Source organism: Ascaphus truei, chromosome 5 (assembly GCF_040206685.1).
Source record: "Ascaphus truei isolate aAscTru1 chromosome 5, aAscTru1.hap1, whole genome shotgun sequence".
NCBI classification, from domain to species: domain Eukaryota; kingdom Metazoa; phylum Chordata; class Amphibia; order Anura; family Ascaphidae; genus Ascaphus; species Ascaphus truei.
Window position 1 is genome coordinate 194,055,772 of NC_134487.1, and position 288,358 is coordinate 194,344,129.

Consider the following 288,358-nt stretch of genomic DNA (forward strand, 5'->3'; position numbering starts at 1 on the left):
ATATTAGCACAGTTCATTGTGTGAACTTCACCTCCCTCCCTGAGCTCCCTCCCATAAACTGAAGCACATGGTGTTTGAGCCATTAGTCTTGGCATTAAGGGAATCTCAAATTTTCGTAAAATTGGAGAAAATGAAACTATGAGGTGGGTTAAGCCTATTGACTGCATCATGAATTGTCGGTGAATCCTGACTAAGCCACTTTTTTCACAACGTAAAAAAAGCCAGTTTAATTTGGTTCGTGATTTCATGCAAAAGGTACATCTGTAATAGATTCTACCTATCCAAGAGATGCAGCGTTTATCAATTTTGAAAACTGGAAACATAAGGGGCATTAGTTAAACTGATGTCTAGCTAAGAAAGATATGTTTTCTGCTGAGAAAAGCTAACATTTATAGAGATTAATTTCACTACATCATCACGGAAATTATTGTTGAGGGCTATAGATGTAGAAGACGTGAAGGAATACCATTTTCCCCTTCTGAGACATAATTGGGTAATGTTTCAGTACTTTTTGTTTGTCTTCCACTGGACCAATATAAATACAAATATAAGATGAATATCTCAGTCGACTAAATTTAAGAGGTTGGATTTGATTGATGTGTCTTTTTTCAACTTCATTTTCTATGTTACTATGTAATTGGGAAACTTGAGATAACATTAAAAGTACGGTACGTTAAAGAGATTTGGAAGGTATGTGAGGAATTTTGTGATGGTGAGAAATATATTGACGGTAAATAGTGTCAATTTGTATTCCTGTGAGTTATAACAGATACCTGAGATGTTGGAATTTTTCCTAATATGGGAAGCTAATGGTTCTATCAATAGTGCAAAAAGTAATGGAATTGCTATTTGTTTTTAAACAAATATGTCAATCTCCTGACCCAATTAAACCTATAACTGCCATTAGTTTGCTTTGGTCCTTTAGGATGATAGTAACTGTTTATTTGAATGCTATTTGATTTATATCAGATATAGTAGTTACATTTATTTAAGTACACTTATTAATGCATTAATGCATAAATTTATCCCTGTGTACAAAAAAAATGCAAGTGTGGGAATAACAAGGCAGTATTTCGAATGAAAAGATCAGCAGATTCACCTTGTTTGAGTGGGGTTTTAATTGTCCATGAAGGCTGCATACAAATCTTATTAACCTCTGAACAGTCAGAGGGGCAAGAAACGTGCAATATAATTGACGTAATGTATTTATATAACACTTTTATTGTTTTAGTACTGTACATATAAGTATTCTTAAATTATATTTTCAACTTTTCCATGAACCTCCACGAAATTATGAATCAGCTCAAACACTGCCATCTCATTCTCCATTTCCATGATAATCAAAAGATTTGTAAAACTTAAAATCTTTAATTAATTTTGGGGATAGAACAATTTTAATTCACAAAGTTCCAGGTATATTATTCTTGTTTTGTTTGAAAAGTATTTATGAAGTCATCATAGATAAACAGAAGGAACTGAGGTGTTTTATTTCAGTGTTACCGGAGAAAAGCAAAACATTTTAACATAACTATACTGTAAGTGATACATTTACTTTAAGGAAAAGTTAATTTTGCTAAAAGCAGATTACAATGATGAGTTGTTTAAAACTCAAAATTCACTGATTTTTTTTGTGTGTCTCAATGATTTGGAGTCCATCTCGCTGATTTTTAGCATCAGTGTCTATTAGACTTCAATGGGGTATTATTAATAAAAATCTGTACTTTTTCATTATAATGTCATGTTTTGGCCACAAAAGCCCTCATTCTCACAGATACTTTTGTTGAAGGCTAATATTTGCAATTGTTAATTTGATAAGGGCCTATATTTATAAAGCTAATAACACCTTCAATAATGCTGCAACCTTTATATAGTATGTTAGGGAATGTTTATATTTCTGAGTAATGAAATCCAGTCTTCTTTTGTTTTTCTTTTATGTTTCTTCATTGTTTAAACATCCATTGTTATTCATTGTTAACTTTTGTTGGTCTAATAAAAGGTATCATACTAACTATTTTTTCTTTTCCTTTTTTACATTAGTAAGTTACCAATAAAGCTAAATATCTTTTTTTTTTGTTTGTTTGTTTGTTTCCTGTCTTACCATTTAGGAGTCTTTGACCTAACAATTTCATATGGCCAAAAATATTTTGTGGATTTGGATGTGCCTCAGATTGTACGGTTCGTTATGGTCCTTTTCGCGGATCAGTCTCAAAAAGGGGCAATCCGTCTTTTACAAATTTTATTTTTCTATCAGACGGATTAATAATTCGGCCAGAAACGCAAGTCGGCGATTGTGAGTTATTGTGCCGTAAAAAATCTAAGTGCAGTGCAACCCGTCACTTATTCCTGTTCATTTGTGCACAATACAATATCACACAGATGTACTACTGTATGTGTATTTCATTGTATGTAATAATGAGTAAAAACGTGAACACATCAAAAAGTATTTTTAGTGAATGAAATGTTTTATTTCCACACGTTAATAAAGTAAAAATGAATAATACAAAAATACAAAGTCTCTTCAAAATTTACAATCTTCTTTAATTTTTCTTCCTCGAACTGGCTGTCTGGACATCTTGGCTTGTAAAGAAAGAGACAATATTCAATATTAATAATCGCACATACAGTAGTAGTTGAGCCTGGTTGAAACGCATGTGTGTCATAGCATTTCTGCGCATGTGTGTCACTATGGAACCTGGTTGAAATGCATATGAGTGTCATGGCATGTCTTTGTTTTTTTTTAGGTTGCCCATTAACTGCCAATGTTGTTATCTGTGCCCTCATGGGTGGCATATCTTACCACAGTGACAATCAATGGGTTTATTGCCTACTATGTATTGTAATGTGTAGCAATGTAAATTTTATTTTATCGTGTTTTATATTTTTTCTACACAAATGGGCAAAGGCGCTATTAGCCATATTTGACTACTATTGCTATTGCACATTTGTATGTCTGGTGATGGGGGTAGAAGGGATGGGGGATGGAGGCAGCTGCCCCGAGGAGGCTGGTTAGAACTCTCGGTGGGTAGTGCGGGGGGGGGGGGTCTTAATCTCTTAATTACCATAGCAGTAATAAGGGGTTACTGGCCAGTAGTTCGTTTTTTTTATTAATCTTACTGTTGCTGCCCATGGAAGACGAGGAGGACCAGGAGGACAAAGATCCTGGTAGGAGCAAGTATAACTTTTATTTGCTATGCAGTGGCTGGCTGTTTTATGTACTACTGTAAGTGTATTTAATCGAAATATAAAGAGTAAAAACATGTACACCAAAAAGTATTTTTAAAGAAATAAATGTTTTATTTGCAAACGCTAATAAAGTAAAAATGAATAATGCACAAATACAAAGTCTCTTCACCAAATGTACAATCTTCTTTTATTTTTCTTCTTTTATTTTTCTTCTTCCTACTGGCTTTTTCTTGGATGTCTTGGCCTGTAAAGAAAGAAACAGTATTCAATATTAATAATCACACCTTCAGTAGTAGTGTGCTGAGCATGCGTGTTGCTGTGGAGCCTGGTTGAAACACATATGCGTGTCAGTGCATTTCTATGCATGTGTGTGTGGCGATGGTGGGGTTAATCAAGCCATTAATAAAGGTATTATGCCCGGCTGATTAACCACAACTCGCATTGGGAGGGAAGGAGTTAAAAGTATATGCATTACCCTGATGTATTTGCCCCTGTCCCAGCCTTCTTATCCCCATTGTACAGCCTGTTCCCTGCCTGCAGTAATAGGCTTGCCTACAAACTGTGCTATTAGGTTTTCAGGCACAAGATGGCATTGTGAGCGCTGATTGAAGAAGCGTGGCTTTATATGGGAGGTCTGCTTTGAAGAATAGGTATCCATTTTCAAGCACTCAACCTCGTAACCGCAAGGTCAATTGAATAAGGGCTTTGCGGTTAGCTCTGAAGTGTTTTTTTGACAGAATGTATCCGTTCCTTGTTAGCTCGCGTAACTTGAAAGGGGGAAAGTCTATTGCTGTGGGATGTCAGTCAATTGACATGAGAACTAGGTGAACTTAGAATTCCACAAGAGAGCCTTTCAATTAAGCGGGCTAATGTGAACGGAGACAGCTAGCACTCTAATTTTTGGAGTGCTAGCCCAAGTAAAGAAACCATGCACTCACATATCAATTTTATTACAGTGGCATAAGCAGAACATATTGTTTTAATAAACTGTCATATACTGTGAGTTTTAAATGTAGTCGGAGAAACTTTTTCTGCAAGCCAGGAAAAAATCCTTTAGTATCTTAATATGCTATGGGTGAATGAGCTGAGGGTGTTTTCCTCCCTACACTTCAAAGAGCCCCTGCTAAGTGGGAGCCTCTGGGTCCAGTAAGTGCAGGGTCGAAAAGCCTCTGATTCCAAGTGTGAAAATGGCCGGGAAGTTTCTGAGTGCCAGATCCCGGCATTCAGCATGAGCCATTTTACACCTTGGGACCAAACCCTAGACTAAGAGTCGCCAAGCTGAGGGTGGACTCCTTGTATATTAAACCGAATAGGTGTCATGCTGACACATGCGCTTTACAAACCGGAAAGCTCTTTATGCCTGGTCTGCAAACTTTGGGCAAATTGGGGATTGTGGGTTAAATGTTCCCACAGAGGGGATTGGGCATGCATGTTAGAGATAGGTCTGTGAACCCTATAAACCTGCCCGCCGAGCTATCCCCTTGGTGATTCATGACATATCCAAGCTTTGCACAGGATTCTGTACAGCGGTAGTGGTTCCAGGATGCAAGGGGTTAACAACATCGTAACTAAGGATTTACCCCTACTTCAGGAATTCGTTAGCCCTGGAGACTCCCGAACTAATTCTAACAAACTTTCTTCATTTGGCCAAGTTATTAGGTTGGCAACTTGCGACCTAGCTAAAAGAACTTTAAGCCAGAGACACTATTTCTGCAGCTTTCGTGCAAAAGACAATTTATTTCGTTTTCCATCCCAGTAAGTGTTGTATTAAGTGTATTCTGAGGTTGTCGTGTGTTTGTCTATTAAGAAAATAAATGGCAATTTATTTTGCCCTCCTTGTCGTGTTCAATCGAGAATCCCAAAAATATAAAAATGTTGATAAGTACTGGTCCACCGTGACAGTGTGTCACTGTGGAAACTGGTTGGAAATAAAACTATGATACAATAGTTGATGAATTACAGTACTGTACATTACCTGGCAGTATTTATGGATGGGTTTCCTGCACGTTGGCATCACGTATAATGTATCATAACATTTTCTAATGTTTCATCAGGCAGATCCAAAAGGGTTTTAGTTTTCAGCCATAGAGCACGTTGTGCCATACTGGAGAGGAGGGGACAAAGATAAAGACCTAACCAGATGGGAAAACTTCCGGATCCACGAGCTGAAAACCCCTGTCCCAAATGGACTGAATGTGGACATAGGACTAGGATAGAAACACTCCCAGTTCTATGTCATGCCCAAGTAATATGTGATGGTAGATAGATATCCAACTTTTCTGTTAGATCCCTTCCCTTTAATATATATTAATTGGATAACCAATCTATATAAAATACATGGCCTCAAACAGACCTACAGTATAATTAGGCATGTCAATTTTAGAATAGGAAAGGAGGGTAACTGTAATGGTGAAGGGGTTAACCAGGTTCACTAATAAAAGTTCGGCCCACTTGATTACCCCTGATCCGTGTTTTAAGGTCCTAGAGTGTCCGTTCTTGGACCCAGATGTTCTAAATGCATTACTGTGACTGTGTGCAAATTATGCGACATTAAAGGTTTCTTTGTGTTTTGCCTTTCCTGGGATGCGGGAACCGGGAGATTTCTAGGCTGTAAGTTTCAGGGTGGGTTTGCTGGAGAATGTCTTTACAGAATGTGTCTATGCATCAGGGTTCCAGATTTATGGGATACACCAAGAGTTGGATCTAAAAATCAAGTGAGATTCTCGGATGCAGCCAAGCACATTGCTCCGGGCAAACTCTAACTCTTTTACGACTCTGCCAGGATTCCTTTCTGTTACGACCGCCTTGTCCGGCGGTTTAACTGGCCTGACACGTCTTGAGGCTGGTGGCTCACTGGGACTGTCCTGGTGTGAAAGTCCATTGGCATTTCCATGTTCACTGCCTTTCTTATGCTGAATGTGGCACGGGAGATCAGGCAAATACATCTTTATACTGGGATCTTATAATTGAGCAAAGCCAATAAGTAAGATAAATTGTAATTTATCCATAGAAACAGGCAAACACACATTGAATTACAATAGACAGAAAAGATACACTTTCTGAGGGTCTGGGGTTGACAAACTGACTTTTCTGATTGAAATAAAGGGCTCGATGCAGTAAGCACTGAAAAAGCACTCTCGGCAGGGGTTCAATATTGGCATGATTTTGGCGTGTTGCCCTCGCAGTATTCAGGAAGGGCTGAATCCCTGGCAAATCACTGCGAAAGAAAAACGCCGAGTAGCCGGTGGCGAGACTGCCGATAACCTGGTGATACGCCGTCCCCAACCGAGATCAGCCTGCAGCAGAGAGAGATCTGCCGCTCTCTCTGCGCAAATCTCGGTAAAATAACAAATATTTCAAATCAATTTTTATTCATAGTGTAGATGTGCAGGGGGTCTCCGGAGCTGAACTGCATTGGTTTCAGGTCCGGGGACCCCCTGCTTCCCGAGATTCAGGCCCCTTTCTGAGGTGCCGGTATCCCTCAGCATTTAAATGTCCAAATCACGTGACCACGAACTGTAAATGTCATGATAGAGGGGGTTTGGCCCGGGATTAAAGGGGTTACACCCCATTTGGCCACCCCCTACTCTCACTTGGGAAGCAAGGGGTTAACTGGACTGAGGTCCAGTAATGTGTTTTTTACCTTGCTTCAGTATCCAAATGTTTATTCCCCTGTATAAATGTAATGTCTCATCCTGGTGTTTGCACCCACACATACACTAGGGTTAATGCGGGAGGGAAGGGGTTAATGTTAATTTAGTGATTACAGCCCTTTGTTCCCTTTTCCCGCCTTTTCAGGCTCCATTTTGCAGCCGTCCATAGGTCGCCATTGAGACTCCATGCGTTCTAATGGCAGAAGTAGCGGTTTTGTACCTGTTTTCCAGCGATGACCAGCAGGTGGCGTCCGAGAGGAGGAGCGGCTGTTTCCCGTTGTAAGTCAATGGGCTCATTGACTTCAATGGAGATTCCTCAACGCCGGCCTCGAGGAACAGGTTGGCAGCCATCCAAACTGCAGACCGCAAAAGCGGATACAATGTCTTTGAAAAGAGTTTAATCACTTCGGTCAAGTTCAAAGACAATTGGCGTGGTAATCTTGGGTTCTAGGGCCCCTGGGAATAAAGTTCTTTTTGTCCCTAGCTCCTAGGAACCCCCACACACGATCCACACCGGGTCCAGGAATGAGAGACCCCCGTAAGGGGTCGAGCGGAGAAGGAGGGTCGCGCCATTGACTTCAGTGGCGGAGCGGAGGTCCCAGTGAATCTAATGGCAGCGTGCGCTATGCATTGTCAATGGCAGCACCGCCCATTGATTCCAATGGGGAAAAGCAGCGTGGCGTAAAAACGACTAAGTGTAAAATGATGAAAAATGTAAGTCCATATCTCCGGTTCTGGAATGACCAGGGGAATGGGATTTGGGTGGCATGCAGCCAAGGTTCCGGCTTTAATGCATGACCCTTCCCAGCCCCCTCCGACCAACCAGACGGAGTGTGGGCGAATGTAAAGTTTGTTGGATTTTCCCATAGGCTTCAATGGTGGCGGTTTCTCCATTGAAAGCCTATTGCGGGAAACCCCATTGACGGCAACGGCGGAGCCCGCCATTCAATGCTATGGCAGTGGACCCCGTTGATTTCTATGGGGAATGAGTGAAAAGCAGAGATTCATTTTTAAAGGGACGAATCCTGTATTTTAAAAATGTGTTAAAGTGCATCTCTGTATCTCCGGTTCTGGAGGTCGCAGAGTTGAAATTTGGCCAATATGTAGGGTCACTGTAGGCTTTAACAACTGGCTGATTTCGACCCACTTGACCCACCAGAACGAAACTTATTAATATGTGAAAATATTAAAGTGTATATGGGATTTTGGATCTGCTCTGAAAATGCAGACTCCATCTGCTATGCTAATAGGGCAGGCAGGACATCCTGAAGACTTAGCAAAGCCCGCTGATCAAAAGTGATCAAAAGTTAACTGCCCTGATTGTTTATACTAGGGCCGGAACAAAGGAAGTTGAGTGGTTTGGGAGTGTCATCCTTTACACTTAAAATCTACTTCAAAGAGATTTTTCTTGCCAGCTCGGCGCCTAGGGTTAAGAGTACAGGGTTGAAATGGTATATAAGACAGATTCACCCCTTACTCAATTGTCTTTCGTGTTTTGGTGATTTTTGAAGATTGCTGTATGAACTGCAGTCCAGAATTATGACTATTTCATCATTCCATCTTAAGTATGTGTTATATTTTGTTGTTATTTGTACTATCTTGTTGTGTTCACCTTTTTCAAGGAATAAATTATATTTTATCATATCTAAGCCTCGTTCAGTTCAACCAGGTATATTTTTGGTGTGTATTATTAATAGCCTGTCACAAAGTTACCGTCACAGGCGTTATTAATAAAACTGGTGGCAGTGGCGGGATTGAACTGGACCTGTATTACAGTATACTGCGGGATTCTGTAATATAGTGGGAACTCGAGAGTAATTGCGAGTTCCTGGGACTAAAGATATTGAACACACAGTGTACAACATATATGGCACCTCCTCACTGTTCCCCTACTTGTGAGAAGCATTGCCTCCAGAACCAAAGTGCCGGCCATCCACGTGACTGGAGCCGGGCACCAAAACCGGAGGAGTGCATCAAGTCGGCGCGGGGACCAGCAGCCGGCAAGGTTGAGAGAGAGGCAGCGATCTGTGAGCACGAAACCCAGCAGGCTGAGCAAAGATCCACAGCTGCAGCCGCTGTAACCACCAAACCGCCTGGAGAGCAGGGGATGGACCAGCTCCGGGACGGCAGAGACTTGGGGAGGGAGCGGATGTTCTCGGAGACCACAGAAGTCTTGCACCAGGAGAGGTAAGGCCGTTGCGGCGGCCCATCCATTTTCCCTGAAAGAGCTAGCACTGGTGTGTGCGTTGGGCAACACGTGGTTCCCGGCGAAGTGGACCCAGTTCATGGCATTGGTGTCGCACCGACCCGCTTACCCCCTCCCAGAACCCAGCGCTCGAGCAACTCCGCTCTGGACTCAGCAGCCCCTTGCAGGGGGTGTCCACTGATGGCGGAGAAGCTCCGGCACGAGCCCGGCGCTCAAGCAACTCTGCTCTGGACTCAGCAGCCACTCGCGGGGGGTAGTCCACCGGCGGCGGAGAAGCTCCAGAATGAGCCCGGCGATCGAGCTCCTCTGCTCTGGACTCAGCAGCCCCTTGCGGGGGGTAGTCCACCGGCGGCGGAGAAGCTCCGGCAGGCGTTGCGGCACTGCCAACAAACGGGCCACAATAATACCCGGTGTCCGGACCGTGCACGGTCGGGCAAAGAAGCCCCTCAGGGCCAGCGCTCACAAGCTGCGGAAGAGATAACCCCGTTAGCAGCGGAGAGCGGCGGCTATCCATCAGACCCCGGCGGCGAACCAGCGGCGGCGGAGAAGAAGCCGCCATTCCGTCATCCTGCCGGCAGCAATTTTATTTGGGGGGAGGGTTGGGGTGTGCGGGAGGTGGGTGTTTCACATTGTTTGGCAGAGTCGACGATTCCCAGCGATGACCGGAGCCCCACAATCCACGCCGGCGACCCTGTACCAAAGCCAGGTAACGTTGCGGCAGCGACCCGGGGGTCACCCATGGCGATGATGGCGGCGGAAGAGCCGCGATTCTGGCAAAGTGCCGGAGCCCTTTCTGAGTGGGGGAGGGGCAGGGATTGCGGGAGGGGGTTATTTGACCTGGTTTGGCGGGAGCCGTGTTACTCCACAAAGACCTGGGATCCTTGTCCTGCACCGTTTTACCTGTACCAAGACCGGGCACTGTTGCGGCAGTGGCCCGTTGCTGCCCGGCCCAGATGATGCCGGCGACGGCCACTCCAGTCCCCCTGCAATCGGGACCAACGAAGGCGGCGGTTTCTGCAGGGACCAGCGAGGTAAGCCAAACCAAGTCGCAGACTGACCCTGATTTATTTTTTCCTATGACTGTACCCTGTTGTTTCACTATAGGGGTGACCGGGGGGTGGCAGGAGATAGGGGCACCAGGGGAGGGGAAGGAAGAGCAGCTTGTAGGGCAGCCAGGCTTCCCCATTACCTTGGCGGAGCATCAAGGGGACTCTCAGTTAAGAGACCCCCTGTTGCAGCCTTGCTATGGGCTGGAGGTATCCGGGGCAGTGGCACAGTTAGACCACCCCAGGATCACCTACCAGCCAGGAGCTAAGGTGGGTGCATCTGCACCAGCAACCCTGAACTCATCCCCGGTAATGGGGAGGCAGTGTCAGGGAGATGGCCTCACTCAGGTGTCCCTAGGATCCAGGTTAGGATTAGTTAGGGAGAAGCGGAGTGAGGGAAGGCTGCAGGTAGGTAGCCAGCACCAGGTTTTAGTAGGAGAAGAAGGGCTAGTGGTCGCCGGGGAGGGAAAGCAGCAGGTATGGCAGCTAGAGTTCCCCATTACCCTGGCAGAGCCTCATGGGGTTTCTCAGATCAGCAACCCCCTGTTGCAGCCTGGCTATGGGCTGGGGGTATTATGGGCATTGGCCAGCTTGGGCCACCCCAGGGATACCTGCCAGCAAAGAGCTAAAGCGGTTGCATCTGGAGAGATGTCCCTGAGCTCATCCCTGGTAAGGGGGAGACAAGGTCAGGGAGGTAGGTGCACTCAGGTAGTTCCAGTGTCTGGGGTAGGATTACCCAGGGGGGAGAGGAGTGACGGTGGGCTGCAGGGAGGTAAGCAGCAGGAGTCATCAGCAGGGGCTGAGGTACTGGGCCTAGGGGAGGCTAGGCAGGGAGACACTGTGGAGCAGGGGGAGATAGAAGGTCAGTGGGGTGTCAGGCAGCTGACAGAAACTAGGGATGGGCTAGGTAGGCAGGAGGTCCCTTGTTCTGACTGGTCAGGAGTGACCCCCCTGACAGATTCCCCAGGGTTCCCAGAGGAGGGACTGTGGGTAGATAGGCAACCAGGGAGGAGAGTCAAGGGTATAGCGGAGCAGCTACAGGTGGGCACAGAGCCAGGGCATGTAGGGTCCCTACAGGATAGTGACATAGCTCTTTCCCAGACTTGATTGACAGGAAAGCGACGGTCTGTGCTTGATAGTTGGTCTCTCGCTGGTGCAGAGACATGCCAGTCTCTGGGCAGTATGCAGCCTGGTCTGCAGAGGTGCCCCTTCACCATGGACTTGGTTCACTAGGCACTGGGTGGGGGGGCAGAGGGATGCAAAGGAGAATGCCCGGCGGCCACGGTGGAGCCCTGCTCAGCAGGATCTGGACTTCACTGTCCACTGTGGCCAGGACAATGTACTGGACAATGCCGGAGGACAATTTTGCCAGGCCAATCCCTCAGGACTTATTGAGTGCTTCAAGGATGCCAGTGGTGTCCCAGTGCCAGGGGAGGCAGCTGGGGCACCAGGCACCCATTGAGCAAGGGAGGTGTCATGATAGAGGGGGTTTGGCCCGGGATTAAAGGGGTTACACCCCATTTGGCCACCCCCTACTCTCACTTGGGAAGCAAAGGGTTAACTGGACTGAGGTCCAGTAATGTGTTTTTTACCTTGCTTCAGTATCCAAATGTTTATTCCCCTGTATAAATGTAATGTCTTATCCTGGTGTTTGCACCCACACATACACTAGGGTTGATGCGGGAGGGAAGGGGTTAATGTTAATTTAGTGATTATAGCCCTTTGTTCCCTTTTCCCGCCTTTTCAGGCTCCATTTTGCAGCCTTCCATAAGTCGCCAATGAGACTCCATGCGTTCTAATGGCAGAAGTAGCGTTTTTGGACCTGTTTTACAGCGACGACCAGCAGGTGGTGTCCGAGAGGAGGAGCAGCGGTTTCCCACAGACCGCAAAGGCGGATACAATGTCTTTGAAAAGAGTTTAATCACTTCGGTCACGTTCAAAGACAATTGGCGTGGGAATCTTGGGTTCTAGGGCACCTGGGAATAAAGTTCTTTTTGTCCCTAGCTCATAGGAACCCCTACACACGATCCACACCGGGTCCCGGAATGAGAGACCCCCGTAAGGGGTCGAGCGGAGAAGGAGGGTCACGCCATTGACTTCAGTGGCGGAGCGGAGGTCCCATTGAATCTAATGGCAGCGTGCGCTATGCATTGTCAATGGCGGCGCCGGCCATTGATTCCAATGGGGAAAAGCCGCGTGGCGTAAAAACGACTAAGTGTAAAATGATGAAAAATGTAAGTCCATATCTCCGGTTCTGGAATGACCAGGTGAATGGGATTTGGGTGGCATGTAGCCAAGGTTCCGGCTTTAATGCATGACCCTTCCCAGCCCCCTCGACCAACCAGACGGAGTGTGGGCGAATGTAAAGTTTGTTGGATTTACCCATAGGCTTCAATGGCGGCAGTTTCTCCATTGAAAGCCTTTTGCGGGAAACCCCATTGACGGCAACGGCGGAGCCCGCCATTCAACGCTATGGCGGCGGACCCCATTGATTTCAATGGGGAACGAGTGAAAAGCAGAGATTCATTTTTAAAGGGACGAATCCTGTATTTTAAAAATGTGTTAAAGTGCATTTCTGTATCTCCGGTTCTGGAGGTCGCAGAGAGTTGAAATTTGGCCAATATGTAGGGTCACTGTAGGCTTTAACAACTGTCCGATTTCGACCCACTGGACCCACCAGAACGGAACTTATTAATATGTGAAAATATTAAAGAGTATATGGGATTTTGGATCTGCTCTGAAAATGCAGACTCTATCTGCTATGCTATTAGGGCAGGCAGGACATCCTGAAGACTTAGCATAGCCCGCTGATCAAAAGTTAACTGCCCTGATTGTTTGTACTAGGGCCGGAACAAAGGAAGTTGAGTGGTTTGGGAGTGTCATCCTTTACACTTAAAATCTACTTCAAAGAGATTTTTCTAGCCAGCTCGGCGCCTAGGGTTAAGAGTACAGGGTTGAAATGGTATATAAGACAGATTCACCCCTTACTCAATTGTCTTTCGTGTTTTGGTGATTTTTGAAGATTGCTGTATGAACTGCCAGTCCAGAATAATGACTGTTTCATCATTCCATCTTAAGTAAGTGTTATATTTTGTTGTTATTTGTACTATCTTGTTGTGTTCACCTTTTTCAAGGAATAAATTATATTTTATCATATCTAAGCCTCGTTCAGTTCAACCCAGGTATATTTTTGGTGTGTATTATTAATAGCCTGTCACAAAGTTACCGTCACAGTAAACAAAGCAAAGGGATACCGGCACCCCATAAAGGGGCCTGTATCTCGGGAAGCAGGGGTCCCCGGACCTAAAACCAAAGCGGTTCAGCTCCGGAGACCCTCTGCACATCTACACTATGAGTAAAACACATATAAATAAACAATCATTCCTTACCTTTGCGGCTATCTGCTATGGTAATGAAGCAGCATTAATGTATTTTTAATAATAGTGTATGGGAGAAGGGGGTCCCCTAAGCTGAACCGCATTGATTTGTGGATCAGGGACCCCCTGCTTCCCGAGATACAGGCTCTGGTATGGGTCATCGGGTGCTAGTGTCACCGCCATCTTTATAGCATCCCATACGCGACGTGCTCGCTATAAAGATGGCGTTGACACTGGCACCGTTGCCCCATACCAGGGCCTGTAACTCGGGAAGCAGGGGGTCCCTGAGCCACAAATCAATGCGGTTCAGCTCAGGGCTCACGCACAATAGTATTAAAATACATTAATGCTGCTTCATTACCATAGCGGCTATCCGCTAAGGCAATGAAGAGGTTAAGGCACATGTTTATTAGGGACAATTGCCCCCAATAAACATTGCAATAAACAACAAACACCCCCTGTGCCCCCAACAACCCCTATACCCCCATTAAATATAGAACATTTTTGGGATGCACACCAATGAAACTATAGGCCTGCGGTGGCCCTCGGTGTTCCCCGCAGGCCTGCAGTAACAATTCTGTGCACCCCAAAAAAAATAACAACACATAAATATACCACCCTTAACACATACAATATAGTAATGTGCAAAATTAATATTATCCACATATGGATAATAGTGAATTTGCCCATTTAAAATACATAAAGAACAATAAATAAATTAAGTACATATTGCACTCACCCATGTCCGGCTGCCACAATGAAGGCCATCCTCATCTTCATCACCGTCCATGCCCCCTCCGATGCTGCAAAACATAAACAAGAATAAAAATAGCCAATGTAATGTCCCCTAACCCCTTAACCACCACTTGGGAGGCCTAAATACCCTCCCCCACTACCCCCCCCCCACCCCGTGAGGCATACGGGTGGTCCCCGCCAGGTGCCGTGGTCCACCAGGGTCACCGTGGGCCACAATGGGGTCCCCACGCTGCTGGCCCGATGCTGTCTGGGGGGCTTCTGGTCAGACCCACAGGTGTCTGAGGGGCCTCGGGTGGTTCCCACGGGGGTCTAGGTTCCCTCGGGTGGTCCCTACGGGTCCGCGGTGCCCCCACAGATGTGGGGCCACCGGTTCTTCCCCGCAGGTGTCCCCGTAGATCCGGCAGCCGTTTATCCGTGAGAAGTCCGAGGAGACCTCAGGTGGTCTCCATAGGTCCCCCGCAGACCTGAGGAAACAACCCTGTATGTAAAAAAATTAAATACATCAATACCCCCCCCCACCCCACCCCAGATAGGGATAATAGATTATTTGCCCATTATTAAACACATTAACTAGCATAATAAAATAAATAAAGTTCTACTAACCTTATTAATATGAATCCCCCTCGACAGCAAATTCCGTGTTCTCCGTTGCCAACAAAATACATAGCCAATACATTGCAATTACATTCTGATATCAATTAACCCCTTAATCACCTTATCAGATAATAACCGCAAAGGTAATTTAGGGGTTAAGCCACCCTGGCCCGATACCCACCCTTCACCCATTCATTTGTACAGTGGCTTCATCATCCAACACCTTTGCTGCATTGGGCAGGAACTGCATTAGGCAGTGAGGCATTTAAAGTGAGCTTTTAAGTGATAAATACAGTTAGACTACAGTTAATATACTCACTTTCTTCATGCAATGACCAATAACCTCAGCTGATATGACATGGATCTAATTGCATTCTCTTCACAGGTATGTTCCTGATGCTGTGCAAATCCTGTGTAAAAGCCTGACTGTGGCCTTGTAGAATTGATATAAGTAGGTTCCTGATGCTGTGCAAATCCTGTGTAAAAGCCTGACTGTGGCCTTGTAGAATTGATATAAGTATGTTCCTGATGCTGTGCAAATCCTGTGTAAAAGCCTGACTGTGGCCTTGTAGAATTGATATAAGTATGTTCCTGATGCTGTGCAAATCCTGTGTAAAAGCCTGACTGTGGCCTTGTAGAATTGGTATAAGTATGTTCCTGATGCTGTGCAAATCCTGTGTAAAAGCCTGACTGTGGCCTTGTAGAATTGATATAAGTATGTTCCTGATGCTGTGCAAATCCTGTGTAAAAGCCTGACTGTGGCCTTGTAGAATTGATATAAGTATGTTCCTGATGCTGTGCAAATCCTGTGTAAAAGCCTGACTGTGGCCTTGTAGAATTGATATAAGTATGTTCCTGATGCTGTGCAAATCATGTGTAAAAGCCTGACTGTGGCCTTGTAGAATTGATATAAGTATGTTCCTGATGCTGTGCAAATCCTGTGTAAAAGCCTGACTGTGGCCTTGTAGAATTGATATAAGTTAGTATGTTTGAATGTAAAAAGTTGTTTTTTTCCCTCTTAACTCTGTGCTGTTAATTGACCAAATGGAACAAGCTGACTGATTGGGGAGGGGGAGGGTCATGTGACTGTTTTTTCTGTATAATACCAACACCTTTGCTGCATTGGGCAGGAACTGCATTAGGCAGTGAGGCATTTAAAGTAAGCTTTTAAGTGATAAATACAGTTAGACTACAGTTAATATACTCACTTTCTTCATGCAATGACCAATAACCTCAGCTGATATGACATGGATCTAATTGCATTCTCTTCACAGGTATGTTCCTGATGCTGTGCAAATCCTGTGTAAAAGCCTGACTGTGGCCTTGTAGAATTGATATAAGTATGTTCCTGATGCTGTGCAAATCCTGTGTAAAAGCCTGACTGTGGCCTTGTAGAATTGATATAAGTATGTTCCTGATGCTGTGCAAATCCTGTGTAAAAGCCTGACTGTGGCCTTGTAGAATTGATATAAGTATGTTCCTGATGCTGTGCAAATCCTGTGTAAAAGCCTGACTGTGGCCTTGTAGAATTGATATAAGTATGTTCCTGATCCTGTGCAAATCCTGTGTAAAAGCCTGACTGTGGCTTTGTAGAATTGATATAAGTATGTTCCTGATGCTGTGCAAATCCTGTGTAAAAGCCTGACTGTGGCCTTGTAGAATTGATATAAGTATGTTCCTGATGCTGTGCAAATCCTGTGTAAAAGCCTGACTGTGGCCTTGTAGAATTGATATAAGTATGTTCCTGATGCTGTGCAAATCCTGTGTAAAAGCCTGACTGTGGCCTTGTAGAATTGATATAAGTATGTTCCTGATGCTGTGCAAATCCTGTGTAAAAGCCTGACTGTGGCCTTGTAGAATTGATATAAGTATGTTCCTGATGCTGTGCAAATCCTGTGTAAAAGCCTGACTGTGGCCTTGTAGAATTGATATAAGTATGTTCCTGATGCTGTGCAAATCCTGTGTAAAAGCCTGACTGTGGCCTTGTAGAATTGATATAAGTATGTTCCTGATGCTGTGCAAATCCTGTGTAAAAGCCTGACTGTGGCCTTGTAGAATTGATATAAGTATGTTCCTGATGCTGTGCAAATCCTGTGTAAAAGCCTGACTGTGGCCTTGTAGAATTGATATAAGTATGTTCCTGATGCTGTGCAAATCCTGTGTAAAAGCCTGACTGTGGCCTTGTAGAATTGATATAAGTATGTTCCTGATGCTGTGCAAATCCTGTGTAAAAGCCTGACTGTGGCCTTGTAGAATTGATATAAGTATGTTCCTGATGCTGTGCAAATCCTGTGTAAAAGCCTGACTGTGGCCTTGTAGAATTGATATAAGTATGTTCCTGATGCTGTGCAAATCCTGTGTAAAAGCCTGACTGTGGCCTTGTAGAATTGATATAAGTATGTTCCTGATGCTGTGCAAATCCTGTGAAAAAGCCTGACTGTGGCCTTGTACAATTGATATAAGTATGTTCCTGATGCTGTGCAAATCCTGTGTAAAAGCCTGACTGTGGCCTTGTAGAATTGATATAAGTTAGTATGTTTGAATGTAAAAAGTTTTTTTTTTCCCTCTTAACTCTGTGCTGTTAATTGACCAAATGGAACAAGCTGACTGATTGGGGAGGGGGAGGGTCATGTGACTGTTTTTTCTGTATAATACCAACACCTTTGCTGCATTGGGCAGGAACTGCATTAGGCAGTGAGGCATTTAAAGTGAGCTTTTAAGTGATAAATACAGTTAGACTACAGTTAATATACTCACTTTCTTCATGCAATGACCAATAACCTCAGCTGATATGAGATGGATCTAATTGCATTCTCTTCACAGGTATGTTCCTGATGCTGTGCAAATCCTGTGTAAAAGCCTGACTGTGGCCTTGTAGAATTGATATAAGTATGTTCCTGATGCTGTGCAAATCCTGTGTAAAAGCCTGACTGTGGCCTTGTAGAATTGATATAAGTATGTTCCTGATGCTGTGCAAATCCTGTGTAAAAGCCTGACTGTGGCCTTGTAGAATTGATATAAGTATGTTCCTGATGCTGTGCAAATCCTGTGTAAAAGCCTGACTGTGGCCTTGTAGAATTGATATAAGTATGTTCCTGATGCTGTGCAAATCCTGTGTAAAAGCCTGACTGTGGCCTTGTAGAATTGATATAAGTATGTTCCTGATGCTGTGCAAATCCTGTGTAAAAGCCTGACTGTGGCCTTGTAGAATTGATATAAGTATGTTCCTGATGCTGTGCAAATCCTGTGTAAAAGCCTGACTGTGGCCTTGTAGAATTGATATAAGTATGTTCCTGATGCTGTGCAAATCCTGTGTAAAAGCCTGACTGTGGCCTTGTAGAATTGATATAAGTATGTTCCTGATGCTGTGCAAATCCTGTGTAAAAGCCTGACTGTGGCCTTGTAGAATTGATATAAGTATGTTCCTGATGCTGTGCAAATCCTGTGTAAAAGCCTGACTGTGGCCTTGTAGAATTGATATAAGTATGTTCCTGATGCTGTGCAAATCCTGTGTAAAAGCCTGACTGTGGCCTTGTAGAATTGATATAAGTATGTTCCTGATGCTGTGCAAATCCTGTGTAAAAGCCTGACTGTGGCCTTGTAGAATTGATATAAGTATGTTCCTGATGCTGTGCAAATCCTGTGTAAAAGCCTGACTGTGGCCTTGTAGAATTGATATAAGTATGTTCCTGATGCTGTGCAAATCCTGTGTAAAAGCCTGACTGTGGCCTTGTAGAATTGATATAAGTATGTTCCTGATGCTGTGCAAATCCTGTGTAAAAGCCTGACTGTGGCCTTGTAGAATTGATATAAGTATGTTCCTGATGCTGTGCAAATCCTGTGTAAAAGCCTGACTGTGGCCTTGTAGAATTGATATAAGTATGTTCCTGATGCTGTGCAAATCCTGTGTAAAAGCCTGACTGTGGCCTTGTAGAATTGATATAAGTTAGTATGTTTGAATGTAAAAAGTTTTTTTTCCCCTCTTAACTCTGTGCTGTTAATTGACCAAATGGAACAAGCTGACTGATTGGGGAGGGGGAGGGTCATGTGACTGTTTTTTCTGTATAATACCAACACCTTTGCTGCATTGGGCAGGAACTGCATTAGGCAGTGAGGCATTTAAAGTGAGCTTTTAAGTGATAAATACAGTTAGACTACAGTTAATATACTCACTTTCTTCATGCAATGACCAATAACCTCAGCTGATATGACATGGATCTAATTGCATTATCTTCACAGGTATGTTCCTGATGCTGTGCAAATCCTGTGTAAAAGCCTGACTGTGGCCTTGTAGAATTGATATAAGTATGTTCCTGATGCTGTGCAAATCCTGTGTAAAAGCCTGACTGTGGCCTTGCAGAATTGATATAAGTATGTTCCTGATGCTGTGCAAATCCTGTGTAAAAGCCTGACTGTGGCCTTGTAGAATTGATATAAGTATGTTCCTGATGCTGTGCAAATCCTGTGTAAAAGCCTGACTGTGGCCTTGTAGAATTGATATAAGTATGTTCCTGATGCTGTGCAAATCCTGTGTAAAAGCCTGACTGTGGCCTTGTAGAATTGATATAAGTATGTTCCTGTTGCTGTGCAAATCCTGTGTAAAAGCCTGACTGTGGCCTTGTAGAATTGATATAAGTATGTTCCTGATGCTGTGCAAATCCTGTGAAAAAGCCTGACTGTGGCCTTGTACAATTGATATAAGTATGTTCCTGATGCTGTGCAAATCCTGTGTAAAAGCCTGACTGTGGCCTTGTAGAATTGATATAAGTTAGTATGTTTGAATGTAAAAAGTTTTTTTTTCCCTCTTAACTCTGTGCTGTTAACTGACCAAATGGAACAAGCTGACTGATTGGAGAGGGGGAGGGTCATGTGACTGTTTTTTCTGTATAATACCAACACCTTTGCTGCATTGGGCAGGAACTGCATTAGGCAGTGAGGCATTTAAAGTGAGCTTTTAAGTGATAAATACAGTTAGACTACAGTTAATATACTCACTTTCTTCATGCAATGACCAATAACCTCAGCTGATATGACATGGATCTAATTGCATTCTCTTCACAGGTATGTTCCTGATTCTGTGCAAATCCTGTGTAAAAGCCTGACTGTGGCCTTGTAGAATTGATATAAGTATGTTCCTGATGCTGTGCAAGTCCTGTGTAAAAGCCTGACTGTGGCCTTGTAGAATTGATATAAGTATGTTCCTGATGCTGTGCAAATCCTGTGTAAAAGCCTGACTGTGGCCTTGTAGAATTGATATAAGTATGTTCCTGATGCTGTGCAAATCCTGTGTAAAAGCCTGACTGTGGCCTTGACGAATTGATATAAGTATGTTCCTGATGCTGTGCAAATCCTGTGTAAAAGCCTGACTGTGGCCTTGACGAATTGATATAAGTATGTTCCTGATGCTGTGCAAATCCTGTGTAAAAGCCTGACTGTGGCCTTGTAGAATTGATATAAGTATGTTCCTGATGCTGTGCAAATCCTGTGTAAAAGCCTGACTGTGGCCTTGTAGAATTGATATAAGTATGTTCCTGATGCTGTGCAAATCCTGTGTAAAAGCCTGACTGTGGCCTTGTAGAATTGATATAAGTATGTTCCTGATGCTGTGCAAATCCTGTGTAAAAGCCTGACTGTGGCCTTGTAGAATTGATATAAGTATGTTCCTGATGCTGTGCAAATCCTGTGTAAAAGCCTGACTGTGGCCTTGTAGAATTGATATAAGTATGTTCCTGATGCTGTGCAAATCCTGTGTAAAAGCCTGACTGTGGCCTTGTAGAATTGATATAAGTATGTTCCTGATGCTGTGCAAATCCTGTGTAAAAGCCTGACTGTGGCCTTGTAGAATTGATATAAGTATGTTCCTGATGCTGTGCAAATCCTGTGTAAAAGCCTGACTGTGGCCTTGTAGAATTGATATAAGTATGTTCCTGATGCTGTGCAAATCCTGTGTAAAAGCCTGACTGTGGCCTTGTAGAATTGATATAAGTATGTTCCTGATGCTGTGCAAATCCTGTGTAAAAGCCTGACTGTGGCCTTGTAGAATTGATATAAGTATGTTCCTGATGCTGTGCAAATCCTGTGTAAAAGCCTGACTGTGGCCTTGTAGAATTGATATAAGTATGTTCCTGATGCTGTGCAAATCCTGTGTAAAAGCCTGACTGTGGCCTTGTAGAATTGATATAAGTATGTTCCTGATGCTGTGCAAATCCTGTGTAAAAGCCTGACTGTGGCCTTGTAGAATTGATATAAGTATGTTCCTGATGCTGTGCAAATCCTGTGTAAAAGCCTGACTGTGGCCTTGTAGAATTGATATAAGTATGTTCCTGATCCTGTGCAAATCCTGTGTAAAAGCCTGACTGTGGCCTTGTAGAATTGATATAAGTTAGTATGTTTGAATGTAAAAAGTTTTTTTTTCCCTCTTAACTCTGTGCTGTTAATTGACCAAATGGAACAAGCTGACTGATTGGGGAGGGGGAGGGTCATGTGACTGTTTTTTCTGTATAATACCAACACCTTTGCTGCATTGGGCAGGAACTGCATTAGGCAGTGAGGCATTTAAAGTGAGCTTTTAAGTGATAAATACAGTTAGACTACAGTTAATATACTCACTTTCTTCATGCAATGACCAATAACCTCAGCTGATATGACATGGATCTAATTGCATTATCTTCACAGGTATGTTCCTGATGCTGTGCAAATCCTGTGTAAAAGCCTGACTGTGGCCTTGTAGAATTGATATAAGTATGTTCCTGATGCTGTGCAAATCCTGTGTAAAAGCCTGACTGTGGCCTTGCAGAATTGATATAAGTATGTTCCTGATGCTGTGCAAATCCTGTGTAAAAGCCTGACTGTGGCCTTGTAGAATTGATATAAGTATGTTCCTGATGCTGTGCAAATCCTGTGTAAAAGCCTGACTGTGGCCTTGTAGAATTGATATAAGTATGTTCCTGATGCTGTGCAAATCCTGTGAAAAAGCCTGACTGTGGCCTTGTACAATTGATATAAGTATGTTCCTGATGCTGTGCAAATCCTGTGTAAAAGCCTGACTGTGGCCTTGTAGAATTGATATAAGTTAGTATGTTTGAATGTAAAAAGTTTTTTTTTTCCCTCTTAACTCTGTGCTGTTAACTGACCAAATGGAACAAGCTGACTGATTGGGGAGGGGGAGGGTCATGTGACTGTTTTTTCTGTATAATACCAACACCTTTGCTGCATTGGGCAGGAACTGCATTAGGCAGTGAGGCATTTAAAGTGAGCTTTTAAGTGATAAATACAGTTAGACTACAGTTAATATACTCACTTTCTTCATGCAATGACCAATAACCTCAGCTGATATGACATGGATCTAATTGCATTCTCTTCACAGGTATGTTCCTGATGCTGTGCAAATCCTGTGTAAAAGCCTGACTGTGGCCTTGTAGAATTGATATAAGTATGTTCCTGATGCTGTGCAAGTCCTGTGTAAAAGCCTGACTGTGGCCTTGTAGAATTGATATAAGTATGTTCCTGATGCTGTGCTAATCCTGTGTAAAAGCCTGACTGTGGCCTTGTAGAATTGATATAAGTATGTTCCTGATGCTGTGCAAATCCTGTGTAAAAGCCTGACTGTGGCCTTGTAGAATTGATATAAGTATGTTCCTGATGCTGTGCAAATGCTGTGTAAAAGCCTGACTGTGGCCTTGTAGAATTGATATAAGTATGTTCCTGATGCTGTGCAAATCCTGTGTAAAAGCCTGACTGTGGCCTTGTAGAATTGATATAAGTATGTTCCTGATGCTGTGCAAATCCTGTGTAAAAGCCTGACTGTGGCCTTGTAGAATTGATATAAGTTAGTATGTTTGAATGTAAAAAGTTTTTTTTTTCCCTCTTAACTCTGTGCTGTTAATTGACCAAATGGAACAAGCTGACTGATTGGGGAGGGGGAGGGTCATGTGACTGTTTTTTCTGTATAATACCAACACCTTTGCTGCATTGGGCAGGAACTGCATTAGGCAGTGAGGCATTTAAAGTGAGCTTTTAAGTGATAAATACAGTTAGACTACAGTTAATATACTCACTTTCTTCATGCAATGACCAATAACCTCAGCTGATATGACATGGATCTAATTGCATTCTCTTCACAGGTATGTTCCTGATGCTGTGCAAATCCTGTGTAAAAGCCTGACTGTGGCCTTGTAGAATTGATATAAGTATGTTCCTGATGCTGTGCAAATCCTGTGTAAAAGCCTGACTGTGGCCTTGTAGAATTGATATAAGTATGTTCCTGATGCTGTGCAAATCCTGTGTAAAAGCCTGACTGTGGCCTTGTAGAATTGATATAAGTATGTTCCTGATGCTGTGCAAATCCTGTGTAAAAGCCTGACTGTGGCCTTGTAGAATTGATATAAGTATGTTCCTGATGCTGTGCAAATCCTGTGTAAAAGCCTGACTGTGGCCTTGTAGAATTGATATAAGTATGTTCCTGATGCTGTGCAAATCCTGTGTAAAAGCCTGACTGTGGCCTTGTAGAATTGATATAAGTATGTTCCTGATGCTGTGCAAATCCTGTGTAAAAGCCTGACTGTGGCCTTGTATAATTGATATAAGTATGTTCCTGATGCTGTGCAAATCCTGTGTAAAAGCCTGACTGTGGCCTTGTAGAATTGATATAAGTATGTTCCTGATGCTGTGCAAATCCTGTGTAAAAGCCTGACTGTGGCCTTGTAGAATTGATATAAGTATGTTCCTGATGCTGTGCAAATCCTGTGTAAAAGCCTGACTGTGGCCTTGTAGAATTGATATAAGTTAGTATGTTTGAATGTAAAAAGTTTTTTTTTTCCCTCTTAACTCTGTGCTGTTAATTGACCAAATGGAACAAGCTGACTGATTGGGGAGGGGGAGGGTCATGTGACTGTTTTTTCTGTATAATACCAACACCTTTGCTGCATTGGGCAGGAACTGCATTAGGCAGTGAGGCATTTAAAGTGAGCTTTTAAGTGATAAATACAGTTAGACTACAGTTAATATACTCACTTTCTTCATGCAATGATCAATAACCTCAGCTGATATGACATGGATCTAATTGCATTCTCTTCACAGGTATGTTCCTGATGCTGTGCAAATCCTGTGTAAAAGCCTGACTGTGGCCTTGTAGAATTGATATAAGTATGTTCCTGATGCTGTGCAAATCCTGTGTAAAAGCCTGACTGTGGCCTTGTAGAATTGATATAAGTTAGTATGTTTGAATGTAAAAAGTTTTTTTTTTCCCTCTTAACTCTGTGCTGTTAATTGACCAAATGGAACAAGCTGACTGATTGGGGAGGGGGAGGGTCATGTGACTGTTTTTTCTGTATAATACCAACACCTTTGCTGCATTGGGCAGGAACTGCATTAGGCAGTGAGGCATTTAAAGTGAGCTTTTAAGTGATAAATACAGTTAGACTACAGTTAATATACTCACTTTCTTCATGCAATGACCAATAACCTCAGCTGATATGACATGGATCTAATTGCATTCTCTTCACAGGTATGTTCCTGATGCTGTGCAAATCCTGTGTAAAAGCCTGACTGTGGCCTTGTAGAATTGATATAAGTTAGTATGTTTGAATGTAAAAAGTTTTTTTTTTCCCTCTTAACTCTGTGCTGTTAATTGACCAAATGGAACAAGCTGACTGATTGGGGAGGGGGAGGGTCATGTGACTGTTTTTTCTGTATAATACCAACACCTTTGCTGCATTGGGCAGGAACTGCATTAGGCAGTGAGGCATTTAAAGTGAGCTTTTAAGTGATAAATACAGTTAGACTACAGTTAATATACTCACTTTCTTCATGCAATGACCAATAACCTCAGCTGATATGACATGGATCTAATTGCATTCTCTTCACAGGTATGTTCCTGATGCTGTGCAAATCCTGTGTAAAAGCCTGACTGTGGCCTTGTAGAATTGATATAAGTATGTTCCTGATGCTGTGCAAATCCTGTGTAAAAGCCTGACTGTGGCCTTGTAGAATTGATATAAGTATGTTCCTGATGCTGTGCAAATCCTGTGTAAAAGCCTGACTGTGGCCTTGTAGAATTGATATAAGTATGTTCCTGATGCTGTGCAAATCCTGTGTAAAAGCCTGACTGTGGCCTTGTAGAATTGATATAAGTATGTTCCTGATGCTGTGCAAATCCTGTGTAAAAGCCTGACTGTGGCCTTGTAGAATTGATATAAGTATGTTCCTGATGCTGTGCAAATCCTGTGTAAAAGCCTGACTGTGGCCTTGTAGAATTGATATAAGTATGTTCCTGATGCTGTGCAAATCCTGTGTAAAAGCCTGACTGTGGCCTTGTAGAATTGATATAAGTATGTTCCTGATGCTGTGCAAATCCTGTGTAAAAGCCTGACTGTGGCCTTGTAGAATTGATATAAGTATGTTCCTGATGATGTGCAAATCCTGTGTAAAAGCCTGACTGTGGCCTTGTAGAATTGATATAAGTATGTTCCTGATGCTGTGCAAATCCTGTGTAAAAGCCTGACTGTGGCCTTGTAGAATTGATATAAGTATGTTCCTGATGCTGTGCAAATCCTGTGTAAAAGCCTGACTGTGGCCTTGTAGAATTGATATAAGTATGTTCCTGATGCTGTGCAAATCCTGTGTAAAAGCCTGACTGTGGCCTTGTAGAATTGATATAAGTATGTTCCTGATGCTGTGCAAATCCTGTGTAAAAGCCTGACTGTGGCCTTGTAGAATTGATATAAGTTAGTATGTTTGAATGTAAAAAGTTTTTTTTTTCCCTCTTAACTCTGTGCTGTTAATTGACCAAATGGAACAAGCTGACTGATTGGGGAGGGGGAGGGTCATGTGACTGTTTTTTCTGTATAATACCAACACCTTTGCTGCATTGGGCAGGAACTGCATTAGGCAGTGAGGCATTTAAAGTGAGCTTTTAAGTGATAAATACAGTTAGACTACAGTTAATATACTCACTTTCTTCATGCAATGACCAATAACCTCAGCTGATATGACATGGATCTAATTGCATTCTCTTCACAGGTATGTTCCTGATGCTGTGCAAATCCTGTGTAAAAGCCTGACTGTGGCCTTGTAGAATTGATATAAGTATGTTCCTGATGCTGTGCAAATCCTGTGTAAAAGCCTGACTGTGGCCTTGTAGAATTGATATAAGTATGTTCCTGATGCTGTGCAAATCCTGTGTAAAAGCCTGACTGTGACCTTGTAGAATTGATATAAGTATGTTCCTGATGCTGTGCAAATCCTGTGTAAAAGCCTGACTGTGGCCTTGTAGAATTGATATAAGTATGTTCCTGATGCTGTGCAAATCCTGTGTAAAAGCCTGACTGTGGACTTGTAGAATTGATATAAGTATGTTCCTGATGCTGTGCAAATCCTGTGTAAAAGCCTGACTGTGGCCTTGTAGAATTGATATAAGTATGTTCCTGATGCTGTGCAAATCCTGTGTAAAAGCCTGACTGTGGCCTTGTAGAATTGATATAAGTATGTTCCTGATGCTGTGCAAATCCTGTGTAAAAGCCTGACTGTGGCCTTGTAGAATTGATATAAGTATGTTCCTGATGCTGTGCAAATCCTGTGTAAAAGCCTGACTGTGGCCTTGTAGAATTGATATAAGTATGTTCCTGATGCTGTGCAAATCCTGTGTAAAAGCCTGACTGTGGCCTTGTAGAATTGATATAAGTATGTTCCTGATGCTGTGCAAATCCTGTGTAAAAGCCTGACTGTGGCCTTGTAGAATTGATATAAGTATGTTCCTGATGCTGTGCAAATCCTGTGTAAAAGCCTGACTGTGGCCTTGTAGAATTGATATAAGTATGTTCCTGATGCTGTGCAAATCCTGTGTAAAAGCCTGACTGTGGACTTGTAGAATTGATATAAGTATGTTCCTGATGCTGTGCAAATCCTGTGTAAAAGCCTGACTGTGGCCTTGTAGAATTGATATAAGTATGTTCCTGATGCTGTGCAAATCCTGTGTAAAAGCCTGACTGTGACCTTGTAGAATTGATATAAGTATGTTCCTGATGCTGTGCAAATCCTGTGTAAAAGCCTGACTGTGGCCTTGTAGAATTGATATAAGTATGTTCCTGATGCTGTGCAAATCCTGTGTAAAAGCCTGACTGTGGCCTTGTAGAATTGATATAAGTATGTTCCTGATGCTGTGCAAATCCTGTGTAAAAGCCTGACTGTGGCCTTGTAGAATTGATATAAGTATGTTCCTGATGCTGTGCAAATCCTGTGTAAAAGCCTGACTGTGGCCTTGAAGAATTGATATAAGTATGTTCCTGATGCTGTGCAAATCCTGTGTAAAAGCCTGACTGTGGCCTTGTAGAATTGATATAAGTATGTTCCTGATGCTGTGCAAATCCTGTGTAAAAGCCTGACTGTGGCCTTGTAGAATTGATATAAGTATGTTCCTGATGCTGTGCAAATCCTGTGTAAAAGCCTGACTGTGGCCTTGTAGAATTGATATAAGTATGTTCCTGATGCTGTGCAAATCCTGTGTAAAAGCCTGACTGTGGCCTTGTAGAATTGATATAAGTATGTTCCTGATGCTGTGCAAATCCTGTGTAAAAGCCTGACTGTGGCCTTGTAGAATTGATATAAGTATGTTCCTGATGCTGTGCAAATCCTGTGTAAAAGCCTGACTGTGGCCTTGTAGAATTGATATAAGTATGTTCCTGATGCTGTGCAAATCCTGTGTAAAAGCCTGACTGTGACCTTGTAGAATTGATATAAGTATGTTCCTGATGCTGTGCAAATCCTGTGTAAAAGCCTGACTGTGGCCTTGTAGAATTGATATAAGTATGTTCCTGATGCTGTGCAAATCCTGTGTAAAAGCCTGACTGTGGCCTTGTAGAATTGATATAAGTATGTTCCTGATGCTGTGCAAATCCTGTGTAAAAGCCTGACTGTGGCCTTGTAGAATTGATATAAGTTAGTATGTTTGAATGTAAAAAGTTTTTTTTTTCCCTCTTAACTCTGTGCTGTTAATTGACCAAATGGAACAAGCTGACTGATTGGGGAGGGGGAGGGTCATGTGACTGTTTTTTCTGTATAATACCAACACCTTTGCTGCATTGGGCAGGAACTGCATTAGGCAGTGAGGCATTTAAAGTGAGCTTTTAAGTGATAAATACAGTTAGACTACAGTTAATATACTCACTTTCTTCATGCAATGACCAATAACCTCAGCTGATATGACATGGATCTAATTGCATTCTCTTCACAGGTATGTTCCTGATGCTGTGCAAATCCTGTGTAAAAGCCTGACTGTGGCCTTGTAGAATTGATATAAGTATGTTCCTGATGCTGTGCAAATCCTGTGTAAAAGCCTGACTGTGGCCTTGTAGAATTGATATAAGTATGTTCCTGATGCTGTGCAAATCCTGTGTAAAAGCCTGACTGTGGCCTTGTAGAATTGATATAAGTATGTTCCTGATGCTGTGCAAATCCTGTGTAAAAGCCTGACTGTGGCCTTGTAGAATTGATATAAGTATGTTCCTGATGCTGTGCAAATCCTGTGTAAAAGCCTGACTGTGGCCTTGTAGAATTGATATAAGTATGTTCCTGATGCTGTGCAAATCCTGTGTAAAAGCCTGACTGTGGCCTTGTAGAATTGATATAAGTATGTTCCTGATGCTGTGCAAATCCTGTGTAAAAGCCTGACTGTGGCCTTGTAGAATTGATATAAGTTAATATGTTTGAATGTAAAAAGTTTTTTTTTTCCCTCTTAACTCTGTGCTGTTAATTGACCAAATGGAACAAGCTGACTGATTGGGGAGGGGGAGGGTCATGTGACTGTTTTTTCTGTATAATACCAACACCTTTGCTGCATTGGGCAGGAACTGCATTAGGCAGTGAGGCATTTAAAGTGAGCTTTTAAGTGATAAATACAGTTAGACTACAGTTAATATACTCACTTTCTTCATGCAATGACCAATAACCTCAGCTGATATGACATGGATCTAATTGCATTCTCTTCACAGGTATGTTCCTGATGCTGTGCAAATCCTGTGTAAAAGCCTGACTGTGGCCTTGTAGAATTGATATAAGTATGTTCCTGATGCTGTGCAAATCCTGTGTAAAAGCCTGACTGTGGCCTTGTAGAATTGATATAAGTATGTTCCTGATGCTGTGCAAATCCTGTGTAAAAGCCTGACTGTGGCCTTGTAGAATTGATATAAGTATGTTCCTGATGCTGTGCAAATCCTGTGTAAAAGCCTGACTGTGACCTTGTAGAATTGATATAAGTATGTTCCTGATGCTGTGCAAATCCTGTGTAAAAGCCTGACTGTGGCCTTGTAGAATTGATATAAGTATGTTCCTGATGCTGTGCAAATCCTGTGTAAAAGCCTGACTGTGGCCTTGTAGAATTGATATAAGTATGTTCCTGATGCTGTGCAAATCCTGTGTAAAAGCCTGACTGTGGCCTTGTAGAATTGATATAAGTATGTTCCTGATGCTGTGCAAATCCTGTGTAAAAGCCTGACTGTGGACTTGTAGAATTGATATAAGTATGTTCCTGATGCTGTGCAAATCCTGTGTAAAAGCCTGACTGTGGCCTTGTAGAATTGATATAAGTATGTTCCTGATGCTGTGCAAATCCTGTGTAAAAGCCTGACTGTGGCCTTGTAGAATTGATATAAGTATGTTCCTGATGCTGTGCAAATCCTGTGTAAAAGCCTGACTGTGGCCTTGTAGAATTGATATAAGTATGTTCCTGATGCTGTGCAAATCCTGTGTAAAAGCCTGACTGTGGCCTTGTAGAATTGATATAAGTATGTTCCTGATGCTGTGCAAATCCTGTGTAAAAGCCTGACTGTGGCCTTGTAGAATTGATATAAGTATGTTCCTGATGCTGTGCAAATCCTGTGTAAAAGCCTGACTGTGGCCTTGTAGAATTGATATAAGTTAGTATGTTTGAATGTAAAAAGTTTTTTTTTTCCCTCTTAACTCTGTGCTGTTAATTGACCAAATGGAACAAGCTGACTGATTGGGGAGGGGGAGGGTCATGTGACGGTTTTTTCTGTATAATACCAACACCTTTGCTGCATTGGGCAGGAACTGCATTAGGCAGTGAGGCATTTAAAGTGAGCTTTTAAGTGATAAATACAGTTAGACTACAGTTAATATACTCACTTTCTTCATGCAATGACCAATAACCTCAGCTGATATGACATGGATCTAATTGCATTCTCTTCACAGGTATGTTCCTGATGCTGTGCAAATCCTGTGTAAAAGCCTGACTGTGGCCTTGTAGAATTGATATAAGTTTGTTCCTGATGCTGTGCAAATCCTGTGTAAAAGCCTGACTGTGGCCTTGTAGAATTGATATAAGTATGTTCCTGATGCTGTGCAAATCCTGTGTAAAAGCCTGACTGTGGCCTTGTAGAATTGATATAAGTATGTTCCTGATGCTGTGCAAATCCTGTGTAAAAGCCTGACTGTGGCCTTGTAGAATTGATATAAGTATGTTCCTGATGCTGTGCAAATCCTGTGTAAAAGCCTGACTGTGGCCTTGTAGAATTGATATAAGTATGTTCCTGATGCTGTGCAAATCCTGTGTAAAAGCCTGACTGTGGCCTTGTAGAATTGATATAAGTATGTTCCTGATGCTGTGCAAATCCTGTGTAAAAGCCTGACTGTGGCCTTGTAGAATTGATATAAGTATGTTCCTGATGCTGTGCAAATCCTGTGTAAAAGCCTGACTGTGACCTTGTAGAATTGATATAAGTATGTTCCTGATGCTGTGCAAATCCTGTGTAAAAGCCTGACTGTGGCCTTGAAGAATTGATATAAGTATGTTCCTGATGCTGTGCAAATCCTGTGTAAAAGCCTGACTGTGGCCTTGTAGAATTGATATAAGTATGTTCCTGATGCTGTGCAAATCCTGTGTAAAAGCCTGACTGTGGCCTTGTAGAATTGATATAAGTATGTTCCTGATGCTGTGCAAATCCTGTGTAAAAGCCTGACTGTGGCCTTGTAGAATTGATATAAGTATGTTCCTGATGCTGTGCAAATCCTGTGTAAAAGCCTGACTGTGGCCTTGTAGAATTGATATAAGTATGTTCCTGATGCTGTGCAAATCCTGTGTAAAAGCCTGACTGTGGCCTTGTAGAATTGATATAAGTATGTTCCTGATGCTGTGCAAATCCTGTGTAAAAGCCTGACTGTGGCCTTGAAGAATTGATATAAGTATGTTCCTGATGCTGTGCAAATCCTGTGTAAAAGCCTGACTGTGGCCTTGTAGAATTGATATAAGTATGTTCCTGATGCTGTGCAAATCCTGTGTAAAAGCCTGACTGTGGCCTTGTAGAATTGATATAAGTATGTTCCTGATGCTGTGCAAATCCTGTGTAAAAGCCTGACTGTGGCCTTGTAGAATTTATATAAGTATGTTCCTGATGCTGTGCAAATCCTGTGTAAAAGCCTGACTGTGGCCTTGTAGAATTGATATAAGTATGTTCCTGATGCTGTGCAAATCCTGTGTAAAAGCCTGACTGTGGCCTTGTAGAATTGATATAAGTATGTTCCTGATGCTGTGCAAATCCTGTGTAAAAGCCTGACTGTGGCCTTGTAGAATTGATATAAGTATGTTCCTGATGCTGTGCAAATCCTGTGTAAAAGCCTGACTGTGACCTTGTAGAATTGATATAAGTATGTTCCTGATGCTGTGCAAATCCTGTGTAAAAGCCTGACTGTGGCCTTGTAGAATTGATATAAGTATGTTCCTGATGCTGTGCAAATCCTGTGTAAAAGCCTGACTGTGGCCTTGTAGAATTGATATAAGTATGTTCCTGATGCTGTGCAAATCCTGTGTAAAAGCCTGACTGTGGCCTTGTAGAATTGATATAAGTTAGTATGTTTGAATGTAAAAAGTTTTTTTTTTCCCTCTTAACTCTGTGCTGTTAATTGACCAAATGGAACAAGCTGACTGATTGGGGAGGGGGAGGGTCATGTGACTGTTTTTTTCTGTATAATACCAACACCTTTGCTGCATTGGGCAGGAACTGCATTAGGCAGTGAGGCATTTAAAGTGAGCTTTTAAGTGATAAATACAGTTAGACTACAGTTAATATACTCACTTTCTTCATGCAATGACCAATAACCTCAGCTGATATGACATGGATCTAATTGCATTCTCTTCACAGGTATGTTCCTGATGCTGTGCAAGTCCTGTGTAAAAGCCTGACTGTGGCCTTGTAGAATTGATATAAGTATGTTCCTGATGCTGTGCAAATCCTGTGTAAAAGCCTGACTGTGGCCTTGTAGAATTGATATAAGTATGTTCCTGATGCTGTGCAAATCCTGTGTAAAAGCCTGACTGTGGCCTTGTAGAATTGATATAAGTATGTTCCTGATGCTGTGCAAATCCTGTGTAAAAGCCTGACTGTGGCCTTGTAGAATTGATATAAGTATGTTCCTGATGCTGTGCAAATCCTGTGTAAAAGCCTGACTGTGGCCTTGTAGAATTGATATAAGTATGTTCCTGATGCTGTGCAAATCCTGTGTAAAAGCCTGACTGTGGCCTTGTAGAATCGATATAAGTATGTTCCTGATGCTGTGCAAATCCTGAGTAAAAGCCCGACTGTGGCCTTGTAGAATTGATATAAGTATGTTCCTGATGCTGTGCAAATCCTGTGTAAAAGCCTGACTGTGGCCTTGTAGAATTGATATAAGTATGTTCCTGATGCTGTGCAAATCCTGTGTAAAAGCCTGACTGTGGCCTTGTAGAATTGATATAAGTATGTTCCTGATGCTGTGCAAATCCTGTGTAAAAGCCTGACTGTGGCCTTGTAGAATTGATATAAGTTAGTATGTTTGAATGTAAAAAGTTTTTTTTTTCCCTCTTAACTCTGTGCTGTTAATTGACCAAATGGAACAAGCTGACTGATTGGGGAGGGGGAGGGTCATGTGACTGTTTTTTCTGTATAATACCAACACCTTTGCTGCATTGGGCAGGAACTGCATTAGGCAGTAGGCATTTAAAGTGAGCTTTTAAGTGATAAATACAGTTAGACTACAGTTAATATACTCACTTTCTTCATGCAATGACCAATAACCTCAGCTGATATGACATGGATCTAATTGCATTCTCTTCACAGGTATGTTCCTGATGCTGTGCAAATCCTGTGTAAAAGCCTGACTGTGGCCTTGTAGAATTGATATAAGTATGTTCCTGATGCTGTGCAAATCCTGTGTAAAAGCCTGACTGTGGCCTTGTAGAATTGATATAAGTATGTTCCTGATGCTGTGCAAATCCTGTGTAAAAGCCTGACTGTGGCCTTGTAGAATTGATATAAGTATGTTCCTGATGCTGTGCAAATCCTGTGTAAAAGCCTGACTGTGGCCTTGTAGAATTGATATAAGTATGTTCCTGATGCTGTGCAAATCCTGTGTAAAAGCCTGACTGTGGCCTTGTAGAATTGATATAAGTATGTTCCTGATGCTGTGCAAATCCTGTGTAAAAGCCTGACTGTGGCCTTGTAGAATTGATATAAGTATGTTCCTGATGCTGTGCAAATCCTGTGTAAAAGCCTGACTGTGGCCTTGTAGAATTGATATAAGTATGTTCCTGATGCTGTGCAAATCCTGTGTAAAAGCCTGACTGTGGCCTTGTAGAATTGATGTAAGTTAGTATGTTTGAATGTAAAAAGTTTTTTTTTATCCCTCTTAACTCTGTGCTGTTAATTGACCAAATGGAACAAGCTGACTGATTGGGGAGGGGGAGGGTCATGTGACTGTTTTTTCTGTATAATACCAACACCTTTGCTGCATTGGGCAGGAACTGCATTAGGCAGTAGGCATTTAAAGTGAGCTTTTAAGTGATAAATACAGTTAGACTACAGTTAATATACTCACTTTCTTCATGCAATGACCAATAACCTCAGCTGATATGACATGGATCTAATTGCATTCTCTTCACAGGTATGTTCCTGATGCTGTGCAAATCCTGTGTAAAAGCCTGACTGTGGCCTTGTAGAATTGATATAAGTATGTTCCTGATGCTGTGCAAATCCTGTGTAAAAGCCTGACTGTGGCCTTGTAGAATTGATATAAGTATGTTCCTGATGCTGTGCAAATCCTGTGTAAAAGCCTGACTGTGGCCTTGTAGAATTGATATAAGTATGTTCCTGATGCTGTGCAAATCCTGTGTAAAAGCCTGACTGTGGCCTTGTAGAATTGATATAAGTATGTTCCTGATGCTGTGCAAATCCTGTGTAAAAGCCTGACTGTGGCCTTGTAGAATTGATATAAGTATGTTCCTGATGCTGTGCAAATCCTGTGTAAAAGCCTGACTGTGGCCTTGTAGAATTGATATAAGTATGTTCCTGATGCTGTGCAAATCCTGTGTAAAAGCCTGACTGTGGCCTTGTAGAATTGATATAAGTATGTTCCTGATGCTGTGCAAATCCTGTGTAAAAGCCTGACTGTGGCCTTGTAGAATTGATATAAGTATGTTCCTGATGCTGTGCAAATCCTGTGTAAAAGCCTGACTGTGGCCTTGTAGAATTGATATAAGTATGTTCCTGATGCTGTGCAAATCCTGTGTAAAAGCCTGACTGTGGCCTTGTAGAATTGATATAAGTATGTTCCTGATGCTGTGCAAATCCTGTGTAAAAGCCTGACTGTGGCCTTGTAGAATTGATATAAGTATGTTCCTGATGCTGTGCAAATCCTGTGTAAAAGCCTGACTGTGGCCTTGTAGAATTGATATAAGTATGTTCCTGATGCTGTGCAAATCCTGTGTAAAAGCCTGACTGTGGCCTTGTAGAATTGATATAAGTATGTTCCTGATGCTGTGCAAATCCTGTGTAAAAGCCTGACTGTGGCCTTGTAGAATTGATATAAGTATGTTCCTGATGCTGTGCAAATCCTGTGTAAAAGCCTGACTGTGGCCTTGTAGAATTGATATAAGTATGTTCCTGATGCTGTGCAAATCCTGTGTAAAAGCCTGACTGTGGCCTTGTAGAATTGATATAAGTATGTTCCTGATGCTGTGCAAATCCTGTGTAAAAGCCTGACTGTGGCCTTGTAGAATTGATATAAGTTAGTATGTTTGAATGTAAAAAGTTTTGTTTTTTCCCTCTTAACTCTGTGCTGTTAATTGACCAAATGGAACAAGCTGACTGATTGGGGAGGGGGAGGGTCATGTGACTGTTTTTTCTGTATAATACCAACACCTTTGCTGCATTGGGCAGGAACTGCATTAGGCAGTGAGGCATTTAAAGTGAGCTTTTAAGTGATAAATACAGTTAGACTACAGTTAATATACTCACTTTCTTCATGCAATGACCAATAACCTCAGCTGATATGACATGGATCTAATTGCATTATCTTCACAGGTATGTTCCTGATGCTGTGCAAATCCTGTGTAAAATCCTGACTGTGGCCTTGTAGAATTGATATAAGTATGTTCCTGATGCTGTGCAAATCCTGTGTAAAAGCCTGACTGTGGCCTTGTAGAATTGATATAAGTATGTTCCTGATGCTGTGCAAATCCTGTGTAAAAGCCTGACTGTGGCCTTGTAGAATTGATATAAGTATGTTCCTGATGCTGTGCAAATCCTGTGTAAAAGCCTGACTGTGGCCTTGTAGAATTGATATAAGTATGTTCCTGATGCTGTGCAAATCCTGTGTAAAAGCCTGACTGTGGCCTTGTAGAATTGATATAAGTATGTTCCTGATGCTGTGCAAATCCTGTGTAAAAGCCTGACTGTGGCCTTGTAGAATTGATATAAGTTAGTATGTTTGAATGTAAAAAGTTTTTTTTTTTCCCTCTTAACTCTGTGCTGTTAATTGACCAAATGGAACAAGCTGACTGATTGGGGAGGGGGAGGGTCATGTGACTGTTTTTTCTGTATAATACCAACACCTTTGCTGCATTGGGCAGGAACTGCATTAGGCAGTGAGGCATTTAAAGTGAGCTTTTAAGTGATAAATACAGTTAGACTACAGTTAATATACTCACTTTCTTCATGCAATGACCAATAACCTCAGCTGATATGACATGGATCTAATTGCATTCTCTTCACAGGTATGTTCCTGATGCTGTGCAAATCCTGTGTAAAAGCCTGACTGTGGCCTTGTAGAATTGATATAAGTATGTTCCTGATGCTGTGCAAATCCTGTGTAAAAGCCTGACTGTGGCCTTGTAGAATTGATATAAGTATGTTCCTGATGCTGTGCAAATCCTGTGTAAAAGCCTGACTGTGGCCTTGTAGAATTGATATAAGTATGTTCCTGATGCTGTGCAAATCCTGTGTAAAAGCCTGACTGTGGCCTTGTAGAATTGATATAAGTATGTTCCTGATGCTGTGCAAATCCTGTGTAAAAGCCTGACTGTGGCCTTGTAGAATTGATATAAGTATGTTCCTGATGCTGTGCAAATCCTGTGTAAAAGCCTGACTGTGGCCTTGTAGAATTGATGTAAGTTAGTATGTTTGAATGTAAAAAGTTTTTTTTTATCCCTCTTAACTCTGTGCTGTTAATTGACCAAATGGAACAAGCTGACTGATTGGGGAGGGGGAGGGTCATGTGACTGTTTTTTCTGTATAATACCAACACCTTTGCTGCATTGGGCAGGAACTGCATTAGGCAGTAGGCATTTAAAGTGAGCTTTTAAGTGATAAATACAGTTAGACTACAGTTAATATACTCACTTTCTTCATGCAATGACCAATAACCTCAGCTGATATGACATGGATCTAATTGCATTCTCTTCACAGGTATGTTCCTGATGCTGTGCAAATCCTGTGTAAAAGCCTGACTGTGGCCTTGTAGAATTGATATAAGTATGTTCCTGATGCTGTGCAAATCCTGTGTAAAAGCCTGACTGTGGCCTTGTAGAATTGATATAAGTATGTTCCTGATGCTGTGCAAATCCTGTGTAAAAGCCTGACTGTGGCCTTGTAGAATTGATATAAGTATGTTCCTGATGCTGTGCAAATCCTGTGTAAAAGCCTGACTGTGGCCTTGTAGAATTGATATAAGTATGTTCCTGATGCTGTGCAAATCCTGTGTAAAAGCCTGACTGTGGCCTTGTAGAATTGATATAAGTATGTTCCTGATGCTGTGCAAATCCTGTGTAAAAGCCTGACTGTGGCCTTGTAGAATTGATATAAGTATGTTCCTGATGCTGTGCAAATCCTGTGTAAAAGCCTGACTGTGGCCTTGTAGAATTGATATAAGTATGTTCCTGATGCTGTGCAAATCCTGTGTAAAAGCCTGACTGTGGCCTTGTAGAATTGATATAAGTATGTTCCTGATGCTGTGCAAATCCTGTGTAAAAGCCTGACTGTGGCCTTGTAGAATTGATATAAGTATGTTCCTGATGCTGTGCAAATCCTGTGTAAAAGCCTGACTGTGGCCTTGTAGAATTGATATAAGTATGTTCCTGATGCTGTGCAAATCCTGTGTAAAAGCCTGACTGTGGCCTTGTAGAATTGATATAAGTATGTTCCTGATGCTGTGCAAATCCAGTGTAAAAGCCTGACTGTGGCCTTGTAGAATTGATATAAGTATGTTCCTGATGCTGTGCAAATCCTGTGTAAAAGCCTGACTGTGGCCTTGTAGAATTGATATAAGTATGTTCCTGATGCTGTGCAAATCCTGTGTAAAAGCCTGACTGTGGCCTTGTAGAATTGATATAAGTATGTTCCTGATGCTGTGCAAATCCTGTGTAAAAGCCTGACTGTGGCCTTGTAGAATTGATATAAGTATGTTCCTGATGCTGTGCAAATCCTGTGTAAAAGCCTGACTGTGGCCTTGTAGAATTGATATAAGTTAGTATGTTTGAATGTAAAAAGTTTTTTTTTTTCCCTCTTAACTCTGTGCTGTTAATTGACCAAATGGAACAAGCTGACTGATTGGGGAGGGGGAGGGTCATGTGACTGTTTTTTCTGTATAATACCAACACCTTTGCTGCATTGGGCAGGAACTGCATTAGGCAGTGAGGCATTTAAAGTGAGCTTTTAAGTGATAAATACAGTTAGACTACAGTTAATATACTCACTTTCTTCATGCAATGACCAATAACCTCAGCTGATATGACATGGATCTAATTGCATTATCTTCACAGGTATGTTCCTGATGCTGTGCAAATCCTGTGTAAAATCCTGACTGTGGCCTTGTAGAATTGATATAAGTATGTTCCTGATGCTGTGCAAATCCTGTGTAAAAGCCTGACTGTGGCCTTGTAGAATTGATATAAGTATGTTCCTGATGCTGTGCAAATCCTGTGTAAAAGCCTGACTGTGGCCTTGTAGAATTGATATAAGTATGTTCCTGATGCTGTGCAAATCCTGTGTAAAAGCCTGACTGTGGCCTTGTAGAATTGATATAAGTATGTTCCTGATGCTGTGCAAATCCTGTGTAAAAGCCTGACTGTGGCCTTGTAGAATTGATATAAGTATGTTCCTGATGCTGTGCAAATCCTGTGTAAAAGCCTGACTGTGGCCTTGTAGAATTGATATAAGTATGTTCCTGATGCTGTGCAAATCCTGTGTAAAAGCCTGACTGTGGCCTTGTAGAATTGATATAAGTATGTTCCTGATGCTGTGCAAATCCTGTGTAAAAGCCTGACTGTGGCCTTGTAGAATTGATATAAGTATGTTCCTGATGCTGTGCAAATCCTGTGTAAAAGCCTGACTGTGGCCTTGTAGAATTGATATAAGTATGTTCCTGATGCTGTGCAAATCCTGTGTAAAAGCCTGACTGTGGCCTTGTAGAATTGATATAAGTATGTTCCTGATGCTGTGCAAATCCTGTGTAAAAGCCTGACTGTGGCCTTGTAGAATTGATATAAGTATGTTCCTGATGCTGTGCAAATCCTGTGTAAAAGCCTGACTGTGGCCTTGTAGAATTGATATAAGTATGTTCCTGATGCTGTGCAAATCCTGTGTAAAAGCCCGACTGTGGCCTTGTAGAATTGATATAAGTATGTTCCTGATGCTGTGCAAATCCTGTGTAAAAGCCTGACTGTGGCCTTGTAGAATTGATATAAGTATGTTCCTGATGCTGTGCAAATCCTGTGTAAAAGCCTGACTGTGGCCTTGTAGAATTGATATAAGTATGTTCCTGATGCTTTGCAAATCCTGTGTAAAAGCCTGACTGTGGCCTTGTAGAATTGATATAAGTTAGTATGTTTGAATGTAAAAAGTTTTTTTTTTCCCTCTTAACTCTGTGCTGTTAATTGACCAAATGAAACAAGCTGACTGATTGGGGAGGGGGAGGGTCATGTGACTATTTTTTCTGTATAATACCAACACCTTTGCTGCATTGGGCAGGAACTGCATTAGGCAGTGAGGCATTTAAAGTGAGCTTTTAAGTGATAAATACAGTTAGACTACAGTTAATATACTCACTTTCTTCATGCAATGACCAATAACCTCAGCTGATATGACATGGATCTAATTGCATTCTCTTCACAGGTATGTTCCTGATGCTGTGCAAATCCTGTGTAAAAGCCTGACTGTGGCCTTGTAGAATTGATATAAGTATGTTCCTGATGCTGTGCAAATCCTGTGTAAAAGCCTGACTGTGGCCTTGTAGAATTGATATAAGTATGTTCCTGATGCTGTGCAAATCCTGTGTAAAAGCCTGACTGTGGCCTTGTAGAATTGATATAAGTATGTTCCTGATGCTGTGCAAATCCTGTGTAAAAGCCTGACTGTGGCCTTGTAGAATTGATATAAGTATGTTCCTGATGCTGTGCAAATCCTGTGTAAAAGCCTGACTGTGGCCTTGTAGAATTGATATAAGTATGTTCCTGATGCTGTGCAAATCCTGTGTAAAAGCCTGACTGTGACCTTGTAGAATTGATATAAGTATGTTCCTGATGCTGTGCAAATCCTGTGTAAAAGCCTGACTGTGGCCTTGTAGAATTGATATAAGTATGTTCCTGATGCTGTGCAAATCCTGTGTAAAAGCCTGACTGTGGCCTTGTAGAATTGATATAAGTATGTTCCTGATGCTGTGCAAATCCTGTGTAAAAGCCTGACTGTGGCCTTGTAGAATTGATATAAGTATGTTCCTGATGCTGTGCAAATCCTGTGTAAAAGCCTGACTGTGGCCTTGTAGAATTGATATAAGTATGTTCCTGATGCTGTGCAAATCCTGTGTAAAAGCCTGACTGTGGCCTTGTAGAATTGATATAAGTATGTTCCTGATGCTGTGCAAATCCTGTGTAAAAGCCTGACTGTGGCCTTGTAGAATTGATATAAGTATGTTCCTGATGCTGTGCAAATCCTGTGTAAAAGCCTGACTGTGGCCTTGTAGAATTGATATAAGTATGTTCCTGATGCTGTGCAAATCCTGTGTAAAAGCCTGACTGTGGCCTTGTAGAATTGATATAAGTATGTTCCTGATGCTGTGCAAATCCTGTGTAAAAGCCTGACTGTGGCCTTGTAGAATTGATATAAGTATGTTCCTGATGCTGTGCAAATCCTGTGTAAAAGCCTGACTGTGGCCTTGTAGAATTGATATAAGTATGTTCCTGATGCTGTGCAAATCCTGTGTAAAAGCCTGACTGTGGCCTTGTAGAATTGATATAAGTTAGTATGTTTGAATGTAAAAAGTTTTTTTTTTTCCCTCTTAACTCTGTGCTGTTAATTGACCAAATGGAACAAGCTGACTGATTGGGGAGGGGGAGGGTCATGTGACTGTTTTTTCTGTATAATACCAACACCTTTGCTGCATTGGGCAGGAACTGCATTAGGCAGTGAGGCATTTAAAGTGAGCTTTTAAGTGATAAATACAGTTAGACTACAGTTAATATACTCACTTTCTTCATGCAATGACCAATAACCTCAGCTGATATGACATGGATCTAATTGCATTCTCTTCACAGGTATGTTCCTGATGCTGTGCAAATCCTGTGTAAAATCCTGACTGTGGCCTTGTAGAATTGATATAAGTATGTTCCTGATGCTGTGCAAATCCTGTGTAAAAGCCTGACTGTGGCCTTGTAGAATTGATATAAGTATGTTCCTGATGCTGTGCAAATCCTGTGTAAAAGCCTGACTGTGGCCTTGTAGAATTGATATAAGTATGTTCCTGATGCTGTGCAAATCCTGTGTAAAAGCCTGACTGTGGCCTTGTAGAATTGATATAAGTATGTTCCTGATGCTGTGCAAATCCTGTGTAAAAGCCTGACTGTGGCCTTGTAGAATTGATATAAGTATGTTCCTGATGCTGTGCAAATCCTGTGTAAAAGCCTGACTGTGGCCTTGTAGAATTGATATAAGTATGTTCCTGATGCTGTGCAAATCCTGTGTAAAAGCCTGACTGTGGCCTTGTAGAATTGATATAAGTATGTTCCTGATGCTGTGCAAATCCTGTGTAAAAGCCTGACTGTGGCCTTGTAGAATTGATATAAGTATGTTCCTGATGCTGTGCAAATCCTGTGTAAAAGCCTGACTGTGGCCTTGTAGAATTGATATAAGTATGTTCCTGATGCTGTGCAAATCCTGTGTAAAAGCCTGACTATGGCCTTGTAGAATTGATATAAGTATGTTCCTGATGCTGTGCAAATCCTGTGTAAAAGCCTGACTGTGGCCTTGTAGAATTGATATAAGTATGTTCCTGATGCTGTGCAAATCCTGTGTAAAAGCCTGACTGTGGCCTTGTAGAATTGATATAAGTATGTTCCTGATGCTGTGCAAATCCTGTGTAAAAGCCTGACTGTGGCCTTGTAGAATTGATATAAGTATGTTCCTGATGCTGTGCAAATCCTGTGTAAAATCCTGACTGTGGCCTTGTAGAATTGATATAAGTATGTTCCTGATGCTGTGCAAATCCTGTGTAAAAGCCTGACTGTGGCCTTGTAGAATTGATATAAGTATGTTCCTGATGCTGTGCAAATCCTGTGTAAAAGCCTGACTGTGGCCTTGTAGAATTGATATAAGTATGTTCCTGATGCTGTGCAAATCCTGTGTAAAAGCCTGACTGTGGCCTTGTAGAATTGATATAAGTATGTTCCTGATGCTGTGCAAATCCTGTGTAAAAGCCTGACTGTGGCCTTGTAGAATTGATATAAGTATGTTCCTGATGCTGTGCAAATCCTGTGTAAAAGCCTGACTGTGGCCTTGTAGAATTGATATAAGTATGTTCCTGATGCTGTGCAAATCCTGTGTAAAAGCCCGACTGTGGCCTTGTAGAATTGATATAAGTATGTTCCTGATGCTGTGCAAATCCTGTGTAAAAGCCTGACTGTGGCCTTGTAGAATTGATATAAGTATGTTCCTGATGCTGTGCAAATCCTGTGTAAAAGCCTGACTGTGGCCTTGTAGAATTGATATAAGTATGTTCCTGATGCTGTGCAAATCCTGTGTAAAAGCCTGACTGTGGCCTTGTAGAATTGATATAAGTTAGTATGTTTGAATGTAAAAAGTTTTTTTTTTTCCCTCTTAACTCTGTGCTGTTAATTGACCAAATGGAACAAGCTGACTGATTGGGGAGGGGGAGGGTCATGTGACTGTTTTTTCTGTATAATACCAACACCTTTGCTGCATTGGGCAGGAACTGCATTAGGCAGTGAGGCATTTAAAGTGAGCTTTTAAGTGATAAATACAGTTAGACTACAGTTAATATACTCACTTTCTTCATGCAATGACCAATAACCTCAGCTGATATGACATGGATCTAATTGCATTCTCTTCACAGGTATGTTCCTGATGCTGTGCAAATCCTGTGTAAAAGCCTGACTGTGGCCTTGTAGAATTGATATAAGTATGTTCCTGATGCTGTGCAAATCCTGTGTAAAAGCCTGACTGTGGCCTTGTAGAATTGATATAAGTATGTTCCTGATGCTGTGCAAATCCTGTGTAAAAGCCTGACTGTGGCCTTGTAGAATTGATATAAGTATGTTCCTGATGCTGTGCAAATCCTGTGTAAAAGCCTGACTGTGGCCTTGTAGAATTGATATAAGTATGTTCCTGATGCTGTGCAAATCCTGTGTAAAAGCCTGACTGTGGCCTTGTAGAATTGATATAAGTATGTTCCTGATGCTGTGCAAATCCTGTGTAAAAGCCTGACTGTGGCCTTGTAGAATTGATGTAAGTTAGTATGTTTGAATGTAAAAAGTTTTTTTTTATCCCTCTTAACTCTGTGCTGTTAATTGACCAAATGGAACAAGCTGACTGATTGGGGAGGGGGAGGGTCATGTGACTGTTTTTTCTGTATAATACCAACACCTTTGCTGCATTGGGCAGGAACTGCATTAGGCAGTAGGCATTTAAAGTGAGCTTTTAAGTGATAAATACAGTTAGACTACAGTTAATATACTCACTTTCTTCATGCAATGACCAATAACCTCAGCTGATATGACATGGATCTAATTGCATTCTCTTCACAGGTATGTTCCTGATGCTGTGCAAATCCTGTGTAAAAGCCTGACTGTGGCCTTGTAGAATTGATATAAGTATGTTCCTGATGCTGTGCAAATCCTGTGTAAAAGCCTGACTGTGGCCTTGTAGAATTGATATAAGTATGTTCCTGATGCTGTGCAAATCCTGTGTAAAAGCCTGACTGTGGCCTTGTAGAATTGATATAAGTATGTTCCTGATGCTGTGCAAATCCTGTGTAAAAGCCTGACTGTGGCCTTGTAGAATTGATATAAGTATGTTCCTGATGCTGTGCAAATCCTGTGTAAAAGCCTGACTGTGGCCTTGTAGAATTGATATAAGTATGTTCCTGATGCTGTGCAAATCCTGTGTAAAAGCCTGACTGTGGCCTTGTAGAATTGATATAAGTATGTTCCTGATGCTGTGCAAATCCTGTGTAAAAGCCTGACTGTGGCCTTGTAGAATTGATATAAGTATGTTCCTGATGCTGTGCAAATCCTGTGTAAAAGCCTGACTGTGGCCTTGTAGAATTGATATAAGTATGTTCCTGATGCTGTGCAAATCCTGTGTAAAAGCCTGACTGTGGCCTTGTAGAATTGATATAAGTATGTTCCTGATGCTGTGCAAATCCTGTGTAAAAGCCTGACTGTGGCCTTGTAGAATTGATATAAGTATGTTCCTGATGCTGTGCAAATCCTGTGTAAAAGCCTGACTGTGGCCTTGTAGAATTGATATAAGTATGTTCCTGATGCTGTGCAAATCCAGTGTAAAAGCCTGACTGTGGCCTTGTAGAATTGATATAAGTATGTTCCTGATGCTGTGCAAATCCTGTGTAAAAGCCTGACTGTGGCCTTGTAGAATTGATATAAGTATGTTCCTGATGCTGTGCAAATCCTGTGTAAAAGCCTGACTGTGGCCTTGTAGAATTGATATAAGTATGTTCCTGATGCTGTGCAAATCCTGTGTAAAAGCCTGACTGTGGCCTTGTAGAATTGATATAAGTATGTTCCTGATGCTGTGCAAATCCTGTGTAAAAGCCTGACTGTGGCCTTGTAGAATTGATATAAGTTAGTATGTTTGAATGTAAAAAGTTTTTTTTTTTCCCTCTTAACTCTGTGCTGTTAATTGACCAAATGGAACAAGCTGACTGATTGGGGAGGGGGAGGGTCATGTGACTGTTTTTTCTGTATAATACCAACACCTTTGCTGCATTGGGCAGGAACTGCATTAGGCAGTGAGGCATTTAAAGTGAGCTTTTAAGTGATAAATACAGTTAGACTACAGTTAATATACTCACTTTCTTCATGCAATGACCAATAACCTCAGCTGATATGACATGGATCTAATTGCATTATCTTCACAGGTATGTTCCTGATGCTGTGCAAATCCTGTGTAAAATCCTGACTGTGGCCTTGTAGAATTGATATAAGTATGTTCCTGATGCTGTGCAAATCCTGTGTAAAAGCCTGACTGTGGCCTTGTAGAATTGATATAAGTATGTTCCTGATGCTGTGCAAATCCTGTGTAAAAGCCTGACTGTGGCCTTGTAGAATTGATATAAGTATGTTCCTGATGCTGTGCAAATCCTGTGTAAAAGCCTGACTGTGGCCTTGTAGAATTGATATAAGTATGTTCCTGATGCTGTGCAAATCCTGTGTAAAAGCCTGACTGTGGCCTTGTAGAATTGATATAAGTATGTTCCTGATGCTGTGCAAATCCTGTGTAAAAGCCTGACTGTGGCCTTGTAGAATTGATATAAGTATGTTCCTGATGCTGTGCAAATCCTGTGTAAAAGCCTGACTGTGGCCTTGTAGAATTGATATAAGTATGTTCCTGATGCTGTGCAAATCCTGTGTAAAAGCCTGACTGTGGCCTTGTAGAATTGATATAAGTATGTTCCTGATGCTGTGCAAATCCTGTGTAAAAGCCTGACTGTGGCCTTGTAGAATTGATATAAGTATGTTCCTGATGCTGTGCAAATCCTGTGTAAAAGCCTGACTGTGGCCTTGTAGAATTGATATAAGTATGTTCCTGATGCTGTGCAAATCCTGTGTAAAAGCCTGACTGTGGCCTTGTAGAATTGATATAAGTATGTTCCTGATGCTGTGCAAATCCTGTGTAAAAGCCTGACTGTGGCCTTGTAGAATTGATATAAGTATGTTCCTGATGCTGTGCAAATCCTGTGTAAAAGCCCGACTGTGGCCTTGTAGAATTGATATAAGTATGTTCCTGATGCTGTGCAAATCCTGTGTAAAAGCCTGACTGTGGCCTTGTAGAATTGATATAAGTATGTTCCTGATGCTGTGCAAATCCTGTGTAAAAGCCTGACTGTGGCCTTGTAGAATTGATATAAGTATGTTCCTGATGCTTTGCAAATCCTGTGTAAAAGCCTGACTGTGGCCTTGTAGAATTGATATAAGTTAGTATGTTTGAATGTAAAAAGTTTTTTTTTTCCCTCTTAACTCTGTGCTGTTAATTGACCAAATGAAACAAGCTGACTGATTGGGGAGGGGGAGGGTCATGTGACTATTTTTTCTGTATAATACCAACACCTTTGCTGCATTGGGCAGGAACTGCATTAGGCAGTGAGGCATTTAAAGTGAGCTTTTAAGTGATAAATACAGTTAGACTACAGTTAATATACTCACTTTCTTCATGCAATGACCAATAACCTCAGCTGATATGACATGGATCTAATTGCATTCTCTTCACAGGTATGTTCCTGATGCTGTGCAAATCCTGTGTAAAAGCCTGACTGTGGCCTTGTAGAATTGATATAAGTATGTTCCTGATGCTGTGCAAATCCTGTGTAAAAGCCTGACTGTGGCCTTGTAGAATTGATATAAGTATGTTCCTGATGCTGTGCAAATCCTGTGTAAAAGCCTGACTGTGGCCTTGTAGAATTGATATAAGTATGTTCCTGATGCTGTGCAAATCCTGTGTAAAAGCCTGACTGTGGCCTTGTAGAATTGATATAAGTATGTTCCTGATGCTGTGCAAATCCTGTGTAAAAGCCTGACTGTGGCCTTGTAGAATTGATATAAGTATGTTCCTGATGCTGTGCAAATCCTGTGTAAAAGCCTGACTGTGACCTTGTAGAATTGATATAAGTATGTTCCTGATGCTGTGCAAATCCTGTGTAAAAGCCTGACTGTGGCCTTGTAGAATTGATATAAGTATGTTCCTGATGCTGTGCAAATCCTGTGTAAAAGCCTGACTGTGGCCTTGTAGAATTGATATAAGTATGTTCCTGATGCTGTGCAAATCCTGTGTAAAAGCCTGACTGTGGCCTTGTAGAATTGATATAAGTATGTTCCTGATGCTGTGCAAATCCTGTGTAAAAGCCTGACTGTGGCCTTGTAGAATTGATATAAGTATGTTCCTGATGCTGTGCAAATCCTGTGTAAAAGCCTGACTGTGGCCTTGTAGAATTGATATAAGTATGTTCCTGATGCTGTGCAAATCCTGTGTAAAAGCCTGACTGTGGCCTTGTAGAATTGATATAAGTATGTTCCTGATGCTGTGCAAATCCTGTGTAAAAGCCTGACTGTGGCCTTGTAGAATTGATATAAGTATGTTCCTGATGCTGTGCAAATCCTGTGTAAAAGCCTGACTGTGGCCTTGTAGAATTGATATAAGTATGTTCCTGATGCTGTGCAAATCCTGTGTAAAAGCCTGACTGTGGCCTTGTAGAATTGATATAAGTATGTTCCTGATGCTGTGCAAATCCTGTGTAAAAGCCTGACTGTGGCCTTGTAGAATTGATATAAGTATGTTCCTGATGCTGTGCAAATCCTGTGTAAAAGCCTGACTGTGGCCTTGTAGAATTGATATAAGTTAGTATGTTTGAATGTAAAAAGTTTTTTTTTTTCCCTCTTAACTCTGTGCTGTTAATTGACCAAATGGAACAAGCTGACTGATTGGGGAGGGGGAGGGTCATGTGACTGTTTTTTCTGTATAATACCAACACCTTTGCTGCATTGGGCAGGAACTGCATTAGGCAGTGAGGCATTTAAAGTGAGCTTTTAAGTGATAAATACAGTTAGACTACAGTTAATATACTCACTTTCTTCATGCAATGACCAATAACCTCAGCTGATATGACATGGATCTAATTGCATTCTCTTCACAGGTATGTTCCTGATGCTGTGCAAATCCTGTGTAAAATCCTGACTGTGGCCTTGTAGAATTGATATAAGTATGTTCCTGATGCTGTGCAAATCCTGTGTAAAAGCCTGACTGTGGCCTTGTAGAATTGATATAAGTATGTTCCTGATGCTGTGCAAATCCTGTGTAAAAGCCTGACTGTGGCCTTGTAGAATTGATATAAGTATGTTCCTGATGCTGTGCAAATCCTGTGTAAAAGCCTGACTGTGGCCTTGTAGAATTGATATAAGTATGTTCCTGATGCTGTGCAAATCCTGTGTAAAAGCCTGACTGTGGCCTTGTAGAATTGATATAAGTATGTTCCTGATGCTGTGCAAATCCTGTGTAAAAGCCTGACTGTGGCCTTGTAGAATTGATATAAGTATGTTCCTGATGCTGTGCAAATCCTGTGTAAAAGCCTGACTGTGGCCTTGTAGAATTGATATAAGTATGTTCCTGATGCTGTGCAAATCCTGTGTAAAAGCCTGACTGTGGCCTTGTAGAATTGATATAAGTATGTTCCTGATGCTGTGCAAATCCTGTGTAAAAGCCTGACTGTGGCCTTGTAGAATTGATATAAGTATGTTCCTGATGCTGTGCAAATCCTGTGTAAAAGCCTGACTATGGCCTTGTAGAATTGATATAAGTATGTTCCTGATGCTGTGCAAATCCTGTGTAAAAGCCTGACTGTGGCCTTGTAGAATTGATATAAGTATGTTCCTGATGCTGTGCAAATCCTGTGTAAAAGCCTGACTGTGGCCTTGTAGAATTGATATAAGTATGTTCCTGATGCTGTGCAAATCCTGTGTAAAAGCCTGACTGTGGCCTTGTAGAATTGATATAAGTATGTTCCTGATGCTGTGCAAATCCTGTGTAAAATCCTGACTGTGGCCTTGTAGAATTGATATAAGTATGTTCCTGATGCTGTGCAAATCCTGTGTAAAAGCCTGACTGTGGCCTTGTAGAATTGATATAAGTATGTTCCTGATGCTGTGCAAATCCTGTGTAAAAGCCTGACTGTGGCCTTGTAGAATTGATATAAGTATGTTCCTGATGCTGTGCAAATCCTGTGTAAAAGCCTGACTGTGGCCTTGTAGAATTGATATAAGTATGTTCCTGATGCTGTGCAAATCCTGTGTAAAAGCCTGACTGTGGCCTTGTAGAATTGATATAAGTATGTTCCTGATGCTGTGCAAATCCTGTGTAAAAGCCTGACTGTGGCCTTGTAGAATTGATATAAGTATGTTCCTGATGCTGTGCAAATCCTGTGTAAAAGCCCGACTGTGGCCTTGTAGAATTGATATAAGTATGTTCCTGATGCTGTGCAAATCCTGTGTAAAAGCCTGACTGTGGCCTTGTAGAATTGATATAAGTATGTTCCTGATGCTGTGCAAATCCTGTGTAAAAGCCTGACTGTGGCCTTGTAGAATTGATATAAGTATGTTCCTGATGCTGTGCAAATCCTGTGTAAAAGCCTGACTGTGGCCTTGTAGAATTGATATAAGTTAGTATGTTTGAATGTAAAAAGTTTTTTTTTTTCCCTCTTAACTCTGTGCTGTTAATTGACCAAATGGAACAAGCTGACTGATTGGGGAGGGGGAGGGTCATGTGACTGTTTTTTCTGTATAATACCAACACCTTTGCTGCATTGGGCAGGAACTGCATTAGGCAGTGAGGCATTTAAAGTGAGCTTTTAAGTGATAAATACAGTTAGACTACAGTTAATATACTCACTTTCTTCATGCAATGACCAATAACCTCAGCTGATATGACATGGATCTAATTGCATTCTCTTCACAGGTATGTTCCTGATGCTGTGCAAATCCTGTGTAAAAGCCTGACTGTGGCCTTGTAGAATTGATATAAGTATGTTCCTGATGCTGTGCAAATCCTGTGTAAAAGCCTGACTGTGGCCTTGTAGAATTGATATAAGTATGTTCCTGATGCTGTGCAAATCCTGTGTAAAAGCCTGACTGTGGCCTTGTAGAATTGATATAAGTATGTTCCTGATGCTGTGCAAATCCTGTGTAAAAGCCTGACTGTGGCCTTGTAGAATTGATATAAGTATGTTCCTGATGCTGTGCAAATCCTGTGTAAAAGCCTGACTGTGGCCTTGTAGAATTGATATAAGTATGTTCCTGATGCTGTGCAAATCCTGTGTAAAAGCCTGACTGTGGCCTTGTAGAATTGATGTAAGTTAGTATGTTTGAATGTAAAAAGTTTTTTTTTATCCCTCTTAACTCTGTGCTGTTAATTGACCAAATGGAACAAGCTGACTGATTGGGGAGGGGGAGGGTCATGTGACTGTTTTTTCTGTATAATACCAACACCTTTGCTGCATTGGGCAGGAACTGCATTAGGCAGTAGGCATTTAAAGTGAGCTTTTAAGTGATAAATACAGTTAGACTACAGTTAATATACTCACTTTCTTCATGCAATGACCAATAACCTCAGCTGATATGACATGGATCTAATTGCATTCTCTTCACAGGTATGTTCCTGATGCTGTGCAAATCCTGTGTAAAAGCCTGACTGTGGCCTTGTAGAATTGATATAAGTATGTTCCTGATGCTGTGCAAATCCTGTGTAAAAGCCTGACTGTGGCCTTGTAGAATTGATATAAGTATGTTCCTGATGCTGTGCAAATCCTGTGTAAAAGCCTGACTGTGGCCTTGTAGAATTGATATAAGTATGTTCCTGATGCTGTGCAAATCCTGTGTAAAAGCCTGACTGTGGCCTTGTAGAATTGATATAAGTATGTTCCTGATGCTGTGCAAATCCTGTGTAAAAGCCTGACTGTGGCCTTGTAGAATTGATATAAGTATGTTCCTGATGCTGTGCAAATCCTGTGTAAAAGCCTGACTGTGGCCTTGTAGAATTGATATAAGTATGTTCCTGATGCTGTGCAAATCCTGTGTAAAAGCCTGACTGTGGCCTTGTAGAATTGATATAAGTATGTTCCTGATGCTGTGCAAATCCTGTGTAAAAGCCTGACTGTGGCCTTGTAGAATTGATATAAGTATGTTCCTGATGCTGTGCAAATCCTGTGTAAAAGCCTGACTGTGGCCTTGTAGAATTGATATAAGTATGTTCCTGATGCTGTGCAAATCCTGTGTAAAAGCCTGACTGTGGCCTTGTAGAATTGATATAAGTATGTTCCTGATGCTGTGCAAATCCTGTGTAAAAGCCTGACTGTGGCCTTGTAGAATTGATATAAGTATGTTCCTGATGCTGTGCAAATCCAGTGTAAAAGCCTGACTGTGGCCTTGTAGAATTGATATAAGTATGTTCCTGATGCTGTGCAAATCCTGTGTAAAAGCCTGACTGTGGCCTTGTAGAATTGATATAAGTATGTTCCTGATGCTGTGCAAATCCTGTGTAAAAGCCTGACTGTGGCCTTGTAGAATTGATATAAGTATGTTCCTGATGCTGTGCAAATCCTGTGTAAAAGCCTGACTGTGGCCTTGTAGAATTGATATAAGTATGTTCCTGATGCTGTGCAAATCCTGTGTAAAAGCCTGACTGTGGCCTTGTAGAATTGATATAAGTTAGTATGTTTGAATGTAAAAAGTTTTTTTTTTTCCCTCTTAACTCTGTGCTGTTAATTGACCAAATGGAACAAGCTGACTGATTGGGGAGGGGGAGGGTCATGTGACTGTTTTTTCTGTATAATACCAACACCTTTGCTGCATTGGGCAGGAACTGCATTAGGCAGTGAGGCATTTAAAGTGAGCTTTTAAGTGATAAATACAGTTAGACTACAGTTAATATACTCACTTTCTTCATGCAATGACCAATAACCTCAGCTGATATGACATGGATCTAATTGCATTATCTTCACAGGTATGTTCCTGATGCTGTGCAAATCCTGTGTAAAATCCTGACTGTGGCCTTGTAGAATTGATATAAGTATGTTCCTGATGCTGTGCAAATCCTGTGTAAAAGCCTGACTGTGGCCTTGTAGAATTGATATAAGTATGTTCCTGATGCTGTGCAAATCCTGTGTAAAAGCCTGACTGTGGCCTTGTAGAATTGATATAAGTATGTTCCTGATGCTGTGCAAATCCTGTGTAAAAGCCTGACTGTGGCCTTGTAGAATTGATATAAGTATGTTCCTGATGCTGTGCAAATCCTGTGTAAAAGCCTGACTGTGGCCTTGTAGAATTGATATAAGTATGTTCCTGATGCTGTGCAAATCCTGTGTAAAAGCCTGACTGTGGCCTTGTAGAATTGATATAAGTATGTTCCTGATGCTGTGCAAATCCTGTGTAAAAGCCTGACTGTGGCCTTGTAGAATTGATATAAGTATGTTCCTGATGCTGTGCAAATCCTGTGTAAAAGCCTGACTGTGGCCTTGTAGAATTGATATAAGTATGTTCCTGATGCTGTGCAAATCCTGTGTAAAAGCCTGACTGTGGCCTTGTAGAATTGATATAAGTATGTTCCTGATGCTGTGCAAATCCTGTGTAAAAGCCTGACTGTGGCCTTGTAGAATTGATATAAGTATGTTCCTGATGCTGTGCAAATCCTGTGTAAAAGCCTGACTGTGGCCTTGTAGAATTGATATAAGTATGTTCCTGATGCTGTGCAAATCCTGTGTAAAAGCCTGACTGTGGCCTTGTAGAATTGATATAAGTATGTTCCTGATGCTGTGCAAATCCTGTGTAAAAGCCCGACTGTGGCCTTGTAGAATTGATATAAGTATGTTCCTGATGCTGTGCAAATCCTGTGTAAAAGCCTGACTGTGGCCTTGTAGAATTGATATAAGTATGTTCCTGATGCTGTGCAAATCCTGTGTAAAAGCCTGACTGTGGCCTTGTAGAATTGATATAAGTATGTTCCTGATGCTTTGCAAATCCTGTGTAAAAGCCTGACTGTGGCCTTGTAGAATTGATATAAGTTAGTATGTTTGAATGTAAAAAGTTTTTTTTTTCCCTCTTAACTCTGTGCTGTTAATTGACCAAATGAAACAAGCTGACTGATTGGGGAGGGGGAGGGTCATGTGACTATTTTTTCTGTATAATACCAACACCTTTGCTGCATTGGGCAGGAACTGCATTAGGCAGTGAGGCATTTAAAGTGAGCTTTTAAGTGATAAATACAGTTAGACTACAGTTAATATACTCACTTTCTTCATGCAATGACCAATAACCTCAGCTGATATGACATGGATCTAATTGCATTCTCTTCACAGGTATGTTCCTGATGCTGTGCAAATCCTGTGTAAAAGCCTGACTGTGGCCTTGTAGAATTGATATAAGTATGTTCCTGATGCTGTGCAAATCCTGTGTAAAAGCCTGACTGTGGCCTTGTAGAATTGATATAAGTATGTTCCTGATGCTGTGCAAATCCTGTGTAAAAGCCTGACTGTGGCCTTGTAGAATTGATATAAGTATGTTCCTGATGCTGTGCAAATCCTGTGTAAAAGCCTGACTGTGGCCTTGTAGAATTGATATAAGTATGTTCCTGATGCTGTGCAAATCCTGTGTAAAAGCCTGACTGTGGCCTTGTAGAATTGATATAAGTATGTTCCTGATGCTGTGCAAATCCTGTGTAAAAGCCTGACTGTGACCTTGTAGAATTGATATAAGTATGTTCCTGATGCTGTGCAAATCCTGTGTAAAAGCCTGACTGTGGCCTTGTAGAATTGATATAAGTATGTTCCTGATGCTGTGCAAATCCTGTGTAAAAGCCTGACTGTGGCCTTGTAGAATTGATATAAGTATGTTCCTGATGCTGTGCAAATCCTGTGTAAAAGCCTGACTGTGGCCTTGTAGAATTGATATAAGTATGTTCCTGATGCTGTGCAAATCCTGTGTAAAAGCCTGACTGTGGCCTTGTAGAATTGATATAAGTATGTTCCTGATGCTGTGCAAATCCTGTGTAAAAGCCTGACTGTGGCCTTGTAGAATTGATATAAGTATGTTCCTGATGCTGTGCAAATCCTGTGTAAAAGCCTGACTGTGGCCTTGTAGAATTGATATAAGTATGTTCCTGATGCTGTGCAAATCCTGTGTAAAAGCCTGACTGTGGCCTTGTAGAATTGATATAAGTATGTTCCTGATGCTGTGCAAATCCTGTGTAAAAGCCTGACTGTGGCCTTGTAGAATTGATATAAGTATGTTCCTGATGCTGTGCAAATCCTGTGTAAAAGCCTGACTGTGGCCTTGTAGAATTGATATAAGTATGTTCCTGATGCTGTGCAAATCCTGTGTAAAAGCCTGACTGTGGCCTTGTAGAATTGATATAAGTATGTTCCTGATGCTGTGCAAATCCTGTGTAAAAGCCTGACTGTGGCCTTGTAGAATTGATATAAGTTAGTATGTTTGAATGTAAAAAGTTTTTTTTTTTCCCTCTTAACTCTGTGCTGTTAATTGACCAAATGGAACAAGCTGACTGATTGGGGAGGGGGAGGGTCATGTGACTGTTTTTTCTGTATAATACCAACACCTTTGCTGCATTGGGCAGGAACTGCATTAGGCAGTGAGGCATTTAAAGTGAGCTTTTAAGTGATAAATACAGTTAGACTACAGTTAATATACTCACTTTCTTCATGCAATGACCAATAACCTCAGCTGATATGACATGGATCTAATTGCATTCTCTTCACAGGTATGTTCCTGATGCTGTGCAAATCCTGTGTAAAATCCTGACTGTGGCCTTGTAGAATTGATATAAGTATGTTCCTGATGCTGTGCAAATCCTGTGTAAAAGCCTGACTGTGGCCTTGTAGAATTGATATAAGTATGTTCCTGATGCTGTGCAAATCCTGTGTAAAAGCCTGACTGTGGCCTTGTAGAATTGATATAAGTATGTTCCTGATGCTGTGCAAATCCTGTGTAAAAGCCTGACTGTGGCCTTGTAGAATTGATATAAGTATGTTCCTGATGCTGTGCAAATCCTGTGTAAAAGCCTGACTGTGGCCTTGTAGAATTGATATAAGTATGTTCCTGATGCTGTGCAAATCCTGTGTAAAAGCCTGACTGTGGCCTTGTAGAATTGATATAAGTATGTTCCTGATGCTGTGCAAATCCTGTGTAAAAGCCTGACTGTGGCCTTGTAGAATTGATATAAGTATGTTCCTGATGCTGTGCAAATCCTGTGTAAAAGCCTGACTGTGGCCTTGTAGAATTGATATAAGTATGTTCCTGATGCTGTGCAAATCCTGTGTAAAAGCCTGACTGTGGCCTTGTAGAATTGATATAAGTATGTTCCTGATGCTGTGCAAATCCTGTGTAAAAGCCTGACTATGGCCTTGTAGAATTGATATAAGTATGTTCCTGATGCTGTGCAAATCCTGTGTAAAAGCCTGACTGTGGCCTTGTAGAATTGATATAAGTATGTTCCTGATGCTGTGCAAATCCTGTGTAAAAGCCTGACTGTGGCCTTGTAGAATTGATATAAGTATGTTCCTGATGCTGTGCAAATCCTGTGTAAAAGCCTGACTGTGGCCTTGTAGAATTGATATAAGTATGTTCCTGATGCTGTGCAAATCCTGTGTAAAAGCCTGACTGTGGCCTTGTAGAATTGATATAAGTATGTTCCTGATGCTGTGCAAATCCTGTGTAAAAGCCTGACTGTGGCCTTGTAGAATTGATATAAGTATGTTCCTGATGCTGTGCAAATCCTGTGTAAAAGCCTGACTGTGGCCTTGTAGAATTGATATAAGTATGTTCCTGATGCTGTGCAAATCCTGTGTAAAAGCCTGACTATGGCCTTGTAGAATTGATATAAGTATGTTCCTGATGCTGTGCAAATCCTGTGTAAAAGCCTGACTGTGGCCTTGTAGAATTGATATAAGTATGTTCCTGATGCTGTGCAAATCCTGTGTAAAAGCCTGACTGTGGCCTTGTAGAATTGATATAAGTATGTTCCTGATGCTGTGCAAATCCTGTGTAAAAGCCTGACTGTGGCCTTGTAGAATTGATATAAGTATGTTCCTGATGCTGTGCAAATCCTGTGTAAAAGCCTGACTGTGGCCTTGTAGAATTGATATAAGTATGTTCCTGATGCTGTGCAAATCCTGTGTAAAAGCCTGACTGTGGCCTTGTAGAATTGATATAAGTATGTTCCTGATGCTGTGCAAATCCTGTGTAAAAGCCCGACTGTGGCCTTGTAGAATTGATATAAGTATGTTCCTGATGCTGTGCAAATCCTGTGTAAAAGCCTGACTGTGGCCTTGTAGAATTGATATAAGTATGTTCCTGATGCTGTGCAAATCCTGTGTAAAAGCCTGACTGTGGCCTTGTAGAATTGATATAAGTATGTTCCTGATGCTGTGCAAATCCTGTGTAAAAGCCTGACTGTGGCCTTGTAGAATTGATATAAGTTAGTATGTTTGAATGTAAAAAGTTTTTTTTTTCCCTCTTAACTCTGTGCTGTTAATTGACCAAATGAAACAAGCTGACTGATTGGGGAGGGGGAGGGTCATGTGACTGTTTTTTCTGTATAATACCAACACCTTTGCTGCATTGGGCAGGAACTGCATTAGGCAGTGAGGCATTTAAAGTGAGCTTTTAAGTGATAAATACAGTTAGACTACAGTTAATATACTCACTTTCTTCATGCAATGACCAATAACCTCAGCTGATATGACATGGATCTAATTGCATTCTCTTCACAGGTATGTTCCTGATGCTGTGCAAATCCTGTGTAAAAGCCTGACTGTGGCCTTGTAGAATTGATATAAGTATGTTCCTGATGCTGTGCAAATCCTGTGTAAAAGCCTGACTGTGGCCTTGTAGAATTGATATAAGTATGTTCCTGATGCTGTGCAAATCCTGTGTAAAAGCCTGACTGTGGCCTTGTAGAATTGATATAAGTATGTTCCTGATGCTGTGCAAATCCTGTGTAAAAGCCTGACTGTGGCCTTGTAGAATTGATATAAGTATGTTCCTGATGCTGTGCAAATCCTGTGTAAAAGCCTGACTGTGGCCTTGTAGAATTGATATAAGTATGTTCCTGATGCTGTGCAAATCCTGTGTAAAAGCCTGACTGTGGCCTTGTAGAATTGATATAAGTATGTTCCTGATGCTGTGCAAATCCTGTGTAAAAGCCTGACTGTGGCCTTGTAGAATTGATATAAGTATGTTCCTGATGCTGTGCAAATCCTGTGTAAAAGCCTGACTGTGGCCTTGTAGAATTGATATAAGTATGTTCCTGATGCTGTGCAAATCCTGTGTAAAAGCCTGACTGTGGCCTTGTAGAATTGATATAAGTATGTTCCTGATGCTGTGCAAATCCTGTGTAAAAGCCTGACTGTGGCCTTGTAGAATTGATATAAGTATGTTCCTGATGCTGTGCAAATCCTGTGTAAAAGCCTGACTGTGGCCTTGTAGAATTGATATAAGTATGTTCCTGATGCTGTGCAAATCCTGTGTAAAAGCCTGACTGTGGCCTTGTAGAATTGATATAAGTATGTTCCTGATGCTGTGCAAATCCTGTGTAAAAGCCTGACTGTGGCCTTGTAGAATTGATATAAGTATGTTCCTGATGCTGTGCAAATCCTGTGTAAAAGCCTGACTGTGGCCTTGTAGAATTGATATAAGTATGTTCCTGATGCTGTGCAAATCCTGTGTAAAAGCCTGACTGTGGCCTTGTAGAATTGATATAAGTATGTTCCTGATGCTGTGCAAATCCTGTGTAAAAGCCTGACTGTGGCCTTGTAGAATTGATATAAGTATGTTCCTGATGCTGTGCAAATCCTGTGTAAAAGCCTGACTGTGGCCTTGTAGAATTGATATAAGTATGTTCCTGATGCTGTGCAAATCCTGTGTAAAAGCCTGACTGTGGCCTTGACGAATTGATATAAGTATGTTCCTGATGCTGTGCAAATCCTGTGTAAAAGCCTGACTGTGGCCTTGTAGAATGATATAAGTATGTTCCTGATGCTGTGCAAATCCTGTGTAAAAGCCTGACTGTGGCCTTGTAGAATTGATATAAGTATGTTCCTGATGCTGTGCAAATCCTGTGTAAAAGCCTGACTGTGGCCTTGTAGAATTGATATAAGTATGTTCCTGATGCTGTGCAAATCCTGTGTAAAAGCCTGACTGTGGCCTTGTAGAATTGATATAAGTATGTTCCTGATGCTGTGCAAATCCTGTGTAAAAGCCTGACTGTGGCCTTGTAGAATTGATATAAAGTATGTTCCTGATGCTGTGCAAATCCTGTGTAAAAGCCTGACTGTGGCCTTGTAGAATTGATATAAGTATGTTCCTGATGCTGTGCAAATCCTGTGTAAAAGCCTGACTGTGGCCTTGTAGAATTGATATAAGTATGTTCCTGATGCTGTGCAAATCCTGTGTAAAAGCCTGACTGTGGCCTTGTAGAATTGATATAAGTATGTTCCTGATGCTGTGCAAATCCTGTGTAAAAGCCTGACTGTGGCCTTGTAGAATTGATATAAGTATGTTCCTGATGCTGTGCAAATCCTGTGTAAAAGCCTGACTGTGGCCTTGTAGAATTGATATAAGTATGTTCCTGATGCTGTGCAAATCCTGTGTAAAAGCCTGACTGTGGCCTTGTAGAATTGATATAAGTATGTTCCTGATGCTGTGCAAATCCTGTGTAAAAGCCTGACTGTGGCCTTGTAGAATTGATATAAGTATGTTCCTGATGCTGTGCAAATCCTGTGTAAAAGCCTGACTGTGGCCTTGTAGAATTGATATAAGTATGTTCCTGATGCTGTGCAAATCCTGTGTAAAAGCCTGACTGTGGCCTTGTAGAATTGATATAAGTATGTTCCTGATGCTGTGCAAATCCTGTGTAAAAGCCTGACTGTGGCCTTGTAGATTGATATAAGTATGTTCCTGATGCTGTGGCAAATCCTGTGTAAAAGCCTGACTGTGGCCTTGTAGAATTGATATAAGTATGTTCCTGATGCTGTGCAAATCCTGTGTAAAAGCCTGACTGTGGCCTTGTAGAATTGATATAAGTATGTTCCTGATGCTGTGCAAATCCTGTGTAAAAGCCTGACTGTGGCCTTGTAGAATTGATATAAGTATGTTCCTGATGCTGTGCAAATCCTGTGTAAAAGCCTGACTGTGGCCTTGTAGAATTGATATAAGTATGTTCCTGATGCTGTGCAAATCCTGTGTAAAAGCCTGACTGTGGCCTTGTAGAATTGATATAAGTATGTTCCTGATGCTGTGCAAATCCTGTGTAAAAGCCTGACTGTGGCCTTGTAGAATTGATATAAGTATGTTCCTGATGCTGTGCAAATCCTGTGTAAAAGCCTGACTGTGGCCTTGACGAATTGATATAAGTATGTTCCTGATGCTGTGCAAATCCTGTGTAAAAGCCTGACTGTGGCCTTGACGAATTGATATAAGTATGTTCCTGATGCTGTGCAAATCCTGTGTAAAAGCCTGACTGTGGCCTTGTAGAATTGATATAAGTATGTTCCTGATGCTGTGCAAATCCTGTGTAAAAGCCTGACTGTGGCCTTGTAGAATTGATATAAGTATGTTCCTGATGCTGTGCAAATCCTGTGTAAAAGCCTGACTGTGGCCTTGTAGAATTGATATAAGTATGTTCCTGATGCTGTGCAAATCCTGTGTAAAAGCCTGACTGTGGCCTTGTAGAATTGATATAAGTATGTTCCTGATGCTGTGCAAATCCTGTGTAAAAGCCTGACTGTGGCCTTGTAGAATTGATATAAGTATGTTCCTGATGCTGTGCAAATCCTGTGTAAAAGCCTGACTGTGGCCTTGTAGAATTGATATAAGTATGTTCCTGATGCTGTGCAAATCCTGTGTAAAAGCCTGACTGTGGCCTTGTAGAATTGATATAAGTTAGTATGTTTGAATGTAAAAAGTTTTTTTTTCCCCTCTTAACTCTGTGCTGTTAATTGACCAAATGGAACAAGCTGACTGATTGGGGAGGGGGAGGGTCATGTGACTGTTTTTTCTGTATAATACCAACACCTTTGCTGCATTGGGCAGGAACTGCATTAGGCAGTGAGGCATTTAAAGTGAGCTTTTAAGTGATAAATACAGTTAGACTACAGTTAATATACTCACTTTCTTCATGCAATGACCAATAACCTCAGCTGATATGACATGGATCTAATTGCATTCTCTTCACAGGTATGTTCCTGATGCTGTGCAAATCCTGTGTAAAAGCCTGACTGTGGCCTTGTAGAATTGATATAAGTATGTTCCTGATGCTGTGCAAATCCTGTGTAAAAGCCTGACTGTGGCCTTGTAGAATTGATATAAGTATGTTCCTGATGCTGTGCAAATCCTGTGTAAAAGCCTGACTGTGGCCTTGTAGAATTGATATAAGTATGTTCCTGATGCTGTGCAAATCCTGTGTAAAAGCCTGACTGTGGCCTTGTAGAATTGATATAAGTATGTTCCTGATGCTGTGCAAATCCTGTGTAAAAGCCTGACTGTGGCCTTGTAGAATTGATATAAGTATGTTCCTGATGCTGTGCAAATCCTGTGTAAAAGCCTGACTGTGGCCTTGTAGAATTGATATAAGTATGTTCCTGATGCTGTGCAAATCCTGTGTAAAAGCCTGACTGTGGCCTTGTAGAATTGATATAAGTATGTTCCTGATGCTGTGCAAATCCTGTGAAAAAGCCTGACTGTGGCCTTGTAGAATTGATATAAGTATGTTCCTGATGCTGTGCAAATCCTGTGTAAAAGCCTGACTGTGGCCTTGTAGAATTGATATAAGTATGTTCCTGATGCTGTGCAAATCCTGTGTAAAAGCCTGACTGTGGCCTTGTAGAATTGATATAAGTATGTTCCTGATGCTGTGCAAATCCTGTGTAAAAGCCTGACTGTGGCCTTGTAGAATTGATATAAGTATGTTCCTGATGCTGTGCAAATCCTGTGTAAAAGCCTGACTGTGGCCTTGTAGAATTGATATAAGTATGTTCCTGATGCTGTGCAAATCCTGTGTAAAAGCCTGACTGTGGCCTTGTAGAATTGATATAAGTATGTTCCTGATGCTGTGCAAATCCTGTGTAAAAGCCTGACTGTGGCCTTGTAGAATTGATATAAGTATGTTCCTGATGCTGTGCAAATCCTGTGTAAAAGCCTGACTGTGGCCTTGTAGAATTGATATAAGTATGTTCCTGATGCTGTGCAAATCCTGTGTAAAAGCCTGACTGTGGCCTTGTAGAATTGATATAAGTATGTTCCTGATGCTGTGCAAATCCTGTGTAAAAGCCTGACTGTGGCCTTGTAGAATTGATATAAGTATGTTCCTGATGCTGTGCAAATCCTGTGTAAAAGCCTGACTGTGGCCTTGTAGAATTGATATAAGTTAGTATGTTTGAATGTAAAAAGTTTTTTTTTCCCCTCTTAACTCTGTGCTGTTAATTGACCAAATGGAACAAGCTGACTGATTGGGGAGGGGGAGGGTCATGTGACTGTTTTTTCTGTATAATACCAACACCTTTGCTGCATTGGGCAGGAACTGCATTAGGCAGTGAGGCATTTAAAGTGAGCTTTTAAGTGATAAATACAGTTAGACTACAGTTAATATACTCACTTTCTTCATGCAATGACCAATAACCTCAGCTGATATGACATGGATCTAATTGCATTCTCTTCACAGGTATGTTCCTGATGCTGTGCAAATCCTGTGTAAAAGCCTGACTGTGGCCTTGTAGAATTGATATAAGTATGTTCCTGATGCTGTGCAAATCCTGTGTAAAAGCCTGACTGTGGCCTTGTAGAATTGATATAAGTATGTTCCTGATGCTGTGCAAATCCTGTGTAAAAGCCTGACTGTGGCCTTGTAGAATTGATATAAGTATGTTCCTGATGCTGTGCAAATCCTGTGTAAAAGCCTGACTGTGGCCTTGTAGAATTGATATAAGTATGTTCCTGATGCTGTGCAAATCCTGTGTAAAAGCCTGACTGTGGCCTTGTAGAATTGATATAAGTATGTTCCTGATGCTGTGCAAATCCTGTGTAAAAGCCTGACTGTGGCCTTGTAGAATTGATATAAGTATGTTCCTGATGCTGTGCAAATCCTGTGTAAAAGCCTGACTGTGGCCTTGTAGAATTGATATAAGTATGTTCCTGATGCTGTGCAAATCCTGTGAAAAAGCCTGACTGTGGCCTTGTAGAATTGATATAAGTTAGTATGTTTGAATGTAAAAAGTTTTTTTTCCCCCTCTTAACTCTGTGCTGTTAATTGACCAAATGGAACAAGCTGACTGATTGGGGAGGGGGAGGGTCATGTGACTGTTTTTTCTGTATAATACCAACACCTTTGCTGCATTGGGCAGGAACTGCATTAGGCAGTGAGGCATTTAAAGTGAGCTTTTAAGTGATAAATACAGTTAGACTACAGTTAATATACTCACTTTCTTCATGCAATGACCAATAACATCAGCTGATATGACATGGATCTAATTGCATTCTCTTCACAGGTATGTTCCTGATGCTGTGCAAATCCTGTGTAAAAGCCTGACTGTGGCCTTGTAGAATTGATATAAGTATGTTCCTGATGCTGTGCAAATCCTGTGTAAAAGCCTGACTGTGGCCTTGTAGAATTGATATAAGTATGTTCCTGATGCTGTGCAAATCCTGTGTAAAAGCCTGACTGTGGCCTTGTAGAATTGATATAAGTATGTTCCTGATGCTGTGCAAATCCTGTGTAAAAGCCTGACTGTGGCCTTGTAGAATTGATATAAGTATGTTCCTGATGCTGTGCAAATCCTGTGTAAAAGCCTGACTGTGGCCTTGTAGAATTGATATAAGTATGTTCCTGATGCTGTGCAAATCCTGTGTAAAAGCCTGACTGTGGCCTTGTAGAATTGATATAAGTATGTTCCTGATGCTGTGCAAATCCTGTGTAAAAGCCTGACTGTGGCCTTGTAGAATTGATATAAGTATGTTCCTGATGCTGTGCAAATCCTGTGTAAAAGCCTGACTGTGGCCTTGACGAATTGATATAAGTATGTTCCTGATGCTGTGCAAATCCTGTGTAAAAGCCTGACTGTGGCCTTGTAGAATTGATATAAGTATGTTCCTGATGCTGTGCAAATCCTGTGTAAAAGCCTGACTGTGGCCTTGTAGAATTGATATAAGTATGTTCCTGATGCTGTGCAAATCCTGTGTAAAAGCCTGACTGTGGCCTTGTAGAATTGATATAAGTATGTTCCTGATGCTGTGCAAATCCTGTGTAAAAGCCTGACTGTGGCCTTGTAGAATTGATATAAGTATGTTCCTGATGCTGTGCAAATCCTGTGTAAAAGCCTGACTGTGGCCTTGTAGAATTGATATAAGTATGTTCCTGATGCTGTGCAAATCCTGTGTAAAAGCCTGACTGTGGCCTTGTAGAATTGATATAAGTATGTTCCTGATGCTGTGCAAATCCTGTGTAAAAGCCTGACTGTGGCGTGGTAGAATTGATATAAGTATGTTCCTGATGCTGTGCAAATCCTGTGTAAAAGCCTGACTGTGGCCTTGTAGAATTGATATAAGTATGTTCCTGATGCTGTGCAAATCCTGTGTAAAAGCCTGACTGTGGCCTTGTAGAATTGATATAAGTATGTTCCTGATGCTGTGCAAATCCTGTGTAAAAGCCTGACTGTGGCCTTGTAGAATTGATATAAGTATGTTCCTGATGCTGTGCAAATCCTGTGTAAAAGCCTGACTGTGGCCTTGTAGAATTGATATAAGTATGTTCCTGATGCTGTGCAAATCCTGTGTAAAAGCCTGACTGTGGCCTTGTAGAATTGATATAAGTATGTTCCTGATGCTGTGCAAATCCTGTGTAAAAGCCTGACTGTGGCCTTGTAGAATTGATATAAGTATGTTCCTGATGCTGTGCAAATCCTGTGTAAAAGCCTGACTGTGGCCTTGTAGAATTGATATAAGTTAGTATGTTTGAATGTAAAAAGTTTTTTTTTCCCCTCTTAACTCTGTGCTGTTAATTGACCAAATGGAACAAGCTGACTGATTGGGGAGGGGGAGGGTCATGTGACTGTTTTTTCTGTATAATACCAACACCTTTGCTGCATTGGGCAGGAACTGCATTAGGCAGTGAGGCATTTAAAGTGAGCTTTTAAGTGATAAATACAGTTAGACTACAGTTAATATACTCACTTTCTTCATGCAATGACCAATAACCTCAGCTGATATGACATGGATCTAATTGCATTCTCTTCACAGGTATGTTCCTGATGCTGTGCAAATCCTGTGTAAAAGCCTGACTGTGGCCTTGTAGAATTGATATAAGTATGTTCCTGATGCTGTGCAAATCCTGTGTAAAAGCCTGACTGTGGCCTTGTAGAATTGATATAAGTATGTTCCTGATGCTGTGCAAATCCTGTGTAAAAGCCTGACTGTGGCCTTGTAGAATTGATATAAGTATGTTCCTGATGCTGTGCAAATCCTGTGTAAAAGCCTGACTGTGGCCTTGTAGAATTGATATAAGTATGTTCCTGATGCTGTGCAAATCCTGTGTAAAAGCCTGACTGTGGCCTTGTAGAATTGATATAAGTATGTTCCTGATGCTGTGCAAATCCTGTGTAAAAGCCTGACTGTGGCCTTGTAGAATTGATATAAGTATGTTCCTGATGCTGTGCAAATCCTGTGTAAAAGCCTGACTGTGGCCTTGTAGAATTGATATAAGTATGTTCCTGATGCTGTGCAAATCCTGTGAAAAAGCCTGACTGTGGCCTTGTAGAATTGATATAAGTTAGTATGTTTGAATGTAAAAAGTTTTTTTTCCCCCTCTTAACTCTGTGCTGTTAATTGACCAAATGGAACAAGCTGACTGATTGGGGAGGGGGAGGGTCATGTGACTGTTTTTTCTGTATAATACCAACACCTTTGCTGCATTGGGCAGGAACTGCATTAGGCAGTGAGGCATTTAAAGTGAGCTTTTAAGTGATAAATACAGTTAGACTACAGTTAATATACTCACTTTCTTCATGCAATGACCAATAACATCAGCTGATATGACATGGATCTAATTGCATTCTCTTCACAGGTATGTTCCTGATGCTGTGCAAATCCTGTGTAAAAGCCTGACTGTGGCCTTGTAGAATTGATATAAGTATGTTCCTGATGCTGTGCAAATCCTGTGTAAAAGCCTGACTGTGGCCTTGTAGAATTGATATAAGTATGTTCCTGATGCTGTGCAAATCCTGTGTAAAAGCCTGACTGTGGCCTTGTAGAATTGATATAAGTATGTTCCTGATGCTGTGCAAATCCTGTGTAAAAGCCTGACTGTGGCCTTGTAGAATTGATATAAGTATGTTCCTGATGCTGTGCAAATCCTGTGTAAAAGCCTGACTGTGGCCTTGTAGAATTGATATAAGTATGTTCCTGATGCTGTGCAAATCCTGTGTAAAAGCCTGACTGTGGCCTTGTAGAATTGATATAAGTATGTTCCTGATGCTGTGCAAATCCTGTGTAAAAGCCTGACTGTGGCCTTGTAGAATTGATATAAGTATGTTCCTGATGCTGTGCAAATCCTGTGTAAAAGCCTGACTGTGGCCTTGTAGAATTGATATAAGTATGTTCCTGATGCTGTGCAAATCCTGTGTAAAAGCCTGACTGTGGCCTTGTAGAATTGATATAAGTATGTTCCTGATGCTGTGCAAATCCTGTGTAAAAGCCTGACTGTGGCCTTGTAGAATTGATATAAGTATGTTCCTGATGCTGTGCAAATCCTGTGTAAAAGCCTGACTGTGGCCTTGTAGAATTGATATAAGTATGTTCCTGATGCTGTGCAAATCCTGTGTAAAAGCCTGACTGTGGCCTTGTAGAATTGATATAAGTATGTTCCTGATGCTGTGCAAATCCTGTGTAAAAGCCTGACTGTGGCCTTGTAGAATTGATATAAGTATGTTCCTGATGCTGTGCAAATCCTGTGTAAAAGCCTGACTGTGGCCTTGTAGAATTGATATAAGTATGTTCCTGATGCTGTGCAAATCCTGTGTAAAAGCCTGACTGTGGCGTGGTAGAATTGATATAAGTATGTTCCTGATGCTGTGCAAATCCTGTGTAAAAGCCTGACTGTGGCCTTGTAGAATTGATATAAGTATGTTCCTGATGCTGTGCAAATCCTGTGTAAAAGCCTGACTGTGGCCTTGTAGAATTGATATAAGTATGTTCCTGATGCTGTGCAAATCCTGTGTAAAAGCCTGACTGTGGCCTTGTAGAATTGATATAAGTATGTTCCTGATGCTGTGCAAATCCTGTGTAAAAGCCTGACTGTGGCCTTGTAGAATTGATATAAGTATGTTCCTGATGCTGTGCAAATCCTGTGTAAAAGCCTGACTGTGGCCTTGTAGAATTGATATAAGTATGTTCCTGATGCTGTGCAAATCCTGTGTAAAAGCCTGACTGTGGCCTTGTAGAATTGATATAAGTATGTTCCTGATGCTGTGCAAATCCTGTGTAAAAGCCTGACTGTGGCCTTGTAGAATTGATATAAGTATGTTCCTGATGCTGTGCAAATCCTGTGTAAAAGCCTGACTGTGGCCTTGTAGAATTGATATAAGTATGTTCCTGATGCTGTGCAAATCCTGTGTAAAAGCCTGACTGTGGCCTTGTAGAATTGATATAAGTATGTTCCTGATGCTGTGCAAATCCTGTGTAAAAGCCTGACTGTGGCCTTGTAGAATTGATATAAGTATGTTCCTGATGCTGTGCAAATCCTGTGTAAAAGCCTGACTGTGGCCTTGTAGAATTGATATAAGTATGTTCCTGATGCTGTGCAAATCCTGTGTAAAAGCCTGACTGTGGCCTTGTAGAATTGATATAAGTATGTTCCTGATGCTGTGCAAATCCTGTGTAAAAGCCTGACTGTGGCCTTGTAGAATTGATATAAGTATGTTCCTGATGCTGTGCAAATCCTGTGTAAAAGCCTGACTGTGGCCTTGACGAATTGATATAAGTATGTTCCTGATGCTGTGCAAATCCTGTGTAAAAGCCTGACTGTGGCCTTGACGAATTGATATAAGTATGTTCCTGATGCTGTGCAAATCCTGTGTAAAAGCCTGACTGTGGCCTTGTAGAATTGATATAAGTATGTTCCTGATGCTGTGCAAATCCTGTGTAAAAGCCTGACTGTGGCCTTGTAGAATTGATATAAGTATGTTCCTGATGCTGTGCAAATCCTGTGTAAAAGCCTGACTGTGGCCTTGTAGAATTGATATAAGTATGTTCCTGATGCTGTGCAAATCCTGTGTAAAAGCCTGACTGTGGCCTTGTAGAATTGATATAAGTATGTTCCTGATGCTGTGCAAATCCTGTGTAAAAGCCTGACTGTGGCCTTGTAGAATTGATATAAGTATGTTCCTGATGCTGTGCAAATCCTGTGTAAAAGCCTGACTGTGGCCTTGTAGAATTGATATAAGTTAGTATGTTTGAATGTAAAAAGTTTTTTTTTCCCCTCTTAACTCTGTGCTGTTAATTGACCAAATGGAACAAGCTGACTGATTGGGGAGGGGGAGGGTCATGTGACTGTTTTTTCTGTATAATACCAACACCTTTGCTGCATTGGGCAGGAACTGCATTAGGCAGTGAGGCATTTAAAGTGAGCTTTTAAGTGATAAATACAGTTAGACTACAGTTAATATACTCACTTTCTTCATGCAATGACCAATAACCTCAGCTGATATGACATGGATCTAATTGCATTCTCTTCACAGGTATGTTCCTGATGCTGTGCAAATCCTGTGTAAAAGCCTGACTGTGGCCTTGTAGAATTGATATAAGTATGTTCCTGATGCTGTGCAAATCCTGTGTAAATGCCTGACTGTGGCCTTGTAGAATTGATATAAGTATGTTCCTGATGCTGTGCAAATCCTGTGTAAAAGCCTGACTGTGGCCTTGTAGAATTGATATAAGTATGTTCCTGATGCTGTGCAAATCCTGTGTAAAAGCCTGACTGTGGCCTTGTAGAATTGATATAAGTATGTTCCTGATGCTGTGCAAATCCTGTGTAAAAGCCTGACTGTGGCCTTGTAGAATTGATATAAGTATGTTCCTGATGCTGTGCAAATCCTGTGTAAAAGCCTGACTGTGGCCTTGTAGAATTGATATAAGTATGTTCCTGATGCTGTGCAAATCCTGTGTAAAAGCCTGACTGTGGCCTTGTAGAATTGATATAAGTATGTTCCTGATGCTGTGCAAATCCTGTGTAAAAGCCTGACTGTGGCCTTGTAGAATTGATATAAGTATGTTCCTGATGCTGTGCAAATCCTGTGTAAAAGCCTGACTGTGGCCTTGTAGAATTGATATAAGTATGTTCCTGATGCTGTGCAAATCCTGTGTAAAAGCCTGACTGTGGCGTGGTAGAATTGATATAAGTATGTTCCTGATGCTGTGCAAATCCTGTGTAAAAGCCTGACTGTGGCCTTGTAGAATTGATATAAGTATGTTCCTGATGCTGTGCAAATCCTGTGTAAAAGCCTGACTGTGGCCTTGTAGAATTGATATAAGTATGTTCCTGATGCTGTGCAAATCCTGTGTAAAAGCCTGACTGTGGCCTTGTAGAATTGATATAAGTATGTTCCTGATGCTGTGCAAATCCTGTGTAAAAGCCTGACTGTGGCCTTGTAGAATTGATATAAGTATGTTCCTGATGCTGTGCAAATCCTGTGTAAAAGCCTGACTGTGGCCTTGTAGAATTGATATAAGTATGTTCCTGATGCTGTGCAAATCCTGTGTAAAAGCCTGACTGTGGCCTTGTAGAATTGATATAAGTATGTTCCTGATGCTGTGCAAATCCTGTGTAAAAGCCTGACTGTGGCCTTGTAGAATTGATATAAGTATGTTCCTGATGCTGTGCAAATCCTGTGTAAAAGCCTGACTGTGGCCTTGTAGAATTGATATAAGTATGTTCCTGATGCTGTGCAAATCCTGTGTAAAAGCCTGACTGTGGCCTTGTAGAATTGATATAAGTATGTTCCTGATGCTGTGCAAATCCTGTGTAAAAGCCTGACTGTGGCCTTGTAGAATTGATATAAGTATGTTCCTGATGCTGTGCAAATCCTGTGTAAAAGCCTGACTGTGGCCTTGTAGAATTGATATAAGTATGTTCCTGATGCTGTGCAAATCCTGTGTAAAAGCCTGACTGTGGCCTTGTAGAATTGATATAAGTATGTTCCTGATGCTGTGCAAATCCTGTGTAAAAGCCTGACTGTGGCCTTGTAGAATTGATATAAGTATGTTCCTGATGCTGTGCAAATCCTGTGTAAAAGCCTGACTGTGGCCTTGTAGAATTGATATAAGTATGTTCCTGATGCTGTGCAAATCCTGTGTAAAAGCCTGACTGTGGCCTTGACGAATTGATATAAGTATGTTCCTGATGCTGTGCAAATCCTGTGTAAAAGCCTGACTGTGGCCTTGACGAATTGATATAAGTATGTTCCTGATGCTGTGCAAATCCTGTGTAAAAGCCTGACTGTGGCCTTGTAGAATTGATATAAGTATGTTCCTGATGCTGTGCAAATCCTGTGTAAAAGCCTGACTGTGGCCTTGTAGAATTGATATAAGTATGTTCCTGATGCTGTGCAAATCCTGTGTAAAAGCCTGACTGTGGCCTTGTAGAATTGATATAAGTATGTTCCTGATGCTGTGCAAATCCTGTGTAAAAGCCTGACTGTGGCCTTGTAGAATTGATATAAGTATGTTCCTGATGCTGTGCAAATCCTGTGTAAAAGCCTGACTGTGGCCTTGTAGAATTGATATAAGTATGTTCCTGATGCTGTGCAAATCCTGTGTAAAAGCCTGACTGTGGCCTTGTAGAATTGATATAAGTTAGTATGTTTGAATGTAAAAAGTTTTTTTTTCCCCTCTTAACTCTGTGCTGTTAATTGACCAAATGGAACAAGCTGACTGATTGGGGAGGGGGAGGGTCATGTGACTGTTTTTTCTGTATAATACCAACACCTTTGCTGCATTGGGCAGGAACTGCATTAGGCAGTGAGGCATTTAAAGTGAGCTTTTAAGTGATAAATACAGTTAGACTACAGTTAATATACTCACTTTCTTCATGCAATGACCAATAACCTCAGCTGATATGACATGGATCTAATTGCATTCTCTTCACAGGTATGTTCCTGATGCTGTGCAAATCCTGTGTAAAAGCCTGACTGTGGCCTTGTAGAATTGATATAAGTATGTTCCTGATGCTGTGCAAATCCTGTGTAAAAGCCTGACTGTGGCCTTGTAGAATTGATATAAGTATGTTCCTGATGCTGTGCAAATCCTGTGTAAAAGCCTGACTGTGGCCTTGTAGAATTGATATAAGTATGTTCCTGATGCTGTGCAAATCCTGTGTAAATGCCTGACTGTGGCCTTGTAGAATTGATATAAGTATGTTCCTGATGCTGTGCAAATCCTGTGTAAAAGCCTGACTGTGGCCTTGTAGAATTGATATAAGTATGTTCCTGATGCTGTGCAAATCCTGTGTAAAAGCCTGACTGTGGCCTTGTAGAATTGATATAAGTATGTTCCTGATGCTGTGCAAATCCTGTGTAAAAGCCGGACTGTGGCCTTGTAGAATTGATATAAGTATGTTCCTGATGCTGTGCAAATCCTGTGTAAAAGCCTGACTGTGGCCTTGTAGAATTGATATAAGTATGTTCCTGATGCTGTGCAAATCCTGTGTAAAAGCCTGACTGTGGCCTTGTAGAATTGATATAAGTATGTTCCTGATGCTGTGCAAATCCTGTGTAAAAGCCTGACTGTGGCCTTGTAGAATTGATATAAGTATGTTCCTGATGCTGTGCAAATCCTGTGTAAAAGCCTGACTGTGGCCTTGACGAATTGATATAAGTATGTTCCTGATGCTGTGCAAATCCTGTGTAAAAGCCTGACTGTGGCCTTGACGAATTGATATAAGTATGTTCCTGATGCTGTGCAAATCCTGTGTAAAAGCCTGACTGTGGCCTTGTAGAATTGATATAAGTATGTTCCTGATGCTGTGCAAATCCTGTGTAAAAGCCTGACTGTGGCCTTGTAGAATTGATATAAGTATGTTCCTGATGCTGTGCAAATCCTGTGTAAAAGCCTGACTGTGGCCTTGTAGAATTGATATAAGTATGTTCCTGATGCTGTGCAAATCCTGTGTAAAAGCCTGACTGTGGCCTTGTAGAATTGATATAAGTATGTTCCTGATGCTGTGCAAATCCTGTGTAAAAGCCTGACTGTGGCCTTGTAGAATTGATATAAGTATGTTCCTGATGCTGTGCAAATCCTGTGTAAAAGCCTGACTGTGGCCTTGTAGAATTGATATAAGTTAGTATGTTTGAATGTAAAAAGTTTTTTTTTCCCCTCTTAACTCTGTGCTGTTAATTGACCAAATGGAACAAGCTGACTGATTGGGGAGGGGGAGGGTCATGTGACTGTTTTTTCTGTATAATACCAACACCTTTGCTGCATTGGGCAGGAACTGCATTAGGCAGTGAGGCATTTAAAGTGAGCTTTTAAGTGATAAATACAGTTAGACTACAGTTAATATACTCACTTTCTTCATGCAATGACCAATAACCTCAGCTGATATGACATGGATCTAATTGCATTCTCTTCACAGGTATGTTCCTGATGCTGTGCAAATCCTGTGTAAAAGCCTGACTGTGGCCTTGTAGAATTGATATAAGTATGTTCCTGATGCTGTGCAAATCCTGTGTAAAAGCCTGACTGTGGCCTTGTAGAATTGATATAAGTATGTTCCTGATGCTGTGCAAATCCTGTGTAAAAGCCTGACTGTGGCCTTGTAGAATTGATATAAGTATGTTCCTGATGCTGTGCAAATCCTGTGTAAATGCCTGACTGTGGCCTTGTAGAATTGATATAAGTATGTTCCTGATGCTGTGCAAATCCTGTGTAAAAGCCTGACTGTGGCCTTGTAGAATTGATATAAGTATGTTCCTGATGCTGTGCAAATCCTGTGTAAAAGCCTGACTGTGGCCTTGTAGAATTGATATAAGTATGTTCCTGATGCTGTGCAAATCCTGTGTAAAAGCCGGACTGTGGCCTTGTAGAATTGATATAAGTATGTTCCTGATGCTGTGCAAATCCTGTGTAAAAGCCTGACTGTGGCCTTGTAGAATTGATATAAGTATGTTCCTGATGCTGTGCAAATCCTGTGTAAAAGCCTGACTGTGGCCTTGTAGAATTGATATAAGTATGTTCCTGATGCTGTGCAAATCCTGTGTAAAAGCCTGACTGTGGCCTTGTAGAATTGATATAAGTATGTTCCTGATGCTGTGCAAATCCTGTGTAAAAGCCTGACTGTGGCCTTGTAGAATTGATATAAGTATTTTCCTGATGCTGTGCAAATCCTGTGTAAAAGCCTGACTGTGGCCTTGTAGAATTGATATAAGTTAGTATGTTTGAATGTAAAAAGTTTTTTTTTCCCCTCTTAACTCTGTGCTGTTAATTGACCAAATGGAACAAGCTGACTGATTGGGGAGGGGGAGGGTCATGTGACTGTTTTTTCTGTATAATACCAACACCTTTGCTGCATTGGGCAGGAACTGCATTAGGCAGTGAGGCATTTAAAGTGAGCTTTTAAGTGATAAATACAGTTAGACTACAGTTAATATACTCACTTTCTTCATGCAATGACCAATAACCTCAGCTGATATGACATGGATCTAATTGCATTCTCTTCACAGGTATGTTCCTGATGCTGTGCAAATCCTGTGTAAAAGCCTGACTGTGGCCTTGTAGAATTGATATAAGTATGTTCCTGATGCTGTGCAAATCCTGTGTAAAAGCCTGACTGTGGCCTTGTAGAATTGATATAAGTATGTTCCTGATGCTGTGCAAATCCTGTGTAAAAGCCTGACTGTGGCCTTGTAGAATTGATATAAGTATGTTCCTGATGCTGTGCAAATCCTGTGTAAAAGCCTGACTGTGGCCTTGTAGAATTGATATAAGTATGTTCCTGATGCTGTGCAAATCCTGTGTAAAAGCCTGACTGTGGCCTTGTAGAATTGATATAAGTATGTTCCTGATGCTGTGCAAATCCTGTGTAAAAGCCTGACTGTGGACTTGACGAATTGATATAAGTATGTTCCTGATGCTGTGCAAATCCTGTGTAAAAGCCTGACTGTGGCCTTGTAGAATTGATATAAGTATGTTCCTGATGCTGTGCAAATCCTGTGTAAAAGCCTGACTGTGGCCTTGTAGAATTGATATAAGTATGTTCCTGATGCTGTGCAAATCCTGTGTAAAAGCCTGACTGTGGCCTTGTAGAATTGATATAAGTATGTTCCTGATGCTGTGCAAATCCTGTGTAAAAGCCTGACTGTGGCCTTGTAGAATTGATATAAGTATGTTCCTGATGCTGTGCAAATCCTGTGTAAAAGCCTGACTGTGGCCTTGTAGAATTGATATAAGTATGTTCCTGATGCTGTGCAAATCCTGTGTAAAAGCCTGACTGTGGCCTTGTAGAATTGATATAAGTATGTTCCTGATGCTGTGCAAATCCTGTGTAAAAGCCTGACTGTGGCGTGGTAGAATTGATATAAGTATGTTCCTGATGCTGTGCAAATCCTGTGTAAAAGCCTGACTGTGGCCTTGTAGAATTGATATAAGTATGTTCCTGATGCTGTGCAAATCCTGTGTAAAAGCCTGACTGTGGCCTTGTAGAATTGATATAAGTATGTTTCTGATGCTGTGCAAATCCTGTGTAAAAGCCTGACTGTGGCCTTGTAGAATTGATATAAGTATGTTCCTGATGCTGTGCAAATCCTGTGTAAAAGCCTGACTGTGGCCTTGTAGAATTGATATAAGTATGTTCCTGATGCTGTGCAAATCCTGTGTAAAAGCCTGACTGTGGCCTTGACGAATTGATATAAGTATGTTCCTGATGCTGTGCAAATCCTGTGTAAAAGCCTGACTGTGGCCTTGACGAATTGATATAAGTATGTTCCTGATGCTGTGCAAATCCTGTGTAAAAGCCTGACTGTGGCCTTGTAGAATTGATATAAGTATGTTCCTGATGCTGTGCAAATCCTGTGTAAAAGCCTGACTGTGGCCTTGTAGAATTGATATAAGTATGTTCCTGATGCTGTGCAAATCCTGTGTAAAAGCCTGACTGTGGCCTTGTAGAATTGATATAAGTATGTTCCTGATGCTGTGCAAATCCTGTGTAAAAGCCTGACTGTGGCCTTGTAGAATTGATATAAGTATGTTCCTGATGCTGTGCAAATCCTGTGTAAAAGCCTGACTGTGGCCTTGTAGAATTGATATAAGTATGTTCCTGATGCTGTGCAAATCCTGTGTAAAAGCCTGACTGTGGCCTTGTAGAATTGATATAAGTTAGTATGTTTGAATGTAAAAAGTTTTTTTTTCCCCTCTTAACTCTGTGCTGTTAATTGACCAAATGGAACAAGCTGACTGATTGGGGAGGGGGAGGGTCATGTGACTGTTTTTTCTGTATAATACCAACACCTTTGCTGCATTGGGCAGGAACTGCATTAGGCAGTGAGGCATTTAAAGTGAGCTTTTAAGTGATAAATACAGTTAGACTACAGTTAATATACTCACTTTCTTCATGCAATGACCAATAACCTCAGCTGATATGACATGGATCTAATTGCATTCTCTTCACAGGTATGTTCCTGATGCTGTGCAAATCCTGTGTAAAAGCCTGACTGTGGCCTTGTAGAATTGATATAAGTATGTTCCTGATGCTGTGCAAATCCTGTGTAAAAGCCTGACTGTGGCCTTGTAGAATTGATATAAGTATGTTCCTGATGCTGTGCAAATCCTGTGTAAAAGCCTGACTGTGGCCTTGTAGAATTGATATAAGTATGTTCCTGATGCTGTGCAAATCCTGTGTAAATGCCTGACTGTGGCCTTGTAGAATTGATATAAGTATGTTCCTGATGCTGTGCAAATCCTGTGTAAAAGCCTGACTGTGGCCTTGTAGAATTGATATAAGTATGTTCCTGATGCTGTGCAAATCCTGTGTAAAAGCCTGACTGTGGCCTTGTAGAATTGATATAAGTATGTTCCTGATGCTGTGCAAATCCTGTGTAAAAGCCTGACTGTGGCCTTGTAGAATTGATATAAGTATGTTCCTGATGCTGTGCAAATCCTGTGTAAAAGCCTGACTGTGGCCTTGTAGAATTGATATAAGTATGTTCCTGATGCTGTGCAAATCCTGTGTAAAAGCCTGACTGTGGCCTTGTAGAATTGATATAAGTATGTTCCTGATGCTGTGCAAATCCTGTGTAAAAGCCTGACTGTGGCCTTGTAGAATTGATATAAGTATGTTCCTGATGCTGTGCAAATCCTGTGTAAAAGCCTGACTGTGGGGGGGCGTGGCCAGGGGTCTGAGCGTGCTAGTCGCAGCTTGCTCTGCTCCTAAGGAAACCGACACCTATACCCGATCAAACCCGAAGATCGGGAGGCAAAACACCCCAAAACACACTTGCCACGGTGTGGCACAAGTTACAACACCTTTGGGCTCTCCCCAGCGTAATTGGAACTGGCCCCGCGGCTGCCAAATCGATCGCAGGTTCCCCCTCTGCCTCCAAGCTGATCCCAAGATGGCCGCCGGGACCGGGAGGCTGCATTAGAAACAGCCGATTCCGGACTCACGGAAGGAGGTGAGGGGTGTCCCTGCGCTTCACCGAGCTAGGCGGAGGTGCGCCGTTGCAGTCGGGGGTCGCCGCTCGCCCCCCCCTCACATAACCCTCTCTAATAAACTTATCCCCACACGCCCGTGCCCTGCCGGAGTAGCAAGATGGCGCCGGCTAAAGTGTGAGGCGCCGACAGCTGCCGATCGGAGGCGCGGCGGAACCGGAGTGGGTGCCTTCCCTTGTGGCTCCAGGGCCCTGTGAGCTCCGTGGGAGGAAGGGGGGGGACGATCCACCCAGAGAGGGGAAGACTTACCACTCAGCGCGGCCCTGTTTGAGTGGTGGCCGGCGGCCATCTTGGTTCACCCATCTGGCACATCACTGCTGGGAGTAGCCGGCGGCCATCTTGGTTCACCCATCTGGCACATCAGTGCTGGGAGTTGCCGGCGGCCATCTTGGTCCACCCAACCAACACAGACACTGTTAAGAGATGGTTGGCGGCCACCTTGCTCCTCCCAAACAGCACAAACTGCATTTAAGTAAATAAAAGATAAAGTGACACTGAAAATAAAGAGCTGGAAGAAAGTGTTAATGAAAATTCACCCACTCTCCCTCCCCTACAAACCATTTTCACTGGGAGTCCCAACATCCTCCATTAACTTTCCACTGGGTCCAGTACAGTCTCTAAAATCGGCCCAGATGAGAAGGGGGAGAGCAAAATCACATGGAACAAAGGCTCAATTAAAAGCAACCATGGAACCGCTTCCAATGTTTGTGTGATCAGGTCTCCATAGGAATGAGGGGGCTTATTCCAATTTAACTTTTCTCTTTTTTTTTTTTTTTTTTTTTTGTGCTACATCACCTAAATATATTCAGCTCTATTCAAAGTCAAAAAACTTACCAAGAAAAAACAACAAACATGCCATCCACTAAACAAAAAAAACCGGTGGCCAGACGTGAGGCATCCCTTTTCTTCAAAAAACAAAATACCAAAGATCAAGAAGCGTCTACCGCAGGCGGAGACGCAGATTCAGATCTAGACTCTGGAGAAGAGACGGACGCTCCACTTACCCGCAAAGAAATGATGGGGTTTGTACAAGAACTAAAAAGCTCTTTCCACTCTGAGATGCAGAGCTTCCGCCGCAGCATCAGAGAGGAGATTGCGTCCATAGGTGACCGCATTGTGGACTTGGAGGAGAAAGTGGATAACACCGCCCTTGCACAGGAGACCCAAATGCGAGACATCGAGGAATTAAAAACTCAAGTCAAAACTATCTTCGAAAAACTGGAAGATACGGAGAACCGGTCAAGACGCAATAACCTGCGGATCAGAGGTATCCCGGAAGAAGTGGACAATGCCCAATTGGATGCTTATCTCACTCGGCTTTTCATGTCCCTGTTACCCGAAACATCGGATGAAAAACTTCAGATGGACAGAGCCCATAGGCTTCCTAGGCCGAAAGGCCTAGACCCAGCAAAGCCACGAGATGTGATCACTCGCCTACACTATTTCCGTATTAAAGAAGAAATACTGAGAGCCGCTAGAACCACCCCAAAGATAGAGCAGGATAATGTTCCACTCCTCATCTTCCCGGACTTGGCTCAAACCACGCTGAATAAACGGAGAATGTTCACGCAGATCACCAACTCACTGCGGAACAATAAAATCCGCTATCGCTGGGGTTTCCCGTGCAAAATTTTGTTCACTCATCAAGAGACGATGTACATCCTACTCTCACCTGAAGAAGGTGAGGAAAAACTACGATCATTGGGCTTACTCGAACCAGAGGATCCGGAGGCCTCTCAAAAGCCTCGTCATTCACCTAAGGCACAACGCCAGGCATGGGTGAAAACACCAACCTCTGGGCGAGCAAAGACCCAACCCACTTGAAGAACTAGAGCTGGATACTTATTTAACACCCATTTAAGATGGCAGACAAGCCACAACGTGGTCTGGACTTAAGGTACTCACCGAGACGTGGCCCACTCCAGTAACCCACCTAAAATCTAACCAACACTTGAGGTACCTGGAACACATCGACCAACTCGGTCAAGCCACAATGACCACGACAAGTCCCAAAATCTAGGTTATTTCCTTGTTCATAGTGAAACTATTCTCCCAAGTTATCCACAAGTTCGAATCATTCAAAGTTGGACAATCAGTTTGAACTAACCCGAACACTTAAAAGGACTGACATACAATGTTTGTTTGGAACTGTTTTCTAGACAAAATTGTATTTGTAATATAAGTTTATATGTTGTCTATAATAGAATTGGTCTCCAAAAGTTCAGCTACCAATTCTCTATTACAGGTTAAAATATTAAAGGTTACGTTTTAGGTAATTTTTCCATGTTATTTATCCCTCTCCCCCTGTAAAATACGAATGCAGAGTCTGCCAAACTATAGTTGCCAGTCAACCCTACTCAATGCCTTTAAAATTGAGAAAAGACATGTTGCTGTAAACAGTTATAACGTTTAATGCCCCCCATTCTTGCTTTTACTTCCCTGATGTGTAAGATCACACACACAACCCACCCCGTACTCTATGGGGTGATTTTGTTTTCCCTTTTCGAAAGTTTAGCTCCTAAACAACGGAGCACTGCGACGTCAAGCCGCTGGGCCACTGCCCGCCCCCCTCACGTTCATTTAACCTGTGAGTGCGAGAGACTTGCACCACAGGTCCTACCATGGCTGGTCCCCCCAAACAATGTTTGGAAGCCGGGGTCCTCGGTTTACCCCTCCCCTCCCTCTCTATCCCTCCCCTCCTCCAAGTTTTGCAAGCATTTGCCACTACCATGTAATAATATGTATATCTCTCGTTGTATATGTTCCCATACCAGATTGTTTCCAAAGACGGATGTACCGACTCTTCAGCTGTATGTAAGTTATCACTCTGTTCATTTGTATTATAGAACCTTGAACCACTACCATGCCGATTAATATAATATCCCAAAACACCAAGGGCTTAAACACCCCCCGAAAGAGACGTATTGCTCTCTCGGAAGCCAAAAGACTGGCAGGAGATATAATCTTGCTACAAGAAACTCATTTGAAAAAAGAGGATCAGTCGCTGCTGTTCAGCAATGACTACCCCCTAATCTACCACTCATCAGCTCCCACGAAAAAAAATGGCGTAGCAACACTTTTCCATAAAAATTTAAACTTCAAAGTAGACAAAATTAAAAATGATCACGCTGGGAGAATTCTAATTATTACAGGGTCACTGGACTCCACTGATATAACAATAGTCAACACCTATGCCCCCAATGAAAATCAAGAGTCCTTTTTCCAGGAACTAACAAATTTAATTCTCTCTGTCCAGAAAGGTCTTTTAATTTTAGCAGGAGATCTAAACGCAATTATGGACCCAAATCTAGATAAATCTCCCAGTCCCCCCCCGCCACAAAAAATAGCCCCCCCCACTCGGGGACTTGTATCTATGACCAAGGATCTATTGTTGGTAGACTCCTGGAGATTAGTCAATAGCAATGTAAAGGATTTCTCCTTTTTCTCTCACCCCCATAATAGCTATTCTCGAATTGACTATATCCTAATAGACCAACAAATTAGCAATAATATTTCCTCAGCAGTAATTGCCCCCTCTGCTTGGTCAGACCACTCTATGCTTATAACCAAATTGGCTGGCCTCACGTCCAAAAATAAAACAAGGTCGTGGTCCCTGAATGAATCCCTACTACTGAACCCACAAAATCTCCAACTAATAGAAAAAGAACTGGCCCAATACTTTGAATTAAACAATACCCCAGAGGTTTCCTCTTTTACCCTTTGGGAGGCCCACAAATCAGTGATAAGAGGCAAACTGATTGCCCTGGCTTCTCAGAAAAAAAAAGAAAAAACAAAACAAATTGAAACACTAACACAAAAATTATCAGAACTAGAATCTACCCACAAGTCAAATCCATCTCGGAAAAATTATAGGCAGATAATCTCAGTGAGGGGCGAACTAAACCTTTTGTTAGTGTCAAACGCAGAAAGAGCTATAAGATGGAGCCAACAGAAGTACTATGAAAAAAGTAATAAAGCAGATAGAATGTTGGCACGCAAATTAAAGCAAAAACAAGCTAAGGCTAAAATTCACAACATCTACACTAAAAATGGCTCAGTATCTCACAACCCCAAAATCATAAGCGATGCATTTAGGGACTACTACACATCCCTTTACAATCTACCAGGCCCAGTGGGAGACTCGGCTAAAGAGAAAAGAGCAATAAAAATTCGAAATTATCTAGCAAAATGCCGACTCCCTACTCTAGACCCAAACGACATCACAAACCTTGAAAAAACTATAGAGCCCCTGGAAATTATGGAAGCAATAAAATCCCTGAAAATTGGGAAGGCCCCTGGTCCGGATGGATTCTCTAATCTTTATTACAAGAAATATTCCACAACTCTCCTCCCATTTCTTACCAAAGTCTTCAATGAGATGACACTAGGCGCTCCCCCTCCTAGAGACATGCTTCAAGCTACCATAGTGGTAATCCCCAAAGAGGGGAAAGATCCCCTACTGTGCTCTAGCTACAGACCTATTTCGCTATTAAATACAGATTTAAAACTATACGCAAAGATTCTGGCCAATAGATTAAATAGTATCCTCCCTAAATTGATTCATCCGGACCAGGTGGGGTTTGTCCTGGGCAGACAAGCCCTTGATAACACAAGGAGGACAGTGAATCTAATACACGTAGCAAATCTCACGAAGTGCCCATCTCTATTACTTTCTTTAGACGCTGAAAAAGCGTTCGATCGATTAGATTGGCAGTTTATGTCAGCTACGCTTTCGCAGATGGGATTCACAGCCAAAATTTTCAATAGTATAAACACACTATACTCCACACCAACGGCCACTGTAAGGACGAACAGCTCTCTGTCTGACCCCTTTCCAATATTAAATGGAACCAGGCAGGGTTGTCCGCTCTCACCTTTATTGTTTGCCTTAGCCATAGAACCATTAGCATGCCAGATAAGGATGAACCCCAATATTGCGGGTATTTCTGTTGGCCAGGAAGAATTCAAAATAGCTCTTTTTGCGGACGATATTCTATTGACACTTTCAAAACCCCTCACATCCCTCCCTAACCTTTTCCATGTATTATCAGAATTCGGCTCACTTTCAGGTTATAAAATTAATCATTCCAAATCCATGGCCCTTAGTTTAAACCTCCCTAAAGAATTAGTAAAATTACTCCAACTAAATTTTGACTTTAAATGGAATGCGAACCATATTAAATATCTAGGGGTGCAACTAACAAAACATTATTCGACCCTATACAACGCAAATTTTAAACCCTTTTTTGAGCAGATAGTCAAGGACTTAGCCAATTGGAACCCATATATAATATCCTGGTTTGGGAGAATAACCACTATTAAAATGAACATTTTACCTCGACTCCTCTACCTCTTCCAAACCCTCCCGGTTAAAATCTGTCAGAAAGATCTAAACAATATTCAGAAGAAAATTTTGAAATTTGTCTGGCAAAACAGGCGACCTAGAGTCCGCAAAGATATTCTTTATAAGTCCAAATTAGAAGGAGGCTTAGCTCTTCCGAACTTACAAAACTACTATAGAGCAGCTCAATTAGGGCAACTTGTTAGCTGGCATTCAAACACAACCGAAAGGAGGTGGGTCGAGATAGAGGATTTGATCTGTTCCCCATGCAAAATAAAAAATCTTCTCTGGCTCAACAAAAAGTCTAGACCACCCGAGAGTCTCAAGAACCCGGTGATATCCTTTGCCTGTAATCTTTGGGACTCCCTCAAATCCAAGTTTCAACTAACTGGTTCCCCTTCCCTCATGCAACCCCTATTCTCGGACCCCTCCCTTCCTTTTTACACAGAAAACCCACTCTCCCATACCTGGGTTCAAAAAGGACTCACGAGAGTCAAGGATATTCTCACTCAAGGGAAAGTCCCCCCATTCGCTTCTTTACAAACGAATTATGACATCCCCACGGCCGACTTTTTCAGATTTCTCCAGGTTAGGCATTATATCCAATCAGTCTACAAATCAGGTCAACCCCAGGCTTTGACTTTATTTGAAGACTGGTGTCTACACCAGCCCCATATGAAGGGCATTACCTCCAGAGTATATCAAAGTTTATCCTCTATCAAGAGCAACCAAACCCCCGATAACTATATGGTATCCTGGGAAAAAGATCTTAATGTCTGTATAGATCTCGATATTTGGAAAGACATCTGGGAAGCTGCCTCCAAAAATTCATCGTGCGTTGTAATAAAAGAGAATATTTACAAGTTAATATACAGATGGTACATGACTCCTGCCAGACTGCACTCTTTTCTCCCAGGGGTCTCCCCACTATGCTGGCGTGGTTGTGGCGAAGTTGGGGATATTCTGCATATATTCTGGTCATGTCCCAAAATCCAACAAACTTGGACAGAAGTGTTCACCTTAATACACAAGATCCTAGATATCACTGTCCCACATGACCCAGTATATATATTGTTAGGCAAGCCAATAGCCAATATTCCCCGAAAAAAAGCTAGAGTACTAACCCAAATGTTAAATGCTACACGGTGTACAATTGCCAAAAATTGGAAACAACCTGCCCCCCCATCCTTAAACCAAATAAACAATAAAATTTGGCATATAGTTTATATGGAAAAACTCTCAGCCTATCTGAATGGCTCGACCTCACAATTCTCTGAGATTTGGGCTCCTTGGTTTCGCCATGCAGGTATATCCCCATACATAGATTAGAATACTTGGAACAGAGTGATATATGTGACAGTTAAATTGTTGTGTACAATGCTATATTTTTACAAATGCTATCCCTTCCCCCCCTCCCCTATCCCCCCTTTTATATGTTATATGTTTTGTTAATTTTTCTTTTGTATGAAAAAAAATGTTTAATAAAAATTTAAGTAAAAAAAAAAAAAAAAAAAGCCTGACTGTGGCCTTGTAGAATTGATATAAGTATGTTCCTGATGCTGTGCAAATCCTGTGTAAAAGCCTGACTGTGGCCTTGTAGAATTGATATAAGTATGTTCCTGATGCTGTGCAAATCCTGTGTAAAAGCCTGACTGTGGCCTTGTAGAATTGATATAAGTATGTTCCTGATGCTGTGCAAATCCTGTGTAAAAGCCTGACTGTGGCCTTGTAGAATTGATATAAGTATGTTCCTGATGCTGTGCAAATCCTGTGTAAAAGCCTGACTGTGGCCTTGTAGAATTGATATAAGTTAATATGTTTGAATGTAAAAAGTTTTTTTTTCCCCTCTTAACTCTGTGCTGTTAATTGACCAAATGGAACAAGCTGACTGATTGGGGAGGGGGAGGGTCATGTGACTGTTTTTTCTGTATAATACCAACACCTTTGCTGCATTGGGCAGGAACTGCATTAGGCAGTGAGGCATTTAAAGTGAGCTTTTAAGTGATAAATACAGTTAGACTACAGTTAATATACTCACTTTCTTCATGCAATGACCAATAACCTCAGCTGATATGACATGGATCTAATTGCATTCTCTTCACAGGTATGTTCCTGATGCTGTGCAAATCCTGTGTAAAAGCCTGACTGTGGCCTTGTAGAATTGATATAAGTATGTTCCTGATGCTGTGCAAATCCTGTGTAAAAGCCTGACTGTGGCCTTGTAGAATTGATATAAGTATGTTCCTGATGCTGTGCAAATCCTGTGTAAAAGCCTGACTGTGGCCTTGTAGAATTGATATAAGTATGTTCCTGATGCTGTGCAAATCCTGTGTAAAAGCCTGACTGTGGCCTTGTAGAATTGATATAAGTATGTTCCTGATGCTGTGCAAATCCTGTGTAAAAGCCTGACTGTGGCCTTGTAGAATTGATATAAGTATGTTCCTGATGCTGTGCAAATCCTGTGTAAAAGCCTGACTGTGGCCTTGTAGAATTGATATAAGTATGTTCCTGATGCTGTGCAAATCCTGTGTAAAAGCCTGACTGTGGCCTTGTAGAATTGATATAAGTATGTTCCTGATGCTGTGCAAATCCTGTGTAAAAGCCTGACTGTGGCCTTGTAGAATTGATATAAGTATGTTCCTGATGCTGTGCAAATCCTGTGTAAAAGCCTGACTGTGGCCTTGTAGAATTGATATAAGTATGTTCCTGATGCTGTGCAAATCCTGTGTAAAAGCCTGACTGTGGCCTTGTAGAATTGATATAAGTATGTTCCTGATGCTGTGCAAATCCTGTGTAAAAGCCTGACTGTGGCCTTGTAGAATTGATATAAGTATGTTCCTGATGCTGTGCAAATCCTGTGTAAAAGCCTGACTGTGGCCTTGTAGAATTGATATAAGTATGTTCCTGATGCTGTGCAAATCCTGTGTAAAAGCCTGACTGTGGCCTTGTAGAATTGATATAAGTATGTTCCTGATGCTGTGCAAATCCTGTGTAAAAGCCTGACTGTGGCCTTGTAGAATTGATATAAGTTAGTATGTTTGAATGTAAAAAGTTTTTTTTTTCCCTCTTAACTCTGTGCTGTTAATTGACCAAATGGAACAAGCTGACTGATTGGGGAGGGGGAGGGTCATGTGACTGTTTTTTCTGTATAATACCAACACCTTTGCTGCATTGGGCAGGAACTGCATTAGGCAGTGAGGCATTTAAAGTGAGCTTTTAAGTGATAAATACAGTTAGACTACAGTTAATATACTCACTTTCTTCATGCAATGACCAATAACCTCAGCTGATATGACATGGATCTAATTGCATTCTCTTCACAGGTATGTTCCTGATGCTGTGCAAATCCTGTGTAAAAGCCTGACTGTGGCCTTGTAGAATTGATATAAGTATGTTCCTGATGCTGTGCAAATCCTGTGTAAAAGCCTGACTGTGGCCTTGTAGAATTGATATAAGTTAGTATGTTTGAATGTAAAAAGTTTTTTTTTTCCCTCTTAACTCTGTGCTGTTAATTGACCAAATGGAACAAGCTGACTGATTGGGGAGGGGGAGGGTCATGTGACTGTTTTTTCTGTATAATACCAACACCTTTGCTGCATTGGGCAGGAACTGCATTAGGCAGTGAGGCATTTAAAGTGAGCTTTTAAGTGATAAATACAGTTAATATACTCACTTTCTTCATGCAATGACCAATAACCTCAGCTGATATGACATGGATCTAATTGCATTCTCTTCACAGGTATGTTCCTGATGCTGTGCAAATCCTGTGTAAAAGCCTGACTGTGGCCTTGTAGAATTGATATAAGTATGTTCCTGATGCTGTGCAAATCCTGTGTAAAAGCCTGACTGTGGCCTTGTAGAATTGATATAAGTATGTTCCTGATGCTGTGCAAATCCTGTGTAAAAGCCTGACTGTGGCCTTGTAGAATTGATATAAGTATGTTCCTGATGCTGTGCAAATCCTGTGTAAAAGCCTGACTGTGGCCTTGTAGAATTGATATAAGTATGTTCCTGATGCTGTGCAAATCCTGTGTAAAAGCCTGACTGTGGCCTTGTAGAATTGATATAAGTATGTTCCTGATGCTGTGCAAATCCTGTGTAAAAGCCTGACTGTGGCCTTGTAGAATTGATATAAGTATGTTCCTGATGCTGTGCAAATCCTGTGTAAAAGCCTGACTGTGGCCTTGTAGAATTGATATAAGTATGTTCCTGATGCTGTGCAAATCCTGTGTAAAAGCCTGACTGTGGCCTTGTAGAATTGATATAAGTATGTTCCTGATGCTGTGCAAATCCTGTGTAAAAGCCTGACTGTGGCCTTGTAGAATTGATATAAGTTAGTATGTTTGAATGTAAAAAAAAATATTTTCCCTCTTAACTCTGTGCTGTTAATTGACCAAATGGAACAAGCTGACTGATTGGGGAGGGGGAGGGTCATGTGACTGTTTTTTCTGTATAATACCAACACCTTTGCTGCATTGGGCAGGAACTGCATTAGGCAGTGAGGCATTTAAAGTGAGCTTTTAAGTGATAAATACAGTTAGACTACAGTTAATATACTCACTTTCTTCATGCAATGACCAATAACCTCAGCTGATATGACATGGATCTAATTGCATTCTCTTCACAGGTATGTTCCTGATGCTGTGCAAATCCTGTGTAAAAGCCTGACTGTGGCCTTGTAGAATTGATATAAGTATGTTCCTGATGCTGTGCAAATCCTGTGTAAAAGCCTGACTGTGGCCTTGTAGAATTGATATAAGTATGTTCCTGATGCTGTGCAAATCCTGTGTAAAAGCCTGACTGTGGCCTTGTAGAATTGATATAAGTATGTTCCTGATGCTGTGCAAATCCTGAGTAAAAGCCCGACTGTGGCCTTGTAGAATTGATATAAGTATGTTCCTGATGCTGTGCAAATCCTGTGTAAAAGCCTGACTGTGGCCTTGTAGAATTGATATAAGTATGTTCCTGATGCTGTGCAAATCCTGTGTAAAAGCCTGACTGTGGCCTTGTAGAATTGATATAAGTATGTTCCTGATGCTGTGCAAATCCTGTGTAAAAGCCTGACTGTGGCCTTGTAGAATTGATATAAGTTAGTATGTTTGAATGTAAAAAGTTTTTTTTTTCCCTCTTAACTCTGTGCTGTTAATTGACCAAATGGAACAAGCTGACTGATTGGGGAGGGGGAGGGTCATGTGACTGTTTTTTCTGTATAATACCAACACCTTTGCTGCATTGGGCAGGAACTGCATTAGGCAGTGAGGCATTTAAAGTGAGCTTTTAAGTGATAAATACAGTTAGACTACAGTTAATATACTCACTTTCTTCATGCAATGACCAATAACCTCAGCTGATATGACATGGATCTAATTGCATTCTCTTCACAGGTATGTTCCTGATGCTGTGCAAGTCCTGTGTAAAAGCCTGACTGTGGCCTTGTAGAATTGATATAAGTATGTTCCTGATGCTGTGCAAATCCTGTGTAAAAGCCTGACTGTGGCCTTGTAGAATTGATATAAGTATGTTCCTGATGCTGTGCAAATCCTGTGTAAAAGCCTGACTGTGGCCTTGTAGAATTGATATAAGTATGTTCCTGATGCTGTGCAAATCCTGTGTAAAAGCCTGACTGTGGCCTTGTAGAATTGATATAAGTATGTTCCTGATGCTGTGCAAATCCTGTGTAAAAGCCTGACTGTGGCCTTGTAGAATTGATATAAGTATGTTCCTGATGCTGTGCAAATCCTGTGTAAAAGCCTGACTGTGGCCTTGTAGAATTGATATAAGTATGTTCCTGATGCTGTGCAAATCCTGTGTAAAAGCCTGACTGTGGCCTTGTAGAATTGATATAAGTATGTTCCTGATGCTGTGCAAATCCTGTGTAAAAGCCTGACTGTGGCCTTGTAGAATTGATATAAGTATGTTCCTGATGCTGTGCAAATCCTGTGTAAAAGCCTGACTGTGGCCTTGTAGAATTGATATAAGTATGTTCCTGATGCTGTGCAAATCCTGTGTAAAAGCCTGACTGTGGCCTTGTAGAATTGATATAAGTATGTTCCTGATGCTGTGCAAATCCTGTGTAAAAGCCTGACTGTGGCCTTGTAGAATTGATATAAGTATGTTCCTGATGCTGTGCAAATCCTGTGTAAAAGCCTGACTGTGGCCTTGTAGAATTGATATAAGTATGTTCCTGATGCTGTGCAAATCCTGTGTAAAAGCCTGACTGTGGCCTTGTAGAATTGATATAAGTATGTTCCTGATGCTGTGCAAATCCTGTGTAAAAGCCTGACTGTGGCCTTGTAGAATTGATATAAGTTAGTATGTTTGAATGTAAAAAGTTTTTTTTTTCCCTCTTAACTCTGTGCTGTTAATTGACCAAATGGAACAAGCTGACTGATTGGGGAGGGGGAGGGTCATGTGACTGTTTTTTCTGTATAATACCAACACCTTTGCTGCATTGGGCAGGAACTGCATTAGGCAGTGAGGCATTTAAAGTGAGCTTTTAAGTGATAAATACAGTTAGACTACAGTTAATATACTCACTTTCTTCATGCAATGACCAATAACCTCAGCTGATATGACATGGATCTAATTGCATTCTCTTCACAGGTATGTTCCTGATGCTGTGCAAATCCTGTGTAAAAGCCTGACTGTGGCCTTGTAGAATTGATATAAGTATGTTCCTGATGCTGTGCAAATCCTGTGTAAAAGCCTGACTGTGGCCTTGTAGAATTGATATAAGTTAGTATGTTTGAATGTAAAAAGTTTTTTTTTTCCCTCTTAACTCTGTGCTGTTAATTGACCAAATGGAACAAGCTGACTGATTGGGGAGGGGGAGGGTCATGTGACTGTTTTTTCTGTATAATACCAACACCTTTGCTGCATTGGGCAGGAACTGCATTAGGCAGTGAGGCATTTAAAGTGAGCTTTTAAGTGATAAATACAGTTAATATACTCACTTTCTTCATGCAATGACCAATAACCTCAGCTGATATGACATGGATCTAATTGCATTCTCTTCACAGGTATGTTCCTGATGCTGTGCAAATCCTGTGTAAAAGCCTGACTGTGGCCTTGTAGAATTGATATAAGTATGTTCCTGATGCTGTGCAAATCCTGTGTAAAAGCCTGACTGTGGCCTTGTAGAATTGATATAAGTATGTTCCTGATGCTGTGCAAATCCTGTGTAAAAGCCTGACTGTGGCCTTGTAGAATTGATATAAGTATGTTCCTGATGCTGTGCAAATCCTGTGTAAAAGCCTGACTGTGGCCTTGTAGAATTGATATAAGTTAGTATGTTTGAATGTAAAAAGTTTTTTTTTTCCCTCTTAACTCTGTGCTGTTAATTGACCAAATGGAACAAGCTGACTGATTGGGGAGGGGGAGGGTCATGTGACTGTTTTTTCTGTATAATACCAACACCTTTGCTGCATTGGGCAGGAACTGCATTAGGCAGTGAGGCATTTAAAGTGAGCTTTTAAGTGATAAATACAGTTAGACTACAGTTAATATACTCACTTTCTTCATGCAATGACCAATAACCTCAGCTGATATGACATGGATCTAATTGCATTCTCTTCACAGGTATGTTCCTGATGCTGTGCAAATCCTGTGTAAAAGCCTGACTGTGGCCTTGTAGAATTGATATAAGTATGTTCCTGATGCTGTGCAAATCCTGTGTAAAAGCCTGACTGTGGCCTTGTAGAATTGATATAAGTTAGTATGTTTGAATGTAAAAAGTTTTTTTTTTCCCTCTTAACTCTGTGCTGTTAATTGACCAAATGGAACAAGCTGACTGATTGGGGAGGGGGAGGGTCATGTGACTGTTTTTTCTGTATAATACCAACACCTTTGCTGCATTGGGCAGGAACTGCATTAGGCAGTGAGGCATTTAAAGTGAGCTTTTAAGTGATAAATACAGTTAATATACTCACTTTCTTCATGCAATGACCAATAACCTCAGCTGATATGACATGGATCTAATTGCATTCTCTTCACAGGTATGTTCCTGATGCTGTGCAAATCCTGTGTAAAAGCCTGACTGTGGCCTTGTAGAATTGATATAAGTATGTTCCTGATGCTGTGCAAATCCTGTGTAAAAGCCTGACTGTGGCCTTGTAGAATTGATATAAGTATGTTCCTGATGCTGTGCAAATCCTGTGTAAAAGCCTGACTGTGGCCTTGTAGAATTGATATAAGTATGTTCCTGATGCTGTGCAAATCCTGTGTAAAAGCCTGACTGTGGCCTTGTAGAATTGATATAAGTATGTTCCTGATGCTGTGCAAATCCTGTGTAAAAGCCTGACTGTGGCCTTGTAGAATTGATATAAGTATGTTCCTGATGCTGTGCAAATCCTGTGTAAAAGCCTGACTGTGGCCTTGTAGAATTGATATAAGTATGTTCCTGATGCTGTGCAAATCCTGTGTAAAAGCCTGACTGTGGCCTTGTAGAATTGATATAAGTATGTTCCTGATGCTGTGCAAATCCTGTGTAAAAGCCTGACTGTGGCCTTGTAGAATTGATATAAGTATGTTCCTGATGCTGTGCAAATCCTGTGTAAAAGCCTGACTGTGGCCTTGTAGAATTGATATAAGTTAGTATGTTTGAATGTAAAAAAAAATATTTTCCCTCTTAACTCTGTGCTGTTAATTGACCAAATGGAACAAGCTGACTGATTGGGGAGGGGGAGGGTCATGTGACTGTTTTTTCTGTATAATACCAACACCTTTGCTGCATTGGGCAGGAACTGCATTAGGCAGTGAGGCATTTAAAGTGAGCTTTTAAGTGATAAATACAGTTAGACTACAGTTAATATACTCACTTTCTTCATGCAATGACCAATAACCTCAGCTGATATGACATGGATCTAATTGCATTCTCTTCACAGGTATGTTCCTGATGCTGTGCAAATCCTGTGTAAAAGCCTGACTGTGGCCTTGTAGAATTGATATAAGTATGTTCCTGATGCTGTGCAAATCCTGTGTAAAAGCCTGACTGTGGCCTTGTAGAATTGATATAAGTATGTTCCTGATGCTGTGCAAATCCTGTGTAAAAGCCTGACTGTGGCCTTGTAGAATTGATATAAGTATGTTCCTGATGCTGTGCAAATCCTGAGTAAAAGCCCGACTGTGGCCTTGTAGAATTGATATAAGTATGTTCCTGATGCTGTGCAAATCCTGTGTAAAAGCCCGACTGTGGCCTTGTAGAATTGATATAAGTATGTTCCTGATGCTGTGCAAATCCTGTGTAAAAGCCTGACTGTGGCCTTGTAGAATTGATATAAGTATGTTCCTGATGCTGTGCAAATCCTGTGTAAAAGCCTGACTGTGGCCTTGTAGAATTGATATAAGTTAGTATGTTTGAATGTAAAAAGTTTTTTTTTTCCCTCTTAACTCTGTGCTGTTAATTGACCAAATGGAACAAGCTGACTGATTGGGGAGGGGGAGGGTCATGTGACTGTTTTTTCTGTATAATACCAACACCTTTGCTGCATTGGGCAGGAACTGCATTAGGCAGTGAGGCATTTAAAGTGAGCTTTTAAGTGATAAATACAGTTAGACTACAGTTAATATACTCACTTTCTTCATGCAATGACCAATAACCTCAGCTGATATGACATGGATCTAATTGCATTCTCTTCACAGGTATGTTCCTGATGCTGTGCAAGTCCTGTGTAAAAGCCTGACTGTGGCCTTGTAGAATTGATATAAGTATGTTCCTGATGCTGTGCAAATCCTGTGTAAAAGCCTGACTGTGGCCTTGTAGAATTGATATAAGTATGTTCCTGATGCTGTGCAAATCCTGTGTAAAAGCCTGACTGTGGCCTTGTAGAATTGATATAAGTATGTTCCTGATGCTGTGCAAATCCTGTGTAAAAGCCTGACTGTGGCCTTGTAGAATTGATATAAGTATGTTCCTGATGCTGTGCAAATCCTGTGTAAAAGCCTGACTGTGGCCTTGTAGAATTGATATAAGTATGTTCCTGATGCTGTGCAAATCCTGTGTAAAAGCCTGACTGTGGCCTTGTAGAATTGATATAAGTATGTTCCTGATGCTGTGCAAATCCTGTGTAAAAGCCTGACTGTGGCCTTGTAGAATTGATATAAGTATGTTCCTGATGCTGTGCAAATCCTGTGTAAAAGCCTGACTGTGGCCTTGTAGAATTGATATAAGTATGTTCCTGATGCTGTGCAAATCCTGTGTAAAAGCCTGACTGTGGCCTTGTAGAATTGATATAAGTATGTTCCTGATGCTGTGCAAATCCTGTGTAAAAGCCTGACTGTGGCCTTGTAGAATTGATATAAGTATGTTCCTGATGCTGTGCAAATCCTGTGTAAAAGCCTGACTGTGGCCTTGTAGAATTGATATAAGTATGTTCCTGATGCTGTGCAAATCCTGTGTAAAAGCCTGACTGTGGCCTTGTAGAATTGATATAAGTATGTTCCTGATGCTGTGCAAATCCTGTGTAAAAGCCTGACTGTGGCCTTGTAGAATTGATATAAGTATGTTCCTGATGCTGTGCAAATCCTGTGTAAAAGCCTGACTGTGGCCTTGTAGAATTGATATAAGTATGTTCCTGATGCTGTGCAAATCCTGTGTAAAAGCCTGACTGTGGCCTTGTAGAATTGATATAAGTTAGTATGTTTGAATGTAAAAAGTTTTTTTTTCCCCTCTTAACTCTGTGCTGTTAATTGACCAAATGGAACAAGCTGACTGATTGGGGAGGGGGAGGGTCATGTGACTGTTTTTTCTGTATAATACCAACACCTTTGCTGCATTGGGCAGGAACTGCATTAGGCAGTGAGGCATTTAAAGTGAGCTTTTAAGTGATAAATACAGTTAGACTACAGTTAATATACTCACTTTCTTCATGCAATGACCAATAACCTCAGCTGATATGACATGGATCTAATTGCATTCTCTTCACAGGTATGTTCCTGATGCTGTGCAAATCCTGTGTAAAAGCCTGACTGTGGCCTTGTAGAATTGATATAAGTATGTTCCTGATGCTGTGCAAATCCTGTGTAAAAGCCTGACTGTGGCCTTGTAGAATTGATATAAGTATGTTCCTGATGCTGTGCAAATCCTGTGTAAAAGCCTGACTGTGGCCTTGTAGAATTGATATAAGTATATTCCTGATGCTGTGCAAATCCTGTGTAAAAGCCTGACTGTGGCCTTGTAGAATTGATATAAGTATGTTCCTGATGCTGTGCAAATCCTGTGTAAAAGCCTGACTGTGGCCTTGTAGAATTGATATAAGTATGTTCCTGATGCTGTGCAAATCCTGTGTAAAAGCCTGACTGTGGCCTTGTAGAATTGATATAAGTATGTTCCTGATGCTGTGCAAATCCTGTGTAAAAGCCTGACTGTGGCCTTGTAGAATTGATATAAGTATGTTCCTGATGCTGTGCAAATCCTGTGTAAAAGCCTGACTGTGGCCTTGTAGAATTGATATAAGTATGTTCCTGATGCTGTGCAAATCCTGTGTAAAAGCCTGACTGTGGCCTTGTAGAATTGATATAAGTATGTTCCTGATGCTGTGCAAATCCTGTGTAAAAGCCTGACTGTGGCCTTGTAGAATTGATATAAGTATGTTCCTGATGCTGTGCAAATCCTGTGTAAAAGCCTGACTGTGGCCTTGTAGAATTGATATAAGTATGTTCCTGATGCTGTGCAAATCCTGTGTAAAAGCCTGACTGTGGCCTTGTAGAATTGATATAAGTATGTTCCTGATGCTGTGCAAATCCTGTGTAAAAGCCTGACTGTGGCCTTGTAGAATTGATATAAGTATGTTCCTGATGCTGTGCAAATCCTGTGTAAAAGCCTGACTGTGGCCTTGTAGAATTGATATAAGTATGTTCCTGATGCTGTGCAAATCCTGTGTAAAAGCCTGACTGTGGCCTTGTAGAATTGATATAAGTATGTTCCTGATGCTGTGCAAATCCTGTGTAAAAGCCTGACTGTGGCCTTGTAGAATTGATATAAGTGTGTTCCTGATGCTGTGCAAATCCTGTGTAAAAGCCTGACTGTGGCCTTGTAGAATTGATATAAGTATGTTCCTGATGCTGTGCAAATCCTGTGTAAAAGCCTGACTGTGGCCTTGTAGAATTGATATAAGTATGTTCCTGATGCTGTGCAAATCCTGTGTAAAAGCCTGACTGTGGCCTTGTAGAATTGATATAAGTATGTTCCTGATGCTGTGCAAATCCTGTGTAAAAGCCTGACTGTGGCCTTGTAGAATTGATATAAGTATGTTCCTGATGCTGTGCAAATCCTGTGTAAAAGCCTGACTGTGTACGAGTAAGCAGCTCTGCGGCCACACGGGCATTATGTTACCCGATTTAGTATCACTAAACAGCCCAGCACTGCGCTTATTACCTTTACCATTCTAGTGATTATAGGTGTACAGCACCCTCGTACCTGCGCCCAGACTTAGGCGCATACAATACCAGTGGACATATAACTGGAGCAACTACAGTACTATTTTTGACACATGCACGCACTGATATACAACGCATGTGCAACCCGCAATACACTGGGTTTTCTTTAATATGTGATCCATAGGCACAGCGTACTGTGTGTCACTATGTCTAACCACTATTAAACGTTTTTATCATACACCCAGTACTCCCTGTGCCCGTTACCTACCTATAAACGGGCCGTCCAAACAGCTAACTTCACGCACTGTTCCGGCGCATGCGCAAACGCGTGCTTAAACAGATACGTACACATTCAACTTATATGACGCATGCGCAGTTTACACACTGCGTGGATGTGCTGTGTGGATATATTGCAAGTATCTGTAGAGCCTATACTGACAAATAGGTCACAGGGTTAATATACCCATTTAGACTGATGATATCTAGAGCATCTACTCAGATCCATTGAAACCTCACAGGGAGACAGAATTAGTGCACACTACTATTGCCAGTAATTAGGATTTTTAACATACTAACTATTCTGCCTACCCGTTCATAGGTCTCTCCCCATGATACTGTGATGCCCTATAAACAACCTTAGTCATCACTTTTTCTAGGCATTTGCTAGAGTTAAGGGGGTTTTCACCAACAGTGACCCTACAGTGTATACCTACACTATTCTAGAAACTGATCCTTTTGGTACATGAATTTAGTGAGCAAATATAGTCTTGACACAACTCAGTTCAATTACCTGGAGCGCAGTGAGATGCTTGACGGAGTTTGGATAGACCAACAGTAGTCTATTTTTATTCAGTATACAGCACAGCACTATATACGGTTTTATTTACACCATTACATGGATATTTAATAAAGTTTAATTTCATACACCACATCCACCCCTGACCGTCTTTATTTTTAGGTCTGCGGTGCGCCTATTTAAAGGGGATTCTTTGGTGTACCACTCTCGGTACACATTGTTTGTCTATTAATTATGTAGCCAAATTGTATTGATTAGCGATGCATAGTATTGGGGTGGAATACTTGGGTAATATATGTAGATCCCTGTATGAGTGACGTAATACATAAGTAAAAGGTGATATGCGTGAACATACATTAATTAACATGTAGCCCATACCATATCAACTCTTTTCCCTTTACGATGGGGGTTAGATACAGTTTTTATTGTTAATGCCTTACATCCACAAAGGTAAAGATGTGATGAGCCATACTTGTTTGTATTTACATATCTGTATATGTGCCATGTAGGAGTGACCACTAGCTGTTTAGACCGCCCAGAAAGGTCAATGCGGTCTTGCTACTTATTAAATATATTTAAGCTGACTGTGTCATTATAATACCAGTGGCCCCAATGTTAGATAGGAGTGCCTCCCTAGTAAATACATGTTGGTAAATACCCTTGGCGCATCACATAAAGGTCAGTATATGATACCATTTTGTTCCCATGTTGTAGTGATGAGATGAATGTATAGGTGTGTTTACACAGTTCAGTGCAATAGATGGATATATTGGGGTGTAGGAGTAACAACTAGCTGTTCAGTCCGCCCAAAAAGGTCAATACGGTCTGACTGAGTGTTAAATATATTCTATGCCCTGACTGTATAGGGTTGTTAGATGAAGGGTGAGTATATAAACCCCTCATTCAGACCTATAGGGCTGAGAGTTTTAAGCGTGTATATCCATTTGCACTCTTTTTGTAGGAGTAACCTATTCCAGTCACCCTTACGCGGTCCTAGAGGTACCAGTTCTATCCCTGCAAAGCGCAGATTCATAGAGATACCCTCATGTACACCATTCACATGTCTGGCTAAGGGTGTATCATGTTTATTACGTATGGACCCCAGATGTTCAAGGATTCTCACTTTCAGCTGGCGGAAGGTTTTACCTACATACATTTTGTTGCATGAACATGTAATGGTATATATAACTCCTTTGCTGTTGCAATTTATGAAATCAGTGATTTTGAATGTTTTTACTTTTGTGTTGTCTGTGAATGATTTAGTGGGTGGCATGTGTACGCATGCCTTTCATTTCCCGCAAGGGAATGATCCCTGCGGTTTGTGATCTAACCATGTTCTATTGGGTATAGGTTGATAGTGACTCTGTACCATCCTATCTTTTAGGTTGCGTGATCGTCTACATGTAAGTGTTGGTGACGGGTTCAACACTTCTATCAGATCCTCATCCTCAGTGAGTAGGTGCCAATGTTTTGTGAAGATACGTCTTAGGTCGTGCCACTGAGTATTAAAAGTGCCAATAAAGCGTATGACTTCTTTGGTGTCTGGTCTTACTTTGTTTTTTGTCAGAAGCATATCTCTCTGTGTGTGTTTAGCTCTCTTTAATGCTTTCTGGACTGCATTCTTACTATATCCCCTGTCATAGAACCTCTGGCTCATTTCTCCTGCCTTACTTGCAAATTCTGCCATAGTAGAGCAGTTGCGTCGTAGGCGGAGAAATTGTCCCGTGGGTATGTTTTGGACAAGATGATTGGGATGGTGGCTGTCCGCCCGTAGAATGCTATTAGTAGCTGTGGGTTTTCTAAATAGTGTAGTTTGTAGATACCCTTCAGTGTCCTTGTAGATGGTTATGTCCAGAAAGTCTATTTTATGTTTATCCGTTTGCATAGTTAGTTTTAAATTGAATTGGTTATTATTCAATTTAGCAACGAATTCTTGCAAGAGAGCTAGTGAGCCCTTCCACAGCATGAGGATATCATCAATGTAGCGGACCCACATAATAATGTTGTCCGCATACATGTCCAGGTCACAGCCAAAAACCACGGTTTCCTCCCACCAGCCCAGGTATAAGTTGGCGTAGGTGGGGGCACACGTGGTTCCCATGGTCGTGCCCTGGATTTGATGATAGTACTTCCCATTGAATATAAAGAAGTTGCTTGTAAGTACAAATTCTAAGAGCTTGATGACAAAGGCGTTGTGTATTTTAGCCTCCGTATCTCTAGATCTCAAAAAGAAGCTAACCGCCCCTAGGCCAATTACATGTGGGATGCTTGTGTATAGGTTCACTACATCTAGGCCCACTAGAAAAGTGTCGTCATCAATTTGTACATTGTCTATTCTAAGCAAAACATCTTTGGTGTCTTTCAAGTGTGATGGAAGTGAGCTCACAAATGGACGTAAAAATTTGTCGAGGTATATGCTTGCATTTGAGGTAACATTTCCTATCCCTGACACAATCGGTCTTCCAGGGGGTGGGGATAGTCCTTTGTGTACCTTAGGTAAGTGATAGAATGTGGCTATCCTAGGGTGAGGTATGAGGATAAATTCATATTCGGTCTTGGTGATCACTTTGGTCTCTAAGCCTTCCTTTAGGATGGTTGTAAGTTTAGTTTTGAAAGAATCAGTAGGGTCTACATCGAGTATCTTATAACATTTAGGATCTTTAAGTAGATTTGCACATTCCTGGATATAGTTAGATTTATCCAAAATAACTATATTACCCCCTTTGTCAGACGGTTTTATGATAATGTTTGTATCTGTTTCCAGATCTTTCAGAGCTTGTATTTCTTTATTTCATATATTACTGGATTTTTTTTTTATAGTTTGCATATGTAGTTCTTCGATTTCTTTTGTAATCAGATTTGTGAAGACCTCTATGTTAGAGCACGTCTCCATAGCAGGCATACATTTGGATTTATTCCTTACGTTAGTGAAAGGGCCTTCCCCTGGTGGTTTTTCACTTTCCCTAAATAAGTCTCCAAGGAGGCGTATGTTCATACGATCCATATGATCGTATCCCTCCATGGGTGTGTTAAGATTAAGTCTCTTCTCGCGTCTAGTATGGAATTTATGAAGTAGTAATTTACGCGAGAAGAGATTTAGATCTTTGATACACTCAAATTTATTAATCTGATTAGTAGGACAGTAGGATAATCCTTTCGATAGCACCGACATATGTGCCGAGGTCAACACTTTGTGAGATAAATTAATTATCTGTGAAACCTCCTTTTCCTGGACCCTCTCCCCCTGTATTGAGGCCTGTACCCCCATCAATCCCTGTCTCTCAATTGGTTTTGATTTTGATTTTGAGCCCCCTCTCCTTGTTCTCTTCCATCTCTGATTGCATTTAGGGGGGCAAGATGTTCTAAAAAATCAGATGGGGTGGGTGCATGACTTGTGTTTAAATCTGTGTCACTATTTTCCCACTCCGTGGAGGACTCCCCTGTATAGGGATATTTGCCAGAGGGTGGGGGGAAAAGGCGCGTCTTTTTCCGGAAGATTTTGCCCTCTTCAAAATCTTTCACATCTCGCAAAAACTTTTTTTTATTTATGTTAGTTTTAAGCTTTTTGTCCAAAATATCAAAATCTGAATGATCTTTCCAGGTATGTGCAGTTTCTAATAGTGTTGTGATGTTTGTGTTGGTTTTTTCTAGTTTTTTCTGTTCATATTCTATCAGGAATGTCATTAATTTCGCTGAACAGTCTAGCAAAATTTTAGCCCAGCCTTTATGGAACTCCTCCTCAACAATAAGATGAGATGGTGGTATAAAGACTCGAAGCCCTCTTGGTACTAATTTTGCAGCCAAGTATTTCTCAAGGCTGGTTATTTCCCACCAAGTTTTTGTTTGTGTCACAAACAGCTTGTCTAGCTCTGCAAAATATTTTTTAATATCTGGCAAGTCTGTCGTGTCTGTGGCTAGTCTAGTACTAGAAAAAACATCTTGTGCCTCAGTACTCCAAACATTGAAATCAGGTTGGTGTGACAAAATACCCGACATACTCACTCAACACAAAGGGTCAATATGAAACCAGTAATCTTGAAATAAATGATCAGGGAAAAGTATCTCCTTACTATGCAAGCACTAGGGAGCAAAGTGTTATAGAAAAGGGATCAAAAATCCCAAACAAATGTGAATAGAGAATGTATAGACACTGCTCACCTTAATAATCAAATGCTAGGTAAAAAGTGGTGCAAGGGATTATTAAACAAGTGGATAGGATTGGTCAAAGATGACCAACAGAAGGAAATCCCATAGGTTTGCACTCAACTGATATATAACTCTGAGTGTGGATATATATATATATTTATATTTAAACCATATGGGTACCGGGAGGTTTAAAATACAAAACAAAAAATTATTTATTAAATACTAGTAGGTACACATCTAACCAAAAATAATTAACTAATTTAGTAAGTAATCTAAAATCTCTAAAGAAAGCGGTGACGGAGTAGGTTGGCAAACACAGTGAGGTGTATGGGTATATAGCATTTAAAGTATACACAGTACAATCATGGTGGTCCCATATGTAAGTGACACTGCCTCTAGACTTTATAATGTAAGTCTGTATAGTGTGATTCGGCGGTGTGTTAGCTGATTTAGCCTATATACACACAAGCCTCTGTATCACAGGGACCGTCAGAATTGCGTCACTGGGCAAATTGCAGCTATATATCCCTCGTTTATATACTCCTCATAGTTGAGGGATAGTACTCTAGTGAGTGTGCAGTATGTCAACAGTGCGCCGTATATCACCCATATCCGAGTTGTAGCTCTTAAATCACTGGGGATGCCTCATGCTCCGTCCTCAAGCTCCACGAAAAGAACCAGCTGACGTCATCGGTCTGCGCGTCGCCTAACACCCGACGATCGTTTCACGCCTCTTGGCGCTTCTTCTAGGGGGGAGGAGTGTAACGTATCTCCTCTATAGAGTGGGAAAATAGTGAAAAGATTTAGACACAAGTCACACACCCACCCCATCTGATTTTTTAGAACATCTTGCCCCCTAAATCCAATCAGAGACGGAAGAGAACAAGGAGAGGGGGCTCAAAATTAAAATCAAAACCAATTGAGAGACAGGGACCGATGGGGGTACAGGCCTCAATACAGGGGGAGAGGGTCCAGGAAAAGGAGGTTTCACAGATAATTAATTTATCTCACAAAGTTTTGACCTCGGCACATATGTCAGTGCTATCGAAAGGATTATCCTACTATCCTACTAATCAGATTAATAAATTCGAGTGTATCAAAGATCTAAATCTCTTCTCGCGTAAATTACTACTTCATAAAACCGTCTGACAAAGGGGGTAATATAATTATTTTGGATAAATCTAACTATATCCAGGAATGTGCAAATCTACTTAAAGATCCTAAATGTTATAAGATACTCGATGTAGACCCTACTGACTCTTTCAAAACTAAACTTACAACCATCCTAAAGGAAGTCTTAGAGACCAAAGTGATCACCAAGACCGAATATGAATTTATCCTCATACCTCACCCTAGGATAGCCACATTCTATCACTTACCTAAGGTACACAAAGGACTATCCCCACCACCTGGAAGACCGATTGTGTCAGGGATAGGAAATGTTACCTCAAATGCAAGCATATACCTCGACAAATTTTTACGTCCATTTGTGAGCTCACTTCCATCACACTTGAAAGACACCAAAGATGTTTTGCGTAGAATAGACAATGTAAAAATTGATGATGACACTTTTCTAGTGGGCCTAGATGTAGTGAACCTATACACAAGCATCCCACATGTAATTGGCCTAGGGGCGGTTAGCTTCTTTTTGAGATCTAGAGATACGGAGGCTAAAATACACAACGCCTTTGTCATCAAGCTCTTAGAATTTGTACTTACAAGCAACTTCTTTATATTCAATGGGAAGTACTATCATCAAATCCAGGGCACGACCATGGGAACCACGTGTGCCCCCACCTACGCCAACTTATACCTGGGCTGGTGGGAGGAAACCGTGGTTTTTGGCTGTGACCTGGACATGTATGCGGACAACATTATTATGTGGGTCCGCTACATTGATGATATCCTCATGCTGTGGAAGGGCTCACTAGCTCTCTTGCAAGAATTCGTTGCTAAATTGAATAATAACCAATTCAATTTAAAACTAACTATGCAAACGGATAAACATAAAATAGACTTTCTGGACATAACCATCTACAAGGACACTGAAGGGTATCTACAAACTACACTATTTAGAAAACCCACAGCTACTAATAGCATTCTACGGGCGGACAGCCACCATCCCAATCATCTTGTCCAAAACATACCCACGGGACAATTTCTCCGCCTACGACGCAACTGCTCTACTATGGCAGAATTTGCAAGTAAGGCAGGAGAAATGAGCCAGAGGTTCTATGACAGGGGATATAGTAAGAATGCAGTCCAGAAAGCATTAAAGAGAGCTAAACACACACAGAGAGATATGCTTCTGACAAAAAACAAAGTAAGACCAGACACCAAAGAAGTCATACGCTTTATTGGCACTTTTAATACTCAGTGGCACGACCTAAGACGTATCTTCACAAAACATTGGCACCTACTCACTGAGGATGAGGATCTGATAGAAGTGTTGAACCCGTCACCAACACTTACATGTAGACGATCACGCAACCTAAAAGATAGGATGGTACAGAGTCACTATCAACCTATACCCAATAGAACATGGTTAGATCACAAACCGCAGGGATCATTCCCTTGCGGGAAATGAAAGGCATGCGTACACATGCCACCCACTAAATCATTCACAGACAACACAAAAGTAAAAACATTCAAAATCACTGATTTTATAAATTGCAACAGCAAAGGAGTTATATATACCATTACATGTTCATGCAACAAAATGTATGTAGGTAAAACCTTCCGCCAGCTGAAAGTGAGAATCCTTGTACATCTGGGGTCCATACGTAATAAACATGATACACCCTTAGCCAGACATGTGAATGGTGTACATGAGGGTATCTCTATGAATCTGCGCTTTGCAGGGATAGAACTGGTACCTCTAGGACCGCGTAAGGGTGACTGGAATAGGTTACTCCTACAAAAAGAGTGCAAATGGATATACACGCTTAAAACTCTCAGCCCTATAGGTCTGAATGAGGGGTTTATATACTCACCCTTCATCTAACAACCCTATACAGTCAGGGCATAGAATATATTTAACACTCAGTCAGACCGTATTGACCTTTTTGGGCGGACTGAACAGCTAGTTGTTACTCCTACACCCCAATATATCCATCTATTGCACTGAACTGTGTAAACACACCTATACATTCATCTCATCACTACAACATGGGAACAAAATGGTATCATATACTGACCTTTATGTGATGCGCCAAGGGTATTTACCAACATGTATTTACTAGGGAGGCACTCCTATCTAACATTGGGGCCACTGGTATTATAATGACACAGTCAGCTTAAATATATTTAATAAGTAGCAAGACCGCATTGACCTTTCTGGGCGGTCTAAACAGCTAGTGGTCACTCCTACATGGCACATATACAGATATGTAAATACAAACAAGTATGGCTCATCACATCTTTACCTTTGTGGATGTAAGGCATTAACAATAAAAACTGTATCTAACCCCCATCGTAAAGGGAAAAGAGTTGATATGGTATGGGCTACATGTTAATTAATGTATGTTCACGCATATCACCTTTTACTTATGTATTACATCACTCATACAGGGATCTACATATATTACCCAAGTATTCCACCCCAATACTATGCATCGCTTATCAATACAATTTGGCTACATAATTAATAGCCACTAAATCAGCTTAATTAAACTGAGGCGGACTACCTAATAGGGTCTTCACGTTTATACTAAAACGCCCCCTGTACCGCCCCCAGGAGATGTATAAATACACACTATAGAGGAGATACGTTACACTCCTCCCCCCTAGAAGAAGCGCCAAGAGGCGTGAAACGATCGTCGGGTGTTAGGCGACGCGCAGACCGATGACGTCAGCCGGTTCTTTCCGTGGAGCTTGAGGACGGAGCATGAGGCATCCCCAGTGATTTAAGAGCTACAACTCGGATATGGGTGATATACGGCGCACTGTTGACATACTGCACACTCACTAGAGTACTATCCCTCAACTATGAGGAGTATATAAACGAGGGATATATAGCTGCAATTTGCCCAGTGACGCAATTCTGACGGTCCCTGTGATACAGAGGCTTGTGTGTATATAGGCTAAATCAGCTAACACACCGCCGAATCACACTATACAGACTTACATTATAAAGTCTAGAGGCAGTGTCACTTACATATGGGACCACCGTGATTGTACTGTGTATACTTTAAATGCTATATACCCATACACCTCACTGTGTTTGCCGACCTACTCCGTCACCGCTTTCTTTAGAGATTTTAGATTACTTTTAAATTAGTTAATTATTTTTAGTTAGATGTGTACCTACTAGTATTTAATAAATAATTTTTTGTTTTGTATTTTAAACCTCCCGGTACCCATATGGTTTAAATATAAATATATATATATATCCACACTCAGAGTTATATATCAGTTGAGTGCAAACCTATGGGATTTCCTTCTGTTGGTCATCTTTGACCAATCCTATCCACTTCTTTAATAATCCCTTGCACCACTTTTTACCTAGCATTTGATTATTAAAGTGAGCAGTGTCTATACATTCTCTATTAGCTGGGTAGCTTGCCCATAAAGAATTTGAAGGCAAGACAGGAAAGGTGAACTTTGCGCCTAGACTCGAGTGATGACCAATCTAGTTCTTTGAGCATTTCACAGTGATGTGTGTTATAGTTGCATTGGATAATAAAACGACAAATTGAGTTGTAGAGGGTGTTAAGTTTGCTAAGGTGGGTTTGAGGTGCTCTGCCATATACTATGTCTCCATAGTCAATAATTGGCATTAGCATCTGCTGTGCGATACGTTTTCTGACCAGGAGACTTAGGGAGGATTTGTTCCTGTAAAGTACCCCTAGTTTGGCGTAGGTCTTGGTTGTCAGGATATCAATGTACATCCCAAATGTTAAGTGGGAGTCAAACCATATGCCCAGGTATTTAAAGCTAGTAACAGGAGTTAGGGTGGTGTTAGTGTTGGTTCTAATCTGGAGCTCATTCGCTGGAAGCTTTAAAAATTTAGTCTTGGCCCCAAACACCATTGTTACAGTCTTGTCAGTGTTTAAAAAGAGTTTGTTTTGGGAAATCCAGTTTTCGAGTCTCAAAAAGTCAGACTGAAGTATGTGTTAAAGGTCAGAGAGGCTATGGCTGTGTGCATATAGGATTGTGTCATCTGCATACATGTGTATTGAGGCTTCCTGACAAGCTGTTGGAAGATCATTGATGAACACTGAGAAGAGTAGGGGCACCAGAACAGAGCCTTGCGGGACGCCACAGGTGATATACAGGGGGTTAGAGTTAGAGCCCGAGATGAACACATGTTGGGATCTAACTGATAGGTAGGACTGAAACCAGTTTAAAGCATGCTTCCCTATTCCAGAGCTCTGGAGTTTGTTGAGCAGGATAGCATGATCAACAGTATCAAAAGCCTTTGCAAAATCTAGGAATACTGCACCAGTGAGTTGACCCCGTTCCATTCCACACTGGATTTCATTGCAAACTTTTAGCAGGGTAGTTACGGTAGAGTGTTTGGGGCAAAAGCCAGATTGGAATTGGCTAGGGAAATTTGTCTTGTTATAGTAATCGCTTAATTGGGAGTGGACGCATTTTTCCATGACTTTGGATAGGATTGGGAGAAGGGAGATTGGTCTGTTGTTTGAGACAGTGTTTTTGTCCCCACTTTTGAAGATTGGGACAACTCTGGCAGCTTTCCAGGTCTTAGGGATAAGGCCTGAAGATAGGAGATAGAGTTGACTATGGAAGCAATTGGTTTGACAATTGCTGGGGTACCAAGTCTTAGGAACCTAGATTGTAGTAAGTCAGGTCCACATTGGCTGCTTAGTTTTAATTTGAGAAGCGCTTGTGTAATCTCCTCTTCGCATACTGGGCCAAATTGAAAATTGTGGGCAATGTTGGGAGGGGGTGGGGCTATAGGGGTACTCCCAGGATGAGATTCACGTTTGTGGTTTGGGTTGCGTTTTGCTGATAAGTTAGTAGCACACCCCACAAAGTAATCATTGAATGCATTTGCAATGTCGGTGGGGTTTGTCAGAGTAATATCACCCTTAGTGATATTACTTTGGTGTTGATGGTTAGAAGGCTGGAATATGTTGTTGATAACCTTCCAGAAGTTAGCTGGGTTTGATGTATTCTGGAGGAGATTGTCAGAGTAATATTGTTCTTTTGCATGCCTTGTTTGCCTTGTGCACATGTTTCGCAGGCATCTGTAATGATTGAGATCCTTGGTAGTGCCAGTTATTTTGTGGCTTTTCCACAAGGCATCCCTGAACTGGTAGAGTGCTATAAGGTCAGGTGTAACCCATGGAAAGTGGACACCACATACCCTTATTCTGCATTGTGGAGCATGGGTATCACAGAGTTTTAAGAACTCGGATTGGAAATCATCGAGTGCAGAATCGGGGTCAGGAATTAAATCGATTCTGTGCCAAGGGCAGTTGGTAAGGTCAGCCAGAAACTGTTGAGGGTTAAAGTTTCTAAATGTCCTAGTGAGGAGAACTTTAGGGCTTAATTGGGGCGGTTTAATTTTCCTTACACAGTATACTATTGCATGGTCACTGAAAATGTCAGGAAGGATGCCATAGGATTGGATTCTGCTGGGGTTTGAGGAGAGAATCCAGTCAAGCAAGGAATGGTTGTGCGATTTCAGGTTTGTTCGTGTGGGTTGGGAAATGAGTTGCGATAGGTTAAGCGACTTGATTTGTGTGTGGATTTTGTGGTTTTTAGGGTCAAGCTAATTGAAGTTGAAATCCCCAAGAACTAACAGCTCACTCTTCTCATTCAGAGAGGAAATGGAGCCGAGAAACTGGGTGAAATCAGTCAGAGATTGTAGAGGGGCTTTAGCTCTTGGACCCAGTGTTGAATATGCATAACCTGTAAATGTGCGGTAATAAAGTATTTGTGATTTTACCTTTCCAGGAGTGCCAGCAAGCAGAGGTGGCTGTGGTATGAGTTTCAAGGGGGGTTTTGTGGGGAAAGAGTTGGCAGATTGTGTCTATCTAGACGGGGCCCAGAGTGGCTGGTTCCCCTAAAAATGTACCCAGGAATCAGGTTGGATGCCTTGACGCATGTAGACATATGGTTCCTGTAATATCTCTCAGATGTGTGTATCAGCAGTTTGTGCGTGTGTTTGTGTAGCTGCAGTTTGTTTGTTTGTGTGTCTAGCAGCAGTTTGTGTTTGTATTTGCAGCTGTAGAATTTGTGCATGTGTGTAGCTGCAGTGTGTGTGTGTATGTGTGTGTATATATAGCTGCAGTGTGTTGTGTTTATAGTGCTGCAGTGTGTTTATGTGTACAGAGGGGTGCTGCAGAGTTTGTGTGTTTCTGTGGAGGCTGGCAGTGTGTGTGTGTATAGACGGGGGACTGTTGTATGTGTGTGTATATCTATAGATAGCTGCAGTGAGTGTATATAGAGGTGCTTTAATGTATTTACAATTTTATTTTAATAAGAAAACTAAATAACTATACAAAAGTATCTATTATTTATGGAAAAAGCTGAGATGGTAATAATCCCCTCAGAACAGGGCATTACTGGCCAATAATGGCTGGATTAAAAATCCCTCGGTTTCCCCTCAGGCCTTCAACTCTTCTAGCCATGGCATTATTGGGCAGTAATGGCCTGTTCTTTGGGGATTATTACTTAATTATAGGCTATCCCTGCTCCCTGATTGGTTAAAATTCTGGGCATTATTCATTCAGTAATGGCCCAGAATTTTTGCCATCTTGCCAAGTATTTCCAGCCAATCAGTTTTCCTTTGTCAGAGCAGCTCTCAGACAGAGGCGGTGATTGGACAGGAAGCAGGAGCAAGGCTCTGACTCCTCCCCCAACCTGACTGCTGAGTTCTCCGTACAGAATACAGTGAGGAGGAAAGGAGAGTGTCTTTCGAGTGTGTGTCTGTCTGCAAACTTTGTGTATGTAGCTGCAGAGTTTGTGTGTAGGTCTGTCAGCAGAGTTTGTGAGTGCAGAGCGTGCTTTTGTGTACAGAGTGGGAGAGTGTTGGAGAGTGTTGGAGAGAGTGAGAGAGTGGGAATATAGAGGTGCATTTACAATTTTATTGTAATAAAAAAAATCTATATAAACTATACAAAAGGGTCTATTAATTATGAAAAATGCCTACATTTAGCCTATAATAGTAATAATCACATCAGAACAGGGCATTCATTACTGGCCAAAGTGCCACCATGTGCGAAACATGTCAGAGTTTGCTCTGTGAGTTTCTCAAATTTTTATCTGTTTGCCAATGGCCAAATAAACAATTTTTATATTTAGTTCCTGAGCAATTCAGCCTTATCTGTGGTACATCAGTCAGCGATGTCACAGCTATTACAACCACTCATCTGCAGTGCATCGCAGAGACTTAGCACTTAACTTGTTGCACAAACACACAGTGTCACAGGGTTACCAGAGTAGCTACTAAAGCTAAAATTAGCAAATGCAGAGTATAAACAGTTATCCTATGCGTTTCGTAGCTGGAACGCTACTTCTTCAGGAACGTCGCTGACTGATGTACCACATTTTAAGTGTTAATCTGTGGGTATACCGTGTACTAAAGACACTTTAACTTGATCTATGGACTTTTACTGCATTCATAATTGCATGAACCTGTGGACTTACGATCACTAAATCAGTTACACGGCGTGACCGCTGCATCAAAGAGGGTGTATTTGCTCTATATTCTGGAACTGATTTTACACCTGCCGTGGGGAGGCTTCTCTGACGAGGCGTATGCTCCGAGATGGACTGATAGTGCTGCTTGTGAGAGAAGCCACCATCTTTGAAGCGTTAAGACACCGTCCAGATATTATCCAGGACTGTTCATCTGAGGATCCTGTTCCTGATCGATGTCCCGATTTGCGGTTTGGTAACTTATGTGATGATCACATGAAATGCCTATGTTCTACTGATTTTATGTACGCAGACTAATTACCGGTTTTCTTAATATAATTATATTTGATATACTTCACCATGTGCGTATTGCGCTGTTTCTTTTTTTATAAAATTTAAATGAAATGCCAGGGAATTGCGTGAGGCCTCTGCAACTCTCAACTTACCGTGATTCAGATGGCTGTGTGATGCGTTGTCATGGCAACGCGGCATCAAATTATGCCACGTGGTCATGTGACACGTGTGAAATGACGCCACAGGTCACATGACATCACATGTTCCTGCAACGTCATTTGACGCAGCTCCAAGGTATGGGGTGGGGGGGTGCGAGCACCAGGGCAGGAAAGACAGGGGGTGCAGCAGCAAAAGTTTGCTCTTTCCTGCTCTAGAGCAGTAGCTGCTTGGGGATTTGTTCCCCTGTCCTCTCATTAGTGGCCAATAATGCCCAAGCTGGATTCCAGTCCCTCGACTTCCCCTCGGGCCTTAAACTTATCCAACCAAGGCATTATTTTCCTGTTCTTCTAGGATTATTACTTCATTATAGGCTAAAGCTGTTAAATTCCGAGCATTATTGAAATCCCTGCATTCTGATTGGTTCAAATTCCGGGCATTATTCATTCTGTAATGTCCCAGAATTTTACACCTGTCAGCAGAGCCCTCAGACAGGAGGCAGCAGCCAGGCAACCCACTCCCTGCAGAGCTCTGCACAGGACACCGTGAGAAGGGAGTTAGTGTGTGTGTGTGTGTGTCTGTCTGCAGCATTTATGTGTGTGTGTGTGTGTGTGTGTGTGTGTGTGTGTGTGTGTGTGTGTGTGTGTGTGTGTGTGTGTGTGTAGCAGCAGCTTGTGTGTGTAACTGCAGTTTGTTTGTGTGTGTAGCCGCAAGGTTTGTGTCTGTAGAGTTTGTATATGTAGCTGCAGTTTGTGTGTCTGCAGAGTTTTTTGTGTATACATGTGTGTAGCTGCAGGATTGGTGTGCGAGTGCGTGTGTGTGTGTGTGTAGAGCTGCAAAGTGTGTTTGTGTGTACAGAGGGGGGCTGCAGAGTTTGTGTGGAGGTTTCACAGTGTGTGTATTTATAGTGTGGGGCTGGTGTATGTGTGTATATCTATAGACAGTGTTCGACAAACCTATAAATTTGCACGCCCCGGGTGAGTGGATTTAACATCGTGGCGAGCTCCTATTGGCCCAAGCAGCAAACGTGTGGTACTAGGTGGAGAGTAGATTTTTTTGTTCGGCGAGTAGATTTTTTGGTGATTTATCGACCACTGTCTATAGATATAGATAGCTGCAGTGTGAGTGTACATAGAGGTGCTTTAATGTGTTCATAATTTTAATTAAAAAAAATCTATATAACTTTACACAAGTACCAATAATGCAATCTGTGATTTGCTCTCCTGCTTCCAGAAAAGACCTAAATGATGGTCAGCTCTCGCCGTCTTGCAGCGCTTGTGCGTGGAGGTTTTTCCCTCCTTCACATGTGTCCACCGGAGGAAGAATCCACAGGCGGACTGTGACAGGGTGAAGTCAGGGACTGCTAGTTCTGCCTTGGAAACATATATCTGAGTCCTTCATCCAGCACTCAGAAGATTAACCCAGGAAGAATAGCTGGCCAATCAGGAAGTGAGCAGACACATCTGACAACTAGCATGAGATATAAGGAAGCCATTGCTTGCAAGCAGGTGGCTGTCTCATGCTACAGACTATCATAGACAAGCTGCTATGCAGATGGATTCACAACTCTCACTAAACCACAGTAAGAACTGTTATGATTGTTTTCCTGACTGTTGTGGTGTATGTTAAAGTTTTGGTAACTGGACATAGCCAGCCAGCCTGATAGATAGGGCTTGGGTTGTTAGTAAGTTCTCCCAATGTGGAGTATATGTTATTTTGCTTTTGTGTTGCCTTAAAGGGACAGTGTGCCCACATGTTTAGTTTTGCTGTGGAGAAATAAAACCACTCAACATTTGCTTTAACCTGAAACTACACGTGTGGACTATTGTCTGACCTTGGCCTCAGTCCGTCCTGCCACAGGTGGTGATAGAAGTGGGATTCAGACGGCCCCTGTATCCAAAGAGCCACAAAAAAAAAATGGAGGACTTTTTCTCAGTTCCTAAACCAGCAGGCCCAGCAAGCTGAGCGACAGGCCCAGCGAGATGAGAGGCAGGCCCGGCAAGCTGAGCAACAGGTCCAGCTAGCAGATTAACAGGCCCAGCAAACAAAATGGCTGATTAAGCAGCAAGCAGAAAATCAAGCCCAGCGAGATGAGATACAGGCCCAGCAAGAGGAGAGGCAGGCTCAGCAAACCGAAAAGCTCCTCCAAATGCTGGCCGCAGGCCCAGCCCCAGTCAGACTGGAGATGCCAAATAACCCACCGGTGATGCTGCCTAAAATGAAGCCAACTGAAGACCCAGAGGCACACACACACACACACACACACACACACACACGTTTCTTTTTCTTCTTTTGTGTGTATATATATATATATATATATATATATATATATATATATATATTGCTCGACAAACCCGGTCGCCCACTCGCCAGGCGCGAACGGAAATTGGCCGGTGGCCAGCTACTTTTTCCCCCTGCTCTGCGCAAATTTTTTTTTTTTTTAAATAAATAAATAAATACAAATATCCTCCTGGCTGATTGGCCAATTGGTCGTGACGCGGAATGGAGCCCTTCTCTGCAGGGGTAAGTAATGGCTGCTCCCTGTCTCCTGCCCGCGCTTCCCCCCTCATCCCCTCCAGTCTCCGCTCCTGTCGGGCAGGAGATGACAGCAGGGGATTTCCCCCCCTGTCCCACGGTTCCGCTCCTGTCCCTGTGGCTGCACCCACGGGGCAGGAGATGACAGCAGGGGATTTCTCCCCCCTCCCCTGTCCTGCTTGCCCTCTGGTTCCGCTCCTGTCCCTGTGGCTGCATGCATGGGGCAGGAGATGACAGCGGGCAATGTCTCCCCCCCCTCCCTGTCCTGCTTGCCCTCTGGTTCCGCTCCTGTCCCCGTGGCTGCACGCCCGGGGCAGGAGATGATAGAGGGGAATGTCGTCCCTCCCCCCCCCCCCCCGAACCCGCTTCCCCTCTGGTCTCTGCTCCTGTCCCCGTGGCTGCTCGCGCGGGGCAGGCTATGACAGCAGGGGATTTCCCCCCCTCCGGTTCCGCTCCTGTGGCTGCACGCGCGGGGCAGGGGTGTTCCCTTCGGTCCCCGTGGCTGTCTCCACATCCCCCCCTCCCCCCCCTCCCCCCCCAACGAGAGAGTGTGTGTGTGTGTGTGTGTGTGTGTGTGTGTGTGTGTGTGTGTACACGTGTAGGACACCAGAGGTAGTCATCCCCCCACCCCACCCCACCCTGTCAGTCAGTCATCCCCCCACCCCACCCAGTCAGTCATCCCCCCACCCAGTCAGTCATCCCCCCACCCAGTCAGTAAGTCATACCCCCACCCAGTCAGTAAGTCATACCCCCCCACCCAGTCAGTCCCCCCCCCACCCAGTCAGTCAGTCATACCCCCCCACCCAGTCAGTCCCCCCCCACCCAGTCAGTCACTCCCCCCCCCACCCAGTCACTCCCCCCCACCCAGTCAGTCAAAAGTCAGTCATCCCACCCCCATGCCCCTGCCCAGTCACCCCACCCAGTCAGACAGTCAGTAATCCCCACCCAGTCAGACAGTCAGTAATCCCCACCCAGTCACAGTCAGTAATTCCCACCGTCAGACACCCCGTCACCCCACCACCCCACATCACCCCACCCAGTCAACCCATCCAATCACACAATCCCCACACCCAGTCACCCCATCCCCACACCGTCACCCCATCCCCACACCGTCACCCCATCCCCACACCGTCACCCCATCCCCACACCCAGTCACCCCATCCCCACACCCAGTCACCCCATCCCCACACCCAGTCACCCCATCCCCCCACAGTCACCCTCTCTCCGTCTCTCACCCTCTCTCTCTCGGTTTCTCCCTCTCTCGGTTTCTCCCTCACTCTCTCACCCTCTCTCCGTCTCTCTCTCACCCTCTCTCCGTCTCTCTCTCACCCTCTCTCCGTCTCTCTCTCACCCTCTCTCCCTCTCTCCGTCTCTCTCACCCTCTCTCTCCGTCTCTCTCACCCTCTCTCTCCGTCTCTCTCACCCTCTCTCTCCGTCTCTCTCACCATCTCTCTCCGTCTCTCTCACCCTCTCTCTCCGTCTGTCTCACCCTCTCTCTCCGTCTGTCTCACCCTCTCTCTCCGTCTGTCTCACCCTCTCTCTCCGTCTGTCTCACCCTCTCTCTGTCTCACCCTCTCTCTGTCTCACCCTCTCTCTGTCTCACCCTCTCTCTGTCTCACCCTCTCTCTGTCTCACCCTCTCTCTGTCTCACCCTCTCTCTGTCTCACAATCTGGATCTGGATATTTTATTTACCCTGTATATCTTAACTGCCCTATACTACACCGAAATAACCTATACTGCTTTCTTCCAAATCTGATTCAAGCTTCACACGGAAGACATCGGAACCCCCCCTAACCCAGAAGACAGGTAGGGAACACCTCCCCTCCAATGTATAACATTGCGGAAATGAGGTACCTGGACATTGAGGGTCTGCGGATCAGGTAAGATCCCAGGTGGGATTGCTGCTTTAAATATTGTGAAGCAGGGGCATCCAGGCACTAGTTAAGGGGTGCAGGAAACTAGTCATTCACATCTGGCTTTTTTTTCTAGATTCGACATTTATACACACACACACACACACACACACACATATATACACACACACGGACTAATTGTAGTATAATGTAATACAATAAATAAACTTATGTCAAAAACGAATGTTCTTACTAGGAATTGATTACATTTATTTCATTTATGGTTTTTTTTAAAATGCGGGATTGGAGGCGGGGTTGGGGGCGGGACTAGAGGCGGGGTTGGGGCGGGACTAGGTGGCGAGTAGATTTTTTGGTTCGGCGAGTAGATTTTTGGGTGATTTGTCAAGCACTGTATATATATATATATATATATATATATATATATATATACACATATATATATATATATATATATATATACACAAAGACGAGAGGAATGTATCCAAAGGCGGATACAGAAGGTCCCTGATTAGGGCGCACTGCAGACCTTTATTTTATAAAGCGGTCAGAGGTAGCAAACAGATTACACAGATAAAATCATTTTAATTAACATAGTAGGTGTATTAAAAAATAGACATATCGCCGAGTGAGGGTATATGTCTATGTGTTGAAGTTTATCAGTTGTATTGTTCACATATTCTTGGAATGTACGTAACAATTGACTTATCTCAGTAGGTCACCAGTTTATAGGATAGTCCAGTGCTGTATTGATTTTATCTGTGTAATCTGTTTGCTACCTCTGACCGCTTTATAAAATAAAGGTCTGCAGTGCACCATAATCAGGGACCTTTTGTATCCGCCTTTGGATACACTCCTCTCGACTTTACCAGCCACCCTCCCGGGCAGCACGCAAACACCATTAGGGGTTTGGAGCAAGGTTCTCTGTACAGTATTAGTATATATATATATATATACACACACACACAAAAACGGAAATAGCCGTGTTTGTCCAATTGCGAATAAATGAGTTCTTCAGTATTAGGCGATACCTTTTTTATTTGGACTAGCAATTTATGTCATACTGTAGGACAGGCTTTCAAAGGTATTCCTTTCTTTTTCAGGTCAGCAACACTGACATACTTGTATATCAGTATTGGTGACCTGAGGAAGAGAGGAAAACTCTCGAAAGCTTGTCCTACAGTATGACATAAATTGTTAGTTCAAATAAAAAAAGGTATCACCTAATACTGAAGAACTCATTTATACATATACACACACATACATACATACCTACCTACCTATATATATATATATATATTTATATTTATATAACTCCAAAGGTCGAAGCAGCTGTCTGTGAAAGTGGTTTCACTGGCATTGCATCTAATCCCATGCTCTGCTTAAAAGTTGTGTGAATATCAGGCATTAGCTTATAAGGGTTCCATGTAAACATGGATTTCAGGCAAAAGGTGACACAGTATGCTCATTTGCATGTCATTTCCCCAAATCCCTTGCTGCAGTGCAAGAACTCTATGCTAGGTGATAATGGTGCAAGGCAGGGTTACAGACTTGTCTAAGACATGTGAATGTGCTCACAAGTGATCTTTTTATACACAAACACACTATATCTATATATCTGTATATCTATATACACACACACACACACACACACACACACACACACACACACACACACACACACACACACACACAGTGTTAACTTCCAGAGGAAGAAAGAGAGTCTGAGAAAAGTATCCTAATTTATTCTAAATTAACGTCACATCGAAAAGGTGTCTGCAAATAATTTCTGTATTAAGAACAGGATAGAGTGTCTCTGTACTATATGCAGAGCCTCTGTCGTATGTGTAGGATAATCATTATTAAAATATCAAACCTTAAAAAAGAAGGAGTATTGTTTCCCCCCCCATTGATATATGAATGACTCTCCCCACCCACCCCCCATATGGGAGCCACTTATTTAGTTATTTCCAGCAGCCCTATGACTGTGAATCAGAATTTAACTTTAACCTAGTTTTGCTGATTTTAATTTTTTCCCCAATACAATACTGTGAGATTCTTTTAAAACAGTGCTACTTCTCCCTGAACCCGCAAGTTACTCTGCTTATCTGAAACTTGATTTTAAGGGTTTTCCTGTCACACTTTGGCAGGCCTGGTGGAACATGGCAAAGAGGACTTGTTTATTGTCTCTTCCGCTGACCATGGGCTTCTTTTGGTCAATGCAGACACAGCGTTTGCAGGGCTCTCTGTGCAGGGGGAGGGTCAGAGATCTGACTGTCTTGTTGGATAAAATAGGAGAAAAGAAAGAATCCCTATATTGTGGCACTAAAGAGAAATACACCCTAGTTAAAACTTAATATTTATTGTATAATTTTAAAATAAAACAGTTTGGAGTGAACCATAAATGCAGGACAAAAAGCTAAATAAAATAATTGAAAAGAACGGAGAGCTGTGGTGAGGGTGTTAATAGGATAATGTTTGTATATGTCCTATTATCAATCTTTATTGACCCTTCAATTGTGTATGGGTGTCCATATGTGTCATGAAAAGGTAAGTATAGTTAGGATACTATTGGATCTCAAATCCCTAGTAACCAGTCCTAAATCTAGGCTGAATGGGATAAACTATATACTTCCAGTAAAACATGAAGAGGTGTTGGAAGCTCCTGGCTATATATAGTAAATAACTAACATAGAACAGCCATAGATATTGCCCTGGCCCTATCTATGTAGCCAGCCTCTTACAGAACAAATGTAGACACATAGACTAAATAGAACAGACTGACCCTAAAGTCTGGGTGCTCTTGCTGCCCACGAGGCTGGCTACATAGATAGGGCCAGGGCTATATGTATGGCTGTTCTATGTTAGTTATTTACCAACACCTCTTCATGTTTTACTGGAAGTATATAGTTTATCCCATTCAGCCTAGATTTAGGACTGGTTACTAGGGATTTGAGATCCAATAGTATCCTAACTATACTTACCTTTTCATGACACATATGGACACCCATACACAATTGAAGGGTCAATAAAGATTGATAATAGGACATATACAAACATTATCCTGTTAACACCCTCACTACACCTCTCCGTTCTTTTAAATTATTTTATTTAGCTTTTTGTCCTGCATTTATGGTTCACTCCAAACTGTTTTATTTTAAAATTATACAATAAATATTAAGTTTTAACTAGGGTGTATTTCTCTTTAGTGCCACAATATAGGGATTCTTTCTTTTCTCCTATTTAGTCTATTACCCATTCCCTGTGAGCACCACCCTCCCTGTACTGTTTGGTTCTTCCTTCCCTCTTCATTTGCTTGAGTAGGGTATATCTGTTGTATCATTACTTGCAGATCCTTTTCGCCTATATTTGTCTTGTTGGATATGCGACAAAAGGGAGGCGATGACAGACATCCCCCAAGTACCCTATTTCCTGCACACGGTGTAATAACATATAATGGTGGAGCTCAGTGGTCCCAATTATAAAGTCAAGTAATCATTAGGCATCAATCAGAAATAGCACCTGCTCCCATCATTGTGGAAGGACAGACAGTACTAAAAGCCATATAATGGCTAGAAAATAATCAATTGTTTAATGTGAAATAGTGAGACGACGATGAAATGTGTGTATAAATATACAGTGTAGAAATAAAATTAATAATAGTTAAAAACAGTGATGACAAGGTAACAATGAGTCATTAAACACTTAATAGTGTAATGTAACAAATAGTAGCACTCATAGTACTCAAAATCGCCCTCATGTCCATCTCATATCTAAATTGTATACATGATGGTAACTGCCTGTAATAGGTCATACATATATAGTGTGTGTATACAGGATACAGCTAAACTCTCTGATCTAAAAGCAAAAGAGCTATAAACATGACCCATAATTCAAACCAATAGTTGTGCATATATAGCTACATAGGTAATAGCAAGTTAAGGTATTGAGCCGGGGGTGTCCAGCATAATTAGTCAGAGAGGCTACAGCAGAGTAGTACATTAACAATCATGTTCAATAGTCATAGTGGCCACATCATAGCAATAGCCACCAGTCTCAATGCAGAAACACACAAACACCTGGTAACAGATATGAATATGGATATGTGACCCTCAGTGATAAAATAATAGTAAACAAGTGAATCGCAATGCAGCGGTATACAACCAGTTTTCACAAGGGTGGGGGCGGTTCACCACGTGCCTCCGCATACGTCAACACGAAAAATCAGATTTCGGACTTTGGAAATCAGAGGCACAGAGTCTTTTCTCTAATCAAGAACAACCCCCTGCTATAAGTGTGACTAGGGACATTAACAGTTTCTTTATGTAGTTGGAAAAAAACTTTTTCACAGAGACTAAAATGTGGTGGGAGGTAGCGAGTCTAGAAACCATTCAGACAGGTTTATATATGGTAGTTACATTTGTGGCTATCAGAGGATACAATTATCATTGGAACTGCTATAGCAAGCAGCCTGTGTAGATAGTTTCTATCCTACACATTAGCTATCTTGTGGCTACTGTATGGTACTATTCTATCTAGCTATATGCTATAGCAGTCTGTCCAAGTTGTTACAATCTTACAGGCTAGCTGCTCTGTGAAAATAAATGGTACTACTCTGATTAGCTAACAACAGCTGAGGAGTGAAGGCATTTTAGTGCCAACGCTTAACAACTAGAAGCTCATTTGGAAGTGCACTCCTTGGCAATTAAAACTTAACATTTAATTAATTAATACATTAAAATAAGTTCTTAACACATAGTCAATAGAATTAACAACATATAATGTACTGAGGCGGGGGGGAGTGGAGAGATGGTAAGGTGGCTACGGTGTATAATATAGTATGCTATGCCTGAAATGAACCAGCAAAAGCAATTTACACCAAATTAACCTTTAATAAAGAACAAGTTTCCCTGCTGTGAGGACTCAAAGGCGCTTTCCCTGTATAAGTGTGTTGTGCGTCATGTGGCGTAGCATACCGATCAAACCAACCTGTATTGATATAGATAGCCCAAAACAGTGTCTAGCTGGTATATATAATTATATTTAAACTGATAGATTATTTATAATCACTGTTTGCGCAGCTCAATGACAGGTTGGTGGTACGTGGATTGATTCTGCGCCCAATGACATTTAACAAACACTACACACAGATGATAAACCAGAAAAGCTAATTATTATAAAAACCAAGAACCAGTTAATACTAAACACTCTACTTGATTGAATTAAGCAGAAATCACAATGATACTGAGGTCTATGGACATGCCGTCCAAATATAATCAATACTGTGAGTAAAATGTCACCTGCAAAACAGCTGTACACAGAGCACAAATGACAATTCACAAATCAATTCCCAAGTTGCTAAACATGGTCGTGAAAGATCTGCATAGCATTTGTCAGCAGGCTGCCTGTGCTGATGATAAGTGTCAACATAAGCGCAACAACGTGCAACTAAGTGTCTGACAAACACAGGACTGACTGACAAATAATTCAGTGTAGAGACAGGCTAGACCTTTAACCACTGAGTGAGGAGAAGCTGCTGAACCTGGATGCGCTCGCATTTAAAATTGAGACAACAGCAGAGAGCACGAATACAATGTTGCAATACTACCAGTCTCTCTCAGATCCCTCCCGCAGACGTCACCACGCCAAACGCCCTACGCGTTTCCCTCCTTCACGGAGATTCTTCAGGGGCGAGTGATAACCAGCTGATGTCGGAAGCGTGTTATATAGCGTCACAGGTTGCCTTGACAACCAACGGGCCAATAGAATAGTCGCGCAACGCTTATTCCGATCAGAAGGACACTGCATGTAAGAACAGCGGTTTACAAGAAAGTACATACTGAGAATAAACAATAAAAATAGGTATAGTAAAGGTTTCAGGGTCACCAGTATATGGGAATAGAGCTCATGGTTGGAGGCTTGTTAAAAGCTGACATGATCTTGCCAGACTAACAGATACTAAATAGCTGCTCTGCGATAAGTGGCAAAATACAATTGCACCAAGGTTTGTAAATATGAACACGTACTGGATGGTATGCATATAAAACTGAAACTGTTCCATGATCTGAAGCTGTAATTGCTTACTTGCCAGTAAATAAAAGATTCATAAAATAAATAACAGTTGTGTTGTTTGTTTGTTAAGAGGCTTGCTGCGGATAAGTAGACATATTGCCAACACTACAGATGATCAAATAAATGTAGTATACGTGAAACCCTCATTAAGCCCATGAGGATTCAATGTTCTTAGTTTGTATATCCATTCTGCCTCACGTTTTAATAGTCTGTTATTTATATCACCACCACGTATGTTGTTTTTAATGTGGTCAATGCCTATAAAAGATAAGCATTTGATGTCTCCTTGGTGAATGTTATTTACATGGCGAGCCACAGGAGTGTCTAATTTATTATGGACAGAGTTTATATGTTCAAGTACTCGTTTTTTAAATTTCCTGATAGTTTGGCCTACGTATCTGAGGCCACACTCACAACTGATAAGATATATCACATTGATGGTTTTACAGCTGATATGGTGTCTAATATCAAATGTTGCAGAGTTGTCATGAGACATAAAGAACTTGGCAGGATTAATGTATTGACACGCTTTGCAGTTCTTGCACTTGTGCATGCCTTTTGGTGGTGGTATTAGCCAAGTAGATGAAGTAGGGCGTTTAAAATGGCTATGCACAAGGCCATCCTGCAAATTGGCTGATCTTCTACTAGTAATACTGGGGGTTCCTTTTAAGATTTTAGTAAGGTCCTCATCTGATTTTAAGATATGCCAGTATTTGGAGATCTTTTTAATCTCATGCCACCTATAGTTATAGGTGCCGATGCAACGGACTTGCGTGTTTGGTGGTTTAGTGTTAGGACCCAGTAGCTGTACTCTATCACTATCTCTGGCACGATAAGCATATTTCAATGTAGCCATTGAGTATCCCCTATTTAGAAACCGTTCTTTAAGGTCTTGGGCCTGTAGATGAAATTCCTTAAATGTAGAACAGTTACGACGTAGTCGTAAGTATTGCCCAATGGGGATACTTTTGACTAGTGATGGAGGATGGTGGCTCGTGGCTGCCAGAAGGCTGTTGGTAGCCGTCTTTTTCCTAAAGATCGTGGTCTGTACATTGCCATCCAGATCCTTACTTATTTTTAAATCCAAGAATGTTATTTCTGTTGCATTGTATTCAGATGTTAATTTTAAGTTCAAGTCATTAACATTCAATAGAGACACAAATTCAACAAATGCAGGAGCAGGACCATGCCAGATCAATAGAATGTCGTCTATGAATCGAATCCACAGATCAATATATTGCGTATATTGTGCGAATCTGTCACTAAACACATATTTATCTTCCCACCAGCCCAGGTACAGATTTGCATATGTTGGTGCACATGAAGTGCCCATAGCTGTTCCCTGGGTCTGGTGGTAAAGAGTTCCATCAAATAGGAAGAAGTTGTGACATAGGACAAATTGCAGAAGGTCTAACATAAACTTGTTGTGTTCGGTATAACTCGGACCCCTTGTGGAGAGAAAAAGACTGCATGCTTTAACACCATTTGAGTGGATGATGCTAGAATAAAGAGATTCAACATCAAGTGTGGCAAACAGGGTTTGACTATCACAGTTTATACCATCAAGTCTCAGTAAGGTATCTTTCGTGTCCTTGACATGGGATGGTAAATTAGTTACGAAAGGACGCATGATTTGATCCAAATAGACACTACAGTGTTCAGTTAAGTTGTTATTGCCAGAGACGATAGGCCTTCCTGGCGGTCTCTTTTGATCTTTGTGGATCTTGGGCAATATGTAAAATGTTGCCACTGTAGGTGTCTTGGGTAACAGATATTCATGCTCATTTTTGTCAATAATGTTGTTGGCAAGGGCACCGTTCAAGATAGTTTGAAGTTCTTTAATGAACTTTATAGTTGGATTGGAGTCCAATATCATAAAACACAGACAAAGCTCAGTTTTTAGCACATCCAGTGAGACTCATACATATACATACTTTATACATATATATTTAGGCACTGTACCGTGTATGAGTCTCACTGGATGTGCTAAAAACTGAGCTTTGTCTGTGTTTTATGTTCTGTCTCTGGTTTTAAAATATATATTGCCATGCTCAGTAGCACTCCTCTGTGACACTCATATGCTTATATATATGTTGTGGTAATTTTGGGGGTTCAATAGGAGCTTGTTAGGTGTACAGTATGTTTTACAATTCTTGTCCAGCTAGTTATGGCTGATTGGAGGGTGGCAACCTCCTTCCTAATTTAAGCTCACCCCCTCCCACATTTAAATGGTTATGGGCTCACTCCATAGCATCTTCCACTCAGGGGAACTTGCCTGCTTGCAGTTTGGCTGTGACATCTCTAATACAGAGTGCTTTTCCTGGTAATGTACAGGTTAATAAAAGCTTCAGTCAGACTCAGAACTTTGCAACTAATATTGACAGATTTACTATAAATCATTCTTCCTGTTATTACACAGGTTATTAAGAATTTATATTAGCGTTAGGGACCCCTGATATGTGGTCTGCCTTGGCGCTGGCTCAGGGGCTTACAACAATTTTGGCCAAAAATGTCAAACTAAAAGACCATTTTACTTATTAGATATTTATACATATATATTTAGGCACTGTACCGTGTATGAGTCTCACTGGATGTGCTAAAAACTGAGCTTTGTCTGTGTTTTATGTTCTGTCTCTGGTTTTAAAATATATATTGCCATGCTCAGTAGCACTCCTCTGTGACACTCATATGCTTATATATATGTTGTGGTCATTTTGGGGGTTCAATAGGAGCTTGTTAGGTGTCCAGTAGGAGTCCAATATCATATAAGTTGTTTTGTCTTTGAGAATGCGTTGGCATTCCTTGACATAAAATTCAGTGTCCATGACAACAACATTACCACCCTTATCTGAGGGCTTGATTGTGATTTCTTGATGTGTCATTAATTCCCTGAGTGCCACATTTTCATTTTTGGTGATGTTATACCGCATGTGTTTTTTTGTTTTCATTTTCTCTAAATCCCTGGTAACTAGGTTAGTAAAAACCTCGACCTGGGGACACAGTGACATAAAGGGGGTAAATTTACTTTTGGGTTTACAGTTAGAAAACGGACCTTCTCTTTTGTCTGGAGGACATTCGTTATCATCCAATAGTGACATAAGATTGTGAATATTGGTCTGATCAGATGCTGCGAGACCAGTGTTGTCAATTTCTCGTCTAGATTTTTTTGCGTGAAACTTATGTAAGAGTAGTTCTCTGATTAGTAAACTGTTACAGCAGTCCATTTAGATTGAAGTATCAAGTATCAAGTATCAAGGCAGTTCTAATACAGCGGCAAGCTGACGCTTTGTATACACTTTCAATTTCTATAGAATAAATGGTGGTTTGTACGAGGCTATTGTGAGACAACCACATTAGATATGCATACCTAAGATGTCTACAATAGCAATCTACAAGTGCCCTTTGCTTTATATAAATTGCAATCACAGCAGTTCAGCTACTAAACAGATATAGGGAAATTATGCCATACAAGTAAAATGTCTATCGCTGTTCAGATTACCCATTGTTGATAATAGTTTTTTATACTGTGTTGATCTTATGGGTACTATTCATCTTTGAGGAGAACTATGATGATAGGAATATTTGTCCCGTTTTAGGTTAAATAAGGGTATTGTTATATCTGACAATTCATTTATTTACAGCAAAATTCACTTCTTTTAAATATATCGGTCATCTATCAAACTACTACACTAGTCCATATTATTTGGACAGTTATTAAAGAGTAATAGTCATGTGCAGCCTTTCCAATGGAGAATTTTAATCACACTGTAAATAAATTATCACGAAGCGTCGATGTCAATAAAACTTTATTGTTTTTACAATTATTAGTGGTACATAAGAGAATAATTATATTATAATACATATTCTCTATTTGGGAATATTGATATTCTCAAGATTATCATATCTTCAATACCATTTATGTACTTTGAGTGCGAGCTATAGGGACTCGTGTGGGGATCTTTCCTCACAGAATAGTTTGCGTACTTTGACAAGATACCTCTCAAATGCTCTGCGGAGCTAATGAAACTGTTAATAGATTGAGAACACAAGACTGAATTCTGTTAAATCTGACATTGAAAAACTAATAAAACAGATAGGTGGAAGGCCAATCCTAACTTTGAGAAATATGAAACAAAACTTAAAATCACAGGTAGATACGTTTACTGATGAAATTAAAGACAGGAAGTATCGCAAGTTTATGTGTGACCTGACAGATTTAAAGGAAGATCGGATATTTAGGTATAACATTAACCATAAGAAACCCAAATTGAAAACCAGGATGCTCAACTCTTCCACTGAGTGGGAGTGCTCAGCTAGTGATTCTGAACAGGAAGCCCATACAGGTACATCTTTAGTTAATGACACCCATCCTGTGGCATCAACCAGTACTACCAGTTTTTAAGATCTGACAGGACCCGCATACATAAGAAGCAGCGTAGGAGGAAGACAAGAAGGGGCAAGGGTTGACTATCTAAGAGATAGGAACGTGTGTGGGTACCCGGAAAAGGAACAGAAAAAGAAACCCTATGTGCAAACAGAAACCGAAATGTCACAAGTGATCAACTTGTCTTCTAAACAACTAAATATTGATCACATAAGTGTTTTGTCAAAGGGGTTAATATACAAAACTGTATGGTGCTCTATCTGTAGAGTCAATAGCTTATATAAGCATAAGTTCTCTGGAACTGTTATAACTTGTCTGGTGTGCAACACTTGGGTATCATGTATGTCAGGGTTTCCCAAACTTCTTTTTCCGTGACCCGGTTATTTTTGAACTTCTCCTTCGTGACCCACTAAAAATGTTATCGCCTATAGGTAAAATAAAACAGTTGAATGTCCATACAGATTTCATATATTCTCCCAATCCCCTCTATTCTCTCTCCCCCGCGTTCGCTCTCTGACCTGCACAGACGCACAGAGTCACTGACCTACAGACACTCACACAGACAGACCAACACAGACACTGACCACGCACAGACACCCACACAGACTGACCTGCACAGACACAGCCACTGCTGGCCTGCATAGACACACACACAACCTCTGATACACACACACACACACACACACACACACACATACACACCCACACTGACACATCCACTGCTGGCCTGCACAGACACACACACAGCCACTGATACACACACTGCAACTAATACACACACAGCCACTGATACACGCACACGCAGCCACTGACAACCACGCAGCCACTGACACACATGCACACACAGACACTGATACACACACACAGACACTGATACACACACACAGCCACTGATACACACACACACAGCCACTGTGACTGGGTGGGTGGGAGACAGTGACTTAGACAGTGACTGGGTGGGTGGGAGACAGTGACTGGGTGGGTGGGAGACAGTGACTTAAACAGTGACTGGGTGGGTGGGAGACAGAGACTGGGTGGGTGGGAGACAGTGACTGGGTGGGAGACAGTGACTTAGACAGTGACTGGGTGGGTGGGAGACAGTGACAGACAGTGACCAGGGGAAGTGGGCTGCAGTAGGAGCCCTCCTCTGTCCCACGTTGGGAGCGGGGGGAGGGGAGGGAGCGGGCCCTGTGTGCGGGACCGCGGGGGAATCGTTGCCATTTTTTTAAAACTTGAGCAGGGGGGGGGGGGGGGGGGGGTTATACCGTGCGGCCAGCCTCGCTGCGACCCGGCAATTTTGGTGCCGTGGCCCGGTACCAGGTCGCGACCCACCATTTGGGAAACGCTGATGTATGTAGACCAATATTCCAAGTAATAATAACACCACTAATCCACTATAATTTGAATAGCTGGCCCGAATTCCAGAATTCCACACTCGAAACGCGTTGGTTGGGGCTGTTTAGTGCTCCGTTATGTAGCTTACTGCTGACGATCCATTAAATTCTTATTTTTATGGGACACTCTCTTTTGCAATTGATTTTTTCTTTACTGGTGTAAGTAAAGTAAGTGCTCCAATTTTCTGGAAACTAATTCATCTGTCAAAGGGGTTATCCTTTTGCCCTGTTAGTAAAATGAACTTATTTGAGACAGTGAAAGATCTTAATCTGTTCTCAAGAAAACTACTTTTACATAAGTTCTTTACTAGACAGCATCAAAGAACCATTATGAATACATCTAATGAAGAGATTGGCCCCTACGACCTTGAGAATCTGGAAAGCCTTTTACAAGAGAGTAACAGACCACCAGGTGAGGGCCCCTTCACTGATCTGAAGCAAAAATTCACTTTCACACCACCACATGAAGTGCACATGTTGAGGTCTTTACAAGATTAGTGACACAAGACCTAGAGCAAATTAATAACATCACAAGTAAATATAACCTTACTTTCAAAAAAATCATTGCACTTAAAGAACTAAGAGATGATGATCAAATCATCATAAAGCCATCCGATAAAAGTGGCAATGTGGTGGTGCTGGATAGGGCAACATATGCTGCTGAATGTATGAGATTATTGGCAGATAGAACTTGCTATACAATAATGGATAGTGACCTAACTAAGGTCTTCCAAAAACAGCTACTGTCAATCCTGGAAGGCCTAAAAAGAAGGTAATGTCTAAAAAAGGAGTTTGATTTCATTAATGTAAAACAACCAAGGGTAGCAACCTTCTACCAACTTCCCAAGATACATAGAGGGAAACTTCCCCCTCCAAGTAGACCAATAGTCTCTGTCATTGGAAATCTTACATCCAATGCCAGCGTCTATGTGGATCAAATACTACGTCCCTTCGTGAGCGCCTTACCATCGTATGTTCGTGACACGAAGGATGCACTGTTAAAACTTGAGGACGTGACTGTTGACCCTTGCACTTTACTTGCTTGGATGTGGAGGGGCTCTATATGAGCATCCCCCACCCATTTGGTATGGGGGCTGTTGCCCATTTTTTTAAATCAAGAAGACTTGATCTGGTTAAACATAATGAGTTTAAATAATAAGAAACCTATAAGATTTATAGGCACATTTAGTGATCAATGGGGTACCATATACCGGATCCTCAATAACCACTGGCACATTCTTATGATTGATCATGATTTGAGTAATGTTCTTAAACCATCTCCAAATCTTACCAGTAGACGGAGTCGCAACTTAAAAGGATATTTTGGTACAAAGCCACTCTTCGGTTAAAACTACAAGGACCTGGTTGGGCCCGAAACCAATTGGTTCATACTCATGTGGCAGGTGCAAAGCCTGCAAATATGTGCCAAAAATGAAGGAATTTGCTGATTCAACTAGAAAGCAAACATTTATTATCCAAGATTTTATTAACTGTATTACCACAGGTATAATATACCTGATCGTGTGCGACTGTGGGACACTGTATGTCGGAAAAACTCATAGGCAGTTTAAAATCAGGATACTGGAGCATTTAGGAACTATTAGGAATGCCTCCGACACACCAGTAGATCGCCATATAATTGAACACAGCGGAGACAATGGTAAACTTACCTTTATTGGCATTGATCATATACCATGGGGCCCAAGAAAAGGCGATTGGGACAAGAAGTTACTCCAGAGGGAGTGCAAGTGGATTTATACTTTAAAAACACTTAGCCCTCAGGGCCTGTATGAGCGATTTATTTTTTCCCCATTCTTATGAATGTATGGAACTGTAGACTAGAATATACTCCCATATATTTCTATCATGAGGAGGGGATCCAGGGATATAGTGTAAGCCTAGATGTCCGTTTTGACCTGAGGGGCGGACAGAGTAGGTTAGTACACTTCTACAAGTTAACATTAATACTGTTTAATCGTTGGATGTCTAGTTCCATACAATAGTAAATTATTTTACCCTTTTCACTTGCACTCCATTACTGTCCCAATCAAGCAGGTTGATATCTAGTGTTAGAAACTATAGCAACTGAACATTTTGATCTTTTCACTATCTACAGTGTCACATTTGTGACTATACCCGAGTGGGAGTAGGTGTGCTACTATTGATCTACACAGAGATAACAGCAGATCCTATTCTCTTCATTTAATGTTATGAGGAGGGGATCCAGTGTAAACTTAGATGTCCGTTTTGACCTGTTGGGGCGGGCAAAGCAGGTTCGCGCACTCCTACATATTTACACTGTATTTGTCTGGTCTGTTGTTGTTCAAGATCATTTGTTTCCTTTTGATCTACGTCTATCTAATGCACACTTAATGACAATTGTCAACAATGCTGTTGTTTGTATCATGTAGCTACTTAGCATATACTTTCTGCATATAGGTATACATTATTAGTTATTGGTTATGGCCATTGCTTCTGTATATGACCACCCCATATACTACTGTGTCCTTAATCTAGTGGAACAGCAAAGAGGTTTATTTTAGTATTCCGTTTACATTAGATTTAAGTAAGACTGCCAGGTTTGTTCATTGGTGGATATCCGTTAGCCACTCCCCCTTAGTGGACATAAAGGACGCTGGATGACCCACACCAGCACCTCCCTTGACAAAGCACCTATTCCTAGCGCGAAACGTTCGTTGGTCATGACATCATCGCATTGACATCTGCGGAGGCACGTGATGAACCGCCCCCCACCCTCGTGGAAACTGGTTGTATACCGCTGCATTGCGATTCAATTGTTACTATTATTTTATCACGGAGGGTCACATATTCATATCTGTTACCAGGTGTTTGTGTTTCTCTGCATTGAGACTGGTGGGTATTGCTATGATTTTGCCACTATGACTATTTATATGTGAGGATTCGCCATCCCGGCGTTCAAGGACCATCTCACCTTACTGGCCCTCCGGTGACAGACACTCAAGATGCGCATTCTTCTGGTCCTGTGACACGCGCACACCTTGCGCAGTCTGCTCCGGCATCTGCAGATCCCGCCCCTCGCCTGGGTGTACGACGCGGACGCTCATCCAGCCTTCCCGCTGACGCACGCAGTAAACTCCACGCCCACTCTGTTGCTCAACAGAAACCAGCGTGGCAGTGATGCGCGCTCTAGGCTCCCCCCCTGCTCTGACGTCTCGCAGAACCGGCGTGGGAGTAGCACTCTCTCTAAATCCTGCCCTCTGAAATCTGTGACACGCGCGGACTGCAAGCAACCTCCTACCTGATCAGACTGCATCATCGGGCACACCTGCGTGCACCAGCCGTCTATTAGGTTTCACTTCCTGGTTACTCCCCTGCTTGCTATAGGAGCCTCCTCCTTTATATACCCTTCACTTTCAGCTTACCTTTGCTGAGCATAGTCGTTGTGACGCCGTGCCTTGCCACATCTAGTTCCTGAACCTTGCCTGACCTTGTTGCTGTTACCTCACGTTGCCTGAACCCTGCTTGTACCTTGGACTCCCACTTTCTCTACTCCTGATCTGGCTTGTTGACCTTTCTCCTGGCTCCTGTCCTGACCTTGGCTGAAGTACTCCTACGATCCGACTATCTCCTATCCCTGCACCTGGCTACGTACCACGACTATCCGATACTCTCCAATCCTGAACCTGGCTACGCACACTGACGATCCACAGCTCTCCACTCCTGAACCTGGCAAGTACCCAACTACTCTAATAACTATAATCCTGACCTGGCCTGAACGACTACTCTACACTCTAGGCGCGCCCCGGCGTGGGCTGTGGGTCAGCGTATCTCAGTTCCCTGCCTCAGCAATGCGGTCACGCTTCGTTTGTGGTGAGCTACGCGTTACAATATACACACATTGTGTCGTCGTCTCACTATTTCTCATTAAAACTATGTGACTAAAAAAACTACCTATTGTGCATAAACTAAGCGCTAAAACTAATTCAAAATGTGCTCAATGTTTGAGATAATACCAAACTAGATATTAATTATAGTGATTACTAAGTGGAGAAATCTAATGTGACAGCAGCCTAGGGAAACTCACACAAATGCTCCCTTGTGCAAAAGTTTAAAACAGATATGAAAAATAAAATGCAATTCCCGGCGCTAGAAAAAAATGGAATAAAATACCAATCAATAAAGTCCAATAGTTTGTGTCAGCCTTTCACAATGGATCACAGTCCCACAACGAATACCAGTGGTGCCTTGATTTTCCTAAAGAAGATGAAGAGAATACACAGCCATTGCGCAGTATCACAAGGATATTTGAAATCCCTTACCCCAGAAATAAGCCTACTTACAAAATAGCAGACTTGAAAGTTCGGTGGATAGAATCTGTGCTTGCTTTAAAGGCTTTCTTACATCAGACTTCTCATGATGTATTTCCAGTCGTCTGTCCCAAAATTCTCCGTTGACATACACACCACAGATCATCCAAACGACAAGATGAGAGAAAAACCAAATAGAGCAATAATGCTACAAAATACTTTTACTCACAAACGATTAAAACTCTGGTAGGACACACTTACAATGTATCCTGCCTTTAAAAAAAAGCTGTGTGTGCTGAGCACGCGCATAGTAAGTGAAACTTCTTTGACTTTTGTCACAGAAATTGTATTTGTGTTGGTGATGTTTTAATTAAAAATCAAAATACAATTTCAGTTACAAAACGCAAATAAATTTGACTTAGAATGCGCGTGCTCGGCACACATCCCATGTATTAGCTATTTGCACTAAGTGTGAATTCCTTGTGTGTATGTGTGTCAGTGTGTGTGTATGTGTGTCAGTCAGTGTGTGTGTATGTGTGTCAGTCAGTGTGTGTGTGTGTGTGTGTCAGTCAGTGTGTGTGTATGTGTGTCAGTCAGTGTGTATGTGTATTTGTGTCAGTGTGTATGTGTAAGTCAGTGTGTGTGTCAGTCAGTGTGTGGGGGTGTGTGGGTGTGTCAGTCAGTGTGCGGGGGTGTGTGGGTGGGTCAGAGTGTGCGGGGGTGTGTGGGTGAGTCAGTCAGTGTGCGGGGAGGGGTGGGTGAGTCAGTCAGTGTGCGGGGAGGGGTGGGTCAGTCAGTCAGTGGGCGGGGAGGGGTGGGTCAGTCAGTCAGTGTGCGGGGAGGTGTGGGTGGGTCAGTCAGTCAGTGTGCGGGGAGGTGTGGGTGGGTCAGTCAGTCAGTGTGCGGGGAAGTGTGGGTGGGTGGGTCAGTCAGTCAGTGTGCGGGGAGGTGTGGGTGGGTCAGTCAGACAGTGTGCGGGGAGGTGTGGGTGGGTCAGTCAGTCAGTGTGGGGGAGGGGGTGTGGGTGGGTCAGTCAGTGTGTGGGGGGGGGGGTGTGGGTGGGTCAGTCAGTGTGTGTGGGGGGGTGTGTGGGTGGGTCAGTCAGTGTGGGGGGGGGGGGGTGGGGGGGGTCAGTCAGTGTGTGGGGGTGGGTGGGTCAGTCAGTGTGTGGGGGGGGGTGTGGGTGGGTCAGTCAGTGTGTGGGGGGGGGTGGGTCAGTCAGTGTGTGTGTGGGGGGTGGGTCAGTCAGTGTGTGTCCAGTCAGTGTGTGGGGGGGGGGGTGGGTGGGTCAGTCAGTGTGTGGGGGGGGGTGGGTCAGTCAGTGTGTGGGGGGGGTGGGTGGGTCAGTCAGTGTGTGGGGGGGGGTGGGTGAGTCAGTGTGTGGGGGGGGTGGGTGGGGGGGGTGGGTGGGGTCAGTCAGTGTGTGGGGGGGTCAGTCAGTGTGTGGGGGTGTGTGTCAGTGTGTGTGTGTGTGTCAGTCAGTGTGTATGTGTGTATGTGAGTCAGTATGTGTGTATGTGTCAGTGTGTATGTATGTGTGTGTGTGTGTCCTGCCCCCCTCTCTCCTGACTCTCCCCAGCACACTTGTCCTCCCCCCCAGCACCCTTATCCTTTCTCTGCACCCAGACCCTTTCAGCAGTCCGCCCCCCTCGCCCCCCCCCCCCATTCCTACCAGATCGCAGCACAGAGGAGATGGAGGCAGTGTCGGTGGGGGGAGAGGGAGAAGCGCGTCATCGTCAGCTGTTGCCGACTCGGAGGCTTCTGATGGTGCTGTGGGGGACGTGGCGGACGCAGCGCACTCATCACCCCCCTCCTCCCCCCCCGTTACCGGAGCAGTTCTATGCCTCGGCCGGGGCATGCACCGGGAGGAGAGGCCGCAGGAGATCAGTGCCTGCATAGAGCCCCTGGGAGCAGTGTGGGCTTCAGTGTCCCTGTGAGGAGAGTCATGGCGTCTCGAGCGTCGCCATGACTACCGGGCATGCGCAGCATATCAATGGGCGGGGAATCAGCGGCGCCGTCACAACTGCGCATGCGCGGCATGGCAGCGGCCGTTAGGAGCGGCGGCTATTGCCGCCGCATATGTCACGATGTGTGGGGGGGAGATAGGGCTCGGGGGGGGGGGGCGATTAGGAGCGGCGCCGGCGGATCTGATTTGTGGAGCGGGTGTGATGTCAGTGTTGGGGTCGGGCTGAGCCAGAACACAGCCCGGCCTCAACTGCCAGCACTGACGTCACATCCGTTTCATTTCTGTCCCCACAATTCTTTTTTGCCCCATCACGAATGAGGTGCCACTAAGGAAGTTTCACTTCAAAAAGACACTGATTTGCCGTCCGCAACATGAGATATACCCGACCGGCTAAAGCAGCGCTGGATCAGCGTCCTCCTTCTCCACTCGTGGCCACGGGCGTTCGGATGCTTCCCAATGACATCACTGCTTCTCTCCGGTGTAGTCACAAGTAGCAGATGGGAAATCTCTTTGGCTCCGTCCTACGCGTTTCGTAACCACCCGGTTACTTCCTCAGGGGATTTGGAGCCATACTCTAATGCCTATCCTTATATACCTCTATGATTAACTATTTAACCCTTTACTTTCTGGGCTAAGCTGATTTCTGGTCTTATTAGCAGTGCATGCGGTATCTTCAATTTTAAACATACACAAGGGTCATACACTGACAATAATATTTACAAACATATTGCAAATCCACATTTTAACCATAAGAAAATAAATATACGAGAAATACCCACAAAAGACATATAATTAACATAAGATTGTTAGTAAAATATACCCATATTGAAAATATTAAAAACTAATCCAACAGAGCAAGATAGAACCAGATTCTATCCACCGAACTTTCAAGTCTGCTATCTTGTAAGTAGGCTTATTTCTGGGGTAAGGGATTTAAAATATCCTTGTGATACTGCGCAATGGTTGTGTGTTCTCGTCATCTTCTTTAGGAAAATCAAGGCACCACTGGTAATCGTTGTGGGACTGTGATCCATTGTGAAAGACTGACACACAAACTATTGGACTTTATTGATTGGTATTTTATTCCATTTTTTTCTAGCGCCGGGAATTGCATTTTATTTTTCATTTCTCATTAAACAATTGATTATTTATTTTATTTTTTTTCCAATTTTTTTTACTTTATTGGAATCATAGAATAAAAACAAAATGAACAGAGACAGAAACAGTGAAGTCATGGGCACATGACTAAATTATACAGAGTGAGTCCAATAAAGCATTTTTCTTTTTTACGGTTAGGGTAAAGAAAAGGACAGGAGGGGGGGGGGACAAACAGAAAGGAGGAAAGGGAGGGGGTGGGGAGAAGGATGAGGGGATGGAGGGAGGAGAAGAGAAAGGAAGTAGAACAACCTATTTGCAATCTTACAACATATATACAATTCGGTGCTGATATATACACTTTTTAGGGTATTGGCTGATACCTTGTACCCTTGTTTGAGCAAGCCAGGGAGGGAGAGGTAAAAGGGGGGGGGGGGAGAGGCAATGGGGAGGGGGAAGGTTAAATGCTGGGGAGATTTGGAAGTGGGGGAGCTGGATGCATACAACCTTCCCATTGTAGGTTTCCCGAAGGATAGTGTTGCTGTTCAGTCCATTGTTTTGGAGGCAGCCTCCGAAGAGGCGCGTCGCCCAAAAAGTTCAGGCGGATCGCCCCCTTAGCAGGGCTTCTTCCTCCCATCACTAGCTCCGTGTGGCTCTGTGCTGTGAAGACCAGCGTCAGTCACTGGGTCGCTCACAAGTCCGAGGGGGTATCCCAGTTCGCCAAAGCTCGAAGTCAGTCGGGGGTAGGTCGACGATCGAGGAGCCCTGGAGAGGAGCGGCGTTGGGAGCGACGTAGGTTGAGGCATGGATCCCTCTCAGGTGAGTGGGATCATGTGAGTTATTCAAAGGAGCTCCGGGAAAGGGGGCCAGGTAGAAAGTTATGGGGTGGGCTAAAGTGTTGAGGGGTGATGGAGGCGAGGGAGAGGGTGGGCCAATTTTTGCGAGCAGGGTGTATCTGGGGGGGGGGGGGTTGAGAAGGGACGAGGGAAGGGGGAAAAGGCAGGAGGATGGGGGGGGAAGGGTGGGGGGGAAGGGGGATGGGTGGGGGGGAGGAGAGACAGGTGGGGGTGGGAGGGGTCTGGGAAAAAGGGGGGGAGGGAATGGGCTGTAAATTGGTTGCAGGTAGCTGGGGATTTCTCCAGGGTTCTGCCACCACAGATCCAGCCACGGGTAGCGGAATGGTAGTATTGACATCTGGCACAGTGAGGGGGTGAGAAAAGGTAAGTAGAGGGCTGGACCTCCCTATGGGTGAGTTCTCTTACAGCGTTCGTGGGGCTTCAAATGGACAGGAGGTATATGAGGGGAGTTGGGGAGGGGTAGCCAGGTAAAGGGATTGTTCACGATCATCTAAGTTTGTGGAGTAATATAGGAATACAGGTAACTACTTGCACTGGCTGGGACAGCATGCTGTCTGTTGTAGGGCTTAACTCTTTTGTGCTCGGAAGCAGAGCCTTTAGCCATGACAGGGGGAAGACTACAAGGCCTTAAGGCAGTCTCTGGTTTGCTAGGCGCACCGAGGTGCGGGGGGTCTCCGCAGGGTCAGGTCTAGTCGGGACCGTCTCACGGTTTTGTGGAGGATGTACTCCAAGGGCCTTCAGGAACTCTTGTGTCTCCTCTGGGTTAGAGATGGTAAAGTAGCGCCCAATCACGAGGACCACCAGCTTGAAGGGGAAGCCCCATCTATATTTGATGCCTCGATCTCCGAGGATGGAAGTGAGGGGCTTCATCTATCTCCGTCTGCTGATGGTGACCCTGGAGAGGTCGCCGAAAATTTGAATTATATTGTCTTCAATGCGGAGGTCTCCCACTCCTCTGCTAGCAGACATGATCTTTTCTTTAGTAGAGTATACATGAAGCTTCACAAGAACGTCTCTACGTCGGTTCGGGTCAGTTGACTTAGGCCCCAGAGCTCGTTGCGCTCGGTCCATTTGCAAGTCATGTTCGGTAAGATCCGGAACCAGGGTCAGGAAGGTCTTGCGCAAGTAGGCCTGGAGGGAGTCAGGAGATATAGATTCTGGTATATTTCTGATGCGCAGGTTTTGTCTGCGCTCTCTGTTCTCCTGATCCTCCAGGGCGTCCTTAAGTTCGTTAATTGCGTGGCCTAGCCCGACTACTTCATCATCTGAGTTAGATTGGGCCAGTAGGATCCCCTCTATTTTAGACTCCAATTTGTCCGTGCGCTTGGTTAGGCAGCCCAAGTCTGACCTGAGCTCGTCCAGGGCCATTGTTATGTGACCGGGTTCTGGGTTCATTTTGCTTTCCCTGGCATTCTCACCACTTCAGGGGCTGATTTAGAGGGTTTTCGGGAGATTTTCGGTGGTGGTGGAAAGTGCTAATTCTGTGGATATACTTAGGAGGGTGTCGGGAGCTCCCTTTCTATCCGACCATCCTCGGTGACGTCACCGGAAGTCTCCTCACAATTGATTATTTTCTAGCCATTATATGGCTTTTAGTAGTGTCTGTCCTTCCACAATGATGGGAGCAGTGGCTATATGTGATTGATGCCTAATGAGTACCTGAAATGTTATAATTGGGACCACTGAGCCCCACCATTATATGCTATTACACTGTGTGCAGGAAATAGGGTACTTGGGGAGCTATCTGTCATCGCCTTCCTTTTGTCGCATATCTTGTATATGTTATCCCTATATGCACCGGATATATAAGCATTTTCAGCTATATCAAATTAGGTGAGCGGTTTTCCATTTGATGTGTCTCGTTGGATCTCAACCACCAGTCTATCCAGAGGTTACAGGGGCCGACAGGCAGAGTTCTACAGCACAGACATGGGTGTACCACTCCTGCTATGCGTGGATCTCCCGTCCAGAGCTGGAACACTGCCTGTCCTATCTGGATTTCTCCTCTATACAGGACAAGGTTTGCTGGTGGCTCTGAATATAATAATCGAGAGATGTTTACTCCCTGCTTGTTTACATGGATTAATCACGATGAGGAATAGAAGTAACTCGGACAGTTCTCTGAACCCACAAGATAACTTGAGCGGTGTCCAGGGTTTGAGAGACGAGTGGGGGTGCTTTGAATCATGCTTAACATGGTGCAAAGTTCAAATGCACAAATGTGACAGTAACACACCTTCACAGGGTTACGTGTTTGTCTCCAGTCCATTCTCGCTCAATAGGAACTGGCAGATGGCATCGTCAGTCTTTTACCAATATAGATACTGAAATACAAAAAGAAAAGGTTTGTTTTTAACAAAGAACAAAAAACTCAAAGCAGAATTCTGCAGCAGTGAAGGGGTTAAAGTACAAAGACAAGAGGACTAAAAATACTGTGATTGTAATTTTCTCGAGGCAGGATCTTCCTTTGCCTTGTTCTCATTTACATGCTGCTCTTATCCCCATTGTTTTATTTTCCATGTTGTAATTTTGTAAATAGTGTTGACTCTACAGAAAGAAAATGATACACTCAAATATAATTGTAACAATTATATGAAGACGGGTAGAATGTGTTAGACACTTGTTACAAAATACTTCAATGTTTCTGCTCTGATTTTTACATCGAGAATGCAATATGTTCACACACTATACACAGAACTCATGTACAGCTGCTGCTGCCATTTGAGAATTAAACTGTAAACATTACAATGTCTGTAAAATTGTCACCAAGCTTTGTAAAGTATTATGCTAAATTCAAAGCTACAGACCAAGCAATATCCTGCAAGTGTGTTTTTTTTTTTTTTTTTAAATAAAACAGATCTTTACTTGTAGATCTGGCACACCCCTATTTGAGCCCTGCCCTCTCTCTAGCAGGGCACAAGTTCAATTGACTGTCTGGTCACATGATCTTCCCCACAGAACTTTGCATCTTTGGCCCTATTCTGCTGCACTGACAGCTATTTAGTGAACACCGAGCCAAATCTTTGCCGATCGATCACAGGAGGAGAACGGATCGATTGGCAACTTAGCTATTTACTTATCATTGTGTGGATTGTATTGATACACATATTAAAAAGGGGAAAAAATAAAATTGAAAAAAAAAATGGCAGCTTAGATTGCTGCTTTAAAAAAGTCAAGTAGCTCTCAGTTAAAAAAAAACATGATATTGTGCATGAGACTCAGAAGCTGCTCTGGAGGTTACTGTATGGGCCTTGGAACAGAAACGTAAGGAGAAGAGCAGAACTAAAACGATCTGTAGGCACACCTACCTGTTCAAAGACCACATGGACCTTAAAGTTTTTATACATGTTGTTGCTTGACAAACAGAAACTTCTTCTTTGAGTGCTGGCTTCTCCTTTCGTTTCTGTCTGGCACCTATTACAACTGATGGCAAACCTGCTTTTTTACCCACTTGTAAGATCTCTTTTCCATGGCTATGGGTATTGAACTACAGAGTGTTAGAATAGATCAAGTGAAAACAGGCTCAGATCTCTGAACTCCGAGATGTTGTGGGATTGTCATTCAGATTAAAAACTTGTAATGATTAATTATTTGATTCATGGCCTTGCAGTTCAGTGGAATAACACATTTATAAACTGACTGAGAATAAATGTCACACTTGTCTAGACTCGGGATTATAACAAAAACAAAAGGGATCTAAGTTTCACAGGACCCGATATAGCAGCTGTAACTGTGCTGCCACAAGGGGACCTGAGCTGACAGACCTATATAAAGAGGCCGCAACCTCCTGTTCGGCAAGCTTGGCTTAATTAAATGCGCTGAATCCGCACCCAGAAGAAACGTTTAACATAATTTTATTTAGGTCTCACATATGATGACTGTCCTCACTGTATTCTTTTTTAAATCTATTAGATTGTAAGCTCTTTGGAGCAGGGATTCCTTTTCCTAAATGTTACTTTTATGTCTGGAACACTTCTCCCCTTTATGTGTTATTTATATTATTTGTTATTTATATGGATTGTCACGTGTATTACTGCAGTGAAGCGCTATGTACATTAATGGTGCTATATAAATAAAGACATACATATATAGCAGTGACACAGGCAAATATGCAGCGCGAGACAATCTAAGGCCGCGCTCAGGGTGGGGGCGTTGCTGCGTGCGCACTTTCGGGACTCTTACCTGATTTGCTATTGCAGTTCCTCAAGTGGCTGCGGCATTGCGCGCGTCGATGCTGCTATATTTTGACGAGACAAGTCAATTTGAGATTTGGGGCTGCAATCGCGTGATGCCAGCGTCACGTGAGATGGTTCAGCCAATGATCGCGAACCAGCTCGTGACACGTTCGCCATGCCCCCGATCGCCTCCCCAATCTCCTGCAGCCTAGTGCAAACATCGCTGGGGCTGCAAAAAGTTGCGCGCTGGCACACACGATAGCGTGCGCCCGTGCCGCTACCATGAGCTCGGCCTAACACAGACAATCGCAGTTACACTGCAATACGTCACTGTCCCCTCCGCCACTGAAAGGGTTAGTAAAGTGCTTTGCTTGTTTGTGTCCCTGTTAGGGGCAGTTAGTTTTGGGTTCAACGCAGCCCCGCACTCACCCAAGCCCCAGAGCCAGCACGTGGGAGATGAACAGAGAAGGGATGAAAACTTTCAGGAACTCTGCAGAGAAAATGCCCCCTTTCTTCATGGCTCCAGTCTTCCTCATGCTCAAGGAAACGGACTGCTTGGGGTGGCGGAAATGAAACTCCCTGAGGGGAAAAATAGGAGCGAGTAAGACTGTGGTGTGTATAAGAACAGAGAGAGAAACTCCTTACGGAAGACAAATAGATTGTAAGGTGTCCTTATAGAAGAGTAATAGGAGAGATTTAGAAAGTGGTGTGTCATGGGGCAGAGATAAACTTTCTACAGACGGTGCCTCCTCACTTCTGAAATTCTGAGAACTAGGCACCCATAAGAAGGTGACACTAACTCTATAGTGCTTGCAATTAGATTTCTCACAAGATGTATATATTGTAACAAGAACACGTATAACAGCAAAGTTACATAGTAGATGAGGTTGAAAAAAGACATATACGTCCATCAAGTTCAATCTATGCTAAATTTAGACAACAGATACTTTATCCTATATCGATACTTACTTATTGATCCAGAGAAAGGCAAACAAAAAACCCCAGTGTCATATCATCCAATGATATCTCATAAGGGGGAAAATAAATTCCTTCCCGATTAAGAATTGGCAATCGGATTAATCCCTGGATCAACATCCTTCCCATTTATACTTATTTGGTATATCCCTGTATACCTTTTCTTTATAAAAAGATGTCCAACTTTTTTTGAACAAATCTATTGTATCTGCAATCACAGTCTCCATGGGTAATGAATTCCACATTTTAACTGCCCTTACTGAAAAGAACCCTTTCCTTGGATGCTGGTGAAATCTCTTTTCATCCAAACTAAAGGGATGTCCCTGAGTCCTTTGTACTGCCCTTGGGATGAATAGTTCATTTGAAAGCTCCTTGTACTGTCCCCAAATATAAGTGTATATACTTATCATATCCCCTTTTAGATGCCCCTTTTCTAATGTAAATAAATCTAAATTAGCTAACCTCTCCTAATAAGTTAGATTGTCCATCCCCTTTATTAATTTGGTGGCTCTTCTCTGCACTCTCTCTAGTTCCATAGTGTCTTTTCTAGGGAGTGGTGCCCAAAATTGTACTCTATATTCAAGGTGTGGTCTTACTAATGCTCTGAATAGGGGCATAATTATGTTTACATCCCTTCCATCCATTGCCCATTTAATGCAAGATAAGATCTTGTTTGCCTTTGCAGCTACTGCATTACTTTGGGCACTATTGCTAAGCCTGCCATCTTCAAGCACTCCTAAATCCTTCTCAATCAAGGATTCCCCCAATTTATCCCCATTTAATTTGTAAGTCGCCTGTTTATTCTTCCCAAATGCAAAAACTTACATTTATCTGTATTAAACCTCATCTGCCATTTACCTGCCCAAGTTTCCAGTCTCTCCAAGTCCTTATGGAGAGAAATTACATCCTGCTCTGATTCTACTACCTTACACAATTTAGTATCATCAGCAAAGATGAAGACTTTGCTCTCAAAGCCAACCTCAAGGTCATTAATAAACAAGTTAAAAAGCAGGGGTCCCAGTACCGATCCCTGAGTTACTCCACTCACGACCCTAACCCAACCTGAAAAAGTTCCATTTATGACAACCCTCTTTTGTTTGTCCTTCAACCAGTTTTCAATCCAGGTGCATATATTGTCACAGAGTCCAATTTTCTTTATTTTGTACACCAACCTCTTGTGTGGAACCATATCAAAAGCCTTTGCAAAATCTAAGTAGACCACATCAATTGCATTACCCTAGTCTAAATTCCTACTTACCTCCTCAAAGAAACAAATAAGGTTAGTTTGGCAAGATCTATCCTTCATAAATCCATGCTGACTATTACTAATAATTTTGTTTTCCATTAGGTATTCCTGAATATTATCCCTTATTACAGCTGCAGTTCAAATTGCCATTTAAAAATAATATATATATATATATTCCATTCAATATGTGCATCAATACAATCTGCACACTGACAAGTGATTAGCTAAGTTACAGATAGATCTGTTCTCCTGTAATCAATCGCTTGGTCAGGGATATTTAATTCAGTTCTTGCACAGCATTTTGGGCAATGTAGTTCCTAGAATATGATTGACTAGGCAGTTACAAGATACAAATGGTTCACTGCTAGAGAGAGGGCGGGTCTCAAGAGCAAGAGCCTATCAGAAGGGGAACGGGGCTGTCACTTTGGAAATGCTTCCTACATTAAAAACATTAAAAATGTTTTTAAAACATTTTTTTTAAAAATATTTTCTCATAGTACAGAACAGATTTTAAAATTAATAAAAAAAAAAAAAAAAACACATGTAGGATATTGCTTGAACTGTTGCTGTAAACCTTCAAGTAGTTTTCCCACAATTGAAGTCAGACTTACAGGTCTGTAATTCCCCGGTTGTGATCTAGCTCCCTTTTTAAATATAGGCACCACATCTGCTTTATGCCAATCTTGTGGTACTGAGCCTGTGGAAATGGAGTCCTTGAATATTAACTATAATGGTTTGGCTATTACTGAACTTAACTCCTTGAGAACTCTTGGATGTATGCCATTGGGGACAGGTACCTTGTTTACTTTATTTTTTTTCAAGCTGCCTATGAACGTCTTTCTCAGTTAACCAATTGCTCATTAATATGGAGGTTGTGGCTTCCTCCTGCGGCACTACTATTAAAATTGATGCTTCCCTGGTAAACACAGAGGCAAATAATTTGTTTAATACCTCTGCTTTTTCCTTATCTCCAATAATCTGCCTGCCCATCTCACACTGAAAAGGTCCTATATTTTCTTTTCTAATTTTTTTTTGTTATTAAAGTATTTAAATAACTTTTTAGGGTTGATCTTACTTTCTATTGCAATCCTTTTTTCATTATCCATTTTTGCTAATTTGATTGCCCTTTTGCAATTTTTGTTACATTCCTTATAATTCTGATACGATGTCTCTGTCCCTTCTGACTTAAAGAATCTAAACGCCTACCTCTTCTTTTCCATTTCCTCCCCTACCTGTTTATTTAGCCACATTGGTTTTGTCTTATTTCTTTTATACTTATTACCCAAGGGAGTTTGCGTTTCTAACACTGTTTTAAAGACTGACCATTTATCTTCTACATTTTTCCCTGCAAATGCATCATACCAATGTATTACTTGTAGATTAGTCCTCAGTTTATTAAAATCTGCCTTTCTAAAGTTTAAGGTCTTTGTTGAACCCAAGTAATCTGTTTTTTGATAATTTATTTCAAATGAGACCATGTTATGATCGCTGTTACCCAAATGTTCCAGGACTTGAATATTTGTCATTACTTCTACATTGTTTGATATTACCAAATCCAGTATTGCCCCTCTCCTGGTTGGTTCCTCAATAATTTGGGTCATATGATTGTCTTTAGGCACCCCCAAAAACCTGTTTCCTTTTGTTGTAATGCCAAATCTCATTGCCCAAGACTATGTCTGGATAATTAAAATCACCCATTATGCAAACATGACCTAGTTTGATGTCTTCTCCATTTGCAAAAGTATTTTAGCTTCCTCAATACACAGATATTTGGTGGTTTATAGCATATCCCTACAAACATTTTCTTTATACTTTTACCTCCACTGCTAATTTCTATCCACAAGGTCTCTACATTTTCATCATTCCCTTCATAAACATCTTCCCTTATAACAGGTTTTAGATCCGGTTAAACATATAAACATACTCCACCTCCTCTTCTCTTTGTTCGATCCTTCTGAAAAAGGGAATAACCCTCTAAATTAACTGCCCAGTCATGAGCTTCATCCCACCATGTTTCAGTAATGCCTATGATATCATACTGCTCCCTTGCAGCTATTAATTCAAGCTCCCCCATTTTACCTGTCAGGCTTCTTGCATTAGCAAGCATGCATTTCAGTTTTTTTTTTTTCAACCTGTACGATTATCTTATTTGTTTCTTTTTTTCTGCGCCAACTTGGTTTAGTCTTTAGAAGCTTTCTAGTATTATCTGTATTTACTATGAGTGTTTCGCTGCTTGTCGAAATAGCACTTACCCCCATTCTACCTCCATACCACCTTGTATTCTCATCTATTCTATTTAGTTTGTTATATTTTCATTCTCCTCCCCCCTCCATCCTAGTTTAAAATCTCCTCCAACCTTTTTAACATTCTCCCCCCTAGCACAGAAGATCCCTCTTCATTGAGGTGCAATCCGCCCCTAGAATATAGACGGGACCTCTCAGAAAAGGAGTCCCAGTGCTCTACAAACCCAAAACCCTCCTTCCTACACCACTTTCTTAGTCATACATTAACCTCCCTAAGAAAGACCAACTCGGTTGAAACGCGTGAGAGGAGGTTCTCTTTTTTTGTCTGTGGATTGTATCAGTTTTATGTAGATCAATAAATAATTTTTACACTTTCTTTACTGGTGAGTTTTGATCAGGGTCAGGAGCGGCGTGACTGCTGATCATTTTCTCTATGACTGTGCTACCACGATCGGACGGACGCCGAGGAGGGACGCTAGACACCCATTCTGGGTGGTACGCCGAGGCAGGAGGCGGGAGGACCGGTATTAATCGTGATTACAAGTGTAACTCCATACCAGTTTACTATTAAGGAATTGGGACATCTGCAGCCACAGTACTATCATTTATTGACGTGACAAAAAAACTAATTTAAAGTGCGCAACTAAAAACCTCTATTGTGAAAGGAAATATTCCCAAATGAACACTTCTGTGATATATATATAAAACACAACAACCTTTGTACTAGCAAGTTAAGGTCTGCAGCTGTAGATAAAGGGAGTGACTCAACACCCCTGATACTGAAACACAAAAAACAAAAGTGCAGACGCATATGGTGAAGTAAGTTCAATATTATTAATATATAAAAAAGGTAAGATATCTGCGTACATCAATTCAGATTAAAATAGGCATATCGTGCACTTAGGTCATATGTTACCCGGCACCACCAGGACCACAGGACTGCAGAACTTACTTTGGGGGTATATTTTCAGGTCTACTTGACCAGTCAGACACCCAGTCTGTACTGTTCTTTAAAGCATCTGCTTCTTTCTCTCCATCCACAGGTTCCTCTTCAGACTGGAAGAAAAGCAGAAAGACTGAAAGAGTTTGCACTTGGACGCTATATGAATGAGAAGCATAAAGAGAGTATGACTGCAGCCCAACAACAATTACAAAATATATTGCAGTGCTCTTAGCATGACAGACACAACCTTTGTGCATGGCAGATGACTGCACAAACACAAGCAATTCAGAAGAAGAACATGATAGTAAATGATAACACTGGGTTAATGGAACAAAGGTGTTCTCATTTAGATTGTCCCTACACCTTCAATGTCAGCGAGGCATATATATATATATATATATATATATATATATATATATATATATATATATATATATATATATATATATATATATATATATATATATATATATATATATATATATATATATATATATATATATATATATATATACAGTGTTCGACAATTGTATACATTTACTCGCCCGGGGCGGGTGGATTTAACCCCCGGGCGAGTAAATATTGGCACAAGCAGCACACGTGTATTTCTCGCGCTGGAGAAAAAGAAAAAAAGCCAGCTCTCTGATCACTGCCTTCGCTCCTCCCCCGCCTCTCAGCAACTTCCCCTCCTCAGCTCATCCCCTCCTCCCCCTTCCGGCAGCCAGCCCCTTCCACGCCTGTCTGCCTCAGGCCCCTGCAGGGCCATCTGTCACCCCCCCTCCCTCCCATCGGGCCATCCGCCCCCCCCCCCCCCCTCCCATCGGACCATCCGCCCCCCCCCCTCCCTCCCATCGGGCCATCCGCCCCCCCCCCTCCCTTCCATCGGGCCATCCGCCCCCCCCTCCCTCCCATCGGGCCATCCGCCCCCTAATCGGGCCATCCGCCCCCCCCCCAACCTCCCATCGGGCCATCCGCCCCCCCTCCCATCGGGCCATCCACCACCCCCTCCCATCGGGCCATCCACCCCCCCCCCCCCTCACCCCAATCTCTCCCGGCCTCCGTGCCCCCCCCTCACCCCACGCGTGCCTCTCCCTGCTCTAAGCAGGGGAAATCCCCTCACCGGAGCCTCTCCCTGCTCTAAGCAGGGGAAATCCCCTCACCGGAGCCTATCCCTGCTCTAAGCAGGGGAAATCCCCTCACCGGAGCCTCACCCTGCTCAGTCTAAGCAGGATACTGCGGTGTCGGCGTCCCCCTCTGGAGGGGGCGCGGCCCCTTGCAGAGGCCCTCCTGCCGTGCGGAGGCCCCCGCTGCCATGTGCGACCCCCCTGCCTTGCAGAGGCCCTCCTGCCGTGCGGAGGCCCCCGCTGCCATGTGCGACCCTCCTGCCGTGCGGAGGCCCCCGCTGCCATGTGCGACCCCCTGCCTTGCGGGTGAGTGTTTGTGTGTGTGAGTGACAGACTGTGTGTGTGTGTGAGTTTGTCTGAGTGAGAGTGGGTGTCTGTGTCTGTGAGTGTGTCACCCTCTCTCCCTCTCCCTGTGTCACTCTCTCCCTGTGTCACCCTCTCCCTCTCCCTGTGTCACCCTCTCCCTGTGTCACCCTCTCCCTCTCCCCTGTGTCTCCCTCTCCCTGTGTCACCCTCTCTCTCCCTCCCTCTCCCTGTGTCACCCTCTCCCTCTCCCTGTGTCACCCTCTCCATGTGTCACCCTCTCCCTGTGTCACCCTCTCCCTGTGTCACCCCCTCCGTGTCACCCTCTCCGTATCACCCTCCCTCTCCCTGTGTCACCCTCTCCCTGTGTCACCCTCTCCCTCCCTGTGTCACCCTCTCCCTGTGTCACCCTCTCCCTGTGTCACCCTCTCCCTCTCCCTGTGTCACCCTCTCCCTCTCCCTGTGTCACCCTCTCCCTCTCCCTGTGTCACCCTCTCTCTCCCTCTCCCTGTGTCACCCTCTCTCTCCCTCTCCGTGTCACCCTATCCCTGTGTCACCCTCTCCTTGTGTCACCCTCTCCCTGTCTCTGTGTCAACCTCTCCCTCTCCGTGTCACCCTCCCTGTCCCTGTCACCCTCCCTGTCCCTGTCACCCTCCCTGTCCCTGTCACCCTCCCTGTCCCTGTGTCACCCTCCCTCTCCCTGTGTCACCCTCCCTCTCCCTGTGTCACCCTCCCTCTCCCTGTGTCACCCTCCCTCTCCCTGTGTCACCCTCCCTCTCCCTGTGTCACCCTCCCTCTCCCTGTGTCACCCTCCCTCTCCCTGTGTCACCCTCCCCCTCCCTGTGTCACCCACCCTCTCCCTCTCCCTGTGTCACCCTCTCCCTGTGTCACCCTCTCCCTGTGTCACCCTCTCCCTGTGTCACCCTCTCCCTGTGTCACCCTCTCCCTGTGACACCCTCTCCCTGTGACACCCTCTCCCTGTGTCACCCTCTCCGTGTCACCCTCCCTCTCCCTGTGTCACCCTCCCTCTCCCTGTGTCACCCTCTCCCTCCCTCCCTGTGTCTCCCTCTCTCCCTCTCCCTGTGTCACCCTCTCCGTGTCACCCTCCCTCTCCCTGTCACCCTCTCCCTGTGTCACCCTCTCCCTCTCCCTGTGTCACCCTCTCCCTCTCCCTGTGTCACCCTCTCTCCCTCTCCCTGTGTCACCCTCCCTCTCCCTGTCACCCTCCCTCTCCGTGTCACCCTCTCCCTGTCCCTGTGTCACCCTCTCCCTGTCCCTGTGTCACCCTCTCCCTCTCCCTGTGTCACCCACCCTCTCCTTGTGTCACCCACCCTCTCCCTGTGTCGCCCTCTCCCTGTCGCCCTCTCCCTCTCTCTGTCACCCTCTCCCTCTCTCTGTCACCCTCTCCCTCTCTCTGTCACCCTCTCCCTCTCTCTGTCACCCTCTCCCTCTCTCTGTCACCCTCTCCCTCTCTCTGTCTCCCTCTCTCTGTCGCACTCTCTCTTTGTCTCTCATTCTCTCACTGTGTGTGTCTCTCATTCTCTCTCTTTCTCTCTGTGTGGGTGTGCCGCTCTCTGTGTGTGTGTGGGTGTCTGTCTGTCTGTCTCTCTCTGTCTCTCTCTGTGAAGCGCTGACGTCCAGACACTGGTTAAGGGGTTCAGGAAACTAGTCATTCACATCTGACTTTTATTTCTAGATCCGACATTGACACACACACACACACGACTAATTGTAGTATAATGTAATACAATAAATACATTTATGTCAAAAACGAATGTTGTTCTGACTAGGAATTTATTAAATGTATTTTATTTATATATTTTATTTTAAAGCGGGGTTGGGGGCGGGACTAGGGGCGGAGTTGGGGGTGGGACTAGGGGCGGAGTTGGGGGTGGGACTAGGGGGCGGAGTTGGGGGCGGGACTAGGTGATTTTTTGGTTGGGCGAGTAGATTTTTGGGTGATTTGTCGAACACTGTATATATATATATACTAGCTGAGAGACACGGCGTTGCCCAGGATGTAATGTTCCCGCTCCTCTCTCTCTCTCCTCTCCCCTCCCTCTCTGTTTGTCCCCCGTTCACATCAATCCAGTCCCCCCCCCCTCCCTCCTTTACAGCTCAGTTCCCACCCCTTTACAGCTTCATGCAGTGTGTGTGTGTGTGTCATTGTGTGTGCGTCAGTCAGTCTGTCTCTGTGTGTGTGTGCATGCGTCAGTCAGTCTGACGCACAAACACACAAATACACACACACAAACACACAGACTGACTGACGCACACACACACACACACACACACACACTGACTGACGCGCGCACGCACACTGACTGACGCGCGCACGCACTGTCAGTCAGTGTGTGCGCGCGTCAGGCAGTGTGTGTCAGCCAGTCAGTGTATTTGTGCGTCAGTGTGTGTGTGTGCGCGTCAGTCAGGGTGTGTGTGCACGTGTCAGGCAGTCAGTGTGTGTCAGTCAGTGTGTGTGTGTGTGTATCAGTGTGTGTGTGTGCACGTCAGTCAGTGTGTGTGCATCAGTCAGTGTGTGTGTGTGTGTGCGTGCGTGCGTGCGTCAGTCAGTGTGTGTGTGCGTCAGTCAGTGTGACTGACGCACGCACACACACAGTGTGCGTGCGTCAGTCAGTGTGTGTGTGTGTGCGTCAGTAAGGGTGTGTGTGCGTGCGTCAGTCAGGGTGTATGTGCGTGCGTCAGTCAGGGTGTGTGTGTGCATCAATCAGTGTGTGTGCGCGTGCGTCAGTCAGGGTGTGTGCGTGCGTCAGTCAGGGTGTGTGCGTGCGTCAGTCAGGGTGTGCGCGTGCGTCAGTCAGGGTGTGTGCGCGTGCGTCAGTCAGGGTGTGTGCGTGCGTCAGTCAGGGGGTGTGTGCGTGCATCAGTCAGGGGGTGTGTGCATCAGTCAGGAGTTGTGTGTGTGCGCGCGTCATTCAGTGTGTGTGTGCGTCAGGCAGTGTGTGTCAGCCAGATAATGTAAAAAAACACTAGATGGCGCTCTACTGCACCACAGACAGTGAAAATAAAATCTTATGCAAAAAATGTGCAGTGATATCAAATACAAATAATAAACAGTGAATAGTGTTAAATAACAGTGAAATTAAGGCAAAAACAACTTATCACTCGACCCCGACAAAAGACTGTTCCAGAAGTCTTGCAGAAATTGTGTAGTAGAAGTTCCAGGGGAGCGTCGCCGTATGCACATAAAAAGAAAAAAACAGCGGATAGTGTAATATTGCAAAAAACAGTTAATAAAAGTGATTTTACAAGTTCCTACTCACAAAAGTAGCAGGAACACAAGCATGTGAGTCAATAATATTATTGACTCACATGCTTGTGTTCCTGCTACTTTTGTGAGTAGGAACTTGTAAAATCACTTTTATTAACTGTTTTTTGCAATATTACACTATCCACTGTTTTTTTCTTTTTATGTGCATACGGCGACGCTCCCCTGGAACTTCTACTACACAGTGTGTGTCAGCCAGTCAGTGTGTGTGTGCGCGCGTGGCAGGCAGTCAGTGTATGTGTGCGTCAGTCAGTGTGTGTGTGTGCGTCAGTCAGGGTGTGTGCGCGCATTAGTCAGGGTGTGTGCGCGCGTCAGTCAGTGTGTGTGTGTGCGTCAGTCAGTGTATGTGTGTGTGCCAGTCAGTGTGTGTGTGTCAGTCAGTGTGTGTGTCAGTTTGTTGTTGTTGTGTGTCCCCCCCCTTCGCAGCAGGGCAGAGGAAAAAGCAGGGGGGGGGGGTGATGATACCTGCTCACGCTCCCGGCTTCCTGGCCCGGCCGCGGGGGAAATGATGGTGGTACCTGCTGGCGCCACCCCGGCGCTCCCGGCCGCGGTGGGGAGGTTTGTGGGGTGGGGTGTATCTTCAGTGTCTCCCCCTGCATCTCCAGGTGCATCAAAATTTGTGAAAATGTCTCTGCTTAGCAGGGACTGTCACGGTTAATAATGAGCCGGTGCCGGTGTGGGCGGGTAGGAGGAGATCAGAGGAGGATGTCAGCCGTGCTCAGCTGAACATAGAACAGCTGTAGCCAGTAGGAGGGAGGAGGGAAGGGCTGTCTGGCTGCTTAACCACTGCAGCTTCTGGGCAGCAGGTGGTGCTGCAGAGCTCTCCATAGCTGCTCCCGGTTCCTCTATGTATCTGGGTTTGTGTCTGTGTATGTATCTGGGTTTGTGTCTGTGTATGTATCTGGGTTTGTGTCTGTGTATGTATCTGGGTTTGTGTCTGTGTATGTATCTGGGTTTGTGTCTGTGTATGTATCTGGGTTTGTGTCTGTGTATGTATCTGGGTTTGTGTCTGTGTATGTATCTGGGTTTGTGTCTGTGTATGTATCTGGGTTTGTGTCTGTGTATGTATCTGGGTTTGTGTCTGTGTATGTATCTGGGTTTGTGTCTGTGTATGTATCTGGGTTTGTGTCTGTGTATGTATCTGGGTTTGTGTCTGTGTATGTATCTGGGTTTGTGTCTGTGTATGTATCTGGGTTTGTGTCTGTGTATGTATCTGGGTTTGTGTCTGTGTATGTATCTGGGTTTGTGTCTGTGTATGTATCTGGGTTTGTGTCTGTGTATGTATCTGGGTTTGTGTCTGTGTATGTATCTGGGTTTGTGTGTGGGTATCTGGGTTTGTGTCTGTATCTGGGTTTGTGTCTGTATCTGGGTTTGTGTCTGTGTCTGTGTGTGTAGGTGTCTGTGTGTGTAGGTGTCTGTGTCTGTGTGTGTAGGTGTCTGTGTGTGTGTAGGTGTCTGTGTGTGTGTAGGTGTCTGTGTGTGTGTAGGTGTCTGTAGGTGTCTGTGTGTGTGTAGGTGTCTGTGTAGGTGTAGGTGTGTGTGTAGGTGTCTGTGTGTGTGTAGGTGTCTGTGTGTGTGTAGGTGTCTGTGTGTGTGTAGGTGTCTGTGTGTGTGTAGGTGTCTGTGTGTGTGTAGGTGTCTGTGTGTGTGTAGGTGTCTGTGTGTGTGTAGGTGTCTGTGTGTGTGTAGGTGTCTGTGTGTGTGTAGGTGTCTGTGTGTGTGTAGGTGTCTGTGTGTGTGTAGGTGTCTGTGTTTGTGTGTAGGTGTCTGTGTTTGTGTGTTTGTGTGTGTGTCTGTGTTTGTGTGTGTGTGTGTGTGTGTGTGTGTGTGTGTGTGTGTGTGTGTGTCTGTGTGTGTGTGTGTCTGTGTGTGTGTGTGTCTGTGTGTGTGTGTGTCTGTGTGTGTGTGTGTGTCTGTGTGTGTCTGTGTGTGTGTGTCTGTGTGTGTGTGTCTGTGTGTGTGTGTCTGTGTGTGTGTGTCTGTGTGTGTGTGTCTGTGTGTGTGTGTCTGTGTGTGTGTGTCTGTTTGTGTGTGTCTGTTTGTGTGTGTCTGTTTGTGTGTGTCTGTTTGTGTGTGTCTGTTTGTGTGTGTCTGTTTGTGTGTGTCTGTTTGTGTGTGTCTGTTTGTGTGTGTCTGTTTGTGTGTGTCTGTTTGTGTGTGTCTGTGTGTGGCGATGGGGGGGGGGGGGGGTTAACCAGGCCCTTAATAAAGGTATTATACCCGGCTGATTAACCCCAACTCGCATTGGGAATGAAGGGGTTAAAAGTATATGCATGACACTGATGTATTTGCCCCTGTCCCAGCCTTCTTACCACCATGTTACAGCCTATTACCTGCCTGCCATAATAGAATTACATACAAAGTGTGTTATAATGTTTTCAGGCACAAGATGGCATTGTGAGCGCTGAAGCCAGCGCTGATTGAGAAGGCATGGCTGTATACGGGAGGTGTGTTTGAAGCATAGGTATCCATTTTCAAACACTCAACCTCGTAACCGCAAGTTCAATTGAATAAGTAGCTGGCGGTTAGATTTGAAGTGGTTTTCCGACAGAATGTATCCGTACCTTGTTAGCTCGCGTAACTCGAAAGGAGGAAAGTCTATTGCCGTGGGAAGTCGGTCAATTGACGTGAGAACTAGGTAAACTTGGTATCTCACCAAAGCGCCTTTCAATTAAGTGGGCTAACTCGTGAACGGAGACAGCTAGCACCCTGATTTTTGGTGTGCAAGTCCAAGTAAAGAAACCACTCACACACACACAAAAATTACACTTGTGAGGCGCATGCGCGAGCCAGGGTGAATGGAAGCATAGGTTTCTAGCTCCCTTTACACCGGCATGAATTTAGAATAAAAGCGGCACTAAAAATCAATACGACACCCTCCCTTAGGCAGATACACCCGTTGGAACACCGAGGGATGCCAACCAGGGCGAAGTCCAAACAAAAGGACCCCTCGGTCAAGGCATATTTTAACAAAAGCACCCCGGCAGTAACAGGAGGCTCCGTCTCACCTACACCCACCATGCAATCGGAGTCAGATAGTGAGAGACTGGCCCCGCAAGCGGACGACCAGGAACTGGTCAGAAGAAAATATCTCCGCGAATTCTGCGGGGAAATTAAGCATTTCTTCTGCAGGGAACTGTGGGACCTAAGAAAGGACCTGGATGGGGTGGGCGAGTGGACCGGGACCCTGGAAACAAAAATGGATGCTAACACAAGGGCCCTACAGCAAACCAATAAAGCAGTCTCCCAACTGGAGGAAAAGGTCCGTGAGATTTCTGATAAACAAGAAGATAACGAGAACCGGGACCGCAGGAACAATATACGCATAAGAGGGGTCCCAGAAACCATCAATGACCCCGAGGACTTTGTGCAAAGGTGGCTGGAGCATCTGCTCCCGGATAAGACTGAGGATGAAGTTCCAGGGGAGCATCGTCGAGTGCCCAAAAAAGAGAAGTTATATCTTACGTTTTCTTTTTTCTTTTATGCCTCCTCAGCAAGCGGCGGGACTGGGAGCTCGGAGATACTCACGATGGGGTCCGGCTCTCGCACACCTTTACCCAGCAGCGGCATAGACCCTGACTCGGTCCTACCCTCACCGGCGGGTCCGGATGAGGTATGGGATGGAGAATGTAGCACGGAAGAGGGAGGTGCGGCGACAGATACGGGAAAAAACGCCCGATCGGTGGGAGGTCTCCGGGCGTCCAGCCGCAGCTGCTCAGCTAAAGCTAAGTTAATTCAAAGTTACCTACGTATAACATGGTGCACTACACCCACACTGTGCCACTATCTATCTTACGCCAAAATTGCCGGTGTGAACTACCCTGGTAATTCGTCGGCGCCTCAAGAGGTGTCTCATGGAGTTAGTTCATGGGAACCGCTCAACCCTACAGAGGACAGAACTAAGAATGCCTGGTAGCCCATTCCATCGGTGCCAGGCAGCTGTCCAGTCCGTAGGACAGAAGAGCCGGCTCTGGCTCATCCCAGACACGGCTCTTTTCGTTTTATACGTTTCCACGTTCCCTCCCTACCACCTCTCCCCCCCCCCCCCCCAGGTCACTTCCCCTCCTCGGGACGCGGGGCCCCCCCCAGTAGAAGGTCACAGAAGACCACTCCATACGGGATCTTCAGTGTTCACGCAGGTTTCACCCACATAATCAGGGTCAAGATACACAAATACAGTATCACAGCGAGGCGCCGTATACACATACCGAAATGTAAATAGAGTTAAATATCTTATCTAATAATGTTAACGGCTTTAACAGCCCCATAAAAAGGAAAGCCGCATTCATAGATTACAAACGAAAACAAGCGGACGTTCTCCTCCTCCAGGAGACTCACTTCAGCACCAGTAGCTCCCCTAAATATCTAGATAAGCACTACGCACAATTCTACCTAGAGTCTGCGGCAGAGAAAAAGCGAGGGGTAGGGATTCTCTTCCACAATAGCGTTCCCTTCACACTGCAGACACTCAGGAGGGACGGCGAGGGCAGATTCCTGATTGTCGTTGGAACTATTCACGAACAGCCGGTGACTCTGGCTTCGCCTTGTGAGCAAAGCCACGATTTTTTCAGAGAGTTTTTTTAAAAAACTGCACCAGGTTGCCAAAGGCCACATTATCCTAGCGGGTGACTTTAATCTTACGATGAATCCGAAGCTAGATCGGACAGGCACACCCAGGAGTGGTCAGAGGAGGGCTCTAGAAGCTTTAAAGACGGGACTCAAGAAAAATCAGTTGACTGAAATCTGGAGGGAGTTGCACCCCACAGACAAAAATTATACCTTCTATTCCCACCCCCATGATGCATATAGCAGAATCGACTATTTCTTCATCTCTAGTAGACTGGTCCCCTTGGTCTCCTATTCAGGGTCCCATGATATTTCATGGTCTGACCATACACCAATAGAGCTACGGTGCACTCAAATTCTTTGATAGACCTGGCGCAAACTGGAAACTTAATGAGTCACTCTTGAAAATCCCAGATATATGTGACGCAGTGAGTGAGGAAATAAACCAATTCTTTCGTATAAATCATGGTTCGGTAAAATCATACTTTACCCTCTGGGAGGCCCATAAGGCAACCATAAGGGTAACACTAATTGGCATAGCAGCTCGCAGAAAGAGAGAGAGAAACAACAAAGTGGTAGCACTCCAAAGCAAACTACACGCCCTCACGACGAGACACAAAAAAAGAACTGACACCCAGATATTGGCTGAGATAAAGAATACCAAAATTGAACTTAATCTACTGATGACCTCGCAGGCAGACAAATCCTTGAGTTGGTCAAAAAGGAAATACTATGAAAAGGCAAATAGGCAGATACCTTGCTAGCACGCAAATTACAGGCCAAACAATCAAATTATAACATACAGGCGATCCGCTTAAAAACTGGAGCCTCTACATCCAATCCGAAAAACATAGTGGAAGAATTTAAATCATTTTATGAAAATCTATATGATGGAGAGAAAGTGGTACATAATGCCAAAACCGCAAGGGCCGCAGAAGATTTTCTGGCGAGCGCCAATCTGACGGGGCTGACCGAATTGGACAGGAGAGGTATTGGGAGCAGAGATCACATTAGAGGAACTGTCCCAGGTCATCAGTGACCTCAAGCCTTCAAAGGCCCCGGGCCCAGATGGCTATACAGGGCTGTATTAAAAGAAGTTCATTAAGAACCTGGCCCCATGGCTGCTCCGAATGTTTAACGCTGTTTTGGCGGGAGCCCCGTTTCCGGAGCGGATGCTCCAGGCGTCTATTTCAGTGATTTATAAAGATGGAAAAGATCCGCAAGATTGCAAAAGTTATCACCCAATCTCCCTCATTAATACTGACGTTAAAATATACGCCAAACTAATAGCCAATAGATTGAGCCACATCCTGCCCAGACTTATACATCCAGATCAAGTCGGCTTTATTAAAGGTAGACAAGCAGCGGACAACACCCAACGAATTATTGATCTGCTAGAGATAGCCAATAATAAGAAAATACAAGCTATGATGTTAAGTCTGGATGCAGAAAAAGCTTTTGACAGGATTGACTGGCCTTACCTACAACAGACGCTTGGAGCATTTGGCTTTGGGGATAAGGTGAGTGGCGCAATAATGGCGTTGTACTCTGGCCCCGCTGCTAGGGTCATACACCAGGGCTTCCCATCAAACACATTCCAAATCAAAAGTGGCACACGTCAGGGGTGCCCATTATCTCCCCTTTTATTCGCCCTGTGTATGGAACCTCTAGCGGCGCAGATCCGTAACAACCCGGATATCTCAGGGATTACTATAGATTCAAAATCCCACAAGATTGCACTGTATGCTGACGACATCTTACTGGTGATCTCCAGACCCCTTACCTTTCTGCCGAACCTATTTGAGCTGTTGGAAAAATTTAATAAGATATCTGGATTTTAAATTAATCAAACCAAATCAGAGGCCCTGAATATCAGCCTCCCAAAAGCAACAGAAAAACTACTGAGTCTGAACTTCAATTTCAATTGGCAACCAAAACACATTAAGTATCTAGGAGTCCATATCACTAAAGACTATAAAGGCATCTACGAAGCAAATTATCCCAAACTGATTCGAACCCTAAAAGATGATCTGAGAAAGTGGATGCCATATAGGATCTCCTGGATTGGTAGGATACATAGTGTAAAGATGAATCTCCTCCCCCGTATCCTATACCTCTTTCAGACTCTGCCAGTGCCACTGAGACTGAAGGAAATACTCTCACTTCAGTCTGAAATCTCCAATTTTGTATGGGGAGGAAAAAAACCGAGAGTAAACAAGACAATTATGAGAAAGACAATTCGGACAGGGGGACTAGCGGTACCTTGCCTGGTATCTTATTATAAAGCGGCGCAATTGTGTCAACTCACACAATGGCAGACCAACCCAGCATTGAAAAGATGGGTGGATCTGGAGAAATTGGTCTGCTCCCCATTGGAGTTAGACAATCTGCTTTGGTTTCCTCGATGATCAACTCACTGTCGATTTGGGAGGCCACTAAATTTAAATATACCTTAATGTCCAAACACTCACTGATGTCCCCGTTGTGGGGCAACTTCAATTTCAATTGGCAACCAAAACACATTAAGTATCTAGGAGTCCATATCACTAAAGACTATAAAGGCATCTACGAAGCAAATTATCCCAAACTGATTCGAACCCTAAAAGATGATCTGAGAAAGTGGATGCCATATAGGATCTCCTGGATTGGTAGGATACATAGTGTAAAGATGAATCTCCTCCCCCGTATCCTATACCTCTTTCAGACTCTGCCAGTGCCACTGAGACTGAAGGAAATACTCTCACTTCAGTCTGAAATCTCCAATTTTGTATGGGGAGGAAAAAAAACGAGAGTAAACAAGACAATTATGAGAAAGACAATTCGGACAGGGGGAATAGCGGTACCTTGCCTGGTATCTTATTATAAAGCGGCGCAATTGTGTCAACTCACACAATGGCAGACCAACCCAGCATTGAAAAGATGGGTGGATCTGGAGAAATTGGTCTGCTCCCCATTGGAGTTAGACAATCTGCTTTGGTTTCCTCGATGATCAACTCATTGTCGATTTGGGAGGCCACTAAATTTAAATATACCTTAATGTCCAAACACTCACTGATGTCCCCGTTGTGGGGCAACCCCGACTTTGCGCCAGGACTAGCAGAAAACACCTCAGGGATCTGGAAACAATCTAGATATATTCGGCTCAGAGATCTGGAGGGGATACCAAATAAAGTTAAATCATTTGAACAACTCAGATCCGAAAAAAGCATCCTACATTCCGAATTTTTCCGATACCTCCAGATCAGGGCGTACTTTAACAAGAGCACGCCATACCCGCCATTAACCACATTTGAAAAGCTCCGTCTGACAGAAACAGACACACTGGGACTTACATCGCAGATCTATGGAGAAATAGTGGGTTCTGGAAATGCACAACAAGAGCAGAAACTAGCATACCAACTAAGGTGGGAGACGGATCTGGGAGAAGCCCTGGATGAGGAGGACTGGTCGGCCATACTAGAGGCGGCCGCCAAAAGCTCTATTTGTACGACTTTGAAGGAAAATGCATATAAAGTATTAATGAGATGGTTCCTCACCCCGCTGAAATTATCAAGGTTTGTGCCAGGACCTGTTGCACATGCTGTGGTCTTGCCCTCGAATCTCACCCATTTGGGAAGAAATTAGAAATTGGATCCAGAGGATTTTCGACCTCACAATTCCCCCGGACCCGTGGCTGTTCCTGCTGAATAGGCCGTGGCCGGGTTTATCTAAAACTGGAAATAAACTAGTTGCACATTTCGCAACAGCAACGAGGTGCGAGATCGCAGCTATGTGTTAACAACCCAAGATCCCAAACATCCCCAAGATTCGAAATCGAATGTGGTACATATGCCAGATGGAAAAGTTAACGAGCTTGGTTAATGACACTGGCGCCAAATATCTAAAAGTCTGGTCACCTTGGTTGGAACAGACAGATATCCCAGGGGTAGAGGTAACCACAATCTGGCAATGATAGCTCAAAATGCATTTTCACTCAAAGGGCGAGAACATAGCAGTGGGCTGCCTGGCCATACACGGGGCAGCGATAGGGCATAAGAGGCTCAAGAGCTAAACCAACAAGAGCTGATGGATAATGCAAATCGCAAGCTGAACATAAATCCCATCATAACAGGAGAGGCCCGCGTCCCTGGGGTCATCACCCCCCCTATCTTTCCCCCTCCCCTCCCCCATCCTTATTTTATTTTACCTATAAGCGCAATTACGCTAAGGTACCACATAGTAAGCTGGAGAGATATCAATGTTCATACTGCCCAGGTACTCAGGAGGGAACTTAGGTGTCACACTGAAATGTTATATATGAGATATTTATTTTATATGCACTGTGATACTATATGTACTGAAAACTCCTTACAATAAACTTGAAAAAAAAAATTACAGTTGTGACACCCCCAGAACATAATGTTTTAATAAAGTGTAAAATACGGTAAGTTTTAAAATGTACAGTACAGGCAGGAACAGTTTTTTCTGTGAGCCCGGGAATAATCCTTTGGCATGTAAATATGCCAGGGGTGAATGAGCTGAGGGTATTTTCCATCCTGCACTTCAAAGAGACCCCACTAAGTGGGAGCCTCTGAGTCTAGTGAAATGCAGTGATGAAAAGCCTCAGAGATCCAAAGTGTGAAAATGGCCGGGATGTTGCTGAGTGCCAGATCCCGGTACTCATCATGAGCCATTCACACCTTGGGGCCAAACCCCAGACTCAGGGTTGCCAGATAAGGGGTGTACCCCAGGTATCCTAAACCGCATGAGTGTCAAGCGGACACATGTGCGGTGCAAACAGGAAAGCCTTTTTTGCCCGTTTTGCAAACTACGGGCAAATCGGAGATTGGTGGGTTAAATGTTCCCACGGAGGGGATTGGGCATGCATGTTATAAATAGGTCTGTGAACCCTATAAAACTGCCCGCTGATCTATCCTCTGTGTGATTCAGGACGTAACCAAACTTTGCACAAGATTCTGTTCGAGTACAGCAGTAGCGGTTCCAGGACGCAAGGGGTTAATAACATCGCAACCAAGGATTTACTTAAAACTCAGGAATTCGTTAGCCCTGGTGACTCCCGAATGAATTCTTATGAACTATTACGAACTTTCTTCATTTGGCGGAGATATTAGATCAGCAACTTGCGATCTAGCCAAATGGACTTTAAACCAGAGACTGCATTTCTTGCGCTATCTTGCAAAGGACAATTTATTTTGTTTCCCCATCCCAGTAAGTGTTGTATTAAGTGTATTCTGAAGCTGTCGTGTGTTTGTCTATCAAGGAAATAAATGACAATTTATTTTGCCTCCTTGTCGTGTTCAATCGAGAATCCCAAAAATATAAAAAGTGTAGATAAGTTCTGGTCCACGTGACACTGTGTTGGTAAGTGTGTATGTTGGTAAGTGTGTGTGTGTGTTTGTGTGCTGGTAAAGGGAGAGAGGATGGAGAGGCAGGGGAGAGAGGTGATGGGAGAGAGAGGATGGGGAGGGAGAGGGAGGGGAGAGTTTACACTCGGAAAGGGGGTTGGGGGGGCTCCACTTGAGATTGCATTGGAAACGTTACCATGCATTGGACAGAGTACTGGATAGTTTTTTTGGGGGGGTTCATTTGGGGGTAATCCCTGCAAACAGTAACCCCTTCAGCTCTACTGCAGTCTGGAATACAACTGAAAAGGCAGAAAACTTGGGGGAAATACACAGAATAACTCAGTCAGGTTTTCAGGATATCCCTGCTTCAGCACAGGTTTGATTGACCCACCTGTGTTGAAGTAGGGATATCCTAAAAACCTGACCTCGTGGTGGCCCTTGAAGACTGGAGTTGCCCACCCCTGCTCTAAGGGGTCTATGCATCAACGTACAGAAAAGTGTTTTGACACACTGCTCCGTTTTTTTTCTTAGCAGAGCTGCAGCGTGTGCAAAAACAGTTTCTTACATCTAATGCAGAATTGTAGACTTGTGCCACTACAGATGTGGCAGATTGTTTTGGGAAAATAAAATGGGAAAATAATGGTGCGGAGAGACGCAGAATTTTTCTTATTTAGAATTTATTCAATTTTTTTTAAATTGGGGTGGGGCCAGGCTGCAAGTATTTTTTTTTGGTAATTTGTCAAGAATATATATACAGTTGTGTGAAAAAGAAAGTATACCCTCTTTGAATTCTATGGTTTTACATATCAAGACATAATAACAATCATCTGTTCCTTAGCAGGTCTTACAATTAGTTAAATACAACCTCAAATGAACTACAACACATGACATATTACACTGTGTCATGATTTATTTAACAAAAATAAAGCCAAAATGGAAAAGCCATGAGTAAAAAAACAAGTACACCTTATGATTCAATAGCTTGTAGAACCACCTTTAGCAGCAATAACTTGAAGTAATCATTTTCTGTATGACTTTATCAGTCTCTCACATCGTTGTGGAGGAATTTTGGCCCACTCTTCTTTACAACGTTGCTTCAGTTCATAGAGGTTTGCGGACATTTGTTTATGCACAGCTCTCTTAAGGTCCCGCCACAGCATTTCAATCGGGTTGAGGTCTGGACTTTGACTGGGCCATTGCAACACCTTGATTCTTTTCTTTTTCAGCTATTCTGTTGTAGATTTGCTGGTGTGCTTGGGATCATTGTCCTGTTGCATGACCTAATTTCGGCCAAGATTTAGCTGTCGGACAGATGGCTTCACATTTGACTCTAGAATACTTTGGTATACAGTGGAGTTTATGGTCGACGCAATGACTGCAAGGTTCCCAGGTCCTGTGGCTGCAAAACAAGCCCAAATCATCACCCCTCCACCACCGTGCTTGACAGTTGGTATGAGGTGTTTGTGCTGATATGCTGTGTTTGGTTTTCGACAAACGTGGCACTGTGCATTATGGCCAAACATCTCCTCTTTGGTCTCGTCTGTCAGAGACAGAAGAGGGTTTCTCCTGGCAACCCTTCCAAACAAACCATACTTGTTCAGTCTTTTTCTAATTGTACTGTCATGCACTTTAACATTTAACATGCTAACTGAGTCCTGTAGAGTCCGAGATGTAACTCTTGGTTTTTTTTGCAATTTCTCTGAGCATTGCACGGTCTGACCTTGGGGTGAATTTGCTGGGACGTCCACTCCTGGGAACATTGGCAACTGTCTTGAATGTTTTCCACTTTTGAATAATCTTTCTCACTGTAGAATGATGGACTTTAAATTGTTTGTAAATTACCTTATAACCCTTCCCAGATTGATGGGCAGCAACAATTGCTTCTCTAAGATCATTGCTGATGTCTTTCCTCCAGACCAGCAAACTGCTAAAACTTCGGCTTTTATAGAGGTAGTCACACTTTCAGATGATTAATTAATCAAGGGCATTTGATTAGCAGCACCTGTCTGCTGCTTAGCATCTTAATTCCTATGGAAGCAGTAAGAGTGTATTTAGTTTTTCACACATGGCTTCTCCATTTTGGCTTTATTTTTGTTAAATAAATCATGACAGTGTAATATGTCATGTGTTGTTGTTCACCTGAGGTTGTATTTACCTATTTTTTAGACCTGCTAAGGAACAGATGATTGTTATTATGTCCTATGTAAAACCATATAATTCAAAGAGGATGTACTTTCTTTTTCACACAACTGTATATATACACACACACATATATATACACATACATACATACATAAACACACACACACACACACACACACACACACACACACACACACACACACACACACACACACCATACAGAGCCCATCTGGCAGATAGAGTTTGACACACAACAGCATTTACACAATTGTGAAATCACTTAACCAGTGAATATCTGCTGTTTGTTCTGCTTTCATTTTTTGCTCATTCCTGAGGTGGCTTCAGGTACTGGGTCAGTTCTGTCATTTAGTCCCTAATCAGATCACATACTGCTCAGGCAATCTCTGTTATCCTAATTCATCCTATGAATAATAGATAATAGTACACAGTGTAAAACTCCTGTCTCATTGCACACACTCTGTCGTTCTTCAGATCAGGTTTGCTCAGTTTTGAGCTTGGATCTTCCAGGGAGGTGTAGTGTATGAGCAATAAGTAAGAGCACCGGAGCAGGTTCCACTTGTGAGCGACTAAACGTCAGCATTCAAGTTCAGTTAGTCAGCAGCTATCTCGAGGCACCAATTTTATTACTAGTGTTGTCTTGTAGTTTCCAAAACGTTTGTCCTCGTTTTCATTAGTCTGATGCATGTTTCATTTTGGAAAAATTAACTATTCTATCACTGAGAGGTGTACAGAACAAACAAACAAAAAAACAAAAACACAAAAAACCATCAACACATTGCCAAACACAATGCACAGTTCTGTAAATGTATTACTGGTGGCGAGGATTCTTGGGGTGCAAGCACACTTCAGGAGCATATGTCAGTAAACTGGTGTTATTTTAAAATGTGTGGCACATCAGTCTTTCAATAGTAGAGACATGAAGGTAATTAGCATTGCTCTCATATTAACTATAAAACCACTCATCCAACAGTTCCCATTTTACAGCTCAACCTCTTCTTTTAATCCCAACACATCTGCAGCAAAATGTGGAGCACAATGCCCTGCAGAGCTACCATTGGACTTGTCTAGCAGCCAATGGATTAAGTGCAGCAGGAGAGAACAGCAGGCTTAAAACAAGAACCTCAAATGCACCCAGCCATATTATTTAGCACTTGCATATGTAACTATAAATAGGAGGGTTGACAACTACAAACAGTGTCAAGTGCTATATTCGGAATCTTTTTTGCTTATTCAGTCCTCTCATCAGGTCATCCTGAGAGGACTGTACACACACACACACACACACACACACACACACACACACACACACACACGAGAAATAATGGCCGCATACACTAGGTAGAAATCCTCAGTAGAGCGGTAGGTGGTGCAAGATAAAAGTGAATAGTGATAGTCATGAAAGATCACGAAAGTTATCAGATGCCAGCACAGTACAAGGGGTAAATTAATAGAGGTTTATTTAGACCGGCATGCAGATATCCCGACGTTTCGGTCCAAGGGGGGCCGTCTACACACGCTCGCTCGCTCGCACACACACACACACACACACACACACGTGGTACCTGTGAGCTGTCTCTACTCATGTGCATCTCCGCATCAAAGGTGATCTGCCCTTCTTCAGGGTCAGGGCTACATGACAAGTAAACAAAAAGAAAAGGTAGTTTAACACTTTGTGTGCTCTACTCAACTTTTTTTTTTTTTAGCATGTTCTTGTATAGTGCTGCTAGTTGTACGCAGTGCGTTACAGAGACATTTTGCAGGCACAGGTCCCTGCCCCGTGGAGCTTACAATCTATGTTTTTGATGCCTCAGGCACAGGAAGATAAAGTGACTTGCCCACACCGGGAATTGAACGGGAATTGAGCTTCAAGCTCTCAGTGCCAGTCAGTGTTGTTACTCACTGAGCCACTCCCTCTCCCATAGGGGGGACTAGTTCGGTAGTTAAAGGGATCAATTAAATGGAGCAATAGGAGTTATAAGGAGGGGTTACAAGGAGCAAAAAAAAAAGTTATAGAGAGCCGTTACATGGAGCAATCGGAGGAGTAATATGGAGGAATAGGAGGGGTTATATGGAGCAATAGGAAGGTGAGGTTATACAAAGCAATAAGAGAAGTTATAATGAGCATTATAGAGAGAAATATGAGGCGTTAGAGAGAGCATTAAGAGGAGTTATAGGGAGTAAAAAGGTTATAAGGAGCGATTATTTGAGAGTATTATAAGTTATAGGAGGAGTTATAGGGAGCATTAGGAGAAGTTACAAGGAGAAACGCAGAGAGAACAAAAGGTGTCAAGACGAACATTGTACATGTAAGGAGCAGGAACTTAGGTAATACATGCAGAAAAAAAGAGTATTACAAACATATCAGTCACCAGTCTCATCAATATCATCATATCAGTCATCAGAATGTGTCTCTTTCTTAAAGAAAACATCCTGGTAAAGAAGTCATACAGAGTGTACTTCGCTCAATCACTACAAGTCAGTCTGAGGAACTGCTGTGTCCACAAAAAGTGAGTCAGGGTATGATGATTCCTCTGTCTTGAAAATAAAAATGTTAATTGAAATCTTTATGGCCATCCTGCTCAGTGTTAAGTCAGTGACACTGTGCAGGGGTCCCCTCAAATCCCACTAGAGGTTGAGGACTGAAAAAGCTCAGCTGCTCTCACCTGTCACATTGGGAGCTGCTCCGGGAGCTGCTCTGCCCGGACTCGTGCTGTGCATCCAGGAGAATCTTCTCCATATCTTCATTGTGAATAGAGGAGGACGACGGCACATGCTCTAGGCCTCCATTTCTGCCTGTATCGGTGTTGTTCCCGTGGCCGTTCATTGGCAGCTCCACCCAGGAACCTGATGGAGCAGACAGATAGCACTCGTTGTTAGCTAGAGTGAAACTAAAATGTGCCTGTCCAATCTTAAAAGGCAGAGCAGGCAGCAAGGACCTTGTCTGGTGAAAGATAAATAGTTAGATAGATAAAGAGTTGGTTAAATCCGTGATCACACGCATTGTGTAATACATGTGCACCTTTGGACACTTCTCTGTGAACTTATTGTATTATTTCCCTGCATGAGTGAGGCAGCTTCAACATCAGCTGACCCAACCTCCCAGTGTGTCCTATGTGACAGCAGCAACTCACACAGCCTATCACAAACCAGTGACACCTCAGAGAAATACCTGTTTAACATCTTGATCACTACACAAAGGAATGTGAGCTTTCCATGTGTATGAGTGACATAAGGTGGAATACACGGGTAAAGGAAATGGTCACAATTAATTACTACATGTAATTATTATGTGTCAGAGGAGCCAGGACTAGGTGTAAGCAAAAATGGGAGGCTACACTCCATCTTTCCTTCGCAAAACACTGTGCTTGATAGATCTAAACTTTAACTCTTCACTGTCAGGATAGTGTGTAACTTCACATATAAAAAAAATCTGGAGTGCAAGGGTTAGGGAATATAGGGTTAGGGAGTATAGGAGTATAGAACATAGTATAGAACATAGAGACAACCAGGGTTGTCAGTAAGGGTCCGGAATATTAGGGTTAGGCTTTTCTATCAACCCGTTGTCAGATTTAATTAACTTGGCAGATGAGATTTTATCACCAGCTCAAACCAGGAGACTTCTATGGCACACAAAACCGAAAATGGGACCTTTGGTCATGACCAAAGTGCTGCCGGCGGTATACCGCCACTACAACTCACTGCCAGACAGGTCTCCACTTGACATTTCGCAGTGTGCTATTTATTTCTAAAATGTTTTACCAGGAAGTAATACATTGAGAGTTACCTGTCGTTTTCAAGTATGTCCTGGGCTTAGAGTTAAGATGACAAATAATACATGGTTACAAATACATAGTTACTAACTGTTAGAGCCGGAAATAATTGGACACTGATGCAAGTTTTGTTATTTCGGCTCTGTACCAAAATAAATTCAAGTTACAGTTAAATAATGAATATGGGCTTAAAGTGCAGTCTATCAGCTTTAATTTCAGGGTATTCACATCCAAATTGGAGAAAGAGTTTAGGAATTACATCTCTTTAATATGTAGCCCTCTCTTTTTCAAGGGACCAAAAGTAATTGGACAATTGACTCAAAAGCTGTTTCATGGACAGCTGTGGGCTATTCCTTCGTTATTTCATCATCAATTAAGCAGGTAAAAGGTCTGGAGTTGATTCCAGGTGTGGCATTCACATTTGGAAGCTGTTGCTGTGAACCCAACATGCGGTCAAAGGAGCTCTCAAAGCAAGTGTAACAGGGCATCCTTAGGCTGCAAAAAAAAGAAAATCCATCAGAGAGATAGCAGGAACATTAGGAGTGGCCAAATCAAGTTTTGTAAATTATGAGAAAAAAAAAGAACGCACTGGTGAGCTCTGCAACACAAAAAGGTCTGGACGTCCACGGAAGACAACAGTGGTGGATGATTGTAGGATCCTTTCCATGGTAAAGAAAACCCCCTTCACAACATCCAGCCAAGTGAAGAACACTCTTCAGGAGGTAGGCATATCATTATCCAAGTCTACCATAAAGAGAAGACTTCACGAGAGCAAATGCAGAGGGTTCACCACAAGGTGCAAACCATTCACAAGCCTCAAGAATAGAAAGGCCAGATTAGACTTTGCCAAACAATATCTAAAAAAGCCAGCCCAGTTCTGGAAAAGCATTCTTTGGACAGATGAAACTAAGATCAACCTGTACCAGAACGATGGGAAGAAAAAAGTATGGAGAAGGCTTGGAACGGCTCATGATCCGAAGTATACCACATCATCTGTAAAACACGGTGGAGGCAGCGTGATGGCATGGGCATGCATGGCTTACAATGGCACTGGGTCACTAGTGTTTATTGATGATGTGACAGAAGCAGCCGGATGAATTCTGAAGTGTACAGGGATATATTGTCTGCTCAGATTCAGCCAAATTCAGCAAAGTTTATTGGACGGCGCTTCACTTTACAATGACAATTTAGACAATGACCCAAAACATACTGCGAATGCAACACAGGAGTTTTTTAAGGCAAAGAAGTGGAATATTCTGCAGTGGCCGAGTCAATCACCTGATCTCAACCCGATCGAGCATGCATTTCACTTGCTGAAGACAAAACTTAAGGCAGAAAGACCCACGAACAAACAACAACAACTGAAGACAGCTGCAGTAAAGGCCTGGCAAAGCATCACAAAGGAGGAAAGCCAGCGTTTGGTGATGTCCATGCGTTCCAGACTTCAAGCAGTCATTGCCTGCAAAGGATTCTCAACCAAGTATTAAAAATGAACATTTTATTTATGATTGTGTTAATTTGTCCAATTACATTTGAGCCCCTGAAATAAGGGGACTGTGTATGAAAATGGTTGCAATTTCTAAACGTTTCATACAATATTTTTTTCAACCCCTTTGTGGTGGGAGGGGGTTAATCAGGCCAATAATAAAGGTATTATGCCTGGCTGGTTAACCTTAATCCCTGCTGGGACTGAAGGGGTTAAACTGTATTGTTCCCATCATATCATATTTTCCCCTACACCACCTTTATTGTCCCTATTTTGCAGTTGAAGATGTTAGCTGCTGCTGAATGAACTATGTGCAAATTGTATTTGTGACACAAGGGGGAGCCCCTAGCGCTGAACCAAGCGCTAAGTGAAGAAGCGTGCCAATGAATGGGTGGCCGCTTTGAAGTATAGGGATCACTTCCTATGCCATACTGTAGACCTCTAAACCCCTCGAAGAGGACAGACTTTACCTGGAAGGGATCCTGAGTAGAACTCGATATAGGGAACAGAGAGGCTAGCAATGTGGGAGACACCACATGGAGTCTTGGAAGAGGAGAGACCTGGATTAGAAGAGTGAGAGAAAGAGGATTTGCCCTCCCCCTCCTCCTACTTTGGATTTGAATTTATTTTTTCTCATAAATTTGGTCTACATGTAGAACAACTGGGATGCATATGTATATTAAACAATGTATTGTTACATGACTAAACTTCAATAAAATTTGTTACAAAAAAACAAACTAAAAAGCTAATAGGAACAAGCTGATGCATATTAAATATAATACATAACAAATCCATATATATATATATATATATATATATATATATATATATATATATATATATATATATATATATATACGACAAAAATATACAAAAATAAATGCATATAAAATACAAACCTACATACAAAAAGAATGTATAAATAAAAAAAATATATTGAAAGAGAGACCATAAGTTGATAATCACTGTATAAAACAGATGTTAGCAGAGACAAGGATAGGGGAGACACACCACACATAAACTGTAATAGACAATATAGGGAAGGTGTAAGTATATACCACAATGTGGCATATAAATGAGGCAGGACTGGACAAAGCGGAGTCCAGTAAAGGCTCCCAACAAACGTGAGGTGAATGTAATAATAACACAATAACATAAAATTAATTCAATGTAAACTAAAAATAAAATAAAAAGTATGTCTATGTTAATGTGAATATCATTATAAAAATTGTGCAAAAATATTACAAAAATATTAGTATTAATAGTAAATGTTCAATAATACCCTCCAACAATTATTAGCATCAATAGCAAAACACATTAAATGATATTAAAGAAATATTAGTGATATTAATGAAATATTAATGTGTGTGTTTGTGTGTATATATATATATATATATATATATAAAAATGGAAGATTATAATAGAGAGGACAAAACGGAGTGCACATAAAGCTTATATGTGGGCTCTCAAAACGTCTTAGTAGAGAAGTTACAAATGTAGGAGGAATGAGAACCGATGAAACAGAATCTAGACTATCGTGCTAGTGTCCAAGCACTCATTGAATCCATCAGGGGCCAAAGTGCCCAACTGGTAGATCCAACAGGTTTCTCTTTTGCACAGATTTGAATCTATCACCCCCCAGAATGAGGGGTGAGATGTGTTCCAGACCAATGAGCCTTAAAGATACCGGATCTTTGTTATGTACGGAATGGAAATGTCTAGAAACACTATGAACACGGTTGCCGTTGATTACATTACATCTGTGCACTAAGAAACGAGTGCTTACGGGATGAATGGTGCGGCCCACATAGTGGTAGCCGCAATTGCATGCGAGGAAATATACAATGAATGTGCTCAAACAATTGATGTTAATCCTAATTTTGTAATTTTTCCTTTTTGTAAAGGAAGTGAAAGATGATTCAATAACAATGTGTTTGCAAGTGATGCAACGAGTACGTCCGCCTCTAGAATTCATGACCCCGAAGAGGCATCTAGAGTGGAATGGCCAGATTGTTTGATTTTGCTAGGTGCAAGTAGCCCTTAAGGTTCCTCGTTTTCCTAAACAGCATGGATGCCTTATCAGGTAACACGGGCCACAAAAGATGATCACATTTAAGCAATCCCCAATGTCTATTCAGAATGGCCTGAATAGACTTGGATAATTGATTTAATGTCGTGATGAAACTGTGTGCCCTCACAGAAGCAGAATTACCTGGCAAAGAAATGTGACTTCCACCGATAGTAGATAATCGCTTAGCTTTGAATTTGGACAATCAGATCTCTCGCAAGCGATTGGAAGCTACTAAAGGACTCTGCAACAAGTTTATGGTGCCTTTCACACCCCTGGTCTAAAACATGTGAAAGTGCTCACGTGATATTCTTTATTGGTTTATATGCTAACGGTGGAGGTTTTTTGTCCCCTTTTTCACCCACCATAAAAAAAACAAAAAAAAAACACACACACACACACACAATTTAGAAATAATTAGAACCACCATAAAATAACAATACAACGGCAATAAAATATAGTAACTATATAATACATTAATAATAGGCTAATAGAATCATTTGGATTTATTTTTCTCCTGGGTTTCTCACATCCGCCCCTCCTACTGAGCTTTGATTGGCATGACTGGTCAATCTGTCTGTAGACCGCGCCCACAAACACCATATTTTTCCGCGATTGGTCCAAAACGCTGAGTCACTCCTAGCCCGCCCCTCGCCTGTTCATCAAACAGCAAGCGAGCGGAAACAGATAATAACACGGTGTTAATAGATTAATGCAACAATTATGTTACGTGTATGCGGCGCGAGCCGGGCTCACCGTGCAGCGGGGGCTCCTCGCCGTTGTTGTTGTCGGACATGCCGGTAGCCAGACTCGGTCAGTCAGCGTCAGAGCCGCACTGCGCAGCCACCCCCCACCCACACGCGTCATGCCACCAACGTCACCCGAATCAATAGGTTGGGTTTGGTCTCGCGTGACTGCCGACCGGAACGTCATTTAACCCTTTCAATGCATCACGTGGCCATAGGATACCACGATGGGGCTGATCTATAAACCCGAGACGTGTTACCCAGAGGGAAATTGAAACATCCGTGTGTCCTGGCAGCCAAAAAAAGATGCATATATACATGTCATGTCCTGTCATCCAGAAGAGGGAAATTTAGATACCCCCTACAGAGGAAGTGGAATTAAAATGCTGGTGGATGTGGTTATTGAGAAGTGCTTCTACAATGCCGTTGTCCAGAGGAGTTGGGGTGGGTGGAAGCTACCATGCTTCTGCCGGTGCCCGTGTCTCCCAAAACAGAAGGGGAGAGGAGGGGGGCGGGCAGAGAGGAGGGGGGGGGCGGGCAGAGAGAGGAGGGGGGGGGGGCAGAGAGAGGAGGGGGGGGCGGGCAGAGAGAGGAGGGGGGGGCGGGCAGAGAGAGGAGGGGGGGCGGGCAGAGAGAGGAGGAGGGGGCAGAGAGAGAAGGGGGGAGGGGATGGAGAGAGAAGGGGGGAGGAGACAGACAGAAAAGGGGGGAGGAGACAGACACAAGGGGGGAGGAGACAGACACAAGGGGGGGAGGGAGGAGACAGACACAAGGGGGGGAGGGAGGAGACAGACACAAGGGGGGGAGGGAGGAGACAGACACAAGGGGGGAGGAGGAGACAGACACAAGGGGGGGAGGAGGAGACAGACAGAAGGGGGGGAGGAGGAGACAGACAGAAGGGGGGGGAGACAGACAGAAGGGGGGAGGAGACAGACAGAAGGGGGGGAGGAGGAGACAGACAGAAGGGGGGGGGAGGAGACAGACAGAAGGGGGGGGGGAGGAGACAGACAGAAGGGGGGGAGGAGGAGACAGACAGAAGGGGGGGAGGAGGAGACAGACAGAAGGGGGGGAGGAGGAGACAGACAGAAGGGGGGAGGAGGAGACAGACAGAAGGGGGGGAGGAGGAGACAGACAGAAGGGGGGAGGAGGAGACAGACAGAAGGGGGGAGGAGGAGACAGACAGAAGGGGGGGAGGAGGAGACAGACAGAAGGGGGGGAGGAGGAGACAGACAGAGGGGGGAGGAGGAGACAGACAGAAGGGGGAGGAGGAGACAGACAGAAGGGGGGGAGGAGACAGACAGAAGAGGGGGGAGGAGACAGACAGAAGGGGGGGAGAGAGGGAGGAGACAGACAGAAGGGGGGAGGAGAGACAGACAGAAGGGGGGGGAGGAGACAGACAGAAGGGGGGGAGGAGGAGACAGACAGAAGGGGGGGAGGAGGAGACAGATAGAAGGGGGGGAGGAGGAGACAGACAGAAGGGGGGAGGAGGAGACAGACAGAAGGGGGGGAGGAGGAGACAGACGGGGGGGAGGAGGAGACAGACGGGGGGAGGAGGAGACAGACGGGGGGAGGAGGAGACAGACGGGGGGGAGGAGGAGACAGACGGGGGGAGGAGGAGACAGACGGGGGGGAGGAGACAGAAGGGGGGGAGAGAGACAGAAGGGGGGGGAGGAGGAGACAGACAGAAGGGGGGGAGGAGGAGACAGACAGAAGGGGGGGAGGAGGAGACAGACAGAAGGGGGGGAGGAGGAGACAGACAGAAGGGGGGGGAGGAGACAGACAGAAGAAGGGGGGGAGGAGACAGACAGAAGGGGGGAGGAGACAGACAGAAGGGGGGGGAGGAGGAGACAGAAGGGGGGGAGGAGGAGACAGACAGAAGGGGGGGAGGAGGAGACAGACAGAAGGGGGGGAGGAGGAGACAGACAGAAGGGGGGGGAGGAGGAGACAGACAGAAGGGGGGGAGGAGACAGACAGAAGGGTGGAGACAGAAGGGGGAGACAGACAGAAGGGGGGGAGGAGACAGACAGAAAGGGGGGGGGAGGAGACAGACAGAAAGGGGGGGGGGAGGAGACAGACAGAAAGGGGGGGAGGAGACAGACAGAAAGGGGGGGAGGAGACAGACAGAAAGGGGGGGAGGAGACAGACAGAAAGGGGGGGAGGAGACAGACAGAAAGGGGGGGGAGGAGACAGACAGAAAGGGGGGGGAGGAGACAGACAGAAAGGGGGGGGAGAGACAGAAAGGGGGGGATGAGACAGACAGAAAGGGGGGGAGGAGACAGAAGGGGGAGGAGACAGACAGAAGGGGGGAGGAAGAGAGGAGGGGGGAGGGAGGAAGAGAGGAGGGGGGTAGAGAGAAGGGAGGGGGAGGAGGGAGAGAGGAGGGGGGGTGGGAGAGAGAAGGGGGATGGAGAGAGAAAGGGGGATGGAGAGAGAAAGGGGGGAGAGAATGGGGGGAGGGAGAGAAAGGGGGGAGGGAGAGAGAGAAGGGGAGGGAGAGAAAGGGGGATGGAGAGAGGAGGGGGAGAGAAAAGGGAACAAGAGGGAGGGGGAGAGAAGGGGGAGGGGGAGAGAAGGGGATGGAGAGAAAGAAAGGGGGATGGAGAGAGAAGGGGGGAGGGAGAGAGAGAAGGGGGGAGAGAGAAGGGGGAGAGGGATGGAGAGAAGGGGGGAGGGAGAGAGGGGGAGAGAGAAGGGAGAAGGGGGGAGGGAGAGAGAGAGAAGGGGGAGGGAGAAGGGAGGGAAGGGGGGAAGAAGGGAGATGGAGAAGAGGGGCGGGAGGGAGAGAGAAAGAGGGGGGAAGAAGGGGGGAGGAGAAGAAGAGGGGGGAAAGGGAAGAGGCAAGAGGGGGGGGAGAGGGAAAGGGGGGGAGAGAGGGAAAGGTGGGGGGGAAGAGAGGGAAAGGGGGGAAGGGAGAAGGGAAAGGGGAATGGAGGAGGGAAAGGGGGGAGGGGAGAGGTCAATTTGTTTGTGTCTCCTCCAATGCAGATGGATGACTCATTTCCCCACCCCAACAATCAGGCAGAGGCATTTTGGTCACAAGAGCTATGGGTCTCCAGACATGGACTTTCATTTCTGCTTTACTTGCTCATCCCATTGCTGCTGCCAGCAGCAAGAGAAATCGCTTAACATTAGGCTTCATATGTTCAGTAACAATGAGAACTTCAAGATCTTTGGTGTAGTCAGGTGACTAGGTCATGGGCATCAGTCCACTGACACTGAGCAGGATGAGACTATAAAACAGCAGTACCACCTAATTGGTCACTACAGGCAGGTGGCACTACTGAATCCCAACAGGGCGATAGTAATACTGCTTTTGTAACATTAGGCTGCGTCCCCGCTGGCGCTAACCGCGCTCATGCTTTAACTGCCCTCCGAGCATAAGCGCCAGGTATCCTGCCTATTTTGCAAGTGCGCGCGGGGGGGGGCGTTGCGGGCAAATTGAGCGCGCTTGAAACTTATTTTTTTTTTTACTCGCGCGCCAAGCTTGAGTAAGCATGTGTGCCTACGCACCGTGTGAGCGGGTACTTGCACATATACAGTTATGTAATTAAAAGCGGCAAGAACCGCGCGCTCAGCGCCAACGGGGGCGCAGCCTTAAACACAAAACCATCTGTGGATAGCATGCAAAGTAGAAGAGGCAAATGGCCTGAGGTAATGACTCTGCATAAAAAAGGTACACAAATACACAAAATACTCCTGCACATGAAGCTACAATTGTGTAAAATGTGATCTGCACCCCAGACCGGCTATGACCGACTTTTGTATCCTTTTTACAGCAAACTCTGGGATCAGATTCCCAACAGGCTGGTCCTGGCACTGAGAGCAACCTGGGAAAAGCAATAGATTTCTTAACAAACAAACACAGACACACACACACACACACCTCCATTCTTTGTCTTTTATTCAGTAGTTTTTATCCTTTCTTTTTTTTTTAAAGTCTTTTTTTCCCTTTCGGTGCCAGACAAGGCAAGAAGTGATTACAGTCAGGTCGTCATTAAAACATTTGTTCAGGACAACTTTCAGCAATAGCCTTTTTCCCAATTCCACCTCCCCCTGCCAAGGTTAACCCATTCCCTGTGTGCTTTATAGCGCTCAGATTTATACCAGCGCTGGGCAGAACAGGAAGCAGGATATATAGAGATAAGAGAAGGAAGGGATGGAATAGCAGAGAGAGTAGCAGAGAACAGAAAAACCTGATACAAGCCACAGAAGAAAGAAAAAAAAGTGCAGATTTGAGTAAAAAAAGAAAACCGAACAAAATAAAGGAGGACCTTGAAAGGAAATTAAGAGTAATGAGATTACACAGATTAAGATAATATTGGAGGGGCCCACAACACTATCCAACACTGCAGAGGTTAATCAAAGTGTGAAAACCATTAACTGCATTTGACATCACAATGGAAAATAATTAAAAAAATAACAGACGACTTGAATCTACAGATCAGGCGAGATGGTTAAAAAGAACAAAAGTACAGTAACCCAGCCGTTACCCTACATGGCGAGCAAACGCGCAGACAGCAGGAGCAAGGTGACTCCCCGCTCAGCTATAAAAAGGGTTTTTCATGGCACCTTCTTAAACACTGAAAGAGTCAGACAGGGAGTGACTGGCAAGAGTTCCCGCACTGTCGGAATTTTTTTTTTCTTTTCGGTTTTTGAATGGGGTTCGAATTCTAGGCTCGACTATCGGAACTAGGCGGACGAGGGACTGTCCATACGAGAATGCCAGACCTAATTGACTCTATCTTGGAATATATACAGGTTGTTGGTGGTTGCCACAGCGATGATGTTCTCCTTGGGGTGCCAGGCTGTGTGCAGAATCTTCTTGTTGAAATCCAGACTGTCCACCGTGATCTCGTCCTTCTTCCGCTTACCACTGGCACACACCTTGCGTGGTTTCAGCACTGTGCGTGGCTTGCTGTTCTCACGTGATGCCTCAAGAGTCATGTCGCGTTTTGTGTTGCGGTCGAACATACGGAAGAAGTTATTGTAGGAACCAGTCATAACGACACTGTGGAGAGAAGGTGACAATTGAGTGAGGACCTCAAGTATCCTGCACATCAGGACACACAGCCTGATCCCGAGACAATACGAGTATACAGCATTTCTGGGATTACATGAATATACCATAGATGCAAAAACAACCTGACTGCATGCATTAGCGTGCACATCCTAATGCCTCTTATGGACAATTACATTATTTAACCAAAACATGAAAACCATATTGCTTTAACATTGCTTTCTAATGTATCCCAAATACATCAGAGCACAGATTTACAGCAATACATTTTGGAAACATCCAATATGGAACTATACCAATATCAGGTTGATGTAAAATAAGATAGGGCATACTTTGTGATACTTTAAAATAAGCGTCCTTTACACAGTAAAGCAAAGGGGACCAAGTAAGACCACCAAAAATTGTGACCAGGTTAAGTATTTGAACATTTTTATAGCAGCGTTTTAGGAAGTGAACAACGAAGCTCTGGACAGAGAAGAAATTCATGGATTGAAAAGAAAAGGAATAATCCCAGATACCTCACGAAGTATGCAAATAAATAGGAGTGAGGGGATATAGTGCGCAGGGAATGGTGAATTGTCCCTCAAAATGAACCACAGTACAGCGACAAAAGGATAACTCCAGCACTTCATCTGAGCAGCACACAGGTGGACTATGTATAAACAAGCGTCTAAAGCTCAAACAGTAAGGAAAAAAAAATATCCCTATATCTTGCAAACAAGTTTGGGGGGGGAAATAAAAAACCAACGCCCTAACTGGAAATCACATAGCAGAAAAATCCTGAAATAATGGCTTATTTTATGAACTGACTGTATTGTATGTTTGTTGTAACCAAGCACTATTTTTTTTGTACATAAAAGCTAAAATGTAATAAGTTGTCTTTGGGCTCTAAATAAATCAAACGCTTTTTAAAGATATTAACCGCATTTTAGGACACATTTTGCTACGTTGAGTGTTAAATTACAAATTTTCCCTTGGAAAACAGGGACCAAGGAGTCTACAGGTAAGATCTGATATTCATGGTGGTGGAAGTGAATTGAAGTGTAGTGTGACGGTTTAAGGGGAAATATTGCTCAATTTATGGACCCTGCAGGGAAATGTCACCTGGTTAGCTAGATGTATTAACCCTCGTCGCATACACAAGTCACATGTACACCGATGTGAAGTTGGTGACAGTTACCATAAGGAAAAGTGCAGCCTTGGACTACAGAGGCCTACCAAGACCATGTCGCTGTTGGATAACCAATGACACTAGTACAAACGTATCAGATAAAACCATACCACAAAGCGCGATTCCAAACCCCAGCATCCTATTCCCCAAAAAGGAGAACACCACGCCGCCGCCAACCCCACCCCCCGCCCTCCCGAAGCTTACAAATCTACAAAAAAAAAAAAATACATTGCGTATTACACCCATAAAAGGCATCTTCTAGAGCCTCTAGCTATGCCTCACTTGTCCCTATGCTGTTTTGTATACCCAATTAGCCACAGACATGGACCTGATTTAGTACAGATAAAACCACATTTATTTGCTAAATGGGGTCCTCGGAGCACTAGTCTAGACTCATTACATTAGTGAGATTAGGTCTCTCACAGAGATTTCTCCCTTTGCCCGTTTTCTGTTTGTTTGTTTATTGTTGTACGACTGGCCCACCAGTGACCTCCTGGATCTGACCTGCCAGTATGAATATACCTGGGGGGGATCCTCAGAGACAAATGTAGACAAATACTAGATTAACCAGAAGTACTCCCATGGGGGAAGGATGAAGTGCACAGCATGAAGAACGATGGAGGCTGGATCGCTCAAAAAGTAAAAATCTTTATTCTGTCATCAGCAACAAGTAAAATCAAGGAACAGCAGAGGAAGCTGCAAAAAGGTGCGTGAAACGCATTAGAGTACCCACTGCTGTTCCTTGATTTTACTTGTTGCTGATGACAGAATAAAGATTATTTACTTTTTGAGCGACCCAGCCTCCATCGTTCTTCAGGGTGTGCACCACTTAATTCTTTCCCCATGGGAGTACTTCCAGTTACTCGTCTTCGCAAGCTGAGTGCACGCCGACTCCAGAGACACATTGATCTAGGAAGTTGTGAGTACTAACTTTTGGAGCCTTTGTTGACATTCAAGTCAGTCATCTACTCAGGACTTTTATTTGTCTCAACTCCAGGAGCCATTACCCTTTATCCACAAGAGGATCTGTTTGTTTCACGGCTATGGTTCAACAGATATCCTCTCAAGGTATTATCATAGGGCTTGTGCTTTCCGCTATGGGAATAACATATGATATTACATGACTTGTGACTACATCATAGTATCCAGATTTATCTCACTACCACAGCAACTTTTGCATGGGTTGCATGTACAGTTGTGTGAAAAAGAAAGTACACCCTCTTTGAATGCTATGGTTTTACATATCAGGACATAATAACAATCATCTGTTCCTTAGCAGGTCTAAAAAGGAGGTAAATACAACCTCAGATGTACAACAACACATGACATATTACACCGTGTCATGATTTATTTAACAAAAATAATGCCAAAATGGAGAAGCCATGTGTGAAAAACTAAGTACATCCTTACTGCTTCCATAGGAATTAAGATGCTAAGTAGCAGACAGGAGCTGCTAATCAAATGCCCTTGATTAATTGATCATCTGCAAGTGTGATCACCTCTATAAAAGCCGAAGTTTTAGCAGTTTGCTGGTCTGGAGCATTCAGGTGTGTTAACACAATGCGAAGGTGGAAAGGCATCAGCAATAATCTTAGAGAAGCAATTGTTGCTGCCCAATCTGGGAAGGGTTATAAGGCCACTTACAAACAATTTAAAGTCCATCATTCTACAGTGAGAAAGAAAGATTATTCAAAAGTGGAAAACATTCAAGACAGTTGCCAATCTTCCCAGGAGTGGACGTCCCAGTAAATTCACCCCAAGGTCAGACCGTGCAATACTCAAAGAAATTGCAAAAAAAACGAGTTACATCTCAGACTCTACAGGCCTCAGTTAACATGTTAAATGTTAAATTTATGACAGTACAATTAGAAAAAGACTGAACAAGTATGGTTTGTTTGGAAGGGTTGCCAGGAGAAATCCTCTACTCTCAAAAAAGAACATGGCAGCACGGCTTAGGTTTGCAAAGTTGCATCTGAACAAATCACAAGACTTTTGGAACAATGTCCTTTGGACAGACGAGACCAAAGTGGAGATGTTTGGCCATAATGCACAGCGCTAAAGTAGCACCATAATCCAGGCACACTGTAATGTATATCTAAAACCAGTCCTGTTGTGAGTTTTACCTGTTCCCCTTTCCCAATATAGAGAATGGTAGATGCTGCACACCAAATAAAGAATAAATGTGGTATAATTACCGGTGCTCCTGCATCTGGATAGAAGCCTGCAGCAGATCCAACAGTGCAAGAAGAGAGGCTACGCAAGACACAATGGATTGGAAAATAATAAAATTTATTGAGCCAATATAAATGACTCAATAAATTAGATTATTTTCAAATCCGTTGTGCCTTGCTTAGCCTCTCTTCTTCACCCTTTCCCAATAAACATGAGACTTTGGGAATGGGAGTTGCAGGTGGGATATTTGGGTCAAAATGTGATTATCTTGTTGACAGGAGTTCGGGGGAAAAAGTTACAGTAGTCACATAATTCTCCCCGACGTGCAGGCATGATTTGCGGTACGCGAGGTGAATTACACCAGGGCAACACAGTGTCCCCCAGAATCCTGGTTTACGAGCCTAAATGTTCCAGGCACATTTCCCCCACATAAATAAGGTTCCCCAAGAGATATATGTTCAATAAAGCAGTGTAGTATGTTTCATACAATATGTAATAAGGTCTATACAGTCAGCCAGAGCATCTACATAGGTGCCGGGATGTCTGCATAGATATCGGAGCACAAAGGAGAGAAAGGATGCCCAGAGGTGGAAGACCGTCTGGTGAGTGGGGAAGGGTGAAGTAACAGGTTCAGAGAACAAAATGCACCCTGCTGGGGCACCTTTTGGATTGCCAGACCTGCTGGAGCCTGCCCAGCGGGTGGCAATGGGTTGGCTGGGGGAAGATGCTGCTGGTAAGCGCATTTTCCCATTGCCTATTCATATTTCCTGCTCGCCCGGCTTTGCATGTCCCCTCCTATGACGTAAGCAGCCAGACGATCCCCCATTCTGATTGGCTGCCTGAGGTACGATACGATCTCTGATTGGTCGCCAGCCCCTTGTCCATGTTAGACATAGAACACCAAGGTCTATGTAAGGGGACTGGCCGATCATAGAACCAGACGATCTTGTGGCTGTGTCGGTAACGCGCTGGTGGACTTTTCAAAGTTGCTCTGTTGGTAATAGCAGAGCAACCTGCTTCATTTTTGGAGCTGGGAAAGCCTGCCTGTCACGGGAGACCAGGTTTATTAACACCTTTTTATACCGAGATCATTGATTGAGCAAAGCAAGGAGGTAAAATAAATTGTAATTCATTTCAGGAAAAGACCTATACAATGTAACACAATTTACACAGTTAACACACTTCTGGGAACAGGGCTAACGAATAAAATAACCCATGGAACAAAATACACAAAAATGACCTCTGTAGGAGCCCTTTCCAATGACCGGGAGGTCCTCACGAAATCCTGGAATTGATTTCGGCAAGCAATGCCAGACTCGATTAATACGTTCTCAAAAACGTGACTTTGAACATTTTCCCACTCAAAATCTTTGAAGCCGGCTCACGTCTATTCAGCACAGAGCATCTTTGAATTTGCCGCGGTTGGGTTGGCGCTTGGAATCTGCGCTCCTGATTGGCTGCAAGGTTTCTTCTGGGTTTCAGTGTCCCATTCACACCCCTCAACAGCCTATCAGAGCGTGGGAATTTCCCTGCCAGCCAATCACCGATTTGTCAGTATTGCAAAGCTGGGAGGGCACCTTTTCCGTTCTGCAAAGGGGCATGCGCCAACCTGGCACCTCTGCCTCTTTGCATACCGTGCCCCCCGTGGCACCAGGCTCACAGAGTCTGGGTTCTGGCAAATGGTGGCCGGATAGCCCTGTGTTAGCCCAGGATGGGGGTACTCAAGCTTGACTGCAATTCCCCGCCTGTTCTAACACCTTGGCATCCTTGAGGCTTTCAAGTCCATAGGCACCAAGCTTGGTAGCCATCTGGTCTCTTGGAATCCATGACTTGGAAATCCCGCAGTTCATTCACAGATAATCAGTATACATATCCCTATTAAACATAACTCTTTAATAAAATATACTGTGTCTTGTATCTTGAGTAACAAAATGTTTAAGTCCCTATTCTGGTGTCAGGGATGGAGTAAGGGGCTTTACTGCTTACACGCACTAGCCTCATCCTTGCCACTCGCTAGAAATAACTTTTAAACTTTTTACACACAAGAAATCACTCGGCTTTATCATATAGCTGGAGCACCCCCTGAACCCCTATACCAGGTTCAGGGTACCTTGGCATGTGTCTGGGCACCCCCCTTTATACTAGGGATCCCCTGTATTGTTGCAGGTATACATTAAACCCTTCATGCCTCGTTTACCTTGTCTGGATTATGCAGCAGCAGGAATCCTGGCGTTGAGTTGCAAGAACGTTTTCAGGATCGCAGTTTGCCCGGAGCAATGTGCTTGGCTGTATCCGAGAATCTCACTCGATTCCCGGATCCAACTTTTGGGGTATCCCAGAACTCCGGAACCCCGATACAGACACATTCTGCAAATACTTTCTCCGGCAAACCCACCCTGAAACTTACAGCCTAGAAATCTCCTGGTCCCAGCACGCCAGGAAAGGAAAAACACAAACAAAACAGTCACAGTAATGCATTTATGACATCTGGGTCCAAGAGCTGACACTCGAGCACCTCAACACACGGATCAGGGGTACCCAAGTGGGCTGAACCTTTATTAGTGAGCCAGGGTACCCCTTCACCGTCACACTGCCTAGCTAAGACTAAGCCAGACGCTAGGACCAAGTTCTGAGAATAGAACAAAGGGTTACGGTTGTCCGGTCTTCCCGAAAAGACTACCGCGTAGCCCGGGATGAGGTCTCGGTCAGGGTAAGCCTTCCGAAGCAGGTGTAAGTGTGTATTCTTTCTGTATTTTGTGTATTCATTTTGTGTCCGCGGATTTCATCCGAATAAACCTCATTTTATTCCACTACCTTGTTTTGCCTATTGAATGATCCCATAAAGTAAAAAGTGTTAAAAGTGCTGGTCACTTTGATCTTAGAAAGGATTGCTCCTTTGAAGTACTAGTGCCGCCTTTACTAGGACCAACGTTTACCCAGAAGTACCCCCACCAGTGTTTCAGAAGGCCGCACTAGATTATGAACACACTCAACCTGTGTGTTACTCAGATGTATTCCTGCAGTTACCATTTTAAGTTATGTAGAATCTATGGACTGTTTTCAATAACTTTCTATTTATAAATCAACAGCTGTAAAAGTGTTAACAGAAACTGAAGCACAAGCCACTTACTTGTCAGGGCCGTTCCAACAGCACTCAAACTTGTCAAAGATGCAGTCGTTTTCATACAAGGAGCAGAGTTTACTCCTGAGGTATTCATGTACCTTGAAAAAAAAAAAAAAGTGTACTCTATAATATCCATGGTGTTACACGGTATAACAAGTCCGACTTCACAGGTATTTGACATTCATTCTTTATGCATTCCAGGTGTTTTTTAGTAGAGGACGATGTACTAAATCTCTTGGAACAGTTAGTCTGAGTGCCAGAATATCAATGTACACAAGGCATATTGATAATACTCAAACCCACTAATGATACACCATTGCTCAGCTTGTGTCTTAATTGTAAAGGGAGGTGCACACGGGATACAGTATGTATAGACCACACTGAATGGAAAAGGAATCCTTGTAAATGTCTGACACTCCCCTAAATGAGACCTATGTAATGATGCATTGTAATATGTAACATTCATATACCCACAAATGGCTGTAGTCCTCTATATATTGTAATATTTATAAAAGGAGGCATTTTGATTGGGAGATAAAGATCCACCCTTACCCCGAATAAGACTGTATATTTATGCGAAGCCTATCACATATTTATCTAGAATTTGGCTATTTTATTAGTTTGAGTGTGAAAAGTATATTTTAATGCATTTTAAATAAAAGTGATATATTTAAGTAATAACCCCCGAAGGACAAGGCATTACTGGCCAATAATGCCCTGGCTGGAAGAGTTGAAGCACTTTAACCCAGCAAGGGCGTTATTGGCCAAAAATGCCCTGTTCTTCTGGGATTATTACTATTATAGGCTAAATGTAGGCTTTTTTCATAAACAGAGAGAGAGGTGAGGGGGGGAGGGGTGGGAGAAGAGAGAGGTGAGGTGTGGGAGAAGAGAGAGAGGTGAGGTGGGGGTGAAGAGAGAAATGAGGAGGGGAAGAGGAGAGGGGGCAGAGTGGTGATGGGGAGAGAGTTGGGGAAGAGAGGTGGGGGGACAGAGGTGGGGGGGGGGAAGAGGGGGAGAGAGGTGGGGGGGAAGAGAGGTGGGGGGGAAGAGAGGTGGGGGGGGGGAAGAGAGAGTAAGAGAGGTGGGGGGGAAGTGAGGGGGGGAAGAGAGGTAAGGGGTGAGAGGTGAGGGGTGAGAGATGTGAGGGGGAGAAAGAGGGGTGAGGGGGAAAAAGGGGTTAGTGGGAGAAGTGGGGGGATTTGGATGAGTGGAGGGGGAGAAGAGGGGAGGATAATAGGTGGGTGGAGGAGAGATGGGGAAGAGAAGTGGGGGGACAGTGTTTTAAACTACAAACTAAATAAAAAGCAAATAATTACCTCAGCAAAAGCTACAGTATAAAGTAGTGGAAGAAATATGACTTTGTTGCAAGCAACAAAGTTACTAGTTGGGACCAAACAGCTTCAGACAGCACTAGCAGCTGTGAGAGAGACTGCATGCTGTATGGCCAAGCTGTGTGAGGAGAGGAGCGGAGGTGCAGCTGTGAGAGAGCCTGCATATGCTGCCGAGCTGTGAGGAGAGGAGTGGACTGGTAACAGTTTTTAATTTCAAATTCTCAGCGCCCGTCCCCTGCATCCCTGAAAGCTGAATTGGCAAGTTGCCAAAAATTCCAGGCATTACTGATTGAATCATGACCGGAATGTTAACCAATCAGAGAGCAGGGATTTCAAGAATGCCTGGAATTTTACAGCTTTAGCCTATAATAGAATGAAATCATTAAATAGGTCTAATTTAATCGAGTGAGTAATTTACAGGGATTCCTTCTCTGTTCTGTGATAATACTAAAACCCCTCTGAAGTCAGACTTGCTTCACCCTGCATGTTATTACAGATCTCAGGGCTGTCTGAGATCTTTGTATACTATTGAGAACTGAGAAGGATCTGATGAAAAAGTCTATCCTTTACAAGTTTGTTGAGGACACTCAGGCCTTCACTTACCAGAGGCCTGAAAGCCCCCCACAACCATCTCACACACAAGAGACATGCCGGCACATTGCGACTACAGATAAGCACACTGCTAGAAATGTTGTCAGCGCAGAGCTCCAGCTATCTGCCCAGCATGCTGCCCCATCTCCTATAACGTCTTACCTGATAGGTTTCCACTGGCCGGTTCTCCATGTTCAGGTCCCAGATCTTGACCGACAGGTAGTCCCTGGTCATCAAATATCGGCCGTTGTGGCTGAATTTCACATCCGATATGGAGGAGATGATCTCTGAGAAGAATGACCTGTTGCTGGGATCCTCTGGCTCCTCAAAAACTGGGAACAGAAGTACAAGGTTCAGGATGACGCCTCCTTCTCAAACACCATTCCAGCCGAGGCGTCCCAGGATAATGATTACTGGATGGATCACTCAAAACTCCAACCGTAAAGATAAATATAAAGCAAAGGACCTCAAATCATCGCCTCTGAAATGGACTCTGTATTAGTATATCAGCTGGCCAGGTGATGCACCCCAATAAAGAAACTGTAATGAAAAATTAGTGGCTGCTAAAAAGGAGGAAGAGAGAGGGTAATTCAATATTTTAAGAAGAGACTTCAAAGTATATTGATTCACCACCAGCGTCTCAAAGTCTAAAAAAAACCAAAGTGAACGGACTGACCGCTGGCAGTACAAACACTGGGCCCCACACCAAGACACAGACTACTAGCAGCAGTTCTGCCCCTGATTAGAAAAGGATGACCTGATGGGACCCTGCCCCTCAGGCTGACTCACGCTTGGAATGGCGGTCACACAGTGCTGACTCCCGCATGTCACACAGACGGATGGTGCCTTTGCTGCTGCTGTATACAAAAGTGTTGCAGTGATGGGGGTGGAATTCTGCAGCTGTGATCACCTCCGTCAGTTCCTCCATGTTGGCAGGTTTAATATCAACTATGTCTGTTGTGGGGAGTGAAGGAACGAGCAAGACTTTGGGACAGGGATATCCCAGACCAAGAACAAATGAGATTAATGATTTGAGAAGGCCCTGCTAAAAGATCTTACTAGAGACAACATAGAACCTCGCATAAAGCCCACTCAGTGTGACCACATTTAAGGGAATAGCAACAATGAGCATTAAAAACACACACAAAAAGGAAGAAAAAACAGTTCTGAGAGGTCTCTAGATTCCTGGTAGTTCGCAGACAGGAGAAGCTTCCCTCTTGGTTTTGATGCCTTAGGCCGCGCTTATAGTGCCGGTGACGCAATGTCGCTCGAAAACAAATGCATTGTTGGCGCCGCATGCGCTTATAGTAAGCGCGACGGCGACAAAGCGACGTGATTTTATGAAGCCGGCAATATTTGATTTTAATGGGGCTGTCGCCTCATGTGACATCCCCTGAACCAATCACTGGCCTGGTCACCTGCGACGCCGCTGCAAAGCGAAATACAACTTTCGCTAGCGGCGACGGGTGACGTCACGCGTCGACTGCACTATACGCGCGTCCTTAGGCTGCGCTTATAGTGCCGGCGGCAGCGACATCACGTCAAAACAAATGCATTGCCGCCGTCGCGACGGCTTGGTCACGATCGCTGGAAGTCATCGCAATTTGAATTCCAACGACCGTAGCCTGACGTCACTGGCACTATAAGGGTAGCCTTAGGCTAAGGCCCCGCTCCCTCAGTCAGCGCGCCCGCACTACAGACAGGCGGCGCGCTGACAGGCACAGACCGCGATATGCGGTCTGAGGGAGCCGGAGCGGGGCGGGAGCGGGAGGGATCTGATAGTGGTGCCGTCCACCCCCCTACCGCCACCTACACACACACACACACACACACACACACACACACACACACACACACACACACACACACACACACACACACACTTTAACCCGCAGCTCCTTCCCTCCCCCCCGCCCAAGGCGCCTCCCATCTAGCTCCTTCCCTCCCCTCCTCCCCATTGGCTGACTCGCGTACCACATGACGCGTCAGCGCTGAAAATCACTAGGATCTTGCAGCATCGGCCGGCTGACGCGTCACAGTATGTAGTCAGCCCTGCCGGAAGGAGGCAGCGGGGGCAAGGGCCATTAGGGTAAGGGTCTGGTGGCCCGCGACCGCGCGCCACCGGCCGCAGCGGGTTCGCAGCCTAAGAGAGCAGATCCTACTAATGACCACGTGTGGGATACAAAACAGGAGCTGCTAGGAAACCAAAGGAAGATGGTAGCGCTTGGCATGTAGAATACAGAAAAGAGCTATGTACTGAATTACAAAACACCTGTGTACTGTGTGAGGACTCTGGGCTACTCTCCGAGCTAGGTTCTGCTCTCTCCTCCTAGGGGTACCTACGTCGCAGTGAGATCTAAGCAGTGTCCCATGTACTAAAGGATACTAAAGCTCCTGTCTGTGATCTCCAAGTGCCACAAGTTGACCCGCAGGTCATCTGCTGACAGGTAGGTTTCATAGTCGCTGTTGACAGAGATGGAGTTGATGTGATACGTGTGAGCGTTGGCGAATATCCTGCGTGGACTTGCTTCCACCATCAGGTCCATGGGGCGGAAAACTGGCACCTGCAATAGACAACAGCTTGTGAGGCAGAGCTTGGGTAAGGGGGTTCAGTCATGGAGAAGAGAGCAACCCTGATCGTGATCAAAATAGGTGGATGCTGCGCACTCACCCTGAGCGTGGTCACAGTGGTTGGATCCCTGTATCTTCCATTCTCCTCCTTTAGATTGTAACCCTCTGGTCTCTTGTCCCGTTCACTGATTTTCCACAACTTTATTGTTTTATCTGAAAAGGAATAAACAAGAGTTTTCTTTCTGTATATGCGTCGGGAAGAGAGTGGGCCAGCATGGGAAGTGGAATAAACGCTCTACTCCCAACCCATATATACAAGCACCTGCTGTGTTGGAGATCTTTGTTTCCTTACAATATCAACCATCTGCTTCATATTTATGTCAAGATAGCATTATCCTCTGAGTCCTGAACATCTAGCGGTTGCTAACCTCCTGTGTGTCATGAGCTGGAGGAACTTGATGTTTCACTGCTTTGTATGCACTCCTATTTTATTGCCTAAAACAGGACTATTTGAGATACAGCCCTGACTCTTTTGACATAATGGGTTTCACATGGGAACCCTAGCAGTGGTAAGCAGAGAGATGACCACATATTGGTAGCCTTACTCACTTGCGACTGCAGCATTAACAGTGTCAGTGCTGGAGGGGTTTGACGTGAAGCATCAGAAACAGCCCCCTCTGGTAGTGAATGGTTAAACATTCCACGCTCAGTGCCTCCACTCACCATTAGTAGACAACAGGAACTGTGCTGCATTTTTCTGCGGTAACCATCGAATTTTGTTGATCTTCTCTTCAATTTCTAGGCTCTTCAAGTAGTCAAACTCTGGCTCATGGCTCTGGAAGGTGCTGTAAACACTATACTCCCCCCTGTGATATGGACTCTTACTCTGCAGAAAAAAAGATCAAGGAACAAGATGACCGACTCAGTTCTTAAATCCCATGCACCTCATGAAACCAGAACATACCACCAGGTGGCAGCAGTTGAAAACGGTAGCAAACAACTAAACTGCAATATACAGAGGCATCAGTATACCACTGCGCTTTTGCATGTATGCAACTGTATGCCAGGGATCACAGTTCATTTATCTGGATTTAGCAAAACCACAATGAGGTGAACGCAGGGGAGTCTTCCAGAGATGACACATGCATTTTAGCTCCATGCACCCCTATGCCGACGTTCCCGATACTGGTGCAGTTACCGGCATTACTTCATGGTAATTTAAATGGCTGACCAGAAGTAAACAGTAAATCAATGATGTTGCAGCTTCCTATTGGCTGAAAATTTAGCAGGCATTTTGGTTCCCTTGAAGAGCGACTTAAACCTGGTAACTTAAACAGTAAGTATCAAGAACCAGGTGGTTCCTGCAGCCGAAAATAGTGTGGTTCAGCTCGGGAGGGGGGGGAGGGGCTGGTTCCAATGCTATAAAAAAAACTACTAAGGGGGACTGTTGCTTTAAGAGAATTACAGGACAAACTTAGGACAGAATAAGAGTCAAACTGTGTATAAACTGGCTTCACGTTTTATAATCATACTTCACTGAAATTAGATTATTTGCACTAACCTCCTGTTGGAAGATGACCACTCTCCCACCTTTGTCTCCTGTTGCTAGTAATTCTCCAGAATGATTAAATTCTACTGTAGAGATGATATCAGCTGCAATTAAAGAAGAGATGAGTGATGCTCGATTACAGATTTACTGGGCAGTAGCAATCAGTAAAACCTACTCGCTTCTTGAGGGAAAAGCAAAGAATAGCTGGTATTGCAAAGGCAAGGGTTTATCATCAGCAATCACTCTGCCTGAGCCAACAGTGGGTGTGGTTAGTTAATTGCTAACCTAAAACACGTGGTGGGTGTCCCTATTTAAACAGAGGTTGCTCATGAATCCTGAGCTTGAGTGTGCTGATCTGCGTGATTGGTTGATTTCAAGTGCTGGTTGTATTAAGTGTGCAGTTAGAACTAGAAGCAGTTTGAAGGAAGGAAGGAGTTAAACAAGGTATAGTATATTGAAGTACAGTTTATTGTTAGTACTTATAAACTTCATAGTTGCTATAATGAGCAGGATTGAAAATGACACTCAATGCCCATCTTGCCACATGTGCACTTGGAGCAGCTGTTCCAAGGAGCATACCGCTGTGAAAAGTGTGAGCGAGTGGTCTCTTTAGAGTCAGAGATTGCTGACCTGAAGAGGAAACTTGCAAAATTGAGAAACATTGACAATCTTGAAAGGGGTTTAGTGCTCATTGAGCAGGCCCTTGCTTCGACTAGTGGTGCAGATGGTGGCACTGTTAGTGAGGAGCAGGTAGGTAGCTGGGTAACAGTTAGAAGGGTATGCTGGGGCAATAGGGAGCCAGTTCTGAGCTGACCTATCCAAATGGATTTGCCATGTTGAGTGAATATATTGGGAGTGTGAGGGCAGAAATAGCAAGGCTGGGGAGACCGATTCCTCTAGCAGCCAGGGGAATAGTTCCTCCAGCACAGAAGGGACTCGGGATGCCCAGATACAAAGAAAGATTGTGGTGGTAGGGGACTCCATTATTAGAAAGGTAGAGAGGGCAATCTGTTGCCATGACCGCATGAACCGAACAGTTTATTATCTCCCGGGTGCTCAGGTTCGGCACATTGCAAATCGGTTAGACAGATTGTTGGGAGGGGCTGGGATTGACCCGGCGGTCTTGGTAAATGTTGGCACCAATGACAAAGTTAGAGAAAGATGGAGGGTCCTAAAAATGATTTCAGAGATCTAGGCCAAAAAGCTCAAGGCAAGGACACCCAAGGTAGTATTTTCTGAAATACTACCAGTGCCATGCGCTAAGGCAGGAAGACAGTCAGAGATTAGGGAGGACAATGCATGGCTAAGAAAGTGGTGTAGGAAGGAGGGTTTGGGGTCTTTAGAGCACTGGGACTTCTTTTCTGAGAGGTGTCATCTATATTCTAGGGACGGATTGCACCTCAATGAAGAGGGATCTTCTGTACTAGGGGGGAGAGAACGTTCAAAAGGTTGGAGATTTAAACTAGGATGGAAGGGGGAGGGGAACAAAACAGATAATGAACTAAATAGAATAGATGTGGAAACAAGGGGTTATGGAGGTAGAATGGGGGCAAGTTTGAGTGCAACAAGACACTCATAGTAAATACATATAATACTAGAAAACTTCTAAAGACTAAACCAAGTTGGTGCAGAAAGGAATGAGAAGATAAGATAATAGTACAGGCTGAAAAAAAAATTAAATGCATGCTTGCTAATGCAAGAAGCCTGACAGATAAAATGGGGGAGCTAGAATTGATTGCTACAAGGGAGCAGTATGATATCATAGGCATTACTGAAACATGGTGTGATGAAACTCAACACTGGGTAGTTAATTTAGAGGGTTATTCCCTTTTTTGGAAGGATCGAGCAAATAGAAGAGGAGGTGGACTATGCTTATATGTTAAACTGGATCTAAAACCTATTATAAGGGAAGATGTTTATGAAGGGAATGATGGAAATGTAGGACTCCATTTCCACAGGCTCAGTACCACAAGATTGGCGAAAAGCAGATGTGGTGCCTATATTTAAAAAAAGAGCTAGATCACAACCGGAGAATTACAGACCTGTAAGCCTGACTTCAATAGTGGGGAAACTACTTGAAGGTTTATACGGGATAATATTCAGGAATACCTATTGGAAAACAAAATTATTAGTAATAGTCAACATGGATTTATAATGGGTAGATCATGCCAAACTAACCTTATTTGTTTATTTGAGGAGGTAAGTAGGAATTTAGACCAGGGTAATGCAGTTGATTTGGTCTACTTAAATTTTGCAAAGGCTTTTGATACGGTTCCACACAAGAGGTTGGTGTACAAAATAAAGCAAATAGGATTCAGTAAAAATATATGCACCTCGATTGAAAACTGGTTGAAGGACAGACAAAAGAGGGTTGTCATAAATGGAACTTTTTCTGGTTGGGTTAGGGTCGTGAGTGGAGTACCTCAGGGATCGGTACTGGGACCACTGCTTTTTAACTTGTTTATTAATGATCTTGAGGTTGGCTTTGAGAGCAAAGTCTTCATCTTTGCTGATGATACTAAATTGTGTAAGGTAGTAGAATCAGAGCAGGATGTAATTTCTCTCCAGAAGGACTTGGAGAGACTGGAAACTTGGGCAGGTAAATGGCAGATGAGGTTTAATACAGATAAATGTAAGGTTATGCATTTGGGATTCAAGAATGAACAGGCAACTTACAAATTAAATCCGGATAAATTGGGGGAATCCTTGATGAAGAAGGATTTAGGAGTGCTTGTAGACAGCAGGCTTAGCAATAGTGCCCAAAGTCATGCAGTAGCTGCAAAGGCAAACAAGATCTTATCTTGCATTAAACGGGCAATGGATGGAAGTAAACACAATTATGCCCCTTTACAAAGCATTAGTAAGACCACACCTTGAATATGGAGTACAATTTTGAGCGCCACTCCTTAGAAAATACATTATGGAACTAGAGAGAGTGCAGAGAAGAGCCACCAAATTAATAAAGGGGATGGACAATCTATTTTATGAGGAGTGGCTAGCTAAATTATATTTATTTACATTAGAAAAGAGGCATCTAAGAGGGGATATGATAACTATATACAAATATATTCGGGGACAGTACAGGGAGCTTTCAAAAGAACTATTCATCCCAATGGCAGTACAAAGGACTCGGGGGCATCCCTTAAGGTTGGGGGAAAGGAGATTTCACCAGCAACAAAGGAAAGGGTTCTTTACAGTAAGGGCAGTTAAAATGTAGAATTCATTACCCATGGAGACTGTGATGGCAGATATAATGGATTTTTTTTTTTAAAAAGGTTGGACATCTTTTTATAAGGGAAAGGTATACAGGGATATACAAAATAAGTAAACATGGGAAGGATGTTGATCCAGGGATTAATCTGATTGCCAATTCTTGGAGTCAGGAAGGAATTTATTTTTCCCCTTATGAGATATCATCGGATGATATGACTCTGGGGTTTTTTGTTTGCCTTCCTCTGGATCAATAAGTAATTATAGATATAGGATAAAGTATCTGTTGTCTAAATTTAGCATAGGTTGAACTTGATGGACGTATGTCTTTTTTCAACCTCATCTATTATGTAACTCAGCACACATCAGCCCAAACAAGTTCACCATCAGCTCATACAGGCTGATCACTTCCTGTACCGTAACATACTAGTGATGTCAACCAGGCCTAAAGGAAGTACGATGGGAAGAGAAGTGTAAACATAGAACAGACAATGTATCATCTCTCTAATTTCACAGAGGGCAAATATTACAGATTGCAAACGGAATACAACTTCCAAAACTTGTGACGCTGTGACAGTGATTCTACTATACAAAAAGTGGGGACCTCAAAACATAGGATCATGGTCAATGTGGAAAGAATAACAGTAAAAATACAAACCAACAGATGAAACAAATGCAATTCAAACGTATTATGCGGATACCTCTGTCACAGGATGACCAGGACTTATATACCAGAGATCAATATCGCCAGACAAACACAGGAGTTTATAAAATTAAATTACTGGAAAAATATATCCACAACAGTACATATACACAGACAACACTAACACTAAACTGGGGGTAACTGGGAGTACCCAATAACCTAGGTGTGGGGGCCCTCTGTTAGAAAATGATCCCTGTTTTGCTCCCATCCTGTGTTGAAGCAGTTACCGCTTCAGCAACTCCAGACCAACCGACACTCAGCTGCTTAGAATTCTGGGACCTGCAACTGCCACTAAACTGACAGTAAGGGTGTACTTAGTTTTTCACACATGGCTTCTCTATTTTGGCTTTATTTTTGTTAAATAAATCATGACAGTGTAATATGTCATGTGTTGTTGTTCATCTGAGGTTGTATTCACCTCACTTTAAGACCTGCTAAGGAACAGATGATTGTCATTGTGTCCTGATATGTAAAACCATAGAATTCAAAGATGGTGTACTTTCTTTTTCACACAACTGTATATGATGATATGTCCTAACCTGAAAGGAAAGGGGAAAAAACTGGGGTTCCAAATATATGGGATTCACTTCCAAATGAAAGAAAAACTGGTGTGTAGTTTATTCAGTATACTTTCTATGAGAATTGATATCAATAATGCAGAAACCCTTTAGCAAGCATATAATCAAATGAGAGATATGTGTGAGTAGTCTTCTGGAGGTGTTAGCATTGGACTACGTTAAACTGTCCCAACCTTTTAAACTGTCCCAACGCATAGAGATGCAACATACCCTGAGTTAAGGGAAAGGTCGCTGGCAATCTTTCAAACTTTCCCACTGAAACACAATTAACCCCCTGGTCCCTGAACTGCTGGAACCAGGTTTACAATACAGCAATGTATAACATATAAAACATATAGCATAATACACTGTGTTACTGACAGGTAGAGGTAATGGCAGACTTAACCTTTATTAACAGCAGCCATATTTACCCTTACCGTCACATCCCCATCATACAGACTCCTGTGTATGAGGAATCCCAAGGTCTGTGTGTATTTTGGAAGAAGAGAGTAATCTAGTCATTAACATCTCTTCCCGCCCTCCCCTTTCAGAGCTACACTGAGTTTTACCGTAACCGTTGACCTTGGTATTACACACAGCGAAGAAATGTGTCAAACCATGTGCAGGAGATTGGACACTGACAGATGGAAGGTAACGTGTGATGAAGCATTACTCAAACAGCTGCTCAGTGTAAAACACATACAAATAAAATACACATCTGTCTAGTACACATGAAGAGTGACACCTTTCTATATTGTAATTACAGTTAAATAATTGATGAGGTTGAAAAAAAGATAACGTTCAACAAGTTCAACCTATGCTAAATGTAGATGATACTTTATCCTATATTTGCTTACAGTATATTGATCAAGAGAATGGCAAACAAAAAAAAACCCAGTGAAATATCCTCTAATGATATCTCAAAAGGGAAAAATAAATTCCTTCCCGACTGCAAATATTGGCAATCAGATTACTCCCTGGATCAACATCCTTCCCATGTTTACTTATTTGATATATTTATGTACACCTTTCCTTTCTAAAAAGATGTCCAACCTTTTTTTGAAGATATCTATTGTATCTGCCATCACAGTCTCCATGGGTAATGAATTCCACATTTTAACTGCCCTTACTGTAAAGAACACTTTATTTTCTTGCTGGTTAAATCTCCTTTCCTCCAACTTCAAGGGATTATCCTGTGTTGTTTCTACTGCCCTTGGGATGAATAGTTATTTTGAAAGCTAGTATTGTCCCCGAATATATTTGTACAGCAAGGTCCAGAAATAATTGGACACTGATACAAGTTTTGTTATTTCGGCTGTGTACCAAAATAAATTCAAGTTACAGTTAACTAATTAATATGGGCTTAAAGTGCAAATCTATCAGCTTTAATTTGAGGGTATTCCCATCCAAATTGGAGGAAGGGTTTAGAAATTACATCTCTTTAATATGTAGCCCCCTCTTTTTCAAGGGACCAAAAGTAATTGGACAATTGACTCAAAAGCTGTTTCATGGACAGCTGTGGGCTATTCCTTCCTTATTTCATCATCAATTAAGCAGGTAAAAAGGTCTGAAGTTGATTCCAGGTGTGGCATTCGCATTTGGAAGCTGTTGCTGTGAACCCACAACATGCGGTCAAAGGAGCTCTCAAAGCAAGTGTAACAGGGCATCCTTAGGCTGCAAAAAAAAAAGAAGAAAATCCATCAGAGAGATAGCAGGAACATTAGGAGTGGCCAAATCAACAGTTTGGTACATTCTGAGAAAAAAAAAAGAACGCACTGGTGAGCTCTGCAACACAAAAAGGCCTGGATGTCCACGGAAGACAACAGTGGTGGATGATCGTAGGATCCTTTCCATGGTAAAGAAAAACCCCTTCACAACATCCAGACAAGTGAAGAACACTCTCCAGGAGGTAGGCATATCATTATCCAAGTCTACCATAAAGAGAAGACTTCACGAGAGCAAATACAGAGGGTTCACCACAAGGTGCAAACCTCAAGAATAGAAAGGCCAGATTAGACTTTGCCAAACAATATCTAAAAAAGCCAGCCCAGTTCTGGAACAGCATTCTTTGGACAGATGAAACCAAGATCAAGGTTTGGAACGGCTCATGATCCGAAGCATACCACATAATGTGTGAAACACAGTGGAGGCAGTGTGATGGCATGGGCATGCATGGCTTACAATGGCACTGGGTCACTAGTGTTTATTGATGATGCGACAGAAGACAGAAGCAGCCGGGTGAATTCTGAAGTGTATAGGGATATATTGTCTGCTCAAATTCAGCAAAATTCAGCGAAGTTGATTGGACGGCGCTTCACTTTACAGATGGACAATGACCAAAAACATACAGCGAAAGCAACCCAGGAGTTTTTTATAAGGCAAATAAGTGGAATATTCTGCAATGGCCGAGTCAATTACCTGATCTCAACCCGATCGAGCATGCATTTCACTTGCTGAAGACAAAACTTAAGGCAGAAAGACCCACGAACAAACAACAACTGAAGACAGCTGCAGTAAAGGCCTGGCAAACCATCACAAAGGAGGAAACCCAGCGTTTGGTGATGTCCATGCGTTCCAGACTTCAAGCAGTCATTGCCTGCAAAGGATTCTCGACAAAGTATTAAAAATTAACATTTTATTTATGATTGTGTTAATTTGTCCAATTACATTTGAGTCCCTGAAATAAGGGGACTGTGTATGAAAATGGTTGCAATTCCTAAACGTTTCATACAATATTTTTGTTCAATCCCTTGAATTAAAGCTGAAAGTCTGCACTTCTATTGCATCTCGGTTGTTTCATTTCAAATTAATTGTGGTGGCGTAGAGCCAAAATTATGAAAATTGTGTCAGTGTCCAATTATTTACGGACCTAACTGTATATATACTATATACAGTTAGGTCCGTAAATAATTGGACACTGACACAATTTTCATAATTTTGGCTCTACGCCACCACAATTAATTTGAAATGAAACAACCGAGATGCAATAGAAGTGCAGACTTTCAGCTTTAATTCAAGGGATTGAACAAAAATATTGTATGAAACGTTTAGGAATTGCAACCATTTTCATACACAGTCCCCTTATTTATGATTGTGTTAATTTGTCCAATTACATTTGAGTCCCTGAAATAAGGGGACTGTGTATGAAAATGGTTGCAATTCCTAAACGTTTCATACAATATTTTTGTTCAATCCCTTGAATTAAAGCTGAAAGTCTGCACTTCTATTGCATCTCGGTTGTTTCATTTCAAATTAATTGTGGTGGCGTAGAGCCAAAATTATGAAAATTGTGTCAGTGTCCAATTATTTACGGACCTAACTGTATATAGTAATCATATCCCCTCTTAGATGACTCTTTTCTAATGTAAACAAATCTAGTTTAGCTAGCCTCTCCTCATAAATCAGACTATCCATACCCTTAATTAATCTGGTGGCTCTTCTCTGCAATCTCTCTAGTTCCAGAATGTCTTTTCTATGGAGTGGTGCCCAAAATTGTACTCCAAATTCAAAGTGCATTAATAAACTGTCATAATACTGTTTACATCCCTTCCATCCATTGCCCGTTTAATGCAAAATAAAAGCTTTTTTGCCTTTGGAGCTATTGCAAGACATGGGGCACTATTGCTAAACCTGCTGTCTACAAGCACTCCTACATCTTTCTTCACCGAGGATTCTCCTCATTTATCCCCATTGAATTTGTAAATTGCCTGTTTATTCTTGTTTCGCAAATGCATAACCTTACATTTATCTGTATTAAAATTCCTGCCACTTACCTGCTCATGTTTCCAGTCTATCTAGTCCTTTAGTATCATCAGCAAAGATGGAGACTTTGCACTCTATGCCAAAATCAATGTAATTAATAAACAAGTGTCACGGGAGACCAGGTTATTTACACCTTCTTACCGGGATCATACTGTACATTGAGCAAAACAAGGCTTGTGACTGGGGTTGAAAACAAGACTTTCCTAGATGCAGGTAACTCTTTGGGCGAGTTTTACCCTGACCGGGACTTAGCCCGGAATCTCTAGGAACCGAAATCAGCATGAAATTCCTCACACCACCGGTATGTTCTCTACTGAGAACATGGTCCCTCCTGACCGCGAGTTACTTCAAATCTCCTGGAAGTCAAATCGTCATAATATCCTAGCAACGTCTATCTACGATTGTTTCGGAGAACTTGGGCTCAAAAGTCGGGACTTAAACTCTGGCAGGCAGGCTTTTCAGGCTTGAAATTGAAGTCAGTTGCTCTGCTATTTGCGCAGAAGCAACTTTGAAAAGCCGGCCCGGGCTCTTACTACGGGAGAACTACAACCTGATTGGCTCACAGATTCTTATGGTATTTTGAGTTGTGTGTGTTTGACTGACTGACTGTGTGTGTTTGACTGACTGACTGTGTGTTTGACTGACTGGCTGAGTGTGTGTGTTTCGCTGACTGGCTGAGTGTGTGTGTTTGACTGACTGGCTGAGTGTGTATGTTTGACTGACTGACTGTGTGTGTTTGACTGACTGACTGACTGGGTGTGTATGTTTGACTGACTGACTGTGTGTGTTTGACTGGCTGACTGACTGTGTGTGTTTGACTGACTGTGTGTGTTTGACTGGCTGACTGACTGTGTGTGTTTGACTGACTGATTGACTGACTGACTGACTGTGTATGTTTGACTGACTGACTGACTGTGTGTTTGACTGACTGACTGACTGACTGTGTGTGTTTGACTGACTGATTGACTGACTGACTGTGTGTGTTTGACTGACTGATTGACTAACTGACTGACTGTGTGTATGTTTGACTGACTGAGTATGTATGTTTGACTGACGTATGTTTGACTGACGTATGTTTGACTGACGTATGTTTGACTGACGTATGTTTGACTGACAGACTGTGTGTGTGTTTGACTGACTGTGTGTGTTTGACTGACCGAGTGTGTGTGTGTTTGACTGACTGACCGAGTGTGTGTGTGTTTGACTGACTGACCGAGTGTGTGTGTGTTTGACTGACTGACTGACTGTGTGTGTTTGACTGACTGACTGACTGACTGACTGACTGAGTGTGTGTGTGTGTTTGACTGACCGACTGACCGAGTGTGTGTGTTTGACTGACTGACCGAGTGTGTGTGTGTTTGACTGACTGACCGAGTGTGTGTGTGTTTGACTGACTGACCGAGTGTGTGTGTGTTTGACTGACTGACCGAGTGTGTGTGTGTTTGACTGACTGACCGAGTGTGTGTGTGTTTGACTGACTGACCGAGTGTGTGTGTGTTTGACTGACTGACCGAGTGTGTGTGTGTTTGACTGACTGACCGAGTGTGTGTGTGTTTGACTGACTGACCGAGTGTGTGTGTGTTTGACTGACTGACCGAGTGTGTGTGTGTTTGACTGACTGACCGAGTGTGTGTGTGTTTGACTGACTGACCGAGTGTGTGTGTGTGTGTTTGACTGACTGACCGAGTGTGTGTGTGTGTGTTTGACTGACTGACCGAGTGTGTGTGTGTGTTTGACTGACTGACCGAGTGTGTGTGTGTGTTTGACTGACTGACCGAGTGTGTGTGTGTGTGTTTGACTGACTGACCGAGTGTGTGTGTGTGTTTGACTGACTGACCGAGTGTGTGTGTGTGTTTGACTGACTGACCGAGTGTGTGTGTGTGTTTGACTGACTGACCGAGTGTGTGTGTGTGTGTGTGTGTTTGACTGACTGACCGAGTGTGTGTGTGTTTGACTGACTGACCGAGTGTGTGTGTGTTTGACTGACTGACCGAGTGTGTGTGTGTTTGACTGACTGACTAACTGTGTGTGTGTTTGACTGACTGACTGGCTGAGTGTGTGTGTGTTTGACTGACTGACTGTGTGTGTATGTTTGACTGACTGACTGACTGACTGAGTGTGTGTGTTTGACTGACTGTGTGTATGTTTGACTGACTGACTGAGTGTGTATGTTTGACTGTCTGTGTATGTTTGACTGACTGACTGACTGTGTGTGTTTGACTGACTGACTGAATGTGTATGTTTGACTGACTGACTGGCTGAGTGTGTGTGTTTGACTGACTGACTGTGTGTGTTTGACTGACTGACTGACTGTGTGTGTTTGACTGACTGACTGACTGTGTGTTTGACTGACTGACTGACTGTGTGTTTGACTGACTGACTGTGTGTTTGACTGACTGACTGTGTGTTTGACTGACTGACTGTGTGTTTGACTGACTGACTGTGTGTTTGACTGACTGACTGTGTGTTTAACTGACTGACTGTGTGTTTGACTGACTGACTGTGTGTTTAACTGACTGACTGTGTGTTTGACTGACTGACTGTGTGTTTGACTGACTGACTGACTGTGTGTGTTGACTGACTGGCTGAGTGTGTATGTTTGACTGACTGGCTGAGTGTGTATGTTTGACTGACTGTGTGTTTGACTGACTGACTGGCTGAGTGTGTGTTTGACTGACTGACTGACTGTGTGTTTGACTGACTGACTGTAAATGTTTGACTGACTGTGTGTGTTTGACTGACTGACTGACTGACTGTGTTTGACTGACTGGCTGAGTGTGTATGTTTGACTGACTGGCTGAGTGTGTATGTTTGACTGACTGTGTGTGTTTGACTGACTGGCTGGCTGAGTGTGTGTGTTTGACTGACTGACTGTGTGTTTGACTGACTGAGTGTGTGTGTTTGACTGACCGGCTGAGTGTGTGTGTTTGACTGACTGACTGACTGTGTTTGACTGACTGACTGTGTGTTTGACTGACTGTGTGTGTGTGTGTGTGTGTGTGTTTGACTGACTGACTGACTGTGTGTGTGTTTGACTGACTGACAGTGTGTGTGTGTGTGTTTGACTGACTGACAGTGTGTATGTTTGACTGACTGTGTGTGTTTGACTGACTGGCTGGCTGAGTGTGTGTGTTTGACTGACTGACTGTGTGTTTGACTGACTGACTGTGTGTTTGACTGACTGACTGTGTGTTTGACTGACTGAGTGTGTGTGTTTGACTGACCGGCTGAGTGTGTGTGTTTGACTGACCGAGTGTGTGTGTTTGACTGACTGACTGACTGTGTTTGACTGACTGACTGTGTGTGTGTGTGTGTTTGACTGACTGACTGTGTGTGTGTGTGTTTGACTGACTGACTGACAGTGTGTGTGTTTGACTGACTGACAGTGTGTGTGTGTGTGTGTGTGTGTGTGTGTTTGACTGACTGACAGTGTGTGTGTGTGTGTGTTTGACTGACTGACAGTGTGTGTGTTTGACTGACTGACAGTGTGTGTGTGTTTGACTGACTGACTGACTGACTGACTGACTGACTGAGTGTGTGTGTGTGTGTGTGTGTGTGTGTGTGTGTGTGTGTGTGTGTGTGTGTGTGGTGTGTGTGGTGTGTGTGTGTGTGTGTGACCGAATGTGTGTTTGACTGACTGGCTGAGTGTGTATGTTTGACTGACTGACTGACTGACTGTGTGTGTGTTTGACTGACTGTGTGTGTGTGTGTTTGACTGACTGACCGAGTGTGTGTGTGTGTTTGACTGACTGACCGAGTGTGTGTGTTTGACTGACTGACCGAGTGTGTGTGTTTGACTGACTGACCGAGTGTGTGTGTTTGACTGACTGACTGACTGACTGTGTTTGACTGACTGACTGTGTATGTTTGACTGACGTGTGTGTGTGTGTGTGTGTGTGTGTGTGTATGTGTGTGTTTTACTGACTGTTTGACTGTGTGTGTTTGACTGACTGACTGACTGACTGACTGTGTGTGTGTGTGTGTGTTTGACTGACTGACTGTGTGTATGTTTGACTGACGTATGTTTGACGGACGTGTGTTTGGCTGACTGTGTGTGTGTTTGACTGACTGTGTGTGTTTGACTGACCGAGTGTGTGTGTTTGACTGACTGACCGAGTGTGTGTGTTTGACTGACTGACTGACCGAGTGTGTGTGTTTGACTGACTGACTGACCGAGTGTGTGTGTTTGACTGACTGACCGAGTGTGTGTGTTTGACTGACTGACCGAGTGTGTGTGTGTTTGACTGACTGACCGAGTGTGTGTGTGTTTGACTGACTGACCGAGTGTGTGTGTGTTTGACTGACTGACCGAGTGTGTGTGTGTTTGACTGACTGACCGAGTGTGTGTGTGTGTTTGACTGACCGAGTGTGTGTGTGTGTTTGACTGACTGACTGGCTGAGTGTGTGTGTGTTTGACTGACTGACTTATCTGAGTGTGTGTGTGTTTGACTGACTGACTGACTGACTGTGTGTATGTTTGACTGGCTGTGTGTGTTTGACTGACTGACTGACTGACTGACTGTGTGTGTGTTGACTGACTGGCTGAGTGTGTATGTTTGACTGACTGACTGTGTGTGTGTGTTTGACTGACTGACTGTGTGTTTGACTGACTGAGTGTGTGTGTTTGACTGACTGACTGACTGTGTGTTTGACTGACTGACTGACTGTGTGTGTTTGACTGACTGACTGAGTGTGTATGTTTGACTGACTGACTGACTGTGTGTGTGTGTGTGTGTGTGTGTGTGTGTGTGTGTGTTTGACTGACTGACTGACTGACTGTGTGTGTGTGTGTGTGTGTGTTTGACTGACTCACTGTGTGTGTGTGTTTGACTGACTGACTGACTGTGTGTGTGTGTGTTTGACTGACTGACTGACTGACTGACTGTGTGTGTGTGTGTGTGTGTGTGTTTGACTGACTGACAGTGTGTGTGTGTTTGACTGACTGACTGACTGACAGTGTGTGTGTGTGTGTGTGTGTGTGTGTGTGTGTGTGTGTGTGTGTGTGTGTGTGTGTGTGTGTGTGTGTGTGTGTGTGTGTTTGACTGACTGGCTGAGTGTGTATGTTTGACTGACTGACTGTGTGTTTGACTGACTGACTGACTGTGTGTTTGACTGACTGACTGTGTATGTTTGACTGACGTGTGTGTGTGTGTGTGTGTTTTACTGACTGACTGACTGTGTGTGTTTGACTGACTGACTGACTGACTGTGTGTGTGTGTGTGTTTGACTGACTGACCGAGTGTGTGTGTTTGACTAACTGACTGACTGTGTGTATGTTTGACTGACTGAGTATGTATGTTTGACTGACGTATGTTTGACTGACGTATGTTTGACTGACAGACTGTGTGTGTATTTGACTGATCGAGTGTGTGTGTGTTTGACTAACTGACTGACTGTGTGTATGTTTGACTGACGTGTGTTTGGCTGACTGTGTGTGTTTGACTGACCGAGTGTGTGTGTTTGACTGACTGACTGACCGAGTGTGTGTGTTTGACTGACTGACTGACCGAGTGTGTGTGTTTGACTGACTGACTGACCGAGTGTGTGTGTTTGACTGACTGACCGAGTGTGTGTGTGTTTGACTGACTGACCGAGTGTGTGTGTGTTTGACTGACTGACCGAGTGTGTGTGTGTTTGACTGACTGACCGAGTGTGTGTGTGTTTGACTGACTGACTGACCGAGTGTGTGTGTGTTTGACTGACTGACTGACCGAGTGTGTGTGTTTGACTGACTGACCGACCGAGTGTGTGTGTTTGACTGACTGACCGAGTGTGTGTGTGTTTGACTGACTGACTGACTGTGTGTTTGACTGACTGACTGTGTGTTTGACTGACGTGTGTGTGTGTGTGTGTGTGTGTGTGTGTGTGTGTGTGTGTGTGTGTGTGTGTGTGTGTTTGACTGACTGACTGGCTGAGTGTGTGTGTGTTTGACTGACTGTGTGTATGTTTGACTGACTGACTGACTGTGTATGTTTGACTGACTGACTGACTGTGTGTGTTTGACTGACTGACTGTGTGTTTGACTGACTGACTGTGTGTTTGACTGACTGACTGTGTGTTTGACTGACTGACTGTGTGTTTGACTGACTGACTGTGTGTTTGACTGACTGACTGTGTGTGTTTGACTGACTGACTGTGTGTGTTTGAGTGTGTGTGTGTGTTTGGCTGGCTGAGTGTGTGTGTTTGACTGGCTGAGTGTGTGTGTTTGACTGGCTGAGTGTGTGTGTTTGACTGGCTGAGTGTGTGTGTTTGACTGGCTGAGTGTGTGTGTTTGACTGACTGACTGTGTGTGTTTGACTGACTGACTGTGTGTGTTTGACTGACTGACTGTGTGTGTTTGACTGACTGACTGACTGTGTGTTTGACTGACTGACTGACTGACTGTGTGTGTTTGACTGACTGACTGACTGTGTGTGTGTGTGTTTGACTGACTGACTGACTGTGTGTGTGTGTTTGACTGACTGACTGACTGTGTGTGTGTGTGTTTGACTGACTGACTGTGTGTGTGTGTGTGTGTTTGACTGACTGACTGTGTGTGTGTGTGTTTGACTGACTGACTGTGTGTGTGTGTTTGACTGACTGACTGACTGTGTGTTTGACTGACTGGCTGAGTGTGTGTATGTTTGACTGACTGTGTGTGTGTTTGACTGACTGACTGTGTGTGTTTGACTGACTGACTGTGTGTGTTTGACTGACTGACTGTGTGTGTTTGACTGACTGACTGTGTGTTTGACTGACTGACTGTGTGTTTGACTGACTGACTGTGTGTTTGACTGACTGACTGTGTGTGTTTGACTGACTGACTGTGTGTGTTTGACTGACTGACTGACTGTGTGTGTGTGTGTTTGACTGACTGACTGTGTGTGTGTGTGTGTGTTTGACTGACTGACTGTGTGTGTGTGTGTTTGACTGACTGACTGACTGACTGTGTGTGTTTGACTGACTGACTGTGTGTGTTTGACTGACTGACTGACTGTGTGTGTGTGTGTTTGACTGACTGACTGTGTGTGTGTGTGTGTGTTTGACTGACTGACTGTGTGTGTGTGTGTTTGACTGACTGACTGTGTGTGTGTTTGACTGACTGACTGACTGTGTGTTTGACTGACTGGCTGAGTGTGTGTATGTTTGACTGACTGTGTGTGTATGTTTGACTGACTGACTGACTGTGTGTGTGTGTTTGACTGACTGACTGTGTGTGTTTGACTGACTGACTGTGTGTGTTTGACTGACTGACTGTGTGTGTTTGACTGACTGACTGTGTGTGTTTGACTGACTGACTGTGTGTTTGACTGACTGACTGTGTGTTTGACTGACTGACTGTGTGTTTGACTGACTGACTGTGTGTTTGACTGACTGACTGTGTGTTTGACTGACTGACTGTGTGTTTGACTGACTGACTGTGTGTGTGTGTGTGTGTTTGACTGACTGACTGACTGACTGTGTGTGTGTGTGTTTGACTGACTGACTGACTGTGTGTTTGACTGACTGTGTGTTTGACTGACTGACTGTGTGTGTGTTTGACTGACTGACTGACTGTGTGTTTGACTGACTGGCTGAGTGTGTGTATGTTTGACTGACTGTGTGTGTATGTTTGACTGACTGACTGACTGTGTGTGTGTGTTTGACTGACTGACTGTGTGTGTTTGACTGACTGACTGTGTGTGTTTGACTGACTGACTGTGTGTGTTTGACTGACTGACTGTGTGTGTTTGACTGACTGACTGTGTGTTTGACTGACTGACTGTGTGTTTGACTGACTGACTGTGTGTTTGACTGACTGACTGTGTGTTTGACTGACTGACTGTGTGTGTGTGTGTGTGTGTGTGTGTTTGACTGACTGACTGTGTGTTTGACTGACTGACTGTGTGTGTTTGACTGACTGACTGTGTGTTTGACTGACTGACTGTGTGTTTGACTGACTGACTGTGTGTTTGACTGACTGACTGTGTGTTTGACTGACTGACTGTGTGTGTGTGTGTGTTTGACTGACTGACTGTGTGTGTGTGTGTTTGACTGACTGACTGACTGTGTGTTTGACTGACTGTGTGTTTGACTGACTGACTGACTGTGTGTGTGTTGACTGACTGGCTGAGTGTGTATGTTTGACTGACTGGCTGAGTGTGTATGTTTGACTGACTGACTGTGTTTGACTGATTGACTGACTGACTGACTGTGTGTTTGACTGACTGTGTGTGTTTGACTGACTGACTGTGTGTGTTTGACTGACTGACTGTGTGTGTTTGACTGACTGACTGTGTGTGTTTGACTGACTGACTGTGTGTGTTTGACTGACTGACTGACTGTGTGTTTGACTGACTGGCTGGCTGAGTGTGTGTGTTTGACTGGCTGAGTGTGTATGTTTGACTGACTGACTGTGTGTGTTTGACTGACTGACTGACTGTGTGTTTGACTGACTGGCTGGCTGAGTGTGTGTGTTTGACTGACTGACTGTGTTTGACTGATTGACTGACTGACTGACTGTGTGTTTGACTGACTGTGTGTGTTTGATTGACTGACTGTGTGTGTTTGACTGACTGACTGTGTGTGTTTGACTGACTGACTGTGTGTGTTTGACTGACTGACTGACTGTGTGTGTTTGACTGACTGACTGTGTGTGTTTGACTGACTGACTGTGTGTGTTTGACTGACTGACTGACTGTGTGTTTGACTGACTGACTGTGTGTGTTTGACTGACTGACTGACTGTGTGTGTTTGACTGATTGACTGACTGACTGTTTGTGTTTGACTGACTGACGGAGTGTGTGTGTTTGACTGACTGACTGTGTGTGTTTGACTGACTGACTGACTGTGTGTGTGTTTGACTCACTGACTGTGTGTGTTTGACTGATTGACTGACTGACTGTGTGTTTGACTGACTGACTGACTGTGTGTGTGTGTTTGACTGACTGAGTGTGTGTGTTTGACTGACTGACTGTGTGTTTGACTGACTGACTGACTGTGTGTTTGACTGACTGGCTGGCTGAGTGTGTGTGTTTGACTGACTGACTATGTTTGACTGACTGACTGACTGTGTGTTTGACTGACTGGCTGGCTGAGTGTGTGTGTTTGACTGACTGACTGTGTGTATGTTTGACTGACTGTATTTGACTGACTGACGGAGTGTGTGTGTTTGACTAACTGACGGAGTGTGTGTGTTTGACTGACTGACTGTGTGTTTGACTGACTGACTGACTGTGTGTGTGTGTTTGACTGACTGACTGTGTGTGTTTGACTGACTGACTGACTGGCTGAGTGTGTATGTTTGACTGACTGTGTATGTTTGACTGACTGTGTGTGTTTGACTGACTGTGTGTGTTTGACTGACTGACTGACTGTGTGTGTGTGTTTGACTGACTGTGTGTGGTTGACTGACTGAGTGTGTATGTTTGACTGACTGACTGACTGACTGTGTTTGACTGACTGACTGTGTGTGTTTGACTGACTGACTGACTGTGTGTGTTTGACTGACTGAGTGTGTATTTGACTGACTGAGTGTGTATGTTTGACTGACTGACTGTGTTTGACTGACTGACTGTGTGTGTTTGACTAACTGACTGACTGACTGTGTGTGTGTGTGTGTGTGTGTGTTTAACTGACTGAGTGACAGTGTGTGTGTGACTGTGTGACAGTGTGTGTGTGACCGAGTGACAGTGTGTGTGTGACCGTGTGACAGTGTGTGTGTGACCGAGTGACAGTGTGTGTGTGACAGAGTGACAATGTGTGTGTGACCGAGTGACAATGTGTGTGTGACCGAGTGACAATGTGTGTGTGACCGAGTGACAATGTGCATGAGAGAGAGTGCGTGACTGACTGAGTGGGAGAGAGTGCGTGACTGAGGGAGGAAGTGCGTGACTGAGTGAGAGAGTGCGAGAAGGAGAGAGAGACTGCGAGAGAGGAGAGAGCTGCTATACAGTACTGACCCATGTGCGCGCCTCTCACCTCCTTGCTTGCTTGCTCCCATTCATTTTATTTGAATAAAGCCTACTGTATTTATTTTGGTTACAAATGCATTATTTACATCAGTTATGCACATATATGATGTTTGCAGTACAGTATATGCATTGTAAAGTGGAAAAAAGGTAGTGCTTCAATTTAAGTACATTTTCACTTTACATACATGCTCCGGTCCCATTGTGTATGTTAAAGCGGGGTATGCCTGTAATAATTCTACCAGCGATTTGCCGATACCCCGAGGCTGGGCGGGAACTTTTTTCAATTCTGCAAAGGGCATGCGCCAGCTTGGCACCTCTTCCACTTAGCATATTTGTGGCGGTGGAAGGGTTAACCAGGCCAATAATAAAGGTATTATGCCTGGCTGGTTAACCCTAAACCTTGTTGGGACGGAAGGGGTTAAATTGTATGGTCACCATAATGCCATGTTTTCCCCTACACTATCTTTATTGTCCCTGTTTTGCAGCCCCAGAAGTGAGCTGCAGTATTGTGAATGAATGGGAAATGTGCAAACTGTGTTCGCGACACAAGGGGGAGCTTCTAGCACTGTGCCAAGCCCTGAATTGCATAAGTGTTCCTGCGAGTAACTAGCTGCATTAAAGATGGGTATCAGTTTCCAGACCACAGACGTCGAAACCGCAAAGTCAATTGAATAAGTGGTCTGCGGTTTAGCTGAAGTACCTTCTTGCTACAATGTATCCGGCTGCCTCGTTATCCACTTGAGGTGAATTGGTGGCGCGTCTGCGGTTACCGATCAAAGCCAGGACGGATACATTGTATGCCGGTTTGTAACCCAGACCGATTATAGGTCAAACCGCAACCCAAATCACAGAGCCCCTTCAATTAAGTAGATAACTTGCGCTAGGAAAGAGCTAGCACTCTAATTTTTGGAGTGCAGCTAGTTAACAAAGTACTGTGAATATACATATGAGTTTTATATTTGTTGCACATACAGAACATACATATAAAAATAAACTATATTTCAATGGTGTTTTTAATGTACAGGCAGGAACCCTTTCCTGCCAGCCCGGCAATGAATCCATTAACATGCCCATATGTTATGGATGAATGAGCTGAGGGATTTTCATCTCCGTACTTCAAAGGGCACCCTGCTAAGTTGGTGCCCCAGTGTCTAGACAAGTCTGGAGTTGAAAAGCCTCAAAGACCCTAGGTGTTAGGGTGGCCGGGATATTGCCAAGTATCAGATACTGGTGCGAAGTATGGGCACTTCACACTTGGTAGCCAAACCCCAGACTTGCTGTCGCCAGGTAAGAGGTTGGACCCGGTATGCCAAGCAGCTTAGGTGTCAAGTTAGCACATGCTCTGTGCAAACCGGGAAGCTTTCCTTTTTGTAAGGTACTGGCAAGTCTGGGATAGGTGGGAAAAGTTGTTCCCACGGGAGGATTGGCTGCGTATGTTAGGAATAGGGCTCTTAACCCTATAAGAATGCCTGCAGCCTCATCCTAGTGAGATTCATCTTAAGATTCACCCAAGATCAACCAAGAAACGTCCAAGTTCCAGCGGTTCCGGAGTGTGAGGGGTTAACAACATCGTAACCAAGGATCGTGCCCCTCTTCCAGAATTCGTTTGAGCTAAGGATTCCCAAACGAATCCTGTAAGGACATTACGAAATCTTTCCTTTCGGCGGAGATATAGGGGTGGCAAGTTGCACCCTTAGCCAAGGACTGTCGCACGGTTCACATTGCGCACCCACTAGCATGCGTGCAGGGGTGTCCAGAGACTGTTTCGTTCCGTGGACATTTTATTTTGTTTCCCCATCCCAGTAAGTGTTTATTGAATGTAATTGTGAAGTATTGTGTGTTTGTCTACAAAGGAAATAAATTACAATTTATTTTACCCCGCCTTGTACTGCTCAGTCTAGAATCCCGGTATTAATTTCTTGGTAAGACCTGGTCTACCGTGATAATATTTGTGGAGGGGGGGGGGGAACGGAGTGAGGTGGAGGGGGGGAAAAGGAGAGGAGGGAAGGGGGGAGAGAGAGAGAGAGAGAGAGAGAGAGAGAGAGAGAGAGAGGAGGGAAGGGGGGAGAGAGAGAGAGAGAGAGAGAGAGAGAGGAGGGAAGGGGGGAGAGAGAGAGAGGAGGGAAGGGGGGAGAGAGAGAGAGAGAGAGAGAGAGAGAGAGAGAGAGAGGAGGGAAGGGGGGAGAGAGAGAGAGAGAGAGAGAGAGAGGAGGGAAGGGGGGAGAGAGAGAGAGAGGAGGGAAGGAGGAGAGAGAGAGAGGAGGGAAGGGGGGAGAGAGAGAGGAGGGAAGGGGGGAGAGAGAGAGGAGGGAAGGGGGGGGAGAGAGGAGGGAAGGGGGGGAGAGAGAGGAGGGAAGGGGGGAGAGAGAGGAGGGAATGGGGGGGAGAGAGGAGGGAATGGGGGGGAGAGGGGAGGGAAGGGGGGACAGAGGGGAGAGAAGGGGGAGAGAGGAGGGATGGGGGAGAGTGGGGGGGAGAGCGAGCAATGGGGGGAGAGAGGAGGGAAGTGGGGGAGAGAGGAGGGAAGTGGGGAGAGAGAGGGGGGTCGGGAGAGAGTGTAGGGGCGGAGAGAGAAAGAGCAATGGGCGGAGAGAGAAAGAGCAATGGGGGGGGGTGAGAGAGGAGGGTAGAGAGAAAATGGAGACAGAGAGACACACACAAAGAGAGACACACAGAGACAGACCCTATCCAGCCAATAACACGCGCCCTCCCGTAATAGCCACACCCCATCCATTATTAGCCACGCCCCGCGCTCCTGCTCTAAAATGTTGCAGGACAGCGATCGCTCATGCTTGGAGAGCTGGTTGACGTCACTGCTCTCCAAGCATGAGCGCGGTCAGCGGCACAGGGGGACTCAGCCTTAGATCCTCGTTTTTAGGATCTACTGAAAAAACCTAGGCCTTCCTATAAGAAGTTTATTAAAAATACTACCAGGCTGCCCATTTGAGGCAGGCAGTGGTCTGGAATGCAGATCCGAGGCTGTTTTGCTGGCTGGGTATTGAAACCCATTATTCAGGGGTACCATGCTAGCAAACTCCCTGTGGTCCCCTAGGGGACAGGATTCGGATACTAAAAGATTCAAATTGGGCCCGATGGGATGCACGTGGTCCATCTGGAATAGAACCAAAGGGAAAAATAAACTCACCTCATCTCCATCACAGTTAACGCCCCTTCTCAATAATCCGGATTTTCCACCGGGATGTGAACCAAAGCAGTTTGCTCAATATAATAATAAAAACTTAAATACAGTAGCAGATCTTCTGAGTAAAGGGAAGATTCTTAGCTTCTAAGAACTATGCGCCAAGTATGAGGCGACTGACCTTCATATATTTAAATACCTTCAGTTACGACATTTTGTGAGCAAAATATCACATAACTCAGCCTTTCCTGAGATTACCAGTTTCGAGTCATACTGTCAGAAGGGAGTATATCAGAACGGGCTGATTACATAAATTTACCTTGGAATGGAAGCATCAGGAAACACCCCTGACCATAATTACATGCTTAAATGGGCTGAGGTTTTAAATGTTACTATCGACAGAGATGCATGGGAGGATATTTGGGAATACGCGGTCAAAACATCAATCTGCACCACGACAAAGGAAAACATATATAAAATCCTATTCCACTGGTACTTAACCCCGGATAGACAGACAGATATACCCAGAAGTCCCAGACCTGTGTTGGAGGGGTTGCGGACAGAAAGGGGATATGGTCCACATATGGTGGACGTGCCCCGCAATACAGAAATTTTGGCTTCTGATCCAAGCAGTTATAAGAGACACCACAGAGGAAACGATCCCAGTGGATCCCCTCTTATACCTACTGGCAAAACCAGTAGAAGATATAAGCCACCCACTGCAACGACTAATCTAATTCATACTGACAGCAGCCAGGTGTTCAATCGCAGCCTCAAAAATAGCCCCTCCTTACAGACGTATGGTAGAGAAACGAATCAATTAAGAAATTAACCGCATTCATGAAACAATCGACAGACACCTTTTATAGAACATGGGAACCGTGGATTGAATGCTAAAATAAACGGGAGAGAAACATTTGACTTCCCATGGATGTCTTATTGTAATATAATTTATTTTTCTTTTACGGTCTGTCCCCGTTTAAGTTTAATAGGCAGCAATGGTATGGCTCGGTTGCTTGGAGCACAAAGATCACTTCTATGTATCACCTGAATAGTGGAAATATGTCATGTTGAATGTGTAGAGTTGATCCTGTACAACTGTGTCTAATGCCTACAATAAGGTTTTCACTTAACATATGCTGTAAAACGCAATAAAAATTATTTGAAACAAAAAAAAAGTTGCTTCAAATAACGCTTATGTTAAGTTTCAGAGTTACTTCTATTGTACCGGAACTAGAAATAATTTCACTCTCGCAAACCTTATGGATGGTTGGAGACACTCCGAACCCATATATCAGGTCCAGGTGTTTGGGCATATACTGGGGGGGACTCTCCCTAAACTAGGGTCCCCTGACTGTACCCAGGATACGCGTATACCTATGCCCCCATTTACCATTCTGGTCTGTGCTGAAGCAGGGCATTCTGGCGGTGAGCCGCGTAACTGATTTCCAGGGAGGACTTTGTCTGGAGGTCTGTGTCTACATGTACCCGGGAACCTACTCGACTCCTGGATACATTTTTGGGGTAGCCAGTAACTCTGGACCCCGACTAGCTAGACACAATCCGACAACACTTTTACCACAAAATTCACCCTGAAACTCCTGAGAAAATTAACTTGTTAGCACTACTGGAAAGGCAAAAGACTTAAATTCTTTATTGCCATACAATTACATTCATTGCAGGTACAATACCCAGGTTGAAGAGCTGACACTCTAAAACAAGACTCAGAGGTAACCACCTGGCATAATACCTTTATTTATGGCCTGGTTACCCCTTCACCGTCACACCTCCCCCCTCAAGATGAAGGCTCGATTCCAGACGCCACGTCCGGCAGTTCGACTAGCCTGACACCTCAAGGCTTTTGGCTCGCAAGGAATGTTTTGTCGGGAAAGTCCATCAGCGTTTGCATGCTCGCTGCCTTTCTTGTGCTGGATGGAGAAATCAAATTCTTGCAGTGAAAGACACCAGTGGAGCAATTTGCCATTCTCCCCGACACCCGTTGTAGCCAACTTAATGGATTTTGGTCTGTGATAACAGTAAATGCCCTGCCATACAAATAGGGCTGCAGTTTCCGCAGAGCCCAAACAATAGCCAGGCACTCTTTTTCAATAGTGGCATAAGCCACTTCGCGGGGTAAAAGTTTCCTGCTTAGATACACCACAGGATGTTCACCCCCTCCTCCCCTACTTGGCTGAGTATAGCACCGATACCGTAGACAGAGGCATCTGTCTGTACTAAAAACTTTTCTGTGTAGTCTGATGCAGCCGGAATTGGAGCACTAGCTAGTGCTATCTTAGGCTTGGGCCATAGAGAGGGTAACAGGGCTGAGGCACGCTGACGCTGAGGCTCGCCTGCTGAAATCTGGATGATTTCATGCCCATGCAGTTGAGCCAGCGGGCGCGATCGGGAGGCGGGGGGAGACTGAGGGAGGCGGGGCAGTGACGTCGCTGGGCCAATCGCCAGCGACGCACCGACGTCAACGTCACGGCGACGATGTCACGGCGCCGTGACGTTGACGCTGCTCCGCGCTGATTGGATGTTTTCAGCCGACAGCGCTCTGAAAAACAGCTTGGCTGTCGGCTGAAAAATCCAGCGCCTCAGCACGCCAGCGGACGCTCGCGTGAGCTCCCTCTAAAGACATCCTCGTGGAGGATGCAGGGGCTCAGCGTGGAGCGTCCGCACGGCTCAGCGTGGCCTCCCCTGCTATGTACTCGGCCTTTGGTGCCTAAAAAGCTTTTTCACTGGCAGACCAGGCTACTAGAACTGGGAGTCTATTCTGGGTTAAGTCAGTCAGGGGTTTTGCAATGGCACTATACTGAGGGACAAACTTCCTGCAGTGTCTAAAAAAGTAATGATCTGCTTTTTAGTCCTACGTACCTGCCACTGCACTATAGCTTCCACCTTAGCTGGCTCTGGCTTAAGGTTCCCTCCACCCACTCTGTGCCCTAGGTACAATACTTCCGCCATATCCACTAGACAGGCATCAGTGTCAATCCTGCTTCCCTGATCCTTGTCAGCACTGCAGCTACATGCACTAAATGTGAGTCCCACGAGTTACTGAACAAAGCAATGTCATCCAGGTATAACCTTGTAAAACTTTGCATTCCTTCCAGTAACCTATTGACCAGGTATTGGAAGGTAGCCGGGAAATTCTTCATCCCAAATGGCATCACCAAAAATTCATAGAGACCACTTGGGAGTGATAAATGCTCCTTAGCCTCCGGGGTCAGTGGAATTTGCCAATAACTTTTTGACAAGTCCATGGTGGTCAGATACATTGCCCCCGCAAGATCATCTAACAGCTCTTCCATGTGGGGCATGAGATAAGCATCTGACACCCAGTCACTGTCTCACTGTCACCCACCCACCCAGTCACTGTCACCCACCTAGTCACTGTCACTCAGTCACTGTCTCCCACCCACCCAGTCACTGTCACCCACCTAGTCACTGTCACCCAGTCACTGTCTCCCACCCACCCAGTCATTGTCTCCCACCCACCCAGTCACTGTCAATGGGTCACTGTCACCCACCTAGTCACTGTCTCCCATTCACCCACCCACCGTCATTCACCCACCCACTGTCATTCAACCCGTCAAACAACCATCATTCACCCAACTGTCATTCACCCACCCAGTCATCCACTCAGCCACCCAGGCAGGCAGTCACATGTCTTGTTGAAAATATAAAAATAAATATTTGCATTGTAATGTTTTTTTCTGAATCACAATAAGAAAACAGTTAAGTAAAAGTTGCGCGCTAAAATATACTTTTTCGTGGTAGGTGTGTTATGGGTTCGGGGGGGGGGTACACTATGGGTTCGGGGGCGGGCCTGCTCCTTTCATTTGTCCCAGGCCCCATGATTTCTGTTGGCGGCCCTGGGGGGGGGGGCAGCCTGATGTGATGACGGTTAATCAACCGTACTTGTAAAAATATATTTATGGCTCCTTGAAAAATTCTAAATCGTTGTGCTACTCATATTTGGCTCTTTTGGACTAAGAGTTTGATGACCCCTGCCTTATGATATACCTCGGATGTTGATTGTTTCCTGGCACAGAGGATCGGTTTAACAACCTGACCAGAAAAATTTGCTTTTTAAATATCATGCCCTCAAGGTAAGAAAGGCCAGATTAGGAAGCCTTATTGGGACCCTGTGTAACTAGGTCTGGAAGGAAGAGGTAGTTTCCAAGGGGCATCTATTGACATTTTCATCGAGTCTGTAAACCATGTTCTTAGCCAAAATGGGGCTTTAATGAGGACCTTAACTTTTTCCAACATCTTTGTTAGAACCCTCTGTACCATGGGCAGCGGTGGAAAAATATATACCTGCGGGATATGTAATCAAATTGACATTGCTTCTATATGTCACCTTCCGAATTACATTTCAGGAGCAAAAAAATTGTGAGTTTTGCATTTGCCCTTGTTGCCCCGTCTATTGCAGGTAACATCTGGAGACCATGTGATTGAATACCTGTCTTTAGAGACTATTGTCCTGGATGGATTCTGTGACGGTTTAAGAAATCTGCAGATATTCGATTTCCCTGCGATATATTGTCTGGAGCTTTGTCTGGAATAAAAAAATCTTGCTTAAATTAGGATTCTTGAGACTTCTCTCAATGCCTCATGCAACCTTGCCTGTTCAAGTTAGCCACTGCTGTGGCATTGTCTGAAATTATTTGGAGAGCCATTCATTGCAAACGAGAAGAGAGTTATTACCCGGATCTCAACATCTATTGGGCGTTCTGTTGTAGATCAAAAGATTCTAACAGAAGGGCACCCCATCTTTGAGAACTGGCATTCAATTATAAGATCCCTGCTTCCTCTAAGATTCAGATTTTTTTGTGGGGGTACGTCCTGGTACTGCACACCGCCACCTTTTTTTAATTTTTTTTTATTTTTGTACTAGTGACGTCAGGCAATACGGAGAGGCCGATAGCCAGACAGAGAAAGCCGGGACAATTATTCCAGCACTGTGGGAGTGGTGGGGGGGTTCCCAGTTGGTGCTGGAACGGCCGGGTCCCAACTCTCTCCAGTTGTTTCTTCCCGTTCCCTTGGGGTCGGGCACCTCCCTACTCTGTCGGTAAGCGCCGGAAGTAGAGTGAAACTTCCACATCGGAGCGTAGGACCGGCGTGACATCTGAGACCTCTCCCAGAAAGTGTAGCGAAGAGATGGGAAGCGCAGGTCACCATAAAAAGATAACAAAAACACAACATGGTGGTGAGGGGTAACCAGGCTCACTAATAAAGGTTAAGCCCGTTTGTTTCCTCTGATCCATGTATTGGGGCTCAGGAGTGTTAGATCAAGCCGAACTGTTGTATAACCATATTGTAAAATTATGCGACAATAAAGAATGTACAGTATGTTTTTTTACCTTTCCAGGAGTGCCAGCAAGCAGAGCTTGCTGGGCTGTGAGTTTCAAGGGGGGTTTTGCAGAGAATGTGTTGTCAGAATGTGCCTAGCTAATCGGGGTCCAGAGTTGCAGGATACCACAAATATGTACCCGGGAATCAGGTTGGATTCCCAGATACATATAGGCACATTGTCCTGGCAAAATCTCCCCTTGAAAATGCTTGCGTGTCTCACCGCTAGGATTCCCTGCTTAAGCAGACCAGAAAGGTAAATGGGGCATAGGGATGTGAGGTGTCTCTGAACTTGTCATGGGGGATATCCAGTTATTGCCCAGTTCACCCAGAATCTGTATAGGGGTTCAGGAGGTGCTCCAACCATAGATAAGGTTGTGAGAAGTTTTAAAAGTCTAAGTCTATTTGGCAGTGTATGGGGAATATGGCTAGTAAGAAATAAAGAGCAGCTTTTTATTCTATTCCCCCATACCAGAAGACTTAGAATAGGTTAAAGTGTATATTTTAGTAACAGAGTGTTTTTAAAATATATATATGCTTTGTGCACAGTATTATGAGCTGGGACTTTCAGGTCCAATGTTCTGACAGACCACTGGGCTACCAACTTGGTGCCAGTGTGTCTACTCAGACATCGGACATGAAAGCCACAGAGGATGTCAGAGGTGTGAAGGACATTTGGCCAGGAGATGTAGGCTCGAGAATCCACATCCCGGGATGAATGGAAGTCCTTAGGACTACCATTTGCCCCTCCAGACTGAGCCGCCTGCAAAAGTTGGTGGCTTTTGAATACCAAGTGGCTAAGGTGGCAAACTTGCGCATGCCCTTGGCTGATTCAGAAGTCCCGCTTGCCTGGCTTCAGAAGACTGGCATCGCTCTGATTGGCTGGTGAGAAAGTTCCCACGCTGGGATTGGCTGCAGTATTCTGTAAATGAGTTCCAAAATACTGTAAGAATCCCTCAGCCAATGCAGTCATGAGATTTTAAGCACCAGAAAAGCAGCGCCAAATTTGAATGTTGAATATTTTATTTAAATGCAGTTTTCAATCTGTTTATTTCCAGCCAATCAGCTTTCAGAACAGCTGAGACAGGGCAGGGGATTGGTCTGAATTAAGTAAAAGCTCTGAGACATGGCAGGGGATTGGTCAAAAAGTATCAGCCACGGTTTGACTCCTCCCCCTTCAGAGCTGACTGAGATTTTCTGAGCAGATTCAGTTGAATTGGGGGGTGGGGGGAGGGGAGAGAGACTGCAAAGAAGTAAGTGTGTTGTGTATAGAAGTGTTGTGTGTGTGGGGGGGGTAGAGGTGCTGTGTGTAGAGCTGGGGGGGACAGTGCAAAGTTTAGTAAGTGGCTGCATTTTTTATTGTGGCTGCAGTGTGTGTGTGTTGTGCTGTTGTATGTGTAGCAGCAGTTTGTGAGAGTGTAGAGCTGATATGTGTGTGTGTGTGTGTGTGTGTGTATAGAGCTAGTGTGTGAGTGTGTGTGTGTGTGTGTGTGTATAGAGCTCCAGTGTGTGTGTGTGTGTGTGTGTCAGTAGCATTGTTTATGGGTGTAGCATGTGTGTGTAGCAGCAGAGTTTGTGTGTGTGTGTAGAGCTGCTGCTGTGTGTAGAGGTACTGTGTAGTGAGTGTAGAGGAGGTGCTGTGTTGTGTGTCTAGAGCTCCAGTGTGTGTGTGTGTGTGTGTGTAGAGGCACTGTGCTGTTGTGTGTGTAGCAGCAGTTTGTGTGTGAGCTGCTGTGTGTGTGTACACAGAGGGGGCGGCAGTGTGTGGATATAGATATCTGCAGTGTAAGAGTATATAGAGGTGGTTTCATGTATTTAACATTTTATTTTATATTAATAAAAAAAATTCTATATAACTATACAAAAGTGTCTATTATTTATGAAATAAGCCTACATTTAGCCTATAATAGTAATAATCCATGAAGAACAGGGCATTACTGGCCAATAATGCCCTGGCTGGGTTAAAGTCCCTCGGGTTCGCCTCAGGCCTTCAACTCTTCCAGCCAGGGCATTATTGGCCAGTAATGCCCTGTTCTTCAGGGATTATTACTTAATTATAAATCCAGATTTTTGGGACAAAGTTCTCAAAAAGGAACGTAGTGGTCGCGGCTAGGATTGCAAGCCGAATTTGGTTCCAGGACGTTTGGAGCCAACTCCCGGTGAAGTGATTTAAAGTCCTCTGGAGGAAAGAGAGCGGTGGCGTCAGGAACTTCATGCCGATATGAGTTCCAGATGATTTTGGGCTAAGTTCCGGTCAAACTAAAGACTCTTGTTTTACGTTCAATTCAGCTAGGAAAGTCTAGTTGTTTGCCTCAGGTCCCAAGCAAGCGTGTATTTCTTATGTAGTTTGTGTTCCATTGTGTGTATGCCTATTTTAAGTGAATAAATTACAATTTATTTAATTACCTTGTTTTGCTCAATTAATGATCCCACCACATCACTGAGGAAGTACCAGACCCACACAACACCAGTGATTTCAGGAAGATCGGTGACCCATTCTAAACTTGAAAACTTCAGCCAAATAGATTTGGAAAATGCCATCTTTTATCTAAAAGAATGTGAGTTCCCACTTCACAAAATACCCAAAAATATCCATACCCAGTTGAAACATATTGCACCATGTTGTGTTTTTATGTTCTCTTTTTATGGTGACAGTGCGCTCCCCAACTCTTCGCTACACTTGTTCACAGAAGATAATTTGGACCATTCTTCTTAGGGTTTTGAGCAGCATTTATTTCCCCCCCACTTTTTATGATACAGTGCGCTTTGTTTTTGTATTCCCTTCTTTATTCACATTTATACTATTATAACCATTCACAGAAAACAAAAAGCATGTTTTTTTTCTTTGTGAATTATTGTGATTTGACACGGTATTGATTCTCAAATACAAAACTAAGGAGCACCCTTCACTCTTTCCTGCCTCTCCCAGAAAGATTTAAAAAAAACATGTTGTGGTGTATTAACAAAATGTGGTAATATGGATCTTGGTACATCTACTATATAAGAATCTGTGGGTCCATTTATGCCAATTCAGGCCAATGCCTTTGGGGTTTGCTGGCTCAGCAATAATTCCTTGCAGAGAGGCGTTAATCCACTACTGTTTAAATGTTCTGAGCCAGGGGAATGTAGTGTTTTTATATATTATGACTGCTAAAACAACATTCCCAAAATGCATCCAGAAAATGCCATATTCACCAGTTTCCAACTGAAAAAAAAAAAAAAAAAAAAGTTACTAGTTGATATTCTATATGCTAAAACTTATTTTATTGTGTTTGCTGTAGGGGGAGGGGTGTGTTTCTCTTTGGTGAGAGCAGCACCTCCATTTGTTATCTGGGACTGTGTGTCTTCATAGGATTTTTCATTTGAGGTTTTAACTTCTCATGTGATCTGTAATGCTTTCATTTTTGGAAGTGTTATTGTTTGATCGTACATCTCACATTGGTCTTCGCGTCTGAGGCTTTTTTGTACTGTTAACCTGCTGCTTAAAAAAAAAAAAATAATATATATAAAAACGTCCTGTTCATTTTTCTGTTTGAAAGCCTTAATAAAATTACCCCAACTTTGAAAATGAAAAAAATATCGAGTGATGAAGTGACAGAAAAGAAATTAACGGAATCTGTTTCTGTTTCATCTGTTGTTGAAGAGCAAACTTAAGACGACTGGCCTAGCTGCTGGACTTTGGATTAAAAAAAAAAAAAAAAAAAATGTTTTGCACAATACACTACTCGCTACTCGCACTAAGGCCTCAGACATGGTAACATAACAGCGCTGAGCAGCGCTGACGCTCCTGTTCTCCTTTTTTTTGTGTCCTTGCATGAGCGTCAGCGAGCGCGCTTGAGAGCCGGGTGGGAGGCGGGGCTAGCGCACCACGTCGCCGACGTCATTGACTGCCATTGGCTTTTGGTGGTCACTTGACCGGCCCTCCGCGGGAAAAATTAAATTGTACTGTCGGCTGCAATGCCACACGCCTCTGCACGCCTGCGGAAGCGCCATCTAAAGCCGCACACGGTAGGGATGATGGGGGTAAGTGGCGCGGCTCAGCGCTGTCTTTTGCACCCTGGCCTAAGAAACTAGGCTGTATGCCCCTCCGAAAAGTTGGAACTCTGAGTTGGGGGAAAAAAAAGTCAGGAGTGAAAGTACAGCAGGGCCCCTGGTATATGGCAGGTTCCGTTCCAGAGGCCCGCCGTATAGTGAAAATCGCCGCAAAGCGGATCTGGCGATTTTCACTTCTGCGCATACCGGCATTTGCCATTCTGCGCAAGTGCAACCTATGGTGTGCACGCAACCTGCGGTCTGCGTATGCACGCGGGGCGCATGCGCGACTGGAAATCCAAGATGGTGGCCCCCTTCTCGGTGCCGCCGTATAAGAGGAACACGGGATAACGGAGCGCCGAGAAGCGGGGCCCTGCTGTATCTAAACAATGGGCCAACACAGATAAGTTATGTGACAGGCAAGGGTAACCAGGCGTCATAATAAAAGGTTAAGCCCTGTGGTAGCTGCCTGGGACCCAAGAGCAATCTAGCACTATAAGACAGGGGCCAGGTATCTTGGCATTTAAAGTTAGTGTCCCTGCTTTTCCACGTTCCTTTTACCCCAAACTCATGAAACTTGTTGTGTGTTAGTTTTAGGTGGGATATTTGGGTAAGAATGCAATTATTTTGTTTGCAGGAGTTCGGGGTCCGGAGCTACCGGTAGTACCTTGATTGTACCCGGTGTGCAGGCACTATTTGCTGGTATTAGAGTAGAATTACACCGGGGCGGTCCAGCGTCCCCGAGACTCCTGAGTTGAGCTCCGATATCCCAGTCCTAAGTCTCCCCAATGTCCCCCCCATGTATTAACCATAATAAAACATACTTTAATACATTTCTTATAAGGCTCTATGCAGCTTGCCCGTGCATGCTAAGGTGCCACATGTCTGCATAGAATCCGTAGTTCAAAGGGGAGAGAATGTCCAGAGATGTGAAAACATTTGGTTGGCGAGGAAAGGGCACGTCCGGACTACAAAGAGCACCTTTTGTAGTTTCCAGACTTGGTGGAGCTGGCCATGCAGGTGGCAATGAGTTAGCCAGGGACGATGCAGTCATAGAGTCTGCTCACCCTTTGGCTAAAATCATATTTCCCACGCACCTGGCTTTTCGAGCCTGCTGGGCATGCCTACTCCTAACGTCAGCCGGGGACGAGTCCCCTCTTTCTATTGGCTGCCGGGGAGGAACTCCCACGCTCCGATTGGCTGCTCCATCCCCCTCCATTCTGGGGATAGCCCAGTGGAGTGTATGTAAGGCTGCGTCCATAGAAGGGCAGACCGCGCTGACGCGTCCGCACGCTGCGCGATCAGACTGCCTAAAGGCAGCGATCGCATCTATACAGCGTGCGGGAGCACGTGAAATTAGTCAAAACTGATTTTTCCTTGTACCTATTCCACACACTTCCAGTACAGGTCAGAGCTAGGGACATCCACGAGTTACAAAAGAAGAAAAAATAAAAATCACTAAATTCATATGGAATAACAAAAAAGCGAGAATAAAGATGCCCACACTCTATAGATCCAAACAGTCAGGAGGGCAAGCCTTGCCACACTTGTGGCAATATTATCAAGCGGCACATGTAAGCCAACTGGTTCACTGGCATGCACATAAACAGATGAAAAAGTGGGTGGAAATTGAGTCTGATATGATATCAGGGTCATCTATAGAAATGATACTGTGGTTAACAAAGAAACCAGATTCCAGCTCTGATGGTGCCCCTGGAATCTATCACACACACTCACTAACCATGTGGGATTCATTGAAACTCAAACACGGGCTATCCAACCTCAAATCTCAGATGACACCACTGTTTGACAATATTAGCTTTATCCCGGGCACGGAACCAACAGCATTTAAGGACTGGAGCAAGGCAGGAATCACAAGGGTAAAAGACCTATGGGCAAACAAAGATATTAAAAAGTTCGAGACAGTAAAAGAGAGAAAATGGCCTTCATGATTCGGTCTTTTTTAGGTATCTTCAATTGAGGGATCACATACAAAGGACAGGCCCATATATAGTGACTTCACAGCATTTGAGGATTTGTGCCTCCTAGGGGAGGACAAAAAAGGTCTGATCTCTAAGGTATACAGCATACTCGCGGAGGGTAAAACGGAACCGGAGATAAAACCCAAACTGAAGACAAAGTGGGAGGAGGAGTTGAGAGAACAATTAGATCAGGAGCAGTGGGATAACATATTTGAAGGAATAGCAAAGAACTCCACGTGTATTAATAAAAAAAAATGCATATAAAATGCTCCATCAATGGTACTATACCCCACTCCGATTGTCCAAATTTTTCAGAAACATGTCTCCACTGTGTACGAGGGGGTGTGGCCAGCAGGGATCGTTTATACATATGTGGTGGACGTGCCCAAAGGTTACAAAGCTATTGAGGGCCACACATGATATGTCACAGACAATTCTTGTGTATACCTTCCCCTAGACGGTACTGCTATGCAGGCCTACTGAAAACATGGAAAAAATTGACGACAAACTATTGACACACATATATACAGCTGCCAGATGCGAAATAGCCAAAGCCTGGAAACAGGAACAGCAGGCGGCCATACACGCTGTTAAAGCGAGGTTATGGTGGATCTGTCTTATGGAAAAACTGACGGGGATACAAAATGACACGGTACAGAAATACTTAGAAGTCTGGGAACCGTGGAGAACTTATATAGGATATAGATATATTGCTAGGGGAACTCTCCAAATCTGAAAAACACATAATGGAAGTGCCCTAAAAACACATGAGTTAAGGATGGGGGAGAGAGGGGGAAAAAAAAAGAAAAAAAAGAAAACACCCACATATCCCCTGAGGAAACCTTGGTGTGATATGTTTCGTATCGGTCTAAAACGAGGAGGGCCTGGAGGGTATTCGGTACTCAATAGTCCACAAAGGTACGTGTGCCTATTTACTGATCTGTTAGCATTACTGTTGTGGTACACCAACAAGTGGAAAACTGTTGCTAAAGTAATGACACCCTTTTTTTGTCTTTTCCTTTTACCTCTCCGTCTTTTTAAGTTAAATTATTATACTAGTTATTTTGTACGCTGTCCCAACAGTGATGTCATTGTCTCCCCACTAAAAGATGTTATATATCAGATACAATGCAATGTAAATCAAAAGTAACATCCTCCCCTGTTCTGTACCCCACTCCCCATTGGTCTTAAAAAATGCAAATAAAGAACAAGTTTACAAAAAAAAAAAAAAAAAACTGATTTTTCGCACGATCGGGCGGTCACATGAGCGGTTCGCCCAATAAGGACGAACCAGCTCTGTGACATCACTGGCCCGTCCATAGACACGACCACGCATGGCGCGCGAACGAAGACCAGGGAAAGCACCCGCTTTCCCTCAGCCTCCGCACGGCTGCTGTATCTATGGACGCAGACTAAGAAGCTGGACAAGAGACGGAGCAAGTCCATCTCAGCAAAACAATGAGGCGAGTCGATGAAACTATGGTGGGCTTTTCAAAAGTTGCTCTGTTAGAAATAACAGAGCGACCGGCTTCGTTTGGAAGCCTGAAAAGTTTGCCTCGCAGAGACCATGTCCCGTCTTTTGGGCCCAAGTTCTTAGAATCGAGCGGTCGCGGCTAGGGATTGAAGTCAGAGAGGACCAAGAGAACCAGGGGGTATATCTCGGTCAGGGAAAGCTCATCCAAGCGTGCACCCTGCACCTAGGAAAGCCTACATTTTTCCTCCCGACCCCCAGCAAGAGTATTTTTAACTGTTCCTTGTGTATTTCTTCTTGTTGTACGTGGGTTTACCTAAATAAAACGCAATTTGTTATTACCATCTTGTTCTGCCTAATTAATGATCCCGGCACTATATAAATGGTGTAAAAAAGTACCTGGTCTCCCGTGACAAAAGAGGGAGAAAAAAAAAAAAAAAAAAAGGAAGAAGTAGGACAACGACAGGAGTGAAAGTATCTAAACAATGGGCCAACACAGACAGGTAACTTACTTTGGTGAAAATCATCAACAGCTGATATGATCGAAGTTTTTTCCCCCTTCCCCGCAAAGACAAGGAAACCACAGGACATAAAGCGGTGTTACAGCTTGTTGCAGAAATTGACAGAGACCCGTGATTTTTTTTTTTTAAAGGCATGTATGCAAAAACATGATTACCTCAAAAGAAATTTGCACTGGTTATAAAAAGTTGCAAATGAAAACAAATTGTTTAACCATTTTGAATCCGAAATTGAACGGAATTGACATGGGTATTATTCTTCATTCTACTAATGCATGTATTAACAGCGTGAATTAGATTAGTGATGAAATTAAAAGGAAAAAAAAAAAAAATCTGGCTAAAGAAATCATTAGGTCGAAAAGTAACATTTCATTGACAGTTAACTATTCAAAAACCCTAAGCCAAAATTCTACCCTGATCATATACGTTCAAATGTGTTACGTTTAGTGAAATAAATGTACTGGTAAATTTATTTTTGACTTGGTCGAACTTGAAAGTTTTACTGCACAAGGATTTTTTTATTCTTGACTATTCTCTTCGGTTTTAAGGGATGACAGAAGACTACTTGAAAAAAATTGTTTTGTGTTGCAACGTGATGTTGGGGTGTGATAGTGGCATTCAGAAACTACTGAAGGACAAATTTCCTTCTTTAATAGTGTGGCACTCTGCTAATCACAGATTAGAACTGTAGGTCGTTATACAGTTAAAGAAAGTCTCCAGAAACAGATTTAAAGCTTTTATTGATGAGCTTTGTGTCTTGTATCACGCTTCACCAAAAAATAGCAGAGAACTGAAAGTGTGTGTGAACTTGCTGAAGGTTCAACTGTTAAAAATTGGCCGAGTTTTATGCACGTGATGGTTGGCGTCCAGTTTCCGGTTGGCTTCAGCAGCGTGGGAAAACTGACGTTTTGGTGCAACATTTTGAAGAAGCGAAGCATAATTCTACGAGAGACAAAAAGGAGAAATGCACATAAGGACTTGCAGCGAAAAATTACATCTACAGAATTTTTATTGGATCTAGAATTGATGTGTAATGCTCTCCAAGAATTGTCCGAATTGAGCTTGGACTTGCAAGAATGCAACATGGATCTGCACAGAGCAGATCAAAAGATAAATGTACAGGTTTTTGAAGAAAGACGAAGGGTCCAAGGCCCTTATGAAAATGCTGCCAAAAATCAAGTTTACAGAGTTTCATTTCACAAAAGAGATTGCAAAAATTATCCTCCAGTTGATCCGGATGTTTTTTAACATACATTTAAAAAAAAAAAAAGGGTTACTTGATAATGATTTAGCGCAATGGTCTCAGGTGCTTGATCAAAAATAGTGACCAGAAGACATTAACATTCAATTGACATTGAGAGATGAAAGATAGAAACTTGTGAATCAGACTTCAACTAAACAAAAGAGATATGATACGATTCACGGATTTCCTGAGTATCTGACCGAAAAAACGTATCTGGAAAAATTGCTGCATTTGAAACACGCTCTGAGTACTATTCATATTTCTTCAAGCGAATGTGAACGGGAATTTTCGGAAATGAATTTGATCAGCCCGATCAGAGCTTTTTGATGATGAAAACAGTTTCCGCACTTTTATCAAGAGTAGTTGAACCGCCCCTGCCTCGATTCGATCCTATTCATTCAATACGTCGATTCATGGTTACTTCGAGGACGAGGCTCAGCAGTAGGCGCCAACAGTAAGGAATGAAGTCAGAAAGTTGCCATTCTAGAACTTGATCAAAATTTGGAATTTTCTATGAAACTAATTTCTCGATGTTTTCAAATGCAAAGTAATAAACAGTGCCTATAAAATGTTAAACATGATGTTTTTATTTTTTATTATTAATTGTTAGCACCGGCACCTCTTTTTTTTTTTTTGTAAAAATAAACACTGCATATATATGCGCACCAGTGTGTGTGTGCGCGGACACGCGTGTAATCAGAACTCATTTTTATGATTCAAGATGCACAATTACGTCCAGAGTAGTTAATTTGCCAATATAATTATGCACTCACATTTTATTCAAAAATAACGGCCTGAGGGAGTATAACCCAAGGAGAGGATTTCACCATTTCCTTTAGTGAAGGGCCCCCTCCCCCGTTAGATACCCCCGATTTGGAGGGAGAGGCAAAGTAACCTGTCCATGAAACAGAACTAATCTATTCCACTTCAGAGACCAGTTCCTCAACTGTGAGGCTACCTGGAGGTATAGTTCGTGAAAAATGATAAAGTGAGCCTTACCTTCTGATACATCGTCCTCCACCGCTCCCTTCACCTGAGAAAAACACCACTGAATATCATTGCCTCCCCCAGCTCCTGAAACACAAAGGATTTACCCAGTTAGGGAGGCAAAGAGGGGGACAAGTAGAGACACACTGGCATATAATAGTTCAACAGCAGGGCATGTACAGAGCCACCTCAGCAGCAGATTAACCGAGTTAGAGAGCACTGAGCAGGCCAACAGCCGATAAAATGATAATGGGACAACAAAAAGTACATTCGGATTAAGCTACTAGCAGAGTTCACAAAAACACTTGTACAAATTATTGAGATTTCTACATCAGACCATACCCCAACATTTCTCTAATTCAGCAAAGTAGATACACGTGTGGCTACCAGAGTCACGCATGACCACCTCTTCCCCGCACAACAAGACTCCATACTTCATGGTAGCACAAGGATTCTGTTTTTTTGCCCTTAAATAATTATATATCAATACAAACCAAAAGTTGCAATTTTGTTAAAAAAAAAAAAATAAATCTATGTCCAATATCTACAAACTTACAGGCAAGAGTAAAAAGCTTGCAGACACACCCCATTTGAAATTCCAGGATATGAAAAACTGTTGATGTCTCTTTATAACCTATGACAAGTTACCTCCTAAACTCTCACTACCGGGTTTCACAAGATCTTAACACTAAAACACGGAAGCTACTCATACTTATAAATTAAACCCTCAGATTTTTGCTTTTCACGTACATAAAAGTAGTTCGGAGAACAGGATTTCTTATCCACATGAAAGCAGAGCACATGAAGATTAATAAGCAAAGTTCAGACTTGTTCAAACAGGAAAAGGAAAGTTCTGGCTAAAGGAGACCTTAGACCAGAATAAAAAGCACCACATAGACAACACCATCTATTTCCACAGAAGAAAAAAAAAAAAGAAGTCTGCTTTAACGCTACCCAAAAAAACTGCTCGCGAAGACAACTTTGAAAACATTACTCCTGGGAACAAAGTCGCAATTCACAGAAATACTGTACCGCCCTCAAACTGAGCTACAAGTTCCGCCGATACAGGAAGGAGCTGTTTCCCAATCTCAGATCTCCTCACCCCTCAGGACAGAGGTGGTTCTCTGGGAGAAGTACCAACCATATCAAATCCTAAAGCAGGGTGACACCCTAACCCCACTGCTACATGCACCCAGACCGGCAGGAAAGTTGAAAAACTCATGCAACAACCTGCCTACCGCAGTTGCTTTTAAAATGATAGAATATGTTTGCCAGCTTTTCAAGTTCTAGGGAATACACTGCTCATGTTGCAGTGATGAGAAGCAACAGGAACCAATGGCAGTAACCCTGTTTAAGGCCCGTAATATAGTGGGTGCGCTTGCACCACAGTGCGCGCGGCACTTATAATTGGCTGTGGTTAGCCAGGCGTTCTATGCTAGGGCCGCGCGCGCACGGTAGCGAGCATGGAGCCGGCCAATGGGGGGGAGGGGGGGGAGGGGGCGGGGGCAAAGGAATGAAGACGCAGAAAAGAATCTTTTCGCGCCGCTACCGCTAAGAGTGAGCCTGCAATGTATGCATGCATGCATATTTATCAAAGTGGCACATATTGCAAATTATTTATTCTCGTCTGTTTATTATATAATAAATTATTAACTTTCAAACAATCTATACACACATATACACACACAACCTGTGCGCGTCGCTCACAGCACGGACCCGTACACAAAAAGTGTGCGTCACGTGCACGAGCGTCAACTATAAAACTAGCCTAAAGTGTTAAATCTAGGTGAATAATACCTTCCTTTTCTCCTGCTTGATCCCCAACAGGGAGGAGATATGCCATGTGCCATCTTCTATTTGCCACAGTCTGCTTTTATGAAGCACGTTTGATGTTTTAAAGGATGCTCATATTTGTTTCGGAAGGACAATTAGATTATTTTACAAAATATTGTCCATTCAGTAGTTTGCCCTTTTAAGGAACAGTAACTAATGAGGTAAGAATGGAGCCACATTGATTTGTGCTGTGTTTGAAGACATCTAGTTTACACAGACAGACATTTTAGACCCTACAAATATTATCTTAAAGCAAGATTTCTCTTGGATTGAAAACTAGGAGGATCTGAAGTTTAAAAAAAAAAAAAAAATTGCCTTTATCTCAATCTGAAAGATCATATTTGGAAGTGTCAGACAAAATAAAACAGGGTCAAATAACATGACCCCCATCAAACTCCTCTCTGCTCCTTTGTGTGCCCTAGGACTCCCTGCTATCCTAACCAATGGCACATGCCGGTGACAGTCAGTGTTACATGGTAAGGGGACCAATCAATCCATGGAGGAAGTGAGCAGCAGACAGGAAACTGTACAGTCTTTTATTATGTGTATGGATGCATTACACAATCTACACACGAAAGATACCAGAACTGATAAAAAAATAGTGTCAGACTGTACAGAACATAAGCATTTTGTAAAAACATTTATAAAATTGTGAGGGATATATTACCCGGATGTATTATGAGTGGGAGTGCTGCTAAGAGTAACGTGAAAAGGACAATAGTCCAATGTACAGACAGGACCTGATCCCCAGGGTGACAATTAAGGCCCTGCTCGCACAGCGCGCTACACGACGAGCGCGCGCGTTCGTCACTGATTCCTGGCTGCCAATGGTAGGGTTCAGTTTTGAAACTACCATTGGCTGCAAAGTACGACGTCGACGCTGCTGCAGTCGCGGGAGTTTTTTCAATCTGTGATCTCCGGCTGCAGCAGCGTGACGTCAATTTCAGCAGCCAATCAATGATCACGCGCTCCGGTAAAGGAGGTTCCCCGAGTTGCAATGGGTGGGGGTTCTTCCCCTGCAGCAGCGGGGCTCGCTCATTGGAGCAGGGGAGGCTCATACAAAACTTTTATAGTGAATTATAGCAAAGTAGGGTTGTGTGTTGAGCCCCCTCCGTCCCTGCTATACAGACGGCGCGCGGACACTCACCGCAGGAGACGGGATTCTGCCTGACTCTCCAGCTGCTGCATGTGTGGGTCAATTGGTGGTTTCGGGGGTTACAAAGGGCACAGCGGGCTCACAAAGTGCGCTACAAGAGAATGACACTTATATGATGTCGCCTTGTGTCGGATCATTCCGTCTGCTGGGGATGATCACACATCGACCAGCAGACGGAGGCACGCGGACGCGTTGCAAAGCCCCCTATGTGAACGCGGCCTAAGTCATGAGGAAGCTCATGGAGCATCACAGTGCACGGGTGTTATATGGTGTATAGAGTAACATGTAATACCAGCCAAGATTACTTAAATATTACTGATCTTCCTGAAAAGTTTTATATATGGCATGTGATATATGCACTTATGTATACATGTGCAGCAATATTTACACATATAGATGACAGACACACACACACAGCAAGAGAAATTATATTGACATAGAAATGTTGTGTACACAAGGGACCGGTGTTAGACATGGTGGAATATAATAATAATAATAATAGCTAAACTCTACTCATAACTGCCTCCTTTCCACCGATACTGCTCTCTCATCTTAGGCCTCGTCCAGGGTGGTGCCGAGCGGGCGGGCTCACGCTGGCCGCGATGAAACACATTGCGGCAATGTGTGTGGCCAGCGTGAGCGAGCACCTGCGCCCACAGCAAGCGCCTGCTCGGCGCAAGTAAATTTGAATTTGCCGCTCGCAAGCGCGTCACGTGAGCGGTTCGCCCAATGAGTGAGAACCAGCTCCGTGATGTCGTGGCCGCGCCCCCAGGCGGGCGCACGCCTAGCCGGCCCCAAATCGCCCTGTCGAGCAGGGCGCGCGCGCCAGCACGCCCGTTCCCTGCCCGCAGCCTTACACCTACTTCCATCCATGCCCCTTACCTGTGGAACCTCCTCACACTCTGTCGACGCCAAGCCCCTTCTCTCCCAACCTTTAAGGCAAATCTTAAAACTCACCAATTAAATTAACTATTTTGGCCAAGCACTGCCATCTACTGCACTTATGGCCTCGGACACGCTTACCGCTGGCGTGCTGAGGCGGGTGCTTTCCCTGGCCTTGCAGTTGCTTACCGCAAGCGCTCTCAGCAGGCCGTCAGGGGGTGGGCCAGTGACGTCACGGAGCTGGTACGCCCTCATTGGGCGAACCGCTCACGTGACTGGCCTGTCTCGCCGGCAAGCAGGGGAATTTTAAATTCCCCTAAGACCTGCGCTTCCGCAAGCGCACGGAAGCGCAGGTGAGCCCCTACTAAAGCCGCTCTAATTGCGGCTGTAGGGGCTCAGTGCTGAGCGGGAGCACGCGTCAGCACGCTTCCGCCAGCAAGCGCCAAACATGGCCAAGGCCTATTCCTTCACCTGTATGTATATCTTAATGTAGCACACACAATGCACTCATCTTTACAGAGACAGTACAGGAAATGATAATACAATAAGTGCAAACAAAATCAGATCATAGGAAAGGAAAGCCCTGCCGTGGACATCTTACAATCCAATCCGCTAAGGCTATGCTTATAGTGCAGGCGACGCGACCATCGCGTCAAAACAAATGCATTGTTGCTGTCTTCGGCGCTTATAGTGCACGCGACGGCGACAAAGTGACAGTGCTACCCAAAAAAAAAACAAATCTGGTAGTCACTGATATTTGATTTTTTTTCGGCGACGGTCTCCCCTTGCGGCCAATCAGGAGTTTCTCTGTCCCTCTGCCCTCCCCCTTTTCTGACATCACTGGCCTTGTAGCCAGCAACGTCCCCTAAATTTGAAAAGCAACTTTCGCAATTGCGACAGCATTGGACGCGTCGCCAGCACTATAAGCGCGACATTAGTCTCCCAACATAGATTGTAAACTCTCCAAGGCAGGCAATTCCATTCCTATTGTTTGTTGAACTTATTGTATTATAACTTCCAATACTATATGCCTCATTTGTAAAGCGCTGGGCACAGCTGTGGGCACTATATAAATCAAGATAGATACACACGTATAGAGCTGCAGCACCGAGCAGGGTTCATTGAACCAGTGACAGATGTATATTTCAGGCCAAAAAACAAAAAGGAAGTGCTAGAACAAGGCGGCATGATCTGAAGCTGGAGGGTGTCAGGCTCAGAAGAAATGTTTGATTCATACAAGGCTATTTACCCAGTGAGCCAGAAAGTTAAGAAACTTGATCAGCCTGACCCTAACCGGCCAGCCTAATCCTAACTGTATACCTGCCTAACCCATACCCAGTCAGTGGTCGCCCGTATAGTGCCGTCGATGGTGACACGACGGGTGACGTCACCCGTCGCCACAGGCGAAAGTTATATTTCGCCGGGCGGTGGCGTCGCAGGTTTGATTGGTTCCAGGGCCGGCACATGAGGCGACAGCCCTTGAAAAATCCAATTTTGCCAGCTACCAGTTTTGACAACGGCGCTCCGTCGCATTGTCGCGCTTAGTATAAGCGCACGCGGCAATGCATTTGTTTTCGGGCGACGTCGTGTCACAATAAGCGCGGCCTAATTCTACTATGCCATTTTAACCATATGTCAGCCTAACCTGTACCCAGCACTCTCTAAATCATAATAATCGCTGGCTAAAAAAGGGAGCAGGAGGATATTATAGAGCCGGCTGTTGGGTAAAGAGATACATGTTTTATGGAATAGCCTTTCAGCAGAGGTGGTAGAGGCCGATACAGGGAGTTCAGAAATGCTTGGAATAGGCATACAGCCAAACCCTAAAATGTGAAAGAAATCAAAGTATCTGATAAGGCCAACTGGTTCTTATCTGCAGTCAAATTCTGTTTGCAATGTGTATACACAGTAGAGTTGTATAAAGACTGTGCCCAAATGGCATTATATGAATATGCTATAAACCTCTAGGTACACAGGGTTCTATGGGGTGATGCATGTATGGATAAACATAAAAGACAATATACACAGAGGCCTACGCACCATTACCAGTGATGTATATTGTATACATAGGGCCCGTTCCCTTTTGTTACCTTGGGTGAGATATATATATACACAGTAAGTACATGCTGCGCCTTTAGGCTTCAGTGGATGTATATAGGACACATCTACAAGCAGTGTGTGCAAAAATGTTATATGTAAATTCCACAAGGGATTTACGTTTGTGTTTAAATACAAAACACACACACACACACACACACACACACACACACACACACACACACACACACACACACACACACACACACACACACACACACACACACACACACACACACACACACACACACACACACACACACACACACACACACCTCCGTCGGTTACCTGCCATGGTGCGCCTCACTAATAGCGGCGCTGCCGTGTGGGGCGGGCTCCGTGCCGCAGTGCACGCCTCCCCTCGGTGCTGGGCCTGAGCTCCAACCACGGATGGAGGCGGATGCCTGCGGTGGCCGCTGCCCGGCGCGGAAGGACCACACTCAGATGCCGCTGCTCACGGCTTCAAGATGGAGGAGCGGGCCACTCGTATGGTGACGTCACTCGGCGTGCCCATACGGGATTGGGGCGGGAACAGACGCGAGGCTCTGCGCGGAGAGGACATGACCAGGGGGCAGGACTACGGTCATGGCGTCATAATGGCCACTTGTGTGACGCCTCTTTATTCATTTTCCTGCCTGTCATTGTCATTGTGTTGCCTCCCTGCCTGTGACTGTCACTTTGACTGTATTTCGCCTCCCTGCTTGTTTGTGACTCACACTGTATCTGTGTCATATCCCTGACTGTTCTACTATGTGTGTGTCGGATCCATGCTGACAGTCTGTGCCTCTGACCCATTTCGTTTTATTTATTTATCTATAAAAAGTTTTACCAGGAAGTAATACATTGTGAGTTACCTCTCTTTTTCAAGTATGTCCTGGGCATAGAGTTAAGATGACAAATAATCAAATAATACATGGTTACAAATACAGTTACATAAGTGAACAGGGTATATATTATATATATATGTAGCTCTGTCCCTCTCCCCCCCTAAGTGAGACCTAGGGGGAGGCTGTAAATATGCTACTGGTGCTGCCTTTACCTGTTAGCACACAGGGGCCTGAGCCTCTGCCACAGAGAGCCTAGGGTGATGTACTTACAATCCGGTGCAGCGCCTCCACCTGTGAGGGATCCCAACGTTGTGGGAGGAGCCCCTCACAGGACCCAACACAAATCACACCCACACAGTATAAAATATGAAGGCCCTTTACTGTAACATAGATAACAGATAACTCTTAACACTCTATTCTCTATAATGACTAAGGCCTCGTCCATGCTCCCTGCTGGCGTGCTGAGGCGCAGGGAAAGTGGGTGCTTTCCCTGGCCTTGCGGTTGCTTACCGCACGCGCTGTCAGCGGGCCGTCAGGGGGCGTGCCGGGGGCGGGCGCGTCACTGGCCGAGGGCGGGCCAGTGACGTCACGGAGCTGGTTCGCCCTCACTGGGCGAACCGCTCACGTGACCGGCCTGTCGCGCCGGCAAGCGGGGGAATTTTAAATTCCCTTAAGACCTGCACTTCCGCAAGCGCGCGGAAGTGCAGATGAGCCCCTACTAAAGCCGCTCTAATTGCGGCTGTAGGGGCTCAGTGCTGAGCGGGAGCGCGCCTCAGCACGCTTCCGCCAGCAAGCGGTAAACATGGGCGAGGCCTAAGAGTACAACTGCCCACGCACCATGCAAGGCGTAACCCCACACCGTGTTCCAGCACCCCAAAGTCCCACACCTGGTGTGTGAGACAGCGCTGCCCGCAATGTGTATGTACTCTGTTGGTGCACGTTATAACGATACCTGCTGGGTGCTCCAGCACAAAGGATCCACGATCTCCGCGACGTCCTGGACTCCGCGGGGGCTGTTATCCATTAGGAGTGGTCTCCCCCTGAAGACAGTCCCTCTCTCTCTGCTAGATTAGGCCTGGTCCCAGACCTCTCTCTACGCAATAATAATGGGGCAGGATCCCTATCCTAGGGCCTGTCCCAAAAGCACCCACAAGCTAATGTACTGACACAGGGCCTAGGGGATTCTGGCCTAGTGCAGTGGGTCCCTGACCCCTGCATACACAACCTCCCCTAACCTTTACCCAGCTACAAATGCCTAGCAAGCCCTCAGCGCGCCAAAATGTATCTTTCTCCTCAAGAGATCTGGCCACTTGATTGGCTCCCTGGCGTCAGGTGGTTAGTAGCCCCAGGGGCTGCTGGTTCTTGTAGTCCCTTGCGGACCTCTGTACTATTGGGGCCGCGTGCGCGATCTCTACCACGGCGCCCTGCAGAGGGAGCTGCCAGCGAGCCTGTCGCCTCCCCACAACACCCCCCACGGCCGCGTGTGCGATTTCTACCGCGCCTGCACGACTTTGTAATGGCCGCCGCTAGCTCTATCTACGCATGTGCAACTGTGGGGAGTCTCTGAACTACAGAGCGCCTCTTCGGCCCTTTCTCAATCCCTGTAATGGCAGCCGCAACCCTTCTTCGCATGTGCAAGCCTCCGCACATGCGCGAGCCCCTAGAACATGGCGGTGCCCTTCGAAGGGAGCCCGTCACCTCCCTGCAACACCCCCCATGGCAGCGGAGGTAAGGGGGGGGAACGGGGGACCTGGCTACATCCTCCCCCTGGTGAAAACACCAATGAAACCGCTTGGAGGACAGCGTCACACAGCATAAGTTATACAATAAAAAATGCAAGGCATAATAGGTACAACTTATCACATGCACTTTGTCATCAAGGGTACATGACTTAGTAACCACATTGATACCTGAGGCCAGCTGGTGTTAGCTGTTTGCTGAGACCAATAGCGAGTTGCCCCTAACTGATCATGTGAGGGCGCCTCACTTTGACTCCTGTGAGTCTTCTTTACTGAAACTTGAGTCTCTGTAGACTCTTTTAACTCATGGTCGGGTGCTTCAGTCTCTGGTTCTACTCTACTTCCTCCCCCTGGTGGAAGGAACAGCAAGGAGTCTCTGAACTAGACCTTTACCCGGCCATCCGCATCACATATGCGGTAGACAGGGAGATCCTGACCTTTTCCTCGGTCTACCACATGGTGAATAGAGCGCTCCATTTTGCGTCTGGAGGAGGCAATTATTACCAGAGCGGTCACAACATAGTCCTGGCTTGCTCCAGCAGTTGCTTCAGAAGTGACGTCTTCTGGGGACATCATAAAATCTGGATGCAGATCCAGGTCTTGATACAGACGTGCTTGGGGATCCTTCACATAGAAGTAAGTGCCGAGCAGGGCCTCTTCACTGGATACTTCCATTGCAGCTTGCAGGGAGTAACGGTTTGGTGCCTCACCACTCCGCTGGCTGCTGACAGTTGTCAGGTCATCTGGAACGCTGTCCAAGACCACCTCCACTGCACTGGACATTACAATAGGGCCTACTCGGCTCTCCGGTCAGCAGGTAGACTGTGGGCACTGATCCACACTTACCACCAAATAGCAATCGGCTAGGGGGTACACCTCCGCGAGGACGCGATGCCGAGGCAAGTCAATCGCCTGGGCGACCATGCTTAAGGAGCTACCGTGCTCCGTGGTCACTTGGGGACTCACACCCGACACCCCTGGGGCAGTCAATTCACCCCTGTCATCGGTGGTAGGTACTGGTCCCAGGCCTGGGACCTATGGCCGTTGTAGGGCCCACGAGCCCACAGCACGGTCCGCGGCAACTGATGAGGCAAATGGGTCTTTGTCCTCAGCTTCACTTGAGTGGTCCGCTGGCTGATGCATCACCACGGATGGTTGACTACTGTCATCAGTAGAAGAAGATGTGGGTAGGGACACCTTCACTGGGGAACAGCGTTGGGGCACCTTGCATAGCATCACATCCACAGGTGTCTATCGGCAGTAAGTGGTCCCGCTCCGGCGCCAATAGTGGAAGCGCACCCAACTTTTCCTGGGCAGTCACCTTACCGTGGGGTTCCGGCATCTGTGGTTCCGGCATCTGTTGTTCCGGCTCCGGAACCGAGTCTGGAACTGCGTCTGGCACCGTGGTTAGAGCGCACGGGCCCTCCAAAGCCTCCTTGGTTGAAGTAGGTTGGTTAAGCGCATCGACCGCCCTAGTAGAGAGTTCAATCGCATCTTTCTTTGCGGGTTCCACAGGCCGCAGCAGCACAGGCTTCAGGAACTGTGCCCCGCAGCAGGCACACTTGTCTCCCCAGGTCAATTCGCCATCTGGAAAATCACACTTGGGGCATAGGCATCTGACGTACCTTTTTCCATCCACTTTCACTACCTGAACCCCTCTTGGTTGGTGATAGGGATCAAAGTCCATACCACCAGAGAGATTAAAGTCTTTCTGTAAGCACGGGCACAAAAGAAATGTTGCATACAGTCCTTCTGCTGGCCAAACACCATACAACTGAGGATGTGGTTCACTGCATCCTGTAGTTCAAAAACGATAACGATTAGAAAAAAGCCGGAAATCTACTTGCCAAAAAGAACTGGTAGAAACCAAGACCAAAATTAAAGATTTATTAAACTAAAAACATGAACATAAAAAAAACACAAAAAATCCTGGCAGATCCTCTAACGCGTTTCATGCACAGGGCGCTTTGTCAAAGAGAGAGGATTTGCCAGTTGCCCTTGAATTCTACTGCAATGCTTATGCTATTATTCAACAGGGGATGTGAGGAGTGATAGCACATATAAGTGTCGTTAATATTTTCTATTTTTAAGAAGGATCTCCAGCTACAAAATATATATTAACATATGTTTTTTCATTAAGCTCCGATTCTTGAGGGCTAAATATAGTCCTGAAAAATACTCTACACTGCATCCTGTACTTCCCTTAGTGTGGACAGAAGTTACGGATTAAGACTCATTGTGCTCCATCCCCCTAGTGGACTCCAGAGGAGGGGCACACAGTAGCATGGAGTGATCCTGGCTCTGCGCTGAGCCACCCACCTCGCGGGGGTGGAGCTCTGGTTTTCCCGGCATTTCAGGGTAGATAATGGGACACCATGAACTGAGCGCTCCGTGGAGCCGTAATTTGGATGGGCCTCCTTCTTTCATTACCTCGTGTCCTATACTCACTAACATTGAACACCACACTCTGTCTACGTCTATGCGACAGCCTAGGACTTTTGAATCCCATAGGCCTGGGTACTGACCCAATATTAAACATATATCACAGGAGGGTGCGTCAGCAGGAATTTGTCCTACAGCAAGGGTGTGTAGAGGGGGAACTCGATTCTTTACTGCCAATTCATAAACCTCCTGGCGGGATGGTACTGATAATGAGAACAACATAATTTTTAACTGAGTTCGGGTACCCCAGGTCTGAATCTGAGCAGTGCCTCCAAATGTAGCCCTGTTTCCCCCCCCCCCCCCTAAGTGAGATCTGGAGGTAGGCTGTAAAAATGCTATTGGTGCTACCTTTACCTGTTAGCTCACAGGGGCCTGAGCCTCTGCCACGGAGAGCCTGGGGTGATGTACTTACAATCCGGTGCAGCACCTGTGAGGGATCCCAATGTTGTGGGAGGAGCCCCTCACAGGACCCAACACATAAATCACACCCACACAGTATAAAATATAAAGGCCCTTTACTGTAACATAGATAACAGATAACTCTTAACACTCTATTCTCTATAATGACTAAGAGTACAACTGCCCACACACCATGCAAGGCGTAACCCCACACCGTGTTCCAGCACCCCAAAGTCCCACACCCAACCCCCCTGGTGTGTGAGACAGCGCTGCCCACAATGTGTATGTACTTTGTTGGTGTACGTTATAACGATACCTGCCGGGAGCTCTAGCACCCGGGCCCGCAGATATCTTCACAAAGGATCCGCGGATCCACGATCTCCTCTGTGACATCCTGGACTCCGCGGGGGCTGTTATCCATTAGGAGTGGTCTCCCCCTGAAGACAGTCTCCCTCTCTGCTAAATTAGGCCTTGTCCCAGACCTCTCTCTACTCAATATTAATGGGGCAGGTTCCCTATCCTAGGGCCTGTCCCTAAAGCAGCCACAAGCTAATGTACTTACTCAGGGCCTAGGGGGTTCTGGCCTAGTGCAGTGGGTCCCTGACCCCTGCACACACAACCTCCCCTAACCTTTACCCAGCTTCAACTGCCTAGCAAGCCCTCAGCGTGCCAAAATGTATCTTTCTCCTCAGCAGATCTGGCCACTTGATTGGCTCCCTGGCATCAGGTGGTTAGCAGCCCCAGGGGCTGCTGGGTCTTGTAGTCCCTTGCGGACCTCTGTACTATTGGGGCCGCGTGCGCGATCTCTACCACGGCGCCCTGCGGAGGGAGCCGCCAGCGAGCCCGTCGCCTCCCCATAACACCCCCCACGGCAGCGGAGGTAAGGGGGGGGAACGGAGGACCGGAGGGGACCTGGTTACATATACAAGACATTGCATGCACAGTTAAAGATAATATATATCATAGGCGTATGTAACAGTTACAGACCAAATTAAAATGTGAGACAGCTTTAGTTTAGAAAGAACTTAAACTTGTGTCGGCTGTGAGAGTCTCTGGTAGATTGTTCCAGTTGTGAAGTGCACAGTAAGAGAATGAGGAGCGGCCGGATAATTTGTTGAGCCTTGGGACCATGAACAGACTTTTGGAGTCAGACTTTTGGAGTCAGACTTTTGGAGTCAGATATTAATTCTAGGATATCTGAGATCTCAGATGATGTGCTGCATGTGGTAGGGGTGAGGAGCTTGTTCAGATAGATGGGTAGCTTGCGCAGGAAGTATTTGAAGGCAAGACAGGAAAGGTGAAATTTGCGCCTAGACTACTGTAAAGTGATGACCAATCTAGTTCTTTGAGAATTTCGCAGTGATGTGTGTTGTAGTTGCATTGGAGAACAAAACGGCATATTGAATTGTAGAGGGTGTCAAGTTTGCTAAGGTGGGTTTGGGGTGCCGAGCCATATACTATGGGGTCTATGTACTAAGCAGCGAAAAAAAGCATTCGCCAGTTTTTGAACTAGCCATGTTTTTGGCGTGTTTCACTCGCTGTATACAGGAATGGGCGAATCCGCAACGAATCAATACGCCACCACCATTTGCCAAGATGGCGAATAGTTTGGCGTGAATATTCAAATGGCGTGCACGCATCGCCAATGGCGTTCTGTTTCTGAATCGCTCGAGTACACAACCAATGGCGTGATTGAGCAGCCTATTTAAAGGTGACATTTGTTTATATTCTTTCTCTGTGTTGTTGGGAGAGAGAGGGAGTGACGGACAGAGCTGTGCATTGTGAGAGAAATTGATAGACGTGTTGATTGATTTGTTTTGTGCTGTTATATTTTGTTTGAAACTTATTGTTATTGTCTGTTTGAAAGTGTTTAGTGAGCTTGAGGTTTAATTTTTTTTGTGTTGCTTGTGAGTGCTAGAGGTATGGACAGGAGGCGTGGGAGTCAGAGGAGTGATGCTGTGGTGAGTGGTGATGCTGAGGTGAGTGATGTGAGTCAGGACAGTGATGCTGGTGTGAGTAGTGATGCTGAGGTGAGTGCTGTGAGTCAGGAGAGTGATGCTGGTGTGAGTGCTGCTCGTGTGAGTAGCCGTGTGAGAGAGGGGAGTGATGCTAGGGTGAGTGCTGCTCGTGTGAGTAGCCGTGTGAGAGAGGGGAGTGATGCTAGGGTGAGTGCTGCTCGTGTGAGTAGCCATGTGAGAGAGGGGAGTGATGCTAGGGTGAGTGCTGCTCGTGTGAGTAGCCGTGTGAGTAAGGGGAGTGGTGGTGGTGGGGTGCATGGTGGTGGTGGGGTGCGTGGTGGTGGTGGGGTGCGTGGTGGTGGTGGGGTGCATGGTGGTGGTGGGGTGCGTGGTGGTTGTGGGGTGCGGGGTGGTGGTGGTGGGGTGCATGGTGGTGGTGGAGTGCATGGTGGTGGTGGGGTGTCTGATGGTGCAGTGCTCCTGGAGTCTCTTCCATTGGAAGAAGGGGAGTCCAGTCAGCAGCAGCCACGTGCCAAGGCTGCACGTGCTCAGAGGGGGGAAAAAAGCGGGCCATGAAATAAACGCTTTAATACGGCTGAAAATACAGCCCTTGTGACGGGCATTGTGACCAACTCTGATCAGCTGTATGTTCATTTATTAGGTAAGAACATTTATTCATTGATTATCTAACAAATTGTACTGCTATGATTATTCATAAATAATTTTTAATATATCTGATCTAATTAACGTCATGTATGTCATATGTAATACATGGCATCTATGTAAGTATGTAATGGATCTTATGTATGTATGTAAATGTCCTTCATGTATTTCAAGATAGAATGCTTGTAATAGATGCGAGAATATTGTATTTATCAAAACATGATCAGTTTGTCTTACAACTGAATATTTGATTTCATCACAGAATGTATGTTATGTAGATTCATTAATAATGTCCTTGCTCCACTAATTGAAGGCTGGATGCAAAGTACAGTGACTTTAACAGCATTATTTATCATTAATGTCAGAGTCAACATTGCTTATTACTATTGTAGGCTTGCGGTATCAATGTTACATTTAAAATATGCCTTTTTGTATAGTTATGTCTATGTATTTTAATATCTCCAATTTTATACATACATTAAACAACATCAATTCACGCATACACGGCATATATATGTAAGGGTGTGCTAAAACCCGGTGTGTGTGTATGGCAGGTTCTCTGACGGCACGGTATATAGGGGGCCGCCATGTTGTTGCGCAATACTGTGAGGACACGGACAAGGTCGTGAGGTCGCGCATGCGTAAGGGGAGCGCGCGAACGCGGGGCCAATAAGGAAAGGCTCTGATAATGGACGGCAACTCCCGTGAGCTCTGGGGGCAATCACCTGATGCTAGGAGCCAATGAGAGGGCGGGGATTACGAAGACAGGAACAGGAAGCGTGGGGGCAGAGACCACATTAGGCAGAGGAGCTCGGGACCGAGCGAGAGGAGGAGTGTGATTGCAGGGGGTCCGTGACCCGCCTGCATAGGCCAGAGATTACCCCCAGGCCCCTAGGAGATTTTCCCTGAGTCACCGTAGGCTGCGGTACTGTAGGGACGCCCGGTAGTGGAGAGTATTGTCATCTTAGATAGGGACAGCGCAGGAGTTGTGGACAGTCATCTGGGATCAGACGGCTGGACATCTCGGCGTCCGGAGGATCCGAGCGGGAGCAGCGGACCCTTTGTGAAGAGGCGCCGGTCACCGCCGTGACCGGAAGGTACAATTGTAAATCAAGTGCACCAACACCGGTCATCAGGCGCTGATCCCGCTTTAGGATTAACTCTAGCAGGACATTAGCGAGTGGCTAGCGGACTGAGGCATTAGCTACCCTCTTGCAAGGACAAACCTCTCTAGAGTGTGGCAGGGCCACTGTTATACAGAACACTTCACTAGGAATGCGGCCGAGCCGCGTAGTACAAGGACTTCAACGTATAGTATAAGTTATGTGTGATGTTATGTAGGGGTTAAGACGTGGTTACTTAGACACAGTAAACTTGGTTGCACGCATTGTTGGTATGTTTCTTGCCCAGGGCGATCTTACGTAATGGGGATCCTGGGTGAGTGGAGGCGCTGCGCTAGAATCCTTACCCCAGGCTCCCAGCTAGCGGAGGCTCATATCTCCTGGAGCCGCAGGTTAAGTACCGCACTAGTAGTCCCTTAGGAAGGTGTTCAGAAAAAGGGCTACATTTTAGGCGCTGCTGAGAGTCAGACCTGGGGTGCCCCAATATTTTTTTCTCAAATTGTGCAACAAGTATTCCACCATGTCTGTGCCCTCGCCGCTTGAGGTGCGCAAGTGGGCCCAGCGGTATGAGGTCCCTCTGACATGTGTTTTTGGCCTGGGGCATGTCCCCGCCGTTCTCTCACTCAGCACTGTAACAGACCATGTCAGAAAACTCCCGCTTATGGACACTGCCCGAGTGCAAGACCACTACTATGATCGGGACCAGTTGTGGCGCAAAATATTATATGTCACAGAACAGGACATATGCCCCGAATCTCTGCCCTTGGTACTGCTATTGCCTGAGGCCCCCAGCGTACACTGTCCCATAGTGCAAGTGGACCCCAACGAACCCCTGGCCGCTTCTACCCCCCAGAGGGGGTACCCCAGCTCGTTAGGTGCCGTCACCGGCAGCTTCGACCGCACCCCTGAAAACAGTTTGCACCCGCGGTGGCCTGCTGCAATGGGCCTGGGCGCTTCATTCACCCCGTCCGTCCTGAGGCCCGCCCCGAATAGACTCAGTATGCCCCGACTAGATGCCTACTCCCCCGCCGGGGGTAGCCTAATGGATAATGTCTCTATCCCTGTGCTCGCAGAGGCCATCCATCACTCCACACAGGCCCACCAATACCGGAAGTTAAAGGCGTTCTCAGGTGACAAACACACACCTCAGGGAGAAGTTGGATTTGAAGAGTGGCTGGATCACACGGAACAGGTACTGCCTGAATGGTCCTGCACTGACGCCGTCCGTCGACAGCGTATCGTGGAATGTCTCCGACCCCCAGCGTCCCATATGGTGCACTGGTATCGGGACGATCACCCGGATGCTGATGCGGCGGGACTCATTTACTGCCTTACCAAGGCCTATGGGGCCCCTGTGGATGTCTATGCCCTGATGGCCAAGTTTCATGCGTTGGCCCAGAAAGAGGGAGAAATGGTGTCCGACTTTCTCAGACGTCTGCATCTGGAACTGTGGACCCTGGTGAGAAAGGGCGTGGTACCGAAGGTGGATGCCGACGGATTGCACACTACCCAGCTATTGAGGGGGCTCCTGCCCCTGCATCCGGTGTCTGTACGTGTCAGCGGCTGCCTAGTACCCGGACAAGCCTTGGCGTTCAGTGACCTAATGGACCGAGTACAAGCGCATGAGACTGTACTGCTGGGGCGTGACTTAACCCCTGGAAAGAAGGCGTCGGGTGGAACCAAGGACACCAAAAAGTCAGAAGCTAAAGCCGAGGCCTCGGAGAGCGGGGACCCCGACAAAGAGGTTTCGGAGGCGGCGACCGTTGCCCGGCCCCGCCCAGTGTCGGGGCGAAACTCACCTCCCGCCCGAAGTGACACCTACCTCAGTCAAATCCAGTGTTACACTTGCGGGAAAATGGGACACCTTCGGGCGCGTTGCCCCTCCCAACGGAGAACGGCGTCTCGACCAGCGCAGTCTATGCCGTGCGCTCCCCAGGACAGTGGAGCCGTGGCCCAGCCCTCAACAAGCACTCGGATCGGACCCGCTGCCATCGTTCGGGTAGTAATTGAAGGCATCTATGCTTCGGCATTGATGGATACGGGATCCCAGGTGACCATAGTGTATCGGCCCTTCTATGACCAACACTTACATCGGCTGCCGCTGTTATCCGCTGACTCCTTACGGTTGAGGGGGCTGAGCCACGAAGACTATCCCATCGATGAAGTGGTAAAAGTACATCTGGACATTCCCCAGCTGAACACCGGCAAGCACCACCCCATGGAAGTGGAAGCCTTAGTGTGTCCCGAGCCACAAGACCACCCCAGCGCCCCGATAATCCTGGGGACCAACACCGACATTGTGCAGTCGGTGATCCGCATGTACCTACAGTAGAGGCAACTCTTATTCTAACAAAAACCAGTGGCAATTCCCCAAAAAACTCAGGAAACACCCAGGTACATTCTGAATACATGCCTTAAACTTTCCTTAAACTAGCCCCAGCATTTCTGCATTGATTAATGGCCTATCAGATTAACAGCGGGGGTCCCTGGCAGTCCCATTCAAACTGAATTGGACTGCCAGGGATCCCTGCTGTGTTAATCCTATGGGTCGTTAGTCAATGCAGAAATACCTTAAACGTGCCTCAAACTAGCCCAGAACATACCCAGCACATACCCAGCACATACCCAGAATGTAACCCGGCTAGTTTACGGCAAATGTTAGAATAAACGTTGCCTCTACTGTACAAGAAGCGGGCGAAGCCCCGCTGCTAGCCCTTGCTACGTGTCCGGCCCTCCAAAGAGGCTTGCGGTAAAATTGCGACTGAAGAGGAGCATGGGATGCTATACAGTCAAGAGTGGGGACTGACCCAGATTCCGCCTGGGGAAGGGAGAATGATGATCGCGGCCTGCCACTACCCGGATAGACGTCTGGAAGATCAGCTCTTTTCCCTGGAGAGCACGACAAGGGATGATCAGCGGCTTGGCTATGAACTCTTAGCTTCCGTAAGAGAGTGGGCGGGGAAAATTCCGGACAGAACCTGGGTGTATGTGCAGAATATCTCCCCGTACCCCATGTGTATCGATCGTCGGCAGCCGCTGGGCAGAATATACCCGGTGGTACCCGAAAAGAAGGCTTTGGAAGGACGGCTGGCTGCCACCACTCATGAAGTGGCCCCCCTATTGGCCTTTGACTTCGGACACTCGCCGCTAACGGGCGACTGGAGAAAGAGATTGCAGACCAAGCTAGGAGAACGACGAGGGGTGTTTTCCACGAGTGATATGGACGTGGGGTGCAGTCGCAGCGCCCGCCATACCATTCAGATGAATGACACTGCTCCGTTCCGGGAGCGCTCCCGCCGTCTAGCCCCCCGAGATGTGGAAGAGGTGCGGAGGTTGATAGCCGAAATGGAGAAAGCCGGGGTTGTTCAAGGATCACACAGTCCCTACGCTTCTCCCATTGTGGTGGTCCGTAAGAAGAATGGGGCGGTGCGTCTATGCGTAGACTACAGAACATTGAATAACCGCATGGTACCCGACCAGTACACCCTACCGCTCATTGAGGACCTACTGAACGCCTTGACGGGAAGCAAATGGTTCAGCGTACTAGACTTACGGTCAGGATATTATCAAGTACCAATGGGTCTGGAAGACCAGGAGAAGACGGCCTTCATCTGTCCACTAGGGTTTTATCAATTCACGCGCATGCCGCAAGGGATCTGCGGGGCCCCAGCCACCTTTCAGAGGTTGATGGAACAGACCCTGGGAGACATGAACCCACAAGAATGCCTGGTGTACTTGGATGACATTATAGTGTTCGGGAAAACCCTGGAGGAACACAAGGAGCGGTTACTGAAGGTATTGGATCGACTTCAGAAGGAGGGGCTCAAGCTGTCCCTGGACAAATGCAAATTTTGTCGCACGTCCGTGACATACGTGGGCCACATCGTCTCAGCTGAGGGGATTTCCACCGACCCAGGGAAGATCGAGGCCGTAGTGAATTGACCCCGGCCCAGTAATGTCGAAGAGCTGCGATCCTTTCTGGGGTTTTGTGGCTATTACCGACGTTTCGTGGAGGGCTACTCAAGTAAAGCCAAACTCCTGAATAACCTGTTAAAAATCTATCCTGAGGATGCCGGTCGGAAAAGTGTCACAGCGCAAACTCCCTTCGGAGAGAAGTGGACCCCGGCTTGTGAACAAGCGTTCCTAAAACTGAAAGCCAGTCTAACACAGGCCCCGGTACTGGCCTACTGCTGCGGCCAAGTTTATTCGAGCATTTGCCCGTTCTTGGCCGCAGCAGTAGCCTGGCGCGCGCCCGAGAGTGACGGGCGCGCGCCGAAGCAGCGGAAGAGCACCCTCCGATCGGGGCGCTCTCCCTACCGCTGCCGGGTCCGCCGGGTCCCCCGGAACCCCCTGCCGCTGTCCCGCGATCGCGGGACACCAGGGCTCCCTCGGGGAGCCCCTGGACGCGCGTGCAGGGGGCGCACGCTCCCGAAGACGCGTGACCGCGCGTCTATGACGCGCGGCACGCCGAGGGGCGGCCACTAGCAAGCCGGGAAATCTCCCGGCTTGCGGTACCGGCCACACTTTAATAAAGTGTGTCGGTAGTGTATGCCGACCCTGATCGCGAGTATGTGCTACACGTGGATGCCAGTTTTAGCGGACTAGGAGCAGTGTTGCACCAGAAACACGATACCGGGCTCCGCCCAGTGGCATACGCGAGTCGAAGCTTGACCCCCAGCGAACAGAACTACCCTGTCCACAAGCTGGAATTCCTAGCCCTCAAATGGGCAGTAGTGGACAAGTTACATGACTATCTGTATGGGGTACAGTTTGAAGTGCGGACAGACAATAATCCCATGACGTACATTAATACGTCCGCCAAACTAGATGCGACCGGTCACCGGTGGCTGGCGGCACTGGCCAACTACCGTTTCAACCTCAAGTATAAACCAGGGCCCACCAACGTGGGGGCCGATGCCTTGTCACGAAGACCAGGGCTTCCACCTGTCCGGGATGAGGAGGTGTGGGAAGAGATTCCAGGGCCTGGTATACGGGCTCTATGCTCTACAGCCGCAGTAGTCGACAATCAGATCGCCTTTTCGGAACTAAGAGTAGCCGACTCATTGGGGTGCCAACCCCGGGCTGTTCCTCTGGCTTATCGAAGCGGGGACGGAATGAACATTACAGAAGACAAGATTATTCCCTGGAACAAGCTAGTGCAGTATCAAATTCAAGACCCCGTGGTGGAATTAGCTCGACAAGCTTTGCAGCAAGAAAACCCCTCTATCCTTAAGCAAGCCCCCAGAGAATTGGTGAAACTCCTGTTGAACGAGTTCGGAAAATTCGAACAGGACAATTGTCTCCTGTATCGGGTCATACCCTACCATAATCATCCCGACCGACGACAGCTATTCCTGCCCAAGATTCTGCGGAATATGGTCCTTCGGGCCCTACACGACGATCATGGCCATCTAGGTGTCGACAAAACATTCGGGTTACTTCGGGACCGGTTCTACTGGCCAAAGATGAGGGACTCCGTAGAGGTTCATTGCCGACAGTGTACCCGCTGCATACAAAGGAAGACCTTACCCACTCAAGCTGCCCCCATGGAGCATTTGAAAAGCTCTGGCCCCATGGATTTGGTGTGTATGGACTTCTTATGCATCGAGCCAGACTCCAGGGGCATCAGTAATGTACTAGTGATTACGGACCATTACACCCGATATGCCCAAGCATTCCCCACCAAAGATCAGCGCGCAGTGACTGTGGCTAGAGTATTATGGGAAAAATACTTCATGCACTATGGGTTACCGAATCGATTACACTCGGATCAAGGCAGAGACTTCGAGAGCACTCTCATTAGGGAACTGTTGAAGTTGTTAAATATAGCCAAGTCACGGACGACTCCGTACCACCCTGAGGGGGATGCTATGCCTGAACGGTTCAACCGCACGCTACTCGACATGCTGGGGACACTAACTAGCTCTCAGAAGAAAGAGTGGAGCAAGCATGTGGAGACACTGGTGCACGCATACAACTGTACCCGCCACGAGTCTACCGGGTATACCCCCTACTTTTTGATGTTCGGAAGGGAAGCGCGACTACCTGTGGATGTGCGACTGCGGATATCTACCGACGGGGTATCCAACCGAACGCATTTCCGATATGTACAGAGACTGCAAGACAGTCTACAACAGGCGTATAAATTAGCGGAAAAGACGGCGGCACAATTAAATGCGGGCAACAAGAGGCGCTATGACCACAAAGTGAGACATAAAGAGATTCGTCTGGGGGATGCTGTCCTTCTGCGTAATTTAGGCGTTCCGGGGAAACACAAGTTAGCTGATAGGTGGAGAGATGGGGTGTATGAAGTAGAATCACAGATGCCTGGCCTTCCGGTGTACCGCATCAAGGATTCAGAAGGCCGAGTAAAAGTATAGCATAGGAATCATCTGCTCCCCATACCTCAAGTAGGGGACAACGAATTGGAAGTGCCCACCGTTTCAATAGATGGTGAAGATGGGAATACAGAGGATGGCCTAGAGACTGTAATAAATGCCACCTCTGAGAATCCGATGGAGGGAACCTCTCAAAGGGGCCTTCCGACCGCGGGGGCATCTCCCGAAGGAGCTACGGGTAAAGAGCCCCTTGGTCCAACGACAGATACGCTGACTCCAGTGAGCCAGCCGTTAGATCCACAGAGCCCGTGCTTTGTGCCGCAAAGAGACTTTGTAGATTTGTTGAACCCCTCAAGGGCGGAATTGGGAATGCCCAGTGAAACTTGCTCTTCTCCAGAGGAGGTAGCTGAAGAGCTACCTCGCCGAAGCCAAAGAACTGGTCAACCTCCAATGAGGATGGCGTACGACCAATTCGGGGCACCCCATTATGAGGCTCAGCAGTGGGCTCGCCGCAGAGTACAGTCGGTAGTAGTAATGTTTACTGAGCTGTGCAATTTAATCTAGAGTGTCAGTAATGTACTGTGTGCGTTGACCTGTGTATAAAGTTATGTAGATATAGCCCAAGCGGGGACGTTGGGTTCTGCGGGGGGGAGAGTGTAAGGGTGTGCTAAAACCCGGTGTGTGTATGGCAGGTTCTCTGACGGCACGGTATATAGGGGGCCGCCATGTTGTTGCGCAATACTGTGAGGACACGGACAAGGTCATGAGGTCGCGCATGCGTAAGGGGAGCGCGCGAACGCGGGGCCAATACGGAAAGGCTCTGATAATGGACGGCAACTCCCGCGAGCTCTGGGAGCAATCACCTGATGCTAGGAGTCAATGAGACGGCGGGGATTACGAAGACAGGAACAGGAAGCATGGGGGCAGAGACCACGTTAGGCAGAGGAGCTCGGGACCGAACGAGAGGAGGAGTGTGATTGCAGGGGGTCCGTGACCCGCCTGCATAGGCCAGAGATTACCCCCAGGCCCCTAGGAGATTTTCCCTGAGTCACCGTAGGCTGCGGTACTGTAGGTACCGGTACTGTAGGTACTGTAGACGCCCGGTAGTGGAAAGTATTGTCATCTTAGATAGGGACAGCGCAGGAGTTGTGGACAGTCATCTGGGATCAGACGGCTGGACATCTCGGCGTCCGGAGGATCCGAGCGGGAGCAGCGGACCCTTTGTGAAGAGGCGCCGGTCACTGCCGTGACCGTAAGGTACAATTGTAAATCAAGTGCACCAACACCGGTCATCAGGCGCTGATCCCGCCTTAGGATTAACTCTAGCAGGACATTAGCGAGTGGCTAGCGGACTGAGGCATTAGCTACCCTCTTGCAAGGACAAACCTCTCTAGAGTGTGGCAGGGCCACTGTTATACAGAACACTTCACTAGGAATGCGGCCGAGCCGCGTAGTACAAGGACTTCAACGTATAGTATAAGTTATGTGTGATGTTATGTAGGGGTTAAGACGTGGTTACTTAGACACAGTAAACTTGGTTGCACGCATTGTTGGTATGTTTCTTGCCCAGGGCGATCTTACGTAATGGGGATCCTGGGTGAGTGGAGGCGCTGCGCTAGAATCCTTACCCCAGGCTCCCAGCTAGCGGAGGCTCATATCTCCTGGAGCCGCAGGTTAAGAACCGCACTAGTAGTCCCTTAGGAAGGTGTTCAGAAAAAGGGCTACATATCTATATCCATACTGTTCCGCTCCCTCTGTGTACACACACAACACATTCGCTATACACACACAAAATGGTGGTACACACACAATACGAAACACACACAGCAGCCATCAAAATCAAAATGGAGTAGTAACAGTTATCAAAACCAGGCACCCCACCCCACCACACCACACACCACCACACCCCACCAGACCACACCCCACCACACCCCTCCACACCACTCCACACCACACCCCTAATTGTAAATAATGTTCAATTCAAATGTTGCATTTATGGAGGGGAGGAGTCAACTGTTGGCTGTGAGTTCTTGACCAATCCCCTGTCCTGTCTCTGTTGTTCATAATGCTGATTGTCTGAAAGCAAAGACACTCAAAAATACACAGAATACACAGTGTAAGCTGTTTGAATGTAGCAAATTCATGCATCATTACAACAAATAACATTATGTAATCCTACAGCAGTCCTGCACAACTCATGTTGCCGCATACAGGGCATGTTTTCAGGATATCACCAGTTCACCACAGATGCCTTAATTAGTGGCTCAGTATGAGTGATACATTAATTGAGGCAGCTGTGCACAAGTATGTAGTAAAACAAAACATGCCCTGTTTGCTGCGTTTTAACCCTGGGGTTCTGCATGTCTGTGAGAAAGCATTATTGTCAATTATGTCTGTATTATTACATCTTCTGACTATCATTCAACATTTTCACTATTATGTATATATTTTGATGTATACCCATGTATGTTTTAGTTTGTGTGCCACACATGTCAGATAAAGTTGCATTTTTTCAATGTGTTCAGTATTGCACTCATTTGAGCTAACTTACCAAAGCAGATAATTAATAGTAGTCCATTATTGTATTATATTTAAAGGCAGGACCAGTTCCACAATCCGTCGACAATTATGGGAGGATATTCATCTATCTGTGTCAGCATGTGGCAATCAGGTCCGGACACTAAAAAATTGTCGCAAAAGGTTTGACGATATCCGAAGAAATTTAAAGGAAACTATTCAATTTGGGCGGAGACATGCTTCCGGGACTGGAGGTGGACCACCGGCATCACCTGTAATATTAACACCTTTGGAGGAGCAGTTGTGAGACAAATTGTTGCCAGTAGTAATATCGGTTTTTGCCTGGTGATAGAGATATAGGCGTATATGGCGAAATTTTTTCCATCAGGTCAATAATTTCTAAATATTTCATGTTGTGTAGAAAAATGTTGTATAGAATGTGACAGTATAAATTTTTTATTGTAATGTTGTGTAAATTTTTTCATATAGGATATTGACAAACTGTACCAGAACCATTTCTGTGATGTTGTATCTTATCAATTAATTTCAAAGAATCATACTTATATTAATTATCCAATGTTATGTACTTACATACACATTTTTTTCCCTTTAGGTGCATTATTTGGTCACGTGGAACATGTATCATATACAGATATTAATAATTAAAATAAGGCATCATACAATCATACCCATTTTATTCCTCTTAAATACTTCCAGTTAAGCTTCTCTCATTAACAAAACTATTCTTGTCAAATGTATGTTTTTGTTTATTCATATAGTTACACCTGTGCGTCACAACATACAAGAAGAGGTGGGCACACCTGATTCTTCTTTGGCATCATCACTACTGGAAGGTGAGGCTATAATGTTATGATTATAGAATGTGTTCATTTGTACGTAACCACAAACATATGTATGAACATAGATCACATGCACATGTTGGTGATATGGCCATACGTATTAATAGCAACTTGACAAATGATGTTGCACTCATATAAATGTCACAAAGAGATAACAGGGTTTGTGAAGTAATGGCTCACAAATTATCATGTCAAAATGATAAACATTGCTACTATGTAAGGTCACTATGAATGTTTACATCTCAAATACAAATATTCTTTCATTTATTATGAAATGAATATATTGACTACACTAATGTTCGTATTTGATGTTCAACATTACATACTCATAAACTCTTTGTGATTGTAAAAAATGGAGTATACTTGGTATAGTAATATTTATTTCAACATAGTGTATCTTTAATGTGCTTCAAAATATGGCCTATCACCACCATTCATTATGTTATAATATTACATGTTAACCATGTTTGCGCAAAATGTGTATGTAAACATTAGTTATGCTGTTGTGTCTGGCTCTGCCATGAAACGACAGTGGGCACAATAGTGTAGGGTGCAGCACTGAAAATGCGGGTCGTTTCTGCTTCACTATGCTTGCACCGTGCACGGGTCTTCTCTCTGCACACAGACACAAGCAACCCATCTTGTCGTACATTTTGTTCTTTTTTGCTCCACTGTGAAGAAGCATGGGTGTTTTGAACTTGCACTACACTATTAGTAGTTTGACGTGTCTGTCTGTGTCTGTGTGTGTCTGTGTGCCTGTGTCTGTATGTCTGTGTATTTGTGTGTGTGTGTGTGTGTGTGTGTGTGTCAGTGTTGGATGTCATTCATTTGTGGACAAAATGGTGGTTAAACAGTCTCCAAAACGTTGTGCTTGTGTACTCTCAATGTTTTCACTTGCACTGTTGATGAGCGTTTTTAAATGTACACACACATCAAAATAAACACACACATTTTGATGATCCATGGCACCCCTGTTGGTTGTCAAATTATGCAGGACAGCCTGTGTTTGTGCTTTCAGACTTGGTGATGTCACTGCTAGCACAGCCAGCAGCATAATGTAGCAAAGGAAAGATGTCACTACAATGTACACATTTGAATTTTAATGCAATCCCCTTACTAAATATGTCGATTATTTATGTTGCAGGGGGTGTCAGAATAACTATCATTTATGATAATGGGTATGTGCATAATAATTTTCATCAAGACACATGTCACCATCCACTCAATTAATCATGTTTAACTGTTGCTGAATAATGCCACAGAGAAAGTTATTTGACAAAGTTTTTTGTCTAGAATAATTTTTATTATGTAAAATCTCATCCTTTTTAACAACACATGCTGACATAAAAACATGTTAACAATGTCAAATGTTAATTGCAAATTTTATCTTTACTACATAGAGATTGAATGTCATGAACATCACAGTCCAGTATTAACCAAAGCACGTCGAGTACATCATGCCAGGAATCAACAAGACAGTTTGGCAGCAATTGATGCGTCCGAATCAAGGATGATTTTAATACAAAATACCCACCATCAGGAACTAATGGGAGTGCACCAAACTATGGCATCAGAAATGCGGCAAATGAAACATATCATCTTAAAAATCCCAGAAGAATTGCATATCATGAATAACACATTCAAAACTCTTGTGAACACTCTACTACATGTGAATAATCTTCAACCAGACTCTACAGGAAATGAAGGCCACTTTAGCGGCAACAATGAAGGCTCTTTCTATGCTGGCATTTTGTCACCACAAACTGAGTGTTAAATGTATCCAGTGATGACTTATCCGAAGTAAGAAGCTTTAATCTTGAATCACCAACGATGGTTGAACCAATGCAGACATCTAGTACAGATGATAATCTTCAAGAGGCACCTAAAAGAAGGTAAAAAAAAAGGAAATTGTCAACTACTGAAACAGAATTAACTTCCCTTGGCTGTAAGACATTGTCAAATAATGTTCAACACTATACCCAGGCACAAGGTACACCTGTCTTTAAGCAGCCACAAAGTCTTCAAGCCTATACCCAGGCACAAGGTACACATATCTATAACCAGCCTAAAAATCTTACAGTGTCTACCCAGGCACAAAGTGGACTTGTCTATACCCAGGCCCAAACTGCACCTGTCTTTACCAAGGCCCAAAGTGCAGCTGTCTATAACCAGCCTCCAATTCTTCCAGTGTCTATCCAGGCCCAAAGTGCACCTGTCTATAACCAGCCTCCAATTCTTCCAGTGTCTACCCAGGCCCTAACTGCACCTGTCTTTACCAAGGCCCAAAGTGCACCTGTCTATAACCAGCCTGAAAATCTTACAGTGTCTAACCAGGCACAAAGTGGACTTGTCTATACCCAGGCCCAAACTGCACCTGTCTTTACCAAGGCCCAAAGTGCACCTGTCTATAACCAGCCTCCAATTCTTCCAGTGTCTATCCAGGCCCAAAGTGCACCTGTCTATAACAAGCCTCCAATTCTTCCAGTGTCTATCCAGGCCCAAAGTGCACCTGTCTATAACCAGCCTCCAATTCTTCCAATGTCTATCCAGGCCCAAAGTGCACCTGTCTATAACCAGCCTCCAATTCTTCCAGTGTCTACCCATGGCCAGAGTGGTGCAGCAATTGTTCAGACACAAAGTGCAGCAGTCATTACCCTGAAAACAACAACAAATAAAAGAGGTGTTAAGCCACGAACAAATGAAAGTGAGCCATCAAACAGGCCAGTTACTCGTTCACAAATTAAAAATAAAAAATAAAAAGTATTTTTATAATCAATATTGTTTTGTGTTGTTCTTCAACAAAATGCTTTCATGTTGTCTTTATGTTTGTTGTAAGTGTGTTGTGAATATGTATTTAGCTCAATTTCATAATTTTTGCATTAATACATGTAGTAACATTATTACACGTGTATTTCATGACATGTTCTACTTGTGTAAAGTGTATAATATATAAATGTCCATACAAATGTAAGGCAACACTCATTTGCACATAGACTACTTTAATGCCCTATATGTTCAATTCATGTTGGCTACATGATTGTTAATTAATTATGTTACATACATAATTAGTAACTAAATATTCTAGTACACAGTGTACTAAAGTTGATACAGTTCACGTTAGATGAAATTATTACCATAATTTTATTGGCCTTTGTGAATTAATATGTACATTAATTAATAGTAGCCATAATATACAACATCCACACTTTAGGTATGAATGTCATTATCATTGCTAAAAGTACTATCTTTGAATGTATGTGTCTGAGTTGTTATTTTAGAAATGTGTTGATTAAATGACATGTATTATTAACGTGTGTGTGTATGTGTATATATCTATATATCTCTATATATAGAGATATATATATCTATAGATATAGATATATATATGTGTGTATATATATATTTATATATATATGCACCCACCCACACACGTGTGTGTGTGTGTGTTGTGACAAACGGCTTACTCCGGGGCTCCGTCGTTTGTCCGGGACTGTTTAGAACACGGTCTTTTAGGGTAGGTTAAATGATGAGGCGTCACGTACTGTTCCTTTAAACAGGCTATGCCTGGTTTATTCAGTCCCAGGCACTGAGACTGCCACAGTGCATACAACAGAAAACAGATCAAAACAAAAGCTGCTCACCTGAGCGATAACTTAACTTAGATATCCCTGACTCAGGGTTGGAAGTGGCTTTTCCACTTCCAACATCAAAACACGGTACTTTTGCAGTCTTACACAAATGAACAGAAAGATTGAACCTGTTTGGGGAAGAGACTTCTCCCCTCTGTAGTTCAGCAGCCTTCCAGCCTCCTGGCTCTTGTGGGGAGACCAGAGCAAACAGGAAATCAGTCTTTCATACCTGATTCCTAATTAGCATGACAGGTGACAGAAATCAGGCAGCAGACAAACTCTGGTCTGGATCTCTCATCCCTCAGTTCCAGCGCTTGCCAAACTGTGGGATGGAGTGTATGTATTATAAGGCTGCACTCCCAGGCCAAACAGGATAGAAACTGTCTAGTATCCTGGGAGCCCTATATACGGAATTTATTACCATCCCCTGGTTTCTGTCACATATCCTCCCCCCCAGCTCAGACCTCGAGGGATGAGCGACCATGGATATTAGGGAGTGCATCCTTGACAACCCGTCAGCATTGCCATGTTTGTGCCCTGACCTGTGTTCCACAGAAAATTTAAAGGGTTGTAGGCTTAGGAACCACCTGGTCACTCTAGCATTCTTTTCCCTGTTTTGACACATCCAGGTAAGGGGTGCATGATCTGTGACCAACCGGAATCTTCTCCCCAACAGGTAGTATTTGAGCGTCTCTACAGCCCACTTTATTGCGAGACACTCCTTCTCTACTATGGAGTAATTTTTCTCCTGGGGATTTAGTTTCCTACTTAAATAAAGGATGGGGTGCTCCTCACCTTGAGACTCCTGGGAGAGTACCGCCCCCAGCCCTACCTCAGATGCGTCGGTTTGGACTACGAACTCTTTGGAGAAGTCAGGTGTGACCAACACTGGTTGGGCACAGAGAGCTTCTTTCAGGCTTCTAAAGGCCTGTTCGGTTTCAGGGGACCACTTTACCATTAGCGGTCCTCTTGCTTTTGTGAGGTCAGTTAGTGGGGTTGCCTTAGTTGCAAAATTGGGAATAAACCTTCTATAGTACCCAATTAACCCCAAAAAGGTCCTTACTTGTTTTTTTGTAACTGGCCTTGGCCAATTTTGTATCGCCTCCACTTTGAGTGTTTGGGGTTTGAGTAAACCTCTGCCAATAGAATATCCCAGATACTTGGCCTCCTCCAGACCAATAGTGCATTTAGCGGGGTTAGCAGTTAGTCCAGCAGACCGGACTGCGTCAAGCACAGCTTGGACCTTTGGAAGGTGGGATTGCCAATCTTCACTATGGATTACCACATCATCCAGGTAGGCGGCAGCATACCGAGCATGTGGTTTTAAAATTTTATCCATCATTCTTTGGAATGTGGCGGGAGCTCCATGTAAGCCAAAAGGCAACACCTTATACTGAAAGAGGCCGTCTGGGGTTGAGAAGGCTGTCTTTTCTTTTGCCCTTTCTGTGAGGGGAACCTGCCAGTACCCTTTTGTTAGGTCTAGGGTTGTGAGATATCGGGCTTTGCCCAGTCTCTCTACAAGTTCATCTACCCTGGGCATAGGATAAGTATCAAATTTTGACACCGCGTTTAGTTTCCGGTAGTCATTACAAAACCTTGTTGTACCATCTGGCTTTGGGACTAAGACTATAGGGCTGTTCCACCCACTTTGGGATTCCTCAATTACACCTAGTTTTAGCATTTTTTTAACCTCTAAACTTATAGCCTTTCTTTTGGCCTCTGGGATTCGGTACGGTTTAAGGTTAACTCGGACCCCCGGTTCAGAGACTAGGTCATGTTCAATTACGCTAGTTCTACCTGGCCGTATAGAGAAGATTTCTTTGTTTCTTTTCACTAAATTCTGAACCTCTCGTTTCTGATGAACAGACAGGGTTTCAGCTATGCTAACCTCTGGGTCAGTTTCTTGATTCTCTGACGGACCTGGGGGTACTAGGGTTAACAAGACTTCTCTATCTTTCCAGGGCTTGAGTAGGTTTATATGGTAAATTTGCTCAGGTTTCCTCCTACCTGGCTGTCTTACCTTATAATTTACTTCTCCCACTCTTTCCAAGACCTCATATGGCCCATGCCATTTAGCAAGGAATTTACTCTCCACGGTGGGAACCAGAACTAGTACCCTATCACCTGGAGAAAAAATTCTGACCCTAGCACCCTTATTATATGTATTCCTCTGTGCTTCTTGAGCTTTCTCCATGTGTTCCCTCACTATGGGTAGGACTGCAGCAATGCGGTCCTGCATCTGGGCAACATGCTCTATTACACTTCTGTAAGGGGTAACCTCGTGTTCCCAAGTCTCTTTGGCTATATCCAGTAAGCCCCTTGGGTGTCGGCCATACAATAGTTCAAACGGGGAGAAGCCAGTGGATGATTGGGGAACTTCCCTAATGGCAAATAACAGGTACGGTAACAAACAATCCCAGTTTTTCCCATCTTTATCAACCGCCCGCCGTAACATGCTCTTTAAGGTTTTATTGAACCTTTCCACTAAACCATCTGTTTGTGGATGATAGACTGAGGTTCTGAGATGCTTGATTTTTAGGAGTTTACATAGCTCTTTCGTTACTTGGGACATAAATGGTGTTCCCTGGTCAGATAGAATCTCTTTAGGAATCCCGACCCGGGAAAACAGAACTACTAACTCTTTTGCTATGTTTTTAGCTGAGGTGCTACGTAGGGGAACTGCCTCCGGATATCGGGTGGCATAATCTAATATTACCAATATATGCTGATGTCCCCTAGCAGACTTTATTAGGGGTCCTACTAGATCCATAGCAATCCGGTCAAATGGTACCTCTATTATGGGAAGGGGTACCAATGGGCTGCGGTACGCCTTGAACGGGGCGGTGATCTGACATTCTGGGCATGAGGAACAATAATTCGTAATTTCTGCCAGAACCCCAGGCCAATAGAAGCTTCGGAGAACCTTTTCTTTTGTCTTTTCCACCCCTAGGTGTCCCCCCAATGGATGACTATGTGCGAGGTGTAATACTACGTTACGGAATGTCCGTGGTACCAACAATTGTTTAGTTGTAACTGATTTCCTTTTATCAACCCGATATACTAGGTCGTTCTCTACCTCGAAGTAGGGGTAAGCAAGTGACCTATCTGGTTGGCCAGGAGTACTATTCTGGTCCCGTATATTTCCCCTTGCTACCGCTAATGTGGGGTCCTCCCACTGGGCCTTCTTAAAACTCCCAGGACTGACCTCTATGTCAGCGAGGGTCTTATCCGGTTCTGGGGTGGTAAGTGTCTGCTCAACATCTTGATTTGGGGTATTCCCTACCAAAGTAGTGATGGGGAAGGGAATTTTACAGCACTCCTCCTTTTCCCCCTTCTTATTTGGGCCCTCGTCAACCTCCATTTCTGAAAAAGGGAAAGGATTTGTTTCTTCTAATACTTCGTTATGGTCCGCTATTGAACTCTGGGCGCTATTCTGAGCGGGGGACCACATTTTTAGAAAATGGGGAAAGTCGGTCCCTATTAACACATCATGTGCCAGTTTGGGTACAATACCCACCTTGAAATCTAAAGAACCAAACTCTGTTTCAAAAAAAACATCAACAGTGGAATATTCATGATTATCCCCATGTATACAACAAATTGCCACTCTTTGTGAACTGTTTCCCTGTTTCTTCTTAATGGGCAAGAGGTATTCGGACACTAGTGTGACCATGCTCCCAGAGTCAAGAAGTGCCCGAACCCTCTTACCATTAACCTTTACAAATGCCCACAGATGGTTATTCAAGGGGTCCTCTGGGCTAGGGCCCATACATTGGGACAACAGCGAATAAGGTTCCACGCTGTTGCATTGCATGGGCTCATCATTTAGTGGGCAGATTTTTGCTGTGTGGCCCCTCTCATGACAATTTACACATTTAGGTACATAGTCTGTGTCCCACTTAGAGCCTTTTCCCGGCTCCCCATGTTGGCTATTGCCCTTAGTGTGCGAACCACTGTTGCTGGTGCTGCGTGAAGGTGGTCGCCGCTCTTCAGCGCCCCTTAACCCCGGTACCCTTTTACCGTCTCTGGAAGAGTCCTGGAACCTCGGGTAGTGGGGTTGCTCCACGACTGTGGGTTGCGGGTGCTCTTCTGCTGCATTGTACCTTTCTACGAGGGCCACAAGCTCATCCGCATTGTGGGGGTCACTCCGACTGACCCAACGGCGTAAGGCAGAGGGAAGTTTCCTCAAGAACTGGTCCATGACCAACCGTTCCACGATGTGGCTGGCTGAGTTGATCTCGGGTTGTAGCCACTTCCGGGCGAGGTGGATGAGGTCATACATCTGGCTTCGGGTGGCTTTATCCATCGTGAAGGACCATGCGTGAAACCTTTGGGCGCGAACAGCCGTGGTTACGCCGAGGCGGGCGAGGATCTCGAACTTCAATTTTGCATAGACGTTAGCTTCGGCTGGCTCTAGATCAAAGTAAGCCTTCTGGGGTTCGCCGCTTAGGAAGGGTGCGATTAGACCAGCCCACTCAGCTTCTGGCCATCCCTCTCTCTGTGCCGTGCGTTCAAACGTGAGAAGATAGGCTTCCACATCATCCGAGGGTCCCATCTTCTGAAGGTAGTGGCTTGCCCTGGTCATTTTCGGTACTGGGGCTGCCGCTGCCAGTGGAAGGTTACTGATAGTCCCCCTCAGGATCTCGAGTTCCTGCTGTAAGCCCTGAGCGAACCGCTGTTGCTCCTCTCTCAGCAAGCGGTTTGTCTCTTGCTGGTTTGCATTCGCGTTTTGCAGGGCTTCATTCGTCTGTTGCTGGTTTGCATTCGCCTGTTGCTGGTTGGCATTCGCCTGTTGCTGGTTGGCATTAATCTCTTGCTGGGCTATTAGCAGCTGTTGCTGGGCTGCATTCGTCTGCTGCTGGTTTGCATTAGTTTCTTGCTGGGCTATTAACAGCTGTTGCTGGGTTTCATTCGCGTCTTTCTGGGCAGCGACATTGCGTACCAGCGCACCCACCACGTCTTCCATCTTGTTTGCAGAGGATAAAAAAAACTTTTTTTTTTTTTTTTTTTTTTCCAAAGTTCTTCAACCCGCAGACCCCCTAGTGCTCTGCCCGCATTCTCCACCATATGTGACAAACGGCTTACTCCGGGGCTCCGTCGTTTGTCCGGGACTGTTTAGAACACGGTCTTTTAGGGTAGGTTAAATGATGAGGCGTCACGTACTGTTCCTTTAAACAGGCTATGCCTGGTTTATTCAGTCCCAGGCACTGAGACTGCCACAGTGCATACAACAGAAAACCGATCAAAACAAAAGCTGCTCACCTGAGCGATAACTTAACTTAGATATCCCTGACTCAGGGTTGGAAGTGGCTTTTCCACTTCCAACATCAAAACACGGTACTTTTGCAGTCTTACACAAATGAACAGAAAGATTGAACCTGTTTGGGGAAGAGGCTTCTCCCCTCTGTAGTTCAGCAGCCTTCCAGCCTCCTGGCTCTTGTGGGGAGACCAGAGCAAACAGGAAATCAGTCTTTCATACCTGATTCCTAATTAGCATGACAGGTGACAGAAATCAGGCAGCAGACAAACTCTGGTCTGGATCTCTCATCCCTCAGTTCCAGCGCTTGCCAAACTGTGGGATGGAGTGTATGTATTATAAGGCTGCACTCCCAGGCCAAACAGGATAGAAACTGTCTAGTATCCTGGGAGCCCTATATACGGAATTTATTACCATCCCCTGGTTTCTGTCACAGTGTATATATATATACATATGTATGTATATACATATGTGTATATATATCACACACACGTGTGTGTGTGTTTGTGTCTATATATATATATATCCCCTGATGAAATCCGCAGAGTTGGAAGAAATGCGTAGGGATATCTGGCAGTGAGCCTACGGTGACAGGGCAGCTCCCAGCACCAGCGTGAGGAAGCAAGGACTTGCCTGAAGATTCTTTTCCGGTTTCAAGTGTGAGAAGAAAGGCTAATGGCGGCCGCATGTGGAGATTGAATGCTCACAAACATTAAGGATTACTCCCCTGGAGACAGCAGCTGACAGCAACATCCTTTTTGGAGCCAATACTGACACTCACACACAAAGAAGAGACCGAGGAGTCCTCAGTTGGTGCATGGGCAGGTCCCATAACATGCTTTATTTTATCAGACAAATTGTAAGTGTGCATTTGTCTTGTCCATGAGATATTAAAACTTTTGTCATTATTAACTGCAAGTTACAAGGGAATAGACATGGCTTCAAGTGTGAGACGACCATTAAAATTTTTAATTTTTGAAGCAATAGAATCACAGCAAGATAAGAAAGCTACTGTACGTGAAATTTATGCTTTTATAGAAGACAAATATAATTACTACAAAGAAGCAACTAATCCTAAGCAATGGAAAGTATCAGTCCGTTACAACTGAACAAAGAATCAATGTTTTGAACGAGTCTACCCCCGGCCTGGTGAAATGTACTGTTGCTGGAAAGTTGTGGATTCTATGAAGATTACTTTAGAACATGGAACATATCTTCTGTTAAACAGCTTCTTCTTACGTAATCCCCATTACAACCAACGCTCACAGAGTGCTGTCTTGTACCCAAACCAACAACAGTGCGTACCACAATGTGACATGCAATGTGGAGGTAACTACAATGGTATGTTGCATAAAGTACATGGTCAAAACCTGTGTGCATGGGAAAACAGAGAACCTGTGTACCTGCCTCAGTCCGTGTCCTGGCAACCAAACGCGGAACAACCATATGACGGTCTCACAGAGATGTATGTGCCTCAGCATCCCAGGATTGATTCAACGATTGGCAATCCGTCTCTGCATAGCAGCAGCGGCGGCGGACACAGCGGCGGCAGCAGCTGCATATTCCAGCAATCTCGTTTCTAACTACAAATAAAAAGGTAAACATTGTTATCCTTACACTATGATAAATCTATTTCTACTTGACAATAACACTGCATCATGTGCAGCATCACTGACGCAGACGCTAAAGCCAAACATTTCTTCTAAACTCACACACATTGTAACATGAGTACACATACATTATGACTGTTGTCACAAAAATACATTAACTGAAAATGACACACATGTAACGTTATCCCAGTGTTGCAAACATTACACATGTATATCCACACACGATCATGTTGAATGAATTGTTTACAATTACACATTGGTTAATGTGATAGTCGCGTCCATCTGTGACGTGGCTACGTGATCAGGTGACAATGCGTCCTCATAACTATGACGACCTACATGGATTAGACAATATGATGTGCGCGCGCAATCTCTGTTGCGTGTGCACACGTATTATGTAAGCATACTAATAAACGCTCACAACACAATTATTGTTCAGGAGAGAGGGCGAGCTTGTGATGGGAGGGGGCGTGTTCGGCTGTTAGCGGGGGCATGTCCATGACCTCACACGCCTGGTTTGCCCTCATTGGCGGAACCGCCACCGGGGGCATGGCCACGGCTACGTCGCAAGTTCGACACATAATAAGACAGCGGTGCCAGTAATGTCTGTGACACGCGCGCCCGGCGGGGGGGGCGGCGCGTGCACAGCGCTAACTGCGATCTGCGGTCTGTGAGGGAGAGAGTGATCTTGCGATGGGAGGGGGTGTAATCGTGCATTTGTGGGGGCATGGCCATGACATCACGCGGCTGGTTCGCCCTGATTGTGTGAACCGCTGGTGGAGGCGTGGCCACGCCTCCGTCGCAGGGTTTGAAGTAAATTTTATAGAATTGTAAAAAACCCTGCATCACGGCGCAGCTGCACCTTCAGCATGACGGGGCATACTGGGCCCAGCACCATTGAGGGGCGGGGCTTACACGCAGAGCGCACGCCGCACCGTGCGCGCAAACATTACTGAGACCGCTGCTTTAATTTTAGCAGTGCGTGGAATCTTGCAGTACAGCGCGGCTGTTGAATGTGCGCCGACGCATGTAGTCGGCCATGAGTGACTGGGGGGCAGGTGTTTCCGCGCACAATTCACACAGAGGCGCGCGCTCTGCCAGTCACTGTGACCGCAGCATAACACAACTTATAATGGAAGCATATGTGTACCTTATGCGTTAACATGTACACTCATTAACAGCATAATAAAAAAAGATTCATAATAACATAAGCATTGCGATGCAAATTTTGAAAAGTATGTCCTTTGTATTTCAGAAATATCACTCTGACATGGAGTCACAATCAATGAATGTACCTGGCTACACAAAGAGAGTTTGCTGATTTGAGACGTGTGTCACAGTTTGAATGAATGTTACTATGGTTGCAAACACTGTAATGCTGATTTCCTCAGTGACGCTTATTTCTGCTTGTAGTGAATGTAACTACATCAGTTACCTATTACTGATGTTACATTTAGTTATTCATAACATTATTCAAATTTATACTCATACTAACTATATCATTATATGTACTGTAACACTTTAATAATAATTTGAATTATGTTTTTGACATTTATTTTTTATGTTTTCATTATTTATATGTTTCCCATATGTTGGACATATAGCATTAACTATAACAAAAGTTACTTGATAATATTTATAACATCATGTATTTACACAGTTTGTGAAATGCATGACAAATGATAAACTGAACACGTATATCTTTTTTTCAGCATTAATGTTCATATAACTATTATCAAAAATTGCAAAACATATAAAATAAAATTTTACAAACATTAAAAATTGCCAGCTGAGGTTACAGATCACACATTATGTATACTTCTTTATAAAATGCATATAGTACCTAGACATTTTCATGCTTGTTAACATACACATTCATACTATGTAATTCATCTACAGATATATAAAAATAAGATACAAATGCACTCGTATCATTTTATTTTGATGAACATTACAATTAGCTACACTGTTGTTGACAACTAACAATTACCATGAAAACTGTATTTTTTAAAGCTAGGACAATGAGTGTGATGACGTCACATATTTAGTTTGAACACTAGTGAATGTTGATAATATATTCACGTTCTTTCACTCAGATACAGCAGCAACAGAGATTACCAAAGGCTACACGGATTTGTATTGAAATTGTTTAAAAACATACACAACTGTATGTTCAATCATGTTGACTTGTGCTAAATCAAAGGAGTCATGGATCATCTGTTGTTGCTGTATCCATGGATTGGTTCATATAGGCATCCCTGAACCATGAACTCAGTTCTTGTGCAAGTCTCGCATTTGTTATCAATAATGTGCAAGATATTTGACAGCTACACTAATAAATATTGATAACAAGCATATAGGACAGCAAACATGAAATATAATTTGTAGTTGGACAACATTGTTCATTCATGCATACATGATATAACCCAAAATTTTATATTTGTAAAAAATGACATCGAAAACAAATACATACCATATCCAGATGTGCTTGGCCAAACAACACAGATGTTAAATGTGAGGAGGAGAACAAACACTCTCCTATGATGATAAGAAGGTGACACATGTCATTCAACCACACTTTCATGACTGTATTTCTTAATATTCATATCTACCTTGTTGGATACCTGAAAAATAGGTGTCGATCACATTCTGACGTGTCTCAACACCACTGGCTGTCTGCTCATTGTCATCTGCAGCATATACAGGAGGCTCTTCCTCAAGCCCCTCCCGTATGTCGCCTTCAAGATTATGACGCAATGCAATATTGTGCAGGATGCAACAACAAATGGCTGTCAGACACCTTCTCAGGCTTATACTGTAATGCACCGCCAGTTTTATCTAAACACCTGAACCGACTTTTCAACCGTCCAAATGTACGCTCGATAACTGACCGATTAGATATGTGTGCAACATTATATCGCTCCTCTGCAGGTGATTGCGGATTAGCCAATGGTGTCAAAAGCCACGGTCGGATCCCGTAACCTGAGTCACCTATAATAGAGCGTGAAACTTAATGTACACACGATACATTGTAGTCATGTGTGTAACTTATATGTTTCATTGTCAATTGTGATTATTGTTGAAGCCAAAATATTTAGGACATTATATTTCATGTCCCATGTCTGAGATGATAACTAAACATGCACATATATCATGTTAAAACAAGAAAAACATATTTCAATAATGATCACTTACACAATCATATGTAGTATATGCAAAATTTGCATTAGGTGACGATACCGATGTTGTATTAAAATATGTGAAATCATATATCTCAAGTAACACTTGGATTGATGGGCACTTGTGTTCTAGTGTTAGTGTGTGTGTGTGTGTGTGTGTGTGTGTGTGTGTGTGTGTGTGTGTGTGTGTGTGTGTGTGTGTGTGTGTGTGTGTGTGTGTGTGTGTGTGTGTGTGTGTGTGTGTGTGTGTGTGTGTGTGTGTGTGTGTGTGTACATATTAGTAAATATGTATCCAATACACTATTATGCTAAATAGAATATGAAAATTGCAGAATAATTATGTTTAAGATTATTTTGCATTATGATACAAAGTTCATTTCATAAACACAATTTAAAATGTGAGAAAATTAGACATGATGACATATGAATGTTAACACTTCGGAATATGTTCTCACCCACCAGCCAACCATGCCCAAAAGACCCATTTTCAAAGGCATGGAAAACTGATGAGTTTCTAAGGATAGATGAATCATGGCTGGAACCACAGAATCTGGCTACCACATTCATAATCTTCATCGTGGCATCGCATACCACCTGCACATTCAGGGAATGGTAGTGTTTCCTATTACGGTATGCATGCTCACTCTGACTAGGTGAGATCAAGGCAACATGGGTGCAATCGATTGCACCCATCACACATGGCATCCCGGCTATGTTATAAAAGCCATTTCTGACTTCCAGTCACTCTGTCTGCTCTTTAGGAAAATTAATATAATTCCTAACGTCTAGTCAGTGCACATAGAAACTGGCTAAAGGCCCGCGAGAAGGATGACTGCGAGACCCCGCCCACTATGCCCACAGTTGTTTGAAAAGACGCAGAAGCCAAAAAATGTAATGAGCACAGGATTTTAACAAGACCAGGGACTGCACGACCTCTGCCTGTTACATTATCCAAATCTGCTCTTATTTCTTCGTAAAGAGTAAGTGGAAAGAAAGAGAGAATCCCTTTTGGGTGGCACTAGAGAGGTTACACCCTAATTAAAACTTGTATTTTATTATAAATTGATTAAAATAAACTGTTTGGCGAAAACCACATACATAAAACAAACAAACAAAAAATATATATATAAAGACGGAGAGGTGTGGAAGGGTGTTTAATAGAGGTGTTTATGATATATACCTCCTACTTAAACCGTAATAAACCCTATGATCTTAGTAGTTTCTTATCAAATAACCCCTTTTAAAATAGTGGGGTATAAGCAGTTAGATGCAGACTTGTCTGCTGTGTGCAAAATAAGGCTGCTCTTAATGGTGGCTGAAATGAAACAGTCATAGGCACCTTAGGCATAACAGAGCTGCATTTAGCTGTCTAAATGGTTAGTATATACCAAATATAGATAACTGAGAGACTAACTCTAGCGTCTGAGTGCTCTTGCTGCCCACGAATGCAGTCTACGAAGCACTCAGACAAAGTGGAGCCCACACCTCACCAATGAGCCGACGTCACGTGACGGTGATGTCAGACGTACCCTACGTACGTTTCACCGTGACTGGCTTCATCGGGGGCGGGTTCTAAGTGACTCTGGTGGGTATTTATTGGTTAGTGTTGCCATAGCAATGGACTGCCTGTCTCCTCTGATTGGTCACGAATGGCAACCAATCGCGATGCTAGGTGTTTATGACGCATCCCCCTGGAGGCAATACTTACACACTCCTAACCCCCTCCCTCCAGGGGGATGCGTCATAAACACCTAGCATCGCGATTGGTTGACATTCGTGACCAATCAGAGGAGACAGGCAGTACGTTGCTACGGCAACACTATCCAATAAATACCCACCAGAGTCACTTAGAACCCGCCCCCGATGAAGCCAATTACGATGAAATGTACGTAGGGTACGTCTGACGTCACCGTCACGTGACGTCGGCTCATCGGTGATGTGTGGGCTCCACTTTGTCTGAGTGCTTCGTAGACTGCATTCGTGGGCAGCAAGAGCACTCAGACGCTAGAGTTAGTCTCTCAGTTATCTATATTTGGTATATACTAACCATTTAGACAGCTAAATGCAGCTCTGTTATGCCTAAGGTGCCTATGACTGTTTCATTTCAGCCATCATTAAGAGCAGCCTTATTTTGCACACAGCAGACAAGTCTGCATCTAACTGCTTATACCCCACTATTTTAAAAGGGGTTATTTGATAAGAGACTACTAAGATCATAGGGTTCATTAAGGTTTAAGTAGGAGGTATATATCATAAACACCTCTATTAAACACCCTTCCACACCTCTCCGTCTTTTAATATATATTTTTTGTTTGTTTGTTTTATGTATGTGGTTTTCTCCAAACAGTTTATTTTAATCAATTTATAATAAAATACAAGTTTTAATTAGGGTATAACCTCTCTAGTGCCACCCAAAAGGGATTCTCTCTTTCTTTCCACTTGCCAATTATTCTATTCCCTGTGAGCACCACCCCCCTTTCCACTGTTTGGTAACCTTTCCCTCCCAGTGCTTGAGCAGAGTTCATCCTGCAGCTCCTCATCTAGCTGCAGACCCCGTGTGCTATTCTTCATAAAGAGCTAAGATTGCTGCTGAACTCAATCTATACCGATTTATAATCTCCTCCTCACTCAGGCCATCTAAAAGTGTTCTTTTACGGTACATACGTAGACGGGCTACCAACACGTCTCTCCTCTGTCTTCTCCTATCCCTCTCCTGTCCCTCTCCTCTCCCTCTCGCATCCTGTCTATTTTGTCCTTCCTGCCAAACAAGCCTCCGCCTTCTCATCAGCAAATGTCTTCTTTGCATATCCATGTCCACGTCACAAGGAGGGTTGGTTGTTCCTCCTTTAAATACATATGTGATTAGGTCACGTGACTGAATTAAATTAACCTGTTGTCTAAATATATTTGCATTTTCATGTCATATTACTGTTTACAAACAATGAGTAACTGTTAATTTGCACATAAAAACATTGTTACCTAATAATGATACATGTTTGTAAATGACTATAAAACATTGGTTACAACAAGGTAACAACACATAAAAAATGTATCCAATTTGTATGTACACAAGTGTGTGCAAGAAGATTTGATTACATGAATGTAGAGAAATATATAAAAGCTTATTGCCTGATGAAATTGTTTAGTAAGAATATTTGTGTCATTTCACACACATTTTTGTGCTGGAAACAATATCCGTCAATACAAAAAATATGTATAATGTGAATTCATTATTTACTATATCCATATAACATTTGTGATGTCATTTTTGTCTGAACAACAGTAGTAACATGCAAGTGTTGCACTGCTCTGTGTCCAATGTATTCATGGAATGTTAATGAGTGTGTACACAATTGGTTACACAATTGGTCCTGTACTAGAGAGAGGGCGTGCCTACAAAACATTTAAATATTAGCAATATGCATAATGTGTGACTTGCAACATGCTTTTAACATTACTGCTGCGGCCAACTTTATTCTTACTAATCACCGGATTGTACCTGGCATGTTCCTGGAATGCCACACTGTTCACCCGGAGCATGCCGGGCTCCTTTTGCCTTTCCAGCCAGGAGCATGCCCGGCTGACGCGCGGTTGATGTGTTAATTGATAATGGTTAAGGATTTACTAGGCTGCAATGCTTCGCGTGTCCGCCAGATGGCATAAATTCATGAATTGTAATGCAGTATATATATATATATATATATATATATATATATATATATATATATATATACTGTATAACAACAACCCCTATAACCCCTAACATACAGTACTGTACACATACAGTACTGTATATGCACATCAATGATACTGTAGGCCGGCGGGGGCGAGATGTGTTTGCAGCAGAGAGAGAACCGCTGCTCTCTTTGCGCAAACATCGGCACATTAAAAATGATTTAAAATACATTTTTATTCATAGTGTACATGTGCAGGGGGTCTCGGGAGCTGAACCTCGTTGGTTTCAGGTCCGGGGACCCCCTGCTCCCCGAGATACAGCCCCCTTTATGAGGTGCCAGTATCCCTCTGCGTTTAAAGGTCCCGATCACGTGACCGCGACCTGTAAACCAAGCAGAGGGATACCGACACCCCCTAAAGGGGCCTGTATCTCGGGGAGCAGGGGGTCCCCGGACGTAAAACCACAGCGGTTCTGCTCCGGAGACCCTCTGCACATCTACAGTATGAATAAAAAACATATATAAATAAACACTCGTTCCTTACCTTAGCGGCTATGTGCTATGGTAACGAAGCAGCATTTCTGTATTTTAATAATATTGTACAGCAAGCATGTCAAACTCAAATGCTAACAAGGGCCAAATAAACAAGATTTAAGTCTAGGTGGGCCGCAAAAAAAAAATACTTAAATTTTCATAGAAACGTAGGTTTATTTCGAAAAGTAGTGTGTGTGTGTGTGGGTGTGTGTGTGTGTTGACCTCACTAACCGAACAAAAAAAAAGCCAGACGTGAATGACTTCTGAACCCATTAACCAGTGTCAGGATGCCCCCTCTTAACAAATTTCCAAAGCAGCAATCCCGTTTGGGATCTTACCTGATCCTCAGTCCCTCAAGGTACTATACTGGATGGGAGGTGTTTCCTACCTGTCTTCCGATGTCTCCCGTGTGAAACTTGAGAGTCAGATCTGGAAGAAAGCAGAATAGGTTATTTCAGTGTAGGTATAGTGCAGTTAAGATAAAACAGAGAGAGTGGGTGAGGGTGACAGACAGAGGGTGGGAGAGAGAGAGAGGGTGGGAGAGAGAGAGAGAGGGTGGGAGAGAGAGAGAGAGGGTGGGAGAGAGAGACAGGGGGTGGGGGAGAGAGAGACAGGGGGTGGGGGAGAGGGTGGGAGAGTGAGAGAGAGTGTGGGAGAGTGAGAGAGGGTGGGAGAGTGAGAGGGTGGGAGAGTGAGAGAGAGAGGGTGGGGGAGTGAGAGAGAGGGTGGGAGAGTGAGAGAGAGAGGGTGGGAGAGTGAGAGAGAGTGGGTGGGAGAGTGAGAGAGAGAGGGTGGGAGAGTGAGAGAGAGGGTGGGAGAGTGAGAGAGGGTGGGGGAGAGAGAGAGAGGGTAAGGGAGAGAGAGAGAGGGTGGGGGAGAGAGAGAGAGGGTGGGGGAGAGAGAGAGAGGGTGGCTGACTGACTCACCGGGCCTGTTGGCGGCCCTGTCCTCATTCTCTCTCTACTTCCCCCCCATTTTCTCTCACCCTCTCCCATTGTCTCCCCCTATTCTCTCTCCCTTCCCTCCCCACCCCATTCGCTCAATCCCCTCTATTCTCTGTCTCCCCACCCATCTCCCTTCTCCCCCCCCCATTCGCTCAATCCCCTCTTCTCTCTCTCTCCCCCCTCTCTCCTCCCCCCCCCATTCTTTTTCTGTCCTGCACAGACGTACACAGCCACTGACCTACAGACACACACACAGACAGACCAACAACACTTGGCATCTCCGATTCTGACTGACTCCCTCCCTCTCTCTGACTCCCTCTCACTCTCTGACTGACTCTCTCTCTGACTGACTCTCTCTCTCTCTGACTGACTCTCTCTCTCTGACTGACACTCTCCCTCTCCCCCTCACACACTCTCCCTCTCCCCCTCACACACTCTCCCCCTCACACACACTCTCCCCCTCACACACACTCTCCCCCTCACACACCCTCTCCCCCTCACACACACTCTGTCCCTCACACACACTCTGTCCCTCACACACTCTCCCCCTCACACACTCTCCCCCTCACACACACTCTCCCTCTCACACACACACTCTCCCTCTCACACACACTCTCCCTCTTACACACACTCACTCACTCTCTCACAAAGACACACATATACACGGACACTCAGACACTCACTCACACACTCACATACAGACACTCACACACAGACACTCACATACACTCACTCACATAGACACACACACACACACACATACACACACATACACACACACACACACACACACACACACACACACACACACACACACACACACACACACACACACACACACACACACACACACACACACACACACACACACACACACACTCACATACACTCACTCACATAGACACACACACACACTCACATACACAGACATTCGCAGACACATACACAGACACACGCACTCACATACACACTCACATACACACTCACATACACACACATACACAGACACACACATACACACACATACACAGACACACACATACACAGACACACACATACACACACACAGACACTCACATACACAGACACATACACAGACAATCACATACACAGACACTCACATACACAGACACTCACATACACAGACACTCACATACACAGACACTCACATACACAGACACACACACACACACACACACACATACACTCACACACACTCACATACACACACACACACACACTCAGACACTCAGACACTCACATACACAGACAAACTCAGGCACACACAGGCACACACACACACACACTCAGACACACATACACACGGGGGAAATCGGAACAGAATCGGAACGGGGGGAATCGATGCAGGGGGGGCAATCGGAATAGGAACGGGGGGTCGGACCGGAATCGGAGCGGGGGGGAGCGGAATCGGAGCAGGAGGGCAAGGGGGAAGCAAAGCAGGCAGGGAGCAGTAGTCACCTGACTTGCTCCATGCAGCAAGAAGAGGCTGGCAGCAGGCAGCAGGAAGAGGCGGGCCTCACTATGCAAGCTCGGATAGAGCTTGCTGCGGCCCCAAAAATAATTCTGGCAGCGTGCCAACACGCGCCAGCCAATCGTAGAGGGGGGAGATTTTTTTCCACCTTTGCAGAGAGCGCGCGTTGCCTGGTGCATCGCGGGCTGGGCCGCAAAAATACTCGTTGTGGGCCGCATGCGGCCCGCGGGCCGCAAGTTTGACATGCTTGTTGTACAGTGAGCAGGGGGTTCCCTGAGCCAGAAATTAATGCTCAGGGGACCCCCTGCTTCTGCACAATATTATTAAAAATACAGAAATGCTGCTTCATTACCATAGCGTATAGCCGCTAAGGCAATGAAGGGGTTAACTCACCGTGCCCGCATTTTTATTTATAGTGTAGATGTGCAGGGGGTCTCCGGAGCTGAACCGCGTTGGTTTCAGGTCGGGGACCCCCTGCTCCCCGAGATACAGCCCCCTTTATGAGGTGCCGGTATCCCTCTGCGTTTAAAGGTCCTGATCACGTGACCGCAACCTGTAAACCAAGCAGAGGTATACCGGCACCCCCTAAAGGGGCCTGTATCTCGGGGAGCAGGGGGTCCCCGGACCTAAAACCACAGCGGTTCTGCTCCGGAGACCCCCTGCACATTTACAGTATAAATAAAACACACACATCAATAATGAATCGTTCTTTACCTTTGCGGCTATGTGCTATGGTAATGAAGCAGCATTTCTGTATTTTAATAATATTGTACAGTGAGCAGGGGGTTCCCTGAGCCAGAAATTAATGCTCAGGGAAACCCCTGCTCCTGCACAATATTATTAAAAATACAGAAATGCTGCTTCATTACCATAGCGTATAGCCGCTAAGGCAATGAAGGGTTAAGGCAGAATAAACAATAAATACATTACATACATATTTTTAAACTGTGTGTTATACCTCCCTGCCTTCACTGTAATCTATGTAAAAAACCCTCCCCCTATTGTGTGTTTTAAAATTCCCTGCCTTCACTGTAATCTATGTAAAAAAACCCTCCCCCTATTGTGTGTGAAGCTTCCCTGCCTTCTCTGTAATCTATGTAAAAAACCCTCCCCCTATTGTGTCTGCTAAACTTCCCTGCTTTGACTAATCTGTGTAATCCCCCCTCCCCCTATTGTGTCAGTTAAATCTGCCTGGCCTGTGTTTCTGTGAGTGCAGTGTACTGTATGTAAATGTGGGGAGGGGGATCCCGTGTAAATAACCACACCCACTACCCACTACCCACCTGCACATGGCCCCTCCGCTGCTGCAAAAAGAGACAAAAATTAAAACATACAAAGTAATGTCCCCTAACCCCTTAATCACCATAGCGGTTATTAACCGCTACAGTCATTAAGGGGTTAACCCACCCTCACCCACCACTCGGGATGCCTACATACCCTCCCACACTAACCCCCCCGCAACCCATGAGGCCTAACCACCCAGTACCCACAAGAGAGGCCTACCCACATACCGTTGGGGAAACACCCCCCCCCCACCCCCAGTACCCACAATAAAAACAATACAGTGCCCCACAATAAACATCATTCTATTTATTAAATACATTACCCACCCCCTGTGCCCCCCCCCCATAAATACAAGATTTATTCTTTTACATACAGGGTTCATAATGCAGCCCCACGCGAGTCCCAGGTGGGCTGGCAAGGCACCTGGACAGACCTACAGTTTACCAGCAGCGCTTTTTACACAGGTTCTGGAGGCCTGCTGGTGGGTCCCGCCAGCACCATGGCCCCCAGGTGGTCTCCTTGGGTCACCGTGGGCCACAATTGGGTCCCCACGGTAGGCCCGGGGATGTCTGGGAGCCCCGGGTCAGACCCACAGGTGTCTGCGGGGCCTCGGGTGGTTCCCTTGGGGGTCTGGGGAACTCACGGGTGCTCACTAGGGGTCCGCGGTGCCCCCACAGAAGTGGGACCACACATCATCATCCCCGCACCTACAGGTCGGTGGTGCCCCCATAGAAGTGGGACCACACATCGTCATCCCCGCAGACTACGGGCCACAGAAGTGGGACAACACCTCTTCATCCCCGCATGTGTCACCCGTGGAACCACCAGCCTGATACCATTGGGATACCCGAGGATACCCGCAGGTGGTCTCCAGAGGTCCCACGCAGAACCACGGAACCAACCCTGAATGTAAAAAAAATAAACCTGGCCTATACATTCAATACATACACCCTCCCCCCCAACACCTACAGTACAATAATGTGCAAAATAACGATATCCAGATATGGATAATAGATTAATTGCCCATTATTAAAAACATTAACTAGCATATACAAATAAATAAAGTACTACTGACCTCATCAATACGAAGTGTCCGTCACCAGCAAAATCCTTGTCTTGCCCACAACATACATAGCAAATACAAATACGTGCCCTGAAGAAGCGTTCACTACGTGAAACGCGCACGTCGGCATTTTCTCTCCTGCACACGCGGGAAACCGGTTGATTCAAACACAACAGCTGATGGATATTGATCCGCGTTGCTAGACTTGCGGTTTCCCCCGGCGTGTATGTTCACCTAGGATCGCGCTGTGTCACTGTACCGCGGGATCCTACTATTTCAAGGGGTCTATTTACTCACTCATAGATAGGCAGGTCCTCGAGCATATCAGCGGTGATATAACCAAGATCAGCACTGATATAGGGGACCATGCAACTTACAGGTAGACCGGCCCCCCCTACAAACTGGTATTAGGTATATATCTGTTACTAAAGGGAACAAGGGGGGTGGGGTGATCTTACAGTGTTTTTCATCCCATCAGCAACCCCACATACACTCGTTTTACCTATCGGTTGACACTGTTGGCATTTTGTCAGTGTACTCACCGAATATTGGCAGACTAACTTTTGAGCAGTTAACAGCGTTGACACCAGCTCTAGCCACCACAATTACAGTGGAGGTTGCTTCAATATTAGCCGCCTCCTCAATGCACCACATCACTCAGCCCTGGGATCAGTGACTATGAGTGTGTGCTAGGTGTATTCATGTGGATTCTAACAGAATGGCTAATGTACGACTGGTTATCACATTGCACCAAAAAGCTCAATATTGATGCAGCCATACTTTACTGATAATATAGGTGAGCTCTGTGGATTAAGAGCACACCCATAAATCCAACGACATTATCAGCAGTACATATGGTGGTCTACATCAATCACTTTTCTGCAGTATAGATGTCCTTGGTATACAAATCACACACCTGATCAATGCCAACTATATTATACCTTACCTATTGTTTGCTTATTAGCCTGCGCTTTATTTCATTTGTGGGCACAATATGATTCCACCATAGACCTAGCACCACAAACGCTAGCGAGATTATCAAGCAAGCAGCGCTATTTCAAGCAGGGGCAGATATGGTCTAACCTGTCGCTTACTATGCCATAGAACGCTTACATTATTGGTATATCATCTGAGTGCGCAACACATGCACTGATACACTAATACTGAGATCAACCTCTTAGTGAGCTCCAATAGACCCATCTCCTATATCTTTTAGGAAGCTATAACATATAGCGCCTTGATCCCGAATATCTATAAGGGATCTTATTACTATATCTACCCACCTAACCACGGATGGGTTATGAAGGATACAGTCAAGTGCTGTTGTAATACACCGTTTAATTACGTTTTAAAACCCTATTTTTTATTCTTGGTTATTAATAAAGTATTTTAAATTTACAATTCTACATTTGCTGTGATAGAGTGCTGGAAGACTGGGTCCTTTTTTCTCTCATATGATATAATCAGTCTCCATCCAGTCAGCACCTCACTGTGGTTAGCACAAGCTGTGCGGGTTTTTCTTGTGTGTAGCAAATACAAAGCCAATACATTGCAATTACATTCAGATATCAATTAACCCCTTAAACACCTTATCAGATAATAACCGCAAAGGTGATTAAGGGGTTAAGTAACAGTGGCCCGATACCCACCCTTCACCCATGAATTTGTACAGTGACTTCATCATGCAACTATATATATATATATACTGTATATATATATACAGAGAGAGAGAGTGAGAGAGAGAGAGAGATATATATACAGTATATATATATATATATATATATGTATATATATATATATATATATATATATATATATATACACAGTATATACAGTACACACACGATGAACCAATATACAAATAAATGTAGAAGGGTTATCAAAACTATACTGTCCTACAACCAAACACTTCTCCATACAGACACTACATTCAAATCAATTTCCTTTAATAATCCTAACTGATCTCACAAATGAATCAACCAAGTAAACAAAAATCAATTAGCAATCATTATTTACATCCCTAAACAATTCACACTCCATCCCGAACAATGAAACAATTAACTAATTCACGCCTGGAGCAGAACAATTTAGCCTGTGAAAAAATATAAGTACCAACCAAAATCCAACCTTTAAAACCAAGGCTATCGCTGACCTCCCTCAAACACACAATACAATACCAAGGAATACATCTATCTAATAGAAACAACAGAGGGATAGGGAGTGATCACAGGACCATACCAATTGAATAATGTAGTCAAATATGTAAGTGAGGTAATCAAAAAGATGGGTGCAAACTGTGAACTGAAAAGTGAATCAGAAAAGGGGAAGGGAAACACAAAATGGATGTGCACCCTAAAAGAATTCACTTATATGCACACCAAACTAATGTAAAAATTAACTTTTAATAAATACCTTAAAACATATATTACCAAAGTAATGTGTAATGTGGATTAAAAATATATTAAATCAGAAATTTGGTAATATATGTTTTAAGGTATTTATTAAAAGTTAATTTTTACATTAGTTTGGTGTGCATATAAGTGAATTCTTTTAGGGTGCACATCCATTTTGTGTTTCCCTTCCCCTTTTCTGATACATCTATCTAACTTTAAAATACTTTAAACTCACAATAAAGCATAGCAGCATAGACAAATTAATTTAAAACACATCAAATCAAGCTTTTAAAATAACATCACTTCTTACCCTGTATGTATATATCTCTCTAGACATATATACATACATACAGTGGCAAGAAATGATATACCACAAAAAAAAAAATACACATGTTAAAAAACCTTTTGAAAAAATTAACAAGTTAAATAAAATACATTTCTTTAGTTCACTTACCATTACTTGCCCCCACCGACTCCCGTTGCGCACCTTACTCACGAACCAATTCACCAGGCACAGGAACCCATAAAATAATAAACCATAAAAAAATAAACTTTAAACTAAAAATCCAAATCAATCCACGGGTCTTCTATTTGTAATCCATCTTCATCTGTATTCTTCTTTCTTCTATCTTCTTCCGGGCGGGGTGGGGTCTTCTTTCCGTCCTCGGCCACGCCCTGGCCTTTTTTCTTCCCCGGAGGTCCTTCCTCCGCGGCATCTGGCTTCAAAATGAGACGACATAGGCTTTCAAAGGCCTATGACGTCACATTTTTCGTCATGGTTCCCACGGTCCTGATTGGGCCGTGAAAACCATGTGTTTTGGCCGATAAAAAAAAAATGATGACGTCACTTAAAGGGAATGAAAGCACAGCCAATCAGAATGGCTTTGCGTCAATTGCCTTTAAGATGACGTCATGAAAAGACACATGGCCGCCCTCACATGGTATGGTAGCCAATTAGAGCGTGGGAACTCCATCCCTACTCTGATTGGCTCTAGTACCATGTGACAGAGGTTTGGGGGAAAAAAGGATGTGACGTCATTGAAAGCTTGTCACATGGTACTTTGACAAAGGCCCTAGGGCTGAAACGCATCAGATGGTCCACCAGCTACATCTGTTTGTTGAATAAACTCCTTTGAAGTCACACCCACGTTTACCCTGCTTCGTTTTTTGGCTGTGCTCCGCTTCATCTCCCGCTGCTGCTGGAGGACCGCATATTTCCCCAACGGTATGTGGGTAGGCCTCTCTTGTGGGTACTGGGTGGTTAGGCCTCACGGGGGGGGGGGGTTAGTGTGGGAGGGTATGTAGGCAGCCCGAGTGGTGGGTGAGGGTGGGTTAACCCCTTAATGACTGTAGCGGTTAATAACCGCTATGGTGATTAAGGGGTTAGGGGACATTACTTTGTATGTTTTAATTTTTGTCTCTTTTTGCAGCAGCGGAGGGGCCATGTGCAGGTGGGTAGTGGGTAGTGGGTGTGGTTATTTACACGGGATCCCCCTCCCCACATTTACATACAGTACACTGCACTCACAGAAACACAGGCCAGGCAGATTTAACTGACACAATAGGGGGAGGGGGGCTTACACAGATTAGTCAAAGCAGGGAAGCTTAGCAGACACAATAGGGGGAGGTTTTTTACATAGATTACAGTGAAGGCAGGGAAGCTTCACACACAATAGGGGGAGGGTTTTTTACATAGATTACAGTGAAGGCAGGGAATTTTAAAACACACAATAGGGGGAGGGTTTTTTACATAGATTACAGTGAAGGCAGGGAGGTGTAACACACACATTAAAAATATGTATGTAATGTATTTATTGTTTATTCTGCCTTAACCCTTCATTGCCTTAGCGGCTATATGCTATGGTAATGAAGCAGCATTTCTGTATTTTTAATAATATTGTGCAGGAGCAGGGGTTTCCCTGAGCATTAATTTCTGGCTCAGGGAACCCCCTGCTCACTGTACAATATTATTAAAATACAGAAATGCTGCTTCATTACCATAGCACATAGCCGCAAATGTAAAGAACGATTCTTTATTGATGTGTGTGTTTTATTTATACTATACATGTGCAGGGGGTCTCCGGAGCAGAACCGCTGTGATACAGGCCCCTTTAGGGGGTGCCGGTATCCTTCTGCTTGGTTTACAGGTCGCGGTCACGTGATCGGGACCTTTAAACGCAGAGGGATAACGGCACCTCATAAAGGGGGCTGTATCTCGGGGAGCAGGGGGTCCCCCGACATGAAACCAATGCGGTTCAGCTCCGGAGACCCCCTGCACATCTACACTATAAATAAAAATGTATTTCAAATGTATTTATTTATAGTCATTTATTTATTTAGATTTATTTATTTTTTGGGCGGCTGCTGTGTGTAATTTTTTTTATTGTCGGTAGCGGGAGTGGGTGAAGGGGGTATTAGCCCCAACGGTGGTTGTTTAGGGCTTGCGGGGGGTAGCGGGAGGGCTTAACCCCTTCATGACTGTAGCGGTATTAACTGCTACGGCCGTGAAGGGGTTAAGTGCACCCGCAACCCCCCCGCAAGTCCTAAACTCACACCAAGGGCCAAATACCCCCTTCACCCACCCCCGCTACCCACAATAAAGCAGGCACGGTGAGTTAACCCCTTCATTGCCTTAGCGGCTATATGCTATGGTAATGAAGCAGCATTTCTGTATTTTTAATAATATTGTGCAGGAGCAGGGGGTCCCCTGAGCATTAATTTCTGGCTCAGGGAACCCCCTGCTCACTGTACAATATTATTAAAATATAGAAATGCTGCTTCGTTACCATAGCACATAGCCGCTAAGGTAAGGAACGAGTGTTTATTTATATATGTTTTTTATTCATACTGTAGATGTGCAGAGGGTCTCCGGAGCAGAACCGCTGTGGTTTTACGTGCGGGGACCCCCTGCTCCCCGAGATACAGGCCCCTTTAGGGGGTGCCGGTATCCCTCTGCTTGGTTTACAGGTCGCGGTCACGTGATCGGGACCTTTAAACGCAGAGGGATACCGGCTCCTCATAAAGGGGGCTGTATCTCGGGGAGCAGGGGTTCCCCGGACCTGAAACCAACGCGGTTCAGCTCCGGAGACCCCCTGCACATGTACACTATGAATAAAAATGTACAGTACTGTATGTTAGGGGTTATAGGGGACGGCTTTAAAGACAACAGCTCGCAAACGCCCCCATGCGTTTTTACACGGCATTGCAGTATTGCAGCCAGCGGGAATAAAATGCTTAAATCACAGCCGCGAAAATAACGCTATATACCCCGGGAGAAAACGACACAAAACCGCACATCACCGGGATCTTCTGAAATTCGCGGAGCTAGCCAAGTAAGAATAAAGTTGGTCGCCACTGTATAAACATTATGAAATAAAGGTAATCATTTTGTACACGAGCCTTGTTATTATTATAAGGTATTTCAGGTTAATGAAGTATATCAGTTTTTATGTTGACAAACATGATTCATCTTATATGAAGTGTTCCTTTAAGAGACTAGGCAGAGACTTACCATTAGTAATACATTGATTTATTCAGTAACTAATCATAACAGTAACAACTGATATATTTAAAACATCATAAACGTAACAGGTGACACTATTATGTCAATAAGATGAACTAGTTCATGTAACAAATCATATATTTCAAAGACCACAGAATCAATAATACAAACTAATATGTCTTAGCTCCATTGACAGCATGCAAACAAAATATATTTCAACAAGCTTTTTTTTTCTAAGTGCCGATCTGCCAATCATCAGCAGTCTCTCACCATCAAACCTGCCAACTTTTTTTGCATGCCGGATTCGGCATAAAAACGCCATTCTAGAGTGGCGAATAGCGGAGCAAAGCTACTCGCCACTTCTAGAATACAGCGTGGCGGAAATAATGTCTATTTGAGGCGAAAAGTGCCTTCTCACCTCGCCAATGGCGGGGAAAAAAAACCGCCAACAAAATTGGCGGTTTCTTTGTTTCTCGCCACGTTTTTGCCCCTTATTGAATAGGGGTAGGCATTTTTGGTGTGAAACGGGCGAGAAGTGCCTTTCCGCCGCTTACTGCATGACCCCCTATGTCTCCATAGTCAATAATTGGCATTAGCATCTGCTGTGCGATACGCTTTCTGACCAACAGACTTAGGGAGGATTTGTTCCTATAAAGTACACCTAGTTTGGCAGTGGTTTTGGATGTCAGGGTATCAATGTGCATCCCGAATGTTAAGTGGGAGTCAAACCATATGACCAGAATTTTAAAACTAGTAACAGTAGTTAGGGTGGTGTTAGCTTTGGTTCTGATCTGGAGCTCAGTCACTGGAAGCTTTAAAAATGTAGTCTTGGTCCCAAATACCATTGTTACAGTCTTGTCAGTGTTTAAAAACAGTTTGTTTTGGGAAATCCAGTTTTCGAGTCCCAAACGGTCAGAGTGGCTATGGCTGTGGGCATTCAGGAATGTGTAATCTGCATACATGTGTATTGAAGCTTCCTTTCAAGCTGTGGGAAGATCATTGATGAACACTGAGAAGAGTAGGGTCCCCAGAACAAAGCCTTGCGGGACACCACAGGTGATATCCAAGGGGTTGGAGTTAGAGCATGAGATGGGCACATGTTGGGATCTACCTGATAGGTAGGAATGAAACCAGTTTAAAGCATGCTTCACTATCCCAGAGCACTGGAGTTTGTTAAGCAGGATAGCATGATCAAGAGTATCAAAAGCTTTTGCAAAATCTAGGAATATTGCACCAGTGAGTTGTCCCTGTTCCATTCCGCACTGGATTTCATTGCAAACTTTTAGCAGGGTAGGTACAGTGGAGTGTTTGGGGTGAAAGCCAGATTGGAATTGGCTAGGGAAATTTGTCTTGGTATAGTTATCGCTTAATTGGGAGTGAACACATTTTTCCATGACTTTGGATAATATTGGGAGAAGAGAGATTGGTCTGTAGTTTGAGACAGAGTTTTTGTACCCACTTTTGAAGATTGGGACAACTCTGGCAGTTTTCAGGTCTTAGGGATATGGCCTGCAGACCGGATAGAGTTGACTATGGAAGCAATTGGTTTGGCAATGACTGGGCACAAAGTCGTAGGAACTTCGATTGTAGTAGGTCAGGTCCACATTGGCTGCTTCATTTTAATTTGAGGAGTGCTTGTGTAATCTCCTCTTCGGATACTGGGCCAAATTGAAAATTGTGGGCAGTGTTGGGAGGGGGTGGGGCTATATGGGTACTCCCAGGATGAAATTCATGTTTGTGGTTTGGGTTACATTTCGCTAGTAAGTTAGTAGCACAACCCGCAAAGTAATCATTGAATGCATTTGCAATGTCAGTGGGGTTTGTCAGAGTAATAACCCTCTTAGTGATATTACTTTGTTGTTGATGGTTAGAAGGCTGGAATTTGTTGTTGATAACCTTCCAGAAGTTAGCTGGGTTTGATGTATTCGGGAGGAGATTGTCAGAGTAATATTGTGCTTTTGCATGCCTTGTTTGCCTTGTGCACATGTTCCGCAGGCATCTGTAGTGATTGAGATCCTTGGTAGTGCCAGTTACTTTGCCGCTTTTCCACAAGGCATCACTGAACTGGTAGAGTGCTATATGGTCAGTTGTAACCCACGGAAGGTGGGCCCCCCGTACCCTTATTCTGCGTAGTGGAGCATGGGTATCACAGAGTTTTAAGAACTCGGCTTGGAAATAGTCAAGCGCAGAATCAGAGTCTGGAATTAAATCGAATCTGTGCCAAGGTGTGACGTGTAGCTCACCACAAACGAGACGCGACCGCAGGGCTGGGGTAGGGAATTTTTGCAAGACACCTCCCACAACCACCTGGACACGTCCAGAGTGTAGAATGGTCTTGCAAGCCGGTTCAATGGATACAGAGTTCAGAGTAATCGTTATAACAAGCCAGGTCAGAATTGGAGAAAGCAGGATCGTTGGGGTACTTAGCTGAGGTGAGGAGTGGAGATATCAGCGTAGTAGTATAATGGATAGCCAGGGTCAGCGCAGGAGATTCCAGAGTAGTCATAGAAGCCAGGGACAGAGTAGGAGAAACAGCGGAGTCCAGGTACAAAACGAGGGTCAGGTAACAGGCAGTGAACAGACAGGATCGTGGAGAATAAGCGTCACACAAGGATTATGCTCGTCAATGATTGAATTTCCAAACAAGATACTTAAAGGAACCTCCCACCAATGGGAGGGCAACAGGAAGCAGGAACGCGCCCTGATAGGCTACTGGGTAAGGCTTTACTGTGTAGCCTAATAGGACAGAGAGGTGGAGTCCCACAAACACGAACGCGTGTCGCGCATCACAGGTGCCTCAGATAGCGAGCTAGTCGTGCGGGATCCGAGGCCAGGTAGGCGGAGTGCGACCTAGTGATGCGCTGAGTACCGTCCATGCATCGCACGTCACTGGGATCGGGGTGGGAACAAAGACCGGGAGCGGGGAAGCGGCGAACCCGCGCGCCAATGACCGGAGGACAGGGACCCGATCGCGCACTACCCGTGCACGTACCAATGCTGCGATGTCCCTCCTGTGCGTCTCTAGATTCCGGAGGTGAGTTACACTTAGAGGGTATTGAGCCGGCAGGATGGCAGATCATCACACAAGGGCAGTTGGTAAGGTCAGCCAGAAACTGTTGTGGGTTAAAGTTTCTAAATGTTTTAGTGAGGAGAACTTTAGCGCTTGATTGGGGTGGTTTAAATTTCCTTACACATTACACTATTGCATGGTCACTGAAAATGTCAGGAAGGATGCCAGAGGATTGGATTCTGCTGGGATTTGAAGAGAGAATCCAGTCTAGCAAGGAGTGGGTGTGCGATTTCAGGTTTGTCCGTGTGGGCTGGGAAAGGAGTTGCGTTAGGTTAAGTGAATTGAGTTGTATCTGGATTTGTTGGTTTTTAGGGTCAAACCAATTGTAGTTGAAATTCCCAAGAACTAGCAGCTCACGCTTCTCATTCAGAAAAGAAATGGAGCCAAGAAACTGGGTGATATCAGTCAGGGACTGTAGAGGAGCTTTAGGGGGGCAGTAGATGCCAGCAACCAAGACGGGCTTAGAAAAGGGGAGGCAGATTCTGCCAACTAGGATTTCCAAAGAGGGTGGGCTTGGGGGGCAATATAACTGTGTAAATTGTAAGGTGTCTGCAATATAAAATAATACCCTTCCTCCTCTCTTTGACCTATCTCTCCTAGATAAGGAAGTATACCTTGTCACGGTAGATCAGGTCTTATCTACACATTAATACCGGGATTCTTGACTGAGCACACAAGATGAGTAAAATAAATTGTAATTTATTTCCTTTTAAGACAAACACACAATAATTCACAATACACTAAATAAAACACTTACTGGGATGGGGAAACAAAATCAATTGTCCTTGGAACGAAACAAAGTCTCTGGGCACCCCTGCATGCATGCAAGTGGGTGCTCACAATGATCCATGTAGCAGTTTCTGGCTATGGGGCGCAACTTGCCAGCCCTCTATCTCAGCCAACAGGAAAAAGTTTGTTCAATCCTTACAGGGTTCATTCGGGAACCCTTAGCTCTAACGAATTCCAGAAGAAGGGGATGATCCTTAGTTACGATATTATTAACCCCTCACCCTCCAGAACCGCAGGCGCTGGAACTTGGTCAAATCTTTGTTACATCAGGTGAATCTGACTGGGACTGGCCAGCATGCATTTTTATAGGGTTCAGGGTCCTATACTTAACATCTGCACCCAATCCTGCCCGTGGGAATATTTTCCCCACCTATCCCAGACTTGCCAGTACCTCGCAGAAAGGGCAGGAGCTGCCTCCTGGTTTGCATGGAGCAGTTCACACCTTCACACAGTTCAACTTCACACCTCAGCTCCTTAGCATACCAGGATCAACCCCTTACCTGGCGACACTGAGTCTGGGGGTTGGCCACCAAGTCTGAAGTACGCATACTTTACACCGGTATTTGGCACTCAAAATATCCCGGCCATCCTAACACCTAGGATTGCTGAGTGTCACGCTGTTCTGTGAGAGCACACCTGGAGTGTGGATTGGGTAGCATGGCCAAGGCCAGGGGTACCAGGGCTGATAGTGTTACTTGCCAGAACCGGGCATAGAGAAGGTGCCGTAGTAGGATCCAAAGCAAAGGGTCGAGGGTAACAGAGTTCCGGGTAGTATAGGTCCAAGTGCCGAGTTCGAGGGGTCCGAGAGGTAAGTGTGATCGAGTGGAAGCCGAGGTCGTGGAGCCAGAGTGGGTAGGAAGACAAGCTGGTTCGGTAACAGAGCTGAAACAGAGAGAGAGCTAGGCACAGTATCCAACAGCACTAGGCAGACGAACTATGCAGAGCGAGGTTGGAGAGGAATCACAGGAGTAATAAAGTGAGGAGGACCAATCGGAGGAAAGGGCAGAGCAGAGGCGAGCCCAGGAGCCCTTTGTGATAGGGCAGGGGTTAATGGCCTGGTTTGCTGCAGGTGAACAGTAGAAGGGCGTGAGACTGAGAGCTGGGACGGTCGGGGGGCGGTGCTACACGGCCGGTGCAGTGAATAATTTAAGTTGAGAGGCGCGCTCCCTGTAAGTGAAGCGGTCGTGCAGTAGCGTCGGTTGCGTGAGTGAGAGCCACGGGGCGGAGGAATGGCCCGCGATGCAGAGCAGGGGTGAAGGAGACTGCAGCCAGCGGAACAGGTAGGGAAGGGCAGCACCGAGGGCGGCGTGGGCCCTGATTCCAGACAGTACCCCCCCTCGAGGATCGTCCTCAGGACGATCCACCCAAGGTTTGTGGGGACACTTGAGATGAAAGCATCTGAGCAACACTGGAGCATGAATCTGGTCCAAAGGAACCCAGGATTGTTCTTCCGGTCCATACCCCTTCCAATGTACCAGGAACTGTAAACGACCTCTGGAAAAACGGGAATCCAGGATGGCCTGGACCTCGAACTCAGGTTTTCCCTGTATGGAGATGGGTTTAGGTCTTGGGTCTTTGGATGGGAAGCGGGTGCTCTGGGTGTAGGGTTTGAGCAAAGAAACATGTAAAGCCGTGGGTATCTTCATGGTCGGAGGAAGTCGTAAACGGTATGTGACTGGGTTTATGCGCTCGAGAATCTCGAAGGGTCCCAGGAATTTCGGTGCCAATTTCGGGGTGGGGGTTTTCAGGGGAATGTTTTTGGCAGAGAGCCACACCCTACTCCCCGGCTTGTATTCAGTTGCAGCCTGACGATGCCGATCGGCTTGAAGTTTGTACCTTTGGGAAGCGCCAGCGAGTGCAGATTACATTTTCCTCTACGAGTGTTGAAGGACGGATACCCGCATGTCGGCTGCTGGTAACCCTGAGGAACTACTGGAGATGGGGAGACGAGCGGGGTGGAAGCCATAATTTGTGAAAAATGGTAGATTCATTCTTGTGTGAATTGATCGCGAACTCTGCCCAGGGTAGTAAATCAGTCCAATCGTCGAGTGTCTCAGATACAAAACCTCTCAAGTACTGCTCCAGATTTTGGTTAATCCTCTCAGTCTGCCCTTTGGTTTGCGGGTGGTAACCGGAGGAGAAGGAGAGAGAGATACCGAGCGACTTGGAGAGGCCCGCTAAAATTTGGAGACAAATTGAGAACCCCCGTAGGACACAATGGACGTGGGAATACCGTGGAGTCTAAAGACCTGTTTGTAGAAAATGTCCACCAGAACCAGAGAAGAAGGAAGAGCTTTGAGCGGGATGAAGTGCACCTGATTCGTGAACTGGTCCACAACGACGAGGATGGTGGTCATTCCCTTGGAGGGTGGGAGTTCGACTATGAAATCCATGAAAATGTGTGTCCATGGACGTTCGGGGATGTGTAACGGAAGCAGAAGGCCCGGAGGCTTGTCACGAGCGGTCTTATTTTGGGCGCATATTGATCAGACACTGTTGAACTCCTGAACCTCTCTACCCATCTTTGGCCACCAGAAGGTTCTTCCGATAAGATCCAGGGTTTTCTTAAAACCGGGGTGCCCCACAGTCCTTGAAGAGTGGCCCACTCCAGAATCTTCTGCCGGAATTGTGGGGATGCGTACAAAGTACCCTCCGGAACTTCTAGGCCTCTGGGAATTTGAGATTGAGCTTTGATGATTTTGTCCAGGATATCAAATGAGGTTGCTGAAATGATAAATTTGGACGGTAGAATGGTTTCAGGGATCTCTTCCGACCTCTCCTCTGGGGAGAATTGCCGAGACAGGCCATCGGCTTTAACATTCTTGGTACCGGGTATATAGGATAGAACGTAATTGAACCTTGAGAAGAATAATGCCCACCAGACCTGTCGCGACCCCAACCGGCGGGCTCCTTCTATATACAGGTTTTTATGATCCGTAAGGATGGAAATGGGTTCCCGAGTGCCCTCGAGAAGGTGTCGCCATTCTAGAAGGGCCATCTTGATGGCCAATAGCTCTCTGTTACCGACATCATAGTTTTTCTCGGCCGGAGAAAACTTCTTTGAAAAAAACCCGCATGGGTGTAATGTGTCTTGAGGTCCCGTTCTTTGGGAGAGTACTGCACCGGCTCCAGATTCTGAAGTGTCCACCTCGAATATGAAAGGGAGGGAAGTGTCCGGATGACGAAGGATAGGTGCGGAGACGAAGGTGCGTTTGAGGGACTCGAAAGCAGTAGAAGCTTCGGGCGGCCAAATGGAGGGGTCAGCTCCTTTTGTGGTGAGATCAGTAATGGGAGCCACTATGGAGGAAAAATCACGAATGAACTTTCTGTAATAATTGGAGAATCCGAGAAAGCGTTGAATAGCTTTTAGCGTCCTGGGCTGGGGCCATTCCAGTATGGCCTTCAGTTTCTCGGGATCCATGCTGAAGCCCTTGTCAGAGATAATGTAACCTAAGAAGGCTGTGGACCTCTGGTGGAAAAGACATTTCTCTAGTTGAGCATAGAGGTGATTGAGGCGAAGACGGGCGAGCATGAGCCTAGTGTGTAGTACATGTTCTTGAAGGGTCTTGGAAAAGATAAGGATGTCGTCTAAATAGATGATCACGAAGACATTAAGTAAGTCCCGGAAGACCTCGTTCATAAAGTCCTGGAAAACGGCTGGAGCATTGCAAAGGCCAAAGGGCATAACCAGGTACTCATAGTGCCCGCTGCGGGTGTTAAATGCGGTCTTCCACTCGTCCCCCTCCCGAATGCGGATGAGGTTGTAAGCCCCCCTAAGATCGAGCTTAGAGAAAATGGTGGACCCTTGTAGTCTGTCAAACAACTTCAGAGATGAGTGGTAGCGGTTTTTGACTGTTATGCGGTTAAGACCTCTGTAATCGATACAAGATCTGAGCGTACCGTCTTTCTTTTTCACGAAAAAGAACCCCGCCAGCAGGGGAGGTAGAGTGCCATATAAAACCTTTCTGGAGGTACTCCTGAATGTAGTCCGCCATGGCGGTGGTCTCAGGAACAGACAGAGGGTAAGTCTTGGATTTGGGCAAGATTGCCCCTGGAACCAGATCGATGGGGCAGTCGTACGGGTGATGCGGAGGTAAGAGGTCGGAGTAGGTCTTACTGAAAATGTCCCAGAAGTCAACGTATGCCTCAGGAAGGGATGAGGGAAGAGAGGGAGGTATTTCCAACCCGGCAAGGAGGATAGTGGGACTGCCTTTTTCCGAGGGGGTCTGCCACTGGATGGGTAACTGATTCGTTCAATCAATGCGCGGGTTGTGCCTCTGTAACCAGGGCAGGCCGAGGATAACTTTGACCATAGGGGAGTGAAAAACATCGAACGAGAGGCATTCGCAATGACCATCCTTCGTGGACAAGGTAAGTAGAGGGGTCTCCAGCGAGATGAAGGCCGGCTGTAATGGGCATCTGTCGATGGCCTCTAAGCCTATGGGTGACCTCTTCTCGATCATGGGAATGTTGTTCAGGCTAGCGAACTTCTGGTCTATGAAATTCTCTCCCGATCCCGAGTCGAGGAAGGCAGAGGTGGAAACATGGAAATCCGTACCCTCCAGGGTAATCGGTAACATAATCCTCTTGGGAAATTCTTCCTTGGAAAGGGGGTGAGAAGAGATCGTACCCAGGGAGAGACCCACATTACTCACTGGGTATCTTCATTTCCAGGCCTCAGAGGACAAGCGCGTACCAGTAAAAGCAAAGGCCCTTGTTCCTTTGACGAGTCCTCTGCACACCCCGAAGTTGCTGACTGCCAATCTGCATTGGCTCGGAAGTATCTGGAGGTGGTAAGATAGCCGGGTGGTTCCTGAAAGGCATGGAAGGAACCGGAAAGGATACAGGGGTGACAAACCGGGGACGCTGGCGTTTGTGTCGTCTCTGTTGCAGGCGCTGGTCCACCCGAATACACTGGGAAATCAAGTCCTCCAGGGTCTCTGGTCGAGGTTGAGTCGCGAGTTCATCCTTCACTGGCTCGGACAGCCCCTGCCAGAATACAGCAATCAGAGCCTATTCTTTCCACCGAATCTCCGCCGCGATGGTCCGAAATTCTAAGGCGTATTTCGCTACGGACCTACGACCCTGGGCCAGATACATCAAAGAAGAGGCTGCAGTATACGAGCGAGACTGAGTGTCGAACACCTGTTGAAATTCCCTCTTGAAGCAGGGGTAATCAGTGGTAAGATCAGGCTATACGTCCCAGATGGGGGAGGCCCAGGCCAGGGCACTTCCTGTCAAAAGAGAAAAAATGTAGCCCACCTTGGAGCGGTCAGAGGTGAAGTGACTAGGGGTCAATTCAAATTGGATTTCACATTAGGTCAGGAACCCTCGACAAGCATGTGGGTCTCCGGAGTATGGTTTAGGTGTAGGAATATTTGGTTCCGAGGCAGCAGCCCCTTCACGAATGGGCGGGGTTAGGCGCGGGGTGCGTGTTACTCTGGGGGGATTCTCCTGGAGGGTAAGGTTAGAAAGTTGCTGCATGAGAGTGGCTACTTGGTCTCCAAGAGTCTGACAGTGTTGTGCCAGGGCCGTCAGTATTTGGTTCATATCGAGGGGGGGGTCTGCGTCGGTTGGGCTCTGCATAATGTCACGCTGTTCTGCCCGCAGACCAGACTAAACCCCAATACTGAGGTGGAGAGTGAGTAACCACGCACCCGCAGTAGTGAGAGCGCGCCCGGAGTTTGGATTGGGTAGCGTAGCCAAGGCCAGAGGTACCAGGGCTGATAGTGTTACTTGCCAGATCCGGGCGTAGAGAAGGTGCTGTAGTAGGGTCCGAAGCCAAGGGTCGAGGGTAACAGAGTTCCGAGTAGTAGAGGTCCAAGTGCCGAGTTCGAGGGGTCCGAGAGGTAAGTGTGATCGAGTGGAAGCTGAGGTCGTGGAGCCAGAGTGGGTAGGAAGACAAGCTGGTTCGGTAACAGAGCTGAAACAGAGAGAGAGCTAGGCACAGTATCCAACAGCACTAGGCAGATGAACTATGCATAGCGAGGTTGGAGAGGAATCACAGGAGTAATAAAGTGAGGAGGACCAATCGGAGGAAGGGGCAGAACAGAGGCGAGCCCAGGAGCCGTTTTTGATAGGGCAGGGGTTAATGGCCTGGTTTGCTGCAGGTGAACAGTAGAAGGGCGTGAGACTGAGAGTTGGGATGGCTGGGGGGCAGAGCTAAACGATCGGTGCAGTGAATAATTTAAGTTGAGAGGCACACGCCCTGTAAGGGAAGCGGGCGCGCGTCCAGCAGTAGCATCGGCAGCGTGTGTGAGAGCCGTGGGGGGCGGAGGAACAGCCCGCGATGCAGAGCAGGGGTGGAGGAGACCGCAGCCAGCGGAACAGGTAGGGAAGGGCAGCACCGAAGGCCCTGATTCCTGACACTGAGGCTTTTCAACTCCGGACTTCTCATAGACATTGAGGTGCCCTCTCTGCAGGGGCCCTTTGAAGTACAGAATTGAAAAAACCCTCAGTTCATTCACCCTTAGCATATTTGCATGCTAAATGATTTTTCCCGGGCTTACAGAAAACGTTTTCCTGCCTTTACATATAAAACCAACAGTATAACACAGTTTATTAAAACAATATGTTCTGCTTGTGCCACTACTATAAATTTTATATGTGTGTGTATGGTTTCTTTATTCCTCACTGTACTCCAAAAATTAGAGTGCTAGCTTAATCCATTCACGCATTAGATTCTTTGATTGAACGGTCTATGATGTGGTTTGCGGTTTAACCCCGTTCCCACGTCAATAGACTTTCCCTCTTTCAAGTTACGAAGCTAACAAGGTAGCGGATACATTTTGACAGAACCACTTCAGCTAGACCGCAAACCACTTACTCAATTAACCTTGTGGTTGCGAGGTCGAAAGCTTAGAAATGGATACCTCTACTTTCAACACGGCCACCCACACATAGCCACGCGTCTTTAATCAGCGATTAGTTTAGCGCTCACAGCTCCCTCTTGTGTCTAAAAACTAATTGGCACAGTTTGTATGCATTCCTATTACTGCAGCAGGGAATGGACTGCAAAATGGGTACAAGAAGGTGGGTGTAGGGGAAAACATATCAGTGTGATGCACATACAGTTAACCCCTTCAGTCCCAATGTGATTTAGGGTTAATCAGCCGGGTATAATGACTTTATTAATGACCTGATTAACCCTTCTATCGCCACATACCTTAATGGCAATTTTTGCATCGGGCATTTTAGGGGTTAGCCATGTTTCTGTGAGAACGATGGCTTTGGGTTTATGGATAAGGTACCATGCTCTTAGTTCATCCAGTTTGGGCAGCAGGCTCCGGATATTTATATGGGTGACAGATAGACCTTTTTGTAATTTAAAGGTGAAATTCTCAGAGGTATGGGACAGAGTTGAAATGGGAGGGCCTGGGTTAGGTTCAATATCACCTGATAAAGAGAGTAATAGTATGAGTAGAAATTTGAGTAGTTGTTTGCAATTTGTAAATTTGTGGTGTTTGCTTTAGAGTGAGCGGTGGTTGGTGTGCTGCATTTTAGAGTTCTCCACCAACATTCAGTAGATAGTGCAAGGCTTTTGAGTAGTCCAGGGAGTATGGTGATATTGGGTGTGGGCCAGTAGGGAGGAGTTGTAGTGGACAGAGGGAGTAACATTTTCATGAGGCCACAAGAAAGAACAAAGTTGAGGTATATGCCAGGTTCATTATGCCAAAGGTAGATAAGGTAGGTAATGCTGCATGGAGCTGTAGCGAGCCAAGTGTGTGTGTGTGTGCAGACTAAACAGCAGGGGTGTGCCTTTTCCTTGTCAAATGTTTTAGCCCTCCTTGTTTAATGCTGCGTTGTCTGTCTCTTCTCCATGTACCTGATTGAATGTGAAATTGTCTGTCTGCCTCTTATCTGAAGGTGACAGCTGCACAATACATAGACATATGCAGGAATATCCCCCTGCTGCTCAGTCTTGGGTACCATTGTCTCTGCTATCCATGGAAAGGGATGGGAAGGGGATGTATGTAAAATAATGCTCACCTTCACAATATAATATCAAGACAAAATATCAAATCTAGACGGTCGCTGATAGTCTTTAAACCCAGGACTGTCTGAGCCTGTCCATAATTTATTTATTTTATTTATTTATTTTATTTATAAAAATGTTTTACCAGGAAGTAATACATTGAGAGTTACCTCTCGTTTTCAAATATGTCCTGGGCATAGAGATATAATCATTCTGGATTCAGGAGGTTACATAGTTACATAGTAGATGAAGTTGAAAAAAGACATGTGCCCATCAAGTTCAACCTATGCTAAATTTAGACAACAGATATTTTATCTTATATCCGTACTTACAGTATATTGATCCAGAGGAAGGCAAACAAAACACCCCAGTGAAATATCATCCAGTTGATATCTCATAAGGGGAAAAATACATTCCTTCCTGACTCCAATAATTGGCAATCAGATTACTCCCTGGATCAACATTCTTCCCATGTTTACTTATTTGGTATATCCCTGTATACCTTTTGTTTCTAAAAAGATGTCCTGAGATTTGAAGATATCTATTGGATCTGCCATACAATAGAAGATATCTATTTTTTTGAAGATATCTATTGTATCTGCGATAACAGTCTCCATGGGTAATCCAGGGTCAATGTAGCATGTGAATAGGGTTGCCAGGTGCCTTCTCTGAAAATACTGGACTCAATGGTGAAAGGTGCGTCAAGTCACTATGTCCGGGGAGGAAAATACCAGACACATACATGTCCAGTATTACAGTACCTCTCATTTTTTACTGGACAGAGTATCCAAATACAGGACAGTCCAGAAAAATACCGAACACCTGGCAACCCTACATGTGAATAAATCCAGATAGCTTAACTCGTCCCCTTTTTAAAGCACACATAGTCCTTATAATTTCTTCAACAGAGTTAACAGAAATAAAATTACTTGCACAAGTATATAATTGGCAGATTTCTCTTGTCAGGAGAATGACCTAATGATGGGAAGGTGTTCTGCTGTTTGAGAATGCTTCTCTAAGAAGAAGGTAAAGAAGGATTGCCTTTACAGAGGGAGGAATGGAGGTAGAGTGTACTTTCTAAGGCTGCGTTCAACTACCCGCAATTCCCCCCCCCTCGCGCATGCGTAAATGCAAGGACACCCGGCGCTCATGCTTGGAGCGCTGTCCAAGCATGATAGCGCTCAGCGCCAGCGGGGACTCAGCCTAAGGCTGCGGACATAGTACTGCCATCCGCGCTCCTCCTGATGCTGAGGCCCGTCTGCTCAAGTTGGAGAGATTGCATGGCTTTGCAGGCGAGGCAGCATGCGCGCTTGGGAGGCGGGGCAATAACATCACAGCGCCGATGTCAATGTTTTAATGACAATAAAAACTTTGGACTATATCTTGAAACATATTGAAGAAAAGATTACCCCTGTCCAGACCAATTTTTGTGTCTTGGCTCGTATGAATAGCCTACTCACAAGATGTAGATAAAATACGGGCCCGTATTTTATCTACATCTTGTGAGTAGGCTATTCATACTAGCCAAGACACATCATTGTATTAACCCATTGAGTACCAAATGGTCTACACTTAGAAGATATTTTGTTTTATTTCCCTTCCATGCTCCCCCTGGAATACACACGAACCTGCACGAATTGAGGGACCAGTGGAACCAGTCCCTACCAGCTGGGTTTGAGCAGGGGGGTTTTGAACTCATTTAGTCACGTTAATTATCACGTGTGCACTGTATTTCTCTTTTTGTATCATTAGATTTGTATATAGTCACTGTACATTGGTAGTGATCACCAGTGGAGCTAGCGCCTTTTTTTCACTTTAACACAGCACAGACCAATTTTTGTCACATCATTCGTGCAGAAGAAAGATTGATGGTCACTTTGCGATAAGTTTCGCAATATATATATATACACACACACACATACATAATATACACCAAAATAACTGGGTTGAATTGAATGCGACCGTAATATAATAAAGAAAGTTTATTCCTTCAGGGAAGGTGAACACACAATATGGTACAAATAACACACAGGATATATACACTTACTTAGGGATTGGACAATGAAGTAATCTGGATCTGGATTTGCAATTCATTCAGGCATCAGGTATCAAGTAGAAGTAATCACGATTAACATTGGGCATAGAGTTTACACTCGTTTATATGGGATTTAAGCCCTATACCCTAACATTGGGTGTCAGGTATTAGTTAACAATTACCTGCACCCAATTGCCTTTTGCCAGCTAACGTGGGAAGCACTTTGGTACCTGCCCCCAGGTAACTGGCCCATGCGCACATCCCTCTGGCCAGAGACCCATTTTCAGCACCCCACACTAAAGAATAGGTGCCGCTGAGTCTGCCAGAAGGGGATCTGGACAGGAAAAGTTTGACTTTAAGTGTAATTTACAACACCTATCATAAACACTCATGTCCTGCTCTTCTCTGCCCTAGAATACTTAATCAGGGTGGGGGAGCCTTTGATCAGGGGTCTTATTGTAGACATACTGTCGCCCCCTGACCATTAACATACTGGAGGGGCTCGTAGTTTTCGCGGGCTTTATGCTAGGTATAAAATACAGTACAATTCTTCAAATACATATCTATTAAAATAAGCCGTTCGGCTGAGCCGAGCGGGCTATAAATTGCCAGATCCTCATGCCAGAGATACCACGCCCTAAGTGTTTCACCACTATGGCTTCGTCAGGGGGTGATAATTGTTTACCTGTCCCTACCCGGATTATATAGTCACCTCCCTTAACTTATTGGTTAATTGGTATAGACTTCTGAGATAACATTAATTCATAAAAAGAAAGTATTCTGTTTATCAAGTTATTGGTACACACTTAGATACAGGGAATTTTTATCACTAATATATTGATAGAACACAATATCAAAGTATGTAATTATCAATCATTCTATATTACTTTAAAAACGTGTGGGTATATTATTCAAACTATAAATACCTAATTTGACAATGAACTAATAATTAAGAGATTCAACCATTTTTATTTAATGATCTGGGTTCTGTTCACGGATAAGCCGAGCAGGACACATATCACCGATCACCCTGTGCTCACAGGTGATTTGCGCCCTCTGCATAAGCATGCTTACAGAGTGTCAGCAGAGATTAAGGGCAGTATTGATAGGGAGGTAGAGGAGATGCTGGTCCTAGGGGTAATTGTACCGTCCCAGAGC

The 288,358-nt window shown here is 44.1% G+C and overlaps 2 protein-coding genes across 10 annotated transcripts; both read right to left on the minus strand.

Annotated features, from left to right (window-relative positions):
- Nucleotides 1–3,271: 3,271 nt before the first annotated feature.
- BNIP3L (BCL2 interacting protein 3 like) lies at nucleotides 3,272–165,975 on the minus strand. Of its 5 annotated transcripts, XR_012801801.1 has the most exons (9): nucleotides 165,529–165,975; nucleotides 160,112–160,292; nucleotides 159,011–159,077; nucleotides 140,671–140,774; nucleotides 135,684–135,833; nucleotides 133,316–133,403; nucleotides 14,205–14,268; nucleotides 5,159–5,287; nucleotides 3,272–3,427 (listed from the first exon to the last, which is right to left on the minus strand). XR_012801801.1 is itself a non-coding variant. In XM_075601562.1 (7 exons), the coding sequence occupies exons 1-6, from the start codon at nucleotides 165,566–165,568 to the stop codon at nucleotides 133,355–133,357; spliced, it is 591 nt and encodes a 196-aa protein (XP_075457677.1). In that variant the 5' UTR covers nucleotides 165,569–165,975; the 3' UTR covers nucleotides 3,272–3,427; nucleotides 133,316–133,354. The 5 variants fall into 5 exon arrangements, 3 of the variants coding, with proteins under 3 accessions (XP_075457677.1, XP_075457679.1, XP_075457680.1); XR_012801802.1 differs by lacking the exon at nucleotides 5,159–5,287; XM_075601562.1 differs by lacking the exons at nucleotides 5,159–5,287; nucleotides 14,205–14,268.
- Nucleotides 165,976–169,402: 3,427 nt separating this feature from the next.
- PPP2R2A (protein phosphatase 2 regulatory subunit Balpha) lies at nucleotides 169,403–226,487 on the minus strand. Of its 5 annotated transcripts, none has more exons than XM_075601568.1 (11): nucleotides 226,195–226,487; nucleotides 219,951–220,025; nucleotides 185,087–185,153; nucleotides 183,057–183,148; nucleotides 182,219–182,381; nucleotides 181,596–181,708; nucleotides 181,311–181,488; nucleotides 179,714–179,878; nucleotides 179,087–179,256; nucleotides 177,009–177,100; nucleotides 169,403–170,526 (listed from the first exon to the last, which is right to left on the minus strand). In XM_075601568.1, the coding sequence occupies exons 2-11, from the start codon at nucleotides 219,960–219,962 to the stop codon at nucleotides 170,247–170,249; spliced, it is 1,332 nt and encodes a 443-aa protein (XP_075457683.1). In that variant the 5' UTR covers nucleotides 219,963–220,025; nucleotides 226,195–226,487; the 3' UTR covers nucleotides 169,403–170,246. The 5 variants fall into 5 exon arrangements, with proteins under 5 accessions (XP_075457683.1, XP_075457684.1, XP_075457682.1 ...); XM_075601569.1 differs by lacking the exon at nucleotides 226,195–226,487 and adding an exon at nucleotides 220,893–220,988; XM_075601567.1 differs by lacking the exon at nucleotides 185,087–185,153 and having other exon boundaries at nucleotides 226,195–226,486.
- Between the last annotated feature and the right edge of the window lie 61,871 nt (nucleotides 226,488–288,358).

Coding starts and splice junctions, on each gene's coding strand:
- PPP2R2A (XM_075601566.1), bottom strand. CDS start 220,929: ATGTTTTCAAAGTTGTCTTCGCGAGCAGTTTTTTTGG. Junction 177,101..179,086: donor GGCCAGTGGAAACCTATCAG/GTAAGACGTTAT, acceptor TTTTTTTTCAAG/GTACATGAATACCTCAGGAG. Junction 170,527..177,008: donor TGTTGGAACGGCCCTGACAA/GTAAGTGGCTTG, acceptor TTCTCTCCACAG/TGTCGTTATGACTGGTTCCT.
- BNIP3L (XM_075601562.1), bottom strand. CDS start 165,568: ATGTCCGACAACAACAACGGCGAGGAGCCCCCGCTGCACG. Junction 135,834..140,670: donor CCTGAAAATATACCCCCAAA/GTAAGTTCTGCA, acceptor TTTTCCCCTCAG/GGAGTTTCATTTCCGCCACC. Junction 133,404..135,683: donor GTGCTGGCTCTGGGGCTTGG/GTGAGTGCGGGG, acceptor TTTGTATTTCAG/TATCTATATTGGTAAAAGAC.